This window comes from Gymnogyps californianus, chromosome 2 (genome assembly GCF_018139145.2).
Source record: "Gymnogyps californianus isolate 813 chromosome 2, ASM1813914v2, whole genome shotgun sequence".
Lineage (NCBI taxonomy): Eukaryota > Metazoa > Chordata > Aves > Accipitriformes > Cathartidae > Gymnogyps > Gymnogyps californianus.
Genome location: NC_059472.1, coordinates 76,004,976 through 76,273,854, shown reverse-complemented (window position 1 = coordinate 76,273,854; position 268,879 = coordinate 76,004,976). Strand labels below are relative to the sequence as shown.

Genomic DNA, 268,879 nt, shown 5'->3' with positions numbered 1-268,879 from the left:
ATTTGGCTACGGAGGAGCATTTTGCTAGACTTGAAAAGATATGCTCATGTTTACGATGTATTTTCAAAGAAGTCTTTCTCTGCCATGTATCATATGCAGAGATATTTCTGGTAGCATCAAGAATTCATTATTTCAGAAGAGACACAGGCACAAGCAAAATTACAAGAAACCTACCACTGCCTCAACAGGGTTTGCAGAAAGCTCTTAACACACAGTAATTCCGGTCTTCTCATCTGTCCATAAGGGGCATATGTCTAACATACGATATGACCGAAACACATCAAATTCTAATTTCTCTTTTTTTAACTTCAGTATCTACCAGGATGTTCCAGCCAGAGAATACTTAAAACAAAACCTGTTAAAGTGGAGGTCCATATATTCTGCGCTCCTTCCAAAGGAGTATGAGTCAACTTGCAATCTTCTTCTGAATCAGCTACAGACTATGTATGAGTGCAGATTAAGGTACAGGTGTAACGTATGTACAAGACTGGGGAGACAGAGCTGAAGGAATCCTGGGGTGTGGGGGAGGTCCCCTCTATTTACTTTCAAAAAGTCTTGCATCAGCGTTAGATAACAGAGAGCACAGTATGATTATGGCAGGAGACGTTACACATAATAAACAATAAGGAGATAAATTATTTTGGTTTGGAATTTTTTGGACTTCAGCCCAACTTTGTAGAGCTGTTTAGAAAAGTCAAAATATCTTTTACCTGCAAATTCAGTGCCTTTACATGGGAAGTCAATTAAAAAAAAAACAACACAAAAATAACACTTCCTCTGAAAAATTATTGTCAACTTTTGCACTGTGAGAAGTCTAACTTGTGCCTACCAAATGAGGTGCAAATTCCCACCATAGTCCATCTGCAGCTGAGCGACAGGTGAACAGCAGATGGAGGGCCGCAGCCTTTTACTTCTTTTCTCTAAACAGCTACTAAACAACGTGCTAAATAACTGTCACTGTGCACATAACTTTTTTGTAACTGTTGAATCAAAAACATCTCATGAAACATAAAAGCTAAGCTCAGAAAAAGTTTAGTAGCAGGCATTTGCTCCCATGAAATATTTCCATAGATTTACATCATTCAGAATATAAAATCTCAAGTTCACCACCACTTCCTAAAGATCTAGTAATCACCTTCGCAGGACTGAGGGAAGGTCATAATAAGTGAACAGTAGTAGCTAGTTTAAAATTTCAGTTTGATTTTTCTTCTTAAGTATCTTCCAATATCATATTCTCTCCCTATTCTAATTCCTATTAGTTGTTCTCATAGTCTTATTATTTTTCCCTGAGAGATAGCCAAATGTGTACGCGGACAGTCAGTTGTTCTTCCACAGCCAAAACTGTTCCCAGATGTTGTTGACGTCATACTTGCCTGTAAGTGTCTAAAGTTGGGCGTTTATCAAAGCATTGACCATAACGAACCTCTGGCATGCAAGTTGCAGCCTCAGCAAACAGAAGGGTAAGTAACTACCTGACAAGCCACGTGCTGGATGTCATCACATTCATACATGAACGTATATACCCATTCAAAACATGGGGAAAGCCCGCTTGCCCATAGGTGAGAAAACCAGAAGGGAAGCACGCCAGCTGCCCAGGCAAGGCTCAGCCCTCTCTGCTGCAGCGGAGCACGCACAGGCCGATACCGTCCAGTCGGCAAGGCGGCAGGGCCCCTCAGCTCAGCAGCCCTCACTGGCACAGCTTCAAGCAGGTCAATCCGCCCCTCACCACACCGGGGGAGGGGAAGCCGAGACTAGAGCCCCGAGGGCTCCCCAGCGGCCTTCGTCCCTCCACACCAGGACGCGAAGGGACCCCCCTCTCACACCTCGAAATCGGCCGGGCTGGGCGGGCCGCCCGTGCGGGCTCAGCCGCGAGAGCGCAGCGAGGGCCCTCACGCCTGAGGGGAGGGGGCGCAACGGTCGCCAACCGCCTCCAACGGCCGGGGCCCGGCGCGCGCCGCTCGGCGCCTGCAGCGGAGGAGGGGGAGAGCGGGGGGGGAGGGGGGCGAGGAGAGCGAGGCACCCACGCGGGACGGGTGCCGGCGGGGGCAGAGGGGGGTCCGGCAGCGCGGCCGCGGCAGCCGCGCGACTCACCCCACGCTTCTCCCGCCCCCCCCCTGCGCGCGCGCGCGCACGCACACACCCACCGGCCACGGCCGCCACCGCCAGCCGCCTCTGCGGATCCCGCGCCCGCTCTGCCCCGGGCCCCGCCCCGTTCCCGCCCACCAATCGGATAACAGGGCTCTGGGAGGCGCAGCCAATGAGAGATCGGAAGGGAGGGCCGAGTGGAAGGGGGCAAGGTTCGCTGCGCCGACGTCATCCGCTCCGGCTTACTGGGGCTCTGGGAGGAATGGAGAGCGAGAGGGCGGGCGGGCGAGGCCCGCACGCGGGCCTTCCTCCTCCCTATTGGCTGCGCTTGAGGCGTACGCCCTCCAATAGACGCGGGATCCGTGCCTTGGTAGGTGGGCCGGCCCCGCCCCGGCCGCAGCGCGCGGGGTGGTGCGGGCGGATCGGGTTGCGTCCCGCAGGCCCCGCAGGCCCCGGCCCCGCCCCCTCGATGGCGGTCGCGCGCCCTGGCGTGGCGGGCTGAGGGAGCTGCGCTCGTTTTTCGGTTACCGTGGGTTGCCCGGAAGGGTTCTCGCACCCTGGCAGGCCTGCGCACGCTTTGGAAAACTTTTATGACGAAGGCTTGGCTCTTCAGCCGAAAGTTGCAGCAGTCCAGAAGGAAAAGGCTAGAGAATTTAAAGATTTTATTACGTTTATCGCCTATCCAGGCCATTTTCAGTAGCGCCAGAAAACGGGAACACGGAGACGAACCGTTCCTGTGAGGCTGAGGAGCGGTGCCCTTGCGTTCATGCATGTTCGGTGACGGCAGGAGCAGCAGTGCCGCGGCTCCTTCTGCCTCGAACTCGATGGCTTGCCCAAAACAGCAGGGCGGCCGCCTCCCGTCAGCACGCCCCGGTTGCCCGCTGTTTGTTCCTCTCCTTTCGGTGAGAAGGCCCTCTGGATGCCCTTCGTTCGGTTTGGAGGAGGCCGGGCCAGCGGAGTCCCGGGATCTCTCCTCAGCAACCGCCCTCTGCGCAGGGCGAGCTCCACGGGAGACAAGTTCCAGGGCAGATGTGCCCAAGCGCAAGCCCCGTCTCACCTGGTGGTCCGGGTGCTAGCGATGGGCACCCGCACCTTCTCCGCACGCAGCGCCTGACCTCTGCGGCCACCTGTTTCATCTCTCCCACTGTGGCACAGGCTGCAAGGCCACCCCAGCAGCCACCGTGGCAGCGTCAGAAGCTGGTGCTGTCTAACATCCTCGGAAACAACAGCTGCTGAACAGGCCTTTTTGGGAGAACAGCGCTGCTAAAGGTCTCAGCAGCAGTAGCTGGACTCTCTGTCAGAGGGACGAGATGAATAACATGATGCCTTACAGGGCAAAAGATGGTGGCCCAAGTGGGTGTATCCTATGAACTGAATCTGGTCGTGGAGTCCCTAGCTGGATTATACCAACCCACGTTCAAATTAGCACACCAATCTAGATGCAAATTAGCACACTACGCTGCAGCTACACCTCTTGTATTAACATAGTCACTTCTGTGTGGGTGAACATTTAATTTCCCGTGAGAAACATTTCTTACAGTTGCTGTCAGGTTTTTGTTATACATCAAGCTTGTTATACCATCAGTGCAGACAGCATATTAAACTGTCTGCGCTACTATGCAAGCTATCATCTAAGACCAAATTGGGCTAACATTTATAGTTTATAACACTGCTGCCATCAAATTTCCCCCAAGGCGTGCTTGCCTGATTTCCCTTGGGTTGCACAGGGGCAGGGAGTGAAGGAGCCTGCAGCTGCCAGCTCCCCCGGGGAACACAGCCCACAGCCAGGCAGGGCTAATGAAATGGGCTGCTGCCTTGTCCTACCTGATGGCGCTGAGCTGCAAACCAAAGCCGAAGCTGGGCAGCTGGTTCCAGTGGCAGATCCAGCTGCAGGACCGTGCAGAACTCTACGGAAGGGTCGGCATCGACCCTGGTTATGGCCAGGCATTTTTCAGACTCGTGTTGCTGAGGAGGAAACTTCGCTCAGGAACTCTCATTTGCAAAGTAATTTGTTCAAAGAACACACAGAAAAAGTCACCGATGGTGAAAATCAGGGCGCTGATGTGACCTGAGTGGGGAAGTTGGACCCCTTACAGTGCATCTGGCATGAACAAAATGGGAAAAGCTTGGTTAAGAGCAATGACGGACAATAGTCATAGTTTTGTTTCCATTTATTAATGCTGCCAATTAAAACCTACATGTCTGTTTAGTAGGCTTTGGGTACAGATTTTAAAGGAACTCGACAGCTCACAAATTATAATAAAAAAGCACTAAATGTCTGATTATTTTTCCATTTAGGTCATACAGACTCTACATATGCTATGTAGATATTATCCATTGATGGTTATTTAATCTGCCCCCACCACCCTGGTCTTCAGGGTTCCCAGTTTTATTTCTCATCTGTTCCTGCCTTTGAGCAATTCAAGTTTACGCATGTCTCAAGGTATAGACTGCTGTTGCAAGGCAACTGCAATGTGAGTACTACTCATCAAATGTGGTATCCTTACAGGAGACAACAACAACAACAAAACAACCGTGAGCAGAATCTTACATGTAAAGGCAAGAGAAAATTAGAAATTTAACAATTACAATGCAGTTCAGTGTATAATATATTAGCAATACTTTCATAAATACATCTCTTCAATATTTCACCATCAGTAATAAAATATATTTATAATCTGTCATTATTATTAAGAATGTAAGTATTGTACTAGCACTCTGCTAGTTTAAAAAAAAAATATGTGTCGTTCCTGAAAAGTTACTTTTTTCCCTCCTTCTCTAGTAGCTGCACTGTCTCCGTTCAGATGTGGATATTCTACTAAAGTACAATTCTGAAATTTTGTAATTATTTTTAACATCAAACAGTATTAATCTGCACAGACTGTATTAGCTTTTGCACACAAGGCACAATAAATCCAGGTTCACCTATTAACTATTCATGAATACAGTATTTCTCACAGATATGTTGCAAAGCTACAGAACAGAAACAGCAGTTATGTTCTTCTTTCAAAATGTTCTTTTCAATGCGTTTGTTCTTGAGTTGATTACATAGCCCAGATTTCATTTTCAGATGACCTAACATTAATAGTCTACGAAGGAATTATCACGGGGGAAAAGAGGGTATGAAAGACTGAATACTAAGAAGGCCTTCACCAATTACATATTCAAATCATCCCAGAATTTCAGAAAAACTAGAACTGTGAACTTCAGATTTCTGTATTGGGCTGGCCATGGGGAAATGTAATTCCATGGGTCTTGTCACTGCTGTTTATTAGAAGATTTACTTACGTCGCTTCTTTAAAAACAAAAATAAATTAACTTTTACAGCATTTATGGTATTTTTAATTAACCCTTATCCTAAATTCTTTGCCAAAAGGAGTTTTGGTATCTGGACAACAGCCTCTTCTAAAACTTATACCCATATGCTGAAAAATGTTTAACTGAATGTCAGTTTTGGCAACATTTTCCCACAAACCTCTAGAGGGACCTATGTCTAATTCTGGGCTGTTGGGAACATTTCACCTCTCCTGGATTTGGATGTGCATCCTGCCCGCATCCCTGTTCTACAGCAGTTTGCGGCTCGCACAGGCGTGCATCATCCACCTCTGCTCTGGTTTCCATGGAGAGGATTTCCACCAAAATCCCCTTATGTTCAGTCTAGTGTTGCCTTACCTTATGCATTTCTTTTCCAGTACTTATTAGTTAGATTTTAATTTCAATTATAGTCACATAAGCCCAAAGCAACTCCATTTCATTTCAGTGGAACTATCCTGGATTTACTCTATAGTAGCTTTGATCAGAATCTGATCTCTTTTTTTCCCTGGACAGACCTGGTTATATATTTCACGCACAAAATACTGCTCTGTTTCATAGAGAAGGTGTAATTCTTCTCTGGCGCCTCGATTCTAGTGTTTTCATAATGCAAAAGCTGTAAAATTGTATCGGTGTGGACCATACGTGCTATGGATGAACATTGTTTCCCAAGTCATGAGAACTGAATAATGTTGTTTTAAAAAAACTAGTAACAGAGAAAGGAAACAACTGCCAGCATTTTCTGCTCTCTTCAGTCTACCAATCTATTGCATTGTGCTACCACAGAAAAGCTTAATTTCATATTGGTTCTGCTAAAGAGAGTGATGCTATCAAAATTTCTGATACTGTAGCTGAGAGTAGTGTCTTGTGGAATGGCTCAGTCACCTGCTCAAATATTACTTGTTTTTGCCAGATTAATTTGTCATCCCTTGCTTCATCTGTTACCTGTGAAATCAATTCCTTAAAGAAATAGTAATCAGCTTTTCCATCTGGGTGGATAACATAGCCTCTGGGTAGCCTTACAGAAGAGCGGTATGCCATTGCCCCCCCAGTCGCATAGGTTGACCTGCTGGAAATGCAGAACTTGGTCAGTTTTTCCTAAGTGTCAGGATTCATGCACATCTCTTATGTAGAAATGGAGAAAAGAATCTTACAGATTATTTTTCTTGGAGTAGCTATTTATTTTGTTCTTATTTACATAGAAATAACTGCCTGAAATTTATGTTTTCAAAATGGCAGAAGTACTTATTAAAGTCAGATATTGTTTCTGACTTTCATTTCACCTCTTTACTGTACCTGCCTTCGACAGGATGAGATATCAATGGTTTGTGTCAAGTACACATTGTTGGACTTTCTCTGAAGGTTAATTGTTTTCCAATATTTTCATATTCCATGCGCCACTGTTAATGGAAGAAAATCACTGATGGGGGCACCAGAGCATGTTTTGGGTCATGCTTACAATGAAGTAAGCAGAATGGTAGCCATGAAAAGAAATCGCAACTCTATTTCACAGAACATAGCTTAGCTATTATTTTCAAGTAATCACTGCTTATAATAACTTGGTTAAAAATACAGAATACCAGGTAGCACATGGCTTTGGACAAAACTCTTAAGAAGGAGCTTTTAAGAGGCCTGATTATGAATGATCAAAGTGAAAACCATAGCCAGCATAACCTATTTGCTGAGGTTTGACAAATGGCTGTTTTAAAAGCAAACCCTTTAGGAGAAAGTAGACAACCTGCCATAAGGACGGTTAGCGTTCGTTTAGTGCTCACTCCCCCCTGATCTGGCTATGTAATGAAGGAATTTTTGAAGTCCTAACTTCATCTACAGAATTACTGCAGCAAGCGTGTCATGACATGATAGTGCCCCAAATCATGACAACAACATTTGTGCGTGCCTGTTTAGATAGGACCTGAGCAGTGTTATAACCAGGTTACTGAACTTCCCCCAACTTGGATTCTTTCTGAAGTCATAGTAATGTTAAATTAATTGGTTATAACACCTCAAAGTTTCATCTGTGAAGAAAGGAGTGGGTGTGCTAGAGGTTAATGGGGACAACGGAGGGAGCACTAACCCGTTTCCATTGGCTGGTTCAACAAATGCTCTTGATTACAAACCGGTAAGAAATGACAGCTCGAGCCCCCATGGCTATGTGCATCCTGGAAACAAGCAAGATGAAACTACAGTACAGAGAAGGAATGACTAAGGTTACAACACAACTTGCTGGCAAGGATTTTGCTACTGCAGCTGGGCTATATAACAACAGGTTTTGTGTTTTTTTCCTTCATAATTTGACTTTTCCACCTGCCCCTAAAATAAAACTTGGCAACACAGAGAAAGCCAGTTAATTACCTCCTCCCCACTGGTACTTCACTGCTGTTACTGCTGGTGGTGGTTTTGCTCCCATGTTTTCAGAAGATCAGTTGCCAGCTGTGAGATGTGCTGCCAGGCAAACTTGATGTGGGTGGATTCCACTGTGCGGGAACAAATAGCAAAACGTAGCACAAACTTCTCTCGCAGGTGGCACGGGACCAGGTGAATCTTCTTGGCCTCATTTATGCTTTTAAGAAGCGCCTTATTTAGTTCATTTGAGCCCTGAAATCATTGTAATTCAATGGATATGGTGATGAATTTCAGAAGCAAGTTTGGAATATGTAAATCCCAGCAAGCAGCCAAGCCCAAGTACCGCCAGTAACACGCAGCCCCTTTCTCATCTCTCGGTGCTTTGCCATCAAAGGATTACAAAAAGATGATGGCGCAAGAGATAATTTTTCAGCCACAAAGAGATTTATGGATTAACTGGGGTTTAGAAGCAGTGTTCACACTGGGGCATTTGTGATAGCTGACTGCTTTTTTGTGACCTAAGGTCGTGAGCTATGTAGCTTCATGTAAAAGCATTCGTTATTGCATCCATTTCATTACACTTTTCTTAGATCTAATCAAACAAACGTGGGAGGAAGTTTTGCAATGAACCATACTAACATTTGTACAACAAGCCTTCCAGTCTTCACTTCAGCATGGCTGCTGTGAGAGAGTCTTTTGAATATGAAGATAGAAATCTTACCCTTAATTAAGAAGTAGTTAAGGTAATGTATCCCTGGCATAAATAAGTTTCATACTATCAGTAGAAACCTTAAAAAAGTATTTGCATCAAGTTCTATAGGAAGTGTCCGCCACAGAATCCTACAGAGTGGGGTTGGGGGGGGGGGGGGGTTTAGAAATGTGGTAAACTGACCCTCCCGCTGCAAGTAAACAGTCTTCTGCATGCATTCCAGGAAACAAAGATGTAAGTGTTAAATATTGTGCAGAAAGCCAGAGGGACTTTACATGCATGCAGTATTGAATTTTATCTCCTCCTAGTGTACTTCATTCTCCTTGTGCTCAAATAGTGAATGTGAGGATTTCCCTTAAAGCAGCTGTACGCTCTTAATATCAAATCTCAAAAGAAATAGGACTGCACGGAGGAGTACTGGTTCTTTTGCAGGTTCAGCTAATGTTGAATCAATGGTTTTCCTAGTTCATGTCCGTCAGCATTTGAGGATAAAACAAAAGATGTCATTAGATTTTCAAAACCAGTAGTAAATCGCTTTAAATGAAAACAATGAAAGAAAAGATCCCAAAAATCTTGGGATATTTGTCTGATTTAGCAACACAGGATGAAGTGCTAGCTGCATATCTTTGACAGTCTTTGTTACCCAAGTTAAAGGAACCCGTCTGTCTAACTTTTTTATCAGCAGACCAAGAGATGGCTTCAGCTTTGCTGGGCGGTTTGCCGTAATAGCTTAGGATATACCATGTTGATCTTGAGTGCTGTGATTTTATTCTTTGGGTAAGTATCTTAGCTATTGTGGAGCCTTTACTCTTTCTATTGCACTGCTGGTAACACAGAATTGCAAGAAATGCTGGGAGCATCTGCGCTTTTACCACAGTGTTCCCTTACTGAACACTGACTGCGGTAAAAGAGTCACAAATGGACAAATCCGTCTGTTCAGCAGCGGTTTTGTTACTGTAGCAGCATAGGTCGTCTTGAAAACGTCCATATCAGAAAATATGTCCTCTCAAATCTGCACATTTGTGACTTGCCTGCTTAGCGTTTTCCATATGAAAACAAAGCATAAGGGAGACACAGTTTTGCATTGGCACTGAGGATAAATGTATTATTCTCATGTTTTTGGATCATATTAGAGTTAGAGCTGAACCCAAGTCAAAACCTGTTCTGATTTAGCACAAGTTGTTAGGGAATTTGGATGAAAGCCTGAAATTCATGGCTTAGCCTTAGTCTTCTAGGAGATATTTATGCAGCTCGAATGCTCCTAACTAAGAACAGGACCAACTTTGGTGTTTTGCAAGTCCCCACCCATTATGGGTCAGTCACTGGTGACAATGATATACTGCTTTCTTATCAAAGGTAATCCATCATTAAAATGATGATCCTTGCCTTTAATATGATATGCACAGCACTAACTTTTAGGCAATACAGGCAGTTATATGATGTTCAGTTAATGCCCTTGGCAGGGGTGAGGGGAGGAAGGAGAAAGATTTATATATCTTTCTTCTGTTCTACTCTCACAGCTGCACCTGTGACACTCGCGTGTCACATCAAATTGAAGTTAGGCGTGACTAATCCTCTCCCAGAGCTTTGAGAAGCCAGCTCTGATTGAGTCTGTCAGCTTCAATAAGACAGTATTCTCACCCTTTTGGAGAAATGACTAGCTTGACTTGTAGTCTTCTGCAGAAATGACAAGGAGGCCAAAAATCAACCTTTTGGCATGATACATTTGATGAAATAGTTATAATATGAAAGTCATAGATTATTAGTCCGTCTGCTCAACAGTGTGAAAGGCAAAAAATGAAAAGTTACAGCTAAGCAAAAAAATAAAAAAGGATTTCTCAAGAACAAAGGAAGGACAAATATTTCATACTTTTACAGCTGTGCAGCATTACAGTTCAAGTCCTCTGTCCCTTAGTCCTGCTGTAACTACATAAAAGTTACAAGCATCCTACTTCTAAGATGCATTTTAATACAAATTACAGAAATCACAGGAAGCTTTTTGAAAGAGTGATTTAAAAAGCAAATAAAGCTGCAAAAATAACTATAAAATGTTCTTCATTTAAAAGCTTGTTAGTTTTGTTTTCTTTTTTTGGACCGGGAAGGCAAGCAATGAAAACACTGCTGTTTCAACATTGGTTTCAGCAGAATCACACCTTTATTCTACAACTTGTCCAAAAGTTTCTTGGCTAGGTGTCCAATATTTACCTCCTATTGTAAAATTGTCTTTCCTTGTAGATCTGATTTCTTCCTCTGGATCATCAGGGATGGGAGAACAGATGTAGATGAACTACTGGTCTGATCAACAGTGACAATTCCTGTGTTGCTATGCTCTATTTCACCAGGACTGTTCCTTTAAAGTAAATGTAGAGCGCTGACTAACAGCTGTCTCTGGATCTGCAAAACTAGTGTTTGCTTGTTCCATGTGAGAGAGCAGACTACAACCAACATCTTGTTATTGAGCAATAAAAGCCACAGAACCTATTCCTCAAAATCTTTTAAAAGTTCTTGTTAGGAAAGAAATTATATTTATGTTTCCACTTACTGGAAAAGCTCTACATTCTGTAATCTGTCTGATCCCCTAGCAACAGATCTTTTTTTTTCTTTAATTTTAAACAACATAAATTCAAACAAAACTATTTTCCTATTCCAGATGAATTCACCATTACCTTATTGTTAAAGATTCATTAGCTCCTTCAGCCAATTGCATCAAACTCAGGTAACTGAGGCAACTGAATGACTGAGAAAAGAATTTGTGCAAAGTAGTAATACCACACTACACAGAAGGAGCCAAGATGTGCTTGTGAGCCTTCAGAAAAGCTAAAAGCTCATTTAGGTATCATGTGAACTAGAAAACATCAGTGCTGTTATTGTTATTGCTTGGTGTTCAGATTCAGTGTCACAATCCAGCCCTTTACAGAGGCTTTAGTTGCAAGCCTCTCCATTAAATGAGTTCTTTACCTAAAATAAGACACTGATCCCCTTTTAATGTCTGATTAAACAAGTGAGCCCTCCCAACTACTGCAGCTCTTATGCTCCGAGTGCAGAGTTTTCTAGTTGGTGTTGGGCAAGGTCTCTACGTCAATGAACTTGGCACTTACAGAGATTTTGGGGAATGAAAGGCCAAGAGAGGCAAAAGGATCATGTTCAGCAAGAAAAAGCAGACCAGGGCCAAGGGCAGTTGGGAAGCTGGCCTCCCATGCAACCTGTTCTTACTCATATCTTGCTACAGTTTGCCGAGTCTGACTGTAGGATTTTATAAATGAAAATGTATTCTTTAAAGAAAACAACAAAAAAGTGTTTACTACTCTAATCTTCATCCATGACAGTCATTATATATATATATAAATACATATAAATGGATATTAAATATACACACATATCAAATTAACTTGACAAGAAACATGTAATACACACATACACTCACACATATACAAATGTCTAGGGAAATATATTAAAACAATCATCTTCATCAAAGCCCATCAAGCATAGAATATAACAGTCATTTTGTATGACTGGGTAGACCATTTGTTTGCCTTGACTATATATTTCCATACTCTAATATGCTTGAATTTCTCTTAATTATTTGATTAATTTTTAAAGAAATTGTCTTAAGCTTCTTTCTTTAATCTGCTTTGATCTACGTGAAGTCCCTTTCCTTTCCTTAAAAAATAATTAAGTATATTAACTACGAAGACTATATTCAATTGCAGGTTATTGTATTGCTGTAAAACATGACAGAAGAAATAGGAGGTCTTAGCTGCCTTACCTTCAGCCGAAAACAGACTAGTCCCAAGACAACTTCAGCACAGATCTCAAATCTTTCATCCTGAATGACTAAATGTTCAAATTGATGTGACAGCCTGATGTGCTGAGAAGAGAAAGATAGTATCTATGTTGTATAAATTTGATTCATCAAGAGAAAAGATGTGCTAAATTGTTTCCATCCCTAATCTCTTTTCTCTGTTCCCTCTTCTGATATGTGATAATGTTCACATACCGCCATCTGTTTATGTTAACTTACATCCCGTTTATGACTTCCAGAGACCATATTGAGCCGTTACTATATTAGTAGCTCAGTCTATCTTAGGCAGTACTAGTCTGTTTCTTAATGAAACATTTCAGCACAGTTTTATATGATACCATATTAATAGCAAATAATTGTAATAATTCTTCTTTAGGTTTTCTACCACTGTCAGTTTTGGCTGGGAATGGCTAAAGAGTCCAAAAGTTACTATGAGGAAAGGGAGAGACGCACAGATATAGAGAGAGAAAATGATCACAATTCCAGTGCAAAATAAGCTGGAAAGATATACACCTTTTTAGAATAGTTCACTTAATATGAGAATAACTGTGAAGAAGGGGAGAACCTGCTCACTCTTCTGAGCTGGGTGCTCAGGTTCAGTTGAAAAGAAAGGTGATGGCAGTATAATCAAGAAAATGGATAGCAAATCTCAGCCAACCTGTTTAGAAGTTACTGGGGAAAAAAGAGTGACATTGGACACCAAGCCAGAGCAATTATTTTGAAGCATAGGAAACCAGTGCTCTTCCAAAATCAAACAAATAGGAAAAATACCAACAGGCATACTAACAACCAGCTGGGAAGTCTTAACATCAGTCAGTGATGCTTGCATACTCATACCACATTTTGCTTTCTTCCAAACAGAAAATGAATTCAAAAGCACTTGGAAAAAAAGAACCCATATCCTCGTCAGGTACCTGCAGTACCTTATCCAGTCCCCTCTCACTGGCTATCATCAGTTTAGTGCTCACTACTCTAAAAAAAAAAAAAAAAAAAAAAAAGATAAGACTACAACAGCAACCAGCTATTGGAATTACAGTTTTTCTTCATGCAATAGCCAGTCTACACCAAAAATTATCAGCAGCATCTAAAATGATGTTTAAAAGTTCCTTAGCTTTTATATATTTATAATTGCAAATAATTTTACAAAAATAAACAACTAAGCCCATGTCTTTTCCTGCTTTTGCACTTCACCTTTTTGCAAGTTCAAGGACAGATATCAAACAAAAATGAAACATTTCACTTTGGGCCAGGGTTAGATGTGGAATGTTTCATCTCACAGGAACTTTTTCCAAAAGGGCAAGAACAAGGCAAAACAGAAATTACAGAAAAGAAAAAAAAAAAACAAAACACAACACATTTTGCAATCTTAATCATAGCTTTCTGATGTTTGTTTATTTCTTAAAATAGAAAAACATTGTTTATATTGAATCAAAACATTGCTTCAAAACCTTCATATTGGGCAACTGGTACCCTATGCAACCAGCCAATCTTACTGTTGTTACCACTTCCTCTCTGGTGTTTGTTACATGCATTTATCATCTCCCTCTAAAATTAGACTGAAAGCTCTTTGAGTCAGGAATGAGACCAATAAAATGCCCAATCCTTTCCAAGGCATTTGAATGTTCTGCTAATATAAACAGCATGAGTTTACAGCTATGAAAATTGACCAGAATTATACATACAGATACTTATATGCATAAGTGAATGGAAAACGTATGTGAAATATGCATACGTGCTGTAATGATCTTTTACTGTCTCCTCCTATCCTCATGTTCTATAGCCTTAACCAAACTGATGTCTTTTACATAGCTCCGCAAAATTTCACAGTGCATATACTACGTCTTGGAAATCAAAGCCATAAAAAAAAATCATGTTCGATGAGATGAGAATTTCACAACTGTTCAGCTGAATGTAATCACCAGCTGAATTTAATCAAAATTTACCTGGGTAAGAACTGAATAAAACAAAAATTTAAGACTTGGCTTACTGAGAGCAGTTTGTACCAGAAAACTCCGGACCCGTGCTGTACATTTTATAGCAAGTATTTATGTCCACTTTTTGCACTAAAGGATTTTTCAGGAATTTGAAAGAAATAAAAGCGAGGGAAAATAGAGAACATTCAGTAAAACACAAATCAAAATTCTGATAGTATTTTGTATTCATATCTGGATGCAAGTACTTTTAGGCATAGTGAGTCTTAACAAGTAGCAATAATTTGTAAAGCCACGGGGGGGCACCAAGTGTTTTAGATTATACAGAACTGGAAAGGCGAGAAAGTGGAGATTTAACTGAAGTTTCACCTGTAATAGCTTTGCTTAACCCACTTACCCAAGGCCCTGCACTTTTGAACTATAAGCTATTATCCTGAATTGTTTTTACAAAAGTTGTTGCAACCAAACGTAATTAAACCCAATAAAGTTAAACTTTATTAAGCCTGGAAGTTCCAACTCTGTAAAACCAAAGGGGTTTTAGGTATCCCACCTGCCTCTGTGAGTCCAAGAGCTGTACCCACACTCTGGACGTGAGCATGGCAATAACTCACAGGAGGACACGTGTGGCTTTAGTGCTTCAACTTTTCAAGACAGGCAGGTAAACTGTGAAAATAAAGTCCTGTTTGAAGAACTGCGGGCACTGAAACTAAGGATAGGAAAGAAGGAGAGGTAAAAACTGACAGGCTGTTCTCAGTTTTCCGCTGAATGTGTACATACCAAGCCTGATCTATGGATATTTTAACCCTCCAAATGCTTTTGATTTTGACGTTTGTGTCATGCTGTGTCCCTAGCTCCATTAACTTAAAGTTGACGTTCAAATATTATTTAACCTTTAAAAATTATTTTATTTAACGCTGTTATATAATTTAACAAAAAAGTGGATGTACACAAACCAACTCACATACTGTTTCTAGCAATATCATTTGGACAATCCCTTTACCATGTGGGTTCCCAAAGTGGAATCACATGGACTGCGTTAGTAGCCTGAAAAGTCTTGGTATATAGGAACAGAATACCAGCCCTTCTCTTCACAGTGAAATTAGCAGATTGAAGAAAAGAAGCTTGTAAGGAATTTTTGTGGATCACTATCTATCTCAAGTAAATAACCTTTGCTCTTCGGCAGTGAGGAGGGAAACAAGAAAGAGATCGAATTCATTTGGTTATTCAGGATTAAGGGAAATGTCTTACATATTAATAGGAGCAGTAAACTTGTGAGGCATTAAGATGTGGTCCCTATTTTAAAAAATCTGTATTTGTGTATGTATATGTGTGAATTTATAAATATAAATAAATATATATAAATATAAATGCTTCTGGTTTGAGGTTTAAACTGAATTTTGATTTTTGGGCAAAGCCTTCAAGAACTAAAATAGTTTTTGATTGAAGGGAGCTTCTCTGAAGCATCAGAGTACATTAATGTGTATATGCAAATATGCATACCTGCCTAGCCTTAATCACTTCATACTTTTCCTCCTACAGATTTCACCTCTCTGCCTGCCTTAGCTTGCATCCCACTACTCTCTGAAGGAAAATGCTGTCAAAAGAGTCTTCTCAACAGCCACTTGGACTGTGCCCCTCCCCAGCTGAAATGCTATCTCTGGCATTGCTGTTCTGTACAGTTCCAGTTTCTTGGTCTCTGCTGTTAATTTTTAATGGAATTCATTATCCTTAGCAAAGAAAGAAGGATGCAGTGCACTGATTTCTTCTGGTCCTATGGAGGATTCATCTGAGTCAGAATGTTCATGGGGATCACATACAAAAACATTAACTGCTAAATGTCTCAAATGACTTCCGAGCTCTTTGAGAGGACTTAAACCAACAAGGGCATAATAGATGGTCAAGCAGTTTGCAAATGGGCCATTTACAAATGGGCCCTTTGGGTTTCACATTTATACTGACTCTGACTCTTTGGAATCAGTCCAGAAGACTGTTATTGTTGTTGGTTTTGCCCTCTTTGTACATCTCCTCTGTGGCTTTGGGACTTACCTCCAAAATTTGTATTTTTCTCTCCCCACATCCTTCAGAGATGACTGTCCTCCCCTTTACCACTGCTTTAAAACCTATACTTTGCAATAGGTTAATATTACATGGTGTGTGGGAAAAGAGTGCATAACTGGAAGGTTTGGAAAACAAAAAAAGTTACTGTATCTAAATCCAAGTCACACATTCTCATCTCCCAGGAATATTTTAGTTCTGAAATGCCTTCCTCAGTACAAGCAAATGCCAGGTTGCAGTGGTTATCTAGTCATTTTGATGCAGACCTTAAGGCTGCAAACATAACAAACATCTTTTTCTTAAAATATACTAATAAAAGAGGGAAAAAAAGAAAGAAAGAAACAAATAGTTTTTTGTGCCAGTTTACATCCAGGAAAAAAGAAAAGTTTGTGAATAGATAGTTGCAGATATCTTTGGTCTTCCCTATGGAAGCTTGCTAATCACACAGCAAATATGGTGGCTTCTTAAGGATATGCAGTGGTTTTTCCCTCTATATCATGTCAGAAGCTCATCACTATTGAAAATCTCAAATAATTTTGTAAATAACACGTGGCTGCGCAAAAGAAGCCTAACTAGAAGTCTATAAACTCTGGATAAATCTTCCTCCAGTTTTCTGTGTCTTAGGAGCTGAAGTGTCTTTTTTCTTTTCTAGGTCATCACAGCATCTATATTGGGATTTTCATAAACTCAGAAAGGAATTGAAACCCTAGGTCCCAAATCTCTCAGTAAGGCCTGCATCTGAATGGGCATGCCTTAGCTGCTATTGTATAGCAGTGAACAGGAATGACATGCCCTACACACAGATATGTTGACGTATGAAAACTACATGGTGTACGACTGCATGCTACATCCCAAACATAGGCATCCCCTTCCCCAAGTTCCAGCCCAAGGAGCTGTTTCAAACCTCTGCTCTTCTGCCTGACTCTGTGGCCCTTTCCCTGGGGCAACTCCTTAATAACACAACAGAGAGAGAGCGCGCACTTCTTCCCATTTCCCCAGCTCCAGCCACTCTGCTCTCCACTTGAAGGTTGCAATACCTGCTTCTGCCACTGTTCCTAGGTCTCTTCTCATTCCACCTATGTCCACTCTGTCACCCACTGTAATAAATGCAGCTTCAGAAATAATTCTCTCAACTACAGGGGTTCCCTTAATAACCCAGCTAAAAGTCCAAGTACACAAGATACAGTACCAGCTATTCTCTTCAAGGACTGCCTTTGCCAGCAATGGGAATATAAAAGCTGTTATTTGCAAGATGCTACAACATGTTTAAAAGAAAGCAACTTTTCAAGGCCAAGCACTGGGATAAGCAAAGTTAAAGTAAAGTTAACAAGTGAAGTTAAATTCCAAATTACTTTTCATTTGGAAACTTGTCTATAGGTTTGAAAATATAAACCAGTGTCAGGCTGGTTTACATACTTCATTACTACACTACCAAAAGAAAAGTCATCACAATATATCTGGAAACCCACGATAATTCCTGAGAGGAGAGGAGAATGTGCAAGATATGAAACACATATAATTGTTATTTTGCAGCTACTGATATAACTTTACCAACATGTCTGCAAACTCGCAAGAGATATCTTAAATTCTGCTAGAGCGGGGAGCAAATGAAATGCAATTATTTCTTGAAATTTAAGTTCAGCAGAGAATTGCTGGAGATTGAAATTACTTTTTTGTTAAAGCTGCTTTGGAACCCACTGAATTTAATCAGCGTTCATCTGGGGGGGGGAGGGCCTGCAAGGAGAAACTAACTTCCATGGTTCCAGTTTGACAGATGTATACAGTGAGCTAAATTCTGCACTTAATTACCCCTCTTGCCCTTTCAAAGTTGCAAACATAAGGTCATAACTTATTTTTCTCTGTATACCAGGGAACAATTTAGTCCTTAATGAAATATTAAACATACACTCTCAGTTCAACAAGCCCTTGGAAATCTAGCTGTCTGAATTACCTTTACAAATAAGGGAACATATTAGGGTTTTACTTTGGAGTCAGTATCTTTAAGAAAATCTTGATTGGCTTAGCCTTCCTGAACTGTATTGTCACAGAAAATATAAAAACCTGGTCTTCAGCTATGATTATAGGAAGACAAGCACTTTTGGCTGGACAGTCAGGGAAATGTCTGGGAGACAGGGAAAGAGGGAACTTCTTGAATGTAAATACTGACCTGTGGAAACCAGCCTGATAAAAGGCTGTGTAATTAATATGAGGCTTCCAACCCTCTATTTTCCCAGTGAGAGATTTAGCCCTACTTAAAAACTTGGCATCATATTGAAATAATTGCAGTCTCCAGAAATCTAACCTGAGAGAGAATCCGACTAGAAACTGTAATGGTAGCCTAGTAAAGTGGTAACAAACCTTGTATCAATTTTTCATCAGAAGCATATGTATCAGATTGCCACAAGGATGACAGAACATCAGGATGGCCACTGTTGTCAAAATTTATTTCTGAAAGCCTCATTAAGGATAAAAATCTAATTTTGGTATTTGTAGAGTCAGTTGAAAATTATAGTGTGATAAAAATGAGAAGTAAAGAGGGTACCCTCCATCCCAGAACCTTTCCAAATCGAAAGAGACTTCCTCATGTAGTGATTTTACAACAGTGGAAAAAAACTTTCTTTTAGGAATTGATCTGTTTAGTACCACAATAGAAAGGAATGTGTGTCTGCAGGGAGTTTCGTATACTAGACCAGACCCTTAGCTAATGGATATTTTTGTAAATATTTAGAGCCAAGTCATGGATCTCCCCTCACTAGAAGTTTCCCTAAACTTCGTAAAGATGAAAGGTATGCTTGAATTTGACTTTACTGCTACAAAGGAAGTATATATATAATTTAGACTGGTGCCAGATGTGGTTTTTAGTGATTAAAAAAACCCTTCTTTTTACATCAAGAATAAACTTAGTACTTATTCATAACAATGTTAACAAACTATAAATTGTACACATTCTTTTTTTAAAAAAAGATGTACTTTAAACAGGAAACAAAGAAGCAGCAGAGGTAGCCCAATAAGTTACTGTATCCCTTAATCATCATCTAAACATGCTATCAATGCATGCACATTAATAAAATAAAGAAGTAATGAATAAACATGTTTTTCCACAATAAAACCATGGGTGTGCTCTAGCTTGATTTGAGAGTGAACTATGGTCCCACATAGTAGAAATTCCAAATTCCTAGACTTGTCTTCCCTAAAGATTAAGACAAAACAGATGACAGTTTTGATCGTGCCATGATATGAAATGTGACAGTACATGGGGCAAACGAGCAGCACCCCTATTGAACTGAGCTGTCTAAAAGCTGTTGCCTGTGCTTTCTGATGCGTACAGAAGTCATGGAAAGTAGATAGGTAGCCAGCTCATTTTCCCTTGCCGTCCCACCACAGGTTAACCAAGAAAGCAAATTCCAGTCACCTTGCGGATGTGCTCCTGCAGTCCCTTGACCCCATAGATCCTCAGCACGAACCAGAGCTTCAGGGAGCGGAACCTCCTGCCCAGGGGGATTTGCCAGTGCTGCAAGCCAGGGAGAAGGGAGAGCACCCACGTTAGAAGTCACCATTGCAGTGATACTGCAGAAATTGTACATTCTGCAATGATTTTGAAGCATACCACATTGCCACATCCTACAGGCAGTTGCTAGAGGTGGGTCAAATAATAGTAGAAATGTCTATTCCTGATTAATGCCCTGGTGTGACTGTTTAATACTCAAAATTTTCAGATTAAAATTGGAAAAGGAGGTTGGTGTCAGAATGGAAGAGTCACAAGGCAAATCAAATTTTCTTTGTGCATCCTGAATTCTCCTCGAAGACTTTAGAAAAATAAGTATCTTAGAAGCTCATGTACATTGGCTTGTTTACAGTTGTGGGGCTAGCATCTACAATGACAGGCCCATTTTCCATTTCAAAACAAGCGTTTCTATGGGTTAAAGATTAAAACACATATGCATTTTTTTTTTAAAAATTGTGTTATTCACTATGTTAAGGAAAAAAAAATCTTTAGGATATTTCTTTCTACTGCCTAAACCTTGAGATATTGCACATAAGACAATTTCTGCCTTTAAACAATTTTTTTCAAAAATTAGACTTTAAAGTTTCAGCTTGAGGAATGTTAAAAATTTAGCAAGCTACATCCTTCCTGGAAATAAACATAGGGGTTTGAGGTTTGTGATAGTAATGGAAAATAAAAGTTCTGGAAATATCAGTATATACCAGTAATAGTATTAATTATTACATTGATGCTGTACTTACCCGATAATCTGTTACAAGGCCTGGAAGTTAAAGAAAAAATGTTCACATTGCTTCATCACAACAGCCAAAGCCTTCAATCATTCTAATGTTATTGAAAAAGCTGTATCTTAGCTATCCTGTATGTTTGCTACAAACTTCAGCATCATCAGTGTCAACAGGACCACTAAATATCTAGTAGGATACTTGGCAGCATGCTAAATGAAGGTGCTTGTAATAAGCTTCATTCCTTAGCTTGTCAGAATATACCACTAACAAATTAAACAGTTTACAGGAGAAGAAACACAATTTTCCTTTCTGTTATACTGCAGATATTGTGGAGATGATGGACTAAATACTATGTTTATTATCTTCTTGTAAGGAAAAGAAGTAGTAGATAAAACGGCCAGTATTAATTTTGTTTTAAACAGTTTGCAGAATCCCCAAACTCACTTCATCACTCATTCTCTGCTGTGACATGTCACCACCTTTACCCTAGTGAACTGGTAACACTTTTTAAAATAATCCACTTCTAACTACCTTTTATACTCATTCATATATATGTTGTTAATTCTTCAGCATGTCTAGTAAGTGACTGGAAAATTTCACTCAGAATTGACATCTTCCTGCTTGGAGAATACTATTCTGCATTTTTGCATGGCTTTTCATTTGATGTAGTGAAAGCCCCTTACAAACACAGATTGATCAAGCCACAAAGCAATCCAGGGAGGCAAGTAGAGGGCATTATTAGTTATCTTTTATATAAGCACAGAGAGTCAAGATGCATCTACCTTTTTGAATCAGGTAATTAAATTGATTTCACAGTAAAGGAAACTGTAACATAAAACTGGATTACTTGCAGTAAGCCAGTGACAGAAATTAAATTGACGTAAAATTTAAAGCACTTCTTTAGGCAAATGTGGAAGCATCTGCTTAGCTTTCTTATTCTGCTTTATTACTCTGCAGTGGAGTATAAGCTTCATAGGAAAGTAGGTACTTCAATTCCATGGGAAAGTGCTGTCTAAGTGCTCCTGGAATCATGAACCACAAGGTACTATATAGAACTGTAGCTTCTGAATTTGACCACTCTATGTCATTTACATAATTCTCAGCCTTTATATTTTCTAGGACTGAAAAAAAAAAGATGGTATTTCCTGTGTTACAAGCTCTCTTGCCAACGTTCTCTCATCTATGTAGCCAAAACCGGAAAAAACATGGTCCTTCCTTCCTGCAACATATAGCCATTTGGTTCTTTAACCTCTTACTAGGTTATTTTCCAGATGAAAAAAACCCACACAACAACCAACAATCATTAACCTGTTCCTGGACTTCGGGAAATGAACATGGTTGTCTTAGCTCGGTAACGAGGTAATTTGATAACATTCATATTCTTCTGCATTGTAGCGGCCATTTTTGTTTGATAGCTGCAAGACTGGTAGCAAAGAGAGTAAAGCAACTGGTGATAGATAAATAATCCTACGCTCCTGTAAGGGGCTATGTCTAATGATCCACAACAACGCCTTTCACAAGCTGTGAAGCAGAATGCAATCAATGATTAGTCCTTGATTACAAGCCTTAGTCTTACATCTGTATTTAACCAGGAGGAATTGCATTGTGGGAGCATATGTGGCATTCACAATAGAGTATAAAGCTGCATTCTTCTAACACTGCCATTAGGATTTGACCTATATCCTGGGTTGCCAGGCAAGCTAGTATAATCTTCCTGGTGTGATGATGCAAATCACATAAAATTATAATTAATGACAAAATAAAGACTTTCCCCTTGGGGGCACACATAATTGCCATATGGTTATTAAGAGTAATTGCTCACAGATAGAGATATTTTTCCGCTCATTTAAATTCTTGAGTGAGAGATGAGCGAATTCAAAAATGCTACTTCATTTGCCTTCTAAACCATGATGGGAGTTCTCAGACCTGAGACATACTCAGAAAATAAGACCTTCCATCAGACGAGTCATATTTCCAGGGGTGCTGACATCCCATAAATCACACAGGGATCAATAGGGACTGTAACAGCCTAGCACCTTTGCAAATTGGAATATATTTATTGAAGGCATAAGTGTGGATTGGATTTAACAGTTTAACTAGAGGAATTTGATTTGAAAAGTGTTGTCCAGCTCTTTGGAAAATTGATGTCAAATGGGAATAGAGCATAGAAAAATTTAGCATCACTAGAATGCTAGTAATCAGCTGATCTCTTTGAAATCATTATGTCCAGATTGCATAACATGCTAAGACAGCTTCTGAAGGCAAGACAAAGGCTGAACAACTTACTATCCAACTGGGGAGTTAAAGTTTTCAGGTCAACTAGGTGGGCTCACTGAAAGCACCTAGTTTTAAGAAAGGTTTGATTTTCTTCTGGTGTTCTTTAACCTGGGGAAGACCTAAGGTTCTTGTATGAGCACTGTCAGTTGTCACAAGAACGCATCTTCACTTTCGTTAAGGTTGGATTTTTTCTCCTGAAGAGAAATAATTTTCATGTACGTTAAGTAAAAGCTAGTGACTTAAGTGTATTTGCTATAACTTGTATTTTTCATTTAAAAAGGAAAAAAAACAGTATATTTTTTTTCTTAACAATTCTAGCCTTTGGAGGGTGAACCTCAGCTCCAGAGTTATTGCATTTTCCTGTTTATTGCACTGTTCTATATTTGCATTGCTTAGAAATGTAGAAAAGGAATAAAATGCAAAATTTCTGCCAGTTCAGGGTTAAGGCACAGGAATCCATTTTTCCTAGGGCTTTTTAGGGAATGGTGGAATTCTGGATGGTATTAATTTAAAAGTCAGTGAGGTCATAGCCATAACAGAGATAAGATAAAAAGTACTCAGGATACACTTCTGAACACAGATCAGCAGCAGCAATTCCAGGAAAAATATGAGATAGAGTAAATGGTAAGAACATCCACATGTGATTCACTCTCTTGAGAAAGTTTTGAGGGAACTCACACCACATGTTGACACTGCACTGCTGTGACCTTCTTCACAATTAATCAGTTAATAACCGAACGTGTAAAAACAGGCTTCAGGATGGCAAATGCCACTCTGCAGTTGCTAGGTATGTGCAAGGAGCAGCACTAATCCATTAAGGAGCTTTGTACAGGGCCTAAGATTTGTAAGTTCTTTGTGAGCATTTTGTGAAGAGCTTTCATGACCATTTTGTACAAGATGGATAGTCTGCAATTACCGCCTTCTCTACAATCAATGTAAGAACATGAGAGCAACAGGATAATGTCCCAGATAGCTATCACTCAAAATAGAGCACAGATATCAAACACAGCTCACCCCTTCTTTGCAGTTTCAGGGAGTGTTTGCTCCTGGCATGGGTTTTTGAAAATTTGAATCAGAGCTTGCACGAATAGGTAAGAAAAAAGGTCACAGACTTTAGAAACTCTAAAAACAAATCAGATCTTGAAACCATTCTGGAGAAAGATATGTTGGGGAAGGCAGGTTAAGGGACTCGATACACAGCACCCAATAATATGTTTATCTGACTGCCAAAAGATCATTAAGAATTTTCTCAACACTCCTACAAAGAGTCAGTGGTAAGTCTGGAGCTGCAGAAATCCCAATACAAAAGTATTAATATAATGCTTTATAAAATGGCTTTCCCTCAGTTGCTTTTTATACTAACTAAAATCTCACTAGACATGTGTTTGCACTTTAATAAGCTTAACTCCCTAGGGCACTCTGAAAATGGAAATGGGCTCCTAAACAACTTTTAGGTAGTTTTAAGAATTTCAGTTTTCATCTTACGTCCTTTTTTCCATTAAATATCAGTGTGCAAACAAAATAATAATAATCTCATCTAATTATAAAATTACCAGACTCCTGATGGTGATGCTGCAGGTAAAGAGGTTCTAATTTAAAGGCACCTGTTAAATCTGATCTTTTTTTCACCCTGTATAAAAAAGAAAGAAATCAAATTGAGAAATTTCAGAATTAAAATTTAAGGGATTAAATTTCCACAAGAAGTGAAGGCAAATTGAATGTGTTTAAACTGGCGTATTTCCTGAGCACAGCCTGTGCCATTTTCAGCGCTTTTTCACAGCCATATCAGTACTGTACTTACAAGTAGTTAAGTGTAAGGCTCAGCAGGAACGGGCAGCATGACTGCACGACTGCATATTTAAAAACAGACAAGAAACAGACACAGAGGATCTTTTTATGGTGATAGACACTCACACCAGAATGTGAGACTAGCTGAAGCAATGTTAATGTTTGCAGTCAACAGAAGTTGCCTTGGAATTACTGCAGTACAAAGCTGTGTGGGAAGAGCTGTGGCTTCCTAGACACCATGCTCAGCTGCGGTGGGGCTTTGTGGATGCTGGCCACTGTCTCTCCATGCTGCGGTGGTGGCAGCAGCAGCCACTGGTAGGGACGAGCCACCCAGTCCAGACTCAGGCTTCCCTCTTGTACCACCCTGCCCTTAGCTGGATCCAATATACAATTACTGACAGACATACTACAGCACAATGTGAAACTGAGAAGCATACCTTACTACTGCCAGCTAGTGGGTGGTGTGAATGGACTGAGGTTCAAAAGGCAATGTGTCCCTTTTAGAGAGAATAAGCTGTGTTTTGCCAGTGGGTAGTAACAAGGTTTTCCTGATTTATGCTTCACTCTATGTGTAAGACTGACTCACCTCCACAAATGTTGGGGTTTATAGAGGCAGAAGAAGAAGAAACCAGAAATCAAAAAGGGAAAGACTGCTACATCATTCTATTAGGCCCATAAATATATTACAAAGTAAGCAATAATTATGTCAACATGGGGACACTCTAAATGACAAATGTCCAAACCTTTTATGATTTTCTGTGCATCCGTTTTTTTCTGGTTTTTAACATTTCAATGTAAAATTGTAAATTTCTAAGTAAAAATCTGATTTCCAATATTTTAGTGTGTATGTATAAATGTATAAATACATACTCCCACTCTCATCCACATCTAGACTGTGCTCATAAAACATCTTATTCAAACAAACAAAAAGCCTTCCTCTCACTAATGGTCAGGAAAGTACCAAGGTTAACAGTTAAGTACTTGTCTTCAGGTATGGAAAGTACATAGCTGAAGATAAGTAAGCTTGTGCACATGAAAAATAGTAAAAGATATTCAGAATGCTCTCAATGAAAACAATTAATAACCTATTTGTGAGCTGGAAATGTCCTGTGGACAGAAGGAAGAAACTATTAACTGAAAGCAGGTTTAATTAGGGTAAATATTTTCAACAAACCTTAAGTTGTTCTACTGTAGTTTATTTGGTATGTTTGGTTATTTTGATATATTCGCGTTTCAGTAGCTCATTCTGTATGCAACTAACCCAAGTTACAAGCAATATTATTAGTTGTCTTGTGAGAGCTTCATGTCTTCTCCTGTAATATGCTGTGCTAAACAATGGAACAGATAACTATTCTGCAGGAACATTTAGCTTAGAAGATACAAAAATGCTGTCATCTTGTACTTCCTTGGTGATGTTACTGCTTTTTTAAAAGATGACATCTGTTCCATCTGGGGACTTCACAGGTCTTAATCTGGCAACCATGAAAAACTATCTAAAAGGATTACTAAAATAAATCCAAAGCCTGGACATCAATGCGTATGAACCAGTTGAGTTGCACCTCTATACACCATGTCTAGATTTCACCCTATGTATTTAAACTTCTTTGCAGTAAGTGCTTGCGTGGTCTGGTAATGGGCAGAAGTGGTGTTCTTAACTTTCTTTGCAAATACCCCTGGTTGGCTGAAGAACTGTGAATATATATTTCAAAAATGTCATTGATAAACTAGAATTTTTTTAAGGCTTGATGTTATGCTAATAGACCTACTAAGATCTAGCTTGAGTGGCATAGATTCACATATTAAGTACTCATAATACAAAATGCACAACAAAAGTCCTGGTGAATAAAGTAGTGGAAATCTGTGAAAAGTGACTTACTTGGATTGCACATCTGCAGCTTTTAACAGCCTCACTCTATTCTGTCCATTTTAAATGATAGATACAATAACCAAAAAGGTGACTTCATATTATAAACCAACAGGAAAATTTCACTTCCACCTACAGATAAGCATTTCCTGTAAGCACTTTCCTTCCAAATACTAAAACAACCTTCCCAACCAAAAGTTAACACTTAAACCCTGAAAAGAGTAATAGAAAAGCAAAGATATCAAGACTTTGCAAGATTATTATTTTCACTCTCTCTGAAAGAAGACACTTCTTCCTATTTTCTAATATTCCAGAGAACCAATTAAACAAGTCAGGCAAAACTGACTGGTAGTTTCAAGGCAAAGTCTCTAAAGGACCCTAACATTTGAATATGGAAAATATACCCCTCTCAGAGTGCCTATATTAAATTCCTTTTTATAGGAAATTGACGGCTCTTTTCTGTACATCGAGAAGTCTGAGAATATTTTACAAAAGGTTTATAATGAAATTGCCTCCAAATCCCAAATGACATCAGTGCTACATATTGCACTGAGTAGTGAAATAATTACATTACAGATCTAATGGCTAGATTATCTTAATCAACTTGCAGGGAAAAGAAATTGGAGTGTTTATTGGGGAAAGTGCTGAGGAGCCTGGGTGATTTAGAAGCCTGTCCGTCAATGGAACTCAGCTTAATTTGATTCTAAAATGGTGTTCACTGTTTATTGAACTCTTTCCCTATTATTACAATACCATGGTTAATACTTCCCATGGATCCTAAGAGGATTATGTATCCTTCACAGTTACTTTTTCTCACGAGGTTCCTTCATCCTTTATTATTACATTTCACCTTTTCAGGCAGTGTTACAGTTGATAAGAGAGGTGAATTTTGGACATGGGCCTTAGAAGTAGTTGGATGATGGATTTGGCTTCAAGTCAAAGAGTTTAACTTTAAATGTATACTTCATTCTTTATTAACTGAATAACACCTATACATAAATGCCTTGCTGAAATGAAGCCTGAATGGCTATAGTTGTGAAGCTTTCACTTTGAGTTAGGAGACATGGTGCAAGGTCTCTTGAGATTCCTTGTAATGGAATCTTCCTACGTATGAAAACAAGTATTTTATGCAATGGCTTATCTAAAAAAAAGCAAGAAACAAAATGGAGAAGAATACTTTCCTAAGTCTAAAGTCTAAGCTTTGCTAGGAAGAAGCTAAAATGGCCTGAGATGGGAACATAAACTCACAGACACTGTGATTGTATATACCTTGTTTTCCTGGAAAGCCAGGTAAAATACTTTTAACATAGTTCCATTGGGTTTTCGGGGAAAGCAGAATTAATGAGAAATTAAACTAGTAGGGACTAGACTCTGGCCCCTAATTGTCCTACAAACATTAAAGAGAATGATGGTTTATTGTCTCATTTCTGAGTGGCTACTTTGTTAACAATGTCTTTGAGTGATGAGAAAAAGATGGGGTAAACTAGCAAAGGAATTTCATTGTCTTCCTATTTCCGTATACAGAGAGAGACAGCTAGTTATGAGGTACTTATAAACTGGTGTCTTGGGTTAATCACTGCCACTACTGATGAATCAGGATCAAAATGTAAGCCATTTACTCTAAGGAAAAGAAAAAAAACCCATAATGTCTTGGAATATTTGAAGTGCCTACATCAGGAAAACTATTAAAGTAAAAAATATATTATCTGAATAATGAACATATTTGTGGAAAAGTCAACTTTGCTGAGGATATTAAAAGAGCCGAAGGTTAACCAAAGGCAACTGAGTGATCCCTCTCTCACATTTATTCTTCTTTTAAATAAGGTGACCTTTTTCTGGATGATGTTTTAGAGTCTTCTTTTTAACATTCAGTTTGTCCTTCTTTTTTTCATTTTTGCAAGTATTGTTCTATTATAACTGAAATTAATGTTTTCATTTATTTTGATAAATAGTCTGCATTTACTGAATAGCTGTTTTGCTAATAAGTATCATTAGTTGTGATGCTGGTAGACACTAGGTTCTAGAGATTCCAGTTTGGGACACAATAGGATCATCTATTATGGGATGTTTTTATTACTGCTGTTATTGTTGCTATGATACTTTGCTTTGTTTCAAAGTATGTCTACAGGTTTCTACTTGGGCATCTTTTTATATCAAAATGTCGTCTCTGCTGTCATCTGAGGAAATTGAAAATCAGTACAAAATTGCATAAATAGTCCTTTTTGAAATCAGCTGCTTTTCATTAGCCAAATCCCAAGCATTTTTAGAAAGGCTTTTGAAGAATCAAGGCTCAAACAAAAAGAAATTTTATGGAAAAGAAGAAAAAGCTCTGTTCAGCATGCTGTTCATTGCATTAACATCCTTAAATGAAGTTTTTTTATTTATGTTTTAAACAGTCCCAAAATGGAGCAAGTATGAATCTACAGACTTTTCAGGATTTCACTCTCTCTCTGGAACATAATGCAGAGCTCAGGCCTATTTCTAAATTCTACTTTTTTGAAACTTGGATTAAAAGAGTGAATTTTGTAAATAATTTACAAGAGTTAAAGCTATCCAGAACTCCTCATTTCAATAGAGAAATGTAAATAAATGTCTACTGCTAGAAAGGAAGACTAATTTAACGTGTGATTTTTGTCTCTTGTAATGTTTCCTTTTACTGTAATACTTACCACATAGCAGAGCAGTCAAAATTCACTAGGAGCCATTTGTGAGGATTAAAGTTAAATGAATCTGCAAACTGAGAATGGATAAATAAAAACCAGAATTATGAAAGAGAAAAGGACCCATGATACAGCTTTGCCAAATTGCCTGAGTACACCTTAACTATGAATAAATTCCTGAATTGGGTCTTTATAGATAATCTTCATGCTGATGTCACCTTACTTAATAACTATTGTAGTTAAATCTTCATTTATTTTGGGGATGGAATTCAGGTTAGGTGTGCAGCTAAGCTATTGGTATTATCAACATTTTGCGCATTTGCTAACAATTATACTTTTTAGATACATATGTTATGAAAAAGTATATATCTCAGTGTAAACTAAAAAAAAATCTGCATACTCAGGAACATCCACTGTGGTTCATATCCCAATTTCCAGTAACAATTCACTAAGCTTTCTATTCCCAAGAATGTTAAACATATACACACAAAATTCGTATATAGAGACAAATGATATATTTAGTTCAGAATCTGCGTATCACATTCATTCAGAAAATTACAGCTGACCAGGAAATTACTTTTTTTTTTACTGCCAGGATGTTTTCTTTTAGTAGAAGTCATTTTTTCATCTAAGTCAGAAGAAAAACCAACACAGAATAAGCATTCACAATACATCTTTATATAAATCATGTAAACAGGCTTGTTTTACTTGGCATATGTTTAGGCGTGGCATCAAAGGAAACCCAGGTAGGTAGGACGGACATCGTGTGGGAAAGGCTTCGTCCGTGTTTTGTGTTTTAACAAAGGCAGAAGCCTTCAGCCTTAAAAAACAGAGATGGGGGCCTGGCAGCACCAAGGTCTGCCTACTCCATATAGCACTTTTCTGTTCTCATTTGCTTCTCATAACCTTCCCTGTCACTTGCAAACAATTAACGATTGCTCTCCTAAGAGAAGATTATCTGTCTGTCTGTCTGTTTATCTATCTATACATCTATCTAGCTATCTCCCTGTACTATGTAAGGTAGGAAACCTATTCATAGTTGTTAAATATTTACTCTTATGACAAATGCTGGCCCAGACAAGGGATGCTGTTTCATTTCCTTCAGGAACCAATAACAATAATTTAAAAAATATTCCCCCACAGGAAATTACAACAAGCTTCATTTGCTGATAAAAAAGAGACAGAAAGAAATGCTTTATTTGTGAGGGGGTTTCCCCTCCTCTTCTTCATTAGTCACTACCTATCAGTGCTGTGTTTAAACTTCTGGCTTTACCAAACAGTAATATTTTCTCCACTAACGTGGAGGGCAAGGACTTATCTGACTGTCTGAGGGGAGCAGCAGGAAATTGAAGTATTCTTATCTAAGCAACTGAATGCCAAGTAGCTCAGTGAGGGGGGAAAAAAGGAACAGGAGTGCTGTTGGGGGAGTATTTCATTTGGCACTCTCAGTTATTAAACCCTGTCTGTTTGAGATACAGCTACTGGCGGTATCCTATATGACTTTCAGGATGGAAGCAAAAAATCAGACATAATGAGCTCATTAATTTGTTGAACTTCTTTTCTTTTTTTTTTTTCTTTTTTGTGTAATGTAGAATTAGGGTGTTATAAACATGCCTTTTTGGATATTCAGGAAAAAGTTCCTCTTTTCTATTTTGTAAGACACTTTGTCGATTCATTCCTACTTGCTATTCTGAATGACAAACTTTTACATGCTGTGGTAACTTGCATACTCCCAGAATAAACCAGTAAAAATTATATAAACATAAGTAATGTAATAGAATATACAGGGATTTGTAGTGCAAACTGAAGTGCAGTGTACTCAGAGATTCTAGAAGAGCCATTAACGTTGGATGCATAAGAAACACACAAATTCTATGGAAGAGCAAGGTTTTAGCAGGCTGCTAGAGAAGAAACATTTAATTCACCTCCACTCCATTTAAAAGATGCCTGAATTCAGGGCAGATGAATGCACTCCCAGCATAGGCCGCATCAATATGCATCCAGATATTTTCTTTATTACCTAAAAAAAAAAAGTAATTGAAGGGGAAATAAATTAAACAGCAGATTAAAAAGCCCTATTAATTTGCATGAAACCAAGTGCCTGAGAGATTTTTCTTTGATGTTATTATTTTCCCAATTTAAAATTAAATTAAGAGATTAAATGTTTCTACCATCTGGGTTTCCATTAATACATAAAGATGTATACATAACATATTCTTCTTCCTCCCCACTTCTACTGGAACAGAGTCCTTACATCTCTAGGTTTATCTTATTAATATTAAGCAACATAAAATATTAAATGATTTTGATTTAAGAACTATTATAAAATACACTTTAAAAATATGTATCTAGAGATGTAGTTACCATTTCTATGGTAATAAAACTACCTACTTTAGCAAGAGGAGCTAGAGTTTTAGCTGTGCTCCCCATTTCTAACTCATGAATCACAAACACACATTTCTAAACAGTATTTTTTACATATTGATATATGTGCATGCGCATGCTTTTAAACTATGTGCAGCAAACTTTATTTCAAGGACTGAGACACTTATGCAAGAGCAAGCATTGAAAGGTTAAGAAAGTGCTAGTTTTGATTAGTCACTGAATGGTTTCTGCAGAAATATTTTAGCATATGAGCCTCCATGTATTCTCTGTAATTTAGTATTCACACTCTGCTATAGATCACCTGTATTAATGCACATGGTAGCAATTATGGTCTATGAGTTGATGACTGAAGCCCACATAACATCTTTACACTGGTCACTAAATAATTCTGATGGGTATTTCCACATACAGAGGTATATCATTCAGATCTGCAATTGGGCACCAAGTTCATGCTGGAATTTGCATTCTTGTGAACCACATTTTCTTTTTGCATCAATTTTCTGGAAAAAAGCTAATAAAATATTATTCTAACATCCATGACTTAGGTTTATTTGAAAACATGTTCAAAGTTCAATTGATTATTTATTTTTAAATATACTTGGTTTGAGACACAGCCTTTATTTCATAGGACTACTGCTTATGTATATTAAGAAGAAAATTCACCTGCATGCAGAAAAGCTAGCATGAGACTTAGGATTTGAGTAGTGCACAATGCTTCTGCTGGTCTCTGCTGCACAAGCAGGAACTCAACTGGTGAAACACACGATTAGTTGCTATACCTAAAAGTATTGGTGTCACTATTTTATTAGGTCAGGCCTATAGGAATAACCTGAACAGCAAAATAATCTCTAGTTGCTAAGCAGACTACTAGAAACCTTTTTAGAAAGGAGGATTGGGAGAAACTGAGTCTCTGGGCCTTGTGCTGAAGGGCAGGAAACCTCACAGAGCAAGTCACCACCAGACAAACCCCAGATGTTTTAGGCCTCACCTGAGTAAATTAACAGAACATCAAATGTAGCTGTGTTTCTATGAGGCTGCTTCCAATTGCTTATAGCTATAAATTTCCCATTCTAAATGTACACTTGAATAGATATGGTGGGCTTCTGTTGCGTTTTCATCAGTCAGCAAGTGTGTGGTTTTGACCAAGCCTTGCTGCAGATCAAAGCTTGACACAACAGACCATAACACAGAAATACTTATGAAGAGTCCATGTCTCGGTCACTGTATTAAACACCCTGGCACTTGTCCTGTTTTCTTGCAAGAGGAAGAAAATCGGGGAAGGGAGAGAAAGGATTAAGGAGAATACATGTGGATTTTTGATGCATATTTCCCTGCTTTTTATAGTTGTTAGAACCAGACAGAAAGAAAACATTTGGTGCAGAGGAGAATTAGAGTTCAGCTTTTCCCTGATATTCACCATTGCTCTAGATGCGCTTACAGGTAGAAAGGCTTGAAGAAAAATGTTACAAACTGAAGCACTTAAAGTAATTTTTAACTGACAGTGTTCCAAAATACGCCCCCCCCAAAAAAGCCCTTGAGGCAATGTCCTCTGTACTCTTTAACGGTTTGAGAATGCAAGCTTGCTGCTTGACCTAATATTAGAAAGAAAACTGTAACTGAAGGTCTCATCTACAAGTAGTCTTATTGAATTTGGATACTGACGCTGCACAACGCCCTGGAAATGACTCAGCGTGGCTTAAACTGGTATCTGCAATTTTAGAAAGTAGCAGCAAAGACTTACAAATAGGACCCAGTTCTAACAGTTTGTCAAAGGAGCAGCAAGGTGTGGTTCCAAGTGTTGCACAGAACTGCAGAGCCAAAAAAACAAAGGCAAAAAAATTTAAGTGTTACAGCAAAGAAAATTATCAAATGAAAAAAACTGTCTGCAAAGGCAACAATAAACAGAGAGAATAGATGATATAGGGCAAAATAAATTGATTTTAGCCAATACCTATCTTTCAGTGGAACTTTTGAGAATCTAGGGTTTTTTCCCAAAGCTCCCATAAGCGTCCATTGAGATAGATGCATAAAATCTAATGACACTATAAAATTGACTGATAAGTAATGATGTAATATAGTCACAGTAGTATATTACTGCTATATTTTATATATTTTCTAAGAGTTCCACATGCTTATCATGTGGCCCAATACTAACATCACATACACAATTATCATCAAAATGATTTGCAGTTTATGGTATATAAGCAAGATCTGAACTTGAGCAACTTAAAGGTGCTGGAATGGATCCATTCTGTTGACAGAATGGATCATAAAATGTTACTGCCTGAATTAAAGAGCCACAGCTCTGTAACAGAGACTTGCAACTGATTTGTGCTCAATGGATCTGCAGCCTAAGACCTGTTCACTAATAGTATATGTTCACTATTAGGTTTGCAAGATTTTTTCCCTGAGAAACTTTTTGTCCCAAATTCATCCTAAAATACTGGAACCATTCTTGTTTCATTCTGTTAACGTCTCCTTTAATGTATCCTGTTGCATGACCAGTGGGCCAAAAGCAGAGGCAACATAAATGCTGAAGTTTCACAGCAGAAAGAGAATATAACTAGGTGAAAATAAGCTATGGTAATTTACTGGGAATATGCAGGTAGAATTATAACCCAAAAAAACAACTGTCAAATGCATATGAACTGACAATATTTTATTTTTCATTGCTACACTTATGTTTTAAACACCTTGTTTCATTTTTGTAAGCACTAATAAAGGCTGGGTCTGGTTTTTGACTTGTACTGGATTTTTATATAATAAAAGACACTTTACAGTTTAAATAAGTAAATTAAGTATGCTGGTTTTTAGTTAGAGTATTGAACTACAAAGGAATTAGATTGTTTATCCAAGGTTACACACAAACTATAGTACAGCCAGGAGATGACTATAAATATGTCAAATCCAGAATTTGGGTTTTTATTTTTGTACTTCTGGTTACTTTTTCTGCCAAGTACACTGTCAATGCACTATCTTTTGCTTTCACTGTTTTTCCCTATATATCTGCAACTAGCCACATTCTTCTGGTGGGTGGGTGTGCGCACGTCCCTCAGTGAATTCATGACAAGACCTATAAGAAGACAAAGGAACACCTATATGATACTTGTCCATCCACTAGACCTTTCAAGAGACAAACATACTGTCATAGCAAAACATAGATACAATTATACATTAAAACTCCATATAGTGCATTTTTATCTCACAGCTCCATAATGAGTAGGTATGCAGGGCCTTGGAGTTCACTGCTCTCCCTTGTAGCAGGAGTGATACCATCAGGAAAAGTTTCCAGTGGTTCCTTCTCTGCATTGGACTTCTCTGGGTCATTCAACATGCCAAGTAATATCTTCTATTTCTTAAGCGACTGCTTAGTTTGTCCAGTACAGTAGGTCTTGCTGCTATACTAGAGAATGTCCTCATTGAAGAGCAGCATGCTTTGTCATTGCTGCCTCAGTTGTGGAGCTGCTGCAGGATGGGGATGTGTTGCCGGTGCCCAGCTGAGAGGTGCGGCTGGTGGCTTAAGTGTGTGGGATGGGGTGGACTTTTGGCCTGTTCTGTTACAGTTATCGTGATGTGAGTAAGCACTTCTGTAGCAAAGGCTTTTGTTCATGTTTACATTACCTGATGTGGCCTTATCTGCTTTCAGCTTTCAGTCTCTCTCTCTAGCACAACAAGCTTTCTACTTCTGAGAAAAATAATTTCATGTTATTATGCCAGTAGCAAATTGTTTGCCAAAATCCTATAATCTGTTTTAGCCTAATATCACATTTCACTTGCCAAGTGTATGCTCTTTTCTATTCTTCTAGCTCGGATATTCACATGCTGTCTCTCCTGCATTTCACCGATATCTCGTTAATTCTAGGAGTTCCTATTAGTCAAAAGTTAAATGATGCCAGCTTTTTCAGGAGGGTCTTTTTTCCTTCTTTTTTAAAAGATGATACGCATTTGCACTAAGTATTTCTGCTCTAATTAAACAGACTGCTTGATGGCTACCAATATTTTACCCTTTTATTTGTTCCCTTGAACACTTACCCTCATTCATAAGTTGTCATCTGCTTTCAAGCTAGAGATTTGATTGACTTTTTCACTTCTACCAGTTATTGGATATTGGAGATATTGTTACAAATCATCTACAGTCCATCTTGAAGCAGGTCCTCTACACATCTCAGGACTAAGAGTTGGTTTTCCCTCTGGGGGTTCCCTAACTAGTCCTCCCAATAACTTCTCATGAAATTTTAACATGTTTGTTTATTTTTGCTTTTCACATTTCCCATCAAGTTTTTTTTTTCTTCTTTTCATTCGATGAAATAAAGCAATAACAGCATACTAGAAAGGCCTAGCATCTTGGAAAAAATAATCTGATTATGAGACAAAGAGTTGGATAAATGTGATGGGATTTTCATTTGCAAGTTCCAGATTTTTAGAGAATTCGTGCAAAGTGAGAGATGGTTGTTTTACTACTTATTAAACTAGATTTTTCAAAATTTCTAGGAAATCCCACACTAACATAAACATCCAGTAAAAAGGGCAGGTGGATATGTATTCAAAAAGCCAGAAATTTAAAATGATACATCCCAAGAATATTGAACTAATTCAATAATCTATTGCTAGGGAGGTAAAACCTCTCTTTTAAGTACACTTTTGAACATTTCTGCATCTATATTATACCATATACCTCAGAGATATTTTAAGCTGTTGTAGGGAGCTGAATTTTTCTGTTTAATGGAAAGTACTCAGATAGTACTCAATTCATATAAATTTATGTACACTCTTAGAGGAAGTCATATCCTGCCTTTGTATAGGGCAGACCTGATTAAATGTAGTCATATAAAACCCTGAAAACATTTTATCCCTGACAGCGCACATGTTCTCCCAACTACACAATTACAGCAATATTAGTAACTATAATCATGTTTCATTACACCAATAAAAAATATTGGCTATGGGAAAAGTTATTGTTAAAATAAGAAAGGGACGATACAGTATTTTTTCCATAGCAAGCTTCTAAGAACCTGAGGAGTTTGAAACAAATACAGTTCTGAAAATGAGAAGCACTTTGAATATATAGTTAATAAAATTTTGCTGCTAACACATTTTTTCCCTCAAAATAATCTAATCTTTATCTATACTGGGCCTTCCCATATTCCTGAGACACATGAGAAGAACAGAATAATTACTGTGCCTTGAGGTACGTTCATGATTTCTCTGGAAGTTTAATCATCCTTTGAGGGAGGTTGCTTTAAAAAGATTGCAGGGTATTTTTTCAAAAAGGAATAAGTTTGCTTCCTTTTTTTACTAAGAAAGCACGTATGTATGGAGTGAAAATATCGCATTATTGTCTACCTAAGATGTTCCCACAATCAGGAGAAACCTGCATTTCATCTTTGGCTGAACTACAGATCTACAAATGGGGTGACAAGAAATGGAGGCTACCATGATGAAAATTCTAATTTTTCTATATACATAAAGAATAGGGGTTAACCCATTGGATTGGAAAATACCCAAATAAAGAGTGCACTATAGTCTTAGCTCTGCTTTTATACATATATTTTATGATAATATGGTGTGGACTTTCTGACAAGATTAAAGTGAAATTATCTTGGCTAGTCCAGCAATTGAAATAATGATGGAGATTTCACAACAGAAAATTACACGTTATTGTTATTAGTGTTGTACTGCAGTTAAAGTATTCTCCTTCTAATCAGGATAAGGAGTATGTTGCTTCAATGAGAGATTATATGAGTTCAAACATATGCTTACTTGTTTAAATAATGGCTTATTCTGTAAAGTATACCTCAGTTTCTAAAATAATTTTGTTGTTCTCTCTGCAGGTGTCTAAGCCTCAAAGCTACTTGTTTTAATTCTCAGAAACCACTTAAAGTGACAGCATCTGCTCTTGTCAGGACTCTCATTACCCCGCCTCCGTACTACACAATGAATCTAACTCAATTTGTAACCTGTATAACACTGGCAAAATCACATTTGTGCAAAGGGCGGGGGACAAGCTGCATCACAGAAATGGGACTGATGGCTCAGTATAGCCTGCAGGCCTTACGCTTTTCAGGTTGTGCACTTCAAATTTGACTCAGCCCTGGTTGCGAATACAAAGCAGCTAAAATGCTTGTATCAGTCATCTCATGTATTACTTTCCTGAAATCAAGAGCTATGTCAGGAAACATGCATGAATCTTTATGATGCCTGAGAGCAATGACTCTCAATCTTTTCAACTGGAAGACCTCCTACAGCTTTTGAAAAAGATGTGGACACATTTTGCACAGTTTCACGACAAAGCTTTTCATTTGCAATGAGCTAAAATGAGGCAAAACTTTCAATGTTCTCTTATTGTTTTTATTTTCTCCTACTCAGTTGTTTGCCAGCTTGCACTCATGAGAATGTCTGTGGCTTGAAGAAAACTGCAACAGTTTACTAAACCACCATTCAGTATTTTACAAAACAGCAATCATTCACAAACTGTGGATTAAGGAACATTGCCCTAGACATCTGTACATGTCTCGAGAATGCTTCTTCCAAATGGAAATCTGTGGTCAGGATCTAAGTGTTAACTTCTACTGAAAAGATGGCTCCTCTGTCAGTCTAATTCTGATTTACTGTTTCCCGAGTGAGTCCGGATACAAACAGCCTGCTTCTTAATATCCTGCAGATCATCATTCAGAAGAGTCATTTCAGCTAGAATCAGAGAGATTTCATGCTGGGCCTTTGTTCAGCAGCAAAGCAATCATGTTATAGCAGCTTTATACTGGATGAGGTTGTTGAAGTATATTGTACTATATATATGCCAGCTGCAATATATCAGTGTTGATTTATGAAAGACAGCATAAAGCTCACAGGCCACTTACACACGTTCAAGTGAACTAGGCTTGAATGCAGTGTACCCTACGTCTGAATTTAGCAGTGCTTAACTTAGTGGTCTCCACATTTGAGCATCCCGGTCAACATTCATCCAACCTAGAGGCCTATCTCAAGCTGGGAGCATAGGACCCAACTGAGAAGGGCATTTGCACATGTGCTCAGCCACCGGTTAGTGTTTATAATTAATGAAATGGACATGACTTCAGCACATGCTTTAAAGCTCCCCCTTAACTGGTGGCCAGATGAAGGGCTGCATATCAGCCACACTTGGAAATTGCTCCTCGGTAAATCGTAGCAACTTTAGTGCCTCAACACCTGACATGGTTAAGTGCTTTGTTTGCACAGTCTGCTTGCTTTACTATATGAAAATACCTCTGTTTCAATTTCTGCAAAAGTATTTTGAAAGAGACAAACTAACACAAGTCTGAACTTAGAAATAAAAAAAGGAAACAAAAGTAGAGGTCTGGATACACTAATTGGCAATAGCCTTCACTGAACAAAATGATATACACATTAGTAGCGCTAAAAGATATTGATGGTGGATAGGAATTCAAAGACTCGCTTTAAAGACAATGCCTCTCCCAAAAAAAGGCTGACTGCCAAATCCTATGTATGTGAAAAGCAAATCTATAATTACCAGATTGCTGTAACGGAAGAAAACGTTTCACATCAAGCAAACGCGCCCCTGATTCTCCACTCATCTCTACAAGCAAAGCACTTCTATCAAGTTCAGTATAATGATTCCTCATTTATTCATTAAATATAAGAGGAGAATCATGCCTATGAGGCATTGTAATTTGCTTGTATTTTCTTTTTAATCCCCTACAAAACTTTTTTTTTGCTGATAAGGGAGACTGCATCAGCTTGGATGCAACCAAGATGTCTTCATTAGGAATGATCTCTCTGCTGGTGCAAGTCTCTTCAGGCAGAATTTCTTCTGTTAAACTTTTTGCTTTGATGTTGAATCACTCCCCTTAGTGAAGGATCAGTGAATATAGGGAGACAAGGAATAAAGTGGCATAAGGTGTTTCCTAGGCAATGTGCATATCTTTGTCACCAGAACAAAATAAAATAGCACCAAATTACTCAAGAACAAAAGAAATGGAAAGGCTTTTGAAATCTGCAAGCCAGAAAAGGGAGCACTAATACAGTGCATGGACTGCTGCTCAGCATGACAGCGAATTAACACACCTTTTGAGTTAAGAGGCCAACCGTAAGGATAATGAGATCTAGTTTAATCTAAGCTGACATGTTTTATGTATACAAATAAATGGAAGACCTGGTACAGGCCATATTAACTCAGACTGAGCCTCTGCTGTCTTTGAAAGCCTGTTTTGCACAGCTAAGCAAACAGAGGAAGAAAAACAACAGTTAAATCACCCTTTGTAAAGGTGTCACTGAACACATACAACAGTATTTTTTATTTCCTCTTGCTACACATACATAGAAAAATTAATAAGGAATGAATATTTATGAGGGGCAAGTTGCATTTTTTTTTTAGTGGACAAAAGATGAGGAAAAAACACATTAACTTTGTAGTTAGTGCACAGATATGTGATATAGTGCTGTGCTTGTAATGGTTTAAAATTAACAGTGAGATAAAAAAGTAGGATTCTATATAAGATATTATGAGCTGGTACCATATAACAGAGAAATAAAACATGCCTTATGGCACATCTCCACTTCAATAGGTGCAGCCCACAGAAGAAAGTTCATTTTGGAAGCCCTAGAGATGCTTTGTTTCTCAGTCATAGTCTTATATTGGGAAGCAATTGATGGGATGTGCTTGGTCATCCCAAGGACTCACTGGTTCTACGCAGGCTAGAAATTAGCAGCATTCTGCACATATGAAGAACACTTTTCACCCTAGTCATCCTCATACTGCATAAAAACAGACACTAAAGGTTAATAACAAGAACAGTAAAAAGATTACATTTTCAAAAGAGCTTGGTGAAATTTAAGCTTCTTTGTCCCATTTGGCTTATCCATGACTATATGCAAGCTTAATCTGCTAATTCTTCTGAAAATAGTTCATAGAAATCTACATCACATTAGACCTTTTCAAAATGTTACCACATGAAAGAAAAGAAACAACCATCGTCAGACATGACTTTTCTGAAAAAATTGTGACATATTTTTGACTCTCTTAAAAAATCCCATTTCTAAAGTTCTCAGTTTCTGAAATAGGTTGAGGTTTTTTCCTTCAATATTTCTTCAGTGGAGGCCAGTAAAAACATTTTCTTGGTAGCATGTTATACCCCTTAATAGATCTATACAGCCCATGGTCTATATCAAGTTTTGTAGAGGCATAATGCTTGGAAATGAGCAAAATATTTTGTTGATGCTGTACAAAAACACAACAGAGGTTACTTACTCCATGAAAAAAACAAATGGTAAAATCTTGTTTTAACTTGAAATAATAAGATGGTGTTCTGAACTGACAGGAGGAGTAGATCTGATGAATAAGCAAATACTCTTTTCAATCAGGTACTTATCATAGTAACCCAAACTTTAGAATTTGATCCAATCTAACACTGTTCTGTGTCAAAAATTGGGGGATTAGGAGCTTTAGCTACTGAGATATAAACACATTTGCTTTTGCTAGACTGCTATGGAAGCAGGAATCTCTGGAAAAGAAAGTAGACAGATAACAAGAAATGATGACACCTAAAGCTTCCACAGCCGGATTCCCTATAGCTCACCTGGTAGAGATAAGTCACATGCTCACAAATACCTGTCTGAAAATGTCTGATCTTGATGATATTTGGGGTATATTATGGAGGTTCATTTCTTTGCTAAAGTAGTGAGGAGGGGAAACTATTGTTTCTTCAAAAATACTTAAGTTCGAGATACTGTCATTTAATTTATTGCCTTTAAACTTGTTTTATGTGTAAGTTAGAACCTGAAAAATAAAGAGGCAGTTAGAACTTTTGTAAAAGAGGCAGTTCGGAATTCAAGTGTTAGGAGATTATAACACTGCAGGTTTACATGCAACTACAAAATTCACCTCCATTTATTCAACTGTCTAATAGAACTTTAAGTCCTTTTAAAACATCATTTTTGCTGAGAAGTGCAACCAGCTGCTCAAATTAGTTGCTCCTCCTGCACAGAAAGGTGTGTGAAGAACACTCATGGAACCTGTCCTAGTATTGTAGCTAAACTGCCTATCGATCCTTCTGTTAGGGATGAGATCATCTACTCATGTCAAAAATAGCTCATCAGAAGCAATAAATCCACTGATTTAAATCCAGTACTCACAAAGAATGGGATAAGACCAGAAGCTTTGTCTTCATCCAAAACTTTCTTTAGGGCTGAACCACAGACACTAAATGTATCATCTGAAGAAACATTTTTAATCTTCACACCACCAATCAATGCAGCCCTTTCCACTGATGAATGAGCCTACAAGGAAATGGGCAAGTTTTAAGACAGATACCTTTTATTGTAATGTAAGAAGTTCATTTGAATTTAAAAAGAAAAAAATGCATTTATTTCAAGTAAAGCAATACTTGAGATCCTGGGACTGTTGCTGGTATGTAACAGATACATACCTCTCCCTCTTTTGTATAGATAGACAGACAGACAGACAGACATATAGATACATACGTATGTAAACACACAGACACACACACACACACACACACACTCTACACTAATAGAAACCCTGAAGTATTCTTGAGACCATTGCCATGGCGTCATTCAGACAAGAGTTCAATTAACCTTAGTGAGAGGTTTAATTAACATGTTCACAGTTAGGTAAGATTGATTAAGAGCTTCAGGATTTGGCTGTAAATCAGCTGAAAGACATGCAGATAATCAGCTCGCCTGATAATGATTCAGTTGCTCACTAACATATTTTTATGGCGTACACCTTTGCTGAACTCTAAAAAAATATATGTTATGGTATGGTATAGACTGAGATATTTTCTTACATGACCATTTCTTTTTAGATTACCTACTGACTAAGTTATGGTTCAATCATTCATTCATTTTGTTAGGCAATTAAGGATCATTCCCAATATGTGATTTTATTTATAACCCACTTTATTTGAATTCCCCTTAAATAATATTTTTTAGAACATAAAGCACATCTCAGTAAATAAAAACAAAGATATCACTAAGAAATTCTTATAAATTTGTGAAGTACAATACAATAATAACTCTATTAACAGTAAAAGGTATGTTTAGCCACAAAATACTCTCCTTTAGAGCATGACTAAAACCAAAAAAAGCTATTTTACCTTCCACCTTCTACAATTTCATTAATCATCATTACTTTGAAAGAGAAAACTTCCTCACCTTTTCATATCATGACTATTCTCATTCATAATCTCCATCCTACCCATCTTGTTGGTTCTTGCTAGTGCCTACAAAAGCACTTACTAATTCTATTCTAATCTAGCGTATAATCGCAGAAAAGATTAAGCCAAAACATAGGTTGAACAAGGCCAGATGAAGATAAAGTTTTTGCCTTTCAAATTCACATATACCTGGAATGACATGTTTTAAAGGCAGATTTACTATTAACTTGTATCTCAGCAGTGCCTCCTGTTAAAGTACTTTGGTAAACTAATTAGGCACCAACTTGAGATAATTTGGAAGTCTAGACTTGAAATATAACTTTTCAGGTGGAAAACAATGTGTGTACCATAGCAATACCATACTTCATTCAAGTGTACAATGGAAAGAGGTATTTTATGACTGATTTTATGACTGATACAAGAATTGCAAATAAGCAAACTATAATAACACACTGAGGTTGTTAGCCAGTCAGAACCTCTGAATTGCTTCCTCAAGTCTCGAAAATTGTAGTAAGGCTCTCTGATAATCACAGCCATTTACAATCTTAACATTAAAACTGCCAAGAAGCTTTTGCAATATAACAAATCTTTAGTAACCTGCTGCTCCATGGGATTCCTAGTCCTCAGCAAAGTACTCACGAATCTCGTACCACCCTCAAGGAGAGCAAAGAACCAAACAGAAGTCAGTGAAATGAATGGGCAGCTGCTTAAGGTAGCCAAATAAACATGGCAAAAAAAGGTTGATAAAGTAAATGGCCTGAGAAAATTTGAGAATATCAAAAAGCTACCCTGACTTCTGTCCTGGTCCCAAACAGTCAGGTTCCTACTGTCAGGGGTAGCTGGATGCTCCTCTCAGCTCCGAGGTCTCCAATTCAGTGTCCCTTGCAAGAGGAGCCTCAGCCAGGATAGCCCAGGCACTAAACCAGACAGGAATCCTCTTCTGTTGTCTCCAACCCCCCAAGCAGTTATTGGGGAAAGATTTGTTGACAGTCCTGCTCTGTACTCATTAACACAAAGCAAAATGATTTCAGTGCAATAAAGATTTTCCCAAAATGCCTAGAAGCTAAAATGATCTCCCAAGATATATGAGATCTGAGTTCAGCTTTCTGCTCTGGGTCTCCTTACTGGCCAACTTTTTACCTCCCTTCTAATGCATTCTTGCAGTGTTGTGCTCTGTCAATGCATGGCTTTCTCTCCCACAGAATGGCTTACATTTACTTTCTTTTGTGGATTATTGCCTATGAGTCACACAGGTCTGTTCTTAATGCACAAGGACCGGTGAGCTCTGCAACAATCTGCTTTGAAAGGTCAGCAATATCTTAAGGCAAATCCTTCTGTAAACATAAGATCCTCTGACCTTCAGTAGGCAGGTAGGCCCGTCAGTCCTCATTTCAGGTCAGCCACTTACATGGGACAAAAAATGAAAACAGGTAAAAGGCTTTGTACATCACTGGGTCAGAGTTTTAGCTCTGGGACTGGTGGTGTGTGCAATACAGACCTTAGGGTCCCAGACAAAAAAAAGGAGAAATATCCTTTGTGCCTTTTGAAAACAGTTATCTTTCCTCGTATTTTCTTGTCCTGACTCTTCTCATCCTACAGGTGTAGTCCTTCTTCCCACCAGCAAAGAGCAAGTGTACTTTTAACTTGTTCTCCAGTGCTTTTTAACATACACTTAGTAGTAAATCAAGGTAAGCCTGAAACCTGGCCATTTTATTCTGCATAATCAGATATTACTTTAAACTAAACATCAAGTACTAAGGAAGTTCCTTCTATTTCATTGACATTTAGATAAGAAAATGTCACAGCTATTGAGAGAAACAACATTGCTTGGCCCTTCAGTAGGATTAGTGTGTCAGAAAGGTAGGAGCAGCAGAACTCACAAGACTAAAAATTGCTTTCATTAACAGCAAAAGCCTCTCATGGTCCTGGCCTGCTGAGAATTTAGCCTAACTCAGTTTGCTAAATACCACTCACAGTCAGAAATCAAGGATTATGTTTTCTGTTTTCTTACAAGATTTCTTAGCTGGATTGATACATGGAGATTTTAGGAGGTTTTTTCTTTAAAAAAAATAATAATGTTTTGGGCTTCTTCAAGTACTATGACCAATTTGCTTTATATTAATGCACTAGGTTTGTCTGTGTGCATGCATCTGCACCCATGCATGCAAACAGGGGAAGGATGTATGTGTGTTTGTTTGCACATGTGTATGTAGGAGGAAAATAATGTGTGCAGACATTGACACACAAGCCTAGATGTAACAAAAGATGGTCTAGACTTACTTAACACAACTGAAATTAACACCTTACTCAAGTATCTTTATTTACTTCAAATGAGCTCTTTTTGTAAAGAAGCAATACTTACATAACACTGACCTCTGGATATTTATTCTTTGTATTATGGTAGCATACATGAGATTTCAGCCCACTTATGATGTACAGTAAGATTTAAACAAGCAAAACCAAATAGTCACCAATCCAAAGAGTTTATACTTAATTCACCTGCCTATTGAGATGGCTGAAATTGTTAAGTATAGACCCCATGTTTCCATGTTTTTGAGAGGTACTCACCTGATCAGAAGCATAGGCCACCAGCCTGCCCATGATGTCTGCTTCTGTTAGCTCCGGCTTTTCTGACTGCACCCGTCTGATAGTTTTTGTTCTTGCAGCAAGCAGTGAAATCAGGGTAGCCTCACTTGCACTTCCCTGTGAGACAAATTGAAGGAAGGTTCAAAAGGAAGACATTCCAGAAGAAGAAAAGCAACATTTTCTTCTGCATGAATCTGTGAAGTTGTTAACAGAAACTGAATATGAGAACATGTGCGATCTCCTGATTTTAAGAATATGTGTGACAGCAAGGGAGGAATCTCTATTTGATCTTGGTCTCCTCCTTCCTGATGCCTCTGTCTGCTCTCTTTAATCTCTATGCTTGTTCAGTTTAGGCACCAGCCTTGCAATCAATGCTAGAAAGCTGGACTCACAGACTTAAATGTATGTGAAAAGGCTCTCGAACCAGGCACCAATCATTTGTTAACCAGTAACAATGGGAGAGTAACTGTTGATTTCTGTTACTCTGGATTTCTGCACATTTAACTTCCATCAGAATCTGACTGTCAACTCTCATTTCTATCAAGCAACGTGCATAATTATAACACTTATTTAATATTTAGAGTTACCCTGGGCAAGTCAATTATTGTGGCTAAAAGAGAAAAAACACTGAAAAAGCAAAAAAGTTATGATTCAATATAGCATTTCAATATGCATTTCAAAGTATTAGTTATGTACGTTTTCTTCATCAAAAACACACAGATGAAAAGAACAGTCACACACTATTTCTAAATTGCACTTTGACTCACAAAACATGAGCTTAAATTGTGTCTTGGATACTCTGTGACAACAAAGGGGAATTTTTTGTATCAATTGATCTGTAAATTTCACAAGAGAATACAAGTTCCCACTAATTCTTTTCATGGTTTTCCTCTAGAACAGGCAGATGAAACATGCTCTAAACTACTCTTTTAAACTATAAGTAACAGTTTGTAAACACATGTTCATAAATTTCAATGGTTTTAGTTGTCCATATGCAAGATCGAGTTTTTAGGTACTTTCAAAGTTGAACAATTGTCATGTGAATCTTCCTCTGCCAAGCACATAACAGTGCAATGAATACAGTTGCTTATATTAATAAATATGTCTCAGAAATATCCCCAGTGTCAACAAGCTAATTTTGGAGTGATGTTTCTTATCCTGTACAAAATTCTATCCTCCCTCTGTTGAAGACCTGTGTATACTTACTAATTACAACAAATGTTTAAATATTTGGGAAGTCTTATTTCTTCCCTGGAGGTCGACCTGATCCTACAGATTTCATACATGAGAATGATCCCAGTGAACTCAGACTTTCTCCTAATACTGAAGTTAGCTGAGCTATTTATATGAGGCAAAGCTACCTTCTACACATGTCAACATCTCAACAGTGAATGAACTCAATCCAGCTGAAAGTCAACAGCCTCATGAATGGAGTAAGCAGGAAAAAGGACAGTCCCTAAACATTTACTAAATGTATTGCCATGACAAATATATTTTATCTGCCTTTCCGGCGGTGCGGGATTTGAGGAATGTAGACCCCAGGGTCTGCATCAGAGCTCAAAGACAAGCTGGAGGCAGTTTTGTGCATTTCTTATAGCTGCTGCTGCTGCATACAGCATTATGGCAACTGAGGGAAATATTACAGATACAGAATGGTATAGGAAAACAAATATCCCTCTTGGGTCAAGTAAGGTAGAACTTCCATGTAGAGTCAAGGGGTGAAGGAAATTCTGTCCATTAATTCCAGAAAATGTAATCTGGCAATCTCCCCATTTAATCTTATTCTGCATGTCTGGTCTGTAGCCAGATACTCAGAATACTTCTCAGAATATCTGAACACCGAGAAATCATGCCTGTCCGTAGTTCTCAAAACTCATGATGCAAGACTGTGTGCACACAATTATCTTCATCTTACACATAAAGAACTTTCAGGATCTGATTCATCTTACTTTATCTGTCTAAATAGTTAAATATCTGAGATAAAATAATTGTTAAGGGTCCCTTAGTATTCAGTGGAGAGAGGTAAGCCTATCCAGAAAGCAATAATTCCATCTACTTTAGGCAAATATTCTGGACTGAGATAAATGGTTCCTCTAAAGGTACCTTCTTCTATGTTCAACTTTATCTGACCAAATGTGAGATGAATCTCACACAGTGTAAATTTCCTGATGAGAAACTTCTGTCATCATGTCTTTGTTAGCAAAACTATTTCTGCCATGCTCAGCACAATATTATCTAAGTAACAGTGAAAAAACCACCTGTGCTTCCTGACAGTCCTGTGAGCTAGAATATAATGACTTGGGTCCTGGGTGTCCAGCAGATGTGAGGAATGTTTTACAGTCAAGAACATCACCTATTTTCTGAGAAGCTGGTTGTTTTCCTTTTTTTTTTTTACAAGCAGTATATAAACTTCTAAAGAACCCTGCATAATCAGAAGACCTGCATAATGGGCATATACTATCAGACAATGTTGCCTGAAAGACGCTTTCCAGCAATTCAGCACATGAGAATACTTTTCATTTGTGCAAACCACTGCAACTTACTGTGATGTTCATACAGTTTTTCAGGTAAGTTGTATGTCTTCATAATGCAGTTGGGCAACATAAAGCCTGTGTGCAAGACCTAATTCCATTTCGCATCGGGCAAGTCACTGAAAACAACCTTTCTAAACCTGGGTTCTTCATAGTAAAGTTAGCTCTAGCACCCTTGCATTTAATATGTGGGAAATAATACTAATTATTACTTTTATTAAAATATATATTTAAGGGGATACATGAAAATCTTTCAAATGTATGTGGAGAAAACGGCTTCTTTTTCTTCTTTTTTTGTAATGATAAGGCCCCATAAAACTGTTAGTGTCTTTCCAGGACACGTAAGGAATATGCATATTAAAGAAATGCACACAAATATATAAAAGAAAATGGCTGTAGGAAATTCCAAAGGTTAAGGCATTAATTTGAGATCTCGAAATTTAAGCCCCCACTATTCTGGAGACTGCCTGGCTGGATGGGCAAATGACTTAGGCTCAAGAATAGCCTCAGCCTTCTGAGGAGTGCCACAAGATGTCCTGGCAACCTAGCTGTTCATTCAGGCTGGTGCATAGTCAGTGTATACAACAGTTTTTGTATGAATTTCCTTACACAGAAACAAGGATGAAAAGGAAAGGCCTGTTGCCCAGCTGAATCTTGCCTGCTGATAGACAGCTGGGACATAGCCTAAAGGCACCTGAATCCAGCAATTTGGAAATGCTTTTGGATGTCTCACGATAGACATAGGCTTTTTCACCTTGCCTCAGTTTTCATAAGTCACCTTTTTTACACTGAAGCTTACAGTGTTTGCAGAACCTGGTTTGTAAGGCTCTTCTATTCACTTGGCATGAAAGTCTTGTGCTAAGTATTTTTGAGGAAAAAAACTCTTGGTTCTTCAACTACTTGGCTAACTGACAAGAAAGATAAATCATCTGTGTTCCTTACCAGGCCAAAGATAGGCTGAGTCTCATTTTGTTTCACCCTTAAAATACTTTTTCTTTGCAGAGCAAGAAAACTCTTTAAAATTCAAAGTAGGTACACTTTTCAGCAGTTTATCTAGAATGAACAGCAGGATGCAAGCTTCAGGAAGAAAGTTGCTTTCTCACTTATTTTTAAAAGCTGTTTTTTTCTCCTCTTGAATGCTGTATTCTGCATTAAGTGAAGGATGATGATACCTTTCCTTTTACCGCAAGCAAACAAAGGTTGCCATGGCAAGCAGGCTCAAGAGGCGGAAGAAATATCAGCAAGAGCTGATGTTCATGTCCACCGGAGCTCTGAACTGAAATTTTCTTTCATCTTTTGCCATTTTCACGTGTCATCCTGCACACAACAAAAAAGTGCTTCATATTGACATAGACTTTCAAATGTAATTAAGAGCCAATTTTCACAGGCTCAGTTTTACCCAATACCACAATAATTACTTGGTATTTACCAAGAGAATGACTGGCACTTTCACACGCTCATGTTGTCTTTGCCTCACGCTCTCTTATTTGTATCATTATTGTTTCAAGAGCAAGACAAGAAGATCTGCAGCACAAATTACTTCATCGCAAGCAGGAACATAGAGCCCACTTTCGATTCTTGAAACTGACTAGTTTCTGATGAAAATTATGGGCAATCCAGTATTATCAGCCTGGAAGGGCAATATTTCCTGCTGATAACCATCAGGCATAATTGCTTGCTTTCACTGGTACAAAATAAATACTGCTGAGACGCATGACAAAAGCTTAATTTCTTGAACACAACCCCCTCCCTAGTAACCGTAATGATAAAGATCCTAACAGAGCAAGCAGATGAGTAAAGAGTTATACTGGAAATACACTGGTGTAGGTGCAGCTCCACCTAGGAGAATCATAGCAGTTGGGTTAAATTCATACTTGCCTGGGAAGATGTTGGGAAGAATTCATTGTAATATGCTGTAGGCATTTGCAGCTGAGATCAAAGAAAGAAGCCTCCACTTCTAGCATGTAATTCAGATGTATTTTAGAAGCCTGTCCTAGGATAAAATGGATTGTGCCCTGGCCTCGAATGACCAGACTCCAGAGATTATCAAAGGAGCATGGAACAATTATTTAAAATTCAGTCTTTTTCATAGTAGAGATCTATTTTAGTTAGATTAATAGCTTTGACCAGAGTCTGCATTTGCAGAAGGACCATGCACTAGTGGAGCCATGGCTGACAAACAATATAGCTTTATTATGCATGCAAGTTTGCCCATTTATGATATATTCATTATCATACAGATACGCTGTTCAGACATTGTAGGCTTTCATTAAGCAGTCAACATCAAAGTTTGGGGGTTTTGTTCTATTTTGATTGTATTATTTACTGATAGAACCGTTTAGGTTTAAATTTTAAGCAGCTCTTCATTTTATTATAATATTCCAATATTTCATTTTGTTATATAAGGAAAACTTCTTAAAATAATTTCAACTTCTTTGACAAAGATTGATAGACTTTCTACTACATTCTGTTATTTCTACTTATAGAAGATTCTCTCCTATGTTCTTATCCATTGCTTGATCTCTGACACTTTTTTTTTCTGAAAAAAAGGAAGGCTGTTTTGGAAACTGACTGAAGTAAACAATTGCACATGTATAAGGGGGACTTCATGGAAGCCTTTGTAACCACTTTTCATGATGCTCTACTCAAAATCCTCAGATATATTTCTATTTGAGAAGTTTTTTTCTATATTCGGCCATGAAACATTGCTGCACATTGTTGGTAAGTATGAGCTCACTTCACTTGATCAACAAATTAAAGTTTCCATGTCGTGGTTTAACCCCAGCCAGCAACTAAGCACCATGCAGCCGCTTCCCCCTTCCCCCTCCCAGTGGGGTGAGGAGGAGGAAAGAGGGAAAAAAAAAGTAAAACTCGTGGGTTGAGATAAGAACAGTTTAATAACTAAAGTAAAATATAATACTAACAATAGTAATAATGAAATACAATAATAATAATAGTAATGAAAAGGAATATAACAAAAAGGAGGGGGAGGAAGGAAAAAAAAAAAACAACCAAACAACAACAAAGAAAAAAAAAAAACCCACCAGTGATGCACAATGCAATTGCTCACCACCCGCTGACCGATGCCCAGTTAGTTCCCGAGCCACGATCCGCGCCGCCCGGCCAACTCCCCCCTGTTTATATACTGGGCATGACGTTCCATGGTATGGAATACCCCTTTGGCTAGTTCAGGTCAGCTGCCCCGGCTCTGCTCCCTCCCAGCTTCTTGCACACCTGCTTGCTGGCAGAGCACGGGAAACTGGAAAGTCCTTGGCTAAAGATAAGTGCTACTTAGCAACAACTAAAACATCAGCGTGTTATCAACATCATTCTCACACTAAATCCAAAACACAGCACTGTAGCAGCTACTAAGAAGAAAATTAACTCTGTCCCAGCCGAAACCAGGACAATCCTACACGATTTTTCAACATTATGATTTGAATTTTAAGCCCAAATTGTTCTGTTAAGTTGAACTACTAGCAATTCTTCACAAAGAAGAGTGTTTCAGAATTCAGCTGCTCTGAAAACAAAACCATTACTTTCATGAATGATCCTACCCACCTATGGACATTCTCACAGAGCATCAGTCCTTCTGAAAATCTGAAAGAAACCCATGGGGCAGAAAAAAATATATCTTTCCTTCATTAGTGTTGTGGTATGAAGGTTTTACAAAATCATAAAGTCCACAAACTCATCCTGTATTCTTTTTTCATGCTCCCTCTTACCTGAATGACTCCTCCACCTTGGCCATCCTTCCCAGCTAAAAACTCTTCAGGCAAATTAATCATCTTCCCTAGCCAATCCAGCATGACAGTCTCCAGCTCTGTGCAAGCTGGGCTTGCAGCCTGCGTTGAAAAATAGAACAGAGGGAATAACCTCACTAGAGCATGAAGGGAAATAGGATCTACCAGAGCAAGAATAACTCTTTCTCTCTCTCTCTGTCTTTTGACTATAGAGGAAGAGACTAGCTGACTAACTTCACCAGCTAAATTAGGGACCTGAAGACCATTTTGTGCATGTTGTTTCTAATACTTACTAAAAAAATGTCAAACTGGGCCTCACATAGAACCATGACTATCAAATGTCAAAGCTAGGATTTGCATCTTGCATATTTTTTTTGACATCAACTACCAGCCTCTTTTGAGAACAGCCCATTTCATATGAATGTGGGGGTTTTTAACACAATTTTCCATTCATCCAGATGATAAGAGAAGTAACAACACCGGGTGATAGGCAACAGTCATACTACTTAATGAATCACCAGTAAGTTTGCACTGCTACCACTAATTCTAAATGCTGGTGATTTTTCAAGGGCAAAACTTCTAAGAGGAAATAGCCTTTTATTCCTGGAGTCATTCAGGGTGTCTATGTGAAAACACTTGATTAGTCAAGGAAATTTACCTATAAAAATAGTCCTGTGACTTCACTGCTATTAATCAATAATCTTATTGAAGAATGTTGCTGAAATGCTTAAAATCTTGGCAAGGTGAAGCACCATTATCACATAGCAGTACATACCCCAGTAAACTTACCCAAGAGAAGCCCACACATCCTATTCCACCACACAACATATCTGCAAGAAGAGCTGGGAAGGAAGAGGCTGCAGGGAAGTAGGCAAAAAAGTACGGACTGTGCCAGTGAGTCACCTGTATTAAGGGGAAAATAGTAATTTTTAACTAATGCAGGAAGCAGAAACAAATTGTCACAAAATCAGAAAAGATTAGAGGTTGGGAGCAGTCAACAGTTCTCAACTATCTGGCTGTAACACAGGATCTCATTTTTTAGGAAAGCTTACCTTGTTTTTTCTCAATTTTTCATCTATCTTTTACTCAAATCAGAAATAAATCTGTTCTTGCCCCCACCTCCCAACAGTTCCAAAATCAGAGTTCTCCATTTGTCTGCCTAGAAGACAAGAATTGCATGGGCAGTGGCAGCATGCGTTTCTGTTCAGGGCACTGTTCTAGAGCCTCTGCTTTCGGGGACTCTCTGGTATTTTGTTCTTTCATCTCTGTCACGCGACTGACTTAGCAAGAGTATCTTCAGCGCAGCAGAGGTCCACAGAACTCTCTTGCCCACACTCTGGAGTTATTTGCTAAAATTCAGGCACTGAATCTGGCCAAACAGCTCCTCACCAAATATGAAACAATCCATTCCAGTACCCAATACCTTCTGTAGAAAATTAAACTATCATCTCCCTATAACAAGTTGTGATTTATGTACAATTCCACTTTATATGTACTAATATGAGAACAAGACAGTAACTGCACAAATTGTAGTCAATTGTCTGGCAGCAGCAATATTTAGAATTATCTTATGCAACATCTAAGCAATTTTAAGGATCTGTGAGATACTTGATAGTGCTCCACAACTCCAGTCTAACAAAATTTGAAAACAGGAAATGTACTGCCACACTGCAATGTTCAGTGGAAATAATGTGATATGATATGTTTGGCAAAAACAGCTTTCACATTCAAGATAAAGGGCAAATTTTAGAAAAAAGTGCTTCTAGAGGATTAGATGGACTATAAGCAAGAATTCAGCAGAATGTGTATAAGATCTTTCCTTGGCTGGAAATCCAGAGGCTGCTGAGTTATTGAAGCATAGCATTTTCTTATGCTGTTTCCTTTTCTTTTTTTTTTAATACTGGAATTCTGTTACAACTGGAGGATGGTAAGAGCATACATTCTCTCTTGCCTGAGCTCAGTATTTCCTTACTGTTTTGTTCCGTGTGCCCACCTCTGATGAATTTTACCTTTCACAGTCCCCTCTCTCCCAGTCTGTGATAAGATTTCTGGTTCTGGAGCTGACTCAGGGATCACTGTACTGCACTGTTCTGCATGCTGCAAATATCCCTATATTTCCTCTTCTAACCTTCTTGCCAACAACCAGCTCTTCTTTAAGGGACATGCTCCATGCTAAGGGGAAACTGTCTTAACTCTGGTATACACAATGAATCAGATATCACTTTCTCTACTGTAGTATACCATATATAATATTTTGGATGCCCCTCTCTCTTTCATATGAAAACAGCTCCTATCCACTACAATTTTTCCACTGTCTAAAGTAGCCCTGTACCTGGTATGTTCATGATTTCACTTTTACTGGTCACTAGGTCCAAACCTGCTCAAATCACGTATCCAAAAACAAACCACTGTGAACATTTTTAGCTGTATCTCTTATATCTGGTCAGGATCTTTTTCTTTGCTGTAACAAAGTTTTAGAGCACTTGTGGCAAACACCTTCCTTCACAAATCAGAAAAAAATGGGATGGGACTTGGTTCTTCACAGGAAAACAATAAACATAAAAAAATACCCAATGAACAGCGGTCCCTGATAGGAATTACATGTGCAGACTTTCACTGACGTCCATAATGAGCCAGGGCTGCCACTGTTCATCTCCCCAGCTCTAATCCTCTGTGATCTGTAAGACTTGTGACATTCATCTTGGGTTAATCAAGTTAAACTGCCTACTTGCTGGGAGCCATTTGTTTGATGAAACACAGCAGATTCCAGTTGCACCACTCACACAAAGCAAAAAAGCCAAAAGCCCTAGGGCAAGTGCAGCTGCGGTTCTTCCTCCTGCCTCCCCTTCCCCCTTCTCTTGAAGCAGCTGTAAAATTCATTTCTTTCACCATGTTGGAACAGACACACTTAGTCAAATATTGCAAAGAGTGTGACATAATTGATGCTTGTTTTTTCAGCCCTCTGCTGATAAACAGTGATACACAAGTGTCTTGGGTTCAGTAATTACCACTCTAATGCTTCTCAGAGACATTTTATTTCCCAGATTTCTTCCAAGGATGTCTGTCTTCCTGTGGCTTGCTTAGTCTAAGCAACAGTCTTCCTTTACCACACACTAAGGATAGGTACTTCAGCTGAAAGTTCATAGATTAATGGATGCAGTGTGAGGAAAATTAGCGTCTTCAGTACTGCTAGTTGCAGTTACAACTAAACTTGATCATTTTTGGCTCTAAAAAAGGAGGAGATATATTTCAAGAGAACAAAGCAAGTCTGAGAGAGATAGGTGATATTTTTATATGCAGATCCTTTCCACCTTGGCTTCCTGCTGTGAAGATCAGAGTTTAGCTGTTGTTCCCTCAGTCCCTGCATTAATATTAGGAACTTAGCACCATTATGGTCATTATCATTTAGTGAACTGCCCTTTGAAGGTCTACATCCAATTTCACAAGAGGTCTTCATAAAGAAATTTTACCACTTATGAATGCTTGTTTTCCTATAGGGTAAAGACAGCAATGGATACTGCATTATTGCTTTACGCAATTAATTGACCTTTGCTCCTCTGAAGGAACACCATTTTCACATTTTCAGTCATCCAGTAAGTAGCAGATATCTGAACACAACTAACACAGTAAAGATGTCAACATGAAGGAAACAAGAATCACTTATAGGCCACCGATAGCTTATGGGCAAAACAAGGTTTTATGACCTCTGTCACATTACTTATTCTCTCTGAAGAAGCCCAGTTCCTCATTTATAAAATGGAGATAAGACATTCCCGAGTGAAACACTGGAAAAGCACTATAGCTGAAAAATGCTAGATGTACTTATAAATGTTAGTCTTGTCAGGAAAAAGATGGGAAGAAGATTAAGAGAAAATATAATGGGGGTAGATTGTCCCTATAGCCAATTTCAAAAGTCCCTAAAATCGATTACAAATAATTTTAAAGGTCTCTAAGCCAAATGTGAACAAGTCTTCCTGTGCTAAGTTCTTTCCCTACCTCCATGTGTTTATACAGCACCATCATTTTCACACTTCAGTTTCTGTGAGCACAGCTAACAGAGGCAGCCAACAGATGCAGCAGTTTGTGCAGCACTATGCACAGAAGAGGTCCAGAAACCCTGCTCAGGTTAGCACACGTGGGCTCTGCAGTGGTGGTGACGCTCCACAGGGCACAGTCCCCAGCAGCAACTGGAACAACTACCCCTGGCACATCACAGGTCTCAACCCAGACTAAGCTCCCGAGGGAGTATGCAGCTCTTCAGGCCTGGGGTTGCAGGGATGATGGGGCCTCTTGCCAAGGCTGGTGCAGTGGGAGATGGTCTTGTAGCCTGCAGGAGGTATGCACTGCTGTAGGTCTGTGTTTTACACAGCACGAGGAGGTCAGCAGATTGTGCCATGTCAGAGATGACAAAAAGGAGATGATTGAGTGGGTCTTCCCTGAGACATAACACAAGGTATCTCAGATATAAAAGCCTGAACCCCAAAACGTGCCAAAGGAGGGGCAGTCCAAGTCTCTGCTTATTGGGTTGGGAAATGGAGTCGCATGATGGTGAAGGGTAGCAGCTTGAACTACTGGCACTAGGAGGAAGGCTTCTGCTCCACCTGCAGATCTGCAGCTACAGAATAGGTCCAGTGCCCTAGTTGCAGATGGGCTAGGAGCCCTGCTGTGTCTAGTGAAGCACCCAAGCAACCTGAGTGTTGACCCTGGTGTTGACAACAGGGATTTGGGTTTTAAGACCAGTGGGACCCTCTCTGAGGATCAACTCCTAGGAAGGATCCACCTGAACAATTGGGGCAAAAATATCTTTGCAGACAGGCTGGCTAACCTGGTAAGGAGAGCTTTAAATTAGGAACAATGAGGGAAGGACATGAAAATCCACAATCAAGGGAGGAAGGTGGACTGAGTTGGCAAGCAAAGGGCAAAGGGTAATGTGGACAAGAGAGATCTTGAAAATAAGATAGGGCTTGTCGTGTTTTAACCCCAGCCAGCAACTGAGCACCACACAGCCACTTTCCCCTTCCCCCTCCCAGTGGGGTAGGGAGGAGAAAAAAAAAAGTAAAATTCGTGAGTTGAGATAAGAACAGTTTAATAACTAAAGTAAAATAAAGTACACTACTAAGAATAATAATAATTATAATATAATAATAATAGTTGTAATGAAAAGGAATATAACAGAAAAAAAACACCCAAGAAAAGACAAGTGATGCACAATGCAATTGCTCACCACCCGCTGACCGATGCCCGAGCAGCAATCTGCGCCTCCCGGCCAACCCCCCCCCCCCATTTATATACTGGGCATGACGTTCCATGGTATGGAATATCCCTTTGGCTAGTTCAGGTCAGCTGCCCTGGCTCTGCTCCCTCCCAGCTTCTGGCACACCTGCTTGCTGGCAGAGCACGGGAAACTGAAAAATCCTTGGCTTAAGATAAGCGCTACTTAGCAACAACTAAAACATCAGTGTGTTATCAACATCATTCTTACACTAAATCCAAAACACAGCACTGTACCAGCTACTAAGAAGAGAGTTAACTCTGTCCCAGCCAAAACCAGGACAGGGCTAAAGCAGACCCACCCCAAGTGTATGCACATAAGTAAGGAAGTACTGAGAGAACAGCATTATGGGGGGAATAACTTTTCTGGGAAATCAGCACAAGTGGGTGCCTCTCTGAAGCACCCGTATGCTATGGCATAACGCATGGGGAACAAACAGGAGGAATTAGAAGGCTGTGTGCAGTTACAGGGCTGTGATCTCATTGGGATCACAGAGATGTAGTGGGATAGCTCACAGGACTGAAGTGCTGCGGTAGGTGAGGACAGGCTCTTTAGGAAGGACAGAGCAGGAAGGTGAGGCAGGGGAGTGGTCCTTTATGCAAGAGAGCAGCAGGAATGCATGGGGCTCTGCCTAGGGATGAACAAGCCAGTCAAGAGCTTATGGGTCAGGACTGGCGGAGATTTCAAGATGGGCAACATTTGGGTGGGTGTCTGCTACAGACCACCTGATCAGGAAGAAGTACATAAGTATAGCATTCAGACACCGGGAAGAAACCTCATGTTCACAGTCATAGTCCTCACAGGGGTCTCCAACCAAGCTGATATCTGCTGGACAGACAACACAGCAGGGCACAACCAGTCTAGGAGGTTTCTGGAGTGCATTGATGATAGTTTCCTAACATAGGAAACTGTGGAGGAACTGATGAGGAGAGACATGCTGTGGGACCACATACTAACAAACAAGAAAGGACTGATCAAGGATGTGAAAGTCAGGGGCAGCCTTGACTGCAGTGACCATGAGATGGTGGAGTTGAGGATCATGAGAGCAGGAAGGAAGGCACAAAGCAGATCATAACCCCAGGCTTCAGGAAAGCAGACTTTGGCCTGTTACGGGACCTGCTTGGAAGGATCCCATGGGAGACAGACATGGAGAGAAGAGTGGTCCAGGAGAGCTGGTTGATTTTCAAGGATCACCTCCTCCAAGTTCAAAAATGATCCACCATGCAGGTAGTCAAGCAAGAGTGGCAGGAGGCCTTCACAGATGAACAATTAGCTCCTGACAATGTTCAAACGTAAAAAGGAAGCATATAAGAAAAACAAGGAGGTTCAGGTGACCAAGGAGAGGAGGGCTATAAAGACAATGTCTGAGTATGTAGGGACAGGGTTAGGAAAGCCAAAGCCATCTAGAGTTGAATCTGGTGAGGGATGTGAAGGGCAGCAATAAAGGCTTCTGCAGGTTCATCGGCATTAAAAGGAAAGTAGGGAAAATGTAGGTCTGCTGCCAAATGGGGTTGGGGACTTGGTGACAAAGGACAGGGAAAAGGCTGAGGTGCTCAATGCCTTTTTCACCTCAGTCTTTACTGGTAAATGTGCCTTCAGGAATCCTAGGCTCCTGAGATGCATAGGAAAAGCCTTGAGCAAGGAAGACCTCACCTGGAGGAGGATCAGATTAGGAAACATTTAAATAAACTGGGCATACATGAGTCCATGGAGCCTAATGGGATGCACTCACAAGTGCTGCAGGAGCTCAAAAATGTCATTGTGACCACTCTCAAATATCTTTGAAAGGTTATGGCAACTGGGGAATGTTCCTGAGGACTGGAAAAAAGCAAATGTCACTCCTATCTTCAAGAAGGGCTAGAAAGAGGATTTGTGAAACTACAGGTCTCACCTCAATCCCAGGGAAGATGACGGAACCTTGAAGCTTTTTCCAAACATATTAAGGACAAGAAGGTTATTGGGGCTAGACAGCAAAGATTTATGGAGGGGAAATCATGCCTAAGCAACCTGACAGCCTTTTACAAGATGACTGGCTCGGTGGGCAAGGGGAGAGCACAGGATATCGTTAAGACTTTCAATACTGTCTCCCATAACATCTTTACTGACACACTGATGAAATATGGACTAGATAAGTAGACAGTGAAGTGGAGTGAAAACTGGCTAAACTGCCAGACTCATAGGGTTGTGATCAGTGGCATGGAGTCCAGCTAGAGGCTAGTGGTGTACCCCAGGAATCAATACCGTGGCCAGTACTGTTTAACATCTTCATTAATGACCTGGACGATGGGACAGAGTGCACCCTCAGCAGTTTTGCAGATGATATAAAACTGGGAGGAGTGTTTGATATACTGTATGGTCATGCTGCAATTCAAAGGGACCTCAACAGGCTGCAGAAATGAGCCAACAGGAATCTCATGAATTTCAACAGAGAAATGCAAAATCCTGTACCTGGCGAGGAATAACCCCCTGCACCAGTACAGGCCAGGGATTGACTGGCTGGCAAGCAGCTCTGCAGAAATGGATCTGGGGGTCCTGGTGGACAAGTTGAACATAAGCCAGCAATGTGCCCTTGCAGCAAGCAAGGCCAACAGCATCCTGGGCCACATTAGGAAAACTTGCCAGCAGGTCAAAAGAGGTGATCCTTCCCTTCTACTCAGCACTGGTGAGGCCACACGTGGAATGCTGTGTCCAGTTCTGGGTTCTCCAGTACAAGAAAGACATGGACATACTGGAGTGATTCCAGTGAAGGGCCATGGAGATGATTAATTGGAGCATCTGTCATATGACGAGAGGCTGAGAGAGCTGGGATTGTTCAGCCTGCAGAAAGCTCAGGGGGTATCTTGTTAATGTGTATAAACACCTCATGGGAGGGTGTAAAGAAGATGAAGCCAGATTCTTCTCAGTGGTATCCAGTTACAAGACAAGAAGAAATGTCTACAAATTGAAATACAGAAAATTCCACCTGAACATAAGAAAAAGCCTTTTTACTGTGAGGGTGGTCGAACTTTGGAACAGGACAACAGAGAGATTATGAAGACTTCATCCTTGGAGATATTCTGCACCCAGTTGGACATGGTCCTGAACAACGTGCTCTAACTGACTCTGCTTTGAGCAGTGGGGGTGGACTAAATGATCTCTAGAGGTGCCATCCAACCTCTACTATACTACGACTTTGTGATTCTGTGCTCATGTGAGTCTTCAGTATTTAGTATAAACAACACAGGCAGAATCAGAGTTATTATAAGAACTAGGATTTATGTACTTGTACTCTTTGTGTCACAAACACTAACATTTCACACCAGAGGAAAGTTTTGGATAGAACATTTCTTCTTCAGAATATCACTTGGTAAAAGTAAATTTATTTACAGGGCATGTAAATATCAAGAAAAAATCAATTTAGTTAAGAGGGAACATGACATGTTGATGACATAATTGGAATTCAGTGTCCCACTTTCTATTCTCAAATGATTCATCTCTTATTTCTTAATTTGATATTATTTTATTGAATGTTCTCAAGTGTTCAAAGCAAAGTGTTTTCTGTTCTACTTCACAGACAAAAAAAATCGGTTAGTATTTTCCTCCAATGAAAAAGAAAAGGCAATTGTATGTATGAGCAGCAATGAAAGTATTTGCATGTGTTGGACATAATTCTTTTATCTAATCTGCACTGATTTAATTCAGTTGGATTTAAGACTTCATCCACAAATCTTTGAGAAGAGTGAAGAGATTTCCATTGACTTCAGTGGAGCTTTTGCCTGTGAAAGGACAGCACGGTTGGCTCCAAGGGAAACAAGATAAAGTCATATTGGATATCAAATATTTACATTGGTCAATGAAAAGGAATTGGTATTATAGTACACTGACTAAACACATTTGCAGAGCAGTGGTTCCGTGTCCAGTCACATAGCAATCATATCATCTAGCTACATCCAGAGAAGCAACCCAAAATGGTTATTGCAGAGATCCAAAGGAGAAATTCCTTATTAACATTTACTAAAAATCCAGTCCTCTTCAAGCTACTTAGAGGCCTTAGGAGACAAGCATATATTTAAAATAAAAAAGGTTCCATGAGTGGTAAAACAAGAAAGATTCAGAACTGGACAAATGCCAGATGCTTTGTTCTGCATTGTCTGTCCAACACTGATCTATCCAAGGACTAATATTTAGGTAGTAGCCATCTGCCTTAAAACGTACTAAAAGAAGCTGACATTTAGGAGAGTAAGTCAACAGAACAAGTATTGGGGAGAATCCTTTCTAGTCAACTCTGTAATAAAAAGAAGTCTCCTAAGAGAATTTTAACATTTAAAGATCAGCTTGAAGGAACACTTTAGGCACAGCAGACTAATAAAAATCCCATATTATAAAATATGTACTGTGCTTTGCAAGTAGCAAAAATATCACATGAAATTCAAAGTTATGAAGCTTTGCCTTAACCAATTCAAGGGAGAAAAGGGGATTATTTCCAAAAGCAAGCCTCGCATGAAGCAAAAGAATGATTTGATTATTTCTAGCAAGAACAGAAAACTTTAGTTGTGTAAAGTGTTAGATCATATTTAACTATGGATATAAAGCAGACTCCTGCCTTCTAAAAGCTAATCAGTGTGGGTACTTATGTTCGTAAGGTCTAGCTGCACAGCATTCAACCCACGCTTTCCTTAAAGTCTTTGAAAACCTAAATGCAGTATTGAACATTACACTACAGATCCATTTTTCTTACCCCTGGCATAATGATCTTCTCAATGTCTTTAAAGACATCCTCAAAGCTCTCAGGATCCTGGGGTGCACAGTCTGGAATGAGGGGCCTTAGATATCCTGGTTCCACATCTGGGAAGACCTGTCTTTTATCTATCTTCTCCAGGTAATCTGCAATATAGTCCACCATCTCCTTCCCTCTCTTGCGGAACTCTGCAGCATCCATGGGTATCAGAGTTTAGGACTTATTATCAGAAAAACCCTAAAAAAAAAAAAAAAAGTCACTTTTGAAAGAAAATTTTACTAGTCATAAACCTGTTATTCAGATGATTTATAGGATGACTCGTATGGCCTTTTTGAAAAGACCATATGCTCTTTTATTTCTGCATATTAGGCCAATGCCCATACAGTGTTGCATTCTGCTCCACTCCAGTATTAACTGGACATTGTATAGAAGTAAATCACACTGTTAAATCTTTGATGCCTAGGTCATAATGTAGATTAGCTTAATATAAATAGGCTGTATCTTTAGCACAGAAAAGCAGGAGAGGCATATTGATGAAGATTCAGAAATCACAGATTTAAACCCTACTGCTGCTGGTTGACACAAGGATGTGGCATTGTTATGCGGCACATACATAATCAACTCCCTCCTCCCTTATAAAGATTAGGTCTAAGAAAATAGCATGCTGTGTGTCTCTATTATAATCTATAACAACAAGCTATAATAATCGCAGTTATCACAATGATCCACTGTGCTGCCCTGTCATTTTGTCTACGTCTTGCCTCCTGTCTTGCCTCAAGATATAGATTCTTTACTCTTTCACTGTAAATACACATGCTGTGCCATTTACAAAACCTTATTTCTTACCGAGGTTTCAATTAGAATTCACTTAGAGTTGATCCGTACTGTATTTTACAGGAGGATGTGAGGAAGCTCTGTCTGGGGCTGTCCCTATTTCCAAGATGTTGGGCTGGAGCTCTAGGTGTGCTTTGAGCTAGGCAGACACTGTGTGAGCACACTCAAGGCGATATATGGCTCAGCTGAGATGAGCTGGAGTTTACCTGCAAAGCGCTGTGCAAACATAAATTCATATTGCTAGGGTGCCTGCTCCTGCCATCCTGGCCCACCCAACTTTTTTACTGTATGTGGCTGTGCATTTTGAGTGCTCAGTGAATACAAGGTTGAGACCACAGTGCCTAAAAAGTGTCCAAGAGTCCTTATACACTCAAATTGAGTGAGTGATACTGTGTCTTGGGATCTAGTAAGAAAATTGGCAAGTGAAACAAGGATACTCACTCCTGGTGTAAAGAATTACTATGCTTAGTTCACATACCTTCAGATCTTCACTTTGTAAGGAAATAATTATATTAAGCACAATGTAAATATTATGTAATTAAGAGACAATTTCTTAGATATCAGTTATTTATGCTAAGGATTTATAACTGAGGACATAATTTTGAGAAAAGAGAGACCCTTCTGGGCTTTATTATATTTGAATTAGTACTGTCATGTTACAAAAGAAAGACATCATTGATAAACACCATCCTAAAGACATCTCTGCTGCTACAAATAGAGGATCTGGGAATTGTGTGAAGCAGCTGCTGCTGCTATTTAAGAAGGCAGGGTGCTGCTGTAGGTCATGAACCCCTTGGGAAAGCAAGGATCTGCACTGTAGGGACTTCTAGCCACCCAGAGAATAGCTGTTCTTGTTGCTATTTTGTTAGAGTTATATTACTCTTTCTAACCATCATGTAAGTGTTTATTTGGCTCTCTCTATGCCTTTCTGAAAGGGGAATTAGGACCTTTCTCAGATCTTGCTACCAAGTTGCTGGAAACACATTACCAGTAGTCATTATGGTCCTCAGAGGATTCTGGCAGCCAGCTTTGTGTGTCATCTCCCCTTTGAAAGACTGTGTTTAAGCAAGCAGTTTCGTTTCTACTCCTTTACAATCAGGATGATTCCATTTCTTCAATACCCCCCAAATCTTATGTGCATTTTCATTTAACACATGTTTGATTGCAGTTCAAAATTTTAATAAACTTTCTAAATAAGTCAGCGTGAACTGCAGCAATCAATATGCATCTCTCTGTCAGCAATCTAATTACAACCCAAGGCTCAGTTCTTTGGTTTAGATTTTTGCCAGAAGAAATCTAAATATTGTACTGTTTCACTTCTTTTTCAAAGTATCTCTAACTTAACCCTTAACTTATGCTATCATTTCTTTTTTGCTACTCCGTTCATCAGTTCATTGTTATAGCGTGCTCTGAAGAATTTGCATGTGGTAATCTCTTATTTTTTTCTCTGTTTTCAGAGGTGAAAACTGTGAAAATAAGAATTTAACCCATGACTGCCAAATTAATGGGAGTTGCCTGAGACTGAACTGACTCAGAACTTGAGGATTTGGTGTTTCTAGCACTACTGTTGCTCACCACTAAGTTACAGTTATTCCTATGGACTTTTACATATGGGTCAGTTCAGCTGAACATCTCATTCAGTATCTGTGGGTCCAATGAACTGTCAGTACAATGTCAGAACAGATAAGAGTATCTCTATACTACTCTCGAGCTTTACTTTGTATCAATTAAATACAGGGCATCATTTAACATAGAAGCTTCTGTGGATCGCTTGGTCTTTTCCCAAAATATAAATCAAATGGCATAAATTAAATAGCATCATGTGTAAGCTCAAAACAGCTCACAAATACACAGACAAAAATAAATTTACTTTCTCATATTACCACAACAATGATACTATGTTATATAGCTTGCGACCATTTTTCCACCACCTAGATTTTTTTGGATCTGAAATTTCTTTCTATTCCAAGTAATATTTGCATCATCTTGTTCCTATATAGTATGCTGATATAATTTATTGACATTTTTATTATTAGCAGTTTTGACAAAGTTCTTTTTGGATATCAGGATAAGCAAATAAAATTTAGATCTAAACATCAGATACACATTCTGTGGTTTCAGCCTATGACCATGGAACTGAAATTTGTCAACTCAGTTTGACAAAATACACATTTTAATCATCACTGAGATCTTGTTATTTGCTAACTATAGTTCTTCCCAAGAACTGGAGGTCCACTGGCTCATCCTAACATTGTTTTGGCTGCACTATATTTCTGTCATAAATCACTGTTGCAATAGCATTCTCAAAATTCGGGATAAAGAATTAAATTACAGGGGAACCCCACTGTTTTGCACAGGAGAAGTAATTGAACCAGGAAGCTCAAGCATAAAGAATGGGAGGATGAACCATCCATCCCAAATCTGCCATAGTTGCTGCAGTGTTATAAACTGATATAAACTAGTATCTAGTTAACCTCTAATGAACTTTCAATTCAGTTTGATCCAGTGAAATACATGAATCTGCTTCAATCTGAAACAAAAAGTATTTCATTCTTCTTTCCCCCGAAGACAATACTGAGAAATTAAAATCTATCTAAACATCTATCTATTTTTATGTATCCATGCATCTTCTTTCCTAAAAGTCCTTGCCTGAAAATTCCTTACCTACTGTAACACACATATCTCACCAGGAACTGTGAAGGCATACTCCTTGCAGGAACACAGTGGTCATTTAAATTTTCCCTTTCACCTCCTATTTTATATCTGTTCTGTAAGTGACACGACCCACTTACACTCTCATCCCTATTTTTATTCTCTTCCGCAACTGTTCATTACAGATCTCACTTCATCTGCTTGAAACTATTACTTGCTATGGAAGACACATCCAGTAGACTGAATATCTGACAATTGTAATGCTTACCAGTTAGTACCGTAAAAATGCAAATTACTTCACCTCTCTACCAGTACAGAATATTTCTCTTTTCTACCTCTCACATGCATATATAACACATGTACAATGCAACAATACAATGCATAGAGAGCGAGCTTCCCTCTATGTCGGTATATTTTTAAAATATAGAATGTGATTTTCTAAGAAGCAAAATACCTCCGACAACTCAGCCCTTAGGGTCTAAATTGAAAACACTGTTTGAAAGCATCCATATTTTCTGAAGGGCTGAGTGTTATAATCTGTGTGTGCTCGAAATATCCACTTAAGTCGAAGGGACTTAAACTGCAAAATAATGCAGGCTGAGTTTCTGAAACTAAATGGAAATATCAGAGAAACTGAGGCGCTCTCTAAAATATTTAATAGTGGTCTGTTTTCTTGAGGGCCAATAAAGAGTGATAAAGGCTCCATGCTCTCAGGGATCCCACACCTCCCAGGATGAATTTCAGCATATTCAACATCTGCCAGCTGAACCCCAAGTGAACAGAGCACAGCTTCTCAGGAGGCACCCTGCCTAATTAGTAACCCCTACCACTTTGTAAGCACAGTCTGTATTCAAATTCATCAACAGCCTCACTCTGATTGATAAAATACAATTTTACCAAACATATATTATGTCTGAGTACTTTTGTTCCCAGCAACAATCAATGGATATTGTCACCACTGCATACTTCTTCAGATCAAGTCCTACTTTACTGGAGAAGATTGAGTTTTGTTCTTAACTTCAGGTAAAAACAAGAACAATCATGTTAAACCTTAAATTATATCAATGTATCTTTTTTTATTATTATTCCTGTATAAATTGTTTGCTCTTAATTTTGCTGGAATTTGTCACAGGACAACTACACTACACAATCTAAAGTTGACATATCCTTTGCTGCTTTGTGTAAACTACTCTTTCTACCTCAGTGCACTGAAATTAGAACATGGCAACATTTTATTTTAGTGAAGTTACTGAAAACTGTTGTTAGTCTTTAGATTGTACATTCAGTATAATGTTCATTTGCAAACCGTTTTCTACTTTATTTGAAACTGAACCATACAAATGAGCAGTTTATGCACAATTAAGTATTAAATACATTCATAGGTATAATATTATGTAGATAACATTCAGCTTATTCATTATTTCTGTTTAAAAGTATTGGCTATAATTTTAGAATCTGCTTTTTGTATTAACTAAATATAAATGTAAAAGGTATCTAAATACTACCAGGAAATTTATTATGAGGAAGAAAAAGAGAAAAAAGAGGAAAAGGGAGAAAAAGAGGAAAAAGAGAACAAATGAGGAGAGAGGTATATTCGACGTATTATAATTTTATGAGTGCCTGTTCTCCTGTTCATCAAAGTAAAATAAAAACCAGCTAACATAATAAAATCTTTTAGCAGCTCCTGTTATTAAATACAGAAAGGAAGAATGCATAGATGCATTAATAGCACCTTAAACTGATAGCTGCATTGGCTCAAAAAAAGTAATAACTGTGTATCTTTCCAATAAATGAGACAAGTGCACTTTCTATTCTGCCAACTGATTGTTGCAGAATATAATGTAATTTGAAGGCTTGTGGTGCTACAGTGACACCACTGAAGCCATGAGGACTTTCTGCTATTGAACCCAACTGTTTTTGCAGCTGTTGCTACTGTTAAGCTAAACTTCTACTATTGGCAATAGGAGTATTGCCTGAATAAGGACTGTAGGATTAATTTTATTTCAGCATGAGTAAAAAGGAACTGGATCTCCTCTGTACTTCCACCTTTGCACGAGCCAAGGATTAGGTATATATGTTACAGGCCCTACATTTCATTTAAAAATTTCATTTTCCAGTTTGACGTTGCTGGTTTTATTCATTGCTGTCACTGGCACAGAGTCTGCAACTTAGTAATTTTCCCTTCTGAGGTCTTATTATACTGATGGAAAAGTGTTATTTCTGAGGAAAACCTCACCCTAAAAAGTCATGCATTGAATTTATCTTGAAAATTTTACTATTCAAAATATTTGGCAGAGAATTTCTCAAGGTCTGCTTGGTTGTTCAGAACTGTTGCACTTGGAAAGACAAGATAAAAACTTTTGGATACATGGGATTCTGCATAAATGTACATAAACAGTTACAGCTGACATACATCATATGTAACAACCAGCAAACACAAAATGAGAGGTGCACACTACATTGTGCGAACTTAGGTTAAAAAGAAATGCTTTTTGAGTATCCCGATTATCCCTAAAATAACACAGGCTGTCTGTTCATTAGCCGAGCTCCCACTCTTAAGTAACCAATTGTTGCATTAATCCAAGTGTACCTACTTGAATTCAATAACCAGAAAGCTTTAAGGACAAAGAATGTTACTTACAGCAAGTTGGTAAGGTTCTTCCTTCTCCTCTGTCTTTCTCACTGTCTTTCTTTGCTCCTCTGTGACAGCTATAAAGCGCAGAGGATGCAGTTGCCAGCATATATAGGCAGAGTATCCACGTCCCCTCAGCCTATCACAGCCAAGCGCTTTGCATCGAACATGCAGCAGCAGCATCTCCCCCTCCTCCTACACCTCCTCCAAAATACACTTAGCAAAAGAAGCTACCCGAAGGCAGGCGGATCTGACCGAGAAACGGCCATTGCCTACGTTAACTGTGAAGCGGTGTGTGTTTCCTTCCATGAACTCCATTAACAAGTCTGACAGTGAGTGTCTGATCACATGCTCCCAGTCTGTGTTACACACTCCAGGACATTTCTGCTGTGGCTGTTGCTGTAAAAGCAAGTGCTTTGAACCACTTCTGTGAAACATTATTTTCAGGAAAGAAACACAGATACAGTTGAAATACCACTCAAGTGACTGCAAGCTCTGAAGAGGTATACATGTGGGATTAACCTCCTCGGACATGCTGTATCTAACTTTTTCCAGTTTCTCTCTTTCATCATACATATACTTAAAAGCAATAGTAAATGTTCAAGATTTGTTTACCTATTCTAAAAGAAAAGTTTTACGAGGAGTTCTGTTTCCTAGATGAATCCAGGTAACCGCCTGTCATTTTTATTTAGTTCAAGTTTGTTTTAAAAAATACTATCAGCATTTCATAGTCCTGAACAGCTTATAGCCAGGTAGTGTGGCAGGAGATCTGGGACAGCCACTGCTCCCAGACCGGTCTCTAGTGCACTGTAGTGTTACAACCAACCTTTTTGTGAAGGAGGAAAAAGTTCTGGCTGTCATATATTTTAAAACTGCCATGGCTGTGTTTGCTGTTATAATGATATAAGGCCAATTATAATCTGCTACTATTCTGAAAGAGCCTATTCAAAATAAAAACAGGACCTAAAATCCACAGATCAGCTTGAGGCTTTCATTGTGCTTATGCTAAGATGTTACTCTGTGATCTGACTTGCATTTTCAGTTCTTAGGTTGTGTCTGCTGTAATGATCAGTCTATAATCTTGACAGCATCAAGAAATCCCAGGGTCAGTTGCAGCTGGCTCTCAGTTGTTTTCCACCACAAAACAACTCCTAAGTGCACACGGTTACAGCCTGGACAAATTGGGACCACATAAGAAAAAAAGTGTTTTGGAGATTTCTCCTATTTTTTCTTTCTCCCTGAATTCAACTGAAAAGGCTGAAAATTCAAAATATGTTGTAAGGGTACAAGAGATGCAGAAACTGAAGATGTCTCTAGTAAACATAAAGATAACTCAAATCTAACTTCAATGTTTCATCCAAATGGCTTGCAAAAGGTACATAACTTTCAAAGGAAATTAAAAATGGAAATTAAAATTAAGATGGGAGTATTAAAATGCTGATTTAATCAACCACAGTGTTGAAATACCGCCTCAAAGTCATCTGATGAGTTTTTACTTCTCTGCTGTACCTGTAAGTTACCTTAAAAGTTGCTGTGACCAGGCAACAATTGCATTTTCTATTAAAATCATATTTTTTTTATTTTGCAGGAAGAAAAAGGAAATAAAGTGTGAGAGGCACAATAGGCAAGGTGGAAAAAGGGAATTAAATGCCCTTCTAAAAAGCATATCCCATGTCTCCCTATAATTCTAATAATTCTTCTGGCTCATACTACTTTTCATAATTCTTCTCATCAACTGTTGGCAATACACAAATCTTTGCTTAACAGAATCTTTCTGTGGTGGACAAAAGCAAAATCATTAAGTTTTCCGTAAGAGGTGCTGGCTAAGTCAGACCTGCTGAGGCCCTGCGAATTGTTCCAGACCCTTCAGCGTGCTGGCTCTTTCAAAGAGAGGAACTTCTCTTACTGCTGAAACACAATTAATAGAGATTTCCCCTTTACTGCCAAACTGTTTCAAAATTCAAGATACCAGTGTGTGAGAAATAATAGGTGATCCTAAAAAGTTTAAAGGCCAGGGCTTGTTGGTAAGCAACCAACAGATCACATTATTCACAGCTAACACGAGACAGGCTTCAACATGTTTTTGCACATGGAGGTATGTCACCCTGATGATGATAGATAATGATGCTGTGCCCATGCAGTATTGGTACCAATTTATTACTGTTGCTGAACTCTTTGGTTTGCAAACAAGGTGGGAGAGATAACATGTTTGAACAGGAGGCTCCAGCGCAGCACCGGAGAACGATGCAGACAATGTGTTATCAGTCCTGTTGCCAGTCTGTGTGCACAGACATGGATCAAAGCAGAGGGAGTTAAACAGTTCGTACCCACTTTCCAATAGTTTTCACCTCTTCCATTGTTATACAATGCAGATTAGAAATTAAAAGGCCAGGCCTTCAGTCCAGTTATGATTAGATGGCTTTACTCCCAACTCCAATTTTTCCCTCACCTGAATAGCATGACATTCATCTCATGCTAGCCTCCCGATGTGGCCCTAGTTACTAAATTTGGTCAAGATGTGTTTGTGCTGTAGATCACTTAGCCTAACATTATTTGAACAAATCTCTTCTGACCTATAATGTGAAGGGCTTCAAATTGACTCAGATATCATCAATATCTTAGATATTGAGAAAGTAACTTGAAAAAATTAATTAGGAATCATACTAGCACAATATTTGTGCCTGTTTTCAACATTTGGTGGCAAAGGAACAGTCACTGTTGCCTAAGCATAAGAAAAAACAGTGGTTTGTTGCTTAGTATTTGGTTTACTCCTTATCCGTAATTTGAGGATGCTGTTTGGACGCTGCAGGCTTTTTTTCCTGCTTCCCTTGCTGTTGCTCCTTCAGAAAAAAAACAGTAGTAGAACCCTGTCTTTGTCTGTCTTTTTTTCCCAGTATATTCTTCCATGAATGTAATAATACCAGTAATGGAAAAGAAAATTATCTACAAAAAGGAAAAGGAAAGAAAAAAACTCTAAGAATCACTCGATGTACTGGAATGAAAAGTCCTTATATGTCCCATAAACAAGGTCCAAATCTGCATGAGCCATAAAGATGAGACAAGACAGAAGAGAATATTTTAGCAGAAATGTGCAACTAACAATTTTCTGGATAAAACAGAGGGTGCATTTCCTTCAGAAGAGAGTAAGAATTAAATAAAACCTTCAGACACAAATAGATGGATTACTTGCATCGTACGAGGATAAAAACTAAGTCTCCTGCAGAACATAAGTAGACTTTGCAACAGGCAACAGATTAGCCTGGAGTTGAATCTCAGACAGAGCTGACAAACTGGGAAAGTATCTCTCTTATCTTTCATGAATATTTTATGTGTGACTTGTTTTCCCTGTTCAGTTCCGTATTGCTGTCTGTGTGAACATGTGAAAGTAAACCAAAGAAGGATAAAAAGGAACTGCTAACAAAGTGAACATGGCCACAGACTCAAACACACAGCTTCGGAGGAGTTAACGTACCACTTGCTGGTTCGAGGCAGCCTAAGCACTTTACTCTTATGGAAGCAAGCCTACAGAAATGAGAGAGGTTGTGATGAACTGAAAAAGTGTCAACAGAAAAACTGACAGGCTGTGAAGAGTCACAGAGACAGTGAGAGCAGGCTGCAATCACAGTAGGCAGGCTCTTCCAATAGAGAGAGAGGAGTAGCTTCTGCTGCGAGCTGAGATGATGTGCTTACCTAGGGGTGTAGGCACTGCTGGGGCACTCATCCAGCCATACATTGCTCACAGAAAGAATTTTCTCAAGCATTGACCACTGTGAGCCTCACAGAAGCTGTGGCTGATAGATGAACTGCTATCAGGGCTTAAATGTGCTATTAAGACCTCATGTCAGAAAAGCGAATTATAGCAGCTGGTTTATGAATGGAATAGTCCACTGTATGGGTGAAAAGACAGACCCAGGTGAGGCATGAGGAACAAGATGGCTTGAGATACAGAGGGAACATAATGCAGTGCTTGTTCTTATGTAAGTAAGCGATTTTTTTTGATCACTGTTTACAAAGATATCAAAGATCACATAACGCTTGGTCCAGAAGACATTTTGTCACTGGCTGTGATTAATGCATTGTCATGACGACCATGCACTACCATGCACTGCTTGCAATAAGCTTGGAAGAGCATTTGCCACCAATATAAGCCTTGAGTCATTCTTTATGGGATGAGAACAACATTAGAGTCTCCTCATAAAGAGCACGTTGGTGCTCAATTGTCTGAGATCACAGCAAGTACTATGGTAAGGGATCATACTGGTGTTTCTTGCCCTTCCTCCCTGACAGCTTTGTTGCAAAGGTGTCTTTGGCTCCCCTTCAGTCCTGTGCTAACACAAGCACCTTTCTAGAAAAGACCAATGCCAATTTTCTGGAGAATTTATGCTTAATATAACATAAAAGTTACCGAGTACATGGACTTTCTCCAAGAAAGAGAAATTACTTTACTCATATCACAGACCTAGGGCTCTGGAGAACTGAGTGGGAACTGAATCTTCCACATCCACAGGTCTCCCTGGTCAAGGACACACATTCACATCTGAAGCGATGAGTAAGGTAATGTTTGCTACCTTCTGCTGTGGGTTATTGTCTCCGTCTCAGAGGTGGCAGTGATATATGTACACGCCTCAACTGCTTGAGTGCAGTGTGTGATTTTTGCGTAGGAAGATGCATTTACACCAAGATGAGGCTTTCCATTGGAGCCATGTGACTGGTATGCCCTGCTCCTGACTGCTGGTAATACAGTTAGCATAACCAACGCCATTTCCTAAGACAAACGGTCATAAAATGTAAGCGTGCTGATCACGTATCACCTCCGTCTCTGTTCCCCTTTTCAACACTGTGGTTGTCACCAATATGTGATGACCCCCGTTATAGAACAGCCAGATCCCCTGTCAGCATTGTGACAAGACTATTTGCCCACCGAGCATTGCTGCCAGGATGTGGTGACACCCGTTATGGAACAGGGAAGCGTAACAGCACATGAGATACTGCCTATAAAATCAAGCAGCTGCAAGTCCTGCTGCTGGACAGCAAAACCTGTGATCCCCCACTGGTCTGGGACGCATTCACCATTGTCTTCTTCCTCTGAAGATTGAGTGACTCATGTTCTTTTGAGTAGAGTCTGAGTCCAGATTATGATTATTGTATCATGCACTGATTATTAAGAATTTGACCAGAACTGCAGAGGGTCCAGGTGACTAAAAGTCTAGGTAACTGAAGACTCTAGATAGTAAAAAATCTACACTGATTACTAGAAATTTTTTTTTAACTGAAAGTATGATAATTGATAAAAACTTTGTGCAACAATAAGCTACACTAAATGCTAGAAATTGTAGATAACAATGAGCTATGCTGATAATTAAATATTTTATGTAATAATAAAGCTCTAATAGTAACTACAACCCTGTGGCCAGTCCTCATTCTACCAAAGATCCCTAGAAGAACCTGCCTGTCCCTGTAGCATTGGGTGACAGAGCCACCAAGTGTTCACATGCTCCATCCTGCCAACTCCATAAGACCGGCAATCATCTCCAGCTAGGAGGCAAAACAGCCAGCCAGGAAAGATAACAGCTTAAGCTGCTGCAGGTAGCTTCACCACAGCGCAGCCAGCTGTATCCCCACTCAGAACTGCCTGCCATCTGTTCTCCTTATGATACTGTTCACTTCCACACCTCAGATATAGTCACAGCTTCCACATTATCATTAGGAGAGACAGGCTCTCATTTAGACAGGATTTACATGTGACTGGAGGAGACAGGCAGTTAAATAAGAAGGATAGTCTGACGCATTCATTACCTTTGTGCTCAGAGACCTTAGTTCAAGTTCTTGTTTTCAAGTACAGATGCAAGTCTTTGCCACATGCTGTGCAATTCTGGGTAAGTCCTCAGGGGCAGCTTCCATAAAATATTTTGCTAGGAGGGATTGTTATCTTCCAGCTTATTTTTCTGTGTTACCACGTTTGGCTCCAACTCCATTTGGAATCCAAATGGCCTAAATCTAGGCCAGGTTTAAAGTGGCAGCACCTCCCCACCCACACTCTGGCAGAGTTTGTCTCTGGTCAGAGGCACAGATTTTGAACCTCTGTGTGCTAAGGCCAGATGCTGTCAGTCTAGAAGCAGCCTGCCTTTACAGCAGTCTGACATTCTGCATAGTTCCCTGAAAGACAGTGTAGGAAACTTTTGGGAGTTTTGAGATTTCTGGTTTTTTCTTCCTGCTAACTCTTTAAGAAACTATCTCTTTTATTTAGGAGCAATCTTGATTTGCGTAGTCTTAAGAGACATCTCTTCCACGTCTACCACCAGGCTAACTTTTGTCAGCAGAAGTAGTTAAGAAATGTCATTTTTCACTCTTCTTCAGTGCTCAGAGAATACAGAATGCAGGGAAAGTATGCTGAAGGAAGGAGAATAACTACCACATTTTATGTTACATACATTGCAACATATAATGGAGCAAAATACCCTCCCTGCCTATAGCTTCTGCTGAATTCTAGGGGATAATTTTTTCAGTTTCCCTCTTTCAACAAGTCGCCAGTCTAAACCTATTCTTGTTGCCCACTGAAGCAAAAATTAAGAAAACTGCTCTGCATCTACATTCTCTGACTTGTGAATGATTTACAAACAGTTAATATTTTACATTGGTTGCTAATTTTGTTTCTTAATATGTGTGTTCGGCATGTAAAATCACACTAACCTCCTTTCATCAAAATTATGATTTATTTACCGTATCTTACACAATAATAAACTCATACAACCCAGGTCAGTAGTCTACACGTTATGTAACTGCAGTCTTCAAGAAAAATAATTGGAGTAATTAATCTACTACATAAAAAAATAAAGCTTAACTCAAGATTTTTCAACTGCAAGTACAATGCATGTCAAGCAGATTCCAAGCCTGCAACATTGCAAAGATAAAGGAAATAACTCAATGCCATGTTAAACAAGGGATGAATTACATGACCTCCTTACAAAGGAAGACACTTCCTATTCACTGAAAAAACATGAGAAATAGTGTTATATATTCAATGGATACTTACAAAAAACAGTTGGTTTCTACCAGTCCTAGGATAGCAAGCTGTCATGAAAAGCCTGACAGTATTTCTGGATCCTCAAGACAATACACTTCTCTTCAGCTCTGCAGCTTACAGCTCTGCTGGCTGCTACTGCTGCTACCCAGGAAGACAAGCTGTAAAACTGTGGTGGCAAGGTGACCAGAAGCATCCTCCACTGGCATGTGGAAGAAGACTGGGGAATAAGGGATCCAGAACATGTGTTAGGACTCAAAACATTCGCTGTGGCTCTGCCTGTTGAATTTGGAATAGAGATAGGTGGAGCTGTGGGTTTTCTTACAATGAAGCTGTATTCACATCCTCATCGGGCATCTAAATTTAATGAATTTTTTTCCAGGAAAAATGGGCTGAATATTGGGATTGGGATTGAACTGGGAGTGTAGAGGCACCGTGCAGTGAAGCAGAGAATAATGTACAAATTACAGCAGAGGACACAACTTCCTGTACTCAGAGCTCAGCTACACTCCATCATCTAGCACTACCCATTTCATATTCCTCTCTAGGTTTGTCCTGTCAAATACCTGTTGAATACGCCATTTATATTCATACCATTTCCTATTTGGTTGAAAAGATAACCTTCCTGCTTCTTTTCAAATAAATGAATGGTGCTTCTAGGTCTACATTTGTTCTGTTTTCCTTCCGGTTTCCCTTTACAGATACTTTTCTTGAGCAAAAGGATATTTTATGCTGCTTTGGATACAACAAGTTTTGATGCATCATCTTAGTAATTTCAAAGCATCTTCACTACTTATCAGAGGCTTCTGGTGCTAAAGTAACTACCAGTAGTCTGTAGGAACTGTATTTTTTCAAAAGACCAATCCTTTTCTGAAAACAAGTACTGGATTCACTTCTAACATGGAGTAGTGCTGGGCAGTAGAAACTGCAAAAAGATGACAAATCAGTACCTCGTGGCAAGGTCAGCTATATTAGATGTGATACGCTTTGTAATGTAATAATGTTGTAATAACGTGATGTAATAATGTTCAAAGCTTCAGAATAGCGATCATGCTTCTTCACACAAACTTTTGCATTTTATGTACCAAACATATGTACACCAAAAATAAATACTTAAAAGCAATGTGCAGCAAATAGCCTGCATCACAAGTTCTTTTTAAGAATGAGGCTGTGGAGGCTACACTTTATGCTAGGAACAAGCAAGACAAATCAAAGGTGTGTGAATATGCCTTTCCTAGTAAAACAGCACAAACAAGCCAACAGGTCCACCACAGAACCTGCAGAACATTGAGATCATTTTAAGTTTCAAAAACAATGAAACATCAGAGTTAGGGATGATTTTCTAAATAAAAAGGTAACTAAAACATGGGTTTTAACAGCCATTTTCAACAGTGTGATAAATAAGAACAGGTGAGAAAGAAGGTGCTAACAGGCAGTACTTACTGATCTGTAATAAAGTTTTTTATTTTGTAAGATTAATAACACTGGCTTCCCTGTACCACCTTTAATACCTAACTCCTTTTGCTGGCTATGAAATTCCACCCAAGTTTATGTACCCTTAAAATGACTACTCATGAAGAGGTATTATGTCAAAAATTATTGCTCCAACAGGGTGCAATATATTTTTAAGAACTAGATATTAAAAAGGATAAGAAATCTGCTTTTGAAGAATTAGAAAAATGTTGCCCAAAGGAACATCCAAAATAAAGAAAATATTTTAGAGCAACAAAGACTAAGATTTTTTTTTTCTTTTTTTTTTTTAAACCTTTGAAGGAAACATGTGAGGAAGCCACAGTAGTAGCAAATGAGTAGTTCACCACTCAATCTTAAAGTCATTTAAGGACTAGTACGCAGTTAAGTAATTACTGGGCTGAACAGAACAACATTCAACATGGTAACACATTACTGTAAAAAAGTTTGTTTTTAAAAAGGAAGATTAAATGGGCAAAAAATATGTTTTTGTATCTCATTCTTGGATAGTGCTAGAAAAGAAATCACCCAAAGCCAGGAGCATACTCATTAGGATGTACAATAGAAATATGCATCAATAACCTTGAAAAGGAGGAGGTAGAGGTAGGCGTAAGAAGAACCTAGGGTATGGATTCACACAAAAGTTGTGTGCCGTGGGCAGATATTCTTTAGATTAGCCTTATAACTAGCTAAGCTGCTGATGCAGCTACAGAGAATCCTTACACTTGCATATAATCATAATAATGTGTTCTATTTTTTTAATGTGTCTTATCTTTCATTAGCACCAAACACATTTGAAAGGCTCTGGGTTTTATTTTTTTAATTTAAACTTTGCATCATAATAAACGCTATTTTCAGTAGCCTAGCACAATAAGGCACCTATCCCGGCAGGTGTGGCAGGCCTCAGAGCTGTGGTCCTGCAATACTGACTCAGGAATCAACACCTGTGTATGTGCCTGGTCTCCAAGTATCTACAGATAATGGCACAATATGGGCCCATTTAAAAGCTGGCAAGGCAGGCGCATAAGGGGAAGAGTCATTGTCCCAGTCAGCAGTGCCAAGAAAAAATTTCTGGCATGCGCAAGGCAACAGAAAACAGGAGAGAGAGCGTGAGGCACCTGTCATGTCAGCAACCAGCAAATAAAGGACTTAAGAGAGCCTGGATAGATCTTGTAAGAGGAGCTTAACATGTATCAGCATGTGTTTACATACCCACCTGAGTAAAGGCTGTACAGTAGCATGTCATTATCCTCAACAAACATGACAAGGAAGGTATCACTAAATAATTAAAGAAATTCTAGGACATGATAAAAAGAAGGATTCTAGGGACAGATGCCAACATTAAATATAAATTTCCTTGGAGGAAAAAGAATACTGAAGAAACAGAAGATTATGCCAGAAGAAAACCAATCAAAATGCTAAAAAACAGAAAGAAAGGAAAAACATGGGAGTATGTGTAACGTGTGCATCCAGTTAGAGCTGGCTGGTTTTTCTGCTGGCTCAGGCCACATGGCCAGTGGTGAAACCACTCAGGGCTGCGGCAGGGCCCTGCTGCTGGCTGGTGACTGCCTAGGGATGCTTGTACTTGCACTCTAGTTGGAGTGTGAAATGTTTTCTGTTTGAGTATGCACATTCCTTAAAGCTATGCTTATGCTGTTATTGTTTACAAAGCCTTCCAAATATTTTCTATTACTTAATTGGTTAGTTTGAATTAATCAGTTGAATTGGTTAATTAAGATGAATGAATGAATGAATGAATGAATACCAAAAAATTTATTTGATCTCAGGAATTATATTTCTGGGCAATGATGATTCTGTATCTACATTTGTTATGAAGTTTGACTGTATACCCCAATTTATCATTGGTCCTTAATACTAAATAGCATTAAGTTTAGTCATACAGAGATTTCCAAGATATTTGTCTACAATCAAGCCTTTCCTCTGCTTTAATGTTACATTGTAACATTAAATTTTATTTACACATTATTTTGGAAACTTACTGATATGAGGGGGTTTTCCCCACAGATTTAGATCATCAATAGGGTGCTTTTAATTATTAACCTTTTAATATTTAATATAAAGACATTGTCAACGCCTTCTTAGTTTCTACCTTTCATGACACATGTTTCAAAAAGATGTTCTCTAGCCATCATTTCTTTCCAAAGATCCATTCTTCTGTTCCCTGGGTGTTTCCACTTCCTATGCAAATTCTGTAAAATTAACTGGTCTTTTATGCTTGGGCGAAAATATTATCATCTTATGGAACATCTTGAGTAGGTGTCAATAGCCATGGGCAAAAGATACACAAAATATTCCTCTTTCTCTGCCACAAGTTCTCTTAGATGTTAGTTTATCTTTTATTACAGTACAGGCTTACTCATCATCTCCCATCTCAGACCTGTCACTAGCAATCACTACAGTGAGTATTCCTCCTGGTCCATTCTTTCTATGTCCCATCTCAATCACAGTTCCTGGTGAGGTAGAGGTAGAGACCTGGTAGAGGTCTGGTAGACTTCTCTACCTCAGCTGCCTAAAATACATGAAAGCCGCATTACCTGGGGGCTTTTCTATTTGTTAGTAAGCATATGAAAGCTTGCAGTGAAAGGACATCATCCCACCATCCCATTCCCTGCCCCTCCCCCCCCCCCCGCCTTTTTTTTCCTATTAAAGATGCAACCACAGGAACTGGGGAGGAGAGCTAGGAATGTCACGTGTTGAATAGTCAGCACAGAGTCTCAGGAAGCTCAGTAACATTAATTCTGAAGTAAAATAGCATACAGAGGGAGGGTAGAATTAAGCCTCCAAAAATCTTAAGGGCCAAACTAATGGACTTAGTCTAAGCAACCTTGGCGGCACTGTTGAATGAAAACCTGTTTAATAAGTAGTGTAATCAAGAATAGCAAGAAGTTTGGCTCCAATAAGAACAAGTTGGTGAATTATATGAAAAATATTCTAGTGACTTTTGATCATTGTTGGAACAGTTCTGGAATATTGAATATTCTCTCAGATTTTCACTTTCAAAAAGACTTCACTGCCCTCCTGGAGTTTAAGAGAAGATTTCTCTTCAAAGGCACTTTCCCCGTCTTCTAGGGAAGATTCAAATAAGTGGTCGTGGTTAGCTTTCAAAAAAGAACAACATGAGGGAAACCAAGGAAAGGATAAGGGAAAGAAGGAGTAAAGGGAGAAGATAAAGAACTTCTTTCTGTTTTTCAAATTCAAAAGCCCAAGAGGGACTACTCAGTGAAATTAAAAGATAGCAGATTAAAAACAGACAGAAGGAAACACTTTTTCAGATGATGTGTGGTTTAAACTGCAAAAAATATAATTACCACAGGAAGCACTGCAGTCAAGAACTCTGCAAGATTCTAATGGGTTTGCAGATGTGTAAGGATATCAAACATATCAAGAGCAATTTAAAACTGCTGGAAGGCACGTGTATTTCTTCAGGGAAAACTGTCCAAGCATTTTAAAACTGCACGAAAGAATGTGCTAATCAGACTGAGATACAAAGAAAAAGGTCTCTGCAAGACCATGCACCCACAGGATGCCATTAAAGAGATGTCACCTCCTCCTAAATCCTTTGCCTTCATTCTCCCTCCCTTTAAAGGAACAGCACAGAAAGGGACAATATGAGCCCCACTGAAAGACCAGTTCCTTTATGGTACTGTCTGAGATGAAACGGGGTCTGCCAGCCATCTCCCCAGCACGCTGGCATTTCAGCAGCCTTCAGCCTGTCCAATGTATCTGGAAATGTGTATTCACCTTGAAATTCATATACCTGGTTCTATGAGTAGCTGGACTGTTTCTCATTTTCTGAGCTCAGATTGTTTTTAAAAGCAGAAAGCACCATATGTAGTATTTCTGTAATTTCCCATCTCACTTTTTTACACAACTAAGTAGTCATAGTAATGATGCTTGCTTCCTGTTATTTCACGTTAACTGCACCTGCACTGTCATGTGTCAGAGAAAAAAAAAAATCTAAAAACTGTGAGTTTTTTTCATTTAAATAAAACAGTTTTTCAACAGCACAACTGAGTGCAAATGAGGGCAAAACATGGGGAGGTGTTATAAGCAACTTACCAGTAGCATTACTCTGACACTGAATTTATAGCCTTCCTAAACAACACACTCCAGTGCATTTTTTTTCTAGGATCTCTTTTCCATCAGTTTTAGCCTGTTACTTTACATCCTGTCCACCAAGCAGGAAGAGATTATTCCCTTCCTTTTTGTAGCATCCTTCTATGCATTTTAAGATGCTACTATATCCCTTGAACTCCAAATTACATGACAGTATTGCTAACACCAGTGCTTGACGTTACCCTAGCAATCAGACAGTAGATGGTACTTGGTATATAAGAAAAAGAATTTTCTGAAGCGTGAGGAATGTCACAAACCCAAGTTTGGCAAGACTGGCTTGAAACTCTGAAATGCTAATAATAACCCTCACTCAGGGTTATACGTATTCCAGCTTGTACTGGAATGCAGAGTTACTGCTACTATGGCTTCAGTTGTCTCCAGTGTTAAGATCAGAAGAGTCCCATGTCCTCTCTCCTTATACCCCTTTCAGTGACTGAAACCTTTCCACCTTATCTTTGTTCAAACCACTTCAAAACCTTCCTAACCTCTCTGCTTCATATCCAGTCTTGTAAAGATAGGCTGCACATAACAGACCGGGAGTTACATCCTCTATAGAGACTGTTTGATAGGTTACACAGTACTGGAGTCACATCTTTGCCTTCAGGTCAGCCCATGTTCCTACATCCAGACTTACAGCACGACATTTCACTGATGGAGAATCAATGAAAAAAAAAATCATGTACTGCCATTAATCCTCACATCAGTCACCATCTTCTTAGAGACAGAATCTCTCTGTCTGCCTTTGAAACTGCAAAGAATAAAATCAGGAACAAAGTAATACTCTGACATAATACAAGAATAACAGATTAAACTACATTTGACTCCCTATAAACATCCAATTCCTCTGAAAACATACAACCAGGAAGGGTAAAACTAAAATCTATTACACCTTCACAAAGCTCAGCAAACTTTCCTTGAATTTTAAGAACAAACGTTCCTTTCAAAAGCAAGAGGGGAAAAATGGTATAGTATTATTTAGTAGTAAAGAGTAAGAGCAAACTTTTAATTGTACAATGCTCTTGCCAGCTCTCTGACAAAGAAACTAATACTAAAATCCCAATTTACCTTTCAAGTAATGACTATTTACCATAAGGTCTCTTCTCCTGCTTATTTATTTGTTTGTGAATAGACGGAGATACAATCTGCACAGGATCAAGAAAGGTGAAAAATGTGCAACAAAACAGTTGTTGCATTCAAAATATTTTCTATAGGAAAGGTATCTTTGCCAAGAGATAAAACATGTAACCACCATGAGCATCGGTTAGATGGGGAGACGCTCATCAGAGGAACACTGGAGGCCTGTGTACATGCAGAGGCAACGGACTTAGTTGAGCTGAATAACAGGATTGTGATTAGGATACGCTGGAAGTAAATTGAGTTTGTTGTATAGGTTGGACTAATTTTTTTCACTTACAAATGATGGTATTGCAAAATACTGTTGGCCATACATTTTTGCTGATTATGCAATATATTACCTGTGATTGAAAAAAATATATCATTTTTCTTGCCTCAGAAGAATGAAGCGACCACTTTTTGATGTATAATGGAAGGAACAGAATAAGAAACTTATACTAAAGGGAGAATATGGGAAAGACTGAAGCAACAAGGAAATTTCCCAAGGTTGTGTATCAATTGACCATCCAAAGAAACTCTCTGACAACTTTAAACAACCTTTAGCAATTTTCTTTCCATTAAAGTGTAATAACTCACCATCTCAAACGCCATTACCCATCCCCTCACCTACTTGTCTTGGCTCTGCACACTTCCCATGAAACAGAAGTTCAACAGAAGCCATCTGACTGGCAAAGGGGGAAGGCAAAATACATCTCAAGTTTTCTGCACTTTCACAAGATTAACGTGCCAGCTTGCAGCCACCTTTGAAAACTGTCCTGTTCCGTCTCCTTACTCCCAAACATAAGGCTTCAGCAACCTCTTTGTTAACAGTTTTTATATTATCTATCTTCTAAACAGATAAACAGATGAAACTTCCACCTACCCCAGTCCTGCTATTTCACTCTACTAACTTCACCGTATGGGACAGATAGGAGAGATAACCACCTCTATTTTACCAGCGAAGCAACAGTTTTACCCCATTATTTGTACGGAAACGACATAGCTGTAAAATTAGAAATCCACAGTCCACCCCCTTGGTCTCAGTAAATCCCCTATTCTTGCAACAGACATTCCAGTTTCCTCACTTTGCTTTTAGTCTGCTTTACTGGTGGGGGATGCACACTTTGAATGTCAGACTTCCAGGACGCTCTTCCCTCAAGCGTCACTCTCCTGAGGAAACCTTTCAGCATGCATCACAGTTATGTTGGAAACTTGTTTTTCATCACACTTTCATTGGGGCATTTATTCTTTTTTTTCCTTTTATTTACCATTGACATAAATGGTAAATTTATATAACATAAATGGTAAATGCTAAAAATTGGCATTTTACTTCCCTTTCCTTTTCCAACTATGAACAGTAGTTCCAATTTCATCATCTTCTTGCTCTCTGAACCCCACCAGTGTTGAAATAATTTTTGCTGTTCTACATTTAGCCACACATAAAATTGTAATATCAATGTATGGGGATCACTCCAGTCCCTGTGCCACAAACAGGACCTCTACAAGAGGACAAGACCAATGTGACACATGTACAATGAAACCAAGCTACAGGAACAGGAGAACTGAATTTTTAAACAAATAAGAACTTTTTTTCTGACCAAATTTGAAAAGGTTAATAGAATTCCCTTGTCAGCTGGGATTCAGCTCCGAGATTGCCCAGTATGCCATCATTCAGAGTACTGCCATTCCTCCAGACTGCTTCACTTTACCAGCAGTGCCCTTAAGTAAATTTTTAGAAGCAGTTAAGAAGAGATTCTCTTAAAAATGTTGTGAATCACAAAGTTTTGATTTTAAAATACTTCATGAACTCTTGACTATTTCAACAAAATTGGCTTATGCACGTCAATTAAAATAGAATTCCATTTAGCACATTATGCTGCATTTCTAAATGCTCACTAGCTTAATACTTAACAAATTATGCAGGCTTGTCAGATTGGATTATATGGTGAAAGTACAGAGGTAACTTCACTTTCAGACATTAGTGAGTTTATCCTTACCTGTTCGGAGATTTCACTCCTTTTCCAGGTACTTTGGAAACAGGTATTTTCTGTAGTTCCCTTATATTCTCCCGTCCTGTGAGGAAGAGGTCACCAGAAGCAGCTGAGGAATTTTAATCTCAAGAAATTTCCAGGGCTTTTCCAGTAACTATCTGGTCTTCATTGCTTCTGTGCTTGCCCTGCACTTTTTTGTTAATCATTAACCACGTGTAGCACTATGTTCATTAGCTTTATCAGTCATTCTTTCTCAACAAGGGAAAAAAAGAGAACTTGTGAATTCATTCAGTGGCAATTCACAGGCATTAGGATGGGAGGGACATGGGACTTTTCACTTACTCACAGAGCCTCAAGGGAAAATGCACTGGGTGCCAATGAGACATGGAATAGAGAGAGCCAACAGCCCCAGCAGATCCTGCCTCTGCCGATTTGAAGCCAGGGAATTACGTTGACGAAAATGTCTACACAACTGAGATGTCTGGCGGTTCACACTAGAAAGCAAGTGGGACAATTAAGGACACACCAAAGCCAGACCCCCTGAGGCAGCAGCAGCCCTCGCCGCACCCAGGGCCCTGGCTGGCAGCAGCTCCCGCGTCCAGGTGCCTCAGGGGTCGGGTGAGGCTGGCCGGCTGCCCCAGCTGCCCCCGGCACTGCCGAGAGGTGAAACCCTCACACTCACAAACCGGAGGCATGCTCCCCTTGGCGGGGGATGGGAGGGGACGGGATGGGAAGGGAAGGGACAGGCACCCTGCTGCTTTCGGGGTTGGCCTCACCCCGGGTGGCACTGCCAGCCGTTAGCCAGCGCTGCCATTTGCAGCAAGTGCCCCGCAGGAGGCTGGCGAACACCCGACCTTCGCTTAGAGCTGTTTTACTGCTGTTTTACAGGACACGAGGCCCAGGGTGCCGCCCTGCTCGGTTGCCGCCACAAAACAAAGCAAACCAAACAAAGAAAGAGAAAAAAAAAACTTCACATGTTTAACGCAGGACCATGAGACCCCACTGACTCGGGCTGCATTGTGCAGCCCATCCGTTGCTGCCTTCTGCCAGCCTGGCCAGGCCTGGCCTGGCCTGGCCTGGCTGCCGGAGGCGGTGGAGGAGGAGGGTTGCGGGGACAGGACAGGGGACAGGGGGGCCTTCCCTGCCTGCAGCTCTCCGGCATGCAAAACCTGGCTTCCTTCAGCTGTGGAATGAGGCAAAGTCCAGGCTTTATTTCAACTGGCCTGCACTGATGCGACAGACATATTTATCTATCTATTTATTTACTTATTTTTCCTTTTGGAAGACTGATTTTTTTTTTTTTTTTTGTCCTGACTTACTCCAGGATTTAAACCGGTCAGAAATGGAGACTGGGAACTAGCAAAATGGGATTTCATCATCACAAGCTCCTGTTTGTTGGGTCTGTCCTTCCGCTGGAAGGGTGCAGAGCCCCTCACAGGGCAGCAGCTGCCTGGGGGCCTGGGTGAGCCGCTCTCTAGAGCGGGAGACCACCTGGCCGGCCCCTGCACCCAGCCACCCTTTGATGTGTGCTGCTGGGAGGCCATTCGGGAGCAGGCTCCCCGGAGACGCTCCGGGACATAACCGGGGTGAGCGCCAGCATTTGCTCTTCCCATTCTCTCCCTGCCTGACCAGCAGTGGATGGCTGGGGAGAGCCTCGCAGGCCGCCCTGATCCCCCTTGGGCCTGGCCTGCCCGCCCCAGCACAGCCCTTGCCCTCCTGCTGCGCTGCAGGTTTCAGTGAGAAAAAACGCTGGGCTTCAGCAGTTGCATGCCCCTTTCTGTTCCTCAGCTCCCACACAGGGGGAGGAAAAGTTGCATTTTACCCGGGAGAAGCCTTCACAACGCACCCCTGTGCGCCGCTGAACAAAAAGGCCCAGAGATACCCATTTATGCGCAACTTTTAGGATCCCTGCTCCTGACTTGCAAGTAAGCAGTATCTATTCCCAGTCTAGAGCTCATTTTAGAGGATGAGGCATAAGCTTGTCTCAGTCTCTGTCATTTATCACCCTGTTTCAGGGCCAAATGAAGCCGGACACTACCCTTGTACAGCTTCAGGGCCCTGGCAGGCTCTGCTCTGCTGTAGCAGCTGAACCAGGCAGCCCTGCACCCCAGCAACCCTCCTGGCAGCAGGCTGCAGGGGGGACAGGTGTCGCAGACCCTGGAGGCATCGCCTTCTGGGGTGGCAGGGAGCAAATTCCATGCTTTCGTGGCTGTTTCTTTAAGGGCAGCCTTAATTCAGTCGAAGGGAGCCTGCAGTTGATTGTAGTGCAGGCTTTCTTGGACTTTCCTCATCTACTAGTGCTACCTCCAGTTGTTTCTGTATGAGCTGGCCCTCATGTGGACACATGTACTGGATCAGATAAAAAATCTCTCTAGCCCTTGTCTAATACTTAGTAGTAGACATGTAGGGAAGAAAGAGTACAAATATGGGCTGTCAAGTAATGATTCTTCCCCTAAAGACTGCTCCTGGCGCTTGGTGACATGTGGCCCATGGACTTAGACAGTGAAGGACGGTATTTTTGTAGTTAATGTCCATCAGCTGAGTTTTCTCTATCATGACGTTTAAGCCCTTTGTGAACCCATATGAATTTTTGCCATGTGCTACATTTTGTGGTGGAGAACACTAGAACTTACATGAGCTGCCTATGAAGAAATACTTCTGGTTTTCTTGTACTGGGCCCCTGCACACTTTAGGTGATGCTCTGCGACTTTCGTATTGAAAGAGATCGTAATAAAATGTTTTGTATTCTGCTCAGCTGCCTATGTTTTTCTATAAGTCCATTATACTACCCTCAGTCTCTGCTTTCTAGTGGCTGAACCATCTTACTATATTTGATTGTTCCTCTGATCACCCTGTTTGCTCTTCCTTGTCTCTCTTCCATTTCTACTGCATCCTAAGCCTCCCTTCCTGCTCCCATCCTAGGAGTTCCTGCTCCCTTATCCTTTCAAGGACAGCAGCTTCTACGATTTTGTTTGTGGAGGTATGTATACAAGCAAGAGGATGCAATGCCTTCTTGAGCACACTCCCTTCTCTAAAGCGCTCTGTTTTCTAGAGAAGGTCAAATGCTTGTTCTGGCAATTGATTGTAAATACTTTGAGGCATACTTTGTAAGCCTTCACCGATTTTCATCCTTGTTTAGCCAGCTGTTTGCACAAACCACATAGTCTTTAGTGAAAAACCAAATTAATTCTTCTACCCACCAATTCTATAATTATCAATTTATTTTCTTCCATGACTAGCTGTGTTGTGGGATAGTTTTTCAAGAAGCTCTAATTCTCACAGCTTGCCTTGTTTCTGTATTTGTTTTTGTCTTTGGATCTGATTCTGAGAGTACTACAGTAACCTGAAAACTAAGAGTTGGTGAGAGTCATGCAGAGCACATTAATATCCTGCAGAAATTCAGCAGCAAAGAGAAGTATTATGGAGGAAATAAAATACTGAAAAAGGTCTAACTAAATTAAAATATTTCAAAATAGGATGTATCTAGCATTCTTTGTGGGGCAATGAAATTGTACATTTGCAGTACTGAGCTTAGCCATTTGCTTTAACCATTCTCATCATTGTTGGCAGAACCATACTTTTACCTTCCTTTTCTCTTGATGGCAGTTGGACAGACTGTTTTGGAGAATGGGCAGGTTGTAGAGAATAGGTATTTCTCTACCTGATAACCTAAAATGCCCATCCTCACACCTCTGGAGAATGCGTTTCAAAAGGCAAATAAAATGGAAGTCTACGTAGAAGTGTCTTCACAAGTCTGAGGGAAGAGGAGGAGAAGCTGACTCTAAGGGACTGGTGAGCAGCACTTGGGCATCGCACCACTGTCTTCACTGTGTTCCTACTCATACCCAAACCATCACTTGGACAATACTGCCCAAGAGTAATTCTTTTCTCCATTTCCCTCCCAGTCTAGCTCTTCTGAGCTCTCTTTTCTTAAGAGTTATACCTCTGACTGCAGCTGAGCTGAGCTTCAGAGCCCATAAACCCAGGCTGTACTTTGACTCAGAGCTGGCAGCTGTGTTTATAATTTCACCTTCCTGTTCCCCAATTGTGGCACCAGAATCTTGCAGCCAACAGATGGAAAACACCTGATTATAGCAAAGCATACAAACCTGGGTAACCAACAAGTGTCGTAAGGCCCTATTAATCACAGCTCAGTGTCTTGTGATGACCCATCTTTCTTGCTAAAACATCTGCTAGTATCTGTGCAAAATGATGAGCAATTAGAGCAGAATGTCTTCAGGCTAAGAGTTTGCAATGTGAGTGTTACACAAACTAATTTATTTTGAAGTCTCAGATGTGACTAATCGCAATATCTAATGAAAAATCATATAGTTCTTGGACGTAGTTGTGGTTATATTAGGTTTTCAAATACTAATTAAATTGTGCTCCAAGTTAAGAAGATGTAAGATTTAAGATGCAGAAGCAACCCAAATTAAGGCAATGTGGATATTTCAAAGGAAGATATCTCTTTTCTCCATCTGCTGATATTGTTACTGAAGTTTCCAAGATGTTAGACAAACAATGCCCGAGACACAAAGCAATATACAAGCTGGACATTAACAAACCAGATTAAAGCATCACTAAATCAGCAATAATATAAACCCAAAGTCATCTAAAGTTCGACTGACTTGAAGGGAAATGGCTCATCTGGTAATGTTTTTCTCATCTGGTTTTGTGGGTACAGGCTGAAGCAGCAATTTGGTGTTAAAATAAACCTAACTTTAGGGTTCCGTGTATCAGGTTAAAACTGCTGCAGCCACATGCTGTAAAATACTAGTCTGATACAAATTTACTCATAGGTTCAAATGCATTTAATCTGTTTTGCCAGGTGAACTTCATGCTAGAAGGCTTCATGTGGGATCAGATGTCTGATTACGTCTGTTGTCCTGCAACTAATGTAAAAGCAGCACAAACCTTCTCTCAGGCAATTAATTCAAATCTGTACCATATACCCATTTCTGACCCAGAATAATTTTGTACTGGTGACGTTCTGATAGCACGGGTACCTGCTGCTAACGTCTAGGGCCAGATTTCCCAGGTACCATTTTGCACTTGCCACAGCTGTGGGCAGTTCGGACAAACATGTAGGCAATACTGCCCTGCCATTGGGCAGGCTTACCAACAGCTTTTTACCCTGCTGCCTTTTTTTCCATGGCATCTTCTTCTCTGTTCCAAATGTAATATATACAATAAAGTAAGGTGGGGTTTGGGGTTGGGTTTTTTGTTTGTTTTTTACAGGTTTGTGTAGAATTATAGTCCTTGACTTTTAACGATTACAGAGGGGGCCAGTTTCAATGTTAGCACAGCTTCCTTTAGCTCAGCAAGAAATAGGCATCTTCAAACCTTTTGTAAGCAAGCAGTCCCCTTTGTTCAACTCAGTGAAAAAGTAAGTTGCTGCATGCAGGATAGTGAACTCTAAGCACTTTAAGTTTAACGTGCATCTCCAGACAGAAAAATTTTTGGGAATATCAAAACCCCAAATAAGTACTCTGCCTTTATGTGCTGATGAATGAATTTCATAATGCTAACTCATTCATAACATAACTCATGCCCCAGTGCAATACAAACTCACATGAAGACGTAGCATGCAGAAGCCAGGGTGTGACTAAGGCTTGAAGTGGAACGCATTTGATGGCTTCTATGGATTAGCAAGGCAGAAACAGGAAAGGACTGTGTCCAACAAAAAAGTGAAACATTTCCAACATTCTATTATTCTACCTACCAGAAGAATGACCAATCTCCCCGTCCCAAAAATGGCTTTTTTAAGCAAAACCATATTTTGTGCAGATGTGCTTTTCCACCCAACTGCTGATGGACCACTCGAATACAAGGATTACAGGGGTAAAAAATTGCTTTCTGAAAATACTATTGAAAAGTTTTCTGATCCAACAGCTATGAGGCCAATAAAGTGCTTTGTACAGAGTGTACATTTTCAGCTTTATTTTATGACCCAAAAGGTGCTCATGGTATATTTCCTGATTTGATTCTAGCAGCCTTCCCAAATGAATATTGTAAATATCATAGCAGAATATCCCCAACAATTTTCCTCAAACAAAAGGGGTGAACAAGTTCTTTTTTAAATAAAGGACAGTCTGTCCTAATAGGAATCATAAGACAGAACAGCCAGAATAAAGATATCTTGGGGATTCTGTTTTCCTATTAACTCTTCTTAAAGGCTGTTTAATATAACCCACCCCAAATAACCCAGAATTAAGGCAAGAGTTACATGGTGTACAGCTATATCCAAAAGATGACATTCATTCCAATATAAAATGAATAGCATTGTATTAACGTTTATTTCTAATTACAAGAAACAGAATATCAGTCCCTTATTTGTACAAAAATACCTGAAAGATTACAATTAGGTTCACAAGCCAAAAAGCTATTTACAGTATGAAGCAAAGCATATTGAATAAAGGTTTTGTCTCTTAAGTTAATACCTTTTGCATTCCCTGAAACTTTAAACTTTATTCCATTTTACAGTCACTAAATCTTGCATTGTGACAATATAATTTACGATAAGCAAGTCTTGCCACTGGAAAGGTGCATTGATTGGTCAAACTGTCAGGTATTTAGTGCAGAAAAGATAAGACAAAACATCTAAACTGAGGCACGTGTTTCTTCAAGATTAATTAACAAATAAAAAGTTTTTTGTACTTCAACACCTATCGTAACATAACTTAACTAGTAACCTCATTACCAAAATGGTTTGGCATTTTCCTTCTCAACATATTCAAGATTGCTACATGAAGTATTTATTTAGAAAATAAAATCACAGGCAAAAAGATAAAAATTCAACAGGCTCCAAAACAACCCTGAGCATCCCCTTTACATTCATGTCATTTAAATACAAAAATAAGAGTCAAATGTCCTTCAGTCCTTGGTATTCTGAGCTGGCAGCCAGCTGAATCTGTTGGAAAACTAAGGTGGTATTGACTGTTTTCCAGCAGAAAGAAGACAAAGCAGTGATCTGCTTAAGTAAGATTGTTGCCACTTTGAAGGTGGTCACTTTCTCAAAACAGCTCACTTTAGCTGGGAAAAGTACAAAAGACTAAGTCAACCATCTACATACAAAAATCATGATTCATAGTCAAACTTTTATTCTCAATTTAAATAAGATGCAAGGTTTTTTTTATAAATATGAAACACTGCAAATACTATCCGCCTACTGGGAAAAATGCATGGTTGTCACTAAGCTATGTAAACAGAAAAACTTAAAACTACAGCATAAATGGTCTTATTAAACTGGTAATGTAGTCAATACAAGTATCTTTTTTCTCCTAATAGGGGCCAAATAGAAGCATGCAAAGTGAAGTCAGACTTAAGTTAGCTTAATTTCAAGGTTTTAAAATACATTGTCTAGAAAGCAGGAACACTCATTTCACTATGTACAATTAAAAAAAAAAGGCTTCTACTAAAAACAAAATCAAGTTTCTTCATTTTTACTATCTAGACATTAAATGGAAAAAAAAAACCTAAATGTGTTCTGTAAACTAAAATACAGTGTTTCTATACCATTGACATAGTTATAAGCTGATATGGACGACTCAGGCAGGTTATGGTTTGTCTTACGCTATTCTCAACACTACATGAAGACCTAAAGGTGTAGGATTGGTTTTCCTTCTTTACCCTTTCAGATGGCTAGGATTTCAAACCCCGTGGCAAATATTAGTAAGGATGAACTAGCCTGCGCACATCATTTACCATCTTAAGAATGCTCCGTTCTGCACTACACTCTGCAAGTTCCCAGAGCGGAATACTTCTCACAGTGGCTAACTGCATGGAGTACTGGCAAGTTAATTCAGTAACAGTTCCTGCACCAACCGCGTTGCTGAAAGAATGAGATTTGCAACTGGAGGATCAAGGTGGGACTTGTCTGACTTTAATACTGATTTATCATCAGAAAGAGTTATTGTGTAAGCATTAAATAATTGATTTAAACATTAACAATAAAGTAGTTCTGATGACAAAGCAGCACCAGAGCAGGATACGTACTTGTCTGCCATAGGTACTGGCGTGCTTTAGCGTGTATGACACAGGGATCACCAGTTACCTCGATGGATGATATTGTCAGCAGCTAGTTCACAATCAAACGTGTTTCCATTCCCAGCATGTTCTTTCTCACCATGTAAACTTTCATGGCCCTACAGAAAGCAGGAGGGCTACAGTTCTTTTTATGCCCTATTCCCCAGGAGAGCTTTGTGTCACTGTAGCTTTACTATATGGAAAGAGCTCTTGGAAACAGTCTGAAAATTCAAGAAGCTATAAAGCTAAAAACACTGTTTTTTTGTTTTTTTTATTTTGTCATACTAAGACTACCTGCAGAAGAATCTTCTCAGAAAAAATGGTGGTTTCAAATACAAGTGTAGTCATTCAGTCCTATTCTATTTAGTAACAGTAAGTTTCCTCAGGAAAACAGTCAAAAGGCTGTAAAAAACAAACCACCACTCCAATAATAAAAATTTGTGCATAGAATCTAATACAGTCTTTGCATGACTGGATGCCACTAATATGCCATCAACATACTACAGCCATTATGCTACAAGTCAACAGTTTTAAGAGTATGTATATGGTGGTATGTTCTTTCAGAATTGTATCCTCATTGCTTCTTCAAAGACATCTGCAGATCATTGAACCTCAGGTCTCCAGAGAAGTTTTGAGACACACGCGCACGCGCACACACACACACTTTTCTTGATTTTCTTCTAGATCCTTTTAGGCTGAAGCATTCCATACATTTTAGGGTGCAGATTAATACCCAACTCCTGCATGAATTTTAAAAGCCACATCAGCTCCTAATATAGGCTGCATACAATATCCGAAACAAAGTAGGAGTGCAAAAAAAGTGATCAATACAAAAAGTAAACACACTAGTCTTAATTGTCAAGATTATTCCAGGGCAAGAGTTCTTTTCAAAGATTTCTCTTCACACTTGTTCCTGTTAAGTGGCCCAGCCAAGATAGTTTCCAGTTTTGTTTCAAATTTACTCATGGTTTTACATACCCTCCCCCCATTTTTGGGATGCTGGGACACTCAGCAGCAATCACTCCTAGGTGTTAGACAAACCAGCAATCTTGGTCTGTTGGCACCTGTCGAATCCATCCCTTTCAGAGTCCCAAGGTGCATAATATTTTTATTTATTTTTACCAACTTACAAATCTGCCAATTCCCCAGTGTCAACGTTCTTTTACAATTACTCTTCTAGCAAATCCAGTCTTCAGTGAGAGTCAGATTTGAGGTCATAAGGCCACTCGGATGCAGTGGTGTTTGAGTTTGCAGGGCAAGACTCCTTTGTTTAGTTGATAGAATTCAACAAGCTGGATTAGATCACTGAATTTGGTGTTCCCGTCATCCAGGCTGAAAAATATCTGTCCATCTTCTTCACACTGGGGAAACAAAACATCCTTTTCAGGTTAGACTGCACATGAAGAGGTGCAAGCATGGCAAAACATAAAGAGTACAAGTGTGTGACGTAAGATAAACGATGGGCACTGCCCAAACAGCCTAGCGCCCAGAGATCTTCATGAAACCATGCACAGCTCTAGAAAAGAACGTACGTTAACCCAACTTGAAATGTTTTGTTTATGAAAGTGAAAGCTCGTGGGCAGAGTAATTGAAAGTTGTAGAGACAGCACTGGTCTTCATTACATGAAACAAAAATACCCCAAAAATATTTGTTAGCTGTTTGTAAAATTGGCAGGCAAAGCAAGGGAAGAGGGTTTGGACCAATAAAGAGGTCTACGTGATCTTAAACTTCTGATGCTCCTTTTGATCAAGACAAAAATCAAATAGGTTCTCGACATCTCAGTGTAACGTTATTTTAAGCTCAACGTTATTGGATAACCTCCAGAATAAAACTTTTTAAAGTTTCCCTAAGTTATTCTAAGTTTGCCTAAGTGATAGGGAGACAACTGCCACTGTTGTTGCTGTCAGTCACAGAGAACAAGTTCTGTGCATTATTCCTATATCTAAGTGACTTACACTAGTTTTCCAGGCAATGTTAACAAAGAATTTTAATCAGACATTTGACAATTCTAAAGAATGCTTGCTAATCTACCTGCTAATGGAAACATCCCTGTTAATTACATCAGTAATTAATAAGAGGTCTCTTCAGATGTTGGCAAAGATTTATGATTTAAAATTTCTTTTTTTGTGATCAGTATCAAAAATGATCTACTTACCGGCAAGATTTGAAAATGCTTTATTTTTTGATGATGGCACAGCGTAAGTACAAATGCCTTTGGATTGCTTTGGCTGTCCCGGAGAAGGAATAGTCTAGGAGAGAACATTTTTAAGTACATACTGAATACCACAATCCATTTCTCCATAAATAATCAGAACTACTAAGTCATTTTATGCTATTGCCTAACTCTTCTTTAGTTGCATTAACAGGCGATTCCATAACTGGCAATTTGCTTTCAATTTCTGTACCATGGCTATGCAACACTAATAGATGAAGAAACAAGAAGTGAAAGATACATGACAGTAGTTCTTCCCCTAAGAAGGTATGTATGAGGCTTTTGTTAAGGGTCTCTCTAATTGAGCTTTCCATTACTGATATGTACTCTCATGAAGAAAATGTTCTCATTTAACTTCAAAGCAAATCTGGATTTCTGTAGATGGGAAAGTAATACACGAGAATCTGTTCCCACTCTCCAGTATCTTGCATCAGTTTACAGAAACCCACTGTTAGCAAAATTACACTTAAGTTAAATGGCTGCAATTGCACAGAAACAGCTCGATACTTTCTTAAAGCGACTTATCAGTTAAATAGCATCCACATTATCAAGATGGGGAAGCACACACTGATTTTTCCTCTAAAACAGTCACGATATTTTTCCTTCAGCATCGTTGGAAAAGAATATACTTTAGGAGTGTAGCTAGCAACATCATACGCTATGTAACTGTCACTGTTAAGGTGACCCACAAAATTGAAGTCCTAACTCAAATGGTTAAATACATACTTACAAGAGGAGAAAAAAATCTAGTCAAAAAATGTTTCCTCTCCTTGACATTTATGAACTAAGGAAGGAGAACCTCTCCATGCCACAGCAAACAAGAATATACCTTTGGCATAAGGCTCACAGCGGTAATCACTAGTGGATTTGTGAGATGGCCAAGCACAGTACTGGGGCAGGCCTCAAGCCCTCTTAATTGCTAACCACTAAGCCAGGAGCACACTTTTCCAAGGCTGAGTTGCAAGAACTGCTTGTAGTCTTATGAACCCAAAAGAACTTACTCCAGCTCCTCAGAACCAATTGAGAAATGTCAATACCACAAAAATGCACCATCATAACCAGGGTCAGTCCAATACTCGGAGACAGGCATGTCTTGCCACCACCGGAAACCATGCATGGTATTTGAACATTCCTTTTTAGTCCTAGCAAGACCAGATGTGTGGAAAAGGGACCAAAGACTTTACATGTTAGGATCCATCTTGGGGAGAGAGGTCTTACCTGCCCTGTGGTTACTACAGTTCATGCAGGCATCTCTAAATTATCTTTCATCTAGCCATTTCAGATAATGCATAGTACCATAAGCTGGTGGCACAAAACAAAGCTCAGCACAACTGATCCTGCAAGTGTTTACTCAACCTCTGGCAAGCAACAGGCTGTCCACACAAACAATGACTATAAAGATAGATGCATCCTCAACAATAGCTTCCAGAAACAATCAAATGATAGCAGTATCAGCTGCATATATACATTGCTGAACATCTTACATGACCATCAGAAGACTGTTAACTTTCTACCTTCTTTTGTTCAAGAACACAGAGCAGGAAAACACAGGCAAGACTTTTCTGTCCTGAAAACCATGATCCTTAGATCTCAGAGCACATAGGTATCATGGTTCTTTTGCCACTGCTGACTGACCTCGCTACAGCCAAACTAACCAATCTTCACCTTCCACAGTAAGTAAGCTGGCTAGGCACAAATTTAACACCGCCTAAAAGGCATTAACACATTTATGAAAACCCCAAGAAGGATGGGCCACTAGATTCCAAAGGCAACAAGTCAAAATGAGCCCAAGATTGTAAAGAAGATCTGTAGTGTGAGAGAACCAGAAACCCAACAAGTCAGCAGTGCTCCTTTGCTTTCTCAGTCTCTCTTCTCTGTTTGACCTGCTAAGCTAAAACCCAATAGCCTTAGCCCAGAAAAAAACCTGAAACAATAAAAAAATCACTGCTTGATGAATATGTACATGCACTAGCAATTTCTGTTTCTCTAATGTATTTCATTCTTCATAAAGATTAGTGATGCTCCTGAATCAGAAATCGTCGAATAAAGGTTTGAACTTGACTGTCTCCTGAGAAGCCAACATGGAAGTTTCTACCTTAACCCTGACAGCACTGAGATTAGTGAACTGAAGGCAACCATGCTCTTCCCATCCTACAAATAAAGAACTGCTGAATGCAGTTTAAGCAACTTCCTTTCAATAACCATAACTACATACAAATAAGGGAAACAGAGATGCTTAGAAGATACTTAAATCTCAACTACAGACATTTTAGAGAGCCCTGGAACAGGTACTTTCATTTCTTTGCTCTAGAACAGAAATAAATAGTGAGAAATCATCATTAACTGCTCTGATTCATGCAAAAGAGCACAAATGGCTGATTATAAATTTGTGGGCAAATGGCTAGGTACAGCTTTGCCTGAAAAGTATGTCCTCAATGCAAATTACAGGAACGAATTATTTTCAAATTCTAACATTCTCTAAAACTTGATTGCCTCTGTTGGAAAAAATAAAAAAGTTTAAGTGTATGCTTAATATTTTATTTTTCAAATTAAGAGTTAGAACCCACTCCTACAAACACGTACTCTGACTTTTTGAAATCCAGGCAGCTTATAATGGGACTACTCAAAAATCAGGTTACTCAGAAGTGCTCACAAACCTGTAAACCCTTACAGCAGAAGTTGTGCTCTTGTCTATAACGCTTACCATCAGATCGTAAATACTAAGCAACAGGAATACCTACCCATCTACAAGCCCTTGTTGCTTAATAATCCTGTGAGATTCTTCTCTAGAGATTCTGCCGTGAAACCAGTGCTGTGTCCTATGAATAACTGGAGGTGAGAGGGAAAAGAGGGAAAGAGAAGATGGTTAAAAACAGTAACATGTGCGACAGTTTTTTCCACACACTAATTATTTAAACATTTTAAAAGTGGGTATAGTTTTGTTACAGCGTATAAAATATCTTTCATTAATCTATATAAAAAATGAATCAATATAAAAAAATGCACCAGCTGTTGCATCTACTTAATATACTAAGTAGATAGGCATTATATCCATGTATTTTCTGATTTGTAGATGTATGATTAGGTTAACGAGAGAAATCTCTTATAATATTGCCTTTTCATAGCTTCTTGAAAATGGTGGGACTAAACAATTCTTAGAATACAATGTATAAGCTAACGAGTTAGAACCAAGTCTCTTTAACTCTCAAATAATGAAAAGCACTTTAGCTTGTGCTGTCAAGGGTGGAGTTACCCCCAAATATTTGTATGTTTATTGTTTTATTGTTTTTCAAATGGTATTTTTAAATTCTGTTCAACAGAACAGAAACACAGAACAGAAACAGAGAATAGCTGTGTTTCCTCTAAATACGCAATTTCCTATTATTTTAATAAACTTACAGTCTCAAAGAGATGTTCGGGACTCACATTACAGGCATCCATATTTTACATTATTCAGTTATTATGGAATGAATTCTGTTTTGAAGACTCTCATTTTTACTCTTTAAAGATCAACAGATCACTCATTGACTTGCCTTGTCTAAAACAAAGAACTGACTTCTGGATTGTTTTAAATAGAAACATACATGGAGTGTCTGTTTTTATAAAATCTGAGTTTCAAAAGATTAATATTGAAGAAAAGCTTGAGCGCGCCTTCAAAGGAAAACAAGTTCCTCTACTGCATCTGTATGGGTAAGCACGTTAATGACACAGAAGCTACTGATAAACATAAACATTGTATTTGACATCGAGGCATTAATACTACACGACTGCACTCTCTCTCTGTCTCTATATGAAATATAACTTTTATTTACCCACAGAGGCCTCTATACTATGCTTACAAACCAGCAGAATTTACCTGTACTCAGTGTGGAAGGATGGAGTGGACTTTGGCTACCCAAGATGTTCATTCTTGTGCTACGTTTCTATAGAGAAAATGAATTACCGTTAAATCCACACTAAAGCCTCAACAGAAGAGAATTAGTGCACATGCAATACAGATTTAATTTTCAGGAAACTGGGGGCTGGGCAAGTTTAATGCAAGGATGAGAAAAAGAAATGCAACTTTGAAGGGGGCTAATCTACAAGCAGCAGCTCATTTCAGTTGGCTTAAAACACAAGCCAGATGTTAATGATGAAAGCTCAGTATCTTAAAAAAAAAAAAAAAGAAAAAAAAAGAAAAAGAAAAAAAATGGCAGAAAAAAGAAAATCTGATATGTTTCTGCTCAGGCAAAACACCAGGCACTCAGTAAATCAAGCAGTATTTCCCTCCCGTACATAAAGCACCAGCTAGTGCTTCAGTAATGACTCCTATTCCCTAAGAGACGAGCATGTGGGAAAACTTGTACTGCAGCTGTCTGTCCACAAGACACTATAAACAAGTTACATCAGTTTTCATTGCAAGAGGTCCTGCCTCTTGTATATTCTGCAATTAAACTTACTGGGAGCAAGCCATTAGTCAGAGCCCCAGCCTCTTCCATGTGGGGAAGCATTTAATTTGACATATTCCTCCTCAGAGACTGGTTTTGCAAACTGGCAGTAAAGTTCTGGTGGGTCTGCTTTCCCCCTCAACTTTCCTCTGGACACTAGGGGGACAGAGAAGCAGTGGTAGAAGGTTGTTGTGAATGTGACAGTTTCGCTAAAGATGGATATTGACTTTCAGATCTGCATGCTTGCAGTGTGATTGCTTCAGGTCGGAGCTAAGCTATACTGTGACCAGCACTGCACTAACATCATAGCACACTCTGTGTTTTGGCTCTCAACAGACACTTACTAATTACAAAAATAGAAAAGAAGAGAAGATAGCTACCCTCCAAGCATGTCCTTCTTCCAAGGCAGCACTCTGTGCTTCAGCAGGATTTTCAATAACTCTTCCTATTTGCCCCGAAAAATCCATTGCTACTAGTGAGTTTTCAGATACACTTCTCTGAAAAGGAATTTTCACTTGTTTCAAAAAACAGGGAAAGAAAAAACCAGCTTGAGAGTTTCATTTCAAAATGTTTTGGTTTCAGAAGACTGTCCAAAGTTATCCTTCAACAGCACAGAAAATACATCTCATTTTTTTCCCCTTCCAAAAGATTCGCAGACACAAAAATAGATGGCTTTTCTTTTTAGGCCGTAGGTGAGGGAAAGGATTCAATGGCTGAGAATAAAATCTGTCTTGCTCAAGTTGCCCACTTGCCCTATTACTATACTCCAGTCATTTTCAGGGCCAGTTGGGATCCAAATATAGCATCTTCACTTTTAGATAGCTAACAGTCAGCTCTTGGCCCAACATATTTTAGGAAATTTACGTGTTAGTTTTGCCAGACCTAAGTTGGCTTCTGCAGAGACAGCCAGATGTCTCTGTACTGTACATCTCAAAGTGCCTGACGTATCCAAGATTTTTCAATCATGTGGATCATGTAAGCCTAAGATAATGGAGAGCCAACCACGTAAACTGTACTCATGCGAAACGTGAACTTTACATTGATTTGCTACACAATGCTGAATTTACATTTCTTAGCATAAAATTTTCCACTTTTAAAATGCAAAAGCAAATGTATCTTTTCCAACGTCATACATTAATGAGGCAAAGTTCATTACTTACTACTGGAGTGGAAAAGTGTGGAAGCATGGCTTTTCTCTGCTGGGGAATTCTGTAATTCTGATACAGTAGCATTCCATACTGCCAACAGAAATGCAAGCACATTATTATTCAAATATATACCCTAGGAAAAAAACTGTAGTGATTTCATAATACCACTTACACTGGAGCAAGGTGCCACCAGTTTATTATTTTCATGATCAGAAGCTGTACCAAAGCACTTTGCATTGAGTAATAGTGATTGGCAGGTGGCAATCGAGCAGTGAATATGCATGACAAGTTTTATTTAAAAGACAGCACTTTTACAAGCCTGAGTGAAATACACAGGTAATTTCTGCCACTCTCAGCTATCACCATGTTTTCCTTGTAGAATACAAGCTTTCACTTGAGGTCAGAACACACGTATTAACTCCCCCTCTTTTTACCCTCTAGTAACGTGAACTTAAAAAAAAAATCCGCAGAAGACATTCAAACTCGGTTTCCATAATGATAAAAAATAAGAACCTTTCTAATTCACTAGCTCTTTTAATAAGTTTCATCAGGAAATAACACTTTTGGTACTTTTCTCATCCTCATAAAAATAAGGTGATTGAATTCCAGTCATGCTCCTCGTTGAACATGATAAATTTTAGCAACGCTAGTAGCTAGGATGGTAGGAAAACACCTACTCAGTGCCTTCCCTAGAGGCACAGTGCTAAAGTATAGCAACATTGCTTACTGAATGTTCTAACTGAAATGGTATATATAATTTTGTACACAGGGTAATATATGACTATGGAAAGCTAAATCAGTAGGTAAATAAAAAGGAGGTTCACAGCCACAGCCTTGGGGCACAGCCTTAATTTTCCCTGACTGTACACCTTTAATCATCTTTCAGTGTTCCTTAAAAACAAACCCTTTTTTTTTCCCCTAGTGTTATAACTGCCTAAGGGTGAATGTTATATACCAGTATACAGAAATTACTGCCATACAGTACCACTGCTGCCACAGGTCACACTGCAAAGAAAGATTCCTCTGAACGGCCACAGCAAGATGCGTGTCTACGTATTTGGTAAGAATAGCTAATTCTGTACACTGTGAAGGTTTTCCCTTGCCATGCAGGAACATTAGTGCCTTGACCAGTGTAACTAATTTCTTCAGAAAAAGTGGTATCTTCAAGGCACAATTCACTACAATTATCTGATCCTCTGTTTGAGCACCTTCCCCACAATGCAAAATTCTGTGTAAATAGGGAAAGTAAAGGACAGCTGAGAAGAAGCACTTAGAATTGCCTGGGGACTAAAACTCTTACCATAATCGTTAGTGTGTATTAAACACAACTCAAGTCAAGTCAAGTAACTGGAGAGCGGATTATGATAGCCAACAGCGGTATCAGCTCCACAGAAATCAAATACGCATCTTGTAACTGGGGTTGTTTCTTGCATCCTGGCCCATACAATGGCTAGCGCACCCGCTTTTGTAACAACTTAAAATAGGAATTTCTGTACTGCAAAACAGAATCTCTTACAATTAACAAATGAGATAGTATTTGGAGAGCATTCAAAGAGATGTGCTCTGGTTTGGAAGGTGACCACTTAATGGAGATGGAGAACAGGCATTGCGTTTTCATACCTGCAGGCCTAGGAGTCTGATTTGCTTTCCCTATGCTTATAGGGTTTTGCATGATGGACAGTCCGCACAGGGAGAGGAACAGGTAATTGTAGCAAACATACGTCATGTCTTGAGGATAAACAAATGAGATTAACTTTTTTGAAAGGGAGGGGAGGAATAAACAATGCTCATGCAGCAACGGGAACCTCTGTGGCTTCTCCTAGTCAATGCCACACATGGACCAGGAAGCGATAAAACCTCATACTCTTTCTGATGCACCCACTCCCTCTCAGCTCCTTGGACGCATGCTGCAGGAATGCATCTTCCTCAGCAGGTGGGTGTGAAATGCTGGTGGGGAAAAGGGCATTTTGGCAGAGAGGAGTGTGAAGGCTTTGCTTATGTGGGCTGCTACTTAGGCAGGAACGGCGACTCTGTTCATTCAGGACAGAGAGACCAAGTGCTCGCAGTGCCCCTGGGTTACGCGTCCCATTTTGGGCACAGCCTGGCACGCAGCAGCCACCAGCAGGATGCTGGCGCGCTGACCTCAGTGGCTGGAGGGAACAGCCGTGCCCTCGTTTCCAAATCTGAAATTATCTGTTTGCTACAGAGAGAGCCAAAGTTGACTGAGCTCAAGGTTCTCCATCCTATTTTGGTGGACATGTATCTAGTATCAAGTACCACAGTACCACTTTGTGCATGCCTCTATTTTTTATCACATTTTGTATGTTACACTTTGACACAGACTATTAGAGAGTAGGATAACTGCGCGGAAGAAAGGTGGGATTTTCACGGGTAACACATTATCTGTACATATTTCCTGTATTTTTTTATCTATGTGTATATTCCCTTTAATATGAGGGAGGACGTAGTAAGGTACAGAGAAGAACACAGTAGTTTTCAAGGCAGCATCTTCAGGGAAAGATTTAAAAACAAAACAAAACCTCTGCACATTTCCCTACGAAGATCAGGAAGTTCTCTGCTTCAAAGAGTGCAAAATAGTCAACTTTCTCCTCAGTTCCTTCCATGCTGATTTTGTTTCAAAAAAACTGTGAAGCCTCCTACCATATCATCAAGAAATCTCATTGTTTCCTCTCAGATATGAATAACTTTCACTCAGAGACAGGGTTGCTTATTTTTGTTACTTTTTTTAATAGAACCTTCAGAAACCGAAAAAATTGCAAAGGCTCTAGATAGCACTCTGTTCTAGTTGAGATAACCACATACCATTATCAAAACATTTTCTTTAGCTTTATGATAATTTGCATCTACCTTGTTAAGCAGTTTTTTTGATTCATTCACTTATCATAAATTTGGCTCCAAAACTAAAATTATACTTGATTCATATGTGGAAGGAACTGAGCTCAGTCCTGTGCTTAAAAGCTTAGGAGGGACAGATCTACCTCACATTTTGCTCTTAGCTGTATCGTTTTGGAGGCAGATGATGTTTAAGAACATACAGGTATTTTCTCATGAACAAAATAACGAATGCAACTTAACTATAGGTGTAGCTCTATTCACATAGAAGAGATTAGGTACCTTGAGGAGTCGAAAGGCAGTCATCCAGCACGTCCTGCTTTGCTCATCTTCAGCACACAACAACCTCAGTTCCTTAGTTTCATTTCTCACTCTGTTGGGCTATGAAGTATTAGAGGGAAGTCAGCTACATTCAGTACAAAACCAACAACACTGTAAGTTTAGTGCAGAGTAAAGGCAGGTACAGTATTAGTCTAAGAACTGGCCAGAAAAAGCTCACACCACCCTGAATTAAAGCTCAGCAGAGGCTGAGCATGCTTTGAAAGATATCACTTTCTCAGTCCAGTAAGATAAATGTCAGTGCCTGCTTTGAAATACCCTGCAGTTCTGGCAGTTTATAGGAACAAGGTACTCAGAACCAAGGCGTTTGGGTTTGGTTTTTTTTTTTTTAGAACTGTGAGAAGTTTTATAAGCCCCCATTTCGAAATGAAGAACCAAAGTTTCCGTAACTGAAGGTTACTGAAAATCTGCTTCCATCAGTTCAGGATCTGTCCCACAGCTGGTGTCTACTCTCTGAGGCAAACCCATGTTGTCTAGCTCTGGAACGGCTGCTAGGAAGGAGACTACTTCACTGCTGTCAATAAAAACAGCTCCCAGCCTTACTTTCTTCTCAGAAAATTACATGGAGCTTTGAAATACCTTCCAAACCTATCCATCAGCACAACAGTTTCTAAAATCCTCAAAGGCAACTGCTTATTCTTATTTCCATTTTCCAAGACAATCTTCTTCTTTAAATAAATGCAAACCTCTGGCCCACAATAATGGTACAATTACACCCGATCGGAGCTTGATCTTTTGTTGCTATACAGTTTTGGTGCTCGCTGTCCCGAGAAACTTTCCTATTCAGTTAGAGTACTTAGAAAAAAAATTTCATCTGTGAGGTGAACCAAGGCCACCTCACAGGCACACCATGCTTCAGCACTGAGCTGATCTTGCACAGAAATTTCCCAAGCCAAAGGAGCACCAGTTAAAGTGTTAAAAGTGTCGCATAAAACGATGGCAAGATTCACAGGACATGCCTGCCAAGTGAAAGACGTTAAAGATCAAGTCCTCATGACAGAAATGCTTGCAGAGTTTTACATACAAATCCCATTTAGCTGTGGGCTGGGGGGACTCTGAGCTACCAACACCATCTTGAACTTCAGAAGAACTTAATGAGAAGAACTACCTTTATACAAAATCCATACTCTGCAGGTGCATTGTACAACTTCTTGCCTGCTATCAACGAGAAGATATTGCTGTCTTCTAGGTCAGCCAACAATTGCAAATGTCTTGGCTCCTGGGGAAATAATATGTTTTATCACAGGTAAGTTTAAGATTTTGGAAGATCTTGTGGCAAGCTTTGCAGTCTCTCAAGACCAACCTCCAACAGAGGGCAGTGTATGAACACTGTGCTCCTCTCTCAGGCAGCTTGAAGTGGACACAGCATGTCATCTTTTAAATATCAGCCTACTATCACAAGGTGCTTTATACAAGAAGCTGACAAAATACTTATTCAAACACATCACACTAAAAATGGCATAGCCTGTTACATTTCTTCAGAGAAATCTGAAAGTTAGATAATATAAAATATTGTTTAAGGTATCATTTAAACTAAATTCATTAACCGTGTGCTTGGAGAGCGTGATTTCTCTTGCTAACCTTGTTAGCACAACTTCGGTAACCACAATGATGTTGTCTGGCTAGTTTGGTTTTATTATATAACAATGCTATACAGCTATTTTCATGCATTGAGAGCCCAGGGCTTGATTGTCATTTGATCATGGCTTGCTTATCCTTTTCTATGCAATAAAAAAAGGGAACACTGTGTGCAGATATTTAAAAACCAGCAAAAAATACTCACTGTAAAAGCAGAAAATGCTTTCACATGCTAGTACTGTGCAACTTCTTTTTTAATCTTACCTTTGAAGTTCCTTTTGTAGAACAATAAAGTCCTGATCTCCTCAAACACACATACAATTTCTTCCATGATTTTCTACCCAGCTCTTTCACATGCAAGAAACCTTGAATTTCAGGGCAGCTACTGGAATTTAAAAAGTTCTGTTGGAGAGGAAAATGTAAATGAGGATTGTGTCCTACGGATGGATCATAAAATTGTCACTGTATTTGCAGAACACAGAAGCAAACGGCAAATTGCTTTGCTGACTTGGGGTGCACTTTCACATTATGCTTAAACTGACCTAGATGTTTAAACTGATTTATGACCAAAATGGATATTCCTGCTCCTCCCGTTACATCTACTTAGCTAACTCCTCCTGCCACTGACATTTTCCTGTTCTCTGTGTCAATACATAAATCTCCAAAAGCCTAACCATTTCCCTGTATGGAAACCAAAAACCAGTGCCCTGTGTCAGAATTCCTAGTTGCATTAAAACCTAAGTTTTTTTTCCAGTCCTCCTCCCCATCTCATCTAACAGAATGGAAAAGAACAGTCAATTTTCCTGCTATTTGTACTATGAATCCACTTCTCAACTGTGAAAAGGAAAGACCAAAAGGAGAATATATTCTCTCTGTCCAGCTAGATAAACCAAAAGTAAACTAAGATGCAAGCTTTTTTGCATATCTGAGCCAGGCTGACACTACGGAAAACAGATCCTGCTGTTTTTGATGCTATTGTTAAGACTAAAAACACTAGCTCTTAATACAGTATATGGTATCATGAGATGATACTTAATATTCTTCCCTATTTTGTGTGTAATTAAAAACAGCGCATTTGCTCAATGTTTGAGGTGGCCTCAGATGCAACACGCTTAATGACTGCTAGACTGCAAGAAGTTTACCTTCATCAAATTACAACTGTCATTGAAATTACGAAAAATGGTTGTATGTGTTTTTAAAAGGAAAGGGGTATTTAATATAAATGCTTTAAGTAAGATTGTTTTTTATGGTTAAACAATGAACCACAGAGAAGGTACTCATCCTCTTTCCCCCACCCTCTCGCGCTGTTGACCCCCGTGACTTATGCTTCTCCAGGTCTGCACCTAACTGAGCCTTCCCAGAAGCAAACTCTTGTATCTCACAAGGTTGTAAGGTTTTCCCTTCCCTACTGCTTGAGTTACCCTATGTTCAAAACTTTTCCATCTTCAAGAACATCTTGCTCTTTTAGGGAGTCCCGCTGCTTCTGTTAACAAGCAAACTCAATTCTCCACTTACACTGCAGGAAAAAGGGCCGAAGGTGTGAACACCTCTGTTCCTATCAGTCTGTGGCAATGCCTGTTCACGCGAGTTTTGGTTCCCAATTGCAACCTCATTGCACGCGACTTTCATTTTTAATTCCAGAAATTGGTTTGATTTTTGTTTCGTTTCCCAGCTGAGAATGGATGCTAACGTTTCAAATTCTTCTCAGTGAACCTGGAGCCAGTATTTAATGGATTCTGAAGTGGTTACGGGACAAAATGAGTACACTGGTTCAAAAGTCAGTGGAAACTTGTATTTAAACAGAAAGCCAGTGCATATTTGCAAACATGCAACATGACAGAAATCAAGCTAGAATCAGTTATTTGTATGTATACTTTCTTCATATATTTGTGCCTTCTGCTTTATAATTTGCCTGTTATTTGTGGTACTGTCTTCCAGGCATCACAGTCTTATATTCTTAATATAGTACTCTTTTAATAAACTGTGTTTTAATTTGGCCTCATGAGTTGAATGTGCCCCATTTGAGAAAACAACTAAAGTGAAAAAGATTTAGACTACAGGGTTTAGATCAGAGTGCTTAAATTGAGAGGTTTAAGTGAATGAGTTACTGATCAGAGAGGTAGCCCATCCTTCAGCACCATCCTTGGAGGCCAACCAACCATGCCACCACCACAGTTCCTTCATGAGCAAGCAAGAAACTGTACAGCGACATCAAAACTTCAGTATAAACTCAGTGCACGTGCCACTGCCATGGAGATTACACAACTCTACCAACACATATGCATACGGTACACACCCCTGTAATTTAACTTGGGGAACTTTAAATGGGATTACTTTGCAAATATACTACATACAATTTGCTGTAACTACTCGCACTTACTTCTTAGGGAATTATTTTTCTATACAAAAGAGCAGCTAGTTGGCTGAACCATGGGGAAGTTGGTCCTTATTGTTAATTCTCGCCAGGCACAAACATGGGACATAAAAAGCAAAAGCAAAACCTCTCACCATCTCAAGCCCATTTTCTAATGCACACATGTATTTTTACACTTTCTCCTATGCTATGATGTGGAGTATAGAAGAGTACTTCTTGTTTGCTTTTTATAAGGTATATTTGTTTTTCTAGAAATATATCTGCTGAGACTGTGTTAGGAACAACACTAGGTCGCCAAACCAGGTACCCACAGAGTAAGTTGAATATTAATGGAACAAATATGTATGAACATAGCTATGAATACTTTGTGTTTATAACTTACACCTCAATGCCACTGGGTAAGATCTTTGTCAGAAATTTTCAACATTAGTACCATATGCTAACTCGCTACACTGGTCTTTCTCCGACCAGCTATTTCCAGACCTTTGAATTCTCCCTTCCTTCCTCTCAACCTCTCCCCTCCAGCTCCAAAACTTTCTTTGTCCATATGGATAACTTACAGTACCTGCAAAAGTTGTGACTGTGGGATACTGCCATTTGTTTGCTGGCACCAGGCAACCATTTGCTCTGGAAAGAAATTCTAGACACAAAAAGAGAAGACAATTGGAAGTCACATTATATTTGAACACTTTTACATAGAACAAGTGGAATTTTCTTCCAGTCATTAATTTTTTGAAACTATCACTCTTAAATCAATTTGGAGATCCCCTGACACAGAAAGTAATACTAAGGCTTCAAGTGCAGTTCTTCCCTTCCTTCTGCTCACCAAACGCCCATGCAGACAGAATGTGGATTTTTAAAATATCTGATACGCAGCATTTCATAAGTGCATCTTCCCATCGCTTCCTCTTCTATTGAGGGCTTTCAGGGATCTCTAACAGCCACTACTTTCTAGGAGAGGACAGGATGAATGGTCCTGCAGATTGGGTATGCAGTGACTCCTTGCTTATTGCATATTCTGCCACCAAATTTCTGGGCTTCCCTCTCCGTCCAGAAAGGCTGTTCAGCAAACAAGATCTCTGTAACTCCACGTGCCATGTGGAAGATGCATGGCATAGGAATAACAAGTTCTCTCTACCCTCACAGGGGTAAGCTAGATGCAAATGCATTAAAAGAAGTCTCAGGTGGGGATGCTGCAGGATCTCCAGTATGTACACCTTTACCTTTGATAGCACTCTTTCTATCCAAAATACAGTTCTTCAGTGCTGTATCTGCTTGACCCTAAAACCTGCTCAGTCCCTCAGAAGGCTTCAAACGAAGTGTCACTTGCAGACCTTAATTATGAGAAAGAGCTCATGAGTGACTGTTGATGCTTTCATTTGGTTGTTCAACAGCCAGGTTATGCTCAGGGCTTGAAACCCTTCAATCTGTCAAGAGAAAAGCCCTTTGCAAAATCTACCCCTATATGTTTATATTTCAGGGTAACATAACACAGCCCAGTGTTTTTTCTTGTAAGGATAGGTCAGCATACATTCCATGAAATGAAATAATAAAAACTGAATGAGGACACGTGCAATAATTAGGCTTTGTGTCACACGCCCTGCTTCACGTGCTAGATTTGAATAATCTTAAAGCAGACATCTACCTCCTTTCCCCCATCCCACAAACACAGAAGCAAATACTGTTTAACACACAAACAGGTGCTTCTACAGAGCTTTTCGATTTCAGGCATCCAGTACAATATCTCATTCATACTGAATCTTTGCATGACAAAGGTCAGACAGTTTTCTCACTGCTAAACAGATGACTTGACTTCAGATTTATTCCTCCAGTTCCCCTTTTCATTTACCATGTTTTAAAATGCCTATATAATTCGGTACACTGAATTTACTATACACAGCAATTACATTAAGTCATTCTTGAAGTTTTTAAACATTATTTGAAGCATGAAGACATGCAGAAATGCCTGAAATAAAACAATGACTGATTATAACAAGATGAATCACAACAAAAACGTTTCCAGTTTAGAACATTCATCACTCTTCAGTCTTTAGGGCATAAAGAGAAGGGCTGAAGAGGAATCACCCTTCTACCAGGTAAGTTGCACAATGAATTATGAAAGCTAACATTTACTAGCCTCTCGAGTAGAAACAGTGCCATATGGCAACAGCTAATGCAACGGATAGGGAGCCTTCGCATTCTTACACCAAAGGAATGATTTATTCTCTGAATGCAGGAGCCTGGGACTGAATGCCAAGCATTCTGGGTTTTACTCCCAGGCTCTGTTATTAAAGTATACCACATGAAACCAATGTGCTAGCTCCTATGATACCAAAATTTCCGTACAACACTCAGATGTTCATAGGTTATCAGATGGGAAGATCAACAGAAGTGAAAAATTATAAACACTCCATGTACAGAAATGTTTCACACAGTAAGTCAAGGCACAGCCTCTGAAACAAGCACTAGCAGACGACAAATGTACGTGCAAGCACACGTGTGAGGATGCAGCAACTATGCATTAGCATCTATGAAGAAAGGAATGAATTTATCATCTGCAGCAACTTTAGCAATGAGTTTTCATGTAACCTCACGTATCTTTTTTCTTCTGGCACCACAAATGCCCAACTGACCCAAAATCTGTTCTCACCTAAACCACCTCTGGATTATCCTTCTTCAGCTATCTAGATGGGTCGCACCAGCTGACATCAGTTCATGTCAACAGCCTGTTCCAACTTAATTGTTTAGATAAAATGTGAAAAATCATACCCAAATAAGCAGTTACACTGCAAACAGTTTAAAATTACAACATTCAAAGGATCTTACAAATCCAGGAATAAGTATAGCTATGACATACAATACTTTTCAAGCATGGATATACATAAGGACATAGAGAGGGTGAGTTACTATGATCAGTAAAGAAGGCAGAGCACACTAGCACTAAAGCACAGCCATAGGTGAGACACTGTTCAACATATATAACAATAAACTGGAAATTCCTTGTATGTAGTAAGCGCTTTAGGGGTTACCCAGAGAGGTTTTTTTTAATTATTACTGTCAGAAATTAAAAGGTATGGATACTGCACGCTATGCGATCAATTTGCTTCAAACCAAGTAACTTCAAAGATAATGAGTAAATTGCACTTCTGATTGTTTTTCTTAAACCAACAAAGATTTCCCTGTCTTGGTCACTCTCCAACATAACAATAGCCATGTATATTTGGTAACTTGAAAACACTTGAGGTTTTTAGGCTCAGAGGAGAGTACAAGGAATTTAAACATTGGTTAAAATTTCTTTGGAAAGAATTCTGTTTGTTGGTTGCTTTTTTTTTTTTAAATAGATGTTTAAGACATAACAGCACCCAGCAATGTTATTGCAATCCATCCCGCTCTCTGTGGTGTAAACAACCAAGTAATGGGACTCACCATGGGATTTTTGAAAAATTCGTATTTTGCGTAATTCTTCCTGAACAAAAATTTACTTTCACTTCCCATTGTGGACTCGACTTGAACTATGAGCTCATGATCTTCCAAGCACCTCTCTGTGGAAGAAGAACATGATGTTAACACACAGCCAACCAGCAGAAGCAGCGAGACCAACTTCCAAAGAACAGGAGTAAAACAACACAGTGTAATTCCATTGCCTTTTACGAAATTAACAAAACCTATTATAGCTTTCAAACTATACTGCCATGAGGCATTTAAAGGAACTAGGGCTTAAGTATTACAAAGTTTAACATTATACGGCAGTGTTCGTCAAAGATTTCCTACATCAGGGCTTCATAAGCCCAGACTTTTGAGAAAGGAAAGAACGTAAGATTTTTTGTGTGCAGTAGCTTAAAGAATACACACGAACCTCTTCTTTTGGTGCTGGCTGTATGCTGTGGAACTGGCAAGGTGGATAGATCTAAGGGGAAAAAAGCTGCAGAAAGGCCACCACTAGGTCTTGAACTATCACAGACATACAGTGTCCTATTTGATCGCACTCTATAAAAGCAGTTCATTTCAAGGTGAACTTCAGGCCTTTATTGTAGATGTTAGACAATGGGGTTTATTATGAAAGAGGTCATAGGATCTACTTTACAGGAATACTGACAGAGACAAATGTTTTGTACACATGACAGGGCAATTTTCTGCTCTAGATTTGGTTACAAGGTAACTCCCCATAACCACCACTTCTCTGGTCAAAAGAATGGCACATCAAAGCATGAACAGATAGCTTAACAAATCCAATTCACTGAAAGCAGTAACTCAAAAGAAGGCAACTGGGCTAAGTGTGCACTACTGCATGAACTCATTATCTCAGCAAATCTTCAAAAGTTTCCGAGAAAATATTTAGGTATTTTTCAAAAGTCTTAATATTTAGGGAATATTTTATTCCCTTATATACTAGGAAATAAAAAATGAGGTCAAACAAAAAATAACTTTCGCAAAGCTCTATCCAAAATGCATGCGACTTGCTGGCCAAAGAAGTTTGGAGAGTCCCTTCCCCACTTTGTGTTCCTGCATCCTTGCATTCCCACGGTTAAAAATGTCAGGCTGCCACCCAAGTTCTCTTGGGGTGTTTTCAGGATAGACAGCAAGCAGTCATTGGTATCTCAAGAAGCAGCAAGCTCTTGAATGTCACTTGAATTATTCAACTAAGCAGATTAATGTAAGTTCTTTGATTGCAAATTTAACCTATCTCTGAACGACCCCATTGTCTTTTTCACCTGCATTTAGATTGTCAGTCATCACCAGCTCATTGATGACTTCAGCATTTACCATCCATTTGCAGTGTCCAGCCTCGCTACAGATTGTGTTTCAAGGAGTTAACATCGAAGATTTTTCCATACTGGGCTGCTCTCAGATAGAGCTGCTTCTTAGTGCATTAGCCATAACACCACTTTTAAGGGGTAGCTCTTCGACTAATGTACGCGACAATACTGCTGTTGGTAGCAGTTAATTAAGGACATTTTGCTTCACCTGAGCATTCATCACCTAAACCTCCACATTCTCTAGGGGCTTCACAGTTGAAGTCTCAGGTATTGCTGCTGATCTACTGCTGTCATGGTTTTAGGCAACTGGTTAAGTCAAATCTCCTCTACACTGTGATGAGGATGGTGGGCCTATGAGGGTGGAGGGCCTTTCTGTTTTTTAAATTATGCTTCCTCCGAAAAAACATTTCATTATGTTGGTATGAATCTTCATCACAGTATGACCACGTGTCCTGCTACTGCCTGCTTCTGTCATCGCACAAAGTTGTGGTCTTCGTTCTCCTAACGCACTGAAGATTGCTCGCCTAAGGGCAGGGACAAACCACAACCCGTTCATTCTGTCCTGAGGAAATGCAGTATAGATGAACATTTGTCAATTTGTTTTGTATTTTGATCATTAGTTTGTGTAAATATACCCAGTGGCTGTTTCTTAGATGCTTTAGGCAACTGACCTAGATGTATTTCTTTACTAAAAGAAGACCCTTTTGAGATTCTGTGGTGATACTCCCGCTGATTTAATGTTTACATTTTCATTTTGATGGTGAAAGCCATCTTGAAGAAAAGGTGCAGCATTTCACAGCACATGCATGTAAAAAAGAAGCTAGTCCTGGTCAGTTTGCTACTACTTCACAAAAGTTGTGCACTTGGGAAGTCCTTCGTAATTTGCACTTGGTTAGTACAAATGGGACGAACTGCCACTTGACACACCAGCAACTCAACCTCAGCCCTGCTTTGAGCTTCCTGCTACAAAACCAGAAGCACAGATGTCAGTCTATTAAGTTCAATAGGTCAGTCTGTCTTCAAGTGGCATTGCTGCTGAAGTGACCAGAAATGTCTCCTTTTAGTTTATCTGACAGGCTCAACTCAGTCTCCTCTACACACTTCCCAGAAGAACAGGACAGGCTTTTTTTTTTTTCTTTCCCAAAATTGCCCTGTATTATTATCTAAACTTCTACAGAACTGTAGAAGTGATATAAGATGGGAAAGGGAGCTGGATTCCATCATGAACAACTCGCAGGCATGGCCCAAAATTCCCAATTAGAGAATCACTACAAATGACAGGTGGACTGAAGTGTGAAATAGCCCACCCTGTTTTCGTATTTTAGCAAGAGCTGCATCTAACTGTTCCACTTTTAATTCATTCAGATTAAGGCAAATCAAATTCAATGCACATGTAAACAAGAAAATCTATGTACAGAACTATGCAGCAATTCTTTCTTCTAACCCTACATATATCTCACAGCCCTACTACTTTTCTTTCCTGCTTCAACTATATTAAATAAGATGTACAGTCAATTCTGGAGCTGGAAAAATGAGGCTTGTAGGTAGGGATTCTTTCAGTGTCCAGACACGTCCTATCACGACAGTCTGGCTTCATCATTATTATTACTTCTGTTAATGTCCAATACAGATATCTCAGTCCCCATCCTAAATTGATGATAGTTAAGCATGGAGTAGCACATCGGGAGAATACCACATTTTATGAACAGATTAGGTGTATTTCTAGTTGCAAATGAAATAATGGGACCAATTCAAGTTTCACAGACTGCTTAAATCTTGACCACAAAGTGTTTCAGATACTAGTGGTATAGTGCAGCAGGAACCATTTCCACATGTCAAATCTACGCAAGTCTGATGGTAAATTGTCACACCATTGCCTCCAGTGAGAACACAAATACTTTGTGCGTTCCAATAGCTGTTTGAAGTTATTTGCAAGCACGTGTTATTTGGAATACGCTTGACTATGCGTGCAAAGTAAGCAGTCAGGTGAAGGTTCCTTAAAAACTGGGACCTAGAAGATCACCACAATGATAAATACACAGCTGGCTTCAAAAATGTGCTCTTGTCCTCAGTCTGCCCAATAGTAAAAAGATGAACTGGTTCTGCAAACTGAACTCTTTTGGAAAGTAGTATTAGGCAAGACCAGGGGAAAAAAAATAAGATAGTGAACTTAATGAAGGAACTCGCCTCTTCTGTTGGGCTTCAAGATTACCACCTACAGCATTAAGTCAGCAAGGATGTCTTGAGTAAGAAATAATGTCTTCTGGAAACACAGAATTCTCACTGCTTTTAAACCATATTTCTTTCCACACTGCTAAGTATCTATTCACCATTATTTCATACTTATACTAGCAATCTTATTTCTAGAGGGAAAAATATGGAACATCAGACACCTGATAATAACTTCACCTAAGGAGCAGACAGATTACTACCTTGATCTGACAGTCTCTGAAATACAGGGAAGCATTTAAGCTACTGAGAAGCTAGAAATAAGCAGCTGTATAACAAAAAACTCAAACTGCAACCAAAACTGGGTGGATGCATGGAAATTGGTATTTAAAGTTTATTGAATACGTCACAGTGTATACTTTGGTCCCCAAATACAAGAAATTGGATGTTGTTGTCTCCCGTTAAATAAACTCTTTTATTCCCTTTTCTGTCCACATCCTCTCAAATACGTGAAATCTGTATCATTACATCTTTTTTGACACTTTAAATACTGTTTTCTTTGTCTGTTTGCTTTACACCCTCAAAGGCTGCATTACTTTTCACACAGATCTACTGCGTGGCCTACAGAGGACAGCCCTGGAGCAGTCCCTGCGGAACAAAGTCTGGTGGCTGCTGAAGCCCCAACCTGCACACCCCGTTTCTCTGGGACAGCCGGGGGCCCCGCTTTGTGCTTCAGTGTGAAACAGAGGTCCAAGGCAGGCAGGTCTCCATGTATATAAATGCAGCCCGATAAGTATCTTGCTCTTTTCCCATCATTGTTAATTACCAAGTTATTTGTGTGTAAACAGAAGCTTTTGATTTCCTAATCAGCCTCCTGCCCGATTCATTCAGAGATGTCACACACCAGAGTTTGACAGCACAATTAGTCACCATGGAAGCTATTGTGATGTCACAAACACTGAATTGTGGCATCATTGAATGAATCTGGCAGGAGAAGGATGTTGGTTACAAAGGAGAAGGCTTCTGTTTACACAATACCTTGGTAATCAGCAATGATGGGAAAGAGAATATAGAAAAAGAGAGCCTGGTAGTTTAATGAGCATTGATAAAACTGAAAATTTGCAAAGGTTGTTAGAAGCGTGCATGTGGCATATTAAGCTACGGAGGTAAAGATTCTGTAATTTATACCTTAATTCTTCACCTCATCCTATGTCCTCAGAACTGAAAGTATATCACAGACATATACAAACGACTGTTTCATGTTAATTTTTTCACATATTTCTATATTAGGAGAGATAACCAATAAAACCATTAAATAATCAGGACACCCTATGATTTTTTTTTTTTTTTGAGTGCTAGTCTGTAGAGCACTGAATTTATCTGCGTTTAACAATATCGGTTTAGGGCACTACATCTCCAGCAAATTGTCTCCTTTTTTTATTTGTAAGGGTTCTGAATTACATTTTTAGACATAAAAAACCTCTGTTAGCTACAGATAGCATTCACAATTCCAGTGCTGGTGACCGTAGCTTATGATTTGTCTTCCTCTATTTTCTAGAAAAAATTCCCCGTGAAGTATATCGACTAATACTCCAAATGCTACACTTTCTAAAGCATTATTGTATGCTACGTAGAATTATAGATAGCGTATCTGAGCAATATGCAATTGCAAGCTGCACAGCAGAACCCTGCAACTAATCAGTGCCACAAAATAACAGGAAAAGCAAGACTGAATAACATGAGATCCTTTCAGGTACTGTAATTAAACCAATTCACAGTGTTATTTAATTCCCCACAGTTCTTCCTTTTGCTGCCTTCTTGAAACTGTAACCATGACACCTTAATTTCAATCAGGTGGAGGAGCTGCTGCCTGGAGAGCAGATGCCACTGCTGGTCCAGAAATTGCCCATGGATTTGCGGGTGGTGCCACCATTTTTTCCCTGCCTGAAGTGAAGTTTAGCCAACCCCCACCTCAGCATGTCTAGCTTTCATAAGCATTACTGTAGGTATGCAAAGCTGAGTCTGTTCACCCAGGTCTCCCAGCTGGTGATGAGCTGAGCTGTTTCACAGGACCAGTACTCTAAGGATCAAGCTTAATTTGCCTAAGCTGTTTATTTGCAATAGTTTCAGACACAGCAAGGTAGCAACAGAACGCTAGCGTGAAGATTAGACAATTATTTTTCTTTTTTATAATAGAAAACCAGAGGATGGGAAATAAGAGAAGGACTTAAAATGGCTTAAACGCGTAACACATCAAATTGTGACACACAAAAAACACGTATGTGACTTCAGCTAATTGTACAAATAAAAGCAGTGGAAAGAAAACGTTCTGGCTGGAAGCACATTAATATGAATTACACATATTTTATGTTCCCAGGTAACCATGCCACCCCTTTGACCGTTCCCTACCTAATCCTAGGTGAGGGTGATGCTCCACTAGAGTCCAGCTGTTATCATCCACACAATGACTTTTGTAAACGAGCAGCTGACAGAGGTCCCTGGCTGTCATGTCTGCTAGAATCTCGACCACTTTGCTTGTTCCATCTTCACTAAAGACTTTTACATCCTGCAACATAAAGGGTACACTTACAGATCAACAGCTCTGAACATAGGCAAACCACACAGCTACTGTAGAAAAGCATCCTCTTGGCGTGACGGTTCCAAGCACCTTGGCAGCCAGGACAAATGACATGGATGATTCACTTTATAACACTTTCTCTTGATGCCCCCTTGCCCTATTTCTCCTCCCCCCCTCCCCAACACCTCCCTGCACTAAACAAAGATTCAGCAGGGTTAATATGACCACATACACAGAAAAAGTGAGAGAGCAGGTTCTGTATAAAGCTGTATAAGGTAAGCAAATGTGAAACAGTATCGAGAGAGTACTTCGGCAACAGTGGGCGAGAGAAATTACATCCAGTCAAATACACACAATTTTCTTGGCGATCCCATCGGAGGCCTCCGAACATTTACAGAGGAGCAGGCCAAGACCCCGAAGACTAAAAATGGCTCTCTTGTTCCCCACTAACTTTTGATTGTTTCGCCTGGGGAAGTCCCACTTGCAGTTCGCCAGCAGATCAATTAGCTAGCACAGTCCACACGTTTCTCTCCCTGCCCCGACTTCTCTTTTGATCCTAGCTTGAAAGTAGTTCAAAACCGAACGTGCATACGCTGCACATCCTAAATATTAATGGAGATGAGAGAACAAGTCAGGAACCTTCTCCCCACCTCGTGAATTATACAGATGCTTTCCTCTTTGCATTGTTCTGCTCAAGCGAGAGACACTTGCCACAAAATTATTTCTCCAGGCGAACGTGCAGGTCCGAGATTTAAATCAACTCCGCGTTTAAAATGCTCCGCATCCTAGCAAGACAAGGCGAATCTAACAAAAACCTGGAGGGTAATTTGAGATGGAAAATCTTACCTCAACGGCACGTAAAAGGCAGCAGTCAGAAGAACAAGATGGCATTTTAAATAGAGATTGCCTCTTGAGAGAGAGTTTGTTCTCTGCCTCCGCCGACCCTTTGTAGCCTATGGCTGGGCGCCCGGGGTGCCGGCGGTGGCAGCGGACGGCGGTACCGTACCTGTCACGTAGCCCCTGCTATGGGGACTGTTTCTGGGGAGGGAAACAACTCTGCCAGAGCTCCACTCAAAGGGTTACACGCAATCTTTGCGGTAGTGAATCAAACCACACTGTGTAGACCAATCCTAGCCCTCCCTCCGACTGATGTAATCATTTCCCACACACTATCAGACTTCCAAATTATTCCCGCCCCCCCCCACCCCCCAAAAAAAAAGAAATTACAAAGGAAATTTGTTTTTTTGACCACCCACGGGCGTTTGAGACCCCTCCGGCAGCCCCGAAGTTCAAAGGCGGGGGGAGCCGAAACCCCGGCGGCGGAGGCACGCGTGCTGCCCGAGCGCCGGCGCCGAGCCTGCCCGCAGCCCGGCCTGGCAGCGGCTGATGTCATCTGCCTGCAACTTAAGCACTTGAACTTCTCCTCCCGCCGCTCCCCGCCGGGCTGGGCTGGCTCCGGACCCGGCTCCGGCTCCGGCTCCGCTCCGGGCCCCGGCGGGTGCGGGACGCGCTGCCCCCGGGCTGGGTGCCGGGGGCAAGGGGGGGGCGGCGGCGGCGGCAGCAGCGCCGTACGCCCAGCGCCCGCCGGCCGCCGCCGGCGCCTCCCTCCCCCCGGCTCCGCACAAATTCAAGCCCAGCGAGGGAGGAGTTAAAGCCTCATCGAGCCCAAGTGACTCAAACCCGCGCGTTCAGGAAACGGCTTCATCTGACAGCAGGGATGAGCCAGCTCTTTCAGAAGTAGGCTCTGGAGGAGAAGAGAGGAGAGGAGAGGAGGGGAGGGGGGAATCCCGGTTGCTGTAGCTCTGGGGAAGGTATGCATGCCGTACAACGTTACAGCTGCACTCCCACTCCTGCCAACACTTAACCAAGTCACAGGCATCCTCACACGCACACAGAAATCTGTTGGGGGGGGGGGGGGGGCAGCGTGTGTGTGCGCGCCTCCGGTTTTTGTCCTGCGGGCCAGTCTATTTTCTGCAATTAGCACCCATTTTACAGTAAAGCAGCGCATTGTACCCGCGCACAGAGCGAGCTGAGCGCCCAGGCACCAGCAGCGGTACCAGCCCGCCCTGCCACAATGCAGCGCGCTGGTGGAACAGAGGGACGCGAGTGAATGCCCGAGATAGATACCCAACAGAAATTACATCAGTTTGCAACAGGGGAGCGCAGCTCTCGCGTTCCCTCTCTGGACACGCAAGCACACTGAAAAGCTAGCATTCAACAAGACAGAAAGTTGCTATTTTATCTGTTTTGTTTGCAGGAGGGAACGGGGAGGGACTAAAACCCGCTTGAATTTTTTCTAAACTACTTTTCATCGCAATAGATTGGAAAGGAGCGACACAACCGAAAAGGCGGCAGTGAAAGAGTTCCCTTCTACTTTCGGCTTACTCTGTGCACATAACTCCACTTTCTGTATTGAAACTAAACTATTTCGGATGGATTTCCTGCCTCAGGAACCAACTTGGTGACATCATTCATTCATTCATTAGTCACTGAGAAGCACAGCCCCGCGCTCTCTGCCTCAGCCTTCACATGGGAGCCTTAACCAGGCACACACCAGACGAATTGCCACTTTTGCAACACCTGGAGCACAAAACCCCCTCTTTTCCTTCCCTGCAGTTTCGCTGGGAAGGAGGCAGCGATATAGGGCAGGTTGCACCTGATCCTTGTCGCTGCCAAGTCCCAGAAGAGAGGGAAAGCTATTCTGCTGAGGGTGCCTCTCAAGTCCTTGCAGGTGGAAAAGAGAGCGAGCCGTAAGACAACCACCCCACGTTTCCCTGCTCCCAGGCACGGAAAGACTTAATGGAGTATGGCCACTGGAAGAAAGCTGCAGCTGTCTTTTATGCTCGCTCATGCCGTGCTCCCTCAGTATGAAGCAAAGGGGTCACGGGTACATGTCCCACCCTCCCCCTCCGTGCCCAGAGCTTGAGCCGATGCCAGCTACCCTTAAGTACAGTACCAAAGCAGGTACGGGATGCACAACGGCTGTTGTCCGGTGTGCGACTCCGCTGTAACGCCACGTTCCCTCCTCCCGCGAGTCAGGCCCTGCAGGCAGCGCCCCGCTATTCCCGCACCACAGTGACTACGGGAGCTACGTTACAAACGCGGGTACGTTCATTCGCAGGGCCGATCAGCGGTGGGGGTTTTTAACAGTTCCTTTAAAGCCCAGGGACTGGAGTGCAGTGGGTGGACAGCGTGATCGCAGAAATCAGCAAGTTAACCTCACTGACTGTTAATAGTGCTGTGTTTGCTATCAAGGACAGTGCAAGGCCGCGTATCACCACTGACATCACCGATAGAAAAGACTGCATCAGGAGGGGATGTAATAGCCTGAGCTGAACCCTGCCCTAGAGGACGGGAGAGAGAGAAACGCGAGATGAAACCTCGTGCCTCTGCGGAGGCAAGAGTGCACCGGTCCCTAAGAGGCTTATGTGAAAGGCAAGGGGATTTTATGCCCCCACACGCTGCAGAGCATGATGTGTAACCACAAACACAGAAACGGCTCGATGACAAAGCTTCAGCTCAAACTTTCTGACAGCTTCTATGACAAAAGAGGCAGGTAACTATTGCTGTATCACAGAGGGGACTTAATTTAAAGTCATTTCGTCAAATCCAACCCTCTCACATTTCCTACCTCTTCCCCCCCGCCTTCTTTTTTTCAAGGAAGCATCTCCTACTTTAAGATGTTAAGGGCTCCCGATTCAAACTTCTTCCACCACAAACACTGTTTCACTTGCAAAATTGATTTGGGGCTTACTGTCTACAAAGGAGAATGAAGCAGAACTCATTCTGAATAAAATGCTCCAATAATGAAAACACTTAGCCTGAAGACGGGTTCAGAAAGTTAGTCTGACATTTTGCCCTGCATCCCTCCGAGAAATGCAGTGAAATGCAACAGCAGACTGCCTGCAACAGTGATTTACAAAAGGCCCTAATTACGTCAGCAGCACAAGGCACCTTCTATTCAAAATTAAGGTTAAGAATGCTAAGCCAACCAGAGCACTATATTGGCTGAACATTCAGTGCTTTACAGTGCAAAGGAGCAGATAACAGACTGCACCATTGTTCTGGGAAGAATTCTTCCCCCAAGCTTTCTTTTTTTTTTCCTTTTTTGAAAGACAGAAAGACTTAAAAATTAAAAATTTAAAAGAACATTAATATTCATCACTTCAGTGGTTTCATATAATGGGTCGCATATCTTGAGTACCCTCAAGGCTGTTTCATCTTCCAGCCTCAGTTCCTCAGCCTCACTGCAGTATTTTGTGTGCATCACATAACACAAACATTATTAGGAATGAGGACCAAAAAACCCCCCAGTTGTGTCACGGTCACATTACTTCTCCACTCTTCTATTTGTGCTATTTTTTTTCCTTTTTCTGCAAAAGAAAACCTATGACTATACAATTATCATAAAAATTCACACTTTTAAATGATGTTATGCTGAAAATCTTCAGCATCAAACAGATCCAAATTTGCATTCTACAAACTGAAATGAATCACGGTGTGATGTGTATCAGTGCAAACCAACCTTTGTTATCCTGGATTATGATCCCAAACTAAGTATAAGGACAGAGTACCCATTATCAGAAGGCCCTCTGACTGAAATCTAATAGATAAAAGGTTTCAGTACACTTGTTCTTCAAGAGTTTCCCTTTATAAGAGACGAAGATCAGAGACATCACAGAAAGCCATTAAAATACACTGAAGAGTCATTACCAAGAGCTGCACAAACTGAAAATCAGTCCAGCAAGTTTTGACTTTCATCCCTCGATTTCACTCATTTGACTTTCATCCCCCGACTTCACTCATCAAGATTGTTCAGACATGAGAACCATACCATCAGTGAGGTAAACAGAAAGAAAATTGAACTGAAATGCATGTACCTTGTGCAAGTAGGAGGAGCGATATATCGCAGAAGGCACCTATGTACCAGGCAGGTACTTGCTGTTTTCACTGGAACCCTGTTTTGATGAGATCATTTTTCCAAAAGCTTTCTATACTCAAAGCTCATGAGCTCACAAGAGCAGAGTCAGAGTCACTGGAGGAATGGGGAAGCTTTCCGTTAGGATCAGTCACCTCAAAGCTGCTGAAGACTCAAGCTCTGCATGCAGGTTACCCTTGACCTGCTGTCTGCCCAGTTGAAGAGGTAACAAAAAAAGGAAGGGTTTACTTCCTAAAGTTGCAAACCTTTAATAAAGAAAAGCCTCTAAGCACGCTCTGTGCACGCCTGACAGGCAAGCAACTCTGTCAACCACATCTACACACTGGAGCACCCCCTTACTTGCCCAGCAGCATTAAGGCAGCGTTGTAAGACACGGGAATTTCAAGTGCTGCAATGAAATAAATATATAGGTCAACACTATGGCTCTTTTTGCCTCCTCTGTTGCACAGCTCGTGCAGGAAAAAAGCCCTTCAGACAAACAGCAGCAGTAACAGCAATACATTGCAGACAGGATCACTTATATACAAGGCATCAGACAGTACTTCCTTATAAAAGAAAAATAACTGAGTTATTTGATCATTGCTTTTTTCCCTACATATAAACATAAAACCCTAGGAAATGCTGAAGTTAAGGTTCTCATAGCAACATTAACTCTCTCCTCTGGCATATACTATATTTAGGTACACATTTGAAAGCCTATGAACAACAAAGGAGAACAACTGTTGTAAGATCAAGATCTTAGTCTTTGACTTTCATATTCAGAACAGCAATCTTAAAAAAAAAAAAAAAAAAAAAGGACTTAAGTTGGCCATGTTACAAAACCCTGATTCTGTCCCTCTTTGCTGGGCTACTGAATTTTAAACCCATTTCCGAGAGTCAGAGGAATAACTTGACTTGAAGGGGAATCACAGTATCATCATATCTTCAGTGGCCATCAAACATCAATACTAAAGTCATGAGATCTGTGAGGATCGTACCAGCGAGACAGGTTTTGGGAATCGCAGCGGTGTGGGCCGAGTAGGGCAGGGCAGGATTAGCGACGGGTTCAAGTCAGCATCTATATTTGGAGGGTTAGCGCTTCCGAACCCGTCATGTACGAACACCCAGGCCCACGTTCACCCCAGGTAATTTTAGAGAGTTAAATTCCTTCTGAACCTAAGGGGGGGAGATGGAGTAACTTAAGATCTAAAGCACATGACAAAGGCATTTGTGTGTGTCTGCTAGCTGCAGAGGGAATCTAGGCTCCTGACTCTGGACTTCAGCTGGATGCCGTAAGCTATATTGGCTGAATTCAGGCCGCGGTGACTAATCAAGCAAACATGTCTCTCTGCACTATTGGCATAATTACACACTGCAATTGTTGACATTTGAGCTTAAAAAAATAAGCAAAGTGTGTGATGTTGCATATACACAAAGCACATTTAAAGGAACATATACAACGAGCACATTTGGGGTACTATTAAAGTTTAAAACCCGAATATTGTAAAAACAAGCCAAAGCTTTTCCTCCTCTCATTCAAAACTACCTGTGAAAAGGCCTATTTGTTACGGAAACATCAGATGAAGTCTATACTCATTATAGACATTATAGAGCTTCTGTCTTCTCAAAACTTAAAGTACTAATGCCCTCTGTATAGGCTTAGGCTTGTGTAGCAACTGCATTGAAGCTTCTTCAAAAATCTCAGCTGTTTACATACTAAAGGTGTGAACTGTGCAATGTACTTTTAGGAAAAGACTGTACAGAGCATGTTTTCAAGACATAACCACTGCCTGCATGAACAAAAGATTTATTCTAACGTGTGCTCACATACTTAGAGGTTGAAGGTTTGGAAACTGTAAGTTGCTACCCTATAATTTCCATATTTTACAAATAAATAGCAGAATGCAGGTCTAAGTGATACATGCCTACATACAGACAACACACTGATTTTGTGACAGTATCCCCAAAAGCTGTTTCACTCTTTCCCACTTTGGTTTAATGCTCACATGTTCAGATAAATCATTTGACCTGTTTGACATTTTCACATCTTCCCACTCAATTCTTCGTTTGCCTCTCATTTTTAGGTAAAAGAAAGGAAAAAGACTAATTTTCAACCCTTTTAAGAGTAACAATAGGCCTTTATGAATTTTGCTGAAGCTTCTGGGTATTTGCAGGATGCTGGAAGAGAGAAAGCTTGGGAAGCAGTTTGGATAGGCTTTGACACAGTACCAGTCTACATCAGTGGGAAGGCAGCCCAGCAACAGCCAGCCCACCCAGTCCCGAATCTGGGGGTCCAGACTCTTCCTGTGGTCACAGCACTGACAGCTTACATTTTCTTCTTCGCATGCGTCCTCCCCCATCCAGCATTTCCCATTAGTTTTGATTATAAGTCTGTAAATGAGCTCCCTTCTCTCCACACAGCTCCTCCCAATAGCAATTGCTTTTCATGCAAAAATCCTTTCTAGTTTCGAGAACCTTTATGTACGGAAAAAAAGATAGTTACAGGCACTGTTACACTCCTTTAATTATGTAATGAAAGACATTAAGTGGTGTTGCTGGCATTAACCTTTATCTTTCATATATTTTATTGTGCAATTTATCCCTAGATAGCTTGCAATCTTCCTCAGCTGTGCTTACAGAATGCATTATTTATTGTCTGACTTTGCTCCAAGAGAAAGGTGTAGTAGAAAAGTTCTTGCAAACACAATTTAAGTTACTAACAACCCTAGAAAGGGTAATACAAAGAAAAACCATAATAATTTCTTGATTAAAATTCTTAAGTAACCAAGCTAGTTAGTGAGTATTTTAAATTGTTTTGCCATTATAAATTACTCTGCAGAAAAGGAATTATTACCACATCTTCCTTGCTGCACAGGCTTTCAACCACAAGAACCACATTAATTTGAAGCTTGGCAGACAGTGCAACAAGGCTCCAGGGAGCAGCTTCCCATAGGATTTAGAAAAATGGTGCAGGTCCCAAAGACTTGGATGGCTCCTTCTTTCCCAGTAGGACACTGTGACAACTGCAGCTGAGGCACTTGCCATCTGAGTGCCCAGGCCACCCTATGAGCCAGAAAGCTGTTTCAGCATAGGGCCCAGCAACGTACAATTGGCTTCTCGCTCTGATTTACTATTGTCCAACTACAATTTCTACATGGGCAGTCCACAAAATTCCCGTTCCCTTGCATGCTTTCCTGAGGGGAAAGGAGCAGAGACGTTACAGAGCAGAAAAGAGGAACACCATTAAGGGCTGATATGGAGTTAGACTCAGCTCCAGCCCTCCATTTGCATGCACTGGTCCACCCATGTATTATTAGGGAAGGGATCAGAGACTACTTTCGAAGATGTCTTTGGAAACTGAGGATTAGTATTTGAAAATATGTGCATTTTTAATGCATGGGAAAACCTTTGGGGCAGTGACTGTCTCTTATCTGATACAATGGGACCTTGGGATTTTGACTGTCGTTGATACAACAACAGAAATAGAATAAAACAACAGCCCAACAATCAGGGACGATGCCAAATAAGCTATATTTGGAATGTCCAGACCTGACAAAACAAACACATTATTTTAAGAACTGCTAGTTATGAAATTTGTCTTGAACAACTGCAATCCAATTTACCTAGTCTGGTAGCAAAGGCATCTAAGCAAGCGCAAGATGCAGAGCTAGACAGAAATTACAAACTTAGAATGCAATACAGAGGAAGACAAAGATAGACTCTCTTCCCACTCCTGTTTCTTCCTCCCGCCTCCCAAAAAAAGTAATCACAAGGAGTGAAAAAGACAAGGATTTAAGGACTTGTGAGTTTGTTCCCTGGTGCTTGCAAGTGCGGAGTTCCTAAGGTTTTCTCTGCATCCCTGAAGGCTAAAATAAGCTACAAAAATTAATGAAAACAAGTTCTTAGCTGAAGCCCCAGCTCCTAGATCTGACAAGTCTTGCCAGAATTGACAACAGCAGGATAAAAAGAGTTTTCACGACACATGCAGAGGTGCACTAGATTAAAAAAAAAAAAAAAAAAAAAAAAAATCAATTATCTGTCTTTACAAGAGTCCCTTTATTCCCCTCCACATCCCGATGAACCAACACCGACATCCCAGACCAGGCAGTTACACCAAAGCTGCCGGGAGAGAGGGGGAAGCTGGAAACCAAAACAAAAAATGGAACTCTTTAAGAAAAACTCTATAAACTTAATATGCGTAGCTTGATCAGAGAAGAATCAAGTATGGTATATCACGTGGAGACAAAATACAGGGCTACAACCAACCAAAGTGTGAAAATACGAAGATGAGAGCAATTTAGGGCAGTGAAAAAGGTAATAGAAGCTAACAGAAAAAAAGGCAAAACATGGAGAAAGACTCCTAACGAAGACTGGCTGTAACCTCCAGGTACTCAAGGAATGATAACCATTTAACAATAGGACCCTGAAGTATAAATACACTATGAAACTCACAGCCTAATGGCCTCCATGTGCTGAAACTCCCCAAAGCTCAAGCATACCTTGGAAATAAAAATTTCCCGCGCTCCGACAGCATCAGTCGCAACCCACAATCAGTTTTCCCAATAGGGCTGAGTTCATACTGCTCTGACAATAAAAGAGGGGTGCTTTATAAAAGTGGGTGACAGGCTTAACTACAGCAGCATGGCAAAGCATCCCTAATGCCTGGCGTCAGCTGCTTCCTCGCTGTACAGTATTCAGCAATATTGCTTAACTTCCCGTCTCCCAAGCTACCGGCTCTGGAAGCCGGCGATTTCAAGCAGTGAGTATCGGCTAATTGTTGCTGCCTCCAACGTTCAGGATGTTTTATGGGTCAGTTTGTCACACGCACACAATAAATGCTTTTAACAGAGCTGCTCACATTGGGAGAGTATTTCTGCGCAACTGTGTAAGCATCGATTGTGCGGCCAGAATTAACCCCCTGCAGATCTTAGCCCAGGAAAAATTATGTCAATGGGAGAAGAGGGCTCACATTATCGTCTCCTCAATGCGCGTATAATTCCCATTTTCAGCAATTGCTTTAATGGGAAACTGCTCCATAAAACTGCTGTTTAATTTTTTGTAAATTTAGACAGAGGAAAACAATGGTTTTCCCCCAATTCACAATTGATATATCAGAAGTTTCTGGGGCTGATGCAAAATCTGGGGTTATGTCATCATGATTAAGCTAGATATTCTCTCTTGAATGCAGCTAGCCCCATGCAAATTTCACTCCCTTCCAACCTGCTAAGAATTACTCATTTTCAGTGGAAAAAGTGAGAAAAATATTGGAGAAAACCCAAACACAACCATACAAGAGATTTATTAGCATACAGTGTCTAACCACTCTGCCCCAAAACACCTCGCGTAGAGATCCAAGTCACTAAGAAATTTTTCACATCTCTCACTGCTCTGCTTCACTGCTGCACCCATCCATCCGTGCATGCTACGGCAGGACCAACGCACGAGTTTTAACTCCACAGCAAGCACCCCTCACTTATCTATTCTGAGTTCTCTCTCTGGGGCTTGTTCCAGACCATTTTGCACACCCCTTCCTCCTAGTAGGGGCACCACAAACAAAAAAACAAACACAAAAAACCCCCCACATAACCCAACCCTTTGCTTAGCTTACAGGGACAAATTCCCTGCTGCCATGGTTACCACTCCAACTTCTCTTGTCGAACTAGAAATAAAAAAAAACAAACCCAACTTCCCTGAGAACAGACGGCTATATAATGTTAGCTCTCCCTCCCTCCCCTCACTCATCATTGTTAGCCACTAAATCAGCTACATCTGGCATATTTAATTTGGACTAAATAAAATGTCACTAATTAAAAAGACGCCGAACAAGCAATACATGACATTATAGAAACAGAGAGCTTAGTATCTGAACACAGCCTATTAGGAACTGAAAGGATTCAACTAGTTTTTTACCAAAAGCTGAGAAACAAAGGCAACTAAATGGTCCTCTATACAATCTTACTCACAACAATGTCCTCTAGAAGCTCTCCCCTATCGTCTAGGTGTACCAAGGTTTCCAAGCACTAACTCCTGGAGCAGCAGTGGCTCAAATGTGAAGTAGTTAGCTCATTACAGATAGTATTATTTGGCTGGAAGTCTGCAGCCTTCATTCCAACTTTTAAAAAGAAGGTTACTTTGCTAAAGCTACAATTAATAAGATGTTCAGCACACATGCACACAAGTTGCTTTAAAGGACCTGTAGCCACATGCCTGTCTCTGAACAGTAACAGCCTCTCCTCTCCTCTCTCATGTTCTCCACACTGTTTTCAGCAGCCTAATTTGAAGTATCACACACCGCTCCATCCTTCCTCCCTTGCAACTCCTCTCCTTAGCCCATCCCTGATGACTAACATGTCACCTCTCTGCATCTCCCATTGCAGGTCACACCATGGAGATGCGAGCACTGCTTTCTGTTGCTGACCAACACAGCTACCTGTTTGAAAGCAGCTCCTCTTACCTTGACATCAATACACCCTCCTCCCTCAGTGATTCACATCATACTCCTAGACCAGGCTTTCATCTTTGTGGGTACATCATTATCAGTATTCCACTGCCACTTATCAAACAGATTTCAGTGCAAAGCTTCACCGAATCATATAAACCTCATTTCACAACCTTTAAATGTTTTCCATCATCTTTTCTGCCAACTGGTAATCTTTTATTCTAAAGCTGTACTATCCCTTATGATTAGTTGAATAAGCATTTGAGTGATTTCATTTTTAGTGCCTCCAAGGCTGAGGATTTCCCATGAGAACAGATCATCTTCTAAGTGTTCTGGTCCAGGTTCTCAGCATTTATAAATCAGACAACTGGCTCCGCTCTATTTTTGCTGATGTACAAAGTAGAACAGATATTTAGGTATACTTTGATTGCCATTGCTTAATTTCAGTACTATAGATGGTCAAATAAGATTCAAACATCCAACACAGAAATCCCACCGTAAAGTAAATTTTAACAGAGCTCTTACAAGATGTTCAAGTGGATTACGTTGATAATGCTAGTATTAGGCAAGTAAAAAGATTACTCTTCTTAGAAACTCAGTAGTTATAAATTAATTAACAGTGAGCTTTATCTTCATAATTCTAAACTTAATATTAAAGACATAACATAGAGATGATATATTTCAAAATCATCATGCCTTTAACCTTTTTTTTCCATTATAAAAGTTTAAGAACAATTATGGGATCACAGAAGGGTTGAGGGTGGAAGGGACCTCTGTAGGTCATCTGGTCCACTGCCATTGCTCAAGCAGGGCCACCTGAAGCCCATTGCCCAGGACAACATCCAGAGATATCTCCAAGGATGTAGATTTCACAACCTCTCTGGGCAACCTGTGCCAGTGCTCCATCACCCTCACAGTTAAAAGAATGTTGCCTGATGTTCGGAGGGAACCTCCAGTATTTCAGTTTGTGCCCATTGCCTCTGGTCCTGTCACTGGGCACCACTGAAAAGAGCCTGGCTCCATCCTCTTTCCATCCTCCTTTCAGGTACTTATATACATTTATAAGATGCCCCTGAGCTTTCTCTTCTCCAGGCTGAACAGTCCCAGCTCTCTCAGCCTTTCCTCGTAGGAGAAATGCTCCAGTCCTTTAGTCATCTCTGTGGCCCTTTGTTCGACGCTCTCCAGTATGTCCATGTCTCTCTTGCACCAGGGAGCCCAGAACTGGACCCAGTACTCCAGGTGTGGTCTCATCAGTGCTGAATAAAGGGGAAGGATCACCTCCCTTGACCTGCTGGCAATGCTTTGCCTATGGCAGCCCAAGATATCATCAGCCTTCTTTCTGGCAAGGGCATATTGCTGGTTCATGTTCAACTTGGTGTCCACCAGGACCCCCATGTCTTTTTCTGCAAAGCTGCTTTCCAGCTGGGTGGTCCCCAGCGTGTACTGGTGCACGGGATTGTTCCTCCCCAGGTGCAGGACTTTGCACTTGCCCTTGTTGAACTTTATGAGGTTTCTGGCAGCCCCTTTCTCTAGCCTGTAATCTCTTATACAAATAGTGCAGAGTTACATAAATACCATGATATTAACTAAAAGCATAAAAAAAATCCAGTGAAGTTTGATCATAGTTTAGGAACCCTAAACGGGTCTTTTCCTAGGATCTTTCATCAGTATTCTCCCAAGCCATGTCACAGTGGTTCAAAGTGCCCTTTCAGTTAAGTGCTTCAGAAACACTTAAAGTCCGTTTGTCAAAGGCTGATGAACTTAACTGTGTAAGTCTAAATATGAGGTACTGTGCTGAAACCAATGTCACAATTAAAAAATGCTTCCTGATATAGAACTAGATAACATAATGCTAGAGATTTGATGCCAAAGCTTGGATGAAAGAAAATGCTACTTCTTCATTCAGCATCTGCTTCAGATTATTTTGCATGGAAGTCACTGCTGCTCCGAAGCTGTCAAGGCACAGTCAGCTTCCAATTAAGCTATCTTATCTTTGAAGTTGATTGGAAGCAAAGCTCTCTCCTCCCTATAGGCATCCCCCTAAAAGTAGGTAATCTGAGATAATTTCCAAATGTATTTATTCTGTGTTGTCCACCCAATTAAACATCTTGTGCAAATGCAATCAACGAGCCTTCCCTCTAATTGAAAAGTTTATGCAACAATTTTCATGAGGCTCCCATTAAACATTTAAAATAATTGGCTGTATTAGAAAGACATTTATATTCAAATAGCTCACATGCCTAGTTTCTTTGTTTAGCATAGGCAAATGAATAGGAAAAAGATCCCCAGAGGAAAAGACCAAATATTGGGCAAATCTTTTCTTTAAGACAACACTCCCTAGAAACCAATTCTGCATGGTATTAAATGGGAAATCTTTTAACAGTGGCCTTACTACTGTAGCTGACTGTGGAGAAATCAACCATTTCCAAGACTCAGAATGGCAGTGACAAACAAGGGAGTTGACTCTGTATTTTTATGTATTATAGATAACACATAACAGTCATTACCTTCAAGTGTACTCACTTCTTCCCCTTCCCCCCTCCCTAAATTATTGGCAATAAGTTAAAGAAATCCACCATGCAAAGATACCAGTAACTGTATTTCCATCCTGGCACGAATGACAATTTTTTTAAAGGATTTTGATGGCTCTGTATTTACATCATGTATCTTATTTAAGAATTATGCTGAGAAAAATCTAGGTCATTGAAACCTTCTTAAACTGAACCACAGAGAAACTGAAAGAGAATGTAAAGGCACTGATGTCAGGTTTATTTTGCCTTTCCAGAAGCTCACTTTTTTTCCAGATTGACTGGCAGAAGGTAGATCAACCTTTGGACGTCTTATTCTGAAGTTTCTATTTCCATGAGTGAGTTAATTCCATTCCCATCCAAAATAAAACCTTTTAAAAAATGTTGTGCACTTGGCAAACAGACCCAGCTATATAAGAACAACTTTAAGAAGGCTAGGCTTAAAATGCAAAAGTACAACTTAGATCAACATATAACAGAAGATACGTAAACATCTCAGTTTAGGATCCTGGGCAACATAATAATTTAATAGTCCCTTCTAGACAACATTTCACTCTATAAATATATATGAATGTAAACAGTGTTTCTCCTTCTCCTGCCCCCCCCCCCGCTTGGTTTTGGTATTAATCTGAATACTAAGATCCACTTCCTTTAGACTATATGCTTATTGCAGTCTTGCATTTATGTAAACTAGTAACATACATTCAAATTTCATTCTATAGATTTCAAATTACAACACCTACTTCTTCCGTTCAATCACCATGTAGAATTTCTTAGGTTAAATACATAGTTGTACATGTCAAAACTAATTTATTTTGAAGTGAAAAGTGTCCATTAAAAACATATTGCATTAATAATTATAACTGTCAATAATAATTAATTTTTATTAGCTATTAATAATTATTACTGCATTTCTAACTCTGTGTCTAACACAAATATGCTGACTTCAGCAAATGTAACTCTTCATCACTTTTTATTCATTCACATAGAGACAATTCTACACATGGGAAAAACTTTATTGCCTTTTCCAGCTTCCGAAGGTTGTGTCTTCGGATGGTGGTTTAGCATAACCACCATAAGGTTTCTTACTGGAGAAAAATCGATCTTGCCTTTGTACAATGTAGAAAAGTGTCACAACATTTGCTTCTTCCACAACTCTCCCATCTTGTTGCACAAGATTACACATGGCAAAAGTAAAAATTTTTGGCTAGCTGCAGGGTATTAACAAAAAATATTCTGTACTGAAACTATTTTCAGTTCAACTGTTGCTCATACACCCTTCAACATAACAGACACTGATCAGACCCGAAGCGTAACTTGTAAGAAATAAGTGGTTTTGTGGATTTGTTGCCAGAGTTCTGCAGGTTCTTCTTTCAGTGCACCCAGCTGTACAGAAAACAACCCAAGTTTGCTTGGCTCACATCAACTGAGGCTTTGCCAACCTATACACTCTATGAATTTCACTTTTTAAAGCGTAACAAAATAGCTAGTGCATGAACTCAAGCTATACCATGAAAACTGCGTTTAAAGAATAAGTGAAAAGGTGCATCCTGTTCTAGGTGTCATATAACACATTTCCCTTCCACAGACAGTGCCGTGTTAAGCCTAACAGCTTAACCTTCTCTGTAAAGACCATTATTTTTCCATGTGTACAGGCTGGATTAGATAATTTACCAGGTAGCTTCATTCTGGAGTTCAACATGGAAACCACCTTGAGATGACAAATTCAGCTTTTTTAACTAAAATATCAGAGACACATCCTAATGACTTTGATTGTCCTTTGCGAAGATAATTGATTTGGAGAAATTAACCCTCCTTCCTTCTTCACAAACCAACTTATGTTTGTTGCATTTGGTTTTCTACTCAAAACAAGAGCTGAGCATAGCTTTCCCTAGTACAAAATCAGCAGGCAAATCAGAGGTCATTTACTTTCTGAAACGGTGGTCCAATTCCACAACCCTCTACCTCAGAAACTCCTGCTATTACTGTCCCCTATGGGCTTACTGGCTCTTGAAGAAGAGATATTCCCCCCCCCAGATTCCCATTTGTTCATCAAAAAATATTTTTTCACTCACTATCATGTATCAAGTACCAATGGCTAAAAGTCTCTGTCCATGTAAGTCTGTATTCCCTCCGCAAATCTTATATATGTTCATCTATTGAAAATGCCTACCTCAGATGTCTGAAAACTGCATACTGAAGTTAAAACACTAAGGAGACATGTGGAAGAGCATTGACTTTAATTTGCACAACAAGAACATGGTTAGAAACTGATCATTTTTCACAGGCCCTGAACAGATGATAGAAAAAAATCAGCCCTGCAGCTGCCAGCATCTCTCCAGATAAACAGTCTTTGCTGTTTCTTCCAGGAGGAGTAACCGATGAGGAGGCTGGCCATTCAGGCAAATGGTCAACAAAAATTTCCCACTTAGAAACTAGGCCAGATTTGGTCCTAATAAAACAGCTCGGTAACTCAGGGGAAGGAAAGGATCTTCTCCATCACAGATCACTACCTAGCTGAAGGTTTGGTTTGCATTCCACCCAAACTACACAGAGGTGGTAGTCATTTCAGCTGTCACTAGCCACCTCAATCAAAGCACATCTAGTCTTCACTAATCATTCAGGTTCCCACTGTGGTCAATGAAAAGATAAAGAGGCACTTCAGCGCAATTTATCATCTCCTATAGTTTTGCTACCCTAAGATGGCATGAATGTACTCAAAAGGTACTCCTGTATCTCACCACTGACTGGAGATACCCAGACAAGCAACCCAAATGAGAGATTTCATTTTTATATAACCATAGTTCACAGAAATAATTCCCACCGAAAGGCTGTTTAAAGGTGATCATATTTCTTGACACTGTGAAAAACTACGATAAGTGGTTGCCTAATGCTACATATAATGACAAAGAGACCAAGGAATGTAAAAAAAGTATTACCTAAGATTTGCTCAGTAGTAGTATTTGTTAGAAAGTTTTGTTTCAGTTTTACTATGGAATAAACTTGAAGGCAAACAGATACAATTCTGTAAAGCAATTTTTGTCCCTGCATGGAGCAATGCAACTTTGGGTGGGGAAGGAGCAGAGCACACAGTCCCTTGGTCAGACATGAGGCTAATCAAGCAAAATGTGGAATGCAACACCTTCCCAAAATAGCACTTGCTGTTATTAAGTTGTTTTTAACATGAAGCAAGCAGCTACCTGAAGAGGTCTGTGAGCAGAAAGACAGTAAAAGATTGGGACTATCATGTCTACCTCAAACTAATCTGACAGCAGGGGTCTGATAACGTAAGGGTGATTAAACCCAACTCTGTGTCAGAGCTTATGTGCGACTTGTACATTGAGTTCGAGCCAACTGCTGATACAAACATTCACGATACCAAGTCAGACACAAAAAGGTGAAGATTATCTTCAGCAAGAAATCCCAGTATCCTCCTCCAAAGTTAAAGATTTTCATCTCCACTCCTTGCGAGCTGAGATTTGAGAAAGGGCTGCCTATAGCTGCGAAAAACAACTATGCTGGATATGTTCATTAGTCTACATGCCACTTCCCAGCAGCAAAGAACATGCCACTGCATAGCAAATAACATGAAAAGCATGGCCATTCCTACTGCTTGTCTGATGTACGTAAAGACCTCCAAGTTTGTCTTGCATTAATGCACAGCTTTTATAATTCAATACGCAATCAACACAGGTACTTAATTCCAGATATTGGCAGTTCAGCTGCAGCAAACAAACCTAACTCGCAACCATGTTATGCAAAGTCAAATATGTCCTTCCCAAAATACTTTATTATGGTTGTAGTGAAAAAGGAGAATCGCTCAGCATAAGAAATACTCTTCAACAACCTTTCAAAAGATCTGCTAAGTCACTGCAGGAGAACTGGCCTTGCGAAAGTTTTGCACCAATAGTTGCTGTTTTGTACACAAATAATGGAAGAAGTCCTTTCATATCAGGGTTAGAGTTCTGCATTGACATGCAAGTCTAAGCCAAGCAATGTGAGCTACTATCAACTCAGACTTTAAATACCTTCTCTTCAAATATTTCTAATATATTTCTTGAACTCAGTGAGACCTTAGTGGTTTGAAATTCTATTTAAATATTGTCACACAATTAAAGAGAAAAAAAATTTAGTTTCTACTTCCCTACATTTACAGATTTCAAAACAGAGTAATGAAGCAGCCCACCAAGAAAAGCAACTAATTCCTCTGCACTCCATTAGTCCTCCTACTCAGATATTGCCTCTAAGTTGCCCCTCCAGATACTTTGCAGTTATATGTTCAGAAAAGACGTAATTGTAGTAGAGATGAACTCAATTATGTAGAAAGCAGAGGTTGCTGCAAACTCATAAAGGAATGCAGTCACTGTGAATCATGTCTGGCACTATAAACATTTTTTATATTATTTTTGCTGGAATTTTGTTAGGGTCTCCCCTTCCTTAATGGCTGCTATTTGAATGTAGGGTGATTAGCATTTCCAAGACTCTGGCTTAGGGGAAAAACAAGCCCTTTGCACGCACATCATCCTCAACCATTTTGCTAGACAAGAATCAGTTAACCACCGCAGCTTTTACAACTGCATGTTAGAGAAGGCTTGAGAAAGAGGCCAAGAGGAGAAACTGATGTGAGCATGTTTACAGCGTTGTAAAATTTCTTTCACCATCTTCAGAACTACTAGATTATTTATTTATTTAAGGGATAAAAGTAACATACAGAAAGCCTTCTATAAAGTTCATTCAGCTCTTTCATTTTAATGGTTATACCTCAACATACCAGTCTTTCAACTTAGACCCATTTGGACATCTGCTCAATGGATGAACTGCTAGAGACACTCAAAGCCAGCATCTGCTGCACAAGCAATTTCCCTACCCACTGAAAGACTCCATCATGCCCTCGCCCTGTCTCACTTCTTGCAGAATTTCCTGCTGTAATTTAAATCCTAAAGGTTTCTCCTAGACAAAAAGCGACTTCTGGACATTGCCCAAGTGCTACTCCATGCACACAAGAGAGGGCAAGCGGTAATGAAACCTTACAGACACAGCAGCTAGTGCAACCTTGGGCAAAGCACGAAGTTAATTTCTTGTTAGCCAGATCGGCTTGAAGTTCCTCTGTATTGCTTGAAGTGTTGCAATTAAGCACTGCTCTAAGCTATGCTTAATCAGCCTGTAAGCAAATGCTCATTTGTAACTTGCATGCAGTGTAACGCAGAACTAAATGTTCACTGAGAGCAAAGGGAAATTACACTGAAGGTACATTCGCACAAATATAGCTGGCTGCCTCCTGATTTTCCCTTCTTATTAATAAACTAGAAAATATTAAGAAGTGTGTCACACCGTACAAATGGTTAGAAATATACATTCTCTATCCCTCGAGCTGAATGTGGTGCTCTCCTGCCCCCGCAGCTGACGAGCACTCCACTCCCCTTGGAATGACAGCCTCTCTCTGCAGACGATGAAAGATTTGGGATTTGGATTACCTTTTTCATCTGTGCCGTCAAAAAAAACCCCACCACCCCACCCCAACAAACCAACCAAAAACCCCAACAGACTAGGATGCAAATCATGATGGAAAAGCATAAACAAAACTTTCACCAAATAGCATTTAAGACATTGACTGGATCCACATTCAGGAGTAAAACCCAGCCTTGGCGCCTCTTGTGAAGCAGACAAAAGAGGAAATTAATAGTAGGTTCTCAAATATATTTAGGACCTTTTAAATGCTACAAGTGGAATGACATTAGCTTCAAGCATAGCAAGGACATTTTTCAGCCAGACATTATTTGAGTCTGCCTATCGGAGGACACTCATTTGACAAGGCTGTAACACAAGAGGCAAGGCTCAGCCTCACTTGGACGAGCTTTATAAAGCTTTGCCAAGCTAGTTTTTTAAAGAAAAAAGTTCAAAGGTCAGCCGTGGAAAAAAATCCGTAGAACAAACCAGCATACAACACAGAAAAATACTTTGAGAATATCAAACACAAGGTTTTATTTGCCTGACTAGATGTTGTTATTCCTGTAACATTAGCTTTCAGTTCTTTGCCTAATGAAGAGGAGGGTGATCTTTATATATTTAATGGCTATTTCATTTCAAGCTGCTCCATAAATCCATTACAAGGTGTGTGACAGTATTGCAAGCAATCTTTTGATCTTCTCCTATATATATTCATATATATATATATATATACACACACATACTTGAAACACTTAAACATAACACTACTCTGGAGTTTGGACAACTCAGTAAAGAGCATTCATAAACTGAAGCACAACAGGTATTCTTCAATGCTAAACCCGATACCTGACACTTACCAAAGATCCCGTCTATAGCTTGTTCTACATAACTTAGTGCTTGGGGAATGGCAATTTCTGCAAACATCTGTATAGCTATTTATAAGGTCTGGAAATACTGTAGTTGGCTCGCTTTCAGTGGATTTTAGTAAGCAATAGGGAAAATAAGTGTGACCAGCAACAGTATGACAAGCAAGTTACTTCAGAGTAATTAGCTGCTCTTAACAGTTTGCAGGCAAGGACAAGCTCAAAAATGACTCACTGAAGCCTGAGGGCAAATTGTCTGTAAAATTAAATCCTGGTGTTTTACTATCAGGACGCTGTTGTTTAGCTTAGCATACTCTTTTCTGTAATGTTTTGCACCTCATTTGTTTTTAGGGTTTTTTTTAAGTAATGTTTTTTCCTTAGGGATGGCTTGTTCCTATTCTTGTTACCTATTCTGGCAAGGAGAGTAGGGAAATGTGATTTTTAAAGGTGAACCTAAAAGGCAAGAGGAGGAACACGTGCAAGGTCACCACACAGTGAGGCAGCCAACGTTCCCCCATGGCTGCAGGGCACAGGCATTACTCCCGGCACTTGAAGCCGTTTCCTTGCGCTTGGGCCCTCTGCGGCTGCCAAGCGTGCTTCAGCGAGCCTGATGCCTCCTGCAATGGCGTGGGCCATTCGGCAAGCGCGAGGCGCAGGTGGGGATGATATTCCTAGATGTCTGGATGGGCGGTGCACACCGTTGAGATTGGGTGTCTGCATGGTAAAGCAGTGTCCTCATAGTCCATATCTAAATATCTCCAAAAAGCAGAGCAGTTCCTCACCCTGGCCAGACAAGAGATCTAGGCAGATAGAAGGGGTGTCTGGAAAGATCTGGGTGCTTTAAAGTGGCACCTGTTTGGTGAGAAACAAAAGTAGCTTTTAAAGGTCTCTCCCACTTTTACCCCTTTCCCCCATAAAAACCTGCAGAACAGTTTTTGCTTTGCTGTTAATGAAATTTCACTGGTAATAAGTCTGCTGAGACAAAGCTACTCTATCCACATTTCCCAGAAACATCCTGTGCTCAACATGGGATCTCACATCCAAACTCCCAGCTGATAGTCAATCCATTTTGCTTCCGAGTGCTATTCATTTCCCCTCAGCAACAGGAGAAAAACCAAACATTTACGGCATGAAGCACAACGAAGATATTTCCAACTCTGTTGCTTCCTGAAATGCAGCAGGAGAAACTGGCTCCAGTAACCCTGGCAGCAGCAGGGTCTACCACTGGAGAGAACAAGCAATCCTAATGCCAACGGAGAAACATGACATGTAGCTTTTATGAATCAGTGATGGCTTGCCTTTTAACAAGTCCAGATTAAACTCACTTTTATGTAAGTTTTGTTAATGATGTTCAGATTACAGCCAGGCTGAAGCAAAGATTGAAGGTACTTACATTATTTAAACAAAATCACTTTTTAGTACAGTAATTCTGCACTCCTATTAGGAGAAAGAATAATACAATAAGAATTTGATAGCAATAAGACGACTATAAATCAAGAGCACAGAGAATTGAAACTCATCCCACAATGATTTAATTAACTCAGCGGTATTCTTCTAATGCAAAAATGTTATTAAATTCCAACTAACATCCCCTCTGTTTAGGAAATGGAACAAAACCGTATCTGCAAGCTGTGGAGCAATGCATAAACATCCCATTACCATGCCAATGAACTTACAAGTTCATTCTTCCCCTGTGCATCCACACACAAACACCACGTAAGTGAAGACAGACGTTTCAAGCAGATTTCCACTTTAAACGTGGGCACAGTTCACCGTCTAGGTAATTACAGCAAGCCCAAAGAAGCCTTTTTCCTGCTGTGAACGAACAGCATTACTCCCGACACTTAAGCAACCACTGTGCTGATGGTTTGGAAATGAACAAACTAAACACTGGCTTTGCCTTCCGTCCCTAGAAGTAGATGCCAGCAAGCAAGCAAAAAATTGGGCGTCTTCCCAGTCCTGCACTACATATGTCCACAGCATCCACCGGGGGATCACCTGCAGCTCAGCCTTAGGTGCCAGCGCAGCTCGGTAAGGGCTGCCTCAGCTCACCTCAGAAAGGACCTCGTGGTCAACTCACCTACCGATTGCTGGCAACAACATGGTGCCGCAAGGTCACGTAGGATACACAGCACAGGCTCTAACCTATGAGTTGGTGCTTTCTTGCATCTGTCCTACTGGCTAGCAGAGGTCCAAAAAGGTTTCTATCCCAATTGTCTAAAGTTGACCTGAGCTCACACCTCGTGTCCAGACAGCACAGACAGCAAGGAGAGCTGAGACTCAGCGTAGCTATTCCCACTATGCTGAGTGACTCCTTAAAGGCTATCAGTATAACGTTGTCACATCTCTGATTCATCTCAACCATTCACTTACAGTATAATTACAATCACTCAATACAGTTCTGGGTTTTTTTTTTAATTCCCTACTGCACTGATGTTTACACCCAAACCCACTCCTGCCTGCCTCACTAGGCACAGAGAGAATTAGAATTTCTCTCATGTTATGTTTTCCCATTTTTCCCTGCACTCTCAGCCTAATAGCTTCTCAATTCTGTCAATTCCTGATCAAAGCATAGAACAGGTAAGTTATATTCTCACTGTGCCATTAATAAAATACAGCAAGAGTAATGTTGCGCAACAAAAATGTGCAAGGGCAAGTGTAACTAAGATGCACACACAAAAATCTAGCGTGAATACACTAATGCACAGCTACAGACTGCTCAGTATTTACACAAGGCAGTCCTAAAGGTTAATTGTAATGGTGTTACTACTGTAAAACAGCTTTTTAAAACAACTGCAAGCGTTACTGTGTGGCTGAACACCCAGCAGAGCTACCAGCACACGTGCAGGAGGGCAGATTTGGGTCGGGCCGGTCCCATCCCACGGAGTGTGCCAGACCACCCTTGGCCAGGCAACGTGTCCCCCGGCGCGCTGCTGCTGGTCCTGACCATGCAGTCTTCCTCCCAGCATGCTCCTGCTGCCGGAGCATCGCTTACGGGTAGGGAGCCAAAATGCTCCTGGGAGCGGGGCCAGGTTTGTGTCATTAAAAACAAAAAATCCCAACAAATAACATACTTTTGGGTTTGAGCGTGAGATGCCCTTAATATTTCCAGTAATTCATGTTGGGACTGTAACTACTGTTCTGGCACTTTCCGAAAGCAACAACGAAGAAACTCATTTCTTTGTACCACCAAGCTTCTTGCTGTAACAGGCGTGAGGAAGGAGAAACAGCAGCTTTGACTCCATGCTGATCCCGGTCCCCAGCAGACCATGCGCAGGGCTCCAGCTGAAGAGCCTGCAGACCCACCGACTGTGCAGCACTAACGGCACTGAGGACTGCCTGTCTTTAGCTTAGTCCAGCAGACTCGTTACTCTTCAGTTATTCCTTACTCTCTTCTTCAGTAACGAGCAAATGAGACTTTCAAAACCATGTGAGCTCATCCCCCCCGATTTCTTCAGGGGTAACAGGACAACATGTTCGCGTGACCCAGGGGACAAGATGACAAGTAATGCAACGTCTTTCCTATGCTGTCCATCAAATTTAGCTCATTTAGTTCGGGACACTGTTATTTCTCCAAACAAGAGAGGGGCACCCAGGGAAGTGCAAGGCCTGTTTTCATACAGTTAGATCACAGCCCCGCAAGTAGAGGCCTGATCCTTCCCCATTTTTCCCAAACACAACAGCAACTTTCTTACAAAAAAGGCATCTGAGTTAAACATGCCACAGAGCAATCTATGTATAATTTATTAATTTAGCTTAAGAGTCTTGCTTCAAAGAAAGATTTGAGAGAAACGACATGATATATCATGGCAGATACCCATGAAAACCCATATTTTAAAGTTGGGCCAAAGGGAGTGCCCGGATCTAGACCTAAGGAATTGTCCAGATTAATCCAGCTACAGGATTTGGCCTGTAGAGAAAGTGAAGTCCTGTTGACTCAACCTGATCTCAGAATTTATTTTCAAAATGTCTTGATTAAGTACAAAATTTGCTGTCACACCTGCAAAATCTAACTTAGTACATAAAGTTCTCATTATACAAAAGTTCGTATTTTTATATAGCTTCTCTTTTGGAAATCAACATCCTTGTCTTCAAAAGAGCCAATATAAAAGTTTTTCGGGAAGAAAAATAAAAAAATGTGCATCATAACATGTAATTAAAACAATTAAAACTAAGTCATCTGTTTACAGGAGTTCCCTTGAAGGGTAACTAAATCTGGAAAAAAGAATGGCATTAATTCATACTAATTTTTGAATTTAATTTGCTAGAAAAGAGTAAATAAATTTGGTACATCAAACTGCTATTTGGAAGTTTGCCTGGGCTGTATAGAGGGGGGATGTGAGAAATTTGCCCTATTTTTACAGTTGAAAGCTTCATTGACTCACACAAGATACTTTAGCTTAATATCCTGTGGCATTGCAGTGACCTACATGTAATTATTGCATGCTTTTTCCAAAATATTTGTACACAACCAGAAATTATAACCTAAGTTACCAACCAGTTCTTAGTTTATACCAGCAACACAAAGATGGACTTCAATTAGTGGTAACCTAGCTGTCTGATGTTTTCAGCAATCTTTTGGACAAATGTTTGGTCTTGGTTTGGTGTAATTTTCTGGTTTCCATTTTTCTTAGACAAACATATTTATCCTGTTAAGTAAATGATGTTTTAAAAACTTTCAGCTGTCCCTTCTCCCAACCCGCAATCACTGTCCCCCTCAGACATGGGGTGATCTCGTGTTTGTAGGTGTGCATGCGTTTTACGAACAAAGATGTGGGGAAAAGGGAGAGGAAAAAAAAATATCAAACGGTCTTGCAATGCCCCATGGTGTCACCCAGAAAATGTCCTTCCTGCTCCCGCTTTTACCTGCCCTTCCCAGCACAGAAAGTGGGAGCGCTTACATGCTCACAGAAGTCTGCTGAAGTTTCTCCCGGCTCGTGGTCAGGCTCCGTGGTGGGAGGCAGATGGGTGCTACTTGGAGGACAGACACACACATGATGATGAAGGAAACGCTGGGGCATGCACTGATCAGGTAGCTCCTCTCCCGTCAGCCTCCTCCTGCCCAAGCTCATGGACAATGCTGCTCTCGACTCAAGAGCTTTTTGGCAGCTACCGCTTGAAGAGTCATACTTTCTCCAAACACAAGACATCTGTGGTGTCTCGCTCACCACACCAGTAGCTGAAGTAGCTACTGACTCAATAGCACAGCTAGTTGGTACTTTTTGCCCAGGTGCTCACCAGCTGGTTGACTATGTTACTAAAACTTCAGTGGTGCCAATTTTTACAGAACCATGTGCTGTTCACTATCAACGGTCGACATCTAACATTTCTCACCATAAAACTTAGCTCAAAGTGGGCTGTTTCCACCTGCAGAACTGTAATAAAGGACCACAGCACTGAACTCCCAAGGAGCATGTATCTGTTTAAATATGAATCATTTCTTAACCTCTACCACCAGATGTGTTTGGTCACACAACCATATTAGCCCAGACGCTGCCACTGTGGAGGTTGCTCAGTGCAGGATAGCCTTTGAAATGTAACCTAAAGGTTCACAGTTATTTCTAAGTCTCTTACTACTAAATTATGTGTCAGTTACTCAACCTGCCTATGTGCTTAAAAAAACAGAAGTATATACACAATCTTTTAATTTAGGCTTTTTTTCTAAACCAGAGAAGATTATCCAGAGTCAAATAAAAAAACAAAATCTGCAATGATTTCAATAAGCCTAACATTCCAGTTTTACCTCCCAGATTGATAAATTGATGCTCCCATTAAATGACTATCCCATTTGCCCACACGTGTTTTTAGTTTTGTGCTAGTACAGAAGACTTGTTATTTCTCACTGTTTTCTGTCTTCTGGGGAGCAGCTGCGGTACGCTCCTGCAGCCATCAGCTTTAAAAGCAGTATTCAGTGCCTGATTGACAGCAGAGCTAGAGGTGGCATACTGCTTCCTGCTGTGGTGAAATCGGTACCATTACCCAACAGATTTCAGAAAATATATTAAAAAAAAAGGAATTATTCCTGATATGTGCACTTTTTTGAGTAAGATAAAGAAAATGCTTCATCATGAGAAAACAAAAAAAAATCTATCGCAAAAAAGTAAGAAAGGTTTATTACAGCTATTTTTCATTGCTTTACTGCTTTTACCTTTCTTTGCTGAGCCAAGAGCATGAAACAAATGCAGAGCAGTGCATAAGCAATGCTGCAAACCACTTGTTAAAAAAAGCAGTGGCAACTGCATGAAAAAAATAAGGAAAAGTATCAGAAGCATCTTAACAAGAAATGTATGTCTCAAGCTCCAGCTACATGAATAAAATTTTGCATATGAGAAAAGACAACATCCATTTTTTCAGCTGCAAATATAATTCAAGCTTTGTGACCTGAAAGCTCTTTTACTCACTCTTTCATTCACACATGAATCTTTTTCCTATAGGGAACAACATACTGGGAAGAAGTTTTAATTTAGTAAAACTTGGAGAGAGCTGGCATTTCTTTATGCCCAAGGCTTGGCAATATGACATGAGACTCTTCTGTGTTTAACACGACGGGATCTTTAAATTCCTCTTGCATAACCACTACTAGGTTTTATCGTTGCAGAGTAGTATGTTAAAATTATTAAAAAATAAGAATGAGTTGTTCCATGAGGAACAACACTAACAACATTTTGTTTCTTATGAAGTTGTATCAGACATCGCAGTGACTCCAAACTGTTTCACATGGTCAGCAAACAAAATATCTGCTCCTTTCTGAAATCCCCTAAGACTACATTAACCTGGGTCCCTCTCAAGTCCTAGATACGAGCTGACCAAAGGCAACATTTCCTCCATGCCATGCGTGTGCCGTGATGCCCTGTGTGATCAGAGCTGCAGCACTGCTGGCTGGAACTGCTATTTGCCTATTTACCTGCAAACGCTCGAGAGGCATGAAGGGAATTACTTTCCACTAACACCTCATATATCCCACGTAATCAGAATGGCTCATTCCAATCTCCAATGCTAATCCTTGTTTATAATCTGCAAGCAGAGAACCTGAAATTAAGCATCATTATGCTTAACCTTGGTTTGCATTTAATGTTGTATTTATATTTTTCTTAAAAACACAGCTCATTTTCACTAACTGCCAGCCATTAAAATGTGCTGTTGCAGTCCTTTAAGCTTATCACTTATTTTGTTAACCAGTAGTTTATATTGTATCTATGGACATTCATCTAAGCAAGAGCATGTCCTAAAATAATTTACTCAAATTCCCAAACTTTACATTTTTTTAATGGGATGAAGTTGGAAAGATGTATAACATTTCTTAAGTTACTCATTTTTTACTCATGATGTTTAGCAGACTCCATTGAAGGGAACTAGAACTGGATTAAACACAACTAACATCCTATGAGGGGGCGGAACAGACAGATTATTTTGTTATCCAACAACACTCCATGTTTAAAATTGAGGTATTAAAGTTTTCTTCCTTCATGAAGAAAATGAACCTCCTCTTTTTTTGCTTACTTTTGTCCATCAATACTTTAAAACTGGGGGGGGTGTTGTCAGTTCTGTTCCTCTATTCCTTCACTAAAGAGAGGAAAATAATTCATGAGAGAGGAAAAGAACACTTTCCTATCCATCCCTCACCCTGAGCCAGTGTTTCTCATCTGCCTCCAATCAGCTGATAAACTGAAATGGACAGTATATCTTCATCTACAGAAGCCGCCACTAATGTCCAACATGCTTTACCTCCTCATCTCGTACCCTAAGAGCTTTTACCACTGTAATGGATTGTCTTTGATTAAAAACTTCATTAGCAAGCATATCTATGCAAAATAAATACTTATTTAATTTTAGGCTTTCAGAAGGCTTGTCAAAATTTTCCATTTTAAAATTAGGTAAGTCAATTTTAAAAAAAAATTATAAAGTAAAATTTAGGAAAAAAAATCTATTTTTATTCTGTCTTTATAGCCATCTTCTTACATTAAAAGATTGTTTACTTTTATATCTATGTGCTGTTAAACCACTGTTTCTAAATTCCATCAAAAACTGATGCACAGATGATTTAGGGTTCTTAAGGCTTTACAGAGCAATCTTTAGGGTGGCTTTGTTAATTTTAGTAAAACATAAAGCTAAAAGGCACAGAATCCCTGAAACTGGGGAATATTTGGAAAGGTAAATGCAGATTCATCAGCAACTTCAGTTTGTCTCAGAAAGGCAGCTATGCTGCTGTCCTGCTGGCAAGTGCCAGGAGGCAGAACTGCCCCTTGGTTTGTCTCCCCAGAGTCAGATTAGCACTGCCTTGGCAAAACAGCCTCTGTGCTTAGTCGGTACCTAGGCCTCTGATGAGGTCCTGCTAAATTCCCAACAGGATGACTCAATTTTTTCCTAGGGCATTATTTGGTTATCTGTCTTGTACATATAAGAAATACAATAAAACCAATGAAGATGCACTGTGTCTTTCAAGAAAGCAGACAGCTGTTTATGGCGATGTATGGCGATTAAGCAACACAGAAGATGCGAGGGCATACATCAGTAGCTGAACTGTCCACCCAAACCCTTTTATCAGTCAGAGCAGATGTAGGAGCTACTTACAAACTAACTGAGCACTGATACAGAATATCATCATATTTTTGGGTACTCAAGCACAGAACTGTTCTAAGCCAGTAGTCAGTAAGAGCAACCCATCTTTTCATCCCCATGAAAGTCAGCACAGTTTACAAAATAAAGGTTTTTGAGCCCAACTTTAGTCTTCAAATGTGCTCAAGGACTGATACAAAACAAGATGGTTGTTTCTCAGAGAGTGGAGTAGAATAGAGAAGAAAAACTGTTTGCAGTGTCACTGAGGTTATTGCTCTGGACCACACGAGAGCTCGGTCTGTGCTATCTTCACTGCCAAGAATCCAGAGAGCCGCTCAACCAGCTTTCTGTGGGACAGTGCTCCCCTTAAGTCCCATTACAAGGAGCTGTGCCTAGTTACATGCTCCAAGAACATTATTTTGCTTTTTGAGCAGCTTCATGAAAAACAGCAAAATAAAGCAGCACCGTGTCCTAAAAGAAAACGGCTGTTCAGTGTCTTTGTGACACATAGAATATGCAGTATAACATGCACAGATCCTCCTCCAACTCTAAGTTAATTAACTTGACTTCTGAATTAGTAGGTCATTACATTGAATAACAAAATCCCAAAGACATTAGGCATTACTGCTTCATTCACAACATGCACGTATCTGAAAGAGACTTGTTTCATTTTTACACTCCCTTCTTACAAACCTTTTAAAAAAGGTCTGAAGCCTGTTTGAAGACACTCTCTCAGCCAGTGCTAACCTACTCACAGACAAAGCCTACAACTGTTTCTACTTATCTTGAAACTTTCTTTCTGCCTGCAAAAGCAAATAGTCCACTGCTGGTTTGAACACGAATGGATGACCCGAAGCTTCGTCCCATACTCACATGCTTACTAGCAGGTTGACTTTGAGGTAAAGATCCAGGGGCCAGCACTGGAGAGCTTGCGGGGCTACAAAGTTCTGGGAAGGGATTTGGGATGGCCGGCAAAGATGATGTTCTGAATTGCTGTTCTTCTTCTTGAAGACGCCTATAAACACAGAAGCACTAAGCATTAAGAGGAACAAACTGGCATCACTAGACCTGGATCTCCTGCCCCACCATTTATGATAATGATACTGAAGAACAGGAATCAAAACCACTCTTTTTCTAAGCAACTACTATACAGTTACAGCAACTGCAAGTACAAAGTAGGTAACTGCATGTGACAAATGACCAGTCAGGCATCTATGCTTGTTTTGTTGCTTATAACTTCATTACTTGGGTGAGTAACTGAGGTAACTGTGCACATAACATATACAGAAATATCTGTCTGTACTCACTGTTGTAAGCACTAGCTTACAAGCTTAAGCTCTGTGTGCCAGGAAGTCAGTTAAGCTCTTCCAAACCAACGTGAAAGAGGAAAACACAATGGCAGTCACTTGGAGCCAAATTCCACATGGATCTGCAAATGAAGGTGTACCTCTGCAAAGTCTCTAAGCTGAGACTGAAACCAATATTGTCACCTCATTACAATACCACATTCCATCTCCAAGCAACTTGGCATTTCCTTGAGAAATGGAAATGCAAAGACTCAGCTTGAGTAATAAACTGCAATTACACCCTCCCACCTTATGCTAGTTGTACGGTTACTGTTCAGACAAGTTTGCAACTCCTGAGATACACCTCATGAGTCTACATAGGACCAACAGAGTTTCAAGTTCCAGTTTATAATGCACCTGTACGGCCCACACCAATAAAAGGAAAACTAAAGCCTACCAGTTGCCACAGAAAAGCTTGAAAAGATATAAGACCTATTCACGACCACACAGATTGCTTTAGGTTTCCCTACTGCTAGGGCATCACCATTGAAGACGTACTACGTGACTGCAGCAGGCTGGCCTGCAACGCCTTTGCAGAAGGCACCATCTAGTGGCAATGGTGGAAGTTTCCAGAGACAATCAACTAACTCCTGGATTTGAAATGCAAATCATTAAAAACTTAATTTGCTCTCATTTCTTCCCCGTGCTTTCAGCAAGCAGAGCCTTCTTAACAGAGCTGCCTGGGATACAACTGCTGGGTTTGCCCCTTGGCAGCATGTCCCACTCTGGGCACGCTCGCTGTCTCTGCCTGTACCAGAACCCAGGGGCTGATAAAATAACTACTGGGAAATCTGCTCCGCAGGTAACTCTATCCTGCAATTTAGTTGCCTTGGTGTTCCACGAATGAGCCTTACAGATTTGGGTTTTTTCTATAAATAGCAGGTTCCAACCATAACTATAAGCCATGCAAATGACTACTTGACCTGCTTGATTTTTTTTTTTGTGCTACCCGTGTGTGCACTTGCCTACAGCATAGGGTAAAGGATGGTGTAAGATTTCTTCAGCCCAGTATACTTCTTGTACCAGCAGCTATGTAATAGTGCTCTGTATAGCAAGTTTTTGACCGACCTCCATTATAAGAAGTGGAACTACAGACTCAACGCAATTAGAAAGGTGTGGTTTTCTTAAAATGAGAATTCACTATGCTGTGTTCTGCTCTGCCTATACTGCTGCAGTGCATCATTTACTTCATGACTGATACACACATAAAACTGTGCTCTTAAGAGAATTACCACAGTCAACCGTTCTGTTCTGGCTGCAAAAAAGATGCAGCCATCCCCCTCTATGGGAAAGGGATCTAGATAACCCTGAAAGTTTGGCCATTATTTTCTTTAATGATAAACACATGACGTTCTTGTGCGTATGGAAGTGCAGAGTTCAGAAAGGCAGAGTATTCTCAAAAAAGAGTTGCTAAGTTTTGAAATGCCAAAAATAGTTCAAACAAAGTGTTTTGATTGAGATATTTACAAAACGTCGACAGTTACAGTACTCTAGAGAGTGCATTTTCTAGTACAGCCCTATTCAAGGTTAAATATGAAATACTTGTAAAAATGATTGCATCATTAGCTGACTTGCTTGTATTGCAGTTAATGCATACTACCTGTTCATATAGAAAAGCTGCCTGTCTTAAGAATACCACTCCTATAGGAAATACATCAGCATAAAGAATTAGGAACAACCCTTTCCACATCTGGGATTTTTCATTACTTCTCACTTCTTTCAGAGAAGACACTGTTAACTAGTAGGAAAGGAAAACTCCAAATCTCTCCGATTCAGGCAATTTACCTACTCATGCTGACAGGAGCTCCTTTCCTCCTGCTGCCTAAAAAGAAGATTTTAAGAACCTCAGCATCACCTATAGACTCTCCCATCACCACCAAGAGTACTCCACTTGAAGCTTGAATTCAAGCCCCTACCCTGACAACAGGGAGACAGCTTAAACACTTCGTAATGACTCACACAAGGCACTCAAGTGAAAGAGCTGAAAGTGCTCTAGGAAGAACAGTTAAATAACTATGACGTGCTCCTTTTTTGCTTGTTTGTCTTGGACTGTTCAGGAAACCTCCACAAAGAGAGGTACTTTCTGTATATCACAACTAGCTGAATGCACCCCCATCTATCTACATGATCTCTTATGTTTTATAAAACCAAGAAGCTGTCAGTAGGCACCATACCTGAGAGAATAGTTTTTAACAGTTTGGAAATAAATCCAAATATGGACATCATTTCTGCAAATTGGTACCAATGATACGCTTCTACACGTCTGCTACTGCAGGTACCTCAAACATTGATTAAAAAAGGGTGGAAATGTGACATTTTTGCATTTTACAAAATACATAGTCCTTCACCTACCTGGTACATCTTTTTTCCTGTGCAAAAGTCCAGTCTAACACTACTAGGCTCCTACCAAAGTTGATCTCCTATTTTAAAAACTAGTTCTTTTGAAGCTAGTTCAAGACAACTTTAACAAAAAGGAGGCAAGTCCCTTGTTCCTACCTGACTGCCATAATGCGCACTGGCTGAGATCGCTGCACCTTCTGCCTTGGAGACATGGGCTGCAGTGCGCCAGATCCTGAGGACGGCAACTGACTGCGGTTGAGCTGACCATTTTGAAGGAGCGGAGTGGTTTCCGACTGCATACTGCACGTAGAGTATAAACTTTCAAATGAGGAATTCATGTCATTTACCAAAGCTTCTAGGTCCACATCGTCATCTGAAAGACAAAATAAAGGCAGCGTAACACATCTGGAAGTCCCAGATAAAAGAAGTCTGGAAAGACCAAAGACTAAGTTTCAGTAAAGTTATCACATAATTTTATAGTTGTATTTTTACAGTGCAAATTTTTATTGCAGAAATCATTTATTTATTTTAGAGCAGAAAAACGCAGCTAGTAACAGCCAGTGATGGACATTTATTTTGTCTTCCTTGGTGAAAAGCTACTGACACAGAATGAAATATTTCTACTATAGTATTTACTACATATATATAAAACCAGATTTTGGTGGGATTTTTAATAATGCCAATGCTAATGTGAAGCACCACTTCACTTCCTGATAAACTGACATACGTTTCAAAAGTATAGCACTTACAAATACTTCAGTTCAGCTTATCGATGTATCAAGTTCAGACTGTCAAACACTGTAATAAACACTTTGCAAGACCCAATAATTTAGAAGAAAAAAAACAAGACAGTGTTGCAGAAGTCAATAAGTGGAAGACACTCCTCTGCTGTACACGTCGGACAGCGATCATTATAGTTTGTTAAAAAACCCGTCTGTATTTCTACCTATTTTTGTGATATGGTATTTCGAAGGGCAATGCAAGCTTTTAACTGTCACTCCAAAGATTTTATAAAAAGATCTGTATCCTTGTTCTTGCAATGTGATAGAGACACCCCTACCTTAAAGAGCTCAAAGTAAATCAACCAGAGATGTGGTGTGGGTGGTTGGAGGAACATCAGTCCCTAAAAAGTGCACCAACCTTTCTATATATGCCACCTTACCTCACAGTAAATAACTTGTGCTCATTCGTTCCTCCTTAGCGATCACAATTACTCTGCAAGACAACAAAACTCTGCGAGCCCTTTGCACTAACCACTCTCTGAACTCCTATTGCAGAGTACTGTAATTACTCCCTAGCCACAAGTTACGTCACTCCCTATCAGGAGTTCAGCGGGCTGACGAACACACACATCGATATCTGCTTCTGGTTACTGCACAGCCACTGCCTGAACAGCTACTTCAGACCAAATACAACTTTGTGCATCCAAAAATGTGCCCTTATTTTCCAGCTGTATCAATTGGCCTGGTAAAATATATCATTGCTGCCTGCAAACCTCGTATCTTGCAAAACTCTTCGTGACACAGATGGAAAGTAGAGCCAAGCAATGGAGCTAGCAAACACTTACACAGCGCTATGCAGCTAAAATATGCTTTTTACCCCGAATATTTTCTGATACCCATTCTTTTGCCATGTTTTCTAGGTAAATGAACCACCAGGAGCAGCTATTCAGCTTGCAACCAATTACTGCACTTTCTTTGAGATACCATAAACGATTTTGTACCAGTACCACCTTTCTTGAGGATATAATCCGAAACAGCACCACTCAACTTCTGCCCACCACCAACATGCCTCAATAACCATAACAAGATCTGAACACAGCATTTACACAGCAATTGTTTTGGATGCTGGCGACCCCAGTTCTTGGTGTTGGATGAACCAAAGATCTGATCAGAATTAAATAGATGCTGGTCATGTACCTACGTCTGAGCTCTACTTAATGACTTGAAATACTGTGTTCCTCACAGAAAGTCAGTAGGCCCTTTACTAAAGTAAAAGCCACTTAGCCTTCATTGAAAACGTACTCACAGGATTTCTAGGTTTGAACATGCGTTAAAAAAACAAAAAAAAACCCATCAACCCAGAAACAGGTTCCTTCCTTTCATTTCTTTATGGTTAGGTTTATATTCCCTCAGTCTCTGTACTTAACAGCTACTACCCTACTACTAAAGACTCACCTTCACTAGGCTGCACCATCTTCTCTGTCTGTCAGCTAGTTCATGCATTTTCAACAACCTAGACTTTGCTTTGCTTGGACAAAGTCTACAATAATTTTCCTGCTATTTTTAGGGATCTCGAGACAGAGTTGCAATTTAAATTTCATTCCATCCTCCAGATTCTTATCCTATTTGGAGAGGACATATCAAAAACACTTCTTGAGCAATCACAAGGGAACCACAGGAGTAGGAGTATAAAGAGGGAGAGGCTGAATTACAAGGCTTTTGAATTTTATCATTCATCTAAAGTACCAGAGGACCGAGCTGTAGGGTGTCAGATGGCTGTGAAGTAAAAGCTTAGGAGTTGGATGAAGGAGACATAAAAGACAGACCCTGGCCACAGAGTCAGGGAGTAAATTACAGCAACTAACAGCAATTGTTTAGCAGGGTGAAAAGCAGAAAGGGAAGAAAGTCAAGGCGTACATTCTGTGAAAGTCCGTATGGCTTGGTCCCCGAGGGTGCTAATTTATTAACAACTTAGACAAAGCTATTAGTGTGCAAGATCATTAAGTTTTCAGATGATTGTAACATGGGAGGAATGATTAAGAGTCAGCTCTAGCTATCCCTGAATAATCAAATAGGCACAAAGATGTAATATGAAGTCTAATAGGCATAAAATGAGGCACTTCATGCAAAATACTAAGCAAACCAAGTACATAGTTTAAAGCATTGAATTACCATTAGCAGGCTTTCAAGCATATCAATTACACACCTAAATTCAATTTCCAACAGGACAGGCACTGACAAGGTGCATATAGAGCTTTCCTAATAATATGTTGCACCAAAGTTCAGAATCTGGTTTCACTCCTGTCAGCTCCTTTTCTCCGTGGGTGCAGCACTGCTAATAATAGCCCTCAGTCTTGCTATAAAACTTTCGCAGGAGCACAGATCCTTAAGCTTTCTGAAGCCAAAGCCTGCAATCTTGAATTTCATACAGTTTCATCTCTATACAATAGCACTTACTACTAAATACCATTATGTTTTGGAGAGATTTCAGCATGCTGCAATAGGAAACTTCACTGCTGTAGCCTACCATCTGCCAGCAGATGTCTCAGCCTCCCAAGTAATCCAGTATGTTACTTGTGATGGCTCTCTACAGAGCTTAACTAAATAAAAATCAAATAAGCCATCCATGGGATTTCTAAGCCACTTTAACCATTTGCAGGTCTACTGTTCAGAAGGATATTTCATATACAGTGGAATGCTTCAAAGTATCCTTCTCTACCAACCAGCGAGATCCAGCCTCTATCAAGATCATCCTACATGGGGAAAAAAACCAAAAGCTGACAAAACTGATTTTGAGGCGGCTTGCTAGTTAACAGCAAAATTTGCAATTCATTGGGCTTTGAGCCAGCATGGCATCACGCTGGTCCTCTAAGTACACGCACACAAATTTTGCGACTGACCTGGAAGAATCACCTTTGTAGGTTATAGCAGGCAGAGCTGCAGGTAGCTGAGGAGCCTCCAGCTCTCCAGCTATCTTGCAGACATATGCTTCCAGAGATACTGAAGGCTATTTTCCTTAATCTGCATTGAATTCTGCCGTAAGATCAAGGAGTATGAAAGTGGATATTTGAGGTCTGTTTTTTTTCTCTCTCAATTGAACAGCATAGAGGATAGCTTATCACTTCCATGCACAAACATGCAAGCAGCCTTTTGCTTTTGAAAGTAATTTTTAAAGGAAAACACTGGCTAAACCTAGCTCTGACATACTTCTAGTGGTGGACAGGGTACTGGCATTTTTGTAGACTTCTTATACCATAAGAAAATACTTGGTACGTCTGCGAGCAATGTTCTTTCCCAAACTAGAACCAAAGTGCACACATGGCAGCTGTCTGAACTTCATTTTGCTTCTTTGCCCACAACTTGTTAAACTTTGGCTTTGTTCACAAAACAGCTCCAATGGATGTTGCAAGTAATATTTTTGGTAAAGTAAATAATGATTTCAAACACAAGAAAAAAATTAAAAGTTCAATTCAAGGAAAGAAGAAAACTTTGTTATAAAACCTTTATTGAGCTAGTAAGCTAAGCTATCACGTTCCACAAAAACGAAAGCACTTTGAATACCATTTGAATGTTTTCAAGCATACCATGTCCCACTTATCTTTCTGCTTCTAGCCCTTCTCTATCCCCTAGATCCTAATTTATTTACTTATTTTGGTTGTTGTTGGCCTTGACATGTCAAGCTCGGCTAACAGGACTAAGCAGGATTCCACTTATTCTGAAGCAACGTAAAGCTGAAATGAGCCCTGCTCAGCTTCATCCGTGTCAGCCTCCTGAAGAAAGCAGGTATTTCCATGGCTATCAAGGGGCTCATTGCACTGCAGAAATTCTGTTTACTGAAAAAAAGCTGAACATGGAAAGAATCCCGGCTTTGGACTACAGACCAGGATGCATTTCATGTCTCTAAATGACAGTCCAGCAAACACCCTTCCCTTTTACACATGGTCTGCAGTTCATAGGGAATACTATGAAAAACATCACAGGACTTAAGTAAGCTGTGATTTAAGAGGCTTTTAAAAACTGTATACCAACATACGTAAATAATTTCCTTCTTGTTTGCTCATCTCAGAATTTAATTATCCAGCATTATCCCTCATATCAGCTCACAGAGAAGACTGATGTGAGTGCTGCTAGGAATTCAGCAGCAGATTCATAAAAAGGCTATACCACTTTTCTGTCACCATGGAAGTAAGTCTGATACTATATGAAGCCTAACAGCATGTATATAAACAAGTGTTTGATATTACAGTAAGGCAGCTGCTGATTGATCACCTATTCCTATTTGACAGCCTAACTCTGGCAATCAGTTCCCCAAAATGAGTTTTTGTGCAGCATGTTCAAGACCCAGCTTGACAAAGCAAGGAAGCTAAGATATAACTAATGTAAGATTTCATTCAAGTTGAGCTCAGTAGAGGATGATATCGAAGTGGTTAGCAGGCCCTCCTGCACACATTAATTAACCCTCAAGGAGACAGACAGAAACAGAGAAAGAAAAGGAATGTACAGTTGCATATACCCTAGCATCCTGCATTGATGATGCAGTGAAACACTATGTAAATTATAGGTAATACAGGGAAAATACATTTACATTAAAATGAACAGAAGGACTTAACCAGAATTTAAAAGGGAAAAAAAGACATCTAATATACTTGTGGTATCCACCTCAACATCCTGTTTCAAATCTCCTAAAACCGCATATAAGTTATTCTGATTCATATTGGTGACACAACTATGTTTTGCAAGGTTTTTGGTATTGTGGAAATCTCACGTTTTATGATCAAAAATGCAGGTAAGGATTACCACAGTGAGATGTGCACACAAACTCCTTTTACAAGATAACCCCTTATTAAGGGGATCCCTTGCACAAGAGCACTACAGCATGTCCCTCCAGTGCCACGTCCAAATGCTGTTTTGACAGGATTTTTCAGAAATTCCAACCACTAAAACTTTTTGAAAATATACCACTGCTGACAACACACAGTTGTAATGATGCACAAGTAAGTCCACTCTAGGTCACACTCATATTCCTCTGTTACCTTCTCCCTCTGAGCTTCTAACTACATTTGCTACGTTTACACAAATGTCTCACCTCCCCCCATACCCTGTTTCAAGTTTCCACTAATGCCACAGGCACCAGTTGCCTATCCAGACTCTTAATTCTTGTACACTGAAACAGTTACCTACAGCCCCCCTACGGTTGCATGCATTTAGTATTTGGCAGCTTCTACACCTCTGAGAGACGCATGCAACAGAAGGTGGATGATAATAAGCAGATTTCTCACTATTTTTTAGACACCCCCCCCCCCCCCGCGACCTCTACAGCGATGCTGCAGCTGAATGACATCCTCCAGTTCCCAATACCAGCTCCACTTCTATGCAATATCCCCCCTCCTACTTCATTAAAAACTACATACAGATGGTAGTTTTGCACAAGAAACAAAAAGACAGTATAAAAAACATTTGCAAACCCTATGCTTTCACACTGTTCTCCAGGTCCACTGCCGGACCCAATTATAAAAATATCAAGATTGCCTTGGCTGAACGTTAGAAACTCAGGGTTTTTTGTTCATTTCAGGTGAAGGCAGAAGACACAAACCCAACTTTGTGTCCTAGAGACTTCACCAGCTCCAGAGTGGTCACAGTCTGAATTAAAAATGACAAAGCCTGAACCCCAAAACTCCAGAACTTTATGTACCCTGTAAGTCCCCTTATGGGACTCTGCACTGAAGAATCCTTTCCTTTATTACTTTCTAACATTCATCAGCTTAAATGAAATCCTCTAATTTGCACTGTAACTATGGTTGCTGGCCTACAAAATGTCACGTCAGTGTATGTGCAGCTTCCAAAATGCTAAATGGACCATGCTGTGGAAAGAAGGGCAAGCAGCAGAGATGCTGGTCAGTAAAAGAGCATGAAACTGAGACAGGCATCTATGCTCTTTGAGCGCACTGAAATGGCACACACACAAGTCAACAGCGAACTTGTAACTGCTTCAGTATTCTCTGGGAAATTTTTAAATCCCACATGCATCTATTCCCATTTCTGCCAGTAAGGCTGGGATGGCTAACACCAAATGTATGTACATTAATTACAGGTGCTGGAGAGAATTCACTTTATAAACGCCTCTTTACTAAAGGTTCATGGTTGGACTTGAGAAATGTTCTTAAAACAGACTTGACAGATTTCTTGAAATAGGAGAGACAAACTAAATTGAACAAAATTAATGTTGCTAGGTAACAACTATAGGAATAAGCTACATATGAAAGGTGTTAGTCAAAAAATCAAAGCATTAACAAGTAATGGGAGCAACTGGCTATCGATGCCCTACAGAAGGAAGGAATGAAGTTGTACCCTCGGACTAGTCCTTACCACATAAAACAAGTTTCAGGAACTCTGATGGAAAAAAATGGAGGGTTAAAAAATGGAAAATTCAGTTCTTGTCCAGTTCACACACCTAATACTTAACATCATAAAGAGTAAAGATGATGAAAGCTAGGCATTTGGGGGGAGGGGGGTGGATAAGGAGAGTTAGTTTGTTTAATTCCAGAGACAAACTAAGGTAAAGGACATCTCTGGTGAAGATTTTAACGGTTTTGCCCTTTGATGAGGCTGCAATTATTCACAGACAACATTCAGAAGCACCTCCCAGCATGCATGTTCCCATTTCTAACCCAAGAATCATAGAATCACGTTGGTCCTTTTGTGGAGTGGACAGATGTTGATCACCTCAACAGACGATTGCTGTAGGTGGGTATTACCACCACCACTGCTGAGCCCTCACTTGACTCTAAGGCATGCACAGGTGTTGAAGCACTAATGGCATCACTATGAGAGAGGGGTTTGAAACCCAAGGAAAACATCTAAAACATCTAGAATGCTGATTATGCATATACATACGAGCTTTATTACAACTATAATAGATAAGATAAAATATGTAAGTTTTGGCCCGTCCCCGTTCCAGACCCCCACACCTCATTTAGAGAACACAGAGTTGGGATTTAATCTTCCCAATACCCATTTTCTCGTAGGAAATCTGCAGCTTTAAAAAAAAAAAAAAAAAGGTAGGAGAAAAGCATACATTCCTAAAAGAAGCATCAGGTCAAAGTTTGAACCCAAAGTCAAACAGGACACCAGCTGATCCCACGTGACTGACTGGCTCCTGTTGAGTGAACGCACCACACACCCTTGTCCAGCCATCGCTGATGGCGGAGCTCCTGATAACAGCAATTACCAGCAACTGCCAGCCTTTCAAATCCCTCTCTGCACGCCAATGCTTGTAGAACCACTGTTGTATAGTAAGTACTGAGTAAACAGATCACTTAAACCAGAATCCGAGGTTAAGTAGACCTCTGGGAAATTGTCATTCCTGAGTTGATTACAAAATCCAGTCAGAAGATTCATTTTCAAGAAACTGGTAACATCTGCAACTATCTTCTATGAACATCAGGTTCAGCGGTTTCCCTGTACCATTTTCTCATGTCACCTACTTTTAGTTCATTAGTTTAAGAAAAAGACTGAGAAAGAGCTTAAAAGGAAAACATTTGTTTGGTTGGGTTTATCAAGACGGAAGAAAAACCGAAACAGTCTCAGTTACCCAGAGGATAGAAAATAACATTAATTGAGGAGAGAAGCAGCACCACAGAGGGCAGAATGGGATATTCTTTCCAAGGCCAAACCTGGAGTTGGAGTAGACTAATCCTCAAAAAGCCTCAAGAAGGATGGAGCGGTTGCATCGGTGAAAGACGCAATACGCCACAGGGTGAGCAGGCCAGACTGATTTTCCTGACCCAAAAGGAGATACGAACAGAGGGAAACCTAAAGCTTAAGTCATAATTGTGCAAGGAATAGTCATGCACCTATAGCCTTATTGTGGCCCTTTCTTTACTCAGGACAAAAAAGAAAAGGAGAGTGAGCATGAATGAATGCATGACACACAGACCGACCAACCGACCCATTCAAGTCTTAAGTCGACTCTATTCAAGTCTTATCTTCCTGGTAAGGTTAATTGGATGCCTCAGTCTTGGTGCATCACCTCTACAGCAAAACCAGGAAGGAAAGCTCTGGCAATACATCCCCAAATGACGACTACAGAAAGACCATCACTCATCCTTCAAGAGGACATGGTCGGGGTAACATCTGGGCAGCAGAACAGCTCCTAGCCTGTCCAGCCCACACAAAACCAAACAGAAAATACACTTAAGCTTTCCAGATAATGGGGAAAACCATGTTAACCTACTGAGCCATGAAGGTACTTCCAAGTCAGAACTCAGGAAGCACAGTGCTGGATGGCAATGGATAGATGAATTGAAATACTGTCTGCTGGCCACATGGTAAATGTTTGGCAGACTGCATCTTATATTAGACAGTCATATTTACGGGCGAATGGCTTTAAGAGGATATCCTGTATCAGTGAGAGCTGCAATTTGACACAGCAAAGGTCAGGTTTAGTTGCATATTTATTAAGATTACATACTTTTGTATTAAGGAAACGGAATAAAAAGCTTTAAAATACTGTGTGTTTTCCTTATGCTTACATGAATGAAAATTATTATTTTTCAAAATTTATTCTACCGTTTCCTATATACGCATTTCTACCCATAATGCTTCTCTGAAGTTTTACTTAGATATCTTTTTCTTATTGCCCATGTCAGAAAAAAAAAAAATCAGAGTGCAAATCAAATAGAGACAAATAAACAACACTAATAGACAAGACACAGTTCAAAAAGGAGTTAAAAATTCAGACAGACAAGAAGAGCTACCACGTGTCTTACAAGTCTAAAGCTATTAAAGGCAAAGTTAAAAACACAGTCAAAGCATCTATTGCTTTCCTTTAGTGACCTGTGTTCTCCCTCCCTGATTAAACGCCATAATACCCAGCCAAATAATCCCAGTTGAACAATCCCTACAAATCAACATAAGTACCACTGCACGGATTAGTCCCTCCGGTCCTGCCAAGAAAGCCCAAGCTTTATCCCCACTCCGGGAAACATTGTGCGTAACCTCCTAACGTGCTGCTGCGTAGCTCCAGCCAAAGCCTGTAACGCCCTGCCTGCTCTGGCATCGGTGCCGGCAGCTGCTCGGCGAGAGCATCGCCTGCCTGCTCAGGGAAGTCCCCGCCTGGCAGCCAGCAAACCCCAGGCTTCTTGCATCGGGGGTTTCATTTCAAAGCCACTCTGCGACAACTTAAATAAAGCTTTCAAGTGAAAAGTGGTTGGATTAAGCCAAAAAGTCTGTTAGCGTTTCTCTTCAGGCAGCGATGGGTCCGCAGAGCTGATGCTGAAACATTATTATTATTAAATTAGGCGTGTACCTCATCACTTGATACCCGGGTTAACCTTTAATCCTACTAACTTTAAACCATGAGTTTTAAAATTTGCTTTGAACGGGTTTATTGCTGGCTTAGAAAGCATGTTTAAAAGGATGTAATACAAGTTCCAAAAGTTGCACACAGCAATTAATGAATCAGCTATTCCTCCGAGTTAATTAAAGATTGCGTTTTCAGCACATAATAGTTACCTAGCTGTGACCAATGTCCTTACAAAGCAGACAACAGGAATATTTCATATTTAAGGTACTTCTTGTCAGAGTTCAGTTAACAGAACCAAAGTCATATGAAAACGTAAAATGCTTTAACACCAGGGTAATTTTGGCTTCTTTTACCAGTTGCTTTAATAGCTTAGTATTAACTCCAATTGTCATTTTGGTAAATTATCTACAAGAGACTAAACTGGGGGAGAGTTGTTTGGAATTGCAACATTGCATCAAAAAAGCCCCCTAAGAGCCCCTGACTTGAGACTTTTAAATCCAGCACCTGACAAACAACAATGAGCATGCCTGCCTACCTTAGCTTCGCTTCATAGATGAAGGCAGCTGCCATCAAATGTCCTCTTACTGCCTTGGCAGCACCTTGATATAAGCTTTCCCTACATTTCTTTGCCCTACTACGGGAAGAATGTTTTGGGGCATGCATTTAATTTCACCTGCACAGAGATACTTTGTCCTTGAGTCAGCTCTCTATTTTAGGCTCTCCTTTCACACAAGCCTAGCTGTTGTGTCAGAAAATCATGTAGTCCTTTTGGGTGCGGAACAAGATCTCCCCTGGCCCTGCCAGCAAAGGGAGGATAATTTGTGAGGAATTACTGCTGTAACGAAGCGCGAACCTCTGCTGCCTGAGAAGGGAACGCCACAGTCCTGCCGCACGGATCCCCAGATGGCAGAGCATATTGCTGCAGTCGCATCCCAAATGGCGGTGTGGAGCCACTGCTGAAGGCGTCCGTACCCCACACCGCCGATGCGGAAACCAGTCATTTATGACAGCTCTGTGATGCTTCCCTCTGCCGTGACTACACTCACCCCTGGCTCCTGATAGCCAACCTTTTTTTTTTTTTTTTTTTTTTTAAATACAATAACAAAAAAACCAAAACCAAACCAACAACCAAACAAGAACAACCACCCAAAAAAAAAACGCTGGGGAAAAAAAAACCCCACCAAACCCTGGGAAAAAAAAACAAAATCAAACCATTGCAGTCAATCACCCAAGACCAGCAATGATACAAAAGAAAAAGTAATCTGAATTTACCATTCAAATCTTCAATGAAGAGCAATCACATCAGCCTAAATTTATCTAGGCCTAAGAAAAACAGAAATGTATTTATGTTTCTTCTAGACTCACCAAATCAAGTTTCCTTTTTTAAATCAACTACTCGAAGCGTGGTCCTTTGCGATTTAACATCCCGCAGGTAAGCTGCACCGGTTGAAATAAGTCAGGATCAGGCTCACTCAAAAGCGAAAGCCGCAGGTGCGCTATGCAGAAGATTCATCACAGCTCGACGTGAGTCAAAACCAACTTGCCCATTACGCCCATTTTCCTTATGAGACCCACACACCTGATTTTACAAGGTGTGTGCATTCCCGGTTTGGGTACTCAGGGTGCCCCGTGATTTTGGGAAGCCAGCCTGCTGCTCTTCTCCACCTGGTCGGTTTTCACCAGGCTGTGGGTAGAGACTCCAAGCCCCCGCCTAGACTCGCCTCCTTGCACACCCACAAAACAAGGAGGACACAAGACATTTTCCCCCAAGGGTACTCTGTTAACAGACCATCGCTTCTTATGAGGCAGTCTCCATTTCCTTCATCCCGCATGACAAGGATGTCGTCAGTACACTCAAACGAGCTTGCAGGGCCCCGACATCTGGCACTGCACCTCCTGAAATCACCCCCACCATTCCTCTTAGGAAAGGCGCCCCAAAAACCCGTGGGCGCAGGTTCAGTGTTTGCAAGAGGTTAGACAACCTGCTCACCTTGCTCTGTTTCACATCTGAAATACAGCCCAGAAAAGCAGAGAAGACTGGTTCCTCCACCGAAAGCACGCCCACAAATTCATAGACCTAGAAAGCCTTAGACCTAGAAAGAGGCAACGTGTGAACAGGACAGAGCTTAAGGTAGGCCAAAAGTGTCACTGTAAAGCCTTAACGCTCTGAAGGGCTTCTTTTGATGGCTTTTTAACAATGTCAGCAACTCCAGGTTAGCCACTGCGGTAGTAATACCCACTGGTGTCCCAGCAGCAAGTCTTCACTGCTTCAGTTACCTGACTGAGTGATTCTTCAGTGATGCTACCCTAGCCTTGGAGGTGACCTGTATTCGGACTTTAGTACATTCCAGATTCACTCTCTGATGCGTATTTTTTTCTACCTAGTCTCTAAAACTTGTTGTGATCTTCTGAAGAATATTTATGGTTATTCTTGAGGTTAGAAGCTACCTAACCATGGTCGCTGGGCACATCATCCACTTGTCTTTGAGTTGCAGACCTCATAGTTTAGAAACCTGTCAGCTGCAGCACTTTAGATTTCAGAGGGACTTGGAATATTTTACTATGCCTGCGCTCCCCAGGATTTTTCAACCACTTAAGGACAAACCACAAGAACATATACAAAAGGAGTAATTCTCTTTTGCTGTTGAATAGCAGCAAGCTCATAACTGAATTGCAAAGATAAACAAAAAATTAGCAGCCTCCATGAAGCCTTTTTTTATATATAAACTTACAAACGTACAAGCTTATAAAAATTTACAAGTGCATGTATATGTAAACTTGCAAGCAACGTATACCAATTAGGAGCGTTAACAAGACATACAGCCAGTTTAAGACATGTTCTTGCGCAGTTACAAAACCACTCAGACAGTGGTGCTGTAACATACTGTAACATTGCACTGCTTCTAACCTCATGTTGTACATGGCACAAATTACCCGCAATCTTGATTTGGACAGAAAGACTTAAATATTGTTACTGCAATCCTAACACCATTAATGAAATTACATACTAATTGCTTTGGTCAGTAGCACCTTACATACTTAATTACTTAAGCAGCTGCTTGCTGTTAAGAACTCCAAATTTAGCTACCTCTCATGCTATATTTTGATTTTTTTTTTGTTTAGCTGGTTTGCCCCATTTAAGTCTGGGTTTTTTTAGCTGAAAATACAACTACCTTGACAGAATCTTGTCCTTTTTAATAGGCACAAAGAGACTTAAATAATTAACAAATTCAGATTGATCTTTCCCTTGAAGCTTCTTGGCTTTAAGAAAAGCGCTGCAACCTTCTTCATCCTCAATGCAAGAATGTCAGCTGCTTTGAAATTATGCATTTCCAAAGTATCCTCACATGACACAGTTTGCCATACTGAAGCGCTGTCGTGAACCACTTGCAGCACAGTGTTTACATAAAGGCAGAAATAAATACTGTACTGCTTATCACAGTCAGGTAAGTTCAAAGACAGTGATGACCGAGGTTTATTGTTACAGTGCTGCACTGTGGTGAAAAATTGTAGTGCAGAACTGACATCAAATTACAACAGACTTGTTTTTCTACAGATGTTGCTTATTTTATTAAGCTATGAAATTTGATTTTTTTCCTCCCCCCTCTTGTTATGTGAGCTTAATACAAAAAAAGCCCCAAGCTTAGTATATCTGCTTTATAGACAGTGGAAGAAATCAGAATTACAGAAGTGTACCATTCCAGTTCATTTTGGGGCAGTCTTAACACCACAAGATTTTTTCAAAGCTACAGGCACCATAAATAATACAACACTACAATATTGTCTTTTGCTATTCTACACCTCTTTAAAAAATTCAAAAGAATTTTCTTTGGAACGACAACATATTTTCATTGATGTTTCTCAGTCTTAGATGAACCTGAGGACCATCTGACTACAAGAAGAAACAAACAAGCACAGACTTTGTCTCCTTATTTGACAAATATACAACTTAAAGCACAAGCCGCAGCTGCTGCAGCATAACATCAGAATGTACAGTTACCTAAAAATATTTTGAAGTTTTAGTAGTAAAAAATAAATGACAGTTCTTTCTGTTTTCTGATTTGTTTATGCACCTATACATTCTTAACTCTAATCATAAAATAGATAAAAACCCAACACATGGGTTGAGAACAGGAAAGACCTGCACGAAGAGCTTCTGCACTATGTAAAGCACTAGAACCTGCTTCAAAGTTTTCTCCATCCCCAACAGTCCTCCAGAGTGGACATCCCACATGGGCTTCCTTTCAACTTCCAGTGACCTAATTTTGAGAGTTATCTTGCATCAGCTGAAGAGCAACACTTTCTTTTGTACTTGATTCAAATAAATTTCAGATTCTTACTGTCTTCCTCTTTCACCACAGTGGGTACCATTTCATTGAGAGTCACTTATGCTCTTTTCTACCATATTAACCTCTATTGTGTCCACTCTGTCAACAACACCCCTCAATTCTGCCCTCATTTGCTAGCCTGTCTGTTGGCCCCTCCAAAACCGAGGATGCACTAGAAGACTCTCTCTTCCCACATGCTCTCAATAAAATGCATCCTGAAGTAATCTAGATGCCTGCATGAGACATGTCAAGTATTTTGACTGCTGTTTTTCAGGCAGGCATTCATTAACGTGAGAAAAGCACTCACATTGCTTGTATCAGGTCAGTGAATAAAGTGAGGTATGCTAAACAGCAGCATTTTTCCAGGACAACTGAATCTACATACAAGGACCCATTACAAGTATAAAATACTGTAAAGGGATCACAAACCTATACTGGTAATACTATATTCATAAAAGTTTTGGGGATAGATTAACCCTTAAGTTTCCTCCACGCCCACTTAAAAGCTCTTTAACCCACGGCACTAAAAATCTCTCTTCCACCTCACAGATTTGAAACCACCAACTAAATATTATAAAAGTGTTTCTTCTCTATCCCTTCTGTGTCAGATTTGTTGGCGGGGGGCTGAGCCTTCCTCTGTGTTTGTATGGCACAAACATCAAAAGAACTAATTTCAAGCTGGAGCTGAGACACCCGCAACGTTCAACGTTAACCTCTTGAATTCACTGCCCTCACTCTGTATAGGTCTGCATATTTGCCTAAAATACAAGGAAAGGTTGCTCACAACGAGTTCAGTAGAAACGACTCCACATTTCAACTGTTTTTCCTGTTAAAATACCTTTATTTCTAGCCCAGTATAAGCGTCTAAGAATGCTTTTACTGCTGCATTTCATTTCACTTGTCAAACCAGAATAAACTTCCTTCGGAGAAAGTGTTTTTTTGCTATTACAAGTACATTAGGAAGTGTGCCAGCACAGCTGTACCACCAAACCCCTGGGAGACACCAGACCCTGGGGAATGTAAATGGTCTGAGAACAGCCTACTTGAAAGGACATCTTTTTTCAGAGCAAAGTCATCAGCGCTGCAATCACCACGTCCTCTTGCTCAAACACCCTCACTGTAAGAAAGGAGGCATTCACCCGAGTCGTGCCTTCGACAAATTTCTCCCCAATAGTTTCAATTTGCCTTGGAGCCAACAATCTGCCAGATTCATCTCTAAACTTGCTCTTCAGAAAGAGATCTCTCTGTTTTGTATTTCACCAGCCTAACACAGCAGGAGACATGTATCCTGGCCCAAAGAGCTCGGCACTATTGCCATACGGAGGGAGGGTTGACAGGTTTTTTTGATTTGCTTTGTTTGGTCAGTTTTTTAAACAGAAGGTTTATAGAGATACAGAATGGTGGGAAGATATTACCACAAACATAAATACTGTATTAGTAGACATCTCGGCTCCTACAGCAATGAAAATGAATTACATCTCTTTCAATAGTTTCACTTCAGATACATACTAAAACCATCTTAAAGAAACTCCATGGCTTTTCACCATGCTTTATGCCTCAAGTGGTTTTCCCTTATCTTGTTATCCCACATTTAATGCCAATTTTTTTTTTTACTTTTTAGTAAATGTTCCAAGGTCAACTTGCAAGGCTGGTCACTGTTCCCAACTTTGATTTCAACCCCCACAGGCACAAAGAGAAAGCTTCAACTACCCTTCAGCTTAATTCACTGACCCCCTCCCTACTGTGAGTCAAGAATTACGCACTTTCAATCAAAGCACATTTATAGTACTTAGAAGCTGCATTATCTTTCACCACTTCCATGTCATACGCTGCATACAAACAAGTCAATCTACAGAAAGGCTATCCACCATGTCAAAGTAACAGTATATGGTTTACCCTATATATTAGGATACAATCTCATGTATGTTCATATTTCAGTCTTGATTTCATCTCTTCAGAACTGGCTCTCAACTTAATACTGTGAATAAAGCAGGACTTTGTCTTCAAAAATAGCATGCACACTATGAAGCAGATCTCATCCACATACTTGACAGAAGTTTTGCACTAGCAATATCCTCATTTTGCTGATGGGGAAAACGTAGGTAGACATCTACAGCGATTTGTTTCATTCCATGTAACAGCTAATTTGTTGAACGAGTGCTTCTAACTCTTTGCTCCGCTCCACACAGGCACAGTGGCCAACCCCAGCAAGTATTTCCCAACTCCTGCTAGGGGGGTCGTGGAGCGGAGAGCCCATCATTGCTTCTGCACGCTCATGTGAAGAAACGTACACTCAGCAGCATCCTGCAATGATTTCTGCAGTCCAGTTTCATCAAAACCTCGGGTAAGTCCAATTATTCTGAGCAGCTTATAGCTGCCTGAGGTATAGATGGCTAACCAACAACACATGGGAGTCAGGTCTGCTGCTGTCATCATTAACTGCTATAGTTTGCAATCGCTCGTTTGCATATGAGCATAAGAGTGTCTGTGCAACCCCGCAGCGCAGACTTTGGAGGTTTGTTACTCCATGCAACTTCCAAAATGAGTGAAAAAGGAACCATGCCCGCAACAAGCTGGCCTGAGGTCACTCATTGCCTTCAAATCGCCTTCTTTCAGTGAGGACTGGCTGTGGGTACAGGCAGTACACTCCGCAGAGATGCAGGGCTTACAGAAAGCATGTTCCTGTAATCAAACCCTGTACCGTTTTACACTGTTCTTGCTATCTTAAGTCTGACTTCAGTCATGAACCTTTAATCATTTTTTAAACATAGAAAATCATTTTGATACTTAAATAAACACAACTTTGCCACTAAGAAAGCCTACTTTCACATTCACCCAACACCACAGAAATTTATTAGCCAGGTATTTTTAGTGACATCCATTTTTTTGGATATACCACAGTATATATTCTTCTTGACACAACTAAGTTAAGCTATACTTGCTGATACAGACCATGAGCACATTCCAGTGCAACTCGTTTGTCTCGACTAAAGGAAATACGTTCCCATGCTAGAAAAATCTTAAAATCCGCAATTCTCAACTTCCCAGTCATCTGGCAGAACCAATCTCTTTTATAAACAGATTAGAAAAGGCATTTCTAAGGAAGACGATGTTTAAGCTATAACTTGAATTGGGCATTTTCCTCTCATCTGTAAGATGTGTTACATCTTTATGTGACAATCCCGGTTTTCTAGTATGTAAGCTCCTGAAAATTGTTCTAATATGCAGAAAAGGATACTAAAACCTTAAACTAATTCTATACTTGTCCAGACTGCTTAACCTAAATTTGCTGTAATAGTGTCAGCCAGCTTCTAAAATCCATTCAATTTTTAAGTACAAAGCCAACTTTTGTTTAGCATTTATAATTCTTCCTCTAATTAAGGCCAGCTAACAACTGAAAAGGGAGGGCACCAAGTTGTTGAATCATAGGGAATCCTAAAGCAACAGAAGCCTTTGCTGGGAGAACTGCTGTATCACAAATATGCCCCATTTCACTCTTGCAAACGAGTCTTACCTTGCCCTCGTTCTGTTTCTTACCCCGGAAATGTTACAGACTTAAGACATTGCTTGGTTATTTTTTAAATTATTTTTATTTTTTAAAAGAGGAGCAAAGTGAATTTCTGTATTCATTCCTAAGATGATAAAAGCTCTGCTTAGAGGATGGAGCTCATATAAAGGTAAATTAACTTAATATTTTGCTCCACCTGAGGCACTGGAAAGAAGAGACAGAAACCAAAGGTTAGGACGCTTTTATCGTTAGGACAAACAATGGAAGGAAACCAAGAGCTGTACTGCCTGTTCTCCGCCCTCTCACTACTTTGATAGAGACCAAAAATACAACCTTGAAGGTCAGGGGAAAACAAAAACCTAAAAACTGAATACACGTCTCTCAGAACTGTTTGCAGACAAGAGGGCTGCATTGTGTCAGCTATTAGAAATTATCTGCCATCACAAGAGAGATCAAAGGTGTGCGGCTGATCAGAGACAGGACACAAATCAGTTCAGTGTGCTTTAAATGGGGGTGGGAGTAACTCAGGGTTTTATCTGAAGGAGTTAAATGGATTTCATTTGGGGGGGGGGGGTAAAAATAAAAATTATATCTAGTCCCAAAATTGCTAAATGTACTGGTGAACTAAGGCTGTTCAAAGGCTTCTTGCGAAGCTCAAGTCCATTCAATCGCAAGAATTCAGGGAGCAGTTTCTGGCATTACAACTGCCTCCACTTTGCCACACCACTGCCACCACACTCTCGGAAATGAGTTTCATAGGAAAGGGGGTCTTTTTTCCCCTGTCACCTTCAGAAAGCACAGAGATGTACAGTAACACTGTGCTCTTGACACAGATTTTACCAAAGTAGACAGATTTCAAAAATAAAATAGCCCCCCTCATCAGTCACAGTAATTTCAAACATTATGTGCATTGCAGATAAATGGCAATCAATTTCTGATCTATTTATAGGTGACACTCTTAAATGTCCAAATAAACAGAATAGCTTTATTTCAGCTTTGAACACAACAGTCATGAAACCAGATTAGCGCCCTAGAGCTTTCCATGTAATCAGATACTGAAAGGCAGCTCCCTCTCCATTAAAGCTGACCTTGTACAGTGACATTGTACTTTTATCTCAAAAATTAGAGATACTTACACTTTCGAAAATATTCTTTTAAGCAGTATTTCATAACAGGCAGTATAGCTGCAGTGAGTATGGATTGTTTCCATCTCTAAATATACCCTTCCCCTTTACATGTCAAACTGCCTTTGAAATTTAGGATTTGATTTTAGTTAAGGTGTCAGAATTTGAAGTTGATATTCTGATGCTGCAGAGACATTGCTTTTACTGAACAACTGCCATTGTTACAGCATGATTAAAAACTAGGCAATAAATCAACTTTCCTAACTGGAAAGCTCATTAGTACCGAGACTATTTAAGTGCCCACAGCCATGTTTTGACATTTGGCTATAACACCTTCACTGAAAGGCTCAAAAGCTTCTTACATAAAGCCAAATACACTTAAAACTTGCCCCCTAACAGGGAACAATATGCAGAACCCAAGGACGTGCAGGAAGATGGTGGAGTGGCACAAGCAAGAATTCAACTCAGCCACATTAAAAATGTCATCCAGAAGCTATCAAAAAAGCCTTTGCTGATAGTCTTAATTTCTATCCTTCCACTCTACTAACATCTTGATGGTACAAATTTAGTCAGATTACAAAAGAAAACATAAAGGCAATAAAAGTTATCCCAGAAAACATATGAGCTCATCCCAAGATCTTACAGTTAACTTGTATTGATTAAATTAGAAGAGGGCATTTCACATCACTAAGCTCAATTATGGACCATTAACTCAAATAGAAGAAATAAGCCACCTAGGAGGCAGAGGACAACCTGAGTCCACAAGTCTCCCCTACCTGTTGGACAGTAAATAAATCAGTATATAGAGCAATAAAAAAATACTGGAATCTATCGCACTTGGCTGCCTTAGCGATCCGCTTACAGAAAGGATGGGGATGACACAAGTTGCTAAGTAAATACATTTACAGAGGACAGAGCACACTACCCATAGGATTTGGGACTTTTTTGCTCACAAGAAATAAGCTCAGCTCAGGCACCTGGGAGAAGCACCTCATCATGAGTAAAAACTGAGACATTTTTCCCTCTGGTATCTGAATTTCCCCAAGCACACCATTTCCAACAGAAGCATTGGACTCACGAGCTCAAGCCCCAAAAATGAAAAGCCCGAATACCATCACCTCCATGAAGGACTTGCAGGTTGATTTCCCCCAGGAAGCCTCTCACAGCCCATGCAAGGTGCGGTTCCTCTCAAGCAGTCACCGCCGAGGCTGTTGCATCAGGCTGCTGGCAGACAGGCCCTCGGCAAGCGGCCAGCCGCCCCGACACAACTGGAGTAGCCACACCAGCACAGAAAGTATTTGTGCCACCGATGACATCACCTCGCTGAGCTGATATACCTCTGGGGAAGCGTGCCAACAGTAAACAAATACATGATGTGAACATTTGCCTCCTGCTAACAGCGCAGACTCTTGTAACAGATAAATACGTTTATGCGCCTACCTCATGGCACCCCCGCCCCTCCCCGACCGCCCCCAAAGCGTGCCGTTTCACTCAGCTGGTTCTTGTGCGATAGCTGCAGCACTGAAAGAAAGTTTTCCACAAGATGCCCAAGAGTGCACACCCCCAGACAAGAAGCGAGGGCATCCCTACACTATCCCTTGCATTACCTAGCCAAAGGATGCAAAATGACAACTGCTCCAACAGTTAGTCTTAGCTCTGCTTCAGTGATAGCAGGAAATGCACATCCCTTAATATTAAGGACAAAAGTGAATTTAAAAGGACATTTGATTTTACAATTTATTTCACAGTGTCTCCCTCTCCCTATTTGATTTGTGGTGGGTGTCTTAAAGAGACATCACTTTAGGCTTATACTAGTACTAAGCTAACTTGTTCTCCAACAGGTAACAGGTAAGGGGTGAGGGAGGTAAATGCCCTCTTGCTCTGAGAAGGATCTGGAAAGAAGCAACAGAATCCCACCGCCCAGATGCCCAATTTACACGTTCCCCTCCCAAAGCCTTAGACAATTTAACAGTAACAACAAGAAACGAGCTTCTAATCACCCTAAATTCACACCTTGTGAATCTACTCCTGCCTCATGATAACTGGAGATAGAAATCTTGAAAGAGAAGGTGGAGGAACACAATCCCTCTATCTTCAGTATGGAAAAAAAAAAACCCACCAACCCTTTCTCAGACATCATACACCCGTACAGCTTCAGCCCCCGAGGGACACGTATGGTGCATCATGGACCATCACTTTCTCAAGCAAGGAACCCAACTCCCCAGCCCAGCTCCACCTGCTCTCCCAATGCAACCGCTCTGCTCCAGCAACCATCTCCCCTCCAACATGGCAAGAAGTTCATTGCAAACCTGGTAATAACTTTACCATTTTTCCATAGGCCACAGAAGAAAATAGGCTTAAAACTTACTTTGACAGTCACGTAAATAGGAAAGATTAATTTTTAATATTGTAATACTTCTTGCTTTAGGCCTACTTTAAACTTCTCAATTTTTTCTACATCTCCACTTGTAAAAATTCCAGTGAATAAAGGCCCTAAGGCAAACCATGTTACATCCTATACAAAGAAGACAGAGGGCTCCTTCCCTGCACCGAATCCTACCTTGTCAGAGAAATTTACCCAAAGGACACACTGAATACTGAGAGACTATAAACAGCTTAAAATCCCATGCTTGTCAACTATGAGATATTTGAGCTTTTTTTATTCATGTCAGGTGGCTTCAGAGGAACACATTTAATTTTAAATATGTCCAAAACTGAAGATTTGCAAAGCTGATAGTAAAAAGTTGATATATGAAAAAGAAAATTAAAAATAAAATTAAAAAATACAAGAAAAATAAAAGAAAATCCATCAGTCACCTGCAAGTGTTTGTCTGAATATGCAACATTTTAAACCATTTTTAGTCTGTTTCTTCTCTTTTCACTGATTTCACTCAATCTTCATTAGCAGCCTTATTATATACAGTCTTCCTGCTAAACTCAATCAGTTGGTCTATTTTGTCTTCCTGTAGCTCGCTGCAAATCTCTGAAATCATCTGTACTAAACACCAACCTACTTTGTCTTCTCTTTTCATGTTTTTTTAAATTTTTTTTCAGAGTTCTGTCAGCCCAAAGGTTTGGGAACTAATACAATGGGGGAAGTTAAACTTCTACACAGCTATTATGGGTGCCCTCCTAGTAGCTGTGCTAACAAGATTCATCACCAAATATAATGGAAGCCTTCTCCAAAACAAGACAAAGGTACTGTAATGAGCTAGGCAGGAAGCGAGGGCTCCGCTCTCTGTGTAGGGGTAGCCAGTGTAAATCTTTTTGGCACTAATGGTGTGTTTTTTTCTAAGGCTGGACAATGACAACAATATTTATACAAAGCATGAGAATTCATGAATGTCTGGCAGTATTGTCTCTGCAATACAAACAAGACTATCTGTTTTTCACTCTACATTTTCAATTCAGTACCAGCTGGATTCTGCAAAAACATGGGTTAGTTCTGATACACCAAATAACCAACTCATCCCAGTCGGATCCCACAACTGAAGCATATCAGAAGTAGCACTGGCTGTTACTAAACATGCTCCTCCTTAGCTACAGAATGAATAACAAAATCGCCTCAACCTTACATGCCTATCCTGAGGCAGATACAAAAGAAAAGATACTAAAAGCAAGTAATAACAACAGTGGTGGAGAAAGAGTGCTACACAAGATTATTTCTCTGGGCTAAATCTCAGGCATCGTAATACTTCATCCAAGCCCACACTCATTCAAAAGTCTGTCCGCATTTACATGGGCTTGTATTTTTTGGACCCAGGCAGTGTGCTAGAAGGGTAGTTTCCACCACCGCTGACATTTACCATCTCTATAAAAGTTAACGTATTAGTTACTAGCCAGCAAGGTACAGGAGAGTATCTACCTCAAGAGCAGGCTGCAGTGCGATTCAAGCTGGCAGCTGCTCTGGATCCCTCCAGTTTCAGTGGGAACAAGTCATCTGTACGTACAGGCAGGAAACTTAATGCCAACTGATCCGCAGCCACAGCATCTTCATTGTCTCACTACAGGCAAGACTTCCCACCATGACCAACCAAGAAAGGCCAAAGCATGAGCCAGCTGTTGACAAAGGGCAGCTGTTGGCTAAAACAACTCATATCACCATTTCCTTTCTGCTGCCAAAGCCACCTGGCTGTGGAGCCAGAGGTACCACAATGTTCGGCTCAGCTCTGTCTGTGAACTGCTGTGACAAAAAGCATCCAACAAGACAAAAAGCAGTCCAACAAGAGCTGAGAGTGCCTCAGGAGAGGAAAGCCGCATGCGAATGCATTAATAAAAGGAAGATAAATCTTTCATGGCAAAACACATTTGTACAGACACCAACAACCATCCCGCAAGTACACACATACAGAAAGTGCCAGAATTGCATGTCTAATACTTCCACTAAAAGTCAAGGTGACAGAATGCATCTTATTTATGCCTGGCTTCAAAATCCTGAATAAGAAGTAGCTACACAATCTCAAAAAGTACACGTCAAGTACCAATAAAAGTACCAAGTACTTCACAGCCGGGACTGGAGTTGGCACTATTTGCTGCGTACTAGAAAAACAAACAGAAAAATGAGCTCCGAGACATGCCTCAACAAAGAAAAACCCAGAAGTACAGAGCAAGATGAGAAACAGCAGCAGCATGGCTGGTAGGTTAAACCCCCCTGAAGTCTGAGAGTAAACAAATTCAGTTGGACTTATGGTTTTCTGTAGCATGGTGTATTTTGCTATCATACTTCATTATAGCAAGGCTGCTCCTAGGCAGCACAGGGAAATCCATAGGATAGACTTGCCTTGCTACTGAGACACATTCAAGGTTAACTTTGGTGGCACGGCACAGCGGTGCGCTCAACTAAGAGGAACAGAGGCTGCACTGCCAGGGCGCTTGGAGAGAGAGGAGAACCAGCAGCATCCTTTTGGACGGGACAGGTAAAATGAGTGCTGGAGCCCATCACCTCTATGAAAGCCCTCAAAACGGCATCTCCATGTGAATGCAAGTGTTTTGACTAAAATCACCACTATGCTCCCCAGCTCTGCCCCTCACTACTGGACAGGGTACAAACGCTGTAGGCTACACACTGCAGAGAACCTGTCATTGCAAAATGTTAAACATTTGTGAGTGCTAAATGTTTTGCCAAGTGAGACGTGGCTGAGGAGGCTACAGTTACCTTCATCTCCACACTCCACTCCTGAAGGCAAAAAAATGCAGAAAAATAACAATACCTATCCCATCCTAAGCATGCTCTCACTTCCTCTTTCTCTTGGTGTTTTTAAAGATGGTAAATAATTGTTTTGATTGTTTCTTCACCTCCTTTCTTAACTTTTCAGAAAATACCACATAGTTTAGACATATTTTTCTTCTCCAAGCCTAGAGTCTTTATTACAGCTTCTGGAAGGACTGCTGGAGAAATACTTGACTTGCTGTTTATTAAATGCCACATCCTGGCTGGCTGTTGTTAACTTTCTATAACTTTCAATAGGTAGCTGAAGCATATCTGTTCCTTTACATCAGTGGATATTAGTATTGTTCAGCTGGACGAAGCTTGCTCTTTCCTATTGCATTTAATTTATGAAGTAGCTTTTGAGGAATAGAAGTAAGAAATCCTAGTTCCTGCTCTCTGCATTCAGTACCTTTACAAGCTTTGCCCAACTAGCAGAATCATTGAAAAGTGAATACTAAATAATAGCTTAGGTATAAAACTACTTATTATTAAAGTAAGCAAGTTTATCAGCATACCTACACAATAAGCAGTTATTGAACTATTTCTAGGAAAAAATACTATTCCATCTGCACTCAGCTTTTTACGTTTCATATGAAACCTGCCTATTTTAAAGACTCCTCACTTTACAGAAAGTATTCTCTGCTCCCCAATCTTTACAAGATATTCTTTTAAAATAAAAAGCTGAACAGTTATAAAGCATCTGCTTGTGTAAAAAGAGTGATTCAGCAGGAAACATGTATTTGAAACACCCTTCACAAGAAGGAGCTTATTCACGCAGGGACAGTTGGCAGGCATATCTCAGTCTCCACTTGAATGCTCTTTTTCCAGTTTGTGTTGAAGGGATTCAGATGCCTAGGAGGAAGCTAATCACCATTTTTATAGGCCGTGGAAAGCAGAGTCTGGTTCAGAATTGCAAGTGCTTGTACCAAAGCTCTCCCAGTGAAAAGCAAAGGGCTGTAAGTTAATGTTCAACACAAACTGGCAAATCTGCTGTGCTCACTGAGCAATGTGGTCAGGTATGAATTGGAAGTGTATACATAAAGTAACGTAGTAAGTACGGTTGCTCAAAGTTCAGCTGCAGTGTTTAAGGCACAGTACGCTAAAGGGAAAAAGACAGGGAGCACCTAACGTGAAATATTTTAGCCAATTCTAATCCTTCCACAATTTCTGCTCACGTTAAATATGTATTAAACCAGCTTTGTTGCAAGCCTATCAGTTTTCCTTAAAAGTCTTGCGAAACACAGGAACAAAAGCTGTAGATCTGCTAGTCAGTATAAGCTGAAGTCAGCAGCTAATGTTGTATATAACTGGAAGCAAAATTTGCCATAGTCTGTTGCAAATATCTTTATCATCAACATAATCAAGACATACCACCAGATTCATTTATTAAATGCAAGCAGTGGTCCTGCAAGTTACTTCTGGATACACGTTTACTCTTAAGGTTTTCATCAAAGTCAGTGGCACCAAAGCTTTAATAGAAAGTAATGGATAACACAGTTTAGTGTAAGAGTAAAAAAATAAAGCAAACAGCTGCCACAGAACTTAAAAAACCCACTTCATGTTAATAATCTAGTCTTCCTATTTATTGTGTGACTAACATGACTGCATGGGAGCTAGTTCAGACCATGTCACAACTCCCTCTGAAGTTCTTCATGTTCTATTTTTCTATGTACTATTCATTAATCAGTTACTGGAATATGTGACAGCTCTTAAAATACTTGTACTTTCATGTTCTTGGACAGGAATGAGTATTTCATACGCTATGAAAGAGTGTAGACGCTCACACTTGGACAGAACAAACACACAAGACATGACATAACATCACGCTTATGGTCACTTCTGTTTTCAAAAAGATATTGAAGCAGCAGGTATCATGCCTGTAAGGCACATTGCTTCCCTCTAACACTGCAAAAGGCAGAAGTGCTACAGCCCAGTGCAGCATTAAAGGCCACCTCTGGGCATTCAGGTTTCAGTTCTTAATCCACGCCACTAACGTAACAGTGTTTCATGGTCACAGGGGTAGGCAAGCAATATTAATAATGTGCTAAATACCTACTTCAGCAACAAAATCAGAAAGATTTTAGAAATATTGGATTTGATTGCTGTCAGTCAGCTGACACAGGAAAAAATCCCAAACAATTTGTGGGTGCAAAAGTGATCTTTAGTTCAGAAACTATTGGGAAGAACATTAACGGGGTCTGTCTTTATAAACAGGCCTTAAACAGCCAGTACCTCTATGAAAAGCATTCTCTTTAAAGATAGCTGTTTCCTAAATTAATTTGGACCAGTTTGCATACAGACAATTGTCTCAAAGCAGCTGAGGCAGAGCCACACATCAGGTGACACTGTATGGATCCTTCTGCAGTAGTACAATATTGATAGAGGAAAAGGAGGATCTGAAAAGGAAGCATTACTCTATAAGGAAAAAGTCAGGCTACAAAGTTAGCATTTTGCCACCAAAATGCAATATTACCTATCTCTTCAATAAATGTTCAGACTTCATAAGCAGCAGCCACACATACTCTCACTCTAACGCATGAACTTAGACCACACAAGATGTGTTCCCCCCCCAAATCCCTTGATTAAAGGCGGATATTTACAAATAGCTTCAAAAGAAGTCACCTATATAGATCTGCTCCAGGATTTGTGCATCCCAAGGTAGGTGAAATTAATGTAACAGTACCATTCTAATATGAATGAAAAACGGAATTTTAAATATTTAAATTTTTAATTTAAATATTATTTAAATTAAAAAAATTAAATCGTCTTGAGGATCTACAAGTCATGAAATTCTAGTCTTGCTACTCTTGGCAAACAAAAGAAGCTGGATTTTTAAAGGAAAAGTTAAGCACGTCATATTTGGTAAATATTTTAAGTAACAACATTCGTGATCTTTTTTGTTTCAATAGCCTTGTGCTGACTGCAATACTATTAGCTGTTGCACTGAAGAAACAACATCTGAAGATGACCTTCAAGGACTTGGTTCCAAACTAAGCCACCATGAACCCTGAGGGTAAGGGGGTTCCCTGGTTAAGATGGCACACTCTCTATTATTAACTATTTCAAAGCCAAAAAAATAAAGCTGAGCTCAAAGTCCCCACTATAATAGCAACTATCTTTTTTTAGGTATCTGAACAAACAGAAATTGGCCAAGAAAGATTTTTAAGATTTATTTTACAATGTCTAGGTTCAGGACTTACTTTCCCCCGAATGAGCTGATTTCTGTCATGCAAAGCAAGTAAACATACTTTTCTTTTCTCCTACTGCGAAAATTGAGCCAGAGCCCTGAACCCTTCTTATAGCAATCAAAGATTTTTCAAATGCAACTTTAACATTACAAATGTTGATTTCAAATTCAGTAATTCCCTCCTCCCTCCTCCTAAAAACAGGAGAATATACCTGCCGCCCAGGCTAGCAATCCCAGTTTGGGCTACAAGGCTTGAGATGCACCACAAGTTCTTCGTGATCTTCATCCATAGCTCACAGGACAGTTGTGACAAAAAACTATTTCTCAGCTGTCCTCCTCCAACCATCCAGAACTACCACTTTTTTTTTTTTTTTTTTTTTTAATCAGAAGGAGAAACAGCAACATGGAGGTAAAACTATCTCTGCATATGCAGCGCCCCGGCTTTCCCCCAAGGAGCCTGGATTCCCACCCACTATTCCTTACCTTGGTGATTCAGAGAGATGCGGTTAGATGGTTCTTGGAAACCCGGTTCCACCAGATCCCGCCGACCATGAGCCGAAGTCTGATCTACATTGTCCTAAAAACAGAAGAGCAGAAAATCTTATCAAAAACAGGCATTCTGTACTCCCTGTAAGCTACACTGCACAGAGCCAAACCACTGATACAAAAAAAATCCCTGCCATACCTCTGAAAGGAGAAACCAATGTCGGAGAACGGGGGGAGATTATAGGGGGACACTAGACTATCACATTAATACAGGTGGCATGAATCCAGAATCAATAACTATGCTGTTGGCTCATCTGTACATCAGTTTTGCATTTCAAACTGGGAAACAGTGATGTAAATGCACTTCTTAGTTTAACAAAAATTTCTTCTTGCGTCAAATTGTGTGGAGGCTTGGGGCTTTGTTTTCTTTAATTCCAAGTCTGTGGCTTAGGGGTTTGTAACTAATTAACTGGACTGAAACAGATTCAGTAGTGAACTACCAAACCTCAAGAGGAATCAGAAGTTCAGTTTAGATAAACATCCATGGCTCTGGATGCCAACCTGGGTTTTTTGTTTGGGTTTTTTTTTTTTTTTCATACTAGAACTCTCACAAGATCAGGTTTCAAGAAGTTTTAACACAGACTGAATTTGGCTAAGTCTAAAATACCATGGTTTCTCACAGAACTTGCCAAAAAGACTACTAGGAGAAAGCAGGAAAATTGACATATAATAAGAAAAGCAAGATAAGTCACACTGAGTTTTAGAAGTATAAGAAGGAAATTTAGAGCAGGTACACAGTTTTACAAAGTTAGCATACCTTTGCATATACCAGTTAAGGGTAGGTATGGAAAAACAGAAGCAAGTGCATGAAGTTGACTACGTTAATATATCAGTGCCCATAAACCGTGCTGCAGTGATATACGTGACTGTATACATGTTCCTGCTGTGCCCGAAGTGCGGGATAAATACACAATAGTATGACCTGCATTTACGTCAAAACACAGGAACCACCTTCACAGCAGATGACGTAATTACGAAAGAGCAATAACATGCACACAGTGAGCAGCAATTCAACCATGTGCAACAGTGAGCTCTCAGCCCAACATTTCCAGCTTACAGAATATAAGCTAATGCTCAAAAACATAATGGATGACGTGTTTGGGGATAAGAACTGTATATAGTTATACAGGATATGAAATAAATTATATTATCTCTTCTTCAGAGAGACTGTCTCAAACAGCAGATACTTGAGCTTTGATTCAAGTACTCAAGCACCGCTCTTGAGTGCCTTCACCATCAGGGATCAATTCAGGAGCCCAGAGGCGTTTATAAGACAAGAGCTGCCAACAGTGGTATGACTAAGGGAGGTCTTTACAAGCAAACAATATAGGATAAGATACATATGGCATCCATCTATCTACGCCAGATACAACTGGGACCACTAAGCCTTCTGGCCCTGTATTGGCTACTTCCCCTTATAGCTCTTTACATCCTTGCTACTGATTTTCACAACACCGGCTGTTGTTTCATGAGCCATATCTAGCTAATCTCACAAGTTTCTGTAGCTGCTTCTTAAGAATCAAGAAAAAAATCAGGCCTCCTGTCAGCATGACTGTATTTGCTTTTACTTTCTTGAAACACGGCAATATTTGTTAGCTCTTTCACTGCAGCTAACTGAATACGTTAGGAACAAGCAACTCATGAGCTCCCGTCTCTGTCAAATCCCTTGCAGCCGCAGGGTATCGCATCTTAACATTATTACTGTTTTTGGAGTGCTAGTCGTTTTCACTGGATGTATCTCATTTTCTCTGGGATACCACATAGCCAGCACTGACCTGGCCCACAACATCTCAATTTTAAATTTCAGGCAGGAAATTTGGGACTTGCAGCACGAGAAGGCCACTGCAGGAAGCAGAAAGCACATACAAAACTAAGAGTCTACTCCCCAGAAAGTTTAGTGTAATTCTTTCAAAGGCTCCAAGGACAACAGGGGGGAGGAGATGTTTATCTAGGAAAAGTTTCAGTCAAAACTTACACCTGAAGTTGACTGCTCTTCAGTTATTTCAAACCTAGTACAAAGGTTGAGAGGTGAACATCGCAGGCATGGAGAACAAAGCAGCAGAACATCCTTCCTCCTAGTGCAGAGCTTTCTTTGCGTGTTTCCCCCCATGCAATTCAACATCATGTATTTTTATCGGGTAGTTAAAACCCCACTGATGCAGTTTAGCAGCATTAGCATTCCACTTCCCAGTAACGAGTCCGGACATTCGATGCATGGATGCAGTTGTGTATTGCCTCTCAGTTGGGAAGAGCAACAGGGCATCCCAACAGAAACAAAAGGTGGAACAAGAAAACCAGTTATAAGCTATTTGTTACACACCTAAATGTGTTTTCAGTTGTCCCAAGACATAAAAGTCCCTAGTGGAAGGCAAGATTCATGCAGTACTATGTAGTAACAGAGGATGAGATGTGGCCAAGATGCATCTTTTTACCTTTGGGTTTCCCACAGCAGTAACACACAAACACTTAACTGAGAAGACCTTATTTCAGGCTTACAGCTGGCTGCAAGCCCATAACTCTTCAATTAAAGCAGATTTTTTTAACTAGCAGTTGCCAATAATTTACAGGAATAAGATTCATCCCCTCTGGAATCACCTTACAGCTGTACCAGAAGATGCTGAGAACCACAGGCCTCATTCACAAAGCTTAAGCCAAAGCCATGGTAAGACAGATCAAAGTCTTCAGAAGCAGAGGTTTCAATGACTAATGATTGCCGGTGCTGCCCTTATGAAGCTGACGCCCCTGCCCATTTCATTAGGTGCAAACCCCTGCCCAGGTGGTCTGCAGGCTTGTCCTGCAGCTTGAGCAAAGCGTGGAAGCAAAGGTTTCCTCCGGGCGCTGAGGGCCAGCACAACCCAGGTGCTGAAGTAAAGCCACAGACGTGCATAAACAAAGCCACACCTGTTAAAGCAATGCGGGCAGCAGAGGAGGAAAAGGTAAGGGCGGTGCGATTTAAAGAGCTCAGGGTAGTTTCACATGACCCTCCAGAATCTGTTTGTGTCCGTTGTGCACAGACAAACGGTGGCACTTGGCCAGCTGCAGCAGAGATCAGACAGACACTGCAACAAGGTTAAAAGAAGAAAGGGGGGGAAGTTATGTAATTGCTCCATTCCAGCAGCCTCATTGCCGGGCTCCAGCCCAGGGCCGTGGCCGAGGCCCCCAGCAAGGTGGGCACCTGCTTTGGTCCATCACCATCCCCCCTGCTGCTGCTGAAACCGGGCTCCCGGTAAGTCATGTGTTTGCTCCGTGTTTTAATCCCCAGCTTTCCCTCCTCTTCCAATAAATGCTCTCAATATGAAATTAAAGCATGTTACTTAACTTACTGTACCATCCAGCTATTGTAGTATTTTTAGAAGCTAGCCGAGCATTAGCCCTCGCTGACTTGTTTGCATGTACTATTTTCCCTGTCAGTCAGCGTCTGCGACCAAGGATGATTTAATCGAGTGACAAGCAAGAGCGCTAGAAGGATCTGAAGCAGGATTTATTTTTTACAGAGCCCTTTAAAGCATTAGCATTTCATATAGCCAAACACACCGTCGTTACAGGTTAGATTTCAGTGTCCTTTTGCAAACCCACATTGCACGACGCAAAATGCAACATGCTTGCATCGCATTAAGAGCCAAAGTCCACTCATAGACCATGTTATCTCTACGTATCAGTAACCAGGACAATCTGGATTTATTTTTCAATCTATAACCAAGCCTTTCAAGTCGCACTCCTTCAACTATGACATACGTTTGCTGCTGTTTGTGCTAGCATGATAAGCATTTCAGTTATCAAAGAAAACATTAAATCTGGTGTTTTAATCAGAGAATCAGACAGCCATATACTATAGCAGCTCTGCTGTCTGCACACGTGGTCTTTAATCACCTCTTTGGCTCCAAGTGCTACTGTTCCCACCTGCAGTTTAGCTCAGAAGAGTATTTATCAGTACGAGACCGCATTATTAGGCTGACCAGCATGTTGCTACTACTCTATTGCTGCTTCTCTCAACCTGGTTCCTCCAGCAAAAATCATCCCGTCAGTCATTTAGGATAATCTTACAGGTAAATAGGGCTCAGAGAAGGGAGGAAGCAGATCCAAAAGTACAAATAATGAAGTATCATCTAAAGTTCCCACCTCCCTCTTTCTTTGCGAAGAAAGGAACCTGACATTAGCAGAGACAGAGCAGCTTTCTCGAGAGGTCTGGAAATCCCCTTTTACTGAAGGCTTCAACTTTTTCTAACTTCAGCAGTCACTGGAAGTTTACGAGATGAAGGAAGGCTACAAGTGGCAGCACAGCTTCTCGGAAGCTCCTGGGAGCACAGCCAGACCGAGGACATCCAGACCACCAAGACAACAGTCCCTGGTTTTGGATTTACTGTAGCTGTCTGCAAACCCACACAGCCATGCCCCTGAACAAAAGGTTCAATTGAGCAAGAGTCACGCGTACTCATGCCAGCAGTCCCACAGCGACAAATTAAGATCATGACATACTTCTGATGTTTGTACACTGTCCAGCACAACAGAAAGTCAAGTCAGACGTGCTGACGGGTCCCACTGCGGTTTAGGAGACTATCAAGGCAGATACGCCTCAGTTTGCACAGAGGCACTCCTGCTGTGCCAGGAGCTCGCTGCCTACCTGGCGGTGCTACTTTATTGCAGGGAGGCAGATGTCTTAAAACTAGTCGAGCGTAAAGAGAAAATTAGCTAAGTTATTACTTGAGCCACCTTAGCTTTACTCTGTGCAAGCAACTTGTGTAAAGCAAAATGAAGTACCTTCTGCTAGCACAGACTGAGGAAACTATTGCAAAGTGTTCAAGTGTAAGTGGTTTCCAAAAAAACCAATTATTAAAATTTACTGAAGAGGCGTCCATCAAGGGCTGTGAAAGAGTGGGCACAGCTCCAGGCTCCAGAAGCAGGAAGGGGATACTTTGAGAAATTACACTCTGTCTTTGTATCTGCAACTTGTTGCTCTTAGATGAAGGACACAGAGGTAGACAAACATTTTTTTATCTGACCCAGTACTGTCATTCTTAATATGCTTCTGGAATTTCCTTAGGCAATAAACAGAGTAGGCAGCATTTCTTCTCAAGACTGCTTCATATGATTCTTCACTTCCCAAACAAAAGACTATTTGCATTTATGTAAAGTAACTTTCTGCATTGTTTTCTAAGCTATGCTCCTTCTTTATACCATGATTTTGCAGCTTTGGTTTACTTAAAGCATCAAATGTACAAGGAGGAGAATAGACTCAATTATGGCAAGTGCCAAGTAGCCAGCTATTCATCTAAGTAAACCTTCCTATAGCTTACTGTTATCCACAGTCATCCACAAAGTTTCTGTTCTGTTCTGTCACTCAATTTTACTCAGCCCTCTGAAGGCAAACACATAGGCTATTACAGGAAGAAATCCACCTGACAGATCCAGACCAATGTTCAAGCTCTAATCCAAACTCCACAGTCTAGATCAATTAGTAATGCATATGACGCTCCTTTCTTAAAAGATTTAAGTCACTGGGCTTCTTAGTGGCTAAATACAGCAGCACAGTCCCCTACCAGATAGCTGTTTGGTAAAATATATTTTCAGCCTGCTGACACCCCAGAGCTTGAGGAAATTTGTCCCAAGTACAGTCGTGAGGGAAGACTCTTGGGTTTGTCCAAAGTCACTGCTTTGCAAATGATTTCAAGTTTACTCAAACACAGTTCATATTTTTTACTGTCTTCTCCTAGAGCTCCAATCACATCTTCCCTGGGCCAATGCTTAACATGTCATAGAAATAAAGAAAAAAAACAGGCTTTGCACACCAGGCAAAAAAACTTTAAAGCACATTCTCAGACAACCCACATATTACATAATTAAAGACCTGTTACTAGGTTTCCTGCCTCTTAACTATAGTCATTTGACTAGGTAAGAGCCAAGTGAAAGGCTCGGTAAGTCAACAGAGTAACCATGAACCTAGAATTTTAGCATTCCCATTGCTAAGAGAGCTTGTACAAACAAGGGCTTAAAATAAAGCCACTTAGCTTTGTCAAAAGTCAGGCTCTCTCTCCTGAAGTAGCAGAGCCACTAACTGCGGGAATCCTTCTGATTTTACAGTACTGGCTGTCAAGACTGAGAGCAATAACCCTAGAGACCAGGAACAAACAAGCCTAGCTTGGGATTACGGGAGTAGCAAAGGCAGCAGCACATTCCTCCCGACACACTGCTGTATGTCCAGTCCTCGGTGCCGCAAATCACCAAAAACATGCAATAACCTGGCAGGGCGCACAGACCTATTGCTATCCACACATTCATACAGCCCTCAGCAGACTTACCAGCCCACCACGCAACATACACAATAGCTACAAGAAACACAATACACCAGGAATTAGCAAAGAAAGAAGGAAAATGAGAGAGACTGACAGACAAGACAGACCTGCGTCCGTGGTCTACGTCTCTGCAGCAGCAGGGAATTTGTTAAATGAATCACAGGAATTATATTACATCCCATGATACAGGGGAAGGCAGAAAGGCTTGCCAGTCTGACCTTGGAGGAACTTCTCTCCCGACCCCCATCTGGGTTTCAATAACCCACTGACCAGAAAGTCCTTCAATTCAGCAAAAAATTGGGCGTTTGGACCCTGTTGTCAACACCGAAACCCTGTAGTGTGCATGCCCCAAGTCAGTGAAGTGTTTCTTCTCCTACACCAAGAAAAAAAAAAAAAACCCTTTCTTAAATACATAGACTGATATAGTCATACAATATACTGCTATAGCTGAGCCAGTAAGTTATTTTTCTAAAGGTGTTTCAGATTTATTTTAAGGCTTATTACCAGTTACGTGACTTGTCATTACCTGCATTGCAATTGCTATCAGGGCAGTATTGTTTCACACCAAAAACTACTGTTACCTACTAGCCAGCTTCTTCCCTTTTTTTCAAAAAAAGCAGCTCGTCGGCCTCCCAGGGAAAAAATAAATAAACAAACAAACAAACAAATCTAATCTGGCAGGAGCTGGACCATGATTAGCAACCTCCAACAGTATCTGGTAGCAGCAGTTTATTCCTAAAAGGCTTTTCTCCAGTAAGGCAGGAGTGAGCATACCATATTAGCTGACAGCTTCAGCAATGCACTTCTACAGCACGCATACACGCTAGCATTACAGATTCAGCTTCTCTAGGCTGGTCTTTGCAAAACTGGCATTAGCACAGTTTTCAATACTACTGAACCCAGAATTTGACAAGAACTATGTCAAATTAGATTTCTCTCACTAGATGCAGTCCTCTCTTAGTAGAAACTAACCACTTCTGCAAGAATTTAGCTGTCTCCCAGTACTCTGCACCGAGAAAATGGATAGTATAGTCCACAGTGTGCACTTTTTGGACCAGACTGCCATTTATTATGGTAGAAGAAAATTCAATGCATCATGGTTGCTGTCTTTTAATCAGCTAGCAAGGAGGGAATCCAACTGACAGGCTTAGAAATGCTAAAAGCTTTGTTCTATTTTTAATGAGACTAAAACCACCGTGGCTGTTAGAGACAGTTTACATAGTTTACAGCTAAAATAGTCTTGAAATACAGAAAAGAAACAAATGCACAAGGTTCTCGGTGAAAGCAATCACTTCTTAGAGCTGTCTTCAGCTAGAAAGCACTTACAAAAATGAAGCAATTACTTTCTGATAAAGTATCTTTTTGCTTCTTTTTTTAAAACATAAACTAGGTTCCTTTTCGTTTCTAACAAAACACCACTGAATAAATGAAGTTTACATTAGGAAATTCTTCACAGTAGAAAATTACATGCTCATATGGAAATTCTGTTTCTTCTGCTGGTGCCCATAGATCCTGATAATGTATCTTTAGCTTGTACTTAATTCTAAGTTAGCCTTACCTCCAAAGCAAGTCACTCACACTGGCAAGGGACTGTCACTGACAAAGCTACCAAAACCCTAATTTACTGCATGTTCCAAGCTCTTTTGTTTTGGTCAATACTGTCTCCACCAATAAAGTCCCTGAAAAATCTGTTTTCTGTGAGAGAGAATTGTATTTACCAATAGGAATTTAACAGAAAAATTGAGTTTTGTTACCCTCAGAAAGTATAAACTAAAGTAATATGTCATATTCCTCTTCTTTTTAAAGAGGCTTTTCAGTGAGATTTTGCATCATTCTCTTATCAAAGAACTGACACTTAATAGACTACACTACTTAAATTGAGCTAAAAGCACAGTAAGACTCTAACGAACTTAGCAATCCATATGTGTTAACTACTATACTGGATGGTGCTCACGCAATCTAAGGGAGTAATGCAACCCATAATGATGTGTTGTTGCTTGTAAAACCTTTAGCCTATTCAAGAATCCTTACCAGGGCCACTTTCTATGTTTTGTCCAAGTTTCTGAAGTGCATGGTCAGACTATATTCCTTCCTCATCAGAAAGATGAAAAGAAATGTAATGGCAATATTTGTACCCAGGAGCTATAGAAAATTTCAGCATGTCACACACCTGCTAACACACCTGTCCATTCTGAGAAAGTGTCTTCAAAATTATTTTCTTTTAGCTTGCACTAATTTAAAAAAAAAAAATCTTCACATGTTCTTTTGGGGGAAGTTGTAACACACAGAAAGAAGGTACAGGATATTTGATTCTTTTCAACCCACTGCCCTCCCCATGCTCAGAACTGTGAAATACAAGGTAGCTCGTCTGTTCTACTTGGCATCAAATCTACTAGAGCTCCGGTTATAGCAATCTACTAGAGCTCCAGTTATAGCAGCGCTGCTGGCCAGCTGCTTCCAAGAACGCTGGCTTTGGGAGTCGGGTTTTGACAGCACCCTTGCACCAAGTGGACGGGAGACGTTCTGCGAACCGCCTTGGACAGTCTGTCCCAGCGCAAGCTAATGATACCCTGCATTAACCTTGGAAGGCTCAATGCTTGAAAGGATGACCTGGTGGACTCTGGGATCTGGCAACAGCAACACATTCGTGTGTCTCAGGCCAGGGGAGGGAGGAGAGAAGGGAAGATGCTACCTAGGTTGCAGGAACTACTATTTCCATACAACTGCATTCTCTTTAAGAATAGATATTCATATCTCTGCACTTTGGGAAGCAGCAACCACAGCCAGATAACCTAAATTACATTTAAGTGTATGCACCCTTATACCTAGGCAGCCCTGAAAACTCAAGACTGATGAAATTCTAACAAAGGAATGAAAGTAGCATGTATTGGGTTTGCGTGGCAAGGTTTTGGTAGTGGGAGGCTACAGGGGTGGCTTCTGTGAGAAGCTGCTAGAAGCTTCCCCCATGTCTGATAGAGCCAATGCCAGCCAGCTCCAAGATGGACCCACCGCTGGCCAAGGCCGAGCCCATCAGCGACCGTGGTAGCACCTCTGGGATAGCATATTTAAGAATGGGAAAAAGCTACTGTGCAGCAGCAATTGCAGCCAGAGAGAGGAGTGAGAATATGTGAGAGAAACAACTCCGCAGACACCAAGGTCAGGGAAGAAGGAGGGGGAGCAGGTGCTCCAGGCACCGGAGCAGAGAGATTCCCCTGCAGCCCGTGGTGAAGACCATGGTGAGGCAGGCTGTCCCCCTGCAGCCCATGGAGGTCCATGGTGGAGCAGATATCCACCTGCAGCCCATGGAGGACCCCACGCCAGAGCAGGTGGATGCACCCCCAAAGGAGGCTGTGACCCCATGGGAAGCCCGTGCTGGAGCAGGCTCCTGGCAGGACCTGTGGACTTGTGGAGGGAGAGGAGCCCACACTGGAGCAGGTTTGCTGGCAGGACTTGTGACCCCGTGGGGGACCCAGGCTGGAGCAGTCTGTTCCTGAAGGACTGCATCCCGTGGAAGGACCCCACACTGGAGCAGTTCATGCAGCCCGTGGGAAGGACTCACGTTGGAGAAGTTTGTGGAGGACTGTCTCCCATGGGAGGGACGCCACGCTGGAGCAGGGGAAGAGTGTGAGTCCTCCTCCCTCTGAGGAGGAAGGAGCAGCAGAAACAATGTTGTGATGAACTGACCACAACCCCCATTCCCCATCCTCCTGTACTGCTGTGGGGGGAGGAGGTAGAGAAAATCAGGAGTGAAGTTAAGCCCAGGAAGAAGGGAGGGGTGGGGGAAAGGTGTTTTTTAAGATTTGGTTTTATTTCTCATTACCCTACTCTGATTTGACTGGCAATAAATTAATTTTTTTCCCAAGTTGAGTCTGTTTTGCCTGTGACGATAATTGCTGAGTGATCTCCCTGTCCTTATCTTGACCCACGAGCCTTTTGTTGTATTTTCTCTCCCCTGTCCAGTTGAGGAGGGGAGTGATAGAGCGGCTTTGGTGGGCACCTGGTGTCCTGCCAGGGTCAACCCACCACACAGCATGAAACACAGAGCAAAGGAATATCATCCCATCTGAATGTGGGTCTGCTTTCTTACACGCAATAGTGCTATCCCTTTTTGTCTTCTTGATGGTTCACGTTCAAACTGAGGGTTTGAACGGGCTGATAGGTGAAGATGATTCTTCACAGCCCCGACAGAGCTGATAAAATGATAAACCTCCCGTGGGGCAAGAGCCACTGTGCTCACACAGACCATTAAAATTCACCGGATGCCAGCAAGCAAAGTAACTCTCAGATTGCTAATGAAATTGTTCTTGAGGTCCTCAAACTTAACATCTGATGAATTTCAAGTGTCATGTTGAACAACTTCATACAAGACTACTTTGCTATCCTTACTTGCTTCAACTATCAGTGATATGGACCTTATCTCTCTGCTTTCTAGCCAATTTGCTCAATTGCTGCAATTTAGGGTGTGCTTGATACCCCTCCCTTCCTTCTCTGAAGAGTGATCCTTGGCACTAGATAAGTAATTAACTAGGTCTAGAAATGGCTGTCCCATCTCATCAAACCTATGATCCTAATTATATTGACCACACACCTTTCTGCTTAGATAAAGAACCATTTACCTGTTACATGGTGCAATCTGCCCCAGAACTAATTGCCCACCTCAGACAAGGACGTTTGTAGTTCAGGTGACTTTCTTTCAGTTAGATACAGAACTAACTCTTTATACATCTCCAGAACAGCAAGCCTTACCAAAAAGGAGATACTTAAGAATCTCAGATATGGGGTAAAGATTTGTACACCTAAGTTGACAGCTCCATAACCTATTAAAAAAACCCCACAGAAATCACAGACACATCTCTAAAGCACAACAATCATGCCTTTTCATGATTAACAACTCAGCATCAGATCTTGTATTAGAACAGACCGTTGTGCTCTCCCCTAACCAAACAGCAGGGTTCCACACTCTCAGAGCAAATCAGTAATGTAATTTATGTAAAGAAAATGATGGTGTGTAAGAAATAGCCTACAATATATGGGTACTTAAAAAAAAAAATAGTTCTTTTGTACTGCTTATATTGCCGTAATAGGTTACTTTGCAAGCCCTCAGAAAAAAAAAAACCACCACAAAGTATTACCAATAAAACAAGATGCCTGTATTTCTGCCTTTCTCTCTTTAATCATGTTTGAATCTCATTTGACCTTCACAGTTTTAAGCAAGTCACATCACCACACCTTTCACACTGATGTTCAAAACAGTTTTCAAAAAAAAAAAAAAAAAAAAAAAAATCAAAAAAATCCTCAACAGGGATGTTCTATAAGACTTCATAAAGTCACTGCCCCCAAGTGTTAGCAACGGTTGGACAATATTTCTAATACAAACTATGCTGCAGTGCTGCCTACATACAAATTGTCAACACAACAGTTGGAAAGAAAAAACAAAAATTAAGCTAGGACTAACAACAGGGGTCATCCTGGATATTTCAGTGCGCCAGTGTCTTATCCCCATTTCTCAAAATGAAGGAAACTTGTTATATTTTCTACATCTTCAGAGTCCTTATCAGAATACGAAAAAGTAACTAGTTTGACTATAGTAAAATCCAAGCAGCTCAAAAGTACTTTTTAGCCTGAGAACTTCTCTCAGTGCTCTGGATACTTTACCTATCTCTGATTTTCAAAAATCTAGGTACAATATGAAATGTGCTTAATTGCTTCACTTGTTCCGGTATTAATATATATGTTTATATATATTTATCTCAATGTAGTGGCTGCCATGTTTTCCCCTCCTTGAGGAAAGTGAGCTAATTGCAAGTAGCTCTACCAGTTATCCTGCATCAAGAAGATGGCTTTATCAGAAAATCTTTATTGACTTAACATTCTCTAAAGGAAGAAAATTCACAAAAGCTCAGCAATTTGCACTTAAATAGTAACAGATTACATGTAAAGTTGCAAGCTCTCCCAGGAAAACCCAATACAAAGTGTAAAACTGTAGTTTTTGCACAAACTGGCACTCGGAAAAAAACCTGCTTGCTAAAAGCAAGCATGTCAATCACCTCTTCATGCTTGGAGGATTTTGTTTTTGTTTTATAACTAGTTGTTCACAGCATAAGTGTGTCAAGTGACCGCTTATTTGGTACAGCTTCTCCCCACTTTTTGCTAACGCCTACTGGACACATCCAAAGTTACCCACAGCACATCTGAACATACACTGCAATGCTTCAATGTGGTTAGCAGCAGCAGCTGCTTTAATTCTGCACAAATCCTCTGAATACTGGGCTACATTAAGGCCTCAACAGATCAAAGAGTTTTCATAACTACCAGTATGCTACTCGAGGAAGGTCTGGTGTGCCAAAAATTGCCAAGGTAGCACATGAAACAAAAGAAGGAAACCACTCCAAACAAGACCTGCCTAGGTACAGGGTCTCCAAACAGGGAGATTTCAACAGAGATTGCAAAGCTGGTCAGCCAGAAGAAAAGTTCAAGAAATCCCAGAGTTATAATACTGCCATGTGCGTAACATTTGATCATGCTGGCTTTAGCAATGCTGAAACACTACAGCTACTAAGCACGAGAACGTTTCTGCAAATGGATTTCTACTGTTCACTCCAAGGAAGATGCAATCAGATGAGCTGCTGTTCAATCAGTATTAAAGTGGCTTTAAAACACCTCTCTCTCTTTTCTTTTCTCTTCCCTTAAACCACTGCTGAAGATGGGGGGGGGGGAATGTGACTTGTTTACTTTGCAGTTCAAGGGGCTAGCAGCTTGCACATGAGCAGCTACCACACTTCAGCTGAGATGGTGATTAACTCCAGGGTTCAGGGTGGTAACTTTTACAGCACAATCAGTATTTATTATACTGCTTCCTCTAGTTTTGAGCTATTCTTTCTAACCCAAAAATGCAGATCTATGGAATAAAGGTAGTGGAAAAGATTCCTGCTGAGATTAAAGTCAAACCAGAGATCAAAAAAACCAAATCGTAGGATGAGGAAAACTTTGAACTAGGCTTCAGAAGCAAGCTGTGGGTGAGAGGAACAAGCCACCTTCTGGATACAGTTGAACTGAAGACCATTACATCTAGCTAAAACAAGAAAGTTAACTCTGGCAAATTACCTGGGAGTTCATTAGCACACCACCACAATACTGAAAGCATGCGTGTAATCTTGCATCCTAATAACGCATGTTATTGTGTCTATATCCCTGTTCCAGAAGATGCTGGTGGGATAGTCGATGAGAAGTTTCTGGTCTTGTGGGTTTGGGTTTATTTTAATCTTCAGAGCAAGTCATGCTCCAAAAGATATGCTGTCAGAAAACTATTTTTCCAACCTGCTCTCATCCAGCATAGCAGTTATGGTTTGCGACTAAACCATCCAGCCAATTCATGTTCAACAGCCAGCAGTTTGTCATAATTTTGAGGACATAAAGGACTCCAGAAAAAACAACATCGCAAGCGATGCCTTTTCCAGAACGTCTTTAGCACACTTGGTTAACCATTTGCTCATATCAGGAAAAAAAAAAAAATTCATGCAGAAATTTCATCAGCACGCATGTAAGAAGACATTCTTCCCATCAAACTTACAACACACCGCCTTATACTTCTGTATGGTCAGAAGTAGAGAAATGGGCACTCTGAAGTCTTAATTTGCATTCACCTTAGAGAACAGGCTCTACAAGTGCCTCCAGCTACAAAGGTTAAGGTGACTACCTCAAATGTTGACGTTAATATCTGGTTTGAAAAATTCTGACTCTGTCATGAACTTGAAAAGAAAAAAAAAAAATCACATAAATTGAGTGTGCATGTGTGGGTGGGTAAACATGCTGTAAGTTGCTTTAATAAATGGGTATCTGCTACATTCAAGAGACTAACTGAAGCGATCTAACAAGTACAAATAACACGAGACACGGAAGAACGTGTATGTAAGATATGATCCTAGAGTTACCTTCTGCAGAAATCTTTCCAACAGGTCGTGACAAGGGGTCATGGCAGTGTGACCATGGCCAACCACTCCTGGCTTGCCAAGGGGTTCCTGCTTCCCTGCTAGTCAAGGAAGGATGAGCCCAAGAGAGGGGCTCTGAAGAAGAAGGATTATGCAGAGGGGGAACAGGGTAAGAGCACACAGAAGGACTGTGCAGGACGAAAGGGCTTCACTCAACCACGTGGCAGGAGAGCCAGAGCCCATAGAGACTGATAGGAAAGAAGGCCCATGGAGGTGGACTAGCCACAGGTACAGTCACTGCCTCCTGACATCATCACTGCCAAGATGTCCTCCAGAAAGAGGCAGTGATCTCCTTCCAGGAGGGCCAAAGTGTCTTCTCCCAAGTTCCCCCAGGCACTACTCTCCATCAGCCTACACACAACCACTCAAGGAAATCCTGGGCAGCTCACGTCCCTGCCAGAGGGGTGGAGGAGACAGAAAACCCACAGGCAGGAAAGGGAGATGTTAGCCTTGCCAGGCTAGGCAGAGTCTCTTTATAATCAATAAAACAGTTCATGCATTTCAAGGCTTGTGTCAGGCCTTACTTCCTGACCTGCACTGCCTCTTCACACTTCATGCATGGGGGGTGGCATCTCTTCTGCAATGGGGCCCCAGGGGAGAGGAAAGGGGAGCATCTGGCCAGGACTCCTAGTGCCTTATGCCCATCCCCACCAAATGACTTGGAGCCAGGGGCACTCGTGACCAAAGGACAGCAGCACTAGTCAGACCTGAGGGTAGAAGCTCACAAGCCACTTAGCGAGGGGGAGCTTCCCCACGCTGCCCCAAGAATGGTTCTGGGGAGATATGGCTGGCAGTAGGTCCTCAGAGAAAGCAGCATGGGAGACAGCCCACTTGGATGTAAACCTTGGGAGACAGAGTAAACACCAGGGAAGGCAGGAGGGTGCCGTGACAGGAGACTGAGCACCAACACCTTGGCTGGAAAGCCACAAAGGACAGAGGTAGGCCAGGAGACACCTGGGCTATTGGCTAGCACTCCCAGGTTCTCCTTTGCTTCTGTCACACTGGCAAGTCCTTCATTTTCCACATCAATGCTTGCTTCCAAAAGAGGCACTCATCATCTTGGAGAAGATGAAAGCTCAGAGTATCTGTCTTGCCTAGGCCAAACATGTCCATTTTTGCAGCTGGGTGCATGGGATGGGGAGAAACTGGAGACAAATCAGCTAAATCACATTTCTGACCCACTCACAAGCAAACAGTGCAGTTCCAGCTGCAGCCAGCCCTGGACACTACAAAGATTTCTGGAGTGGGTTGAAGATAACTTCACATCACAAGTGATCAGTGAGCCAACCGGGGAAGCACTCTGCTTGACCGACAAGCTAGCAAAGCCAACTCATGGACGAAGAAGAACCAGTTGGGGAGGTAGAGGTTGATGGCAGCCTGATGCCATGCTGAGATAAAAGTAACAAGAGTAAGCAAAGGGAGCAAGACGACTAGCAGAATTACAGGCCTGGACTGCGGGAAAGCAAATTTTTGGCTTGCTTAAGGATCTGCTTGCCAGGTTCCCATGGGAGACTGCTCTGAAGGACCAAGGGGCCCAGGACAACAAGCTGATCTCCCAGGACAGCCTCCTCAAAGCTCAAGAATGGTCCATTTTGGCATGCAGAAAGTCACAGGGGAATGGCAGAAAGCCAGGGTGAATGGACAGGCAACTCCTGCCTCAGCTCAAACGCTGAGATGCAAAAAAGGTCGAAGCAGGAAGAGGTTATGCAGAAAGTATATGGAGATACCGCCCAAGCAGAAGAGCTGGAGTAAGCAAAGTAAGCCAAGAAAAACCAAGGAATGCTTCTACAGGTAAGCAAGGGCAAAAGGATGGCTACTATTAGTCTAGTTACTGCTCAATTGTGCACGGGACCCAGTAGCTAAGGACACAAAAGATCAATGATTTCTTTGCCTCAGTTTTTCCTAGTAAAGTTCGTCCTCACATCTCCTAGTTCTTTGAGCATAGTGTCAGCATCTGGGGGACTGAACCATTACTCACACCAAAGGAAGGCTATGGATCACACAAACTAACTGGACCAAGTTCCTGGGACCAGATGGGATGCATTAGAAGCTGCTAAGGAAGCTGGCCAATACCACTGTGAGGCTACTCCCTCTTATCTTCAAAAAATGTTACTGATCAGAGGAGGATCCTGATGACTGCAAAGGCAAAAATCACATTCATCTTCAAAATCGGCAAGGATGAGGATACGAGGAACGAGAAGCTGGTCAGCCTTGCCCAGTTTCTGGCAAGACTATGGAGCAAGTCCTCCTGGAAGTCATCACCAGGCATACGAAGGACAACAAAGCAATTGGTAAACCTATGCTGGCTGTTCCAAAGAACAAGTCATACCTGACATTTCAGCTCACAATTTTATACCATTTATATTAAGGGTCTTATCTCTCAAGGAACCAAAACACTTACACAGATCATGGATCATTGTGCTGCCCTTTGATTTCCTCATACTGTTGCACATGCTAGGTTCTTCAAATGTATAGTTAAAATTTTACAATATTGGACAATCTTATAGCGTTTTGTAATATCTAATTATTTTCATTAGAAAAGTAAGCACCTCATTTGTACTCCCCACAGCCCAAAGCAATCTGCCTCAGATATAGCTGAAGACTGTAGAAAAGTTAACTGCAAACTTGAGAAGGACCTACTGCAACAGCATAAAATTAATCAAAAATACTTCTTTGCCTCCGCTGAAGTATCAGTTTTACAAAAACTCACATGAGTTTTTGTAATGGTCTGTCACTCTCCTACACTAATAGCTTCAAGAACTTCTTCAAGAAAGGTGCCAACACCACTTTGTCAGAAACCCCCTCCTGAACTGTGCAGAAGTATTCAGTATTCTGGGGAACTTGCCAGCATGACAGTATTTACTGTATGACTAATATGCATTAATGAAGCACAAATGGACAACTATTTACTTGTGTTAATAACTAAAGCGCTTTATTAGAGCTAAGGCCTCTAGCATGAAGGATTGCCAGGTTCCCCCATTTGCCAAAATTATGTCAAAAAATGGAGCCAGTGTGTAAGACATCAAGAGCTACAGCCAGTGTGTAGTAGAATCTTAAGTCATTGTTTAACATTCAGCTTGCAAAGGACAAGCATGCTCCAAAACCACTGGCTGTTTCCGAGGGCTTGTCTTTTCATTGTAGAGGCTAGAATTTCAAATATGCACACTGGTCTTACCAGTACGCAAGCCAAAGCTATCTTAAAATAGCAGTAAAGCCTGAGAGCTTTGCTAGGCACTTGTGTTCTACCTTTAATTGCTTGTTGTTCTTTCAAAACCAGAAAGAAAAACACTGTATCTTAATGCCTCAGATTAAAATATCAATACTGTCTAGCATAAAAGGCCATTAATACCAATAATCTGGCCCTTTCTACATGAAGGATTCCTGAAAGCTGATCAATTTGGTAAAATTCCATCCTGAAAAAGCAAAGAACAAAGTCCTCGTTCTGTGCCGCACTCTCCATCCCACACCTCCATGAAGGGAACATACCTGCCACGCTAGGAATGAAAGACACACCTGAAAAGTGGCAGAGTTTTGTGGGAACACAGGAAGAAGTTATAAGAGAGTATTTCAGACTGCCTTATATTAGAATCTGAGAGAAAAATTCTTAGAGGATGCAAAAGAAGCAGGTGAAGATCCTTTTCAGTCATAGTTAGTGCTAGGTGGGCTTGATGTATTTATCCCTAGCTTTACAAAGTAAGTGGCACATTCACCACTGAAGCCATGGTGAGTTTAGGCTATCCGTTCTTGTTTGAATCAGCAGCTTCAGTTCAGGACTCAGCTGCAGCATTATAACTAGATGGTCTGCAGGTATAGAAACAAAATGATCCCTGCCGTGAGACATCACATTAACAATAAAGTTTGGAAACTGTACCCACAGTTTCTTTTTAGAAACAGAAAAATTCTCCTCTCAGAGTTGATCACGCTTAAGCGACTTCATGCAGAATCATAGGATTTTGGTTGTGGGGTTGTTGTTGGGGGGTGGGGGTGGGGTGGGGGGGTGTTCCCCTTCTTTTTTAACTTAAGAAGAAATCGTAAGTGCTTATAAACACTGTCCCTCCTTTGATCAAACAGTCTCTCTTTAGACTGTGTAAGGCAAGAAAATCTACTGGGCATAACTTTTAGCAAGGTCTGTATCTAGATATATTTATTGGAAATACTTAAGTATAAGACAACATTATATCACCAGTCTTTCCCAAGGATAGAAAAGGCCTGTCTGAGCCAACTGGCATGGACAGCAACACTAAGAATTATCCGAGACACAGCACTTCCTTGAAAAGTGACAGCTCCAAATGCACAGCAATCTCATCTTCCTCTTAAAAAACAAAAAAATCTTCCCCAGTTGTTATTATTTACTCGTATGTAGAGCACAGAACATCTGCAGGAGGAAGGTTCATTAAAAACACCCCCCCCAAACTATCACTAACGTAATTCCAGTTGACTATAACAAAGCCAATTTAAAAAAAAAAGCTTCCATTCTCTTATATTTCAGGTTTCTATTCTCTTATATTTACACAGACGTGTGAAATATGAAGCTGTCTTAGGACTAGTACATCAACTTCTCTCTTCCGTTAAGTGAGAGCTGTTACTAACATGAAAACACTTATACTGGTATTTCTCCAAAATAACCAGTTGGTAAACAGCTTGTTAAATATTTACTCATTTGGAAAAGATCCCATTCATAAGAAAAATATACAGGATTTAGTTTGGTGCTGTAGTCTGCTAAACTGATTGTTACTATTACTTCAGAATGGTCTCATGAAGTTTTGTGAGAAAACACCAGAAAATGGTCTGTTTTTATCAACGTGGGTGTTTTTACAATCTGGAAGTGGCATCTTAAAAGTTGCACACAAGTCAGAACCTAAAGAGATTCATTGCTTTTGATTTTCACAGGATCACTGAATGATTGAGGTTGGAAGGGACCTCTGGAGGTCATCGAGTCCACCCCTCTGCTCAAGCAGGGCCACCTACAGCCAGTTGCCTGGGACTGTGTCCAGATGGCTTTGGAGTATCTCCAAGGACTACCTCTTTGGGCAACCTGTGCCAGTGCTTGGTTACCTTCACGGTGAAAGAGTGTTGCCCGATGTTCAGAGGGAACCTCCTGTGTTTCAGTTTGTGCCCGTTGTCTCTGGTCCGGCCACTGGGCACCACTGAAAAAAGCTTGGCTCTGTCCTCTTTGCACCCTCTTTTCAGGTATTTATATACATTCATAAGATGCCCCCTCAGCCTTCTCTTAAGTAAAAAAGTAGTAAACTGTAGATTTAAACATGTATGAAAACTAGAGCTAAATCAAGGGACATATTTAAGAGACTGCTTGTGTATAATGACATAACAAGATTAAAAGATAGGTTCAGGCTACTGTTCAAGCATGAGCAAGAAACCATTAACAGGAAGATGCAAAATTAAGCTGCTTTACTTGTAACTTCCTCACTTGATTTGCAACATCTACATTGTTTCCTCACCACTGTTAGTAGTAATGTAAGTAGTAAACTGTATGATTGACCATTAGAGCACTTCGAGACTTTTTTTCTGGTAGGTTCAAAAATCTTACATAATTGAAAAAAGTGGACCTAGCTACTTGAAATTTCACCTTCAGACTTCACCTTTTGCCAACCAACTTCTGTGTAAATTAGAATACAAAAGTAGAAGTGCAAACAGTTAAGTACAGACTTTCAATTGGAATTGTAGAAAGGTAAACTGGTACACCAAAAAAAGTAATTGATGGCTATTTCTTGTAAGAAGGGAAACTGTAATCAATTGTATAAGAGCTTAGTATGAGATACAAACTTCTCTGACATTATTTTGCTTCATATACAATATTCTGATGACATGCGATAGCAGGGGCAAGTACACTTCCAATGGCCTCTTTAAGAGGTAAGCACCACATTTTTATTTCAATGTCAGTGAAAACGACTGCTTTTGGGACAATTATTTAAACAGATTTCTTTCCAAGAAAAATAGACAGAGGCTAGAAATCCAGCTCCAGTTGCTCTTCAACAAAAAGTACCAAGGAGCATCAACTCTATCTGTAAAAAACATTTGCAGTCTGCACTCAGGGAGACAGATTTCATAACTTCATATTGGAGGCAACGTGTCTTGTAAAAAATTCACTAATGTTATCACTGCTTCATACTTTATGTCTGCTGCAGTCCATCAACCCTCTACACCACATACATGTAAACTGTTAAAACAAGAGCATTGTCAACAAAATATCTGTTGACTGACACCGTATTTCACAAATCTGATGACTTTCTGCATTGGCAGTAGCAACATTTCAGCTTCATTTCTTCATACAATATGTAGAATGATGCAATGCAATAATGCCTCTGGTGTTCTTTTACTCAGCTATGCCCAAGGACTTTGAAAGCCTGCTTGTGTACTCTGGTCCTTCCATATTGCCCTGTTAGCAGGAAAAACTCAAACTCCAGGGCAAATTCTATACAAGCGGCATCCTTGTACATTTGAGCCTAATGAGAATAAATTAAGCTGCTGTTTATTTTGAATCTTAAAAATTGTGTATTGGGTTTGTGTGGCAAGGTTTTGATAGCAGGGGGGCTACAGAGGTGGCTTCTGTGAGAAGCTGCTAGAAGCTTCCCCTGTGTCTGATAGAGCCAATGCCAGCCTGCTCCAAGATGGACCCGCCGCTGGCCAAGGACAAGCCCATCAGCGACGGTGGTAGCACCTCTGGGATAACATATTTAAGAAGGGGGGGGAACCCATGGTGGAACAACAGCAGCGGAGAGAGGAGTGAGAATATGTGAGAGAAACAACTCCGCAGACACCAAGGTCAGGGAAGAAGGAGGGGGAGCAGGTGCTCCAGGCACCGGAGCAGAGAGATTCCCCTGCAGCCCGTGGGAAGACCATGGTGAGGCAGGCTGTCCCCCTGCAGCCCATGGAGGTCCATGGTGGAGCAGATATCCACCTGCAGCCCATGGAGGACCCCACGCCAGAGCAGGTGGATGCACCCCCAAAGGAGGCTGTGACCCCATGGGAAGCCCGTGCTGGAGCAGGCTCCTGGCAGGACCTGTGGACTTGTGGAGGGAGAGGAGCCCACACTGGAGCAGGTTTGCTGGCAGGACTTGTGACCCCGTGGGGGACCCAGGCTGGAGCAGTCTGTTCCTGAAGGACTGCACCCCGTGGAAGGGACCCATGCTGGAGCAGTTCCTGAAGAACTGTAGCCCGTGGGAAGGACTCACATTGGAGAAGCTGGTGGAGGACTGTCTCCTGTAGGAGGGCCCCCACCCTGGAGCAGGGGAAGAGTGTGAGGAGTCCTCCCCCTGAGGAGGAAGGAGCGGCAGAGACAACGTGTGATGAACTGACCACAACCCCCATTCCCCATCCCCCTGCACCATTTGGGGGGAGGAGGTAGAGAAAATCAGGAGTAAAGTTAAGCCTGGGAAGAAGGGAAGGGGCGGGGGGAAAGGTGTTTTTTAAGATTCATTCTTATTTCTCATTACCCTACTCTGATTTTAATTGGTAATACGTTAAATTAATTTCCCCAAGTCAAGTCTGTTTTGCCCGTGACAGTAATTGCTGAGTGATCTCTCCCTGTCCTTATCTCGACCCATGAGCCTTTTGTTGTATTTTCTCTCCCCTGTCCAGCTGAGGAGGGGAGTGATAGAGCGGCTTTGGTGGGCACCTGGTGTCCAGCCAGGGTCAACCCACCACAAGTCGTAAGAAAGATCTCCATAGTCTCAATAAACAACTGTCAATAGCTAAGAGAACAAAGATTTTCAAAAAGCATCAGGCAGACAATGAGGGCCAAAACATAATCTTGACAGCCCTTCCCACATAGGTTTTCAGTCTACTTGGACGCAAATTCTGCAACTGATTTTTTTTTTCATGCTGTGTTTTTTAGGACAAAAGACATTTTATTCATGCAAACACGGACAGCAGCATGTATACCTATATTAACACTGAATATCAGATTGTTCAATTCCAAAGTGGCAGAGATGAGACTAAGTCACAGACAAGGCATCTGGATTTCATAGGGATGAGGATTATGGCATTCACCAAGGTAACTCTGAATTAGAGATATAAGCATCTTTCCCCCCCCCCCCCCGCTAAAACAGAAACCCTCTCTAACCACCTAATCAAAGCAAACAACCCCTGAAAATATAAGAAGCACGTCTCCCAAAAACCCACACCCACTGAGACAAAGCACCCCAGGAAAACAAGTATAACCTCAATATGCCACGGACTTGGATCAGACAACCTCCAAAGGTGTCTTCTAACTTATTGTATCATTTTATAGAAAACAAGGATCAAAGCTGCCATACTAAAACCTAGAGAACCTGTGCCTAGCTGTTCCTCCAGCTGAAGGCAAAGAAATGTGACTGTTGTAGTAACGGCAGTACATCATCTTCACATCCACAAATCTGGTGTCATTAAAGGAGGCTTTTATTACAGTAGCGAGCCTCTAACTGATTAATTCTCTTAGGTATTTAATTCCCTACTCTTGAAGTGCACAAAGCTTCTCAAGTATGAGGGGCAATATTCTGCTCTCTTATCTGGTCAGGAAGACCATTAGAAATCCTGAGGTCCACAGCTCTGTACACATAGGAGAAAGCAATTTCCATTTTCTCCCTGTTTTGTGACCAAGTGCTTGTAGCGCATTTTATGCCAAGTTAAGACGATGAGTATGATGTGAGCAAGTCCTTTCTCTAATAAGAATTCAGCTCTCCAAAAACAAACTCTATTAATTATTAATAAAGTCATGCCTGCATCTTGGTTATGAGAAATAAACAGAAGGCAGAAAATAGAAGATGAACAGAACATTCCCACATGCCCAGAATTTTATCTTCAGAAACTGAGGAAAAAAACTACCCTTTTGTTATATATGTCACTGAGACTTGTACAATTGATGCATCAAAGGGTTAAAGAACTAAATCTTCCCCAAGAGTTCAAGTCACTGCACATAAATACTGTTGTGACTACAGATTGCAAAAGAACGGAAACACAGTAAATCATCCCATTTTTTCTGAGAAATTCTGGGACTATGTTCTGAATTTCCAGGAACAGAAGACAGACACTGCCAATTCTCACTGCCGGATTTTTATTGAAGAGTTTGAGAATTTGGAAAGGGCTCCTGAAAGCCACTAAAAGGTAGTATTGATTTTTTTCCACAAAGCTAGAGATTGTTTCTAGAATGCACTCAGTGTGACTGGTTTATGTGCTAACTCCTGAGAAAGTTTAAAAAAAAAAAAAAAAAAAGGCTCTTAAACAAGACCCAAAAGCTTCTGAAAGCAGCAAATATTGCAAAGAGCCCAGTAAGGAAGTCAGAGATCTACACCTTGCCCATCTCCCCAAAAACAGAAAAAGGAAGGATAGAGGGGGATTGGCAACACGGCATCCTAAAGGATATTCTGTAGTGCATATTCACTTATCCAGGTTCTCATTTCTCTTGCTGTCTGCTTTGAACATAATCCCAAACTCCAACGCATCAATTTATTTTAAACACTGAAGTTACAGCATTAAGGTCCCAACCTTGGGGACTCTGGAGGAATGTTCTCTATAGCCTTCCATTCATATTAAGTCAGAAAATGTACTGAAAAAAATAGAATACTTCTTCACACTCTAATCTAGAGCATATTTAGTTTAACCTTCTTTCAGCCCTTTACCAACACAATACTGGCACTGTAGCCAAATTTGAAAGACAAGTTGATGAAAGCTTCTAAGTCAGATTTAGTAGGGGTGGAAAAACAGATGTTCAGGGCTTTTTTAATGCAAACTTCACTTCTGAGAGAAGGCACAGTAGTTGTGAATGGGCTTCCAAAGCTAGTCTTTAAACCAGTTACAAGCACTTAGGATAGTTAACACACAGTAAGCTATGACCAAAAATAATTAATTAAGATGGTGAGAAAGTGACTCCCTGTTAAGTCACCCGTGTTGCTTTGACGCTTAAGTCTGCTGACTGCCCCAGACTAAAGCCTATTATCTACAGGGTTTGTAAGAGCAAGGGGAAGTACCAAGGAAAATTCACATTCTTACTGCTTATGAACCACTAAAGATACTATTTTCATGAGAAAGTTTGACATCTAGTAAAGAATTTGGAACTCAAAAATGACTGCCTACAATGTCAAGTTTCTCTTATATAGCTCTGCTCTCCCTCAGCTTCGCATCATGACTCAGATGGTGCTCTAAATGAACTGGAAGCATAATTTCACAGTGCATCAGAATTATGAAGTCCAGGCACATCTATTCACATATTCTTTTAAAATCGTAGATCCAAGTATAGTAACAGATTTTCAGGACATCCGATTTCTCAAAGTCCATTCTATTTTTATAGCTGCAAAAGCAGTTATAAAGGAACTGTTATGTTTTTCCTGTTATCAGGAAAAGCATTCAGGTACATTCAACTGATAACTCAGCATATACTAACGTTAGTCTTTCAACTAATTTGAAGTTTCCTGTTGGGGAAAAAATGGTAAGTTGGCATATTACAAAACAGATGTATAAATCCTACAGAGGTTTGTTGGGGATTTTATTGTTGTTTTTGTTTGGTTTTTTGCTTTTCTTTCAAATGAGTAGCATGACTGTAGTAATCACTACTAGTAATGTTTCTCTTGGGAGAAAGAGAAAAAGGTTTCAATGTCATATGATACTCTGTTTAATTATTTGTGTATCTGCAGGGCTCAAAATCATAACTGAATCCTTAGGGTGGTAAGCACCCTATGAAAACAAGAGAAGAGAAAAAAGGGCAAAAAACAGATCATGTCCAAAATAACAAATTTGCAGTTCCATAAAAAATACAAAGCATGCATTATGCCAACCACAACTGCCTGGAAAAAAAAAAATATGAGAACTTCTAAGTGCATTTTTGCCTAGCACCTTTGAATTGAGCTGAGGGGTTTTTTTAATATATTCTTTGTAATATGCCATATTGGCTGCTTAGATACAGCATAATGACTTGACAAACATAGGATCTAACGAAGTGTAAAAATCTCTGCCTTTGTTCCTACAAATACAGCATTCAGCAAATATTGATAGGTTTTGGTGGAAGGCATTTCACTGGTATCGTAGCTCGCCTTTTTTTTTTTTTGGAAACGAGTGCCTTCTCCCAAATATGAACTGGCTATTTTGAGGACAGATGCCAAATCTTAATCAGTATATATTAGTGACTCATTTTTTTCAGCAGCAGGTCTTGAATACAGTATGGTAACAGAGGCTCTGTTCCCAAACGTTAGCAAAACCCAGAGAATTGCCAGACAGCTATTAGCAGTTTGATGAAAAGTTTGAATGCACAATCAATCACTGGCACACAGCAATATGATGCTACAAACTGACAGGAACATGCAGTTTCATAACTTACTATCCGATAAGGAAGATGTAAAAAGGAGTCTGGGCAGCCAGCTAAAGCCATTTGTTCCTTCAAATTTTCTTCAAATTACATCTACTGCTTCACAGGACCTGCAGAGTACAAACAAACTGTCAGAAACCATACTGAAGACATTTCATCAACTTATTATTGAAAACAGTTGGAGGGGGAAGACAGAATAGAGCAAGATGAGGCGACGAGGATTTGCATCAACTTGGAGTAGCAAATCTGCACATTTGCTGTCTGTAGCCTAGAGAACACATTCAACCTGATATTTCATTCAAAAGCCCAACAGAACTATTCTCAGGCTGGATGGCTCCTCCTTTATTTCCACAGTCCAGGCAAAAAAGAAAGCCTCTCTTCACACCTAGACCCTAACCATTTGAAGACTGGCTCTCACCGACTGAGGCTATGTTTTCAATTGTGGAAAGAAAACATTGAAATCTGGGAGTTAATTAAGATGACAGCCACTTATCATAGAATCATTTAGGTTGGAAAAGACCCATAAGATCATCGAGATCATTATGCAGCATTAGCCTTCAACACCTAGTTACACAACAACTTCTTCCCTTTACCCTTTCCCATCTGCCTCTTCTCTCCTGGCTTTATTCTCATGCAATACATCAAATAGGGTGTCCCATGCAAATCTGCATTCAAGTCTTGCATTCCCTCTTCTGAGTGATTATTAGCAGCAACTTCACAAGGTGAGTAGTGTTTCTTTTAAGCATCACTTCCGTGATCAGATAGAGCTTGAAAAGAAATCTACTGCAAACATATTTAGAGATGCATATGGCTAAAGAACTAAAAAAGACAAAAGAGAAGGCAGTATTAAGCCAATGTCAAGAAAGTGATTTTAATGGCTGCTTCATAACAAAGGAAACAAAACTAAGCAAAAGCATATAAATATATAAAGCACTATTTGCTGGTCCCAGCATTTCTCCCAACCAGTGGCATTCAGCTGGAGACATCCCTGCGGTATAAGACAAGGGATGCCACCTCCGAGCAGATGAAAAAAGGGTGACTGGGGGAGAGAGAGAGCAGACTGCAAAGCAGAGCCAGAACTTTTACTCCTACCACAAGCGACCTCCTGTCTTGTTCACTGTTAATTAGCAATTATGTATTCAAAACAAAAGTCTGAGTTTTAAACAGGCTACCCACTGCTCTCTAGTAGGCATGAACTGCCACCAAACCAAAGCTCCCAGCAAGATTTATGGGACAGTCAACTCATGGACAAGGGTAAAAGACATCTTGGAAAAACTGCTCCCAGAGGAGTTGCAGCCTATGGTCCACATAAACCATGCACTCATCGAAGAAGCTTTATTTTATCTAGTTCCAGGATAAGTTTGGCTGAGGTATGGTAGCCTCCTCTTCTATCAGAAAGGCAGACAAACTCCTGGGAGCTTCCTTCCAGGAAGGTGTTACTGGGCTTCTGCAGTTTTCCTGAGGTAGCAACTTTCTGGGATCAATTCATATAGCCAATTACCTTGGGAGGAAACTGGTTTTGGCAACAGCAAGTTTGAAAATCTATTTAACCCAATATGCATAAATCAAGTTGTTTATTCTAGATACTTTTTTCCATAGCATTTACTTAAGTTTAAAACCAAAATCTTACAGGATTCACATTGTGGGGGGAGGCGGGGGAAGACCACCTCAAACATCTAACTCTGTAGGCATGATACCCAACTTGTACTGTTGCTAGTCTTTAAACGTATAAACAGTGGTCTACAGCCATCTAACTCCCACTCCACACCTAAAAGTTTGCAGTCAGTTTTTAAGACTGATCTGAAGATTTCATTGTCAAGACAAGATTTGCCTCATTCGCCCAGTTTGTTCTGGGAGAATTAAGCACAGATTTATGGAAACCTCTGGCTGATGTATGGGGGGAAAAAAAAAAGGAAAAAAAGAAAAGAAGCTTTTCACTTTGGGGAGTACACTCTTCTGTAAGTACATCTTAAGTGAAATTAGGCAAGCCACTGGAATAGATGTTCTGAAGTTGGTACAATGCATCAAGAACAAAGAGAACTGTATTATTAGGCTGTAAACCCACCAAGATTAAAGAAAACTTAGGTAAAGGGATAAGGGAAAAGAATTCAGCCTTACATTGCAACAGTTTTATGTTTATTATCACTTCAGTATTTAGAGAACAGGAAAAAGCACAACTGCTGTAAATTTAACTGTAGGTTATTTAGGACTGAATATGAAAATACTGGTCTTTCTCTCAACGTTTCAGCAAAAGGCACTGATTCACTTATAGCAAGATAGATTAAATATGTTCCTAAACAATACCAGACCAATTTGTCTACTCTAGGGCGTGCTGCAGTTTATGCCACAGCCCCATTACGCCAATGGAAGATCATAAATTACCTCAAACAATAGTTGGAGTCAAGACTGCATAATTTATCAAGACCCATTTGCTTCACTGCTACATTCTTCAGTATTCATTTGTTAACACCGCAGAAACAGAGGAAAGCAATCATCTCTAGATGATATCATTCCTGGTCAGTCACACATTAACACTGATTTAAGATCGCATCTCTTTTGTCTGTCTAAAAGCAGTTTATCAAAGTAGTCCTACTCTAGGAATACAAAAAGCCTTTGCTCACCTTTAAGATCTAAGGCCCATGTTGTACCACATCAACAAGTAATAGATTTTATAGGGACAGAACTCTATACCAATTCATGTGTTCATAAAAATTAGGATTTAAAAAGAAAAAATAAATTTACTTTTTCTTTGCTATTGTCTTTAAACATGATTTTTAGCATGTCAGTTCTCTTCAGAGACCGTAACTGCATACAGACTTACACATTCTTTCCATGCAAGTTAAACAGCACAAATCGCAAAGAGATATTTACGTGCCAAGTTACTGCCCTTTTCCTAAAACGCTTTAGATGGGGGAGGGAAACTCCAAAGGATTGTAAATAGAAAACAAGCTACGTAGTCAATCACTGTTATAAAACTGAGGACATTCAGTGGCGAGAACAACTGTCATGCAGCACCGAGCCAGACAGCCTGTGCACGTTCAAAATCAAGCGACTTCATGTGCTTTTATTGGCTTAAGAGGTCCTCCTTGGACAGAGTCCCTGAAAGAAGAACAGTCACAATAAACCAAGTTTCAAAGGTCGTAAGATTCTGTTTTGGTATGATATTCTCTAGCCTAAAGAATAGTCTATTGTGAGGCGTAGCTTTGATGCCTCAGTCTCTCAAAAGTGTTAAACCAACTCACATCATCTAAACAAAGACTGATATTCATCCCGCATGGAAAACGTTGCAGGTACGCACCTGGAAGATTACTGCTGCTCTGAATGAGTTGTTTCTAGTCACAATCAAATTACCCACCTAACCAGTAGATTGTTATCTATTAACTGCAAATTAAGCCTGTCACCAGGTATGCTTTTTTGATTTATCACTTGCTCTCTGCATATTCCCAGCAGAGGAAACAGTATCTCACCCAGCACTCTGGAAGCACACACAGCCTACGCACCTACAGATACTGCAGTAGGAAGATGGCAGGGGTATGGTCACTCTGCCAATTCAGGAAGTTTTCCAGGTTCTACATGTGCCATCTGTCAAAGTCTTTAAATTCAAGAGAAAAATAATTTCTAAAACGCAATCGCTTGCAGATTAGTTAGGAACAGGAGGAGAAAAAAAAAAAAAAAAAAAGACAAGATTTTAACCTGGCAGAGTTGCAAGACAAGCTCCAGAGCTCTTGAAAACTGGAGTTATGCTCTTTTATGAAAGGTAACTTAACAAATTTGTTGAATACTATTCCGTTTCATGCCCTGGGTATTTCATTATTTTTCTTCTGTAATGTTCTGCTTTCTGTAACTGAATTACTATGGAAGAAGGAGGGGAACAAAAGCTTCAATATAGCCTTAAATTTTGACCTACCTGAAGACCTTTCTCCAAGACCTCACGTTTAACATACAGGTTAAAAATCTTTCCCTCTCTTTTACATCTCTTTTACTGTCTCAGACATTCAGTGTCACCACTTCATTTCTCCCCACACTACAGCATGAGGCTTAGCAGACCAAACCTGGATTTTTATAAGAAATTAGAACAAAGTCTTAAAACAACTGAGTTCATACAATATTCTCCCTAAGACACCTTCAGGACTGTCTGGGTCAAGTCTACTGGACTTATAATTTAACATCTTTAAGAGCCAGGGAAAAAAGACCCTGTCTTGTTGGTCCACACAAAGAGCAACCTGCAAGATCTCAACTGTCCACCCACCTGGCTCCCCACTACTTCATTGCATCTAGGAAAGTGTTTTGGTTCTTTTCTGCAGACCTACATATATATATATGTGTGTATCTCACTGAAGTATGGCTTCAAGATAAAGTAGTTAAATGGATGCATCTAGCAATCCTCTACACCAACACAGGGCATGAGGACACATACACTTAACAGTTTCTTAGTAGTCTACTCCTATTGCCATAGTTACAATGGAAATAAGATTTGGATACAAGCAGCATGAGGCATGCCAGTGAATTTTCTGTAGTTGAAAGACCTGACAGCTAACAGTGTCCCCAGCTGCATTTAAACCGCGGGACCCAGATGTGCTTTTCCATGCAAGGACAAGATCCACACAACTTCTCACAAGAAGGAAGCCTGACTACGTGGGCTGAAAAGGAAGTGCCACCAGATCCCCTAGCTGGCTGGGCCAAGGAGACCAGATCCTAAAGCACCCTTGGCAGCACACACATTCGCCACCAGACTCCATCGTAGCTTCAGCAATCAGTACGTATAAGGATTTCTAAAGCAATTTCCCCTCTTTTGGTGGTGGTTTCATGTAGAGACTGTGTCAGTTTACAAGACTGAGGATGCTCTCCACCCCCAAGGTGATCATTTGGTCAAGAGGACTCAAAGGTTCATTAGTACAGGCTGCCAAACAAATACAACCAAAAGACTCCAACTTCAAACTAATACTGGCAGCTTCCTGCGCAAGGAACAACACAGCATTGCTCTGTTAGGCACTCAGAGGACTGGATTCATCGTCTCAAACCTTTTATTGTCCACTTCCTCATTTTACTCACCCCAAAACACATGCTTGCTTCTCTCCCCAGCTTTGATCGTCCCTCCCCACACCCAGTCTCCAGTTTTCCCACGATAAAAACTACTACTTGGGCAATTTCCCTTCAAACAAGTTCTTTTGCCTCCAAAACACCTCCCCAGACACTCCGGAATGCCACCACTCTCCAACTGCAAAAGATTCAATGACATGATCATTGACATCCTGATGGCCCTCCGAGATTAGCAGCAGGTAATATTTAAGAATACTTGCAGATTTCTCAATTTTTTCCCACTTCCCTTGCACAAGTTGGTATGTGCACACACATTTTGTTACACATATGTACCCAAAAGGCATTTGCAAGTCTATGATATAGAGCAACTGCTTAACTAGAGTAATACTTCAAACATCTTTGAAAACAAAGCATTGTTCTAGTTAAAATTTCAAGTGAGAGTTGTGCACTAAAATGAAAAGCACTGTTCAAAATATAAATCATCAATCAAAAGAACTTCAGTTACGTCCAAACACTCCCACGATTCCATACTAAAAAATCTGGTCTTATAAAAAAGGGAATGTAATTCTCTTTGCCATTCTTAATTGCAAAGCTGTTAGTCTAAATATTACACCTTGTAAAGGAAGCCATTTGCCATTGTAATTTTGCCAGAAAGTGAAGAATCTTGGCAACAGCAATTCAGGCTTTTGAAAGCCAAAACAGATACATACTTCAGAAGAAGCACAGAAGAGCTGATGCCATCCCACTTCAAGTCTTGCCAAATAAAATTAAGTAAAATATATGCAGTTCAGCATTTTTTGGTTTCCTGAAGCTGCCTAAAATTCTGAAAAGGCTCCTCAAGACTCATAGCCTATGAATTCATGTTCACCCCCTGACAGGACAGCTTCACTGACAGCAAGGATAAAGTCCTGGGAGAAAAAGTTATTTGCACCTAGCCCATTTAAGTAAGGATTTTTCCCCTTGTCCCTGAAGGAAGTATTCCAGTTTAAAAGACAAACCTATAATGAACTTTGGAAATATTTATGAAACTCTGCAGTTTCACTATCTCCCTTGATGACTGAAAATCCTCTTCTGCCTCTTAATAGCTAAATCCATAGCTTTGAAGCAGGAACTTTGACAACTAAACAGACTGTACCCGAGTCTAAATGAAATGTTAATTAGACAGAAACTGAAATAAAGAACTATGTAATATACAGTAGACAATCCCATCAGCAAGCCATATGCAGAAGTAGGGCAGGTCCATAGATGCATGACTGGGATAAGAGATGCATAGTGAGGCAGCCCAAGGACAACTTGGGACAGCTGAAAATGCCGTGACTAATGGTCTCTAATTTTGTATATACACTTCCTCACTACATTCTTCGCTTACAGAGAACCAAAAATACTGCCTCTATCCTCTGTGGTATCATTTTCTAGCCTTTTTTTTTTTAATCCCCACAATCTAGTCACATTTCTCATAACACAGAATCCAAAGTTTTGTAATTTTTGGAAGCAGTGTAAATAATTATTTCCTTCTGTTATTTTAGGCTTTTATTATCCAACCTGAAGACTTAGAGTGAAGCTATACAACACTTAAGATGATTTAATAGCTTGTTACTGCCAAGAACAGGACAGACATCCCACTCTCTTCATCAGCCCTTGCTCTGCTTTCTTCCTCCACTTCCTCCCAGCAACTTCATGGCACTCCCTCCTTCTCCCCCTTTTGTGCCATGCATGGTCCTTAATGAGTTCAGCTTGTGTTAATTAACTCATCTGTTTTGCTGGGTTAGTTTTCTGCTAAGGAAGCAACTGCAATAAACTTAGATCTGACAAGCAGCTCAGCTGGCACAATGTGAATGGCAGGAGAGCATGAGCAAGAGGGGAAGGAAACCGCATCACCCCTTTCCAGTGGCAGCAAACTATTACATTGGCCAAGGCAACCTGTGAACTTTCATTTTCTTTGTTTACTGCCATTAGGAGCTGGCAAAACTTTCCTCCTGTATGTGCATGAGAATCACTGCTTTTCAGGCACCTCACAGAAGATAAACATTTCGGTAAGTCTCCAAAAAAATATAAAGTTGCATGTTCTAGAAGGCACTTACTTTCTCCTTGTGGTACAGACTCAACTAAAGTCTGCTTTTGTTGCATACTTACCAAAACATTGCTTTTTGCATCCAACACACTAATAAGCCTTTATGCTTTCAACGTGCCACTGGTGTGAATGGTCCTTCCCCCTGCACAGGGGTGAGATTTGAAAGCCAGTGGCTAAACTACACACAAGATATTTTTCTACCTAACTCCTATACAAACAGAGCAAGTTCATCAGTCTCTGCACAATGCATTTTTGTTGAAGGAAGTCAGATCATTACAGATTCTGGTTGAAACCACAGCTTAATCTACATGCCTACCCCTAAGCATTACACTGGAAAGATTTACCCGACTCACTCAACTGCCCTTTACTAAGGTGACAAGATGGCAGGATGCTCCCCACAGCTATAACTTTTACAGCCTCCTGACAACAAAAGTTAGGAGAGCAAGTAGTTGAAACATATATACACAGGTGTGACAAAGGGACTCCCACATTCATAGAGTAGCAATCTACAGCACCTATACCCTGTTCCCAGCTTCTGTTCCCTCATTTCTCTGCAACACTCCTTCATTTTGGAGGAGAATCTTCCAGAGCATGCAGAAGCCTTTCCTCGCCTTCTGACCAATGCAAAAGACAGAGATATATATATAAAAAAAAGAAACAAAGAAAAGGCAATCTTATCACATGACCCACTGATCAGTTTTTCAAGCATTTTAAGTCTGTTTCATCCAGATGATCCATTCATCAATCATTACAGTTATTCACAGCCTATTTTTCTTTGCTTGCATACTTTTTAAAAGGAAGTTTCCTTCTCGGTAAGATTTATGTAGGGGGCTCAGTAAAGCTTCTCACCAAACCTGCTAGTTTTTGTAACACAGTACTGGCTACAGAGCGCTGACCATAAGACTGACCTCAAAAGTAAAACCCATGCTCGTGCACAGAAAGCTATAGGCAGATATCTATCGATACCATCCACATTCCTCCTTAGGTCTCTCCTGCCTTCCCAAGTTTTCAGGTGGGTTAAAATAATTTTCCTGGATTTAAAAAACCATCATTGTGGAGCAAGGATGTTAGACAGGTTTTTCATTTTGATGATATACAAGGTTTAATACTGATAGTTAACACAGTAAGTGTACATGTGTCACTTGCTGTTCTCTTAGCACAAGATTTTTTTTTTTTTGAAGAGTTATTAACTAGGATTATCAAAAGCTTTTATTTAGACAGCAAGGTTCATGTTTTTAAAGCAAATCAATTGACAGATGCTTTTACAGTTATCTATAATTTATGTCAGTGAATAAGCACTAGTTTATTTACAATGTCTAATACCATATAAATGGTTGAAGCTGGAAGGCAAGTTCAGACATTTCAATTCAAACAGCAGGCTACTCACTAAGATGGTATCTTTTTGAGATACCATAAGAGGTACACTTAAGTGCACAGGTTGTTCTCAATACACCTCTTGTTTGCATGGTTAGAACACTCAAAAAAAAGCCTTTCTGCTTGGCCTCTGAAAAAGTAACACGCTGTGAGCAGAGACGCATTCCCCAATATCAACAGTATGTTAATTCACCCTCCAAAGAATTTTGCGGTGATACATTCCCAAATACGGTTTATTCTAACGAATTCAACTGTTCAAACAATTAAGATAAAGACACCACAAATCAGCTGAAATGCAGCAAAGGAGTAAGTAATAGTAATAAGTAGTAAAAATAAACAAGCAAACCAGTTTTACCTCTCATGCATAGCAGGGTAGGAGTTACCATAGTATAGCTGGTAAGTGATAACTCATTAAAGCCATGAGTAACTCAACCATGTAAGCGAGCCCTGGACTACATCAACCCCAAGCAAGCAGATGACGGTCAGCTCTGCTTCTAGTTCCAAAGAGTGCAAGGAGGCAACTCCAACAAATACTGTATTGCTCTCGAGACAAACAGAAAACCTCTTCTATTCAAGAAGGATACAGTAAAGAAGTGCAAGAAGTGCAAAAGATAACCCAAAGAAGTCTAAAGCAATACATACACCCTTGACTGACTGGAACATAAAAATTGTGCCAGTCCAGCCTAGGGTACACAATTTGGAGGCTGCACTCATTCACTCCTGTGCAATGAAGCACCAGCAGTGCCAGAGTACACTCAATTGCAAAAAAACTATTTGCAGTTTTAAGATACTGATGTCATAGATACCTCATGTGTATTTTAACGCTAACAAATCACAGCAATCTCTTCTTAGAGCAAAGAGACCATTTTGTAATCTCAGATGCACTTGCTGGTATTATGCAACACGCAAGCTCCAAATCCACGGGTGGCTCACAGTTAGCAGCAGGCAATCAGTGCTGCAGCAGCGCCTAACTGACTTTCAGGACACAACCAGAATGTTACAGGTGCTCTATTCTTGAGTACAGGCTGGGAATGTCAAAAAAAAAAAAAAGGGGGGGGGGGGGGGGGGGGGGGGGGGGAGATAGGAAATGCAAAAGTCTTTTACCCCTTTATGCCTTTCAGCCCTTGAAAAACAGTTTCAAGCTGACATCTCAAAAGCAAGTATGTTGACCTACTTGCAAATATACCACCCTGGGACAAACAGGGCATAGCTTTTCCAACTAAGTGTAAACAAAACAGAAAATAAACTTATAGAATAGGTTAATATTTTGTAGAAGGGTTAATGTGTTAATGTTCAACAGAAAGCTGAAGTCTGGCCAACTGATCACATGTTCCATGTGTATTAGTGTACATTTATTTATTGCTATTAACTTGCACCTGCAGAGAGAGGAAGAAAGAGAATATTCCTTCCTTTGTTCCTGAAGGTCACAAGGTGACCAAAATCCCAGCTTAATGAAGACTCTGGTGAGGTTGCAAGTGTCACAGCTTCCATCAGCCCTTTCAAAACGCAGTGTTGAAAAGCACAGGAAAGAAAACTGAAGTAATACCACCCAGGCTTCATAGACTATGTCAACTTAATTAGAATGGTATTTTGGCAGCACCCAAAGATTACATATCGAAGGCTGGGTAGCAGGCCAAATACTTGACTAGAATATTTTGCCAAGCCACCTACATCAAGAGCTACTTCCCTGTTCTTTCAGGGCGCCATAAAGGAAATCTGTTGTTTCAGGCCGTGTAAGACTATTTAACAGAAGCATGAAACAGGGAACGTCACCAGCACTGAAGGTTAACTAGATATATGCGTTAAATGAGAAACATCCCTAGTTAACCTTCAGACTACAGAGCCGCTGAAGGGGAACATTTGTTCTCAAAGGGTGTAGGCTCCAGATGTAGCCAAAGTGCCTTCCCTACGTACCAATGTGTTTTAACCCACAAAACACCTGTACTCCAAGCCTGGAACCCCCACACAGGTCCCATCTGCATTCTCCCACCCCCGGGTTGTCCAACTGGTACTGGCAGCAGTAGAGAGGAGGGAGAAGACACTACATAAACGTCCCCATACACAACATCGTTTTACAGGCCTGCAGTACATTGCCCACAGAAACAAGTCAACATCCAGGCTATGTACGGAGCTGACCACAACTATGTTACAGGATATGAAGAAAGAAAGTCTCATACTCTATGTGGTGGTATGTGTACAGGGGAAAATGTACACCCCTGCACTGTCACATCAGTCAGTGAGGAGAAACAGGCACTCCTTACATGCAGTTCATCTCATTCCATGGCCGCTATCTAGAAGAGGTCAGAGAAAGCTGGGGTTTGGACTAGATGATCTCAAGAGGCCCCTTCCAACCTATACGATTCAGTGAAGCACACCACTGGAGCACCTGGTTCTCTCAATTAACTACAAAGGGAATTTAGAAAACTGGCTCAGATGTAGACATCCATGATCTAGAGGCACAAAACCAGCCAGAGGAATCCCTCCCCAGTGTACAGCAATGTAACTTCAAACTACCAGCATCTCTGGACAAGACTGATAATCATGCCAGACCAGTCCCACAGTGTCCCCAGACTTTCGGTCTCTGTACTGCAGAAGACAAACCTGACAAAGCTTCAGCTTCTCCCAGCAACTTTTAGGGTTTAATTTCAGTCTGTGTGTGTGTGCATATACATATATTATATGTATAATATACATATGCGTATGTGAACTCAATAAGCAGATGAACAGCTTCTTTAGCAGCAGTACAGAACGCAAAATAGAATTCCTTCAGCTGCCATGGCAGAACTCAGCATTGTGAATGCTCCACCTCACAAAAAATAAAAAATAAAAATAAAAAAAAAATATCTAGCTCAGTTCTCTTCCCTGAATTTCCTTTGTTGTTTGAGGCAGAGATTTTGTTCATGCTTTGCTCTTCCAAAAAGTTCTCCTTCTCCCAAAATACACTGCAGTGTAATAAAACTTATCAAAAAAGCAGCAGATAAGCTCTCTTGCAAAAGCCTGAGTATCAGAAATTTGAAATTTCCAACTGCTACTGTTAATTGACGAAATAAAAATTCAAAATAGTTTCTTTTTTGTTCCTTTGTATTTTGATCTATAAAAGCATTCACTCATTAATACAATCAATTTGACAGATGCATCAGCAAACTCTCGATTTTTGTTTCAGCCTCGCTAATTAGCAGTACTATTTTATTACAACCCAGTTCTGCACGAAGAGATGGCTTCACGCAACTGCCTGCTTTACACAAATACTTACCACAGGCTTTCATGCTACTTTCTGTCATTGGAAGAGGGTGAATATTTCCTTCACCTAAGGCCCTGATGCTTACAGATCTTGGTAATCCCTAGCTTGTAATATTCCCCCCCTCCTTCAAATGGGCAGCAGTACCACAGAATTTGCCACCAATGTCTGATACTCTCTCCTCTTTATGGGATTTCTGGTCTGAGGTACACTACACTATGGCTTGGAAACTATCACATTTGTTTTCTGCAACATCTTTGCCTATGTATCTTTTCTAATCCAATAACTCATATAAGTCAATAGCCTAAAATAAGCAGCACAATTTTCATGAGGACTGTCTCATTTAACTAAATGAGAACCTCTTCATTATACAAAACCAAAAAGCTTCCCTCTAAAACACAAGACAGAAGCAGAAGTTCATTGAAGCTGGATGCCTCTCAAGAGCCAGGTTTGAGAAGGCTGCTCCACAGGGAAGAAGTGCCCTCCTCTCTGTGGCAGGGGAAGGTAGCTGTGGTTCCCAGAGAGGCTCCCAGCTGTAAGCCTTCCCAGCGTTGTCTCCTGAACTACAGGCATACTCTGCTCCTGCTGAAGTGCAACAACATGTTGCCCAATACAGCACTCTAGTCAGTCTCAGTGGTGGTACTCAGAACGGTGAAGCAAGCAGCAGGAATAACATGGATATAATTTTTCCCATGACAGCAAGTAGCAGCACTGGCCAGAAAAGATCTTGCAGCTAGAGTAAAGAAATGCAGGGTAGTAGAAAACCACTACCAATAGATGGGGAAGGAGAAATATTCAGCAAACCAAGGAACAACACACCTGAATTTCTCCCATAGTCTGAGGGGTAGAAAGGCATGGCTGTTTTCTACCAGACTTTGATGATAGATCCCTAACAGTCTTTTGATACAGATCTCTGTCTAGCAGGTTAAGCCTTTTAAGGTTTAATGCCTCATGAGATACGTTTTTAAACACCAAAAAAAAGCCTTGGAAAGAGCAGAATCACTCCACTTTTGCACCAAGTCAGAACACAAGCCGTTCCCTGTGTAGATGTCACGCGTGCCAAGAAGGACTAGGCTCCAGCTCCCAGCACTTGAGCAGCACTGAAGTTTTCATTCTCTGGAAGGAAGGTACAACACGTCTGCAGAGCAAATGATCAGCAAAGTTAAGAAATCACCCTGTAGAGTCAGACAAAATTAAGTAAATATGTGATTCCTACTTACTGGAAACCTTCTCCCTGGTATCCAGTGACAGGATGTGTGGGAATGGTTCAAAGTTGTGTCAGGGGAGGTTCAGACTAGATAATTCAGAATCATTTCCTTTACAGAGAGGGTTGTCAAATGCTGGAACAGGCTTCCTAGAGAGGTGGTCGATGCCCCAAGCCTGTCAGTGTTTAACAGGCATTTGGACAACACCCTTAATAATATGCTTTAACCTTTGGTCAGCCCTGAATTGGTCAGGCAGTTGGACTAGATGATCGTTGTAGGTCCCTTCCAACTGAAATATTCTATTCCATTCATAGGAGAACATTCCTTTACACCAAAATGGCTTTATCTGAATGAATGCTCCTAAAGTGAAGTTCAGAACATTCTCTTTAATTTGTAAATTTTTCCTGATATATTAGCAAAAGGTCCACATGCATTATAAGTCAGTTATTTCCAGTGCTGCCTCAATGCCTACTTCTAAAAATGTCCATCTTGGAACACACTCAGAGGCTCTCTTGCCATCAAATTTAAGGAGCTTATGGAAAAAACAAGTCAGTTGAGACACAGTAAATTACCCCTCAACAACCCTATTCCATCTCAAAGCAAGAGTAAAGCCAGTTAGAGTCAACAGCAGTTTAGGAAAACCGGTTTTATTTGACATTGAAATGGACTGGGAAGTTCAGGGGGTCAACTGCCATGCCTGAGGTGAGGGGCCAACTACATCCCACAGCCGCCTCAGGAGCCACCTGACCACCACTGCCACGGCAAGGTTCACAGTGCCCCAAATTTTATACAGGATTCCCACTTCTCATCCTGCAACCTCAGTTTCAGCACGTAGCTCTTGGCCAAACCGCTACTTGCGCTGACCGCTCGTCATTCGCATTGGTCAGCAAGGGACTGGTTAACAGTATGAATTTCACAAGCCCACAATTACAAAACAGATATGAGCAAGTACTCTGTTGGCAATTACAGCTCCAGCTTTATTTTATTTATTCTAGTATAAGAGCAGATGTTGCAGTTATTTGAAGGTTTTCACAACCTTAATTGTTGACCTTAATTGTTGTTAATCTTTCCCATGAAGTGGAGACAGACAGACGCCACCCGTATTTTGTGAAGAAGATAGTGTCCTGCGGGGTATGAGTAATAAAAGACAGTATTGTCTGCCTTCTCCCTCCTGTGTGAAATACAAGGGTATTGGGATTGGCCAGCAACATGGAAGAAAACGAACAGACAAATGACTCAGCTGTTTTATTTATTTTTTTGGAGGATGCATCTGCTACAGGGTTGTGCTGTGACACTGACATTTCTTTCCCCTTCCCAGGAATGGGTGAATCTTCCAAGTGCCAGCTAAGGAAGTGCTGGCTTCTTCCTATATTTAGGCTTCACGACACCTGAAACAGCTGATACACAAAGCACCCTGTCCACCTCATTGAGCATCGCTCAGGCTGCAGTATTAAGAAGCGAAGTGTTGAGTTTCACAGTGCAATATTACGTTTCATAAACAAGTTCTCAGACCGGACAAGAAACCAGCATTTCATTATGTGCTAGGAACATTGCAAAAGATATACGAGAGCTTCCCAGGTCTTTTCCTTTGCTAGTGGGAGGCTTGCCTGAGACTTCTTGCTCAGACGTGGAAATTTTTTATTCATCTTTTTGCTGCAGCACTTGGACACTAAGTTTTCTAACCAAGAAGTACATTCCTCTAACTTTGTTCTGCCAAGTGTACTCGAAGATGTTAACTTGGTGTCCCAGTAACTTGAGAACAGGCAATGCAGAGGAGGGACACTGAAGTTCAGAAATGAAACACAGAACGTACTGACGCTGCAAGAGGCACTCCCTATAACCTAAGGCAAAAGCCCCAGAAGTCAGGATAGTGAAGATCAGTTTCATGTTTATGGTTACCTTCAAACAAATGCCCAGAGTGAACTTGGACATAAGGGTGAACCCAAAGACCAGACTAGAATAGCATCTATCATCAGTTCTACTGCAAAACACAGGAAATCAAGTCTTCCCCCCACACACCTCAAAACTCACCTTAGCTGCAAAAGTCTTCAAGGTTTCTTGACAGGAAGAAAAGATAAGAACCATTTTATTTTAGTTCCTTAAGAGATGTTATGTTTGTTCTTTAAAAAAAAAAAAAAAAAAAAAAATCAGTAAGCCAACCTCCAAAAGTTCACCAGGCTTCATATATACTAAACAACTGCTGACAGATGACATTTTAAGAGCAGCATTAGAAGACTGTAGTAAGTTGCTAGAACAGAAAGAATTCAGCTAAGACTTCTGAAGGAAAACATCAAACTGCCAAGCCATTAATTGCTGTACATACCCTGTCACACCTAAATTGATTTGGACATAGCACGAAAGACGGTAAGTTAGATCAGTTTTCAGAAGTGAGTTTGAGGGAACCAAACTTTCAGTTCCAGGGAACTGAAAAAATCAGGAAGTGACTTCTTTACCAAAAGAACTAGTTAAAACTAGGTAACATAGACATGAATAGTAAATAAGATGGCATGAGGAAGAGTCAATACAGCTTTTGCAGAAGTTATGACTCAAACCTACCCAAGGTGTATGGACAAAGACACGTTTGGACATTATCCCTAACGAGGGACTCTTAAAAGGACCTAAGCTGCTGGAGTTTGCAGGAGTGGTTCCCCCCTTAACACCCAGCTGAAGGATAAGAATTAAAGGTAGGAAAAACAGTGTTTTTTTCCATACAAGGAGTCTCAAGAATGACTGTAGGGGCCATTCTTTTCAATGTATCCATAAGCTCTCTGAAACGTGACAAACAGGGAGGTGACACAAAGTTTGCTGGCAGTATGACGTGTTCAGTCGGAGCTGGAGCTGCACGCAAAGCTTAGTGGAACGATCTCATGATCACGAGCAAATGGGCAACCAAAAGGGCAACGCTGATTTAATTTCCACAAACTCAAGACAACGTGCAAAAAGAAAAATAACCCTGCCTGTGTGTACTGCTGAAGTAAGCGTCAGGAGTCTGAAGTCTTGTTTGAAAGTATCATCTAAGCAGGGGGGGAAGCTGACGATACCTCACAAGGAAACACAGTATTAAGAATTAAGGAACTGCTGCAAGCCAAGGAGAATAATGACAAGTCATTAAACCCAGGGCACACCCACTTCTTGAAAACTGTGGGCTGTTACAACACTAAAAGGGTAAAATAGAATTAGGAAGAATACAGAGAAGAGGAATTCCTAAAGCAGAAACTAAGACCTGGATCATTCAGCATGGAGAAGAAGAGACAGCTGAGGGAGAAGAGGACAGACATCTAGTCAGTTATGGAGGACATGCACGAAGTGCTGAGAGTGTGACCATTCCCTCTCAAAAGAAAGGGGTAGGTAAGAGATCTGAAGTGGATAGGAAACATGAAAAACATTTCCATGGGGTGACTGGACTTATCAATGTGTTAAAATAATAATTTAGGCTAAGCACTGGCGAACGCTTGTCAAGGGACAGCAACTATAGTAATGGATGCACGCTCCAGAGAACTGCAGCACAGCTCACCATGAAGCAGAGGGGCCTAAAAGCAGAGGAAAACTCCTTGCAGGCTTTCTACCTAAGCAACCGCTACTGATGGCCCGCAGACACAAAAAATTCTTCTTGGTTAACCTGTGGTCTGATCCACTACAGCCATGCTTATCGAGAGGAACAGCCAAATCCGTGCTCACTCTTAGGCAGATTATTGCCCTTCTTCCCAAAGGAGAACAACAAACAGAGAAAACCAAGAACAGAGAAACAGAGACAGAACAGAGAAACCGAGATAGCCAGAAGGATTTTGAGGTCACCCAGCAGGCCCTGGGCAGAGGCACCAGCAGAAGGCAGGTTTCTAAGCCACGAGCTCTGTATTCAAGACATTGCTATTCCCAGCTGCTGGCACCGGGTCCCTCTGCTCCAGGTCACGTCCCCCACCAGAGACAGCAGGACAGAGGGCTACTTGCCCCTCAGCTAGGCTCATTAACATAGTCCTTGCACATGAACTAAGTTCGCAATTGAAATTAACATCTTTTTTTTTTTTTAAGTTAATATTCCTGGCCATGAATTGCGGGTGCTAGACATTAACCTAATGGGGATGGTGAAGGAGAGCTGGAGGGACAGCCACATCACAAAGGTCCAGAAGCACAGCCTCAGCACCGCCATGCTGCATCCTCCAGAAAACACTGCATCAATTTAACGGATTTGCACCTTTAACAATTTGGCACAGACCTAAAAACTACAGTTGCTAGGCATCCTCCATGTAACATTTACTTTTAACAGCAAGTCCCACAGGCTGCTGCAGTATGCAGAAGGTAGAATACATCTAGCTTGTGAGTTGACAAGCACATGCCTAAATGCTGGCTCTCTACAACACAAAACATGAACTGCTTCGCCAGGGTGCCTCTCCCACTATTTCCATGGGAATTTACTACATCCAGGATGCAGCATGTTTCAGCTCTGAATACGAGAGGTGCCATATTCATTATGGGCATCCAGGAAGCCTCTTCCTTTGCATTTCAGGCCAGGACAAGAGCAAATCGAAATCTAAGACTTTAAAGAACATGAAGCTTCCTGCACAAATCTGATGAAGTCCTCCCAAAATCGCAACATAAGCCCAACACTGTACTGAAAGCTGCTAAGAGACCACAGCTGAACACGGCCTTGAACGGCTCTTATCAGCTTCTTATTTTGAATAAAACAAAAAGCTACTTTCAAAATAGCATGAGAGTCACAACACAAAAAAGATTCTGGCTTTTTCATGTTCTCAAAATAGCATGCTAGAAAGACTTCTACAAAAATAGAAGTTTTAGGTGCATTTAGCTTTCATCTCGAGCATCAGCACAAGTCTATCCAACGCAGCATTTGCATAAGGCTCCATAAAGCATTCCCTCATCCACAATCCCGCTCTGATGAGCGGCAGAGAATTGGGACCAAATGCAGCCGATCACTTGAAAGCCCTCCAAGACCAGAGGATTCGGATGCTGAAGCGTGCTTGCGCCCACACACCCTGCGCACGAAGAAATTCAGATTCTTCTAACTCGCTTCACTGAAACCCGAGCGATCTAATAGAATGTGGCAGCAAGCAGCATCACCAAAAATAAAACCGTCAGAGAGAAACTACTGAAGTATAAAGTAATGCTTTGTTTCAGGCGCTTAAACGCGCAAGTTATTTTCACTGTACTTCTTGACATAGGAAAGCAAGCAGCAGTAGCACATTTCGGGAACAATATTCCCTTTCTCCTCCGTCCCCAGTAGGCAAACCAGGGGAAAAGTGATTGTCTTCAAACCAGCCCCTCTGCTCCTTGGCTGCCCAGATTCATCCTCGCTGCCCTTCCGCAGAGCGGGGCGAAGCTTGCTCGTGGCGACAGGGAGGGCACCGTGCGGCTCCTCACCTCCCACTCCCTGCCTTCTAGGAATTTCCCAAGCCACCGCTGGAGGATTAGGAGCTGTAATGCCATTAAACACTGCAATATCAAAATCTGAACTAAAGCACACAGTCTGCCTTAAGAGGAGGATTTTTTTATTATTATTTTTTTTTAACCTCTGGAAAAGCGTCTAAGGAACACAGTGAGGAAGCAGCGTCAAAACTGGCAACTCTGCAAGCAAAACAGCCGAGTTTACTTGCACATTGCAGCCTGCCTGCTACTTCAGATTACTGATTGCAGAGCAACAAGTTATTCTCTCCCTAATTGGGTCCCAGTCTAAAATAGTCCCGTTATTTTTAGTATAGTGCTTAAGTATCTAAACTGTGCCCTGTGCTGCCAAAGCTGGCATGCGTCCCTGGCCATACCAGGAATTCCGATATTAAACAAGAACACACACGCTACACATCCAGGCCAACTTTTGTTCTTTTGCGTTGTCTTTAGTGGGTGACTTTAAAGACTTTAAACACTAACAGCCGGCCAAAAATGGCACAGGCTTATGCGCTAATTCTGCATTTAAAGCCTCTCTACCAGCTACTGTGCGACAGGAGAATCAACCCAGCAAGGAAAGCGCGAGGGTTGCAATACCACCGATTAGTTAAAGAAAGAGACAGTCAGTTTGCTCTTAGCAGGGTAGGGCACGGATAGAAGATAAGAATGGGATTATTTCACCTCCGTTTTGCTTGTTATGAGTCCGTACAAGTTCTAGGGCACTGGAGGAGAGGAGAAATCTCAAATGCATCCTGTAACTCATCCCTCTTCCATCCCCTTCCACACTGCACATGCACTATGGATAAATTTAAACTAGTCAAGAAACAAAAGGCCTGTGTTAAATATGTTTACACACAGACACAGAAGGACGATTATATAAGCTCTGTCTCACAAACAATATGCTGCTTCTGCAGAAGAAATGAGATGATCAAAGCAAGACTTGGAAACACGCACAAGTCAGTCTTCCCACCTTCCATCAAAGGGGTGACAACCGTCCTGCAGCATGCTAATTCTGGACCACAGAGAGCAGAACAAAATCTGAAATAGCCACAGGCTGCTCCAACAAAGCCTACCTGCGTCCGTGAGCTTACTGCCGCTCACCTTGTGCTTTCGTCGTAAGCTCGTTTTTGTTAGACCAGGAAGAACAAGTTCCTGTGAGGAATTTACTCTGTCCTTTTATCAAGTACTTTGCAGAAAGGAAGTCAACTCTATGAAAGAGCTTTCAAGACAAGATCCTAACCTGAAAGACGGCTGCCAGCCAACAAAAATTTGTTAGTCTCTATTACCACTAGACCATCTGTTCTTGAAACTGTACGTTCCTTTTCAGAAGGGTTCTTATTTTGTGAACAGTATTAGCGTTGTTCACTGTCTCCGCTCTGTAAACATCCCCTTATCCAACATGCTTCTAGATCTGGTGGTGACACAGGACCAAGCTTCTACTTTATCATATGATTATCTACCCATTTTGGGTTCATTGGTATATTTCAGTACTTTCTATTTTAAACTATTCTAGTCTCAGACAGCAGCAGAAGCACCATATATAAAACCTTACATGGCTTCTGAATTATGGCTGAGCTGATCAGGGGCAACACCTCAACGATGTTCTCAAACCCAAAATCTGACAAAACCAGCTGAGGTGAAGATCCAGCCTTTTGGCACTTGCCCATTAACTGTTTCAATGGGTTGATTCCAGATGAAAGAACTTGCCTTTGTATTTGAAGAGGGCTTTCTGCCACTGTCTGTTCTCTCTCATCTCCAGTTTTTAATTGGCTTCCAGTTAATCTTCAGACCCAAGATGTTTAAGTTTTGCTGTTGCCCATACATAACCAAAAGCAAGCAACAGTTAGTTCTTCTCCCTCGCTATCTAAAGAGGTCAAGCAAAGTCCATTCTTCTGCACTCCACTAAAAGAGCAATAGCCTGAAGACAATTATTCCAATACCAAAATAAGTGAAGGTGAAGCAAGAGACATAAAAAATATCAAAACCCCATTCTATAATTCCACAACAACAAAATAATGATTAAAGGAAAGGTCAGTCCACTCATCACTTTCTCAAGAAAGCTACAGGTAACAAGACCAAAACAAAAACCCCTAATACTAGTGATGATAGGACAGAGGAGAGGGGAAAAAAAATTAGATTGAAACAATAAAAATTGATCAGCTTTCTCTCAAAGTAGCTGGTTTTCATGAAATTCAGTCATGAATATGTTGAACAGTTTGGGTTTTTCTTAAAGCTTCAAACCATTAGCAGTCATTTTTGAGAGTTCATAGTGGATTGACAAGGTAACAGAGGCTGGAGAACGGCAGTGATATCCTAAAGAAGTGGGAGGGGAAAGGAGTGGAAAACAAGAACCTGAAGAATGATAGTTGTTGCTTACTTGCACGTGGATTGCCATTAAACCCATCTGCTAGCACCGGGAAGAAAATAAAAGATCGAACTTAACAAAAACTGATTGTTCATGGATAAGCCAGGTCAAACCAACTCAACTTCCTACTATGGCAGAATAATGTATTTTAGGAACATAGTAGCAGTACACACTGAATCTTGACATGAGCAAAACCATGTCAAAAGATTCAAACCGCATTCTTATGAAAAGTTAAGAAAACTTTGTCATACAGTTATCAATGCAAACAGTCATCTTATGGCAGATTTGAAACTGACTGGGTAACTGCACTGGCATCATTTGCTCAGAGTCGAAAAAATGGACAGACTCTCAAAGTAGCCTGACATAGTGAACAACCTCTGCAGAGATCTGCCCTGGTCCCACACTATTCTAATACTAATGATGTAGATAATGAAGGAGAAAGCGACACTCATTAAACTTGGGAAAGCTGCTAACTTAAAGCTGCCAGCTTGCTCAAAGACTGAATTCAAAGCAAGTTTTAGAAACTGGAAAATTCTTTGTTGGGAAAGAGGCAAATACCATATAGGAATGTATAGAGGAACATATGTGAGAATCGTGAAGCAACAGTTCTGTTCTACTCATGGCTGATACAGCTTCCAGCACGACGCTGTATCCAGTCTTCAGCAAATTTCAGAAGAGATCAACTGGAAAGAATCCAAGCAAAAGCAATAGGAACATCACAGAATTAGAAAAACATGACATCGGGGGGGGGGGGGGGGGGCAGGAAACAGAATGAACTGGAGCTCAGCCAAAAGAAGAGAAAGTAAGGGTCATGATGATCTCTTTCAAATATATGAAAGCCTGCTGCAAAGAAAGAGGGAGGAGCCCGTTCTCCACGCCCACAACTTTCAGAAGAAGAAACAGAAAGGTTTAAGAAGCAACAAAGATGATTTAGGAAAACATTACTGGGTGGAGTGGCAGGGAGGGTGTGGTGTGAGGGCACTGGGGAAAGAGGAAAGAAAAACACCAAGTCAAAATTGCTAAAAGGAAAAAAAAACAATGAGTCAACAGACAGACTGTCTGGGGAGTACATGGAGTTTCCCCATCACTGTCACCAAACTGCTGTCAAAAACACAACTATACTCCAGCTTTTCATTGACTAGTTGACCTCTCTAAAGTCTCCTCTCCAGATCTAGGACTGTGCTACAAGAAAAATAACCTTAACATGGATGCGTTGTCTCCTCTCTCTCTCATAAGGACATTACCCAAAGTGAGAATACCAACCAGCTACATGCCAACTGTAACCTTCAGAGCCGAAATGTCTTAAAAAAAAAAAAAACAAACCAGAAAACAACCCACTGCAAGCCTTATGTGTTAAAGTATCTTTTTAAAAAGTCTAACCCATGTACTTGCCTCTCTCGATACAAGGATCTAACTATGTCCTAACGCTACAAACAAACCAGAACCTGACAACAGAGGGGCACCTGGCCAACACCCTGCAGAGAGCAGTGCTGGCAATTTTGCTCTCCAGTCTCACTCTGGAGGACAAACAGCAGAAACACCACTTTGACTCTAATGTCTGGAATATTTTTTTATGCTTAGCCACAATCTATGAGCTATAGATCAAAATCTTAAGGTTTCACTGGCTGTCAGGTTTCTGAAGGGTACAAGGAGTGGAGAAATTTCTTCCAGAAGAGCATGGAAGAGAATAATCTATATATGGTTACCCCAGCACGATCAACTGAAGTCAGTACTGTAAGGTGCAACCCTATCATTCTGCAGCTTGGCATTAACACTTCCTCAGTAGCAAGCATCTCTGGAGGTTTGGGGAAAAACCCAAAACCTCAATCCCTTCAATTTTTTTTAGCTCATGGATTGTGAGCATTGAGCTGTACCCACCAGCGTATTCCAAACTGCGTTTGCATTTGTTCTTACTATGTAAAACCTCTGGGAGTATTTACAGAAAATGAACTCTGATTAGACATAACTGCAAGCACTATCATCATAGTCAGCCAATTTTCTCTCTCCAGTTCCCCTCCCCACACACCACAGTCTAGCCTCCACCATTTGCATCAATGGAAGTAGCTGGGGACGGGCATTTCACAAATCTCCCAAATCCTCTACTTCTGGGTACAAGACTTATTTTAGCCTTTAACCATGCAACTGGAAGACATTTAAGCATACCACAGACACTTAAAGGAGGCTTTGGAATTTTGCTTTATAACATACAGCGTCAAAAAGACAGTCATTTGCCATCTTTTCTTGAGTATCCCACAGTAAGATGCTGATGCAGGGATAAATACTTAAGGCTAGTTCATGTAGTTTTCCTTAAATCTGACTAGATCTAACCCCCTCTTGTTTTAAGAAGTAGGAATTACATGTGAATATCACAGCAACAGCAAGGAGGATCTAAGAGTTAAGATCAGGTTTCTGTGCACAGGAGGGGCCCGCTGTGGATTTATGGGATTAGCACCAGTGCCCTTCCCTCTCTATCAGGAATGACTGTCCGCTCCTCGCTTTGCATCTTTACAACTGCCGATACTGGGATTTTGGAGTACGAGGCTGACAGTCCACAAAGGCAAAGCACTAGTCACTCCTAAAGAGTGAGAGGGCTGGGAAATGAAAAAGAAGGAAAAATAATTTTTTTTTTTTTTTTAAATAAAATCAATAAGTATAGATATTTTAAGTTAAGATAGTTGAGCAGGCATTGCCATTTCATGGAGTTCAGACGTGCCACCGTTTGCATTCAGAGCAGAAGCATTTTTGTTCAGGGGCCTCACCGTGTGGTAAACTCTGGAATCCCCAGCTGTCCGAATGGCCACCAGACCACAGGACATGGCAAATAAACATCTACTCAAAGTGACACTTGTGGTTTAGACCAGGACTGAAGTCAGGCCAAGTTTTAGACGTGAATTAGCTACCTGTATCACAAGTGGGATGTTTACCAGGCATTGTGGTATAAATACTCGTTCTCTCCCCATTTTTTTCTTCCTAACACTTCCTCCACCTTTGAAGAGGCAGTCATCATCTCTGAGAACGTAATTTCCACAAACTGGGATGTGGAAGCGAACGCAGAGCAATACAGCCATCACAGGCTAAACACAGCCCCCAGAAACAGCAGGCTTTTCCCATATAGATGCCCGACAGCAGCTCCAAGAAAGTGTTAGCATTACTCCGAAAAGATAATTACATCAGTAATCATTTTCAGAGCCATGATCTAGCCATGCTGTGAGCTAAGACACGCCCCCACCCATCACATCATCTTCACTTGAGGGGTGGGGAAGCAGCCTGCTTTGCCTTTTCTCTCCATCACACTAGAAATACCTACATGACTATGGAAATCAATTTGATTCCTTCTCCTCTCACATTGCTGAGAACTGGGTGCTTTGGGAGGGGGAAAAAGAAAAAAGAAAATCAAGTCGATTAAAAAGTTGAGAGTTGTGTCAATATTGCCCTTCTTTGTGCCTTTTCTTCTAGGCTCTCACCACATCTCCTAAACTCTCTCCTTTGAAGTAGCTTTCCCTCTCCCCTCCCCTTCCACTGCTGCAAAACACACATATGAGCAAAGAGGTCACTTAGAAAACGTCAATCAAATCCTCAAAAACAGACTGGAATGGTTTCTAATCTTTCTTTTACAGTAAGTATCACAAAAAAACATAACTATTTTAGTTGGTGTTCATTTACATCCAAAATCCAGGGTAAGTTTACATTCTTAGTTGAATTTTAGGTCTTTAGTCTGTATTCAGTTTTTCCTCCCTAACAATGGGATGGCTCAGTCCTTTCTTACACGATGCAGAAGGGCAGGGAGACTTGCTCCCTGGTGGAAGATGACATCATAATTCAAAGCTTTATAGGTTAGGTCAGTTTTAGAAAATAGCTACTTTGGGCTGCTCTGCTTTGGTTTTTACAAATCCTGTTATTTCTTCATTGACCAGACAAATCTTTAGAGAGATTACAGCCATGCTGCAAAATCATCTTCATTGATTAAAAAAAAAACAACAAAAAAAAAAACACCAACCACATTTGCAATCCAGGCTGCACTAAAGCAACAAGGTTGTAAACAGGCTCTTCTAATAAAAGTGGCAGAAAGTCATTAAGATTAATTTAAGCTACCTAGAGTATTTGGTTAATTTTAAACTGCTAATGGATTTCAGAGGCAGCATCTCGGGTGAAAGTCACTTCTAATACAATCCTTTCAGTCCACTGGTTTTCTACGGACCTCATTCGACATGGCTAGGGCGTCAGGGTAGCACGAGTTACCCCATTATGGCAGTACTTTTAAAAGGATCCCAGAAGACCGTAGGAAGACATAACCTGAAGCGCTCTCCTCCACACACGGCCACAGCCCTGCAAAGCTTCCACGCTACCACCGAGCCCAACGGCACCCTGGCCCAGCCTGGAACTATGGCTCCCATTGCATGCTCTGACACGAACCAGCCCTGCATACGTGACATTGCTGAAAGGCTTCGTCATAAGGTCCCAGGGGTACCAACAAAGTGTTGAATGCCTGTGGGATGCGGCACACATTGAACTGCAGAGGAGATATAGACCTTCTTTATGGTGTCTGAGAGGGGTGTAATACAGTTAATACAGTCAGAGTACACTAAACTAATAAATTTCAATAGAAACCATGCTGACAATGTCCTAATCCTGACCTGCAGAAGGACATTTGTCACCCTGACCATGAGAAGCAGTACACTCTTCCTTTCACCTTTTCCCTCATCTTCCCACGCCACATAAATACTCAACTTTATCTATGGATCAACTATAAGGCCTATAGCAAACTCCAGCATACCACTGAACTACGTCAATGCTCAAAGATTCTTCACCAGCAAGTCTTCAATATCCATAAGATATTCCAGAAACCCTGTACTGTAGACACAGTCTCTACCATGAAAACCTGCTTTAACTCACAGTGTCAGTACAGCACATTAAGACAGTGCAAAGCACAAGTGGCAAACTGGTCTTACTGCAATGTCGTCGCCCTCTTGGCACACCTTTTCAAGATGCTTCCTCTTCTACTTTACAATACTGGTGCTCACCACCAACTCCAGCTCCCTGTACTTAGTCACTGCTGGGACTTCTGGCAGTTGTCACAACCCCCGAGATGCATATGGCCCACCCACCCCCCAGAGAGAAATGGGGTGTTTGGGAAGCCGGGAGGAGAGACAGCATGGCCACAGGGCTGCTGGAAGCAGAAGATGAAATTGCCGACAAGCGAGCCGCAGGGAGGCAGCCCTGGCCACAGGACAGGAGGGGGAGCAGCGGAAGCCGCTTTGGGAACCTTCAGTTTTTCTGAACAGCAAGCCAGAATTTAGAAGAGTTTGCAAGCTCCTCACACAAAGCACACGCTTCCTCGCTTGGCGTCAGAGTTACAATTGCAGAATTAGAGGACGCTGGCAGGAAGAGGTGAACTAAGCTACTGGATGAAAGTATCGTTGCCCACACAGCGCAACGATTTATGGCTCAACCATAGATTTAGGCAAAAATTCACTCTGACCACACAGCTTGAACGTAGATCTGTACTGAAACGTTGACTTTCAACAAGCTGCAGTCACGCACAGGAAGAAAGCTTCAGTCCTCACACACTTTAAAAAAATAAATTAAAAAATTAAAATTAAAAAAAAAAAGTAGTCCCATGGGTGCTTCTCTGGCTGGATGAGTCTTCTCTGAATCACTGCCAAAGTCAGTACAGATACGACATGGCTGAACTCAAGCATACAAGTTGGCCAGACATCCTGAGAAGAGGAAGAAACTTGGTATTTGTATGCAACCATGTTAGTGTGCCCATAAAATTACTTCTCATTCATTACTTCCTTCATCTCAATAGCCCAAAAACCTAATACAGCTATGCAAAGTGACTGAAGCATTATGAGTAGCATTTGTTATAAAACCTGAACTTCATTCAGTAGCCAGTACAGAGTGCTCAAAGTAAAACACAGGGTATGGGGAGAACATTTAATACGCGTTTTGTCACTCTCCAAATGACTTTGCAAAAGAAACTGTTTTTAGACGGAGGCAGACCCCTGTAATGAAGGCTCAGAAAAGATCTCTTCCTCAGTCCATCCAAGAGTTCATGTATAACGGAGTTGGTATCCAGCCAGAAAGACTGAACAAGTCAATTAGCTCAACCTTTTTTGTGTTAAAATTATGGAAAAAGCCAACCAGAAATGTTTCTGAAGAGAAACACCAGTCACTGCTATGCAATCCAGAACCCAAGAACCCGAACTCCAGGTCTTCCCAAGCTCTATTTGGTAAAACGAAGGAAAGCAATGACATGTCACCTTGCCTCAAAAATGATTCCATGTTTACCACAGGCAAGAATAATAACTGAAATTACTAAAGAACTTATTTTGGTTTTCAGTTTGCAGGGTGGGTTGTTTTTTTTTTTTAGGCTAAAGCATACTAGCTTTAGCAAGGCTGAGAAATTTACAGCTCTACCCAAGGCAGCTCCTCAAGAGTCACAGCAGTTTATGGGCAAAATCTGTTCAACAGCCACCAAGACCATTTCCTAGTAGACACAAGAGCAGTCACCTCTAACGCCTTTATTTGACTTTGGCTATCGAAACCCCTCTTGGTCAGAGTGGAGCAGCTGAACCAGCTCACCGGCAGCTCTGGGACCGTGAGACTGGGAACAGCCGAGACGTTCCAGGAAAAAACATTTCAGCCGGTAACTGGCCTGAAACAAGTATGTTTTACCACAACATTTCAGGGCAAGTCAACCAAGTCTCCAGTGTTCCTCATAGCACTGTCATAAGTATAAACAACTATTATGCTCGATATTTCTCATAATATGAATAATGATGGATTTATTACCAGTTACTTCCTCAGTTGCCCTGGTTTATGATGATCTTATAATAAGATACAGCTACACATACCTTACATAATCTTCTGAAACTGTGAAGGTGCTATTTTTATCTTCTTTAAATGTACAAGAGCAATAGTAACATTTGTGTTACGGCTGAGTTGCTCAATAAAAAACCCCACCTAGCACTGACACATTTCATACTCATTTTAAGAAAACAACGAACAACACATGTCCATTTTCTTTAAAAAAAATTGTTTTAAAAAGACATGAATAAAGACACCATCACTCAGATTCACATTTCATGGCAGCATATGGATCAGACACAAGGTTAACAGAAGTTCTTTTCCCTAACCCCCCCCCCCTACACTGTAGAAAACTCCCTTCAACAGGTAAACCTTGCAAATAGAGGCAGGCTCTGGAGATGCTCTGCAAAGTCAGGTCTACTCTTTAGCTTGTTTGCTTGTGTAGGTCCATAACATTTGTTGGAATTCAGAGAGAAAAACCCCTATGTTGGGTCTTCAGAAAAATGAGTAGGCTTCCCTGGCCAAGCTGGTCCAGCAGTTTGTTACCATCAAAAGGAGAGGAGACCCATTCTTCTCTTTCCCATTTCTCTCTCTTCCTTTCCCTGTGTCATGTTTTAACCCCAGCCAGCAACTAAGCACCACACAGCCGCTCACTCATTCCTCCCCCCTCCCAGTGGGATGGGGAGGAGAATCGGGAAAAAAAGTAAAACTCATGGGTTGAGATAAAAACAGTTTAATAACTAAAGTAAAATAAAATATAATAACAATAATAATAAAATATAATAATAGTAATGAATAGAAAACTTAAAAAAAAAGAGAAGTAACACCCAAGAAAAGACAAGTGATACACAATGCAATTGCTCACCACCCACTGATGGATGCCCGAGCAGCAATCCACACCTCCCGGCCAACTTCCCCCTGTTTATATACTGGGCATGACGTTCCATGGTATGGAATATCCCTTTGGCTAGTTCAGGTCAGCTGCCCCGGCTCTGCTCCCTCCCAGCTTCTTGCACACCTGCTTGCTGGCAGAGCATGGGAAACTGAACAATCCTGAACTTAAGATAAGAGCTACTTAGCAACAACTAAACCATCAGCTTGTTATCAACATTATTCTCACACTAAATCCAAAACACAGCACTGTATCAGCTACTAAGAAGAAAATTAACTCTATCCCAGCCAAAACCAGGGCACCCTGGAAGGGCACCTCACCTTGGCTGCCCCACTGCATGCTTCCAAGAGCTGACCCCATCCTCTAATCCAGAAGAAAACCAATCCCAGAAAAAACAAGTACGCAGGACAGCTTTCTACCCAGTTAGAGAGTCAGCCATGAACATGTGTAGTGAACAACCATGTTGGCCCGACTTAAGAGACTTAAACGCTCTGACAAAAATGACGTCATCTTTCGGTAGCAGTGAGCTCTCAGCATGGCCCACATCTTTTGCGAAATGAAGACCTGCCTCTCTTCCAGGGGAAAAGCTTCTTCACCTCTTCACGTTGCAGATTTTTCACAACAGAAATTTGTATTTCAGCACTTTAAAAAAGGAAAGAGTTACTTGTATCACTGATGGCTGCACACTCAGTGTCTCCCTGAAACTCTACCAAGCACTGCCAAATTGACATGATAGGCTACTTCATGTCACCTACAGAAATGTCACCTTAGCTCATCTGAATTTTAAATGAGACACCTGGGGAACAAACCTTGTAAGGAAGAGTTGGCCTGTTGGACATGAAGGGCCCAAGAAGTTCTCAGAGACGAATACGAGCAAAACTAAAAGTCAGGCTGTTACAGCACAGGACTCCTTCACTCACTTCACTTTTCAAAATCACCCATTTTCCAAACACCCATCAGAACTCCTGCTCCTGGGAAGAAGAGTTGAACCATTTGCAAAGTAAACCAGGACAAAGTATACATTTACCAAAATTAGGTAAGGCTAAGACTAGCAAGACATCTTGCAATGCCATTCTCCTACCGAAGGCTGTATCAGCAGTACTATTTTCCAAAGGACGCTGGGGAGGGAAGTTACCCAACAACAACTCAACCAGGTGTTGCAAGTGTCATCACACACCTAAACTCATCCCATCATGCACAGCATCAGCTGCAACATTCTTTGCAATACTCCTCTGACTTTCCACATGTTAACAATCTAATCCACCTTTTCTAGCAAGGAACTCCACAGAGATTTTTCCTGACCTTTTTGGCATCGGCTCTAGAACAAAAAATGCATGCCGAATCCAAAACAAGCTGCAGCACACATCAGAGATGCCAGCAACCCAAATAGCATTTGCTCTGCACTCCTACGGCTCATCTCATAGGCTCCTTGCTCAATTCTCCCGAAGCCTTTTACAAAAACACCCCAATGGCTCTTCTGAAACCTTTCAAATGTTCAATGTCATGATTACAGGTAATGTTATATATAGGTAATAGCCTACCAGTAAAGAATATCAAAAGCTATCAGTTCATGAAAATCACGTGTAATCTGTGACATTCTATTTTGATCATTTCTAGAGCACTATAATGGGCTATTTTGCTTGCTTTCCCTTTACACAGCTTTCATTAAGAACCATCATTTAAAAACAAAAACTAAAGCTAGGTGCTCAGCAGCCAGGGAGGAAAAAAAAAACAACCAACAAAAAACCCAAACAAAAAACAAACCAAAACAAAAACCCACCAAAAGAAACACTTTTGGCCTCAACTTTTTGGACTTTAGGATTCCTGGAATGAAATATTTCATCACAATACAAAACAAAACAAAAGACGACTTAATGTTAAAGCTGGTGAGCTTTTTCATAAAGTGGTAAAAATGCTTGCATTCTGTGTCTAGAGTATAGATGCTGATGGCAAATTTGCCTCTAGCATAAGATTTAGCGGCAAATAGTACTTTGTCCTCACAATTGTGCTGCACAGATATCCTTCTCTTGGAAATTGTTTACTACATTCCTTGCTGTGACTATGTACAGTAACTGGAACATCACAGTTAAGAGCTGGACAGGAAAAACAAAAGCAACCTGACCCACCGAGAAAGCGTCTGCCAGCACGTGAGCCATTGTTCTGCAAAACATCAAGGCTTGAATTCTGACATAATCCCCTGACATCTCGGGTGATGTCAGCACGAGCAGCTATTAGAATGAAGAATGATCACCCACAAGACATTAATTCAGGAAGAATCAATGGCCTTGCAATACATACTTCTCCCTTAACATTCTCCTAAATGGACTTTAATACATTTGAGCCAGAAGGGAAAGCAGGCCTTTTAAGAAAGGCTTTGGCACAAGACAAAAATATCACAAGCTTCTGAATTTTTAGCTTTTCCAGCTCCTTGAAGTTTAATTCCACACTTGTGCTTTGATATAATAAAAGCTCCTCATTCCTTTCCAAGGACGCTCAGAGCTTTAACAGTACACTAAGCAAGACCAACCTACAGATTTACCTTCCCCCAGTCCTTCTCACTCCCTCTCCCAATTCCCGTTTAAGGAGAGAAAACATTCTCCTATCTGAATCTGTACCTAGTAGTTTGGCAGAGATGAACATCATGGAAAAGAAGAAGGGGGGGGGGGCCACAAGAGAAAAAAAACCCACCACTTCCCCATTTTTATTTCAGCTCTTGAAAGCTTCTGCTCTAATCCTTTCTAATGTACAACTATCTTGTCCTACCATCCTCCATTAAAATCAAGGTCTGGGAAAATTTTCTAACAGTTTCTCCTCCAGAAAAGGATCCAAATCCTTGCTGCCAGTTAGTTTTGAAGTCTGAAGCACCCTCCAAACATATGAAGCATGCACAGACACAGAGTCCAGTTCCAACTTCCTGACCAAGAATACATTTAAGTGTCAAACTGTTCTGTAACAGGAGCATCTGCAGTGAAAGAGATTTGTGTGACATTTCAAGGATTCCCTTCCCCATGGTTTCAAAACCAAAATTAGCACCTGAAGATGACCTAGAAATAAAGCTAATCAAAGGAAAAAAGAGCTTCTGAAAACTTAAGTCTGTGCTACAAACCAACAACATGAGTTCGGACAGAGCTGCAGCCACTTGATCAAGTCATCAGAAAGGCAGAATTTAGATCCTGGCCATTGAAAGAAGTTTCCAAGTGTTCCTCAAGTGCTAATCTCCACCGTGAAAAGAATCTACGGACTTAGAGATTCTCCCTGCTTATTGATTTTCTCACCAGGGATGCATGATGGAAGAATGATACTGGTGTCATGGAGTATTATCCACCCTTACTTATCTGCAGCCTTCAGCAGCCACAGGCTCAGCTTCACAGCGGCCGCTCAGTTTCTCCGATTTCTCTGTTGACACAAATTCTGCAGCAGTAAGCATAAAGGGAGCACAAGGACCACGCTCTGAGTTTACTTTGTGAACAAATGTAGAAGTCCCCACCACTGCTCAGCAGGAGAGTTCCTTCCCACTGGGCTATAGGTTTATTCCGATAGGATGGCATGGCATTTCCTCTACGGTTTGCCTGCCAGGAAAGTTATTTCCTATTTTTGTCCTGTTGAGAACTAGTAGAAGCTGGCATTGATGGAGGCTGGGAAGAATCAGAGGCTGGTTTACTAGTGGTTTAACCAAACATGTGTTTACAATTACCCCATTCATCATGACCTGCCTGTGTAAAACTGCCTTTTTGGAATTTGCCCGTGTTCCTTGGGTTTGGCCTCCAAAAAAGCTGAAACAGACGCGCTATGAAATACATTGTTTAAACAGTACTGCTGGAGCAACAGAACTGTCCAATAGTTAATATTGTCATCATTAATGCAACTGTCGGGCATTAAGATCAACATAGCTGCTCAACTTGTTGCTGTTGGCCTAAGGATGACAGCTTAGCAGCAGGAGGGTAAGATAATGGGAAAACCTCATGCAGCCTTCCCCTGGAGTCCAACAAAAGAATACAACAGAAATAGGACAGCGCGTTTCTTTCTCAGATACTCTACAGTATCTGCCTGCAAGAAGAGAACGCAGAGACGGTCACGGTGTTCCCAGCAAACTCGTCTAGGGCACTCATCACCTCTGCACCCAAGGACCATGACTATCATCACAGTCCCAAAGCTCTTTTCAGAAATACACTACGCAGTATAATTAAGAGTTGCAACTCCCCTCACCCTCTCCCCAACTCTCACTTCAGGAAAGAATAAGCAGAGTCTGTCCTACCTTCATGTGGTAAAGGGTAAATTTCTCACTGCTGATCCTTTCTCCAAGAAGAGGTCGAACTGTTCTAGCAAACAAGCCTTATCCCATCGTACCTGAACCAGCACAATCTCAAAGCCAGCAGTCTTGAAAGCTGCAAAGAGCTCCAAGAGAGACAGGTTTCACCTCTCTCAGTATCAATGAGGTAGACTTTCATGCCATGTGCCTAGATTATGCCAGATCTAGCCTGGCAATCTACAAGCTTGATACAACCTGTAATTTTACTTCATACCATACATCAGAGAACTACACATTTTCCTCTACCATTTTCCTCTCTCCAAAGTTATGATTTGATATCCAAAGATATAATGACTTACCAAAAATGACTTATCAAAGGTTTCTGAAAGGCTTTGGGAAGGAAAAGGTCCCTCACCCTAACTTACAGTATTAGTCACATGCTGTATTACCCATGCTGCTGGAGAAGGTCTCCTACTCTGCTAAAAAGATCACCCACTTAGAACAACCAATCTTCATGATGGCCAGCTTTTGCTGTAGCCATTCAGGAGTGGTAATCTGCATCTCCCCATGGGTTAACTAATTGGGATGCAATTAGCAGGTTTCATTAAAAGCTCTCTTGGCTTGTAAATGAGCATTAGTGTTGGGTTTTGAAGCACCCACATGATTCATCCTGCCTATATTTTTGTTCAATCCACACCTGAGTCTCTGGTCCTTTCCACTATGGGTTGTTCGCCTGTAAACCCAAGCAGCCACGTAGCCACCACCGCCTTCTAACAGAAAATGACTCACCCACTGCTCAAAACCTCACACTTTCGTGTCTTCTAACAAGTTTTCAAGTTCATTGGCAGCACTGGCTCCTCACCATTAAACAGAAATCGCTGGTCTTTTCTGTTACAGAGACCAGGAAAGACAGAACTGTTCACAAGGCACTACTCTAACGCAGGGCTTGAACTTGCAATGCCTTCAGTCCTGATAGCCATGTCCATTTGCTCTGCATGAACTGATCTGTCTGCGACTTATGAAAGATCCTAGGAAAGCAAAGAGGGAGATGAGTTTTCAGGCAATGGATGCACATCAATGTGAATGTGAAGATCTCCTAGAGTTTCAGGATAACTTGGCACTGGTGGCGACTCACTTCATGAATCCTTCAATCTTCAGTGCTCCTTGTAAGTCCATCGGGCACATCGTAAGTCCAAAAGCTGCTAGAAACCACAAACACCATCACTTTCAGATGAATGTACCTGTATGAAAAATGTAGTGCCTGTCTGTCTCTCACATCAGGTTTCTGCTGAAGAGACAGTAGCCAGGGGAATAAAGCATGCCAGCAAAGGGACTGTAGAGTGTATCCAACCAGATCTCATAAAGTCATGCTATTCTGGTTGTTTTGTCACTGAAGAGATCAGCAGTCTGTTTGTAGACAGGATGCCTCATACTGATCAAGAATTTTCTTTTATGCTGCATTCATAGTGGAATCTGGCTTCCTTGGATAGTCCTCTCCACATCCACAATGCAACAGAGGAGCCTTATTGAGCTAATGGGAGAACTGCTGCCCAAAAAGATCATCCAATTCAACAGATGGCACGAGAATAGGAAAGACCTGGCACAGGACTAGTTCAGAAGTGCACAGCTCAACAAGTATAAAGAAAGAGAAGTCAATGAGGTGACATCTGTTTACTTGATAATACTATGTTTCATAACAACCACTGATTTGGGAGAAAAAGTGATGGGAAACAAGACTACTTTGCCACATCCAAGTTCAGGTTGCAAAGTGCTCTCCTGACCAGCAGGCAGTGCAAGGATAGCAAACCTGTAAATAAAGTTCAATGCTTATAAAAGGATTCCTTGGCAACCTCATTCCTCATAATTCCTTTTAGGAAAAGGATCTCCATTCCTAGATTTCCCTAGGTGAAGAGTCACAACTGGTATATTTTGGACATGCCCAGGAGCAGGTCCAGTTCCCAAGAAAAACAATCCTAACTTCTTAGCCTGCTTTCCTACAGAAGGAGGCTTATGCAATCACACTGTAGCCAAGCCAGTTGGCAAGTTTCATGCAAGCCTGACAGAGGCAGAGGTCTCCAGAATTATCTTTCTTGTTTGTGAAAACACTGGGCCAGGTGGGCACCCATAAGAAACGCTGCACTGAGAACTGGCATCAATACCCTCATAGCTGAGACAAATCCAAAGAAAAGCAGGCTTCCTTAGTCTTAGTTTGGACAGAAATGCTGGCTTAAAATGAAGAAAAGCTTTTCCCTTGACCCCACTAATAAAGTTCACACAGAGGTTTAGAGTAAAAAGGCCAGCAGAAACTGGTAAGGTTTTTGCACCACAGTGTTTGCTGTAACCCGTGAAATTTTTACCTGAGCAAATACTTAAGTGCATCCTAAAAACGCATACCACTGGTCATCAAAAGGCACCCCCTCCATCTCTCCCCACCCTCCCCCCAGCTTCCAGGTGTCTGAAGAAGCACCTGAGCGCATTTCCCACACACACACACTTGCCCAGACAGCGCTCAGCTGGTCTAAGTAAAAGTTTTGCCTAGAAATCTGGCCTCATTTAGCACTGTCACCGTGAACCTCCATAACCACGTGTACAGGGGCATGGCAGAAGGGAGAAGAGGAGCAACAGCATGGTCCCACCCGGTGTGACACTACCCAGGAGCCCCCCGGCTAGCCTGCTGCCACCGCTACGCACGCCCAGGGAAGCTGCCGGTGCCTCACAGTCTAGAGGGACATCTGCTAGTTCAGCGCTGTCATAAAATAAACTCCCAGCACAACACTCTCATGCTGCTGGCAGAAGCGGCGCACGACCCAGCTATGCCTTTCCTCTGCCAGCTGGGAACTCCCCGCCTTGGAAGGATCCCTTCACCAGAGAGATCCAGATACTTTTCGCCTATTTACACCCAGAGCACAGCTGAGAACACGACCAAATATTTCTAAAAAACCTTTGTGACAATTCTTGCTGGAGTCATTTAAGTGCTCACAGGGTAGAGGGCTGCAAATATTTGTTTTATTCACAGAGAGCATGGTATATGCTTAAGCAGAACTGAAATGCAGAGATCCATTTTGCATTTAGGCAGCGCTTTTGGACTACCTAATACAAAACACAGGAATACGCTACTAAAATCCAGGTGTGGCTGTATCTGAGGATGAAAGCCAACTCACACAGTGGTAAGGGAAGGGTATTTTGATTAACAAAACCAAGGAAAACCATCGAAGTACCACAAGATCTTTAATATGCAGCCAGGGCAAACAAGATCTACTTTAAGAACAAATAAAGTCCAAGTGAAGAAAATAAATCAGAGTATAACATGGTAAAATGATCACTGGAGGCAAGCGTCAGGGTCTGCTGCTCCATCAGTTTACCGTTTGCAATAAGGCTACCAAACATTGCTCTTCAGGCTTTGTTGTTTGCTCTACCTCGTGCTGAATTTTAAAGAGTTCAGCTTTGGAGAAAGAAAACCCGAACATCCTTGATATTAGCATGGAACTGTACAAAGATAGCCAGAGGAATATGGCTCTGGAACAGCTCTCCCTCTTCTGCTGCACTGTGAGGTAATCCCTCCAGGAAGACTAACGCTGCATGGGAAGAGCCTCCTGCTGACCCCCTGCACCCTTCCCGCTGTGTGAGGAGCATCCTGCTGACCCCCTGAACCCCTCCCCAGCCCCAAAATGATCATGAAGCACAGCCAGAGCTGCCATTTAAAGTTTCAAGCATATTTCCTTTTTCCATGCAGGTCTTCTAATCTCCATGTGTTTGTGGTGGTTTTTTTTAACCTGTCCTCATAACTCACTCCTTTTAATCCTAGGATTAGCCTTCTTGCCCTTCTCCATACCTTTTCTAGAGCTTTAAGTACAACTAGTCTCTAGATGCAGGAATAGATCGAGTCAGAGTGTTAACGCATCACTGCTACGTGTCCTACAAAATCTCTGTTAAAATAATTGCTCAGCACCTTTATGAGGCAACACAATTTCAACTGTCCCCTAGAAGCATAACTTAAGGTGGTAGCTACCCATGTCCCTCCTATCCCCCTCTCGCTTCCCCCCCAACCCCGAATTCATTCTTTAGTGAAGGGAAAAGCAAACCACATTCTTCGGGGCTGTTTTAGAAAACCTGATCAATGCTGCTTTGACATACCAGCAACACATGTTCCCATTTCAACAAATGGGAACATTTCAGGCAGACCACCACTTCAGATGGAGTGGGGCTCCAGGCTGCTGAATCAGCACTTTCCATGCTGCTGGCAATACAGAGTTATGCGATGCTTCAAAGGAAAGCAGGGGAAAAGGGGGAAGGGGGAGAGGGGGGCGCTGGCACTTAAGCAACAGAAGCGGGCAAGAGGATTTTGCAGGAGTTCATCTGCCAAACCAATCAACTGCAAACTGTTCTTATAAAGATGCCACAGTTTCAGCTCCAGCTCGCAGCGCCACAGTTACACAATGAGAGACCCATGCGTGGCAGAGGCAGGAGAAACCCAGCGCTCCCCCCTATTTCGGGTCTCCTGGGGTAGCGATGAGCTCTCCGGGACGGCCGGGGGAGGCGGCGGCGGGGCGCAGGGCTGCTCTCCCGCACGCACACGGCTTCCCGGCTGCCGCCGCAGACCCGCAGAGCAGATGAGCAGGAAGGTGGCAGCACTCCGGGGTGGCATTTCTGCCAACTGCCCATCCGCCAGCCCTCCCGCAGGCACTGAGCGGCGGGAGGGGGGGGGCAAGGTGGGGGTAACACGGGGGAGTTTCGGCAGCACCGCCAGCAGTTGGCGGGGCAGGTCTTCACCCGCTTCCAGCGCGGGGAGACGGGAAAGCCCGGCTCCCCGGCACCGCTGGGGAGAGGCACGAAGCAGGCGAGCAAACAAAACGCGGCAAGGAAGCCCCGAGCCGGGGGAAAGGGCCGCTCCCCCGAGCCCCGCGGCGAGCAGCCGCCGGCCGCCCCCCGTCCGGCCCCGGGGGCTCCCCGCCGGGCGGCGGGAGGTGCGCGGGGGGCGCTCCCCGCGAGCACGGGGGGCTCGCCGGCGGCCCCAGGAAAAGGAAGTTTGCTCTCCTCCTCCTCCTCCCACCGACCTCCGCCACCGAGGAGCCGGCAAGCCCTCACCCCCCCCCCCCCCGGCCCGGCCTCCCCCGCTGTGGCTCCCCAGGGGCAGCCGCCGCCGCCGCCGCCCCCCCTGCGCGCCCCGCGCCGCCCCCGGCCCCTTACCTGCTGGGCGGCCGGCCGGCCGGCACCCTCCCCGTCGGGCGCCGCGCACCCGCCAAGTTTCGGGCGGGCGCAGGGGGTCGGGGGAAGGGTCGTGCGCGGCGGCGAGGACGGGAGCGCGGGCGGGGACGGGGCGGGGGAGGACGGGTCCTCTGGGCGGCGGGGTGGAGGGGGCACGGGCGGGGGAGGGCAAGCTCTCGGAGCCACGCGCCTCAGAAACAACAGCAAAAAAAAATTAAAAAAAATAAAAAATGAAATAAAAAAATGCAATTAAACAAGCAAACAAAAAAATAAGGCAAAACACACCCAACGCGGACGGGGACGTTCGCGCCTCCGCAAAGGCGACCCCGAGCTGCGGGAGGGGTCTGCGGAGAAAACTTCTGCCTGCCTGCCTGCCTGCCCGCGCCGCTGCTGCCGCCGGCTCCCGGTACTAACGGCGCCCCGCTGCCGCCGCCGCGCTCTCGCCTCGCGCCCAGCTGACTCCCGGCGGCGCCCCGCGCCCCGCCCCGCTCCCGCCCCGCTCCCGCCCCCCGCCGCACGCAGCCGCAGCCCCGGCCCGCGCCCCGCCGCCGCCGCCGCCGCCGCCGCCGCCGCCGCCGCCCCGCCGAGGGCAGGGGGCGGCCGGGAGCCCCAGCGGCGGTAGCGGCGGCGGCGGGCGGCACGGCGGCGCCCCCACTCGCGGGGCGAGAGGCGCTGTGGGCGGCAGGTTAGGAGGCTGTCACGGGGGCTTCTTCTACCCTGTAACCAAAGCTGACCCACAGGTAGCAGCGGCGCATGCTTTTGTTGGGGAGGGGGAAGGAAGGCTGTCTTTTTCTGTAAAATAAAGCCAAGAGAGCACCCGGGGGCATCCACAAACGCGAGACATTCGTGCGTGGACTTTTTACTTCACCTCATCGGCCCACCCTGTTCTCACGTTTTTCCCCACAAAACTGCCCAGGGAGGGTGCCCCGGCTCTCCTTCCTGCGCCCCAGATAGCCGGTGCTCAGCGTGAGCCAGCAGTAAGGTGGACTATGCAGAGAGCTCTGCTGTACTGCTAAACGCCCGTATCTCCCTGGATCCTCGCGCTGCCACCAGCACTCCTACAGACTGCTGCTTCCAACTTTTGTGCAGTGGGACCTTTGGCATTTCACTCCGTGGGTCACCAGAGCTCTACCGTAGCTCCGAGCAATCCTATTTGCAAGTAGCTTGCAAATAACTTGGACTGCGAAAAAGCTCTTTTAGGAGAAGTGAAGGTGCACGGCTTCCCTAAGAGCTACTGTTTTACAGCGCATAGGCTTCGCATAGCCGCCACGCTCCAGGAGGAGAGGAATATTCAGTTCGCCAGACGCAAAAACACCTCTCGTAAGAAGTCGTCAGCACTATAAAAGGAAATCAAGTCCAAGGAGAAGCGGGAGAAATCTCTGGGCTTTTCCTCCTAAGACAGATGCACGTACACTAATGGGAGCGTTGCGGCTGAGCGCCCAAGCTGAATATATTTTGAAATGTAACATGATACCTTCCTTGCTCTTGCTCTTTCTTCCTCCGTGGCTCTTCTTTACTGTATTTTAAAGGAATGTTTTTGTTATCAGCCCTCCCTCTCTGTCCCCGTGTTTCCAACCCTGCTCTGATCTCACTCTGTTCTCACCACTCGCTCTCCCTGTTCGACTCCTCAAATAATCTCTCCGCTTTCCTCGTGTGTGTCACCTCAGCCTCTCGGACACACATATCGCTCTGGTGCCCGCTCGCTGCTCGCCCTCCTCATGCCGCCAGCCCCCCGGCCTCTCCCCGGGACCGCACTTCCCTTGGCCATCTCCACTTGATGCGGTGCTGAGCGTTGCTCTTCAGCCTGTCAGCACTGCTAGCGCCCATCCTGTCCCAGCCCAGCCCGGCCCTTTGGCAGCTTGCTCTGTGCGCCGTCGCTTCTCAGCCCCCAGTTCACCCCTCTCTTCCCACCACCGGGCTGGTCTGCCCTGACCTTCCGTGAGCCGTCGTTCACCCTGATCATTCATTTTGGGGGTCCAGCCTCAGAGTGCTGGTACCTCACCGGAGAAGAACCTGCCTCCTCTCTGCTACTAGCAGAAGGCTCCTGTCCAGGTTACTATCTAGTGAAAAGATGAAGGCAGGTGGTATCAGATTTCTGCCCGAGATTACTCCAGAGGTAAGGAGGCACCTACTACCTGCCAGATCCCACGACCAGCATGGCTGGCATCACAGCCCCGCGTGCTTACTTAAGAAACTTTCTGCACGTATAGATTGTAGAATGATAGAGCAGCCCAGGTTGGGAGGGACCTCTGAAGATCATCTGGTCCAACCCTTCATGGGAAAGGGAGTCTAGATGAGATTATCTAGCACCCTGTCCAATCACATTTTGAAAGCCTCCAGTGATGGGGACTCCACCGTGTCCCTGGGGATGTTGTTCCAGTGGATGATTATTCTCACTGTAAAAAATTTCTTATATCAAGATGAAACCTCTCCCAGTGCAGCTTGTACCCATTACCCCTTGCCAGCTCCCTGTGGCTCCTGTGAAGAGAGAGCCTCCGTCCTCTTGGTAGCCGTACATGTACCTGTACGATTTGACCAGGATTTGTGCAATAGATGTCCGGTTCTTGCTGCTTTCGCAGAGCCCGCTGCCGTGGGCACGGCCAAGGGCTTCAACACACGCCTCTTCTACGTACTGTTTAATGCCATTTGCCCCAGCACATTCTTTAGCTGCGCAATGAAATGGTTATACTTTGTCATCTGTAGTATTTCCACCCTAGAATATCAATTTACAGCCCAGCGTTACAGGGTGTCCTCAAAAAGCGAGAAGTGAAAGGAGAGAAGTTATATAACTGGGCCGGCACTGCAGAGCCAGCCAGCCACCGCAGGATTGCATCGCAGGGATTCCCGCCTTCCAAAACATCCCCCTTCTTCCCCAAAAGTCCTGCTACCGCAACCTCAAAGGCACTTCGCACATTTAATCTCAAAACCAGAGACCACCCTTACAACCGTGATGCGCTGCATCCAACACTGAAGGGAAACTGGAGGGATAAAGCCCAGGTATTTTTCAACCATCATGCAGGCAGCTACCTGGCTGTCTTCCAGCATGCTCTTTAAGTGTGCTCACTGTTTCTCTATATAAGACTGCTGATCCATCAGTTAATCATATTGAGTAAGTACCTAAAATTAACTTTTAAATTATTAATGCATGAGAACATATCCGTTTGCCACGTACATTATTTTAAAGGATGACAGTGTGTATACTGAGTGCCATTAACGTTACATTTTGAAGACAGTAAATTGACTTGTATGGAAATCAGAAGAGTTGATGGATTCCTCTACAAATGCCTTTGACAATGATAAAATGTTCAATTGGATTATTATTAAGCATGTGTCTGTACTTAAATTTCTTTCTAATACATATGAAAATAAGAGACTGCCCAAGTCTTAATAGTATAATATTTTTCATTTTGTGGTGGGTTAAAAAAAAATACACAGGAGTATTGAAAATACTCCTCTGACAAATAAAAACACTAGGAAAGATATGTTTAGTTTCCTAGACTACAGCTGTGTCGTTCAAGACAAAACTGTACTGTCATAAAATTATTTATCCAAAATAGCACCATTAAAACTGTTAAATGTAGAAGTAGCAATGCATCCTTTCAATGGCAGTGAAGGACATACTTATGATAATCATCTTCTTTTCCTTTAACTAACAAATCTCTGAAAAAACCCTACAGTATGCCATATCATGAAAATAACAGCCTAAAATGCCAATATTTTCTCTAAGAAAAAAAATTTGTCATTTTCTGCAAGAAAAAACACACAAGAAATAATGATGGCAATAACGTTCTGCGACTGCGTAAACATTATTCCTGCTCAAGGACAGTCCAAAAAGTAAAGGCAAACATCAGCGCAGAAGAAGCCCCGGTGCCTTCAGGACTTCTGTGCCAGGGAATTGTGCCCAGGAGAAGTTTGTCCCAACTCCCTGTTTTCTTTTTCTTTGCAGTGGTTAAGGTTCGGGTTAGAGAAGACCGATTCCACTGACCTCTGATGGAAGAACTAATGAGACCCCCCGGCCGTCCTCAGGGGGATCCAGGGCACTGGGGGAGAACAGGACAGGGCATGCAGTCCCCTCCTAGCTGGAGAGGGTCTTGCTGCCCCACAGCTACCAAGCTCAGAGCCTGTGGTACAACTGGGCTTAGGACGTCAATTTATTCTCCAATTTACTACTCTCAAAATATCAGGGAAGCCCAGAAAATGCCATCTTTGTCGTTTTTACTCCTCAGAAAACTTACATTAACCTAAGTTTCTCATATGTTAAGGCTTCAGAAACAAGTCCGAAATATAAGCAGAATACAGGCATTCTCTGTCTATTTAGCGCTACATTAAGACTCAAGACGTAATAATAAATGGCTGTTGGAGTTCAGGTACAGTGGACTTGGTTTGCTTTCCACAGAGACTTGAACTCTGCAGGGTGACTTTCCTTTTTGGAATTTATCCAAAGGACACTAAGCTCTACAATTCAGTTAGCTCCAAGAGAGAAGAAGGTCATTTTAAAGTTTTATTAAATTGACTAATGAAAACTGTCTAGTAGATATGATGTTTTCTTTAGAAACATTCTTAGATTTCATATATGTTCTGAGAACGGGCATAATTTTCTTTTCTATTACGTTGATTTAGGAAATGAAAATCCAGTAGCAGAAGATCTGAAGAGGAGAGATCAGAATCTGGCCACTGCTTTCATTCTCAAAGGCACTGTCATGAAAGCATTATATGAAAGTCGGCATTGAGCATCATCTTTAACTAGTAGAATGCACTGATAAAAGACTTCAGTGATCAAAAAAGGGTCAACATGGTCATTATTACCTAGAAGGTATATAGGCAAAAATGCTGACCAACCTTTGAAATGGTAATAAGTTTCCTTTGTCATGGACAAGGCTTTTCACCTTAAATAGACAGGAAGTCTTCTAACACATTAGAATTTTAATAAGGCTTAATCTGGAACAAAACCAACTCAAAATTAATATTTCTGTTGCTTTTACTATAGTTGAAGCAAATGCTTCAAATATAAGTCTTTTTAATGTTAAGATAGGGGAGGGGAAACATTCTTATTCCTTTCCGTCTAAATCCTTCTTTTCCATTATATTTATTTTATCATGGTATGGTGGAGATTGAAAGCTGAAAGGGGAAAGGAAAGCGCTAAGAAAGAAACTAAACATGTTTGTAAAAACATTCACTAAATATAGCTGTATGAGCCAAAGGATACAGATTGTATTTCAATATTCACCAAAAGACTGACATTTTCAAAACTTTACATGTTTTCCCCCAGTATTCACTCAATTCTGTTTTTTACCTGACCCGGCAGAAACGCCATCAAGTATATTAATTTTAGACATTTAGATAGTTCATCTTCTGCCCAGTTGTTATTGAGAGGATTTCTTAACGTTAGCTGAGTATACAAAAGACTTTTTCTATAGTCAGTCTCTAAAACAGTAGCGACAGAACAAGAAGAGCTATGGCATGACCATGACTGAATAAACTCACTGAGAAACAGAAATGAAATGAAATGAAATAGACTGCATCATTGTGGAGATCTACTTTTTGTTGCTAGGTAAGTTATATCTCTCTTTACACCTTTTTCAAAAGGCTGAATAGTCAGGGACATTTTGTAATTTGAGATGGAGTCCTTAAGCTCCAGTGAGAGAGATGTGCTCTTTCTGGGCTGCACAAAATAGAGTGGTTACACACGGTGGTAGAGAGGAAAAGGGAATTTTAAGAGATACTGATCATCCAAACAGAAACAGCATTAAAAAGACGAATACATTCAGCCCACCCTTCTACAAAAATATATCTGTTCCCAGTGCTAGCCCCACAATTAACACATTGACTGATTCAACATTAATAACCATAAATTGCTGTATTCTCTCAGTTCCGATAAAGGGATAAAGAAAATGGGTACTTCTGGACATCAAGGATCTTAAGTGAAATGACATGTTAAAAGTGTTTCGCTTTTTCCAAATCAAAGTCAGCTGCTTTCCAGATGCATAATAAGTTTTCAACTAGGATGCCAGATAACGCTAGATGGAAGAAAAATTCAAAATTGTACTGCAATAGGAGGAGATTCAGTTCAAGCTATACTATATATTCTCATTTTTGACATGAGAAATCGGGATTTATTCAAAACATGTAGTGCTCATTCACAGCTTTGCCACAGAGGAGGAGAGAACGCAACGAGAACTGTCACTCAGAATGAAATCCAGCCACACTACAGTCAGTGGCAAAACTCTTAGGGAGCTTAGCACGACCGTGATTTCATCTCGAGTCTTTTCTTGGTTCCGGGCGGGGGGAGGGAATTAAAATAAGAATGAAGACAAAAAGAAAATCTTCAACGCCATAACTTGCCCTGCATGCTGAAGCTTTTAGGAGCATATTTTCACCACTGCTGTAGCAGGATCATCAAGCTGGTGCAATCCGAGAACCAGAAACATTTCAGCCATGTAAACAAGAAGGGATTACATAGAAGTAGATTTTACCAAGCTGAGAGAAGAGACACGGCAATCTAGCTGTACTGGACCCAAACCAGATCATCCCTCGGTTTGTGTGCTAAGCTGTGTGCAGATCCCAGCATCCTCTGAATTAAAATGCGCCTCTGTACAACACAGCCTTGCAAGGTGTCAGCATGCCTTTTGTTGGCTTGTAGGGCAGGGATGCAGAGCTGAGGCATGCATTAGCCAGGTTCTCCCTGTGTCCTGTAGGCACCACCGCTCTCTACAGCAGCCAGTTCATGTCTCACACCACTCTCCAGTGCAGGCCAATGTGAAGTTTTGAGAGCATTCCGATTGTGGCTTTAAATGAGCAAAACGTAGATGTCTAATAGTCAATTCAAGTCTGGACTGGACTTCTTGTATTTAGACTGCCATTTCCAAAGGAAGTCCTATTTTGCCTTCCTGGTGCAGGACTTAGCAAAAAAATCTGCAAACCAAAATAAACGTACACTGCATTATCATCTAAATTAATCCCTTGTCATAAAGTTGTAATCTCTTACAAACTTTCCGTAGCCAATTAAGCCAAACCTTTCTCGGAAATCAGCTGGCGGGAGGAGATTCCCCTGCTCCATCCATAGCAAGCAGTCGGTAGGCTGCTTATGCAGAGTATTGAGAACTTGCATTAAAATACAAGTTGTGTCTGCAGTGATTTAAAATTATATTTTCTACAAGTCTTGTCTATTTATTCAACTATACAAGAGGAGTAAGCAGTCATTCTCCCGTCTAAATGATTTCCTTTTGTCTGGAAAAATATTTAATCAGCCAAGGAGAGAGCATGAGAATAACCCTGAGGCTTAGCAGTTAGCAAACCCTTCTAGGACAGGAGAGACCAACTTTCACTCTCCAATGTAAGAAAGGTTTACTACGTACTGTTTTAACTGTTATGTACTGTTTTAACTCTTCCTGCTCTTCTCAGTTAATGATTTAATGCAAAGCTATTTAAAAAAGACAGACTGAAAGAATCTCATGCCAGAATATCATCCAACCTGGGGAGAGGGTCAATTTCTTTGGAAGGGTATCTCACTTCAAGCAAAGAAGAGATTTTAAACTACATTTAAAATACACCTAGTATGGGCCATCTAATCTAATTGTAAGACAAAAATGGCCAGATCTGTCATCTTTTCCCAATATCTCTACTGGGCTGAATCTGGTAGGTGTGTTCAGAGAACGCCTCTGTTAGCAGAAGCCACATTACTCATTTGCAAATCCTGATGGGACTTGTACTTCAGATTGTCTGGCCAGAGTAGGCATTTACTGTATCTTTATTATAAAGAAAAACTTGGAGGACAAATTGTTCCTTGTGATATACATCCTTTGTTAAGAGAGCAATCTTTCAAAACAGAAAGGACTGCCCTGTAGTTGCTATCCTGACAAAATGCAGATCTCCTCTCCTCTCAAAACTATTGAAGGCTGTTATTTGTCAAAGGACATCCTTTCCGTGCTTGTCAGATGTATGCAAATAATCTGCATATATTCTTAGTGTGATTTGTAACATTCTTGAGAAGTAAATTTTGGGGATTGTTCATTTGGCTATCAAAGAATGTAATTAGTTACTAAGGTCAAGTTGCCCCTAATTGTTTTCTTCTGATGCTCTATCAGATGTGAAATAGAAAGACAAAGATGTGGTACAACATAGTAGCCCTGACATTCATCTGCAGCAGCACTGTAGGTCCGCAGACAGTGAGGAGTCTAAGGGAGTCTCGCAGGAGCTACTAGAGCAGCTGAGAGGAAATCCACTGCTGCTCCTCAGGAAGTTCTCACCATCTATAGCTGGAAGTTTGGGGCAGGCAAGCTTGTCATCGATAGCCTAAGATTTAGCTATGATTTATTCTATTTTTCTAAACTTGGTAGCATAAAGGTGCACTTCTGCCTAATACCATAAGCCATTTGGACTTCAAAAAGATTAGTGAAAGTGAACAGAAAATTTCTTTGCAGAAAAGACTTTCAGGACAATTACACCTACCAGGCAAGATCAGTTCTTTCTCCTTGACCAAGCACCTTTCTAACATGCACTGCCTCGTGAAGATAGAGATGTGCTGCTGGATGGCTAAAAGGCCTCAGTAGGATGGGGGCTCCAGCGAGGAGGCTCCCTTGAAGCAGGAACATGGCTCCTCTGTGAGCGCGTGCCCACCTCAAGGGCGTGGGTTCTGTTCCATGCAGCCCTTGTTCTAAGATGACAGATGACATTTCTGGTCTTACATTGATCGCTTTGTAGGTTCTCCCTCCTCCCCCCAAAGATCTGGTGATCCTCTTACACTGGTTATTATTTGGGAAACATTTGAACTGACCTTTATTTCACCCATGCCTCAGGGATGAGATCATTTAGAAAATGCCATATAAAAAAAAAAAAAAAAAAGACTTCATTCTGTGAACCACAATGGGGTGAGGATACAGCAGGGATATTTACAGCAAATCAATGAATCTGTCTAATTACTATCCTCTAATTTAGAGGATTTGCTTCTACAGTGGGAGGCAGACTACTGGTGGATTGTTCCTCCGTCTTTAAGACCTAGAGCTACATATGTCATATTGTGAAAATGTGATACAAAATTGATTCTAAAAAATTGCCTTCAGATTACTCACCAGGAAGCAATTGGAGTCAGGCCAGGAGCAGATGGCAACTCAAAAGGCAATCCTCTTCCTCCTCGAGAAGTACTATTACTTTGTACTTCAGTAACAGTACTGATCTAAGAAACCTGCTGCCTTTTACAAACAGTAACAAGTGTAATTTTATAGTGCCCTGGTAGCACGGTGAGTAGGATTTCTCTGCTGTAGCACACGGGGGAACTGATGCATGTGGAAGTTGGGTTTACACCATTCCCATGCCCATAGTTTTCCAAGAGATCCCATTCTCCATCTGAAGAAAAACCAGCATCTCTAAAATCCCAGCGTTCTGCCACAAGCTTGGCACCTGAACATCAAGCACGTGAAATTAAGGGATGCTAATTAGAGGCAGAGGCAAAGCCGTTGGCAAAAAGAGACTTTCCCAAGTCACAGAAGACAGTACGTAGCAGGACCGGGACCCAGAGCGGCTCAGGCCTGGGTTGTGCTCTGTGGGCTCACCCCGTAAGTGAGTAGCCGTGAGTACCTGGCTACTCCTGAAACTACTTGCCAACACAAAGCACCTCTTGGACGAGTTAAGCACTCGTTTAAAGTGGAACTGAAATTCCAAAAGCAAATACCAGCTAGGCGTTATACCCTGCAGCACAGCTGTATACAGGGAACCTGCTGAGATGGTGAAACTCTCCACAAACAGGCAGTCAGTATGCTTCCCTAGTCAGGGCCAAGCAAACTCTTTGGTAATGAAAGGGACATTTTTACAATGGAAAAAGCAGGAAGATTTTCCTACTTCTTACACTGATATAGTAACCAATTCAGTCATGATACTGAAATGTGAAGAATTTCAGCCGAAATGTTGGGGGACGGTATAAATAAGTTAATTTGAGAGTGGGAGAAAGCTTGCATACTTCTCAGACCTTATTCTATACGCAGTGAGGTCAAAAGCAAAACCCTCAAACATGAACAATGTTGGGCACACAGCAAACAACTCTGCTGTAAATTACAGTGCATATCCGCAACAGCAGGTCTTAAGTGGGTATAAACTCGCTATAGAAGTGGAGCTAGAAAAACATATATCAACCAAACATTATCTTCAGGTATATGTTGTGTGAAATACGTGGCATGGTTTGCAAAGCTCACAGTAGCAGTTAGGTAGATTTGGGAACTTTGGCATGATTTGAAGTGGGGATTCAGCTCACAAAGATTTTATTTTGTGCTTATGGAAGGGTGATTTCTCAGGGATTTTTGAAAGTTGACTCTTTCAAAACAGAAATCCTTTTAGAGTGATCTTCACCATGTAGGTTAGCAAAGGAGAAAAAGAAAGCTGAACCAATGGCAAACCACATCATAGGTAACAAAAAATACAAGTTTCTGGAGAGGCAAATCCCTTTTTTCGACTAGCAGTTCAGAAAGTTAGTATGCAAAGAACAAATATACTTTACTTTAAAAAAAAGATGTTTTGCTTTATAGAATTTAAGTAATGTCTTAATCTGAATGTATTTCAATGCTGACACTCATACCCTGACAGGCTACTTTTCAAGAAAGCAGGCTGTATTATATACTAGGATGCAATTCTGGTCCCCGTGAGGTCAAAGTGCAAGTTCAAGTCAGACTTGATTTCTTCATCTCTAAACTCTGCAACACATATTGTATAGTTAAAAGTCACTTTTTATTTTAATTGCTTACATAGTAATATTTTAATTGTTCCTTATTTCTAGGAAACTGAATTGAGATACGTTGAGCTCTTTATGTTTTTTGTTTACTTAAAACCTTCCCACACATTGAGGCAATGAGGTAGGGCACCTTTCTATTGCCATGTGTGGACTGACCAAATGTTAAGAAACAGCAAGAAATAGAAGTATTTCTCCAAGACAGTAAAACACTACCTAATTGTAAGTTTGCAGAAAACAAGCAGTAACTGACCCTAAAATACTAGTACTGAACCTTGTGGTCAGATAGCCCTGATATTTGCAGTTGAATGATCCTTTCATTCAGATGCGTAGAGCACTGGCTGGGGAACATGGCCCTCATCATAAGAAAATGCAGGCATCTGGTATCACATGATAATCATACATGGCTATATAATTTCAACATCATGTCATATGCATTCCTGCTGCATAACCAAGCATGAATATCTCTGGGAAACACCATTACCTGTATCATATGACAGGACAGAGACCAAAGGGCATGCAGGAAAGGGAACAAGAGGGAGAAGGCTGTGACCTGGATATACAGGTAAAAACACTTGACGTGGCCAATATGGTACGGGATGTGCATCCATGTTCTAGGGACTGTTTAAAAGCACAACGTTTTTGAGTCACACCATGTCACAGCAAAGCAAGGATCACATTTAAAGATGAGGCTGCTGGTGCAGAACAGAGCTGATGTGGAACTGGAAGGCACAGTGAAACCCATGCTTTGACAGACATGGGACTTTGTTCATTTAACAGATAGCATTCACATACTCAGACACCCTTCCAGCCTATATTATTTGCTACATCAGCATATTCAGTGTTACTTACACAAAGCAAGTAGGTAAATTGTCTTCCATGACCAGCAAAAATCCCAGTCTCCCTTTCTCCTTGAAAAATACAGAAGCCAGTAAAGAGTAACCCAACATCCTAAGTCCCATTATTTGTATTACAACAGTTCCCAGGAGCTCTGATTGCACGACAAAAAGTCATTGTGCTGGTCAAACAGTGGAAAACATTTCATTAGCTGATAGAGCTATTAGCTGATCTCCATCTTATTAGGTGCACCCCATCATTGAATACCCCATAATTGAACTTGACCTCGAATGCAATCATAAGAAGTCAAGCTGTTCTCACTTGCTCTAACAGGAGGGTTTTGCAACATAGCCGCACTGCTGCAAACTCACAATGCAAACACTAGATTCTGCATTAAAGAGAGCCTTGAATGTATGACAACACTGGCATAGTTGTATCTGTGCAATCCGCCCCTGCTGTATATGAGTCCTAAGGACCACTGATAACAACAGAACTGGCTGGGACAACTTGGGTAATCAGGCCACTAACCCTCTAATTGCAGGTAGTCATGGCAGGCAGAAACTCTGAATACTTGAGGACTCCTATCACCTAATTCTGTCTTAAGAAATTCTCCTACTCAGCGTACAATCCCTTTCTTGAGCTTATCAACCTAAATGATAAAGCAATTTAAGTTACTTCTTGCTCCTCAATTCCTCCCAATTAGAAAACTGTATAGAATTGCACTCCTCAGGTAGTCTGCAGCCATCTTCTAATTTCCAGCCTAAATATATTCACAGCCAATCTTATTTCCTTCCTGCCACCATTTGTCTGTCTGGTCTATTTGTGACTCAGTCCTTATTTATGACTCACCAGTGTGAAAGATAAGATTTGTGGCTTAGCGAGTGGCCTAATTGCCCAAGAGATGATTATATTAGAAACGCTCAAAAAGAAACGAGTGCCCTTCTTAAAGTCCAATTAAGGAAATATGTTTACATCTAAACAACGCTAAATAAAAAATTTAAAATCCATTTGACCTGGAGTTTCCTTGATAAATATTTATGCTGTGTTTGCTAATTACTGCAGCAATTTTCTCCCTGATCCTCTTGTTCAACATGTGCACGAGGAAAAAGGCAAGGCAGTGTCAATTATATGATTATGCTACCTTTCTCTGTTTCATTAGCCTCCAGTTGTGGGAGTGGCCAGTTTTCATGATGTCTGTGCTAGACTGCGGTTCAGATGAGCTTGGTGGAGCCGAGGGTATGTGGGCGACTTGGCAGAACAGCTGGAACAAATGGCAGAAGTTATCTTTGCTCGCCTCTCCGAGGGAGCATGTTCTGGCTTTGGTTTGTCAGCTCTGCCCCATAAAGGTCCGGCTGGAATTTCAGCTGCTTCTGGATGTTAGGATAACGGCAGTAGACAACAGCATTTTTTCAAAATGTGCTTAGATCTCAGTCCTGCAACACACTAATCATGCTGGGATTGAAGGCTTTGCAAGAGCAAAATTAAAAGGTCATAGCCTGTCTGGAGAAGGACATTTTAGTAGCAGTTATTCATTTTATTATTCTTGCAGGACAAGCTAGAGGCTTTAGCGACAGATGAGATCTCCATTGTCCTCAGCACCATAAAAAGTCAGAACAAATGGCCGGTTCTTGCCCCAGAGAGGCTTACATTTGGTGGAGAAATAGAAAACATTTTCTTGGAAGATGCTATCTTGTTTCGTGGCAGTCTATCAAATCCCAGTTTCAGCTTTGCTGTCCACCATCTATTTCATGAATGTTATTTCGGGCTCGATCCTCAGCTGGCACAAATCAAACATCGTGCTACGTAAGTCAGCCGAGCTGTGCTGATTTATGCTTGCTGCGTCACGTCAGCGAAGACAATGAAGTTACGCCAACTGACATCAGCGCAGGGTCTGGCCCTCAGACGCTGTCAATGCCATTTAGTGCCACTCTTCTGTTTCCGCTTGTTCCTTAGTGTGGAGAGATGATTCTGGCTGACTGCAACCAGGAGCCGAGCGCGGCTCGGCTCCCCTTCCTGCACCCAGCCTCCTCCCCAGCTCATTAACTCCCAGAGGAACGGGGGGTGTGGGAGGGGAGAAGATCCGGCCCTTTAGAGGTGGTTCCATTTATAAATATTGACTTTAATGTTAATTTCATGTAGTTGCTTGTAAAAGTCTTTTAGGCTGGAGCAGAAGGCACACTGCAGATGGCAAGGATATTTTTCACAGTTTTTATGGTGGATAACAATATACTTGACATTTTGCTCATTAAATGTGAGCCCTGGTATGTGAGTAAACATGCTAGGCATCTGCGCTCTAAAATTACCAGTGTGAAAAGCAACAACTCAAATGTTTCAGTCAATAAATGTACAGCACAGAAGCAACATTCAGCAACTTTCTGAATGCTGTGTGCAAGGCAAGGACTGAGTTTGCAGTATTACATGGAACACTCTAGAACCAACAAGGGAGAAATAACATATTGCTTTACAGTCCATACTTTGCAGGGAGAGGATTACATCCAAAAATCTCTAAAGTCAATGTAAACACGTGGTAGACCATACCCATCAATTTGTGTTTCTAGAGGAAATAACATGTGCATAGTCAAGCCACAAAACTACGTCGGAAAGAAAGGAAGGCAACCAGAATGAGCTGAAAAGGTGGAAGAGGTGGTCTATGGAGGGAAAGGCAGTTTGCCATTGGGAAGAACAGTAGACCAGGACAAGAAGGGGCAGAAGGGCAGATATGTGGTGCAGTGTGAGTGGTCGTGATGAGTGACCAACCAGCAGGAGATCAAAGAGAACAGGTGCCACAGAACTGGTTCTTCTCCTTTCTACCACGGGAAGTTTTCTGCTCCCCATCTTTGGGTTTTGACACATTCTCAAAGAAATGAAAAAGAGAAAGGACGAAAACTCAGATGGAAAGAAAAGATGGAAGGGTAAGATAGCTATAGGATCTTAAGATAGTACATGCTTTTTACTTGTCTTTTAAACATTTTGGAGATACTACCTTGAGATGGCTGCAATTCTGAGCAGTAGTGAAATAAAACATAACTAGAGAAAAAGAAAATTTAGCTTAGAACATCTTGTGACGTTCACAAATCCAAGGTCTTCTAGAAACCAGTACCATGCAGGCAAAGACAGCAAGTTCAAATTTAAAAAATAAAGGATATCTAGATTGAAGTAAGAAGACGACTTGTGTCTCATAATTTTATTCATGGTTTTAGTATGTGTTTTGGCACATTTCTTCCTGGGAAGACAACCAATTTGTTACTTAATTCTGTATGATGGAAATGGGTGTGAAGAAAGTGAGACTCACCATATGAAACGGTGATTTATTAAAAAAGACCAGGAGGAATAAGGTAATGCTAACTTCTTCATTATCCTCCATCTCTCACAGCAGTATTGGACTATACAACAGGTTTTTTTATTTCCCAATACACACAGAAGTCCTCTCCCTCTTCTCACTCCTTCATCTTCCCTCATGCCTCTCAATTAAGTCTACCTTCATCCTAGTGTAAAATTCTAATTTTCTTTGACAGCTACTGTTCAAGTCATGTATCTTTTCTCCCTCTCCTCCCAAATAAAACTTCTCAAAATATTTTATTACCTGCAGGGAGTCAGCTCTTTGGTATACCACATCATGATTTTAGAGACACTTATAAAATGAAAAAATTTGAAAATCAAGCTGAAATGGGAACTCTGGTGTAAACTTGACTATACTACTCTTGACCATAGTAGAGGGTTCTGCCAACTGAAGCAGCGGATATACTCCTGTTAATATAAGTGGAAATGAGATCAGATCCATAATTGACCAAACTAAAAGAGATTGGATGGATTTTACTCAAAAAAAGTAAATATTCAAAATCTTCGCACCTTTAGACCCATCTAGTCATCCAGTCTAAGAATCCTTATGCTCAAACCACATTCATGCTTTTTTTATTTTTTCTGTACTTACAGAGCAATGAGAACTCGAATGAAAACAAAACCAAACAACCAAATCCTGGATTTGTTACAGAATAGTTTAAGCAAGTGGCAGTCTCACACATCACCCTTGGCAAGATGCAAAGAATTACTGATATCCCAGAATGGGGTAAGTTAATTTGAATAATAAACTGTACATCAGGACATCTTCCTGATATTTGAGAGTTTGTCCCTAAAACATCTTCATTTCTCTTCTTAATTACTTCTTTCTCAGAGGTAGGCCCCAACTCTTTTATATACAATATCAAAGCTAACAGGGATAACTAGCACACTGTAGTTATGAAGTGTCCAGAAATTAATGTGACAGCTAGGTATATAATTTACACTGAAGAAATCAAATACGTAGCAAGATCAGTCTGATCAGATTATTTCTGAAGGTTTAATATCAGATCTGATGGAGCAATGGTCACCATACCAGGTTAGCCAGCTGTATAGATGTCTACGTCAAGGTGTACAAAGTCCTAGAACCTGACGTCACCTTCTTAAAAGGTGTGTGTGACAAACAGTTAGTAATAAACAGAAAAAAGGATGAAGGGAGCAAACGTAGTTAAGTTAAACAGACCTCAACACTGAACTGAGACCCACTAAATAAATACATTAATTCAGTCATACTTTTTTCCTATGAGTCTGATGTTTCTTCATGCAGTAGTGTGAATTTGCAAGTAGTGTGAGTTGAATCTCTGAAGATCCCATTGAAATCAATCACATAAAATCCATTGAAAGAAAACAGTTTTCCTTCCTTGTCCCCATTAGCTTCAGGAACCATCAGGTAGGTCCCCCAAAAACCTAAAGCAACGTCTCATAGTTCAGGTATCACACAACCTTTGCTGATTCAAACATGCTGAATTGGGATTAATAAAGCTTCTGTTTTGTGTTGTGTATCCAGAACCAGGGAGCTGAAGCAAGAGAATTTGGGGAGTGGAAGAAATACATCATTGGTCCCCTATTTGTAAATACGCTACTGCTGGTCCACTGAGCAATCCCTGTGCCTGGAGTAGCTCTGGAAGGCAGGAGGTGTTATGGCCACTCGCTGAGGGAGGGTTTGATGTGAGGAAGGATGACAAGATCTAGAATTTGCGTATGCTATCCCATTTTCCTATAAATGCTCATAATCAGTTTGTTGTGATGAATGATCTGTTTCACTGTTAAATGCTATCAGGCCATAAATCCTCATTCAGCAGGGAATTAATAAGTTCACATGTTCAATATTAATATATTCCTTAGCTGACACCAGGGCATTCAGAGCATGAGACGTTTATTCCAGACAGATAGCAGTGAGATATTTCCAATTATTCCTAACAAGCAGACTTGACATCATGACATAGAATCTGTAATTTAGAAAAAACCATGAGTAGTAAGCTGTGGCGTCTGCTCTGCATTTGTTAAAAAGAAATCCTAGATACTTGTAAGGCAGAACTGCAGAGGTTTTGCTAACTATCAAAAAACAAGACACGCTACTAGCGTGGCCTTTAAATGGTAAATATTACTCACATCCCTAAGATCCTGAGAAGCCTGAACGGCACCGTGTCAGTATCGCGGTGTGGTGTGCTGTGACATAACATCTAACCCGAATAAGGCAACTCCTTTGGTGATAAAGCATTTCTAACTGAGAGCCCAGAGTCTTGCTCAAGTTGCCACATTTAACATATCGCCAAATATCAGTCAATACGGGATTACCATTTACCAGCCTGCAACAAACTCAAAGTACTGCAGCAGCTTGAAATGCCTCCACAAGACAATAGACACATGTTCTGGGTCGGGAGTTCTGGGGTCTGTTGTAATAACGTTGGAAGAGAGATAATGTGGCATCAGAAGTAAACAGTGCAGTCATTCAGGGATCAGCATCCATTCCTGAACACGGCGAGCATGTGTCCTTCGTCCATACCAACACCACCTTTCTGAATTGCTAATGGGAAAAGGTTGTCTTTGGAGTTTTGCCACACAAAATGTGTTCAGTGCTGGTTTTCAAAATGCCTTCTTTTTCTCACCTGTGGTGCTTTTCCATGGCTGCAGTCAGGTGAGGAATATCGGCACACCATAAGCCCAGAGGAAGTAAACAAGGAATGACTGGCGTGTCTCTCTAGGACCGACGGCGTATCCATCTTACCATTGAATTGAGTATGTATAAGGACTCTCTCGTACTAAATATGCATCAACTAGATGCATTTCGTAGATAAGTACAGTCAGTATTTATCACGGGCATTCATTTTCCTCTACCTGGAAGGAAAATGCCTTCAGAGTTTCCGGACAGAGTATCTGGAATTGCCAATTCCATGGCAGTATTTGGTCTTGTGAGAAAGTTGATCTAGCCTGCTATTTTCAGAGTTCCTGAAGAGAACAGTGCTGCAGGTCTGGTGGCACTTAGCACCTGACCGACTGGGCCTTTGAACATAGCAGTGGTGGTACTGGATCAGACCAAGGCCCACCAGCCCTGTGTCCTACCTGTGAAGATGGCCAGTATGTAGATGCTTATGGGAGAGCGTAGCAGCAGGGCAAACACAAAGTGGTATTTCCGTCAGTAGTTCCCTGTTCTCCATGTCTTGTGCCTCAGGGATTCCCCGCATCAGAGTTATTTTCTTTTAATTTAATGTATTTACCAAACACTGTTTGAACCCATACAATTTTTTGGTCTTCATGAAATTCTGTGATTAAACTGGGGAACTATTTATTATGAGTTGCATAACGTAGTGTATCTGTCTATTTCAAACCTGTTGCCTGCTGTTCTTTTTTGATATCCTCTGGTTATTATATCAGAAAAGAAATCAGGCACCATTCCCTGTCCACCTGTCCTCTGTCCCATTACTCATCTCTTTGAAAGAAGGTGGCCTTTGTGGGGTGGATCCCACCCTGAGATGTTAGCTCTGCTGCATCCCTCCCTCGTTGAGGCCTTCCTGCAGTGCTTGAAACATTTTGCACCGGGATGCCTGTGGTGACAGAAGCCTCTTATCTACCTCCACTTTTTCCTCACAGTTACTTCTTAATTTCACACACTGGGAGAAGATGATCTTTCTAACCAGACAGAGCCAGAGCAGATATCACGGAAAAAGAGAAGAGGACAGGAGGGAAGAAGAGAGCTAATTTCAGAAAGCATGCCAGAAATGGGAAAATCTTAGCACAAACTCCCTCTTAGGGGCTTTCTGTATGGCAAAGGGAAGATTGAGGAAATGCAGCAGCTCCTTTTCCCTAACTCAGACCCACAGCTGTGGAAGGAGGCATTGCAAATGCATCAGAGTTTATGAGCTCCCAACATGGACTCTGTCTGCTGATGGGTACCTAAAAAGGGAGTCTGGAATAGGTATCCAGGGAAAACGTGGCAAGATCTGTGCCCTGCAGGGAAACACAGGACATCCAGGGATGAAAACAGGGACAAGAGTATGCACACGGATTCGCCTTGAGGTCTGCACTGTGCAAGGACCTATGAATTAAAGAAGGATGTGGGTTAAGCCATATATCTGCAATGAATTTGCTCTCTTTATGGAAGTTACCATCACTCAGAGCAGAAAGGAGCCTTTCACTGCAGGACCTGCTAGGTCTACACTAACCTACTTCCATGCCAAAGCAAACATTATTCCCACAGGCCCCTCCGCGGTACGTGAGGAGTACAGTTTCAAACCTTCCCTGTTCCAACCACTTTGGGCATCAAATGTGAGACTGCAGGCCTGCTTCTCAGCTGGTTCAGGCTGGCTCAGCTCCTTCAAAATCAGTGAAGCTCCACTGCCACCATCTAATTGGGGTTTTGGCCCAATGTCCAGCCTTCAGCTCTTTAAGAAGGCAAGTTGTGGACGTGTTTACCCACTGTAGATGTCCCTTTTTTTCCCCTTCTGTTTTCCCTCCTTTCCCTCTCCCTGCTGCAGCCATCTCCCCCTTGTCCCCTCAGCTACCAGAGCTCACATAGAGGGCATTGTTAGTTACACTTTACAGGGGGTGGAAAGCACTAAATCATGGCTTAGGAAAATAAAGCTCTTACCCTGCAGCAATCAGAGGCAAGCAATACTTCACCACCAAAACACAGCATGTGCAACAGTGCATTTTAACTGGATTCCAGGGCACAGAAATATTTGCAGCTCTTGATCCTAAATTATACTCATATCCAATATCTCGGATTTTCATATTATTCAAACATAAAACTGTCACCATGTACATTTGGGGCTTAAATTATGTAGAGATGATATGTTATTGCACAGAATTTGTTTGCATCTCTGTGGAAACCTGGCAGCCACCCCACTGCTGGAGTCCAAAGGGGTAGTGACAATTTAGGAAAAAGCTGAGAAACAATCCAAGAAAACAAGCTACGTATGCTTCGTTATCTAATTGCTTTTTTTAATATTGGAGGGAAAAAATCGTGGAAGGAAGCATGATTAAATAAAAACTGACCTTGAGTAATTTGAACGATAGACCAAGCAGCAGCATAGGATTTTTTCACAGGAATTGACCTTCACCCTGATTAGGTTCCTGTTTGGAGTAGAGCTAACTCACGTACGGGATTGCATAAGCTACCTGTAAGCGGTAGCACTTCAGCCTGGGGGAAAACAACTAGTTGTTGCTCCTGTGCAGCTACAGAGCAGTAGAGACAGGCAGGTATGGTGGCCTGGGCTTTTGGTGAGCAGGGAAAGGGCTGCAGAAGCTTAGGACTTGACCATGCCTTCTCCTCCCGTGCTAGCTGCAGAGGTGTGTGCACCTGGATGTGCAGTCACAATGTCTCCTTAGCCCACTTGGGTTGGAAGGAGCGGTGCTGGGGGGCGAGGTAAGGTGAGAGGTGGTGGGGACAGGCCCTTTCTGACCTCTCCAGGTGGCACAGCAGCAGCCAGAAGACATGAGCTCAAACACCTCTCCCTTGGCATGAAGTACAGGTAGGGAATGAATTGTGACCCCCCAAATGTGACCCCGCCTCACCTCTACGAGCAGCACAGCTATTCTCCTGCACATGGCAGAACCCAATCAGTGAAGAGGTTCTCAGGCCATCCACGGGGCAAGCTTGCTGTCTGCACCTGGGAACTGTGTACCAGATCCTGTGGCTTTCACTGCTATATTTTATCTGAGCTGTTGTATCATGCCCAGTGTGAAATTTGATGGGAAATGACTCTGCATGAAGAGTGTTGTGTTTTGCTTGTTGGGGTATGTGTGTGTCAAACTCTGGGAGGGGGGAAAGAATTAAATCATGCTTTAAAATTAAAAAAAAACATAGGAATTTCATTATGACTGGACTTTGATAAAGTAAAAAAAAAGCAAACACAAATAACGTATAAATACCTCTCAACAACATTTCCTCCAGAGCAATAGAAAATTTTGTTAGCTGATCTTAATCTTCATGCTTCTGTGGGAGAAGTGAAAAAGGCATACTGAAAGTGATATTTTTGAGATGCCACTAATAAAAATGCAGCATAAAAGTAGCACCTTAATTCTGTGTTCCTGCTGGAGGACACACTTTTTTGGCTCAGGTTTTTCCTGTCTCTGCGCTCTGCGCACAGAGCTATCACCAAATCCACACTGAATTTCTAAGGCTAGTATAGCTAGCCTTTATCAAGACCAATTCATTTCCCAGACTACACTTCATACAACCAAGTTGCGCTAGCAGGGATCCAGTTTCTTTTTCTTGCCCTCACTTTTCATTTTGGGTGGACCGTACCACAGATAAGCAACTGTCTTGTTGGCTTCCTTGTGGGTCACGAAGGGACAGGATGCCCAACAGGCCAGATGCTACAACCTGCCTGGAAACTCTGTGCTGGTCTGGGGTACCCTCTGACTGGGGCTCCCATTAGTCTTCACTGGAAGAGGTTGTGTGAAATGGAAGCCCATCCCAGGCAACTCTTCTCCTATCCCCGCTCCTGTGCATTTGGGAGAAGGCATTTAGACAGGGCACTGCCTGCCAGCCGTTGTCCATGTCTTGCCTGGTTCTTATCTCAGTCAGTTCCTATTTTTGCACATGCTGTGTTTGGAAAAGGATAGGCAGGAAAGCATGCCCTGGGCAGCTAGGGTAAAGCACAAGTAAGGTAGCTGGTGGTAATGGATGCCTCCAAAATGCAGGCAGAGTATTTTGAGCATGCGCTTACTGAGCCTGCTTCATATGCTCTGTATAACTATTTCTCTCCGAGGGCGACTGCAGGCATTTCTCCTGTTATTGGCCGCCCATACTTCTGTGTTCATCCGTAGCCTCCTCAGATGCCACCTTTCTGAAGAACTTCTTCTTCCCACTAACTTCCCACCCTCCCAAGCATCCCTGCTTAGCGCGTCCTTGCTCCCTGGAATTTCTATTTTGAGGGTGGAAGGCTCCCTGCTCAACCCCGCCTCTCCCATCTTGAAGTTGGGGTTTTGAGGGGACAGGAGGGCACCTGAGCTTCCCTCTGTCTCTGCTGCACCCTGCAGAACCAGCGCTGGGCACGGCAGATCTGCCTGCCCCCTGGTTCTAACCCGTACCTTCTCCCTGGTGGAAAACCCTATTCTCATTGCAGAACAAGAGCGTTTCCACGTCTGCTGCTCTGCGCTTCCCTTGCTTCTCCCCAGAACGAGTGTAACTGTGGGGGAGGGAGGCACAGAAAAAGCACTCCCTTCCACACGGAGGATTTGCAGGCACTTTGTGCTTTTGTTATATAAAATTTTAAGAGTGGATTTGTAAATATTCAGCACCGATGTCAGATCTACAAAGGTGGCAAGGCTCTGAAAGAGGAGCCCTCGGCCAAACATATCAGGGTAAGAAAGGAAGGGGGAAGGAATGTGTGTAAATCTATTAAGCATCCTGTGTTATCTTCCATTGATATTTGTATGTAGAGCACATATATTTGTGAAGTGTAAAACCCCAGTAAAGGAATGGCCTCAGAAAGGTGTCTCTAGATGCATATTTATTTTTTTTAAAGAGAGTACATAGCTATATAACTCTCCAGCCAATTTTTTGTTATTATTTTGTTAGACTGCCTGTGCATTTCTTTGCAGAACAAGCTAATAAAGCTAAGAAAACTGATGACACTGGTGCTTGGACAGCTATCAGAGGAAAAGAATAAAGTATTAGTGTAGGGAGAGAACTGAAACATTTCCAGAACTCCATTAACAGAATGAGAAGTGGTTTCAGAGAAGATGAGCTTCTATATTAGGAAAGCTTTACTTATTTCCTCTGAGATTCTGCCAGTCCCATGGGAGAAAGAAAAGGCAGTGGTGGGGGTAGGAAAAGAAGAGCAGCAAAGAGGCAGGAATTGAGAGGAGGATGTGGAGAAAAATACTTTGCCATTGTTTATGCAGGATAAAAAGGGGATCCGGACTGATCATGAGAAGAGCTTTCTTTAAGCAGCGCCTGCCACACGGTTCTCCTGCGGCTTCCCAGGATTGGGACCAGATGGGAGACAACAGTTTTTGTCCCTCGAGTCAGTGGTGCAGTCTGAGCACGGAGGGATTACACCACCCACCTACACACACCCACACCGCGGTGCAAGCACGGCAGCAGGGATGTGAAGCTGCAAAGAACTCACACACACCACATCCCCCTGCCCCCCGAGAGGGGGACAGGATAGCAGAGCAATAAGAAGTTAGTGGAGAAGTGTCCTTATAATGACTGAGCCGTAGCAGCAGGAACTGCTAGAAGCTAAAGTGACAGCAGCAATTAAAGACAAGAACAGCCAACATCTGTTGATAAGATGTGCTGTTGCAAGTGAGATGTGTTTACAATAGCTGAAAGAGATTAGAAGAAAATTTCTACTCCTCCCCACTTACTCGCTACGTTTGACAGGTCTCTTGATATTTTAAGTTTTAATGTCTTTACTCTTCAGTTAATCAGTTCTCCTTGTTTGTGCAAGTCCTATTCATGACAGTGTGTAAAAGAAAACAAAATTTAGAAAGGCAGGCAAATATGATTGTAACCCCCTCCCCTCAAAAAATGGATGGGTTTGCAGGTGGTCATATTTCTAGTTCACTCTTTGAAGAAAAAAGGGAATTTAATTTCTAGTTGATGTCTTTTATGTAGGAAAGAGGACCCACGGCAAAGAAAAAAGTCTTACAAAAATGTGGGAACCATGGGGGGATAGATGGAAAATGTTTGCTATAGTAATAGAAAGAGAGATCATAATTTGCTGTACAATCAAAGCATGACACCACAATTTACACCTGTGCAACATTGGCCCCTGTAAGCTCTCTCCAGTCTCATTCACTGCTTTCTTCTGTCTTGGTTACCCATGCTCATCAATGTGTTCATCAGACACGGATAAATTTATGGCAGCCTGGTTTGCTGGGATTTTATGCCTCATTTACATGGATGTAAGCCACCAGGCAAGCTACAGTTGTAGCTTTCCAATCAACACATCAGTGCATGGGGCAGGGGCAGGAAAGAAGTGAGATGCAATCAAAATACGATATGAAGTGTAGCAGCTCAGCATACAAAAAGCCTTCCCTTATGCTGCAAAACAGCATAGGCTCCTGCAAACCCAGAACAGAGGATCCCTCTATGGTCACCATGAGGGACCGGACATCCAACGGGGAACTCCTACAGCGCTTGGAACAGCAGGACCCAAAGATAAAACCGTTGTTGCCTGAAACCTATGAGGTTCTAGGCTTCTGATGAAGCATTTCCCACCCAGTCCCTACGATACGTCAGCTGAATACTTGTAATGGCCCTGCTTTTCATCTACATGTTTCTACCTCCCAATAATAAGAGTATTAATTAATTAGCTCTCCCACCTGCCTAGGAAAGAGAACAAAGACAAATGAGGGAGGATGCTGTGGAGGAATGCAAATACAATAACAAAAGAATCAATGCAAGGAAGGTGGGATTTAATATGTGGATTTAAGTCTGTCCTTGTTAAAGACAACAAGGAGAAATGTACTGCTATAGATTGTGTAAAGGAGCCCATCCGAGTAAAGGCGGAACTACACATCAGACAGAGCTGTTAAAGGGAAATTCTGACTAAGTTTTTGCTTGAATGGCTGCTTGAACACAGTGCATTTTTCAGTCCTGCTTCGGTACAGATGGACTGGATTTGACAGCTTCTGGAAAAAATCCATGTATCTTCCTCAATTACACAACTCCTGGGTGACCACGAAGCTCAAGTCTCATGTGGCCTCTGTGTTGCTCATCACTATATATCCTCATAATTTCTGAAATTCTTTACAGATGTCAACAACTCTAATGTCTTCCAGCCATCAGTGAGTTGCCCCAGAATGAGAGGCTTCATTCTCCACCCAAATCTGGAGTTGGACAGCATGAATTTAAACACGAGAGATGGAAGAGCCCCAGCTTTCCCAAGCTCGTTCACAGTTCAGTGGCAGACTACCCAAAAAAGGTAAACAGGGGAAATGGAAAACAGTTTCTTCCTTGTATGATGATTAGTTCTTAGACCCTGCAGACATTACATATTTGTGTTGTGTTGTGGTTAAGTCCTCAAACAACCTCAGTAGTTAGTCATCTAGATTCTGTAGCAATTTTTAGGAACTTCCCACTAAAGGCCTTTAGGTGGAAGGGCATTCCCTCAAAAGCCTCTTCCATTTGTATCTGCTGGAGAACTCTCCTTAACCTCCCCTATTAAATTTTATGTAAAAGAACAGACTTTGTTCCTTCTTATCTTTATAGGAGTTAGAAGGGGGAGCAAACTGCAGGTTTTTTCGCACATTGCATAGGAGAGAGCAGGTCCAGGATATTCTGGTTCCAAACAGACATAATCGTAGAGGCTTTCTTTCAACAGCTATTTATTTTTATCCCCAGCTCACAATTAGCTAAAAGGAGCTCACGTACAAAACCGATGGTCCAGCAGAGGCACTAGCCATAGCTAGAAGGATTTCCTCCCCTGTATTACTAAAAGGCAGTTCAAATCTACCTGAGCAGAAAAGAAAATGCCCAGGAGATTCAAGATCATACTAAAACTCTGAGCATAAAACCTTACCAGTCCCTCTAGACAACTAAAGAAAAGTCCTTTTTCTTTATTCCTGATAACATACGTTTACATCAGATAATATCTCTCCACTGGATCATATGATTTTGGCAGTAGGATAATCAAGGGTAAATGCAGGGCAGTGGAAGGATAATTCAGGCAAAACGAAACAGGTGAGTTTTTCAGTCCTTCATTACCATACACAACTGAACACTACAGACACTTAGAAGAAACTTTAGTATTCAGCTCAAATAGCAAGACCCTATGCTTCTTGCATCCTTGTGCTTTTTAAAGCTGCTGACCCCACTTTAATGAAAGTGCGTAAGGAATTTTCCTTCACTTTCGGTGGAAGCAAGGCCAAACCCTGTGTAATTTACAGAAACAAATCTAGGCTCCCTCATGTTCAAGCACAATTTCTGCGCAGATAGCTGACCTCATTTCCCTAAGCAGTTTTCTGGCAGATGATAGGGAGCAATGTACCCATACGTTCCTCAAGCTTCTTTTCATTAGTGTGTCTATCAGTTTAATATTACATGGAGCAGCATGTTCATTGGGAACGGAAGTGTAACCAACATATAGGTGAACTCTGTCCTATCATGTAAGCCAGGTTATAATGAATCACACATCTGCGACCTAGTAAAACCCTCACACTGTCTACTTTATTTTAAAGCTTGGTTTTGAGGCATATATGCTTTGCATTGTCCTTTAGGAGGAGTAAAAATTGATTGCTCTTTTTATTAGCCTTGCAAAGCTGCTCTCACACCAGGTTCCTGGACAGGGATGGGCTAAGCAGCACTCGGCATGGCTGGGAGGCAGTGATACAGAAATAACTTGGAAGTCTATTTTCCTTCCATTTTGGGGCCATTTCACAGAGGTCTTCACAATAATACTGCAGTGACCTACACTGGCAATTATCAGCTCCAATGGATGGTGGATTTCAGGTTTGTGGATATTGTCAGGACATAGGCAAACTTCGTGGTGCCCCAGACATACGGTGCATGTAAAGTGAGCTAAGTCATCACCATGCATAGTTATCTCATTGCTGTCCAGTCTTCTTGTAAGAAATCAATTAGGCCTAAATTTTGATCGAGGTGCAATGCATGCATCTGTGGCAACACATGCAAAAGTGCATGTGAAGTTGCCTGAAAAGACTAACAAGACAAAATATCCCACTGATTTGCAATGGAAGTATTTTTACACTGCTTTGCACACAGATGAATAGAGATGTGGGGGAGAAGAGGTGGAATGATGGAAAGGCAAGCCAAAAGAAAAGTAGATCAGCTTGTGACCTGTGATCTGAAAGACGGAAAGTTATTTTTATTTCAGGAGCATAAAATGGTCACAAGTAGACTACTTTGGTTACTCAGACCACAAGTCATTGCATTAAATACACTTCAGTATAATTTCTTAGCTGTTTTTCTTGAAGGTGGTTTTGAATTTCAGGAGAGAAACCATTTTCCAAAACACGGATGGTAAAATACACAGGGAAAATGGAGAGGTTTTGAAATAATTCACTTAAGAAGGAGTATTTAAATACTTTTTTCTTTCTGAATACATTACCTACAACAGGCATACAGCTCATGGAGGTGAGGTGATTATGAGTACCAAATCATCTCCATTGAATTCAACTGAATTAGACATCCTGCTGGCTGTATTCCTGTGCTTAGACATTTACAGGTTTGGGCTGTTGCCTAGGGAATTGGCCTCATTAGGAAACTATATCATATATAACTGTGGCTATGAAGTAATTTATACAAACCATGACTGGCTATTCTTCTACATCACAGAACAAGAGAAATCCCACTTGTGCCAATTCTTATTTAACTTTGGTGTTAGAACATTGGATGGGCAACAGAGAAAGGATGTGTCACATCAGTTACAACCATATCAATGATAAGGAATTGTTAAACATTCTGTATTTCATGGAGGAAAGCACTTCAGTCTATAAATACTAGGATTATATGAGGGAGTATCTCAGATAGCACATACTTCATTTTATTCAGTGAAAGTGCCTCTAAGCAGATCAGGACATCTAAATAAAAACATTAGTTATGCCAACAGAAGTATGATGTGTGTATATATGTGTGTGTATATATATATGGTTTTATACACACACGCATACATATATCAATCATATTTTTTAATTTAGCATTGATTTAAAATGCCTAGAGACATTTTCATTTCTTTTTAAAAAACAAAACAAAGCACAAACTTTCATCTGAGTCCAAGACTGGAAATGTACAACAATCCAATTTCTATCCAAGTCAGAACCTGGATGGTGTTGGTTTCTGCAGAGCTTTTATACTTGCATACATGCAATGTTTTATATAAACACATATTTTTCAAAAGAATCTATTTAAACTAGGTTGTACTAAATCACTCATAAACCAAATGACATTTTTTAAAATCAATGTAAGAACAACTTTGTTGTGTAGGCAAGCCCTTAAGAAGTGTCAAATGTGGGAAGCAGAGATTGTAGATGTATTTATCTGATAGTGTTAGCAGAGAGGTCTTCAACACTGCTATTAGTTTAGAGCAGTAATTTGTCAGCACGTCTAACTTTTGGAAGGGGTAAGTCTCTACTCAAAGTTAGCAAACCTCTGACTTGCCACCAGACAGAAAAATCAGGCTTTATAGGTTTTTAAACTTGTTAAGATTCCCTTAGCCTAGTACGTAGGCATAGATAAATAAGCATAACTACCACATACTTACCTTACTACCTGGCCTTTACATCCACCAAAACTGTATGTACCTGTTGCCTCAAAGAGCACAACAGTTCCATTTAAATCTACAATTAGCGGGTGCCAGCCTCATTGCCAACTGCTGGATGGGAAAGCTGGTTAATGAAAACAGTACTAATACATAAATATTATGTAAATGCATCTATAATATAAATACCACAATACGGACAGCAGACCTGCAAATGAACATGGAGAGATTTCTCTGTCAACATTATAAGATAAGATCACTGAATGAAAGACCGCTGTATATATGCTTCGTTTTGCCAGCTGTGCTACAGCACGTGCTTCTGGGGTCATATAGCCTATGTACAATATTATGGGGCTTTTGGGAAGTGGCTCACGTGTAGCCTGGTACATGCACAGTGCATGGGCAAACATAACTGTGAGGGAAACGGGCGCATTTATATAATTGTGATTCTTCTGTGGGCATTCAGTGCTGAGCTGTCAGAGGAGGTTTTGACGCAGCAGGTGCAGAGATAAAGGACTTTCTTTTGTAGGACATCTGCTCAATGGGATTACCAGTTGGTGGCTTTCTCTCCTCCATGCACAGTCATATTGTGGCCAACTGAGGGATGGACTTCTCTCGGCATTTACTCTCCTCTGTGTCCAAAATCCTGCAGCTTTACTCTTTTTGATATTTAGCAAGACCTGCCTTCCTCTGGATGCCTGCCATATGTGGTAGAAGTGCTTTTCCCCTCCCCAGATAGGAACTTCCAGATTAGAGTTTTCTTTCCCATATTGTTTCATCAATCGTCTTCTGCTGGAGGAAAGCCAGGCACGATACCAAGGCCTTTGCTTTGGGGCAAAGAGATCTTCAGGGAGCAGCACTTGGAAAGCCTCCACAGCAGGAGCAAGCTGCAATGTGGATTTTGTGCCTGATTTATAATTCTGCCCATAAGATCCTGAGATAATCTAATCTTCCCAGAGAAAGATAGGCTGTCAGTGAGAATATTTGAATTCCACCTATTAAAAAAGGAGAAAGTCCATGACACATGGGCTAAACAGATTAAAGGTGTGGAGAGCTTTGCAGGGGAGATAAGCTGATGAACAGTAGCTTTATAAAGTAAGAAGGAAGCTAGAAGCAGGAAAAGATCTATATGGAGTGGCACTAATAAAAAATAAAGATTTGTTTTAAGGGTTGAATGGGCTGTGGAGAGCTGACCTTAAAAATCACCTTATTTTGGGACTTAGGTATAATTCACAGCATTAACATGTATTGAGCTA

At 41.0% G+C, this 268,879-nt stretch overlaps 2 protein-coding genes across 3 annotated transcripts; both read right to left on the bottom strand.

Moving 5' to 3' along the window:
* Window positions 1-7,779: 7,779 nt before the first annotated feature.
* Window positions 7,780-61,665, bottom strand: DDC (dopa decarboxylase). The gene is made up of 13 exons (XM_050892262.1): window positions 61,465-61,665; window positions 52,265-52,378; window positions 51,458-51,577; window positions 45,184-45,318; window positions 41,573-41,716; window positions 33,186-33,252; window positions 30,985-31,079; window positions 29,069-29,136; window positions 24,301-24,377; window positions 20,486-20,505; window positions 19,653-19,751; window positions 12,219-12,320; window positions 7,780-7,995 (listed from the first exon to the last, which is right to left on the bottom strand). The coding sequence occupies exons 1-13, from the start codon at window positions 61,663-61,665 to the stop codon at window positions 7,780-7,782; spliced, it is 1,458 nt and encodes a 485-aa protein (XP_050748219.1).
* Window positions 61,666-89,589: 27,924 nt separating this feature from the next.
* Window positions 89,590-239,903, bottom strand: GRB10 (growth factor receptor bound protein 10). Of its 2 annotated transcripts, XR_007766049.1 has the most exons (18): window positions 239,847-239,903; window positions 201,728-201,825; window positions 176,079-176,172; window positions 148,370-148,586; window positions 145,401-145,542; window positions 115,607-115,763; window positions 109,698-109,813; window positions 106,837-106,911; window positions 104,162-104,299; window positions 103,428-103,538; window positions 102,263-102,361; window positions 99,140-99,217; window positions 98,360-98,476; window positions 97,409-97,475; window positions 96,294-96,381; window positions 93,496-93,589; window positions 92,470-92,700; window positions 89,590-92,079 (listed from the first exon to the last, which is right to left on the bottom strand). XR_007766049.1 is itself a non-coding variant. In XM_050891695.1 (17 exons), exons 2-17 carry the CDS (start codon window positions 201,776-201,778, stop codon window positions 92,554-92,556), a joined length of 1,791 nt encoding a protein of 596 aa, XP_050747652.1. In that variant the 5' UTR covers window positions 201,779-201,825; window positions 239,847-239,903; the 3' UTR covers window positions 89,590-92,553. The 2 variants fall into 2 exon arrangements, 1 of the variants encoding a protein (XP_050747652.1); XM_050891695.1 differs by having other exon boundaries at window positions 89,590-92,700.
* Between the last annotated feature and the right edge of the window lie 28,976 nt (window positions 239,904-268,879).

Bases quoted from the DNA above. Each gene is read 5' to 3' on its own strand.
- DDC (XM_050892262.1), bottom strand. From the start codon at position 61,665: ATGGATGCTGCAGAGTTCCGCAAGAGAGGGAAGGAGATGGTGGACTAT. The intron at 31,080-33,185 runs GTAAGTCTTTGC...TTTTTTTTTTAG, and splicing joins GTTAGAACTGGGTCCTATTT to GTAATAAAGAAAATATCTGG. The intron at 19,752-20,485 runs GTAAGTACAGCA...CCTGGCTTGCAG, and splicing joins GCCTTGTAACAGATTATCGG to CACTGGCAAATCCCCCTGGG.
- GRB10 (XM_050891695.1), bottom strand. From the start codon at position 201,778: ATGGCTTTAGCTGGCTGCCCAGACTCCTTTTTACATCTTCCTTATCGG. The intron at 145,543-148,369 runs GTAGGAACAAGG...CTGTGTTTATAG, and splicing joins GTGCGCATTATGGCAGTCAG to GCGTCTTCAAGAAGAAGAAC. The intron at 106,912-109,697 runs GTGAGTCCCATT...TTTTGTGTCTAG, and splicing joins AATTTTTCAAAAATCCCATG to AATTTCTTTCCAGAGCAAAT.